A 286,507-nucleotide genomic window follows, 5' to 3' on the forward strand; every position below is an offset into this window, starting at 1 on the left:
TAAAGTCATAGTATAGTATGTCGAAAAGTCATAGTATAGTATGTCGAATAAAGTCATAGTATAGTATGTCGAAAAAAGTCAAAGTAAAGTATGTCGAATAAAGTCATAGTAAAGTATGTCGAATAAAGTCATAGTATAGTATGACGAAAAAAGTGAAAGTAAAGTATGTCGAATAAAGTCATAGTATAGTATGTCGAAAAAGTCATAGTAAAGTATGTCGAAAAAAGTCAAAGTAAAGTATGTCGAATAAAGTCATAGTAGTCGAAAAAAGTCAAAGTAAAGTATGTCTAATAAAGTCAGGAGTCGAAAAAAGTCATAGTAAAGTACGTAGAATAAAGTCATAGTAAAGTATGTCGAAAAAAGTCTAAGTAAAGTATGTCGAATAAAGTCATAGTATAGTATGTCGAAAAAAGTCATAGTAAAGTATGTCGAATAAAGTCATAGTATAGTATGTCGAAAAAAGTCAAAGTAAAGTATGTCGAAAAAGTCATAGTACAGTATGTCGAATAAAGTCATAGTATAGTATGTCGAAAAAAGTCATAGTAAAGTATGTCGAATAAAGTCATAGTAAAGTATGTCGAAAAAAGTCATAGTAAAGTATGTCGAATAAAGTCATAGTATAGTATGTTGAAAAAAGTCATAGTAAAGTATGTTGAAAAAAGTCATACAAACTGTAAAACGACATTACAGTCATTTAGCAGACGCTTTTATCCAAAGCGACTTACAATTCAGAGTCTAGTACAGTACCGGTATGTTGAAAAAAGTCAGTAAAGTATGTCGAAAAAAGTCATAGGAAAGCATGTCGAAAAAAGTCATAGTATACCCCTGGTATAGAAGAACACGCATCAAAGTTTGTTTTCATATGCTAATGTGGCATGGTGAAATGCAAGTATGACACAGACTACATGAGATATGGATTTTCTTACATTGAGGACAAAAACCTCAGTGTGTGGTGTAGCCTGCAAGCCCTTCTTGTGAGCAAGCAAAGGGTTGTCCTTTTCAGATGACGTAAAATCGAGCAGGATTCCTAAAATAAAATATGCAGAAACTACGCACATGCCTAAAGATTAAATTGACGCAAACTTTAGCATTCTACCTCTTTGGATAAATGTACGTATTGAAAACAAGCTACAAAAATGTAATACCTCAGAAAATGGTGTTTGCGTGCATTAATTGTTGCTAAATTGATTTATTACCTTTTAATACATTTTAAAACACCCAGTTTACCACCCAATAGTTTTTTAATTTTTTTAAATATCTTCATAAAGAGGGTGAGGACAGTTTTAGAAGAAAGGTTATGGAGTCAAATGAAAGTCAGACAGGAAGTGGTTTTATTCCAGCACTGTCATGTTACTGCAGGTGAGCTTACTGTATATCATTCCCTGCTTTATTTCTGCAGGAACATTTTCAATATCATGAACTGCATCACCCAGAGTCATCGTTATCATCGTTATCATCATCATCAACATCCTCTTACACTGACATCCTCATCATCACCAGCAGATAAATTGACATTCAAAAATGTAGAAATTCACCGTTGTAGTTCTCATATCATCGCTGCTGTTTAATAAAATATAATCTTTGCTTTTTCTACAAAGTTGTACACACCGTTATGTCACCTGAATAAGCCCTTCTGTACACCTGCTTCTGACCCCTCACCCGAACAACAACTCTCTTCAAACGTCAGGTGAGACGGGCCAGCTCTGGCTTCAGACAGCAGGGGGCAATCTCACTCTGCAGACCTGCGAACACATGCTTCATACTCACCTGCGTGTGACCTACCTCTACCCTGAGAATACCGAGACACAGAAAAGGAAAGATGGATGGGTGAGAAACCAAGCTGACTGAACATTCGGTTGGGAGGGATCAGGAATAAAGAGAGGTAGAAACTACTAAAGCCAAGGTCACACTACGCCATTTCAACTTGGAGGCTCTAAGCGCAAATAGATTTTTACCAACTGTCAGGGATGATTGGATTCAGGCTGGGGAAGGTTTTTCAAACATCAAAAAGATGTCCATGTTTGATTTGACCAGGAAAATACTGCAATCTGAGAATGATCAAGCAACTTCCAGTGGCAGTTTACTGTAAAATTTGTGACCTGTAAAAACAAAAACTTTCACTCTGTTAGACGTAACATTCTCATTTTGCTCCACTTATAACGAGCTGCTGTACAATTAGTTTTTTTTTTCTCGAACTAAATGTGCCCGCATCAATCTACATCAGCGTGCGTTTACAAATTAAGCATTTATATATGAAAGTCTTTGCCAGCTTTAACTTTTGTGAATTTGTCATTTCATTTGTAAACAAACTGTAATTTCTGCACCACAGAACACGATGATAAGGAATCTTTGAAAAGCAAACAGTTCTGGCAAATAAAAACGTTATCATAAGACTGGATGAGATCCTGTCCTTCAAACTGGAAAAACTGTTCGACTCAGGACAGAGACAGCAGTTGTTTTGACAATTCATCAATCATCGTGGTTTGATGGTTCAAGACTCTCATATGTGGAGATTTTAGGCTTTTCCGTTTCTAACATCATCGTGAATTGAAAATCTTTCTAATCGACCAAGAAATTAATTGATTTATCAAGAAAATAAACTGCAAATGACTCAATACCTAAATTTAACGTGAGCTGCTGTGTTATCTCTTTGTCATGATGTCTGTACATGAGTCGATCAGTCAGTAACTTATCCTGTGCTGCACTTATGGGTACATTTGTCGTGTCCTCTGACCTAGGCTTGAGGTGCAAGGAGAAGGACGAGAGTGAGGGCAGAGGGAAGACAGCAAGCAAGCGGAAGGTTAATGTTTGAGTAAATATAGCAGGGGAGTGACTACTATGTCTGAACTAAAGCTAGGACTGTGATATAAGTGAAGGAAACGTCTTCTTGTGTGCATCTTGTGTGCAAATAGCACAACGGGTAAGAGTCTTTGAACACATACACACTCATGCACACACAGTCCGAAAGATTTCTTCTCGAACACCCGGTGGAAATCTTGTGATTGGATGGGCCGAGGTGAGGGGCAATCCCAAAACAGGTATCCTTCCTGCTTTGGATTGCGGCTCCCGCCCCTCTTGTGTGCTTCAGCAGCACATCGGATTCCTCCACTTTAACAGAATAACCAACCCACTGACATTGTGTTATTTTAGTCGTCCGCAGAACTCTCCTCTGGTTGAGAGATGGTTGTGGCGTCAAATGACAGAGTCCGTCTTCTCAGCTCAACACTGCTGTCCATCAGCTGCGTAGCCATAGTGACCGGCTCCTCTCCCGGCGGCGGGCTCACCCTCTGCTTCCTGTTCCTGCCCGACACCGGAGACACTGATTGACTAGGGCGGCTCCTGTGCTCCACGGGGCTCGGGGTACGGTGTCTGCTTTTGTGTGAGGAGCTGGGAGGGAGCTGTGTTTGTGAGTGTGCCTCAACAGAACTGGTAATACGACTGACTTCCTCGTCTGCGTCGTCCAACTGGGGGCCCGGGTCCGATAAGACGGATTCACCGCTGGGGACCTTCAGACTGGCCAGCCTCTGCAGGCTGACGGGCCTCGTCTCGACACCTGTTTCTGGCTGCGAAGCGCAGATGGCCTGCTCAGGTACGTCTTCTTGCCCAGTGGCTTCACTGGGGCTCCGGCTGTGGCTCCTGCATGAGATGACCCTCTGGGGGTGTGTATACTTCACTGTGTGTACACTGGACGATCGCTGGCGTGGTGGTGTGGAAGACACAGCGGCCACAGTGGGGTGAGACTCTGCCAGATCGTCAGCTGAACCACTCTGATCCAGAGAGTCAGAGCGCACGGCCTCCTGCGGACACAAGACAAACACACATCGAAGACACAAACTTCGTCATGTCTTGGGCGAGTCAAATATAAATAAAAACTGTGTGAAGATAAGAAAAGAGAAGAAGAAGCGGTGATAATAACACACCTGTCTCCGTAACGGTCTGCTTGCAGTGTGGAAGGATGCTGGTCTCCTCACCATTGAACTATTTGGAACGTATGACGGACTCAGCTTGTTTCTGTCTAAACTGTCTTCAGGACTGAGCCGCTGAGAAGCACGTCTGCTGGCACTGTGGGTGGGACTTAGTCTCAGCGAGGAATTTCTGTCTATACTGTGGCTGGACATGAGTTTAGGTCTGTCTGTGTTGTGGTCTGGATTGAGCCTGTATCCGTCCATACTGCGAGTAGAGCTGAGTCTGTGTCTGTTTATTCGACGGGCCGGGCTGAACCTGCATCCATCTATACTTTGAGCTGAACTGAGTCTGTGTCTGCTTATTCTGTCAGCCGGACTCAACCTGCTGCCCTCGATACTGTCAGCTGGACTGAGTCTGTGTGAGGGGTGTCTGTCAATGCTCTGAGATGTGCTGAGGAGGATCTTTGGCCTCGAGCTGCGTCCAGTCCCCAGTGAAGCGTGGCTGAATACCGGCAGAGCCCCAGGAACCTGCAGCAGTGAGCCGCCTCCACTGGAGGCCAGAGATGACGCGGAGCCTACGGAAAACAATTTGGCAAAGATCACGTGGATACATTGATGACAAGAAAACTAGGAGAACCACCCTGGGTTGTATGCCTCTGCCAAAATGTTATGTTGCAGTTTATATCCATGTCTTTTGAAAACGTCACCATTTGATCTTATTTGACATGTATTCCTGGGATATCAAAATCAAAATCAGCTTTATTGGCCATGTACGCGTACACTTACAAGGAATTTGACTCCGGTTTTTCATTGCTCTCCACGTACATACACAGAATTTACAAATAAACATGAAACAAATGTAAATATATGAAAAATAAAAAATAAAAACAGGGACAGCAAAAAAAAGTAGAACAGATGTAAGCATAAATATTTAATGACTATGTACAATATAAATATATATCCAAAAAGTATATATATATTTATATGTATGTATATGAACATAACCCTATACAACAACAGTGTCCATGGAATTAAGGTGATAGTGCAGAATATTTATTTATTGGTATATTTGATACGGGACAGTGCACATTAATAAAAACATTTCTGCAAATGCGCCAGAGATAGCCAAAAGGCTATTTTTCATCTGTAGTCCCAAATGGAGGTAGTAGTGCAGTTTGCCTGATTAATTGTTCATCAGAGTGACACAAGTTCACAAGATTGGGATAGACTTTTCGGTCACAGTGACCTTCGATCACCAAACTATAATCAGTTCAGCCTTGAATCCAAGTAGACGCTTGTGCCAAACTTAAAGAAATTAGCTCAAGGCGTTCCTGAGATATCAATAGAATGGGACATGCGTGAGTTCACAGTGACATTAACCTTTGACCACCAAAAATCGAATCAGTTCTTCCTCGAGTCCAGGAGGACGTTTGTGCCAGGTCTGAGTTATCACGTTCAAGAGAATGGATTGTCCGGCAGCATGAAAACAGAATACAGTATTTCTGAAGAGCGGAGTCTTATTGAAGACGTGAATTGTTGAGAGTTCAGATGATGATGTTTTCCAAATATATACTTAAATACTATACTGTATATCCCACAAAAAGTGGGAGTCGAATAAAGTATGTCGAATAAAGTCATAGTAGTCGAAAAAAGTCATAGTAAAGTATGTCGAATAAAGTCATAGTAAAGTATGTTGAATAAAGTCATAGTATAGTATGTCGAAAAAAGTCACAGTAAAGTATGTCGAATAAAGTCATTGTAAATTATGTCGCATAAAGTCATAGTAGTCGAAAAAAGTCAGAGTAAAGTATGTAGAATAAAGTCAGAGTAAAGTATGTCGAATAAAGTCATAGTATAGTATGTCGAAAAAAGTCAGAGTAAAGTATGTTGAATAAAGTCATAGTATAGTATGTCGAAAAAAGTCAGAGTAAAGTATGTCGAATAAAGTCATAGTATAGTATGTCGAAAAAAGTCATAGTAAAGTATGTTGAATAAAGTCATAGTAAAGTATGTTGAATAAAGTCATAGTAGTCGAAAAAGTCATAGTAAAGTATGTTGAATAAAGTCATAGTATAGTATGTCGAAAAAAGTCATAGTATAGTATGTCGAATAAAGTCATAGTATAGTATGTCGAAAAAAGTCATAGTATAGTATGTCGAATAAAGTCATAGTATAGTATGTTGAATAAAGTCATAGTATAGTATGTCGAATAAAGTCATAGTATAGTATGTCGAATAAAGTCATAGTATAGTATGTCGAAAAAAGTCAAAGTAAAGTATGTAGAATAAAGTCATAGTAAAGTATGTCGAAAAAAGTCAAAGTAAAGTATGTCGAATAAAGTCATAGTATAGTATGTCGAATAAAGTCATAGTAGTCTAAAAAAGTCATAGTAAAGTATGTTGAAAAAAGTCATACAAACTGTTAAACGACATTACAGTCATTTAGCAGACGCTTTTATCCAAAGCGACTTACAATTCAGAGTCTAGTACAGTACCGGTATGTTGAAAAAAGTCATAGTAAAGTATGTCGAATAAAGTCATAGTATAGTAGGTCGAAAAAAGTCATAGTAAAGTATGTCGAACAAAGTCATAGTATAGTATGTCGAAAAATGTCATAGTAAAGTATGTCGAATAAAGTCATAGTATAGTATGTCGAAAAAAGTCATAGTAAAGTATGTCGAATAAAGTCATAGTATAGTATGTCGATAAAAGTCACAGTAAAGTATGTCGAAAAAAGTCATCGTAAATTATGTCGAATAAAGTCATAGTAGTCGAAAAAAGTCATCGTAAATTATGTCGAATAAAGTCATAGTATAGTATGTCGAAAAAAGTCAGAGTAAAGTATGTCGAATAAAGTCATAGTATAGTATGTCGAAAAAAGTCATCGTAAAGTATGTCGAATAAAGTCATAGTATAGTATGTCAAAAAAAGTCAGAGTAAAGTATGTAGAATAAAGTCATAGTATAGTATGTCGAATAAAGTCATAGTATAGTATGTCGAAAAAAGTCATAGTAAAGTATGTCGAATAAAGTCATAGTATAGTATGTCGAATAAAGTCAGAGTAAAGTATGTCGAATAAAGTCATAGTATAGTATGTCGAAAAAAGTCATCGTAAATGATGTCGAATAAAGTCATAGTATAGTATGTCGAAAAAAGTCAGAGTAAAGTATGTTGAATAAAGTCATAGTATAGTATGTCGAAAAAAGTCATAGTAAAGTATGTCGAATAAAGTCATAGTATAGTATGTCAAAAAAAGTCATAGTAAAGTATGTCGAATAAAGTCATAGTAGTCGAAAAAAGTCATAGTAAAGTATGTTGAAAAAAGTCATACAAACTGTAAAACGACATTACAGTCATTTAGCAGACGCTTTTATCCAAAGCGACTTACAATTCAGAGTCTAGTACAGTACCGGTATGTTGAAAAAAGTCATAGTAGTCGAAAAAAGTCATAGTAAAGTATGTCGAATAAAGTCATAGTAGTCGAAAAAAGTCATAGTAAAGTATGTCGAATAAAGTCATAGTAGTCGAAAAAAGTCATAGTAAAGTATGTTGAAAAAAGTCATTGAATAGTATGTCGAAAAATGTCATAGCATAGTATGTCGAATAAAGTCATAGTATAGTATGTCGAATAAAGTCATAGTATAGTAGGTCGAAAAAAGTCATAGTAAAGTATGTCGAATAAAGTCATAGTATAGTATGTCGAATAAAGTCATAGTATAGTATGTCGAATAAAGTCATAGTATAGTATGTCGAATAAAGTCATAGTATAGTATGTCGAATAAAGTCATAGTAGTCGAAAAAAGTCATAGTAAAGTATGTTGAAAAAAGTCATTGAATAGTATGTCGAAAAATGTCATAGTAAAGTATGTCGAATAAAGTCATAGTATAGTATGTCGAAAAAAGTCATAGTAAAGTATGTCGAATAAAGTCAAAGTAAAGTATGTCGAAAAAAGTCACAGTAAAGTATGTCGAATAAAGTCATAGTATAGTATGTCGATAAAAGTCACAGTATAGTATGTCGAATAAAGTCATAGTAGTCGAAAAAAGTCAGAGTAAAGTATGTAGAATAAAGTCAGAGTAAAGTATGTCGAATAAAGTCATAGTATAGTATGTCGAAAAAAGTCAGAGTAAAGTATGTCGAATAAAGTCATAGTATAGTATGTCAAAAAAAGTCATCGTAAAGTATGTCGAATAAAGTCATAGTATAGTATGTCGATAAAAGTCACAGTAAAGTATGTTGAATAAAGTCATAGTATAGTATGTCGAAAAAAGTCATCGTATAGTATGTCAAAAAAAGTCATCGTAAAGTATGTCGAATAAAGTCATAGTATAGTATGTCGAAAAAAGTCATAGTATAGTATGTCAAAAAAAGTCATCGTAAAGTATGTTGAATAAAGTCATAGTATAGTATGTCGAAAAAAGTCATAGTATAGTATGTCAAAAAAAGTCATCGTAAAGTATGTCGAATAAAGTCAGAGTAAAGTATGTCGAATAAAGTCATAGTATAGTATGTCAAAAAAAGTCATCGTAAAGTATGTCGAATAAAGTCATAGTATAGTATGTCGAAAAAAGTCATAGTAAAGTATGTCGAATAAAGTCATAGTATAGTATGTCGAAAAAAGTCATAGTATAGTATGTCGAATAAAGTCATAGTAGTCGAAAAAAGTCATAGTAAAGTATGTTGAAAAAAGTCATAGTATAGTATGTCGAAAAAAGTCATAGTATAGTATGTCGAATAAAGTCATAGTAGTCGAAAAAAGTCATAGTAAAGTATGTTGAAAAAAGTCATAGTATAGTATGTCGAAAAATGTCATAGTAAAGTATGTCGAATAAAGTCATAGTATAGTATGTCGATAAAAGTCACAGTAAAGTATGTCGAATAAAGTCATAGTATAGTATGTCGAAAAAAGTCATAGTATAGTATGTCGAATAAAGTCATAGTAGTCGAAAAAAGTCACAGTAAAGTATGTCGAATAAAGTCATAGTATAGTATGTCGAAAAAAGTCATAGTATAGTATGTCGAAAAAAGTCATAGTGTAGTATGTCGAATAAAGTCATAGTAGTCGAAAAAAGTCACAGTAAAGTATGTCGAATAAAGTCATAGTATAGTATGTCGAAAAAAGTCATAGTATAGTATGTCGAAAAAAGTCATAGTATAGTATGTCGAATAAAGTCATAGTAGTCGAAAAAAGTCACAGTAAAGTATGTCGAATAAAGTCATAGTATAGTATGTCGAAAAAAGTCATAGTATAGTATGTCGAATAAAGTCATAGTAGTCGAAAAAAGTCATAGTAAAGTATGTTGAAAAAAGTCATAGTATAGTATGTCGAAAAATGTCATAGTAAAGTATGTCGAATAAAGTCATAGTATAGTATGTCGATAAAAGTCACAGTAAAGTATGTCGAATAAAGTCATAGTATAGTATGTCGTAAAAAGTCATAGTATAGTATGTCGAAAAAAGTCATAGTAAAGTATGTCGAAAAAAGTCACAGTAAAGTATGTCGAATAAAGTCATAGTATAGTATGTCGAAAAAAGTCATAGTATAGTATGTCGAAAAAAGTCATAGTATAGTATGTCGATAAAAGTCACAGTATAGTATGTCGAATAAAGTCATAGTAGTCGAAAAAAGTCAGAGTAAAGTATGTTGAATAAAGTCATAGTATAGTATGTCAAAAAAAGTCATAGTAAAGTATGTTGAATAAAGTCATAGTATAGTATGTCAAAAAAAGTCATAGTAAAGTATGTTGAATAAAGTCATAGTATAGTATGTCGAAAAAAGTCATAGTAGTCGAAAAAAGTCAGAGTAAAGTATGTTGAATAAAGTCATAGTATAGTATGTCGAAAAAAGTCATAGTAAAGTATGTTGAATAAAGTCATAGTATAGTATGTCGAAAAAAGTCATAGTAAAGTATGTCGAATAAAGTCATAGTATAGTATGTCGAAAAAAGTCAGAGTAAAGTATGTAGAATAAAGTCATAGTATAGTATGTCGAAAAAAGTCATAGTAAAGTATGTCAAAAAAAGTCAGAGTAAAGTATGTAGAATAAAGTCATAGTATAGTATGTCGAATAAAGTCATAGTATAGTATGTCGAAAAAAGTCAAAGTAAAGTATGTTGAATAAAGTCATAGTAGTCGAAAAAAGTCCAGATCATTTAATGACTCTTTTTCAAACTAATGCACAGATTCACTCTGGATTCACTCTACTGGCGATATTCTATATTTTTCCTACAGTCAACAAATCACAAAACAAGACCAAAAACAAAAATCAACTGATCCTATTAACAAGTTCATTCTGTTTATCCAAAGCCTGATATCATTTATTCTTCTGTGCCATAGAGCGTCACAGTTGTCCAAGAACTATTAAAAATACATCAACGAGCCACCTGAGTGACTTCATTACTGTGACCATAAACACTACAGTTTATTTTGAGTCAATCCCACACACACCATGTTTACTGCTGCAAATGCTCACTACTAGAGCACCCAATATGTATTACGTATGTAGTACAGTTGAAAATACCGCCGCATCAATTCCACTCCTGTGCGAGTAAGTAGCGCTGCTGTTTTGGGGAATAGTTTGCCATTTAATGAATATTTTCTAAATGTGTTTTGTGTTTTGTCACAAACTACATACATTGCACCTTTGTGATTGTGAGCACTGTTTCATACAATCTCTGTACATTTATATTGTGCACATAAATAAACCTCAGTGTTTTGCTGGTTCGACCACTTTGTCACTAATATTGAAATCACCGTCTCTCTCTCTAAGGTCTGTAATAATAGTGCCTCTCAACAGCCGCCTCTGCTATTTATGGAAGCAATAACCTTTACAGCAATCAGTTAGTGGCTGTAGCACAGTGAGTGAAATGTTCCTTAATTTAATTGGCTATAAACAACCAAATTACCTGAGTAGCTGTAGCCGGAGTACGCCTCATGGCAAATGGGAGGATAAGGGGAGCATCTGAGTGGCTGGACGTAGATGTCGCTGGGGAGAGACAGCATGCGTCCTATGCTCAGCAGGTTGCCATGGGAACAATCCTCGTCCTCAGCCTGCACCTGCCACACAAGACCATCAATGTTATTGTCCCCGTCCTTCCCCTCCACACACGCAGAAATAAGAAAACACAAACTCTGTCCGTTACCTGAGCAGGTGTGCCCACATTTGGCAGTAGGTCTCCGCCCACAGACGCAGTGCTGAGGCGACGGCTGGCCTCCTCCCTCTCCCTCATCTCTTCCCGCTCCTTCCTCTCCTCTATCTCATCCAGCAGCGCCTCCTTGTTGCTATCCTCCAGGTGCTTCATGAGCACGGCTACGACCACGTTGACCAGCACGAACTGAGCCGTTAGGACGAAGGTGACGAAGTAAATGGGAGAGATCAGGGGCAGGTAGGTGAGGCAGTGGCGTTCCTGCGGGCGACACTCTCGCAACGTGTCCTGGATGCCGGGGGGTAAGAGAAGAGGATAGAGATTATTAAACAATGTTGAAGAATGAAAATAGATAAAGTGATATTCAGATATATTCATGCACTTTGTTGTATTTCCTCTCTTCTCCGACAGGGGGGGATGTGGGTCTGAGTGTGAACAGACCTTGAGCCTGTCACAGAAGAATAATACCCTCTCCTAAACCTCTAATGTCAGCAGCTCTTATTCTGTCATAAAAACAGTGATCGTCTCTCTGCTTAATACAACGGCTGTCTTAGAACCGGTGCTTTGAGACAGACACATATGCACAGACACAAACATGGACTTTCTCGTCAATCCATCTTCTTTAAAAAAAAAAAAAAAAAGCAGACGAGAGGAAGAAAAACAACCTTCATAATCCCATTCCAGTTGTCCCCGGTAGACACCCTGAAGAGTGTGAGGAAAGCCATGCCGAAGTTGTCAAAGGTAGCGTGGCGACTAAGACCGTCACACGGGTTCTCATCGGAACACTCTGAAAGAGGATGAAAAGAGGAAAAGAGTCTTAGAGGCAGGAAGTGTGAGAGAGGAAGGCTGTGGAAGAGAAGAACGAGAACTTTGTGGAGATTAGACCGCTCATTAGAACACTGATTCTGAATTGACATAATAAATGTATGTGACAACGAAATTGATGCATGTTACGTGATCTACGGATAGCTCACCAGAGTCAGCTGAGGCACACACTCTCTCGCGCACATCTGTGCAGCCACATCGATATATATGCATGCACACACTCACATGCTTGCACATACACGCATGCATGCACGTACACGCACGCACACACACACACACACACACTAACCCAGTTTTCCAAAGAGCTCAACTCCCAGAGCTGCATAGATGAAGAACAGCAACATGAAGAGCAGACCCAGATTCCCCACCTAGACAGACATATTACACGCACACACAGATATAGACAGTGTATGATAGACAGAAAGAAGGACATGTACAGTATACACCGAGAGAGACGCAAACATGCAAACAGATAGAGAGAGGCCATAGACAGAGGCTGCTGAACCTGATTGCAATGAGGTTTCCTACATCTTAAAAACACCGTCATGATACCTGGAGTTGAATCATACCTAAACATTTCGTTTGAGAAACAGAAGTGCACTTTCATACCCTGGATCCAGTCCTCATGAACCACAAACTCGCCTGTTTATTCTAATAATAAAGCCTTTCACAGGGACTTGGCTGGCCTACCGCCATGGTGGGAGGTATGGAGATGTCTGATTAGATGACGGCTAAACCTACTGATGAAATTCACTTGGACACCAGTGCAAAGACCTGGGTTCAATGATCTGTCACTTCAAAGACATTTGGCATTATTCGTGGGTGGGAAGGCAGTAAAGGATCATGGGTATTTTGCTGCACTAGAGATTTGTTTGTTGGAAAACATACGTAGATGAACATGGGATCTAGGAGTGAAAGCACTGTCAAGCTCCGTGTGCTATGATTTGGGAATTACCCATTTAAATTTAAAAGGAAAAATGAAAGTGATTAGACTGTAGCTGCATTTCAGGAGCAAGAACACAAACTGTTTAGAAATGTCTACTTTCCTAGCATAAATGTTCTCATTTACTGTGCCCCACCTTCCCTCCTCTTTCCTCTCTGCCCTCTCATTTCTGATAGGCTCCCCTGAGGGTCCACTGGGCCCAGGAGCTGTGGTAGATCCTTCCTGAAGCCTTCCACCACAGCGCATCATCCCGTCCATCATTCTCACCAATCACTTTTCTCACATTTTCATATTCAAACAAGTCTAAGAGTCAAAATAGCAGCTTGAGTTAAATGCTAATTTCAAAATGCTGTGGAAAGATATTTAGCAGTAATGTTGACCATGTTCACCATCTTAGTTTGGATCGCTAACATGCTAACATTAGCTTGTTAGCACTAAACACAAAATAAATTGCCAAATTGTTTTGAAGGTCATGGACCAACGTATTGGACGAATTCAAATTTTGACCTGTTAATGGTACCAGATAAAAGGTTAAGTTATCACAATTCATCCTGATTGAGACACGAATGCGTTTAGCAAAATCCATGACAATCCATCTCGTAGTTGCAATATTTCAGTTTGGACCAAAAAGGTGGACCGACCAAACGACATTGCCATCAAGCCATGAAATGTGTCTGAAGACAGTTACGTGTGTATCTCAGCTGATGGTTTAGTCCTCGCTTGTGAAGTCGCTTGTACACCAACAATAGCACTGTGTCAACAAAACAAAAAAAAGCAGCATCCTGAATGAGACAGGTGACATCGTAGAGGCTTCGAGCCAAAACAAGAAGCTTGAATCAGGCCTCATAAATCACTTCTGCCGCATCCCAGAGCAATGTCACCTGGAAATGCTCTGCTTTCGCCAACCAGATGTACTTATCCATACCTGGTAGAATATGTGGCTAATTTGACTCTTTTCCTCTCAAGCAACTAAGTGGAGAAAAAATATTACTGCTGTGACAACATGACAGAGTTTTACAATCCTGCCTCAAAGGAGAATAAATTGCTGTGCAGTGTCTCTGTGATGATAAGCTTTCAGACTGGACTTTCTGATTCATATTTTATCTTCTCACTGACATTCAGTCGCAAAACAATCGCACCAAAGCAGCTGTGAAGTTGTGTGGCATAAAGTAATGATTGAGCTGGTGATTTATCAGCCACACTGATACATTTTAAGCATCAACCATTAGCCTTCGGCTAAACATGAGGATGTCGTTACGCTTGTTTTGGTGGTTTATTTAGTGTCACTGAACAGTCTGTTGGGGGAACGTCAGTAAATCATGAAGGGGGCAGTCAGTGCCAGGCCTGATAAATCACTGAATAAAACAAGCTGCCTGCAATGGTTCAGATCTGGAAACCAGCCTCAGAGTTAAAGAGACACGGTGTATTTCACAGCGGCAGTGCCGCCTCTTACCTGAGGCAGAGCTTGTATCACTGTGTCCAGCAGAGCTCTCATTCCTGTCGCCATCTTCAACAGCTTCAACACTGAAACATTGCAATGTGTCAGCTCTCATCAGCCACATATCATCATGTTTTGTTTTTTTGTGTTTGTGTCACTGTGCGTGTGTGTGTGTGTGTGTGTACCTCTTGTTATCCTGAGGACTCTCATGATGCGTATGATGGTAGGGTTGATGGGGAGGGAAGCATTCAGGTCTATTTCTTCCAGTGCGATTCCCATGATTGACAACAACACAATGGCGAGATCCAACTGGTTCCATCTTGACACACACACACACACAAACAAACATTTCAGTTTCTGTAAGGATGAAGCTGTGTTTGTGAGTGTCTTTGTATTGATGCGAGAGCTTGAATACCTCTCTTTGAAAAAGCGCCGCAGGCCGAAAGCGGTGAGTTTGAGGATTGTCTCGATGACAAAAATCACCGTGAAGACGTAATTGCAGTACTTCAGTATCTCCTCGAAGTACTGCAGGACACAAGACACACACTTTAAAGAAAACCCACTGTCGCTGTACTGTACGACCGCACACCGCTTCATTACTATGGTTCTAGGGCAGGTGGTAGAAGGTGTTGCCATGGTTACCCGAGGCTGATTGTAGTGCTCCATGCTCATGGTGAGGAGGTTTGTGAAGATGATGATGGTGATGAAGAGGTCCAGGTAGTGGCTGGTGCACACGGTGTGGATGGATCGACGCAGTGGGGAGTAGTCAGCGTAGTACGGCTTCTCCTGGGCCCCTGCGTTTCACACACACACACACACACGCGCACACACACACACACACACACAGTCATTAAATGCTTCTGAAAGAAAAGCATAATATGGTGGATGAAGTCACTGATGAAGTGGATGCCAAGTGGAGCGTGCATATGTGTGTGTGTGAGTGAGCATGTCTGTGTTCGGACTAAAAGTGCCACCTTAGGAATTCAATCCCATCCATCACGCGCACACACACAGGCGCACTGCATGGCACCTCAAGGTGTCTTTGGGCAAAAGCTCTCGCGGTCTGCTGCCAGACAGTTAACTGACGAAGAGGAAAGCACTACTAGAGATTGCACTGCAGAGAGAGTAGGACGGAGTGAGACAGAAATGAGGTGGAGGGAGAGGGAGAAAGTGTGTGCCGTAGAAGTGTGTATCTGAGCATAATATGGGCAGAGAGTATCCATGTACTTGTACAGTATGTATGGGGAGAAAAGAGGTTTATCGTGTGTCTAATATTACAGCGACCGTAAATGGACAGTAGTATGTGGACGCCCCTGTCTCGTGTATGTTTGGTGGGGCCTAGCCCCGAAGTTTAAGTTAGGGATCCCACTTTACAAAAATAATAATGCCGCAGCGTACAATGGCCATTTAGACAATAGTGTGATTGCAAATTTGTGGCAACACTTTGAGGAAGTTCCTTTCCAATTTCAAACTTGGCTGCATGAACACAATGGAACAGCATTGAAGGCAGCGCCCCACTCATCCCTATGAAAGTTGCTCAGTGGCGCATGAAACAAAAAAACGCTTGACTTCCGAGTATAAAATGATCCGCATCTTCCGGCAATGTTCTGCAGGGAAGTAGCGCTTCCTTTAACCGTGCCTTCCAGCCCTCTGTCGAGCCTTGTTCTCAGGAAATAACTCTGGTTTCGGTTATCAGGACCTAATGATTTAAATAAGGGCTATTCAAGTGTCGTTCCCGTTGTAAGTCTATGGGGAAAAATATTTTTTGGTCCCCATGGCATCACATGACAGACCCAGAAAGGATATTTGGTCGTTTGGCCACGATGTAAAATTTGCAAAAAAGCCTAGAACTACTCTTGAAGGCTTGATTTCAACCCGACAATGTCCTGCTACATAAAGCACGGTCCATGAAGAAATGTGTTTCCATAGAGCCCAGATCTCGACCCCATGAAACACCTATAGAATAAACTGGAACGTCAGCTGAGAGCCGGGCCTTATGGCCCAACATCAATGCCAGACCTCACATACACTCGATGAAGCTGCATCCTATTCTGGTTGCGCCGCAGCTCCGTCACGTTTCCAATGTTCATTGGAAGCATTTCAAAGGGGGAGAGTCTTAAAAATGGTCGGTTCTTCAGACGCCTTTTCAATATTGTTTAGAGCAGTTTGACTTAAATAGTTTGTGTTGTGCTTTACAAGTATAATGATTTCACATTTGCATGTGGAAATTAAGTGTTTAAGGCTGTAATACATTACACACAGCTTGCCGTCTTATTTTCATTTTGTGCCTGTATTATATAATAAATGATAAAAAAAACGCAACATTACTTCTCCTCCTTCACAAACATTGAAAAGGAAGTGACATAAAACAAACAAGAAAAACATTGGTGTGATATATCTGTTCATCGCCAAAGTTAATCGACAATGCAGGCATCATTACACGTCATATTCATGCAAATTGCCAATAAATATAGACATTTATGAGTTCCACAGTTCAGAGCCCTGAAGCACAACAAAGCAGATAAAAAAACACCACACATAAGCCGTGAGTAAGATGCCCTCGTCACGGGTCCATGTGGACATTGACACACTGGTTCTAATGGCAGCAAATCGCTGTAGTTGCAACGTAGCCAGAACGGACACAAATTGGACACTGGGAATTCACACACTCTTGTATGAATGGAGGCAAATACGTAAATATTGTAGGAAGCCTTCCTAGTGGGGGCTGGTTTAAAAGCATGTCAGTGCCAGTGGGTTTGGAATTACGATCACATCCGGGTGTAATGTTCATGTGTCCACACACTTCTGACCATATACTGCATGCCTGTCATTGCCCATCCCCTCCCGTTATCTCACTTCTCCTCCTCTTCTCCATTCGTTTCTGACGTTTCTCCTCCCTCATCCGCGCCTCCTCCTCCTCCTGCTCCTGGCGACACTTGTGAAAGTTTTCCACCACCACGCCCACAAACATGTTAAGCACAAAGAAGCTGACGATGAGGAGGAAAGAGATGAAAAACAGCAGCATCCAGGGGTTGTTGTTTCTTATTGGCTGCAGAGAGACACATAGAGAGAAAATGGAAAACGACAGGAGGAGGAGGAGGAGGACGAGAGGTAACATGGGGACAAAAAGACAACGAGAGGAGTGACAAAAGAGGTTGAGAAGCGGTGGAGAGGAAGAAGAGGAGAGGGCATAAATAAGAAGACAATGTAAATCCTGAGTCAGCACTGCACTGTCAACTCACGTCTATTTATCCATCTGCCTTTTGTCTTTCCTTACACCTCTCTTCTCCCCTGAAATATTTCCCCTTTCCACTTGAAACAAACATCATCAGATAGTGCCCGAGGCTGACAAAAAACATGACCAAAACACAGTAAAATACAATATATCCTGGCTGATTGGTTTGTATGTCTCCCTGATATTTATTTTGTACTTCCCACAACCCCTCTCTTCCTGTGTGTGTGTGTGAGTGTGTGTGTGTGTCCCTTCACCTGCTTGTCCACTGCGACAGCATCCAGTCCATCATACATGATGCTGACCCAGCCGTCTTTACATGACAGCACAAACAGTGACATCAGTGCCTGGAAGAGTGAGACACACATAAATCAGTGTCACGCTGTCAATCAGTCTGTAAGAGTAGGCGTCAGCCCTATTAGTGTGTGTGTGTGTGTGTGTGTGTGTGTGTGTGTGTGTGTGTGTGTGTGTGTGTGCGTGTGTGACAAACCTGTCCCAGGTTGTCAAAGTTGTATTTTCGGCGAACCCAGCGGTATCCTGCCCCCAGACACTGCGTTTTATTGGTGATTTTGCTCACGTCGAGCCCGTCACAGTGGAAGAACTTCCCTTTAAACAGCTGTACGCACAGGTGTGTGCACACGGATAAACACATACAACAACACCGTGACCTCAGGGTAATGCAAACAAAGCTCGTAGAGTATTACTGTACAGTAAATGACTCCGCGAGCGCCTGCAGGCATACTGTATGTTGCAGCTAAGACATCCAAGTACCATCTGGTCCAGTCTGCTTCACAGCTATTGCACACTCCAGCATGGAGTGTTCTCATTACAGGATGATTCAGCGGAAGTGTGTTTTTGAGAATTATATGCCTGTGTGGTAAGATTAGCTTCACCATTCATCAAGCGTCATGTTTCTGTGCGAGCAGTCATTGGAATATTTCCAAAAATGGAAACTAGCAAATACCTCAGAGTTTACGGAAAGCCTTTACAGTGAATGACTTTTAGTACCAAAATACCATTGGAATAAATATTTTAAAACATTTTTGGCTTGCCGCCCCTTAAAATGAAGCGAAGCGTAAGTGAGTTGCAAGCAGTTCAACACGAGAGCATTTTACCCTCACCGATCCTTTGCTTTGAAGGATCTTTGAAGGATATCAAAAGTAGTGATAAAATAAAATGAGTTTTGTACACTTTAATCAATACTTTACTTCTTATCTTTGGGCCCAGAGGTCCTGGCCCCCAGATGGTGAACCTAACATGATAATCTCATGGATCTGTTCATATCCTGTAGAACTGGGTACGTTTTTATGTTTGTTTTTAATTCAATAAATAAAGAAATGATAAAAATTGCCAAATTGCTTGAAATTACTATACAACAGCATAATTGATTAATACAATTAATATTACAGAAATCCAGTTTAAAAAAACACATTTTCAGCACAATCCCTCTGTAGTTGAACTATTGTATTTTTAATTTCCTCCCAATTTTTCTCACCCTATTTTATGACCTCAAGCATTTTCTGAGTTGTACCTCGTTAATTTTAAACAATGATGATCAGTGTCTTCTTGCAGCAGAAAAGACAACAAGCTTTGGATGTTTGCGCACAAAAAAAGTTAAAGAATGAAGCTTGTCTTTAACCAACAGGGGGTGAACAGGGAATACACAGTATAAATGCTTACCTGGACTCCCAGGATTCCAAACACGATGAAAAAAGCACAGCAGATGAGGACAATATTCCCAATGGGTCTGAGAGACGTGATCAAAGTCTCCACCACCAGTTTCAGACCAGGAGCCCGACTTATCACCCTGCGACACACACACACACACACGCAGTCACGCACACATGCTACACAAGTACACCAGAGAGTATTAATGGAGTAAACACAAGAGAAAATATAATCCTACCTGAGTGGTCGCAATGTGCGGAGCAGACGAAGCACACGTAGGATGCCTAAGATTCGATTACCACCTGCTGAGGCGATGGACACCAAGATGTCCACCATGGACACAAACACCAGCAGTCCGTCTAAGATATTCCAGCTGCTCTGCAGGTACACACCTTTTCCAAAGTACAGGCCCATCGCTACCACCTTAACACATACACACAGAGCAAAATGACTGAGATAATAAAATAATATGAGGTTTATTATATTAAGGTTTAAAAAGCACTTCTGATCCCCACTCAGAAAGAAAATTGCCCTTTCACAAGTAAGATGAGAAAATGAATCTGGAGTGAAGTGCTCGTTCAGGGAACGTGTCTTGTTATTGTTACCTTGATCATCATTTCACCCACGAAGATCACCGTGAAGATGTAATTGGACACACTGAGGAACACCCGCTCCTGTCACACACACACACACACACACACACACACATTTATATACAGACACCCAAAGAGAAGCGCATTCGTCAATTTAAGGGTTTCGTTTCCCAGTAGCTTCAGTCCTCTCACGCGTGTTATGTAGTGAGTTCAAATACAAATCCATTATGATTGTAGTACAACCGTGATAAAAAAATTACCAAGCACAGAACAGCACATGTTCTTAAAATGGCTGCCAAACTGTTGTTACATCAGCAACAAGCACATGAACTCTGCTGTAATCAACAGCTTGTGTTACGTTGTGTTGTGTGTGTGCGTGTGCGTGTGCGTGTGTGTTATCTTGTACTTCTATCGATGTGAGGATGGATAATGAGATATAAGACGGTGAGGCCAGTCCTCACCTCTATACAGGGCTGTTTGGGTTTTAGACTGGATGTTAGCATTAAGGTTATAATCTGATTTAGCTTAAGGCCAGTTTATTTGTATTGCATCTTTTCGGACACAGTGCTTTTTAAGGAATAGAAAAACTACATTTAAAAAAACCCAATCTAATTGAAAATTACATTGATAAAATTTAATGAAATAGACCAGACCAGACCAGACATGGAATACAATTTCAGTGCAAAATTACAACCATTAAGTTTAGGTTAAAAGCCACTACAAGGAACTTTCATTGGTGTTGATTTTGGTCATCCCTGTGGACAGAAGTGGTCGTGTTTCTGATGACCAGAGTCCCTTTATAATAGCTCTCATTTTATTGCAGCAGCTGTCTGATAGTCGTGGTTCTCACGTGCCAACCCTTCCCTCCAGTGGGCCCAGTAGTACGACCTGGGCCTCCAGCAGAGTGTTGGCAGTGTTGGCTCCCAGCGAGGCAAAGCTCTGCTCCCGGCCGGAGGAGGAGAAGACGCGGAGCTCTCCTCCTCCGGCCGGCAGCAAAGCTGGATCTGGGTCTGTCTGCAGCGGACTGGTCGCTGCCAACAGCAGGACTGACTTTATAGAAATAGTCAAACGTCTTGCCGATGGTCTCGTTTACTTATGAAGGTCAGTATTAAATTGAGACTGTTTCACAACCAATTAAAAGTTCCTCACAGTAACTTTAAAGGTTGGGGTTAAGCATGTTGCTACGATGGTGCTAGGGAACGCAATATGTCAGTCAGGGTCCTCGCAAGTATCGGAAAAACAACATGTGAATGTGTGTGTTTGCATGTGTGTGTGCTACCATGCTGTTGGACGGTATGTCAGGTCTTTCCAGTGCAATGGTGATACAATTAAGAAAGATGAAGAGGAGGATGACATGGTCAAACATCTTGTGACCTATGACCCTCTGACACCACATCCTGAGCCTGGAGAGAGAAACAGAGAGGGAAATAAACGAGTGCTTGTACTTATCACACATCACCTACATCACCGCATTTATCAACATAATGTTTTTGTTTCAACTCAATAAAAGTGATCACTGTATCACTAAACCCTCGCTGTAACCTTCACACTTCAACTGGCATCATTCCACATCAATCATCTGCTTCCATTCACTCTGGTTTAAGCCACCTAGGCCACTCAGGGGAATATTAGAGGCAGTGTTATGTGTGTACGTGCGTGTGTGTATGTGTGCGTGTGTGCGTGTGTTTGTCTGTGTGTGTGTGTATAGTGTGTATTTACCGGTTGTGTGGAGCGAACAGATAGAGAGACCACTCTTCATGCTCCAGGCACCACTGAGGCTCATATGGCTCCAGAATCTTCTTCAGCTTCTTACACAAACTCTGAAAATAACACACACACACACACACACACACACACAGACAAAAATTAGCATGAGAATTTTGACAAACTATTTTGACGTTGGTACATTTTCTGTGCCCTCATTAAATGAATCATGCAATGGTTATAATTCAGAATTGGGCAGCTGTGGCTCAGGAGGTAGAGTGGGTCGTCCACTAATCAGAAGATCAACAATCCCCCGGCTCCTCCAGTCCATGACTGTGTGTGTTAATGGATGAGTGTTGTACAAATGCAATGAAATTTAAATTGTTTCACTTGGTGTAAAACATTGAACTGCAGTAGTGACCTCACAAAAATTCCAACACAGAACAAATTTATCAAACAATGTTCCCAATATTTCCTCCACCCTGCTCATAATCTAAATTCAGCTCATTAAATATTTTCAAAGTTACATAAGAGTCCAAGGGATTTATCAACTTGGTTTAACTGGAGATAACAGAAGGGGTTCATCATGATAATGCTTTTTCCTTGTAACTTTAACATGGTCCGCTCACACAAACAAACGTCTATATTTTAATAACTAAAACAAAAGCAGAGAGCTGTACCTCCTCTATCTCTTCCTCCTCCTGATCGCTGTGGCAGAGCGTGGTCAGGGCAGCATCATCGGGGAGGTGAAAGGTGGTGCCGTTGCAGTCGGGCGGGTGGAGCACGGGCACCTGCAGGTACTCTGATTGATCCAGCGAATGCTCCCTGCTGCTGAGGTCTGAGCTTGTGTGTGTGTCGGACAGCAGGGACTCCATCTCCCCTGACTGACTCTTCCTGTGGAGGCTGGGGGCCCGGCCGATGCTGGTCCAGCTGGAGCGACGGCTCTCTGAACCGCAGTCCCACGGAACCTGTGACGGCAACTTCAAACAACAGGAACAAGTAGTTGGATTTATAAATTGACTCCTTGAAGCGCAAATAAAGATTTTATTCTGAACATCCGTTGCATCAAACCAAACGCTCCTAATTTCTGTGATGGATTAACACATCATAAGTGAATGCTACTCCATGTGACAAACTGCACAGAAAAAAAGCAGGGCATTAATCGAAATAAGTCAAATATATTCATTCACCACTAGTTCACTAGTTCACCAAAAAATGATGTGCATTGTTCTGCGTGAAACCAGATTCAAAGAGGGTGACGACGGTCAAAAACACCTACGTTAAGAAAATCCCCATCGTCCAACCACTCAAACATCCACAGCTGGAGAGAACACCATCACTGACAGCGGCGTGCCACCAATTAACAGGCAGCGGCGGTTGAAAAGAGCAGCAATGCATGTCATTTTTCTCTGCACTGCACAGGTTACACACTCTGTTACGCCTAAAAAAAACACACATTTCTCTCCTGTGATGATTCTGACACGCCACATGATCAGAGCTGATAGTAACTTTGCCTGGATCCACTCGGGTATGAGACGTATTGACACACAGACCCAAGACATGACTTAATAGAGCAGGCTGGCTGGGAAAATGTTGGTTGTAAGATATGTGGCGGTAATACTAGTTGAGGCACGTGTCCAAGGCTCACCGGTGACCGCAGCTCAAGGCTGTGGATGTCCATGGAAGCAGCGCTCGCTCGGCGTGACTGGCTGTAGTTTATGGTGGGCGTGGCTGCAGTGTGCGTGATGACCGGCAAAGGAGGAGGAAGGTGATGGGGCATGGAGGCTTTGGGGTTCAAGAGACCATTGGGGCTCAGCATCATGGCCTGAATCTTGAGCTCTGCACACACACACACACACACACACACACACACAATTATGCAAACTTTCTTTACAGGATGATTCCAGTTTATTGAAAGTTGGGACTTTTTGTATTTTCATTTTTGGCCATCATTTGTATTGGTTATGATCAGGGCTGTAGCAACCACTGACGACACAGAGGTGATGTCCACATTTTTTGTTTTTGGAATTTAAGCACCTAAAGTGCAGTTTACATTTTATTATTTAAAGATGCACATAGTGGAATTTTAAAATGTAGATACCAATATTTTTTTAGACACTATTTAATAAAAACATTGTCAATTTTCGGCCAAATAAAACCATGAATACATACCACTGTTCAACAACTGACACGTTCTATCCCTGGCAGAATAGATAAAAATCTTAGAAAACAGCTTATAGATCCCCAGAGAGAAACTCTGAGATGTGCAGCTGTTGGTTGTTTGTTTTTTTAAGGTTGCTTTTTGGGACATTTCGCCTTAATTGACAGTGTAGAAATGGGAGAGAGAGGGATGACACTGCAAATATTTGGCCTGCACTGTAACCACTCGGCTACTAATGTACTCCCAGGCTGCTGTTTTTCAATGATTACTGAATACAAACTATGGAACAATTTTACAGAATTTTGGGGCTTCATCAAAATTATCTTTGGGTCTGCATGGCCTTATGTGATATACAACTATGACAAGTATGGCAGGTCACAGTTGGTCTATAAACTAGTGGTGATTGTAGGTGAGTGTGGATATTTCCATGTCCAGTTGTAAGTTTATCTAAGAGTTTGTACCTGCAGCGTACAGCTCTCTCAACTTCTCCTCATCCTCGAAACTGAGCGATTGTCTCTCGTCATCGGCCTCAGCTCTGTTGGCATCTCCCTAAAAACACACACACACGCATCACTGGGATCACCGCTATCATCATAATCTTCATCATCAGCCTCACCTTCCCCTTTCTCACTGTCTGTAAAAGTGAAAAATATGATTAAGTCGAGAGGGAAACACTGAGAGACAAAGAGTGGAAGGCAGACGGGCGAAGGGGGTCTCCAGTGTTCTGTAGTTGAGTTATGTGCATGGCGTTGGCAGCGATCTCCTGTAGTCACGCCAATAAAGCTTTACAGAATTTAATTAAAATTCACACCAGAAAGATGGAGGCAGACGGCTTTGGCAAAGGGTATCTCTCTCTCTCTGTATGTGTGTGTGTGTGTGTGTGTGTGTGTGTGTGTGTGTGTGTGTGTGTGTTAGAGAGAGAGACAGAGAGAGACGGAGAGAGGGAGAGAAAAAGAGAGAGACAGAGCGAGAGAAAGAGAGAGAGAGAGAGAGAGAGAGAGAGAGAGAGAGAGAGCGGGGAAGCAAGTACTCTCTGATGCTGGAGATAAAAGCTGAAAACTAAACAAAAAAAGCTCACCAGCTGTGAATGGCAGGTGATATCAAACACATCCTACCCTGGAGAGTATTGTGTGTCAGTGAGAAAGAAAGATGGAGAGAAAGAGAGACAAGGGGATGGAAAGAGAGAGTGAGATAGAGAAAGGGAGGACAACTGCGAAAGAACAAGAGTGATGGATAAAGAGAGAGAGGGGAGAAACCACACAGGCAGGATGGTGGAGATTATTCTCTTGTCGGCAGCTTTGGTATTATCGGCACAACAGGGCTCAATTAGTCAAGTTCTCTCTGCCTCGTTCTCTAAGTAGCTCAAATAAAACAGCATCTTTGCCCTTACTTCGGCTTGAAAGCCCTCAACCAAAATGGCTACGAGCAGGTTGAAGAGGACGTAGTTGCCAAAGGTCATGAGGGCTACAAAGTAGAGGGCAGCCAACGGCGTGGTGGAGGCCATCCCGTTATAGAGCACCGCGTTCCAGTCCTCCTGGGTGAGGATCTGCAGATGGGACGAGACGGTGGAAGTCAAACTGACGTGGGGATTAGAACGATGAAGAAGAAGAGAGAAGAATAGGAGCAGATTCTTCATTTAATATCACATTGTCAGTAGAATGGTAATTATGCTCATCAGTGTTGAACGAGCTCCTGTAGAGTGCTTGTTTCATTACTCTTCCTCCCACTTTGCTTGTGAAGCGTATCTTACCTGCCCACTGGGAGTTTTTAAATTTTGTTGGAAAAGAAAATGGAGTGTGAGCACTCCCAAACTGGAGCAAATTAAATAAGAGAGGGCTGCTACTAGTGAAAGCAGCAGCTGCTGTTTTTGGATCTCATCCCAATTCATTTTAAAATACCATTTAACAGTAATTAATCGATGGGGAAATATACTTATTTGTGTGCTCATCCATATCTGTATGTTTGTATCTGTGTCAGAGAGAGAGAGAGAGAGAGAGAGAGAGAGAGAGAGAGAGAGAGAGAGAGAGAGAGAGAGAGAGAGAGAGAGAGAGAGAGAGAGAGAGAGAGAGAGAGCATGTCGGTGTGTTTGTCGAACCTGAAACACAGTGACAGTCGCCCAGAGCAGAGAGTCAAAGTTCTTTCTGTCAGGTAAAGTGTCTCCACTGTCTTGTCGCAAACCGAATTTACAGCCGAACAAATGCATCCCCAAGATACTGCAACACACAAACAAAACAATGAGCGAACACATTACTTTCATTAAATGGTGATTCAATTTGTAAATGTAATGCCTGTGTGAATAATTGTGTATGTGTAAAAGGTGATGACGCATGCAGTAATATATCCTGTAACGACGCAAGAGAAAGGTCAGAACTAATGATTTTGATTCTTGTAATGTGTAATTCAAGCTGAGAAAACAGATTGGATTGTCTCAGCATGCAGTGTCACTTTTAGAGAGAGAGAGAGAATATACCTGAATATGAAAATGAAGAGCATAAGCAACATGCTGAACGTGGCCACATTGTCCATGGTCTTCATCAGCACCACCAGCTGCCTCCTCAGGGCGGGAAGGAAGCGGACCAGCTTCAAAACTCTCAACAGTCGGAAGGTACGAAGCACCGACAACCCTCCCTCTGCCTCGCCGACAATCTCCCACACACTAAAACACACGGCAATGACAGGAAGTTGAATTCACATTAAAGCAACCGAAGGAATCAATATGTACTGAACTGCAGCTCGAGCTCTTTTGACGTCAGCATTAATATCATCCATAAAAAGCCTCACTTCCAGGTAGGAAAAGTGCTAAGTCACTTTTATGACAGTGACAATGTGGATTCTGAAAAGAGGATATGGGCCAATGCTGTTTACAACTTAGCAGCCGATAAAAGATAAAAGAAGAGGTGAGAGCAGTGTGCACTGGCACGGTAAACAAGCAAAGCCCTTCAAGCACGGACACATAATTTAGCTTGTAGTACAACACAATGGAGTGAATACAGGGCCCTTGGACTAAGAGTGCAACCAGATGCAGAACCGCAGTGAGGATACCTGAACGAATACCTATAAACAGAATTCCTATTTTGGAGTAAACTTACGACCCGCCCCCTCCCCTCAGGGACCCACCTGATGATGACAATGATGCTGTCAAAGCCGTTGTAGGGGTTCTTGACGTAGCCAAAGAGCCCGAGAGCCATGAGCTTCAGCAGCATCTCAAGACTGAACATGCTCGTGAACACCATGTTACTGATCTCCAAAATATCTGTCAGCTCCTTCGGCTGAAGAGGAGCAGTGTTTGTGGGGAGAAAACGGGGAGAGAGTGATGTACAGATATTAGACAGGCAAAGGGCAAAAATGAAGAAATAAACAGAGGCAGACAGACTGGCAGTGGAGTCAACATGTTAGGAGTTTTTGAATTGCTAATCAGGGCTACAGTGAAGGTTTATGAGAATGAAGTCTGAGATATGGAGAGAGAAGCCGCTGCAGGTTACCCATAATCCGTTGGAATAGAGAGAGTGATACACTTTTATTCTTAAGGGGCAGGCTTGTTAATCTGATGTTTGTCCAACAAGAGTGCTACCAAAGTTATCAAGATTGATTTCAACTGCAGAACACCGATAACATTTAAAAGAATCTTGCTCTGCAGGTTTACTTTCAAATAAGTGAAAGTGTCTTGTGTTCCCGTTTAGCGAGACATTTTCAATTAGCACAACAGTAGTTCATGTTTAGTTCTAGATCATGACTTTAAAAAAAAAGTGGTTGAAAGATTGAAAGGCCTTCTGAGTTAACAAACAAGTCTCTGAGGTGTTTCAGACTAAACTGCACTTTTCACCTTCCCTGAAATGAGGGAACGTAGTCCAATGAAATAGTAAGGCTCTTTGTACTTAATAGTTTTTAGATGACAATTTATTTCTATGGTACAGAGGGAAAAAATCTATATGGGGCTTTGGCAACGTATTCATATATCACTTAATTCATTCATACACTTTCTCTGTTGGTTTTGGTTTCTTCAAAGGATTTGTTGGTAGTAAAAAAAGGATGAACTAAAGCTGGACTTATCCTTAAACATTAGTTCTTCAAGAAGTCAAAACCATCCAGATCAGTCATATTGTTCAGGAAATGGGCCAAACGCAATCTTCCCACGTCTCCCACAGTCTCCGCCTGCCTTTCAGCCAATCACAATGTCAGATCTGTCCTCCTCTTCCTCCTCATTCGCTCTCTTCTCTCACTCTGCCCCGTCTCCGCTCACTCTCTCTGTCCCAGGGTCACGCTTTAATTAACACTTCAGGACTTATGAGTTTCTCCACCTCCTGACACATGCATGCACACACCCACACAGTCACACGCACACACACTTTGTGATCCCATATGCTCGGTGCTGTAAATGATGATTGAAGGGTACGTTTATTGACTCCACCACACACACAATGAGTAGCACATCCGTCAAAATTGTAATCACAAATCAAATTGTATTCACATCCAATCTGCAAGAGGCATGCACATGGCATGTGCACGCATGTGCATACACAAACATACAGCCTCTAACGCTAACACACACACACAAACATACCTGTTCGTGGTACTCTATGCCCATCGACAGTGTGTTAATAAGGATGGCAATCATGATTCCTCTACTGAAGTATCTGCTGCCAACAATGAGTTCCAGTTTAGTTTGAAGTCCCGCCCAGCAACGCTCGCACAGCCTTTTCGTTGGCTCAGACACCTGTGCATCACCGTGGCAGGGGCTGCTACAGTGGCACGGGCTGTTACTATGACACGGGCTGTTGCTATGGCATGAGTTGCTGTACCCATGATGCTGGTCTTCAGGCTGCTCATTAACATTTTTGCTGTCATTAATTTGGTTGTAGTAAATGCAGTACGGGCACACTGAGGAGTCTCCTTGAACTTCACCTGGCAATGGTAACCCAGGGTGCCCAGTGCACACACCTGCACAGACACAAGGAGGAGGTGATGTAGACATGGGCCACGAAAATCACACAAGCACAAAGGTAACAGTAAATAGCTGATTCTGTGTGTTGCACTCCTGCAAACATTCTGTCATTCAATGTATTCTCTGCTTGCTGAAGGAGAGCACCTTCCTTTCATTTCTGGGAGACAAAAATTCAACAACATAGAAGCAACTGTGCAGTTGGGATGCTTTTGTGAAGATGGTGAGTTATTTTATTAGAACAGGGAAGTGTGTGTGTGTGTGTGTGTGTGTGTGTGTGTGTGTGTGTGTGTGTTAGGGGGAAGGGGGTCTGGAGTGAAGCGGGAGTAAAATTTCAGCAGAATTCATTAGCAAGCATCTCAGGAGAAATGCTCCAATGACATACCGACAAACACTAATCTAACACGGGCAGTTCACTTGTCATCACAATTATTATCACAAATTCATGTTTAGTTGGAGGCCGATATAGGAAATCCAATCTAGCGGTTCTGTGGTGTGTCCACAGATAAGGTGAGCTGCAAGGAACCTTTCAGCGGGCAGACTTGCTGAAAATGTCTCTGCACTGCAAAAAAGAAAATGTACCTGGAGCTTCAATTTCCAGCACTTTGGCCCAATGCACGTAAGCACACTGAATAATTCTACTCCCTTGTTTCTGTATTGCAAGTGTGTCAGCTACAATTATGATTTATAACAGCATTGCATTAATATTTTATATTATTTTCTCTTTACCGATTTTACACATCGAGGTCACTTATCACGGGGAGTATTCAGCCTGTGAAAACAGTCCAATGTCTTCTAACTCTGGAGGAGCTTTGTAAAGTCGAAGGAAATAGCCCCCGAAGATATCATTGTGATGTCATCAGGGTTACCTCGGCTTAGAGATTATGACTGTATTATGGAAAGCATGCGTACAGAGTTTGAAGGGCATGTTGGTCTTTTGGAGCACACCGGGGGTTTAAGGTCAGGGTATCTTGGCATCTGCTGCTTTGGTTTTATGACCATCCTCTTTTATGTTTCCATGAAGTGTGAGTCCCCCAATTTTAAGGAAGTGCAATTTCATGGAGTCGTCCTTTCTGGAGTAATTTGACATTATCTTCAGTATCCTATTGAAAATCATTTTAATGAATACTTACTCCCTAACTTTCACATCTTAAAGCTAAGGTTGGTAATCATGAGAAACTAGCAGGAGTACACTAGATTTTCAATATGATCCAACCGAAAAAACCCAGACCAGTGTTGCCAACTATTTTGAAATGAAAGTAGCTATCAGCACAAACCCCAAACGCCCCTAAATCTAGCATCTATGAATCTAGCATCATTTCAGGCCAAATGATTGGACTGGCTTATTACAGTCCTGCGACAGCCACAGACACCAGATGTTTTTTTTAGTCAGAACATTTGATTCATTGATTTCTTTTGCGATGTAATGAGAATTTCAACAAAAATATCAAAGAAGATTACCAAGCCTAACTTTAACTCCACTCAGACTTCAGGGACTCAATCATAGAGGAGGAGATCAGGACAAAAGGTTGTTTGACAGAGATGTCTTGTATCAACTGTCAATTGTTGACACACCAACCTTTAGGCTTGAATAATTTTCCTGATGTTTTTTTTTCTCGCAGCGTCCTTGTTTCTGTCGCATGCAGCTGCTGGTAATGTGTTGTTCCCTTCCCCTTCATTTATCGTATTCCCCATATTTGTTGTCCACAAATCCCATGTGACTACAATGCCCCAAGTGTGATCTTATGTAAGGGATAGACAGATGTGTTGCCTTTGGGCTAATTACCTGATGATAAATATACGCCACAGTGTTCTTGCATTCAGTTTACCTTGAAGGCCTAATCAAGGTCGATGACCAAAAGCTTGTTAATGTTTTGTTTTTATGTGCAGACTCTAGCAAGTGGAAGCTCTTCTTCTTCATCATAATGCTTTGAGCACCAAAAAGCAAAAATTGAATTCACCTCCATTGCGTCAGAGGGGCAGACGTCTGTGATCTGCATGTCTCTGTTGTAATTTGGTAGAAGTGAGCCTCAAGGATTAGTTTTCTTTTAAGAAAGTATTTAAAGAACAAAGCAAAGTTATTCAAATCACTCAGGAACACAGAGGAACATTAAAGCTCTGTTGACTCTTTTTATTTAAAAAAAACACACCGCTAATGTTGCTAGAATACAGGGGGCCTCCACATCTAAGCATCCACCCCAGTAAGGCAGGTTGGCAAGCTGTGTCCTTGACAGCACTCGCGCTCACACATTCACACTCACACACACACCCCTTCGTACTCACCATCCTCCACCTCCAGCTGTGGCAGTCTGTTGACGGCCTCCTTGGCAACCAGCCTCTTCTTGTCCAGGGCCTTTGCATCCAGGTGACTGAGGAGGGGCGATATGAAGGGATAATTAAAACCATTCCCCCCATTTCTGACAGCAGGCTCAAGCTGAGGCTGTTGATGCTGGTGATGACGCTGGTGATGGTGATGATAAAGCTGATGAATGTGCGACAGGTCGTTGGGCACGTGTCCCGAGTGCCGGTGGGCAAGTCCGTTCATTTCTCCTGCTCCGCTCCCTCTGGCCGTTCCGCCTCCTCGGTTCTTTGCGCACGCGCAGTGAAAGTGTGTGCGTGTCTGAGTGTAGCAGCGGGACAGCCGTCGCCACGCCTTGCGGCCCAGGTGAGCAATGTAGCGGATCATCTCCTCGTAGCAGCTTCCTGGTTGACTGTCGCTGGCCAGCGTGGAAGCTGATTGGTGGAGCTGCCGGGCGTGCTGCTCTGATTTCATTAATGCATGTTCCCTCTGCTTTGTTTCAGAAAACTGGGTTGCAATGACGACCAGGCACAGGTTGATCATGAAGAAGGAGCCCACCTGGTCACGACAAGGTACACATTACACTCTGTTGTAGCACACAGTATACGGCATACAGTATGTGGTCTAGCTGTTTTTACGTGTGTGTGTGTGTGTGTGTGTGTGAGATCGCTTACAATAATTAGGAAGATGAAGTAGATAAAGTTGTAGAAGGAATGTGCATCCATGACATAGTACATGATGTCCACCCAACCTTCAAGAGTAATTACCTGTATGAAAGCACACACACAGAATGTAGTGTGTAGTGTGCATCATCATGAAATGATTAAAGATGGATATCTTAATATAAATTGTTCAATATTTACCTGAAAAATGGCAATCCATGCATATCCGATGTTATCAAAGTTAATAGCTCCTTTGTGTGGGTTTAGTTCGCCGGCACGACACTCGTTGTAATACTGGTACCAGTTTACACATGACGCCTGTTCGTCTACATTGAGTCCCAGCTCTGGAGGGGCCTCCTCAGCACCCAGGAAGCAGGAAGTCCCGCTCACGCGGCGGCGAGGCACGTCAGTGCATCGAAGCATCCCGTTCTCTCTTTCCATTGAGCAGATGAAGGGACGGTCCTCGGTGCCATCCGGCCGATAGTAGCCACTCAGGAAGGAGATGTTGTATCTCCTGAAAAAAATATATTCTTTTATTTATTACACATAAAAAAAAAGTATATCCTTATTGTCAACAACTCCTCCAAAAAAGACCAAAACCAACAATGCTTGAGTGTGTTTCTCAGAACTTTTTAACTTCTTTTTTTCTGTCTGGGGCACTCAGCCCAATGGTCCATTTGGTCCTTAAGAATCTTTGAAAATGGATCACAGAAATGTAGATATAGTTGCATTTTTGCATTAACAGCTGGACATTGTTGTTGTTTTTGGCAGTCAATACTCAGGCAGGAGCAAACATTACGTCTATTGCAGACTATTTTCAGATACGGATTATTTGGACATTTGGTGAACGAGTGGGTACTTACAACAACAGGGCCATGTATGTGAGATTGACTCATTTTGGACAACAATGGAGCTCTATAGCACAGATGAATACGCTGTCTCAGACTCTGGATGCACAAATAATACTTGTTATTCAAATCATTTCGTTGTTGGTTTTTGTCCAATCAGGAAACACATTGAATTGGTCTTCTGCTTAAATCGGCCAAAAACAAAATTCAGGTAAAGTGTGAACAATAATTAGAAAGATAGAAAATGTTATCGACATTTTGTTTGTACAAAAGGTCTGATTGCTGAAAAAAAACAGAAAGACATAAGTTCGCTTGAGGAGGAAATGAGGAAACAGAGAGAAATACAGATGAAGGGGAAAAAAGAAAAGCGAGAGGGAGGGAGGGAGGGTGCAGTGGAGAGATAAGCAATCAATTATTTGTGGCGAAGAGAAGGGTCACAGAGAAACAGCACTGGCTCACTTATTATTGAGGAAGGTCATTTTCTTGTTTATGAAGCAGAAAAAAATCCAAATTGCGAACTGCAAAATGAAATCGAGAGAAGGATTAGCTCTGGGTAAAGATGTATTGGCTACTTCTGCAGCAGGCTAATGTGACCACATGAGGCAAAAGCAGGAACCAACAACAACGTGATCTTGTCTTTCCTCGTACAGCTGTCGTGTGTTAGACTGCAATCACAGACTCCTGTCTCAGTGATACAATAAGAATAATGCAGTGCTTCTGTTTTTTGTCATAATGCTGTGTTACAGTCATACTAAACGGAACTGCTTTGAGTCTACGGCTCTCCAATGTGACAACAGAGAATTACTGCCAAATAACTGAGTAGTTTGCTCATGCACTCTTTAATCACAATCACTTTTTAAACCCCCATCTTTTTACTCCAACACCTGCTAGTCTACATTACAGTCGGATCGCCTCTCTCAGGCTATAAAGGTTATGGGTCTGGCACAAGAGGTGTCTATTTATTGTGCAATGAATTTGCAGCAGGCAGCTGCTGTATCTTATGCTCTGACAGTAGATTTGAACATCAATGTTGCAGAGAAAGAGTGGGATCATATACACTCCTCGGCCACTTCGATAGGCTTGTAGAATCTGATGTGAGCCAATACATACATTATATCTTTACAAAGTTGTGATTGGCACTGTCTGAGAGATATTGATTGAACTACATGTTTATTATTGAGCTTGTAGTTTGCAGTGGTGTTGAACTTGACAGCACTTTATTGAGAGGCGTTTCTTTTTTTGGCTCCGCCATTTACATACATGAGAGGGACATATTTAACATATATATAGTAGATATCTGTATATAATAGAATCACCTTTCAATATAATGCACCCCAGTACAACACCTCCACCCACTATGACCTCAATACTACGGGCAGCAGTAGCTTAATCCGTGCGGACGTGGCTTGGTAACTGGAGGGTCGCCCGTTCAAGTCCTTGCATGATTAAGCACAGAGAGTGGAATGGCAGCTGGAGAGGCACCGGACCACCAAATTGCTCCCTGGACTAAAACTAGGATGGGTTAAATACAGAGGCATACAGTGTGCTGTGCTGTGCACAATTGTGTGACAATAGCAGTTCATTTACATTAACATAAAGTAGAATAATTACCTTTCTGACCGTGTCAACAAAAGCTGAATAATTATACGCTCCGTAAGAGTAGAATTCATGGCAGAGCTGTTGTATTCGATTGTACAAGTGTTCCTAATGAAGTGGCCAGTGAGCGTACTCTATGTGAAAACGTTCGGAGGGTATCAAGAGACATTCCAGATTAATTGAATTTAAGATTCTAAATTGCATTTATTGACTGTTTAGGCTTAAACTCAGGGACAACGCTGACTGCTGGAATTGCTGCAACTCTGAAGGGCCTCTTCTTCACCTACTATGGAAATGTGCCATGATTCAGAACTGCTGGCTCAAGGTTCATGAACGTATAATAAATAATACCCGGACCAATTTAGAGCTCTGCCCGGGGCTGTATCTTCTCAGTGATCCACGTATGACATCTCGCTGTGGAGTCACAGACTTTATTCAGACCATTATAATGGTGGGGAAGCAAATCATACTGGAGGAACCCAGACGAGCCCTTATTCCATGAACGGTTCACAGAGTGTAGGCAAAATTGGCAACATACGAACACATTTCTTTCAGCTTGAAGGACAGGAGGGAGAAATGTGTGACAAAGTGGGGAAACTATACTTTAAATACATTGTTAATGTAATATTGAAGTAAATCACACACCACGTACATAACACTTACATACTCGTTATGTGCCTGAGAATTCATTTGTTGCTTTTAAACTATTTTAAGAAGAATTTGATTTGTGTTTTTATACATAAATAAAGTAATTTAATTTGTTTGAACAAAATGTGAACAAAATGTGTTAAAATAAAAATTCAATAAAACACTAATTACAATTTTATTTTTTATTTCATGTGATTATTTTACTGTTTCATTTAATTTTTTTTATTTACTGTACTTGTGTTTAATGGTGGAGCAGATTTGTTTTAATGTGGTTTTTCCTTTGTTACGCTGATTGAAATATTGTTTTTAAAGATGCTATTTCAATAAAGTGTATTGTTATTATCATTATTAGTACTTCTTCAGTTAGTGTAGTAACTGTACCTACATTCGTTTTATTTGACTACTCCGAACAGTACAACAGTATGAAGGCTGTTTCGACATAGCCCCACCTCTGAATTCACCGCCCTCAGGGATTAGTATCTAATCGGGATGGTTGAGCAGATGTGAGGTCAGGTGGTGAACATGATGCAGATGTCTACGTACATGATGCTGATGTTATGTGATATTATCCCATCGTGTTTGTGAACATGTGAGCAGGAGCGAGGTCGGTAGCGAGGTCGGTAGCGATGGTGTAACGGCGATGGTGATCGAGAATGACATGAAGGATCACGTAGGAGAGAACTGGAGTGACAATGAAACTCTGAGGGTTGAAACAGCCACTGAGAGTCCCTGCGTAGCGACACAAAAAATTCACTTAGCCCTCCTAATCCCCTAACTCCCTTGATTTGTGATCTCTAATTCTGGAGGTTCCAGACAGAGCAGATTAGAGAAACAAACAAGATCAGACTTGTGGTATCGATCCCCTCTTAGAAATATTAGCCGAGTGTGTTGAACACGGTGGAGATTTTGCGAAGTAGTGATGTCTCTACCAGCAAAACCGTTGTTTAAATCAGACATATGACTCTGAGGCTCTGAGGCGGTTGTCCAAAACCCCTGTGATGTGTACGGATGGGCGCACACTCATTCTCCTATACATTCACACACACACACACACCCTCACCCCCCCCCCAGACGCCACCTAGTCTAGGGGAGAAGGAGGGGGGGGGGGGGCAGCCATCGCACCCCCGTGGAGTCCGGGAAGCCGGAGGCAGTGTGATCCATGAGAATATGGGTCATTAGTCTAGAGAAGAAAGAAGGGAGAATCCCAGCCGAAGTCAAAAGGGCCGAGTCAGCGGTTTCAGGGAGAACCTCTGACCCGGTCAGATCAGTAAGAGTAGCCTGGGGGAAGCATAAATAACTTGGCCTTGACAGTGGCGTCGCTGAGTCTGCGGGGGAGCTCTTAGCGACACACAGAGAGACCCGGCTTTCTGAAAAATACGCTGATGTAAGGGTTTTTGTGTCATCAATCAAGTGATGTGAAGGGTAGGAATCCGGGTGAAGTCAGACATCTGAAGCCCGTATTAGTATAAATACCAGCAGTTTTGAAACAGCAGAAGACACTTGGAGCAGGACCTTGGAAGAAAGACTTGGAGCAGGAGTTGGAAGGAGGCTCTAACCCCGTGCAGGGCTCCTGCCTGCACGGGGTGAAACTTTAACTTTTTACAGAATCTCCGGACTTTGACTGTCGGAGGTTTTTAAGAAAACTTAGAAGGTTTTTGAAGTCGAAACAGGAGAGAAAGCTCACTCTGTCCAGTCCTGCGCTGGGTGAATCATTAACTTTTTCCTCCGTAGGCTACACAGCCAGCTTCGTCTGCCTGGCTGAGTCAGCTTTTTACAGATCCTTTGTCTGTAAACTACTCTGAAGGGGTTTTTGAATACTTAGGTGATTTCTTCTTATATTTTTCAGTTAACGATTTTCCTCTGCATTTTGGACAAAGAGATTATACTTTGATGTAAATGCAAATAAATAAATAACGAATTAGTTTCTTCGACCAAGCCCTTTTCTTCATATTTTCTTGAGAAGTCAGCCCTGGAGAGGGGTCACACCTCAGATGATTCTCCTTCATCCCCTGAGGTAAGTTGTGTTTGATCCAGCTCGGTACATTACTGATGGCATTCTTGAAATGCCCAAACCACACTGATACTTATTCTAATAATAAAAAAAAAAAAAAAAAATTAATTAATTAATTTTTCAATTTTTTTATTATTGGATTAAAAAATCGTGAGGGGTCACCCCCCGATATCACGTAACATGGCGCCCGAACAGGGACTCGAGAGGGATTAGATCCTAGAAACACTAGAACGTGTATTCTAGGTAGAACAGCGGTTCCCTCTCGGGTTAAAGTACACGGATCCTCCCGAGGATAAAAGAACAGTGATGCAACCTTCCCTACCAATTGTTGTTCGTAATAATATCACTGTTACATTATCGCATGCCTAGGGTGGGGTAGTATTACAGTGTTGATTTTAGTTAATATTTATTGCTGCAAAATTTAAAAAGCCCCCCCCCTTGCTCCTAGCAGAGAGAGCAGGGGAGGAGGGGCGGCCCCCTCCTTTTTGCTCAGAGGAGAGAGAGCGAGCAGGGGAGGAGGGGCGGCCCCCTCCTTTTTGCTCCTAGTAGAGAGAGCAGGCAGAGGAGGGGAGGCAGCTCCCCCCTCTTTGTTCAGCGGTTAAGTTCCAGCGAAAATCTAACGGAAGTACTCGGTCCTTCGTCATCAGCTGTGGCTGCTCTGGTCGCTGCCTCTGGTTGACGTGGGCGGGCTCTTGTGAACTCATGACAATGTCACAGGTGACAGCTCTTTTGGAAGGTGTCTTGACTGCAAAGAAAGAAAAAAGCAGAGACTCGAGAGAGATTAGGCCCTAAAACACGAGAATGTGTAACATAGGGGATCAGATTTTCTCTCTCGCGTTAAAATCGTAATAATATCACTGTTATATTATTGCATGGCTGGATACCTGAGAGGCCTTAGGCCCTAAAACACTAAAGGTGTGAAATAGGGGATCAGATTGTGTGTCTCTCAGGTTAAAGTCAAAAACGCTCCCTCCTTGTTCAGAGGAGAGGGAGCGATCAGGGGAGGAGGGGCAGCCCCTCCTTCCCTTGCTTTCACGGCAGCTCAGAATGAGCTAGAATGATGGTGACAAAGAGACTTCACTAAGGAAAAAAAGCAAACCGCTCGCCCACGACAAGCCACGACAAGCAGAATAAATGGCCCACGCTAGTCCGAAAATGGCTGAACCTTCCCTTATCTTTCCTCCAGGGTGGAGAGGGAATGATGCACTCACTGAGGTCCTGCTTGAACAAGCCTCTCAAATAGGGACCAATATGCATGAGGGATTACGAAATGAGGGACACGACAAGGTCAATAGGTTTTTTGACACAAAATCTAGTTCCTCTTCCTAACCTTAGAACACATCCAACACAAAGTGAGGTCACGGGTCAACAGTGAACGATGGTTGATGGCTTCAAGACAGCTACGCCAGGAAAAGAAAAAAGGCAAGCCAGTATCCCATCAGGCATGGGCCTCACGTTGACTTCTGTGACCTCACACTTGACATTCCACAAACCGGCTGGATCATCAGCTGCTCAGGGGACATGATTTTGCCTAGAATGAGCCTGGACAGCCATCTATTGGCATTCAGGGGAACTCCAAAATCACCGTTTCTCTAAATATAGTTAGGGTCTTTAATCCTTTAAAAGTATATCATTTTTTGTTTGTTACTTTACCAGTTCAATTCTTATCAGCCGTATATTTTACACAAGCTTCTCTGATTTTTCAGTTTCTCCTGCGAGGACATTTTGTTCATTTCTTATTTTATATTTTTTACGATCTTATCCTTTATATTAAGTAGGGATTATATACACATCGTTTGAGTGTTTTATGCAGTTGTTACGGACTGAGCATTTATTTTTAGTTTTAAAACTTTTTCAAACTTTTAAGTTGAATATTCTAGTTAAGGAAGGAGAGAGCCTTTTCAGATTTTTATGTTTTGATTTCTACACAATTTCTACCCTGGTCATTGTGTGAAAATGAATCTTGGACCAGATGACTGGCCCAGCCCAACGATCTATGATCCTGATCTGTACTTTCATATGGCATACAGAAGGGCGAGGGCAACAGCAGCTAACAATATCCTTCACGATTGTATAAAACTTAATCGGCTGCGAGATAGCACGCTTCAGTCTAGAAAGGACAGGTTGAAACAGGTAGTCATTTAAGGTTTTCTCTTTCTTTGATACTTTACTGCTATTTTTGTTGAATACTTTTATCCTCATCCCCTGGATATATTGGGTTTAACCTCTCATCCCTGAGGTCTCCAGGTTAACCACACCGAATCTCCAAGCTCGGGGCAGGTCCAGTTGGACCGGCGGGTTGTACCACTGTCGGACTCGCCAGAATCACCCACTGCTATCTCTCCCTCTCTGTCTCCCAACGTCAACATGACCCTGACCTCTGTCCACTCTGTGGACGAAGAAATCAATCCCCGAAACGTGTACGGGCCCTTACGTGATGCAACGGACCTGAGGGACCATCAGCCCATCGGGGGAGAACCGGCCTACGCGGACCTGGGTCCTTATCAGTATCCAAATACTGAAACTGGACTTTCCGTGGGCCCGGGGGCCTGCATCGACTCTAACGACCAGGGGGTAGAGGAATATGTCCTCTGGGACAGAAAGCGGGCTGAGACAGGTGACGTCTTGGACGGGAGATGCTGAACTATCGACAGTGACGGGTACTGGCGTGGCTCGCATGTGACTCTGGACATTGACTTTTCTGCTCTAGGAGAGCGAAGAAAAGAAAAAATACAAAAACAAAGAGGTTGTGGGGGTATTTTGTATTTTCTGATATGTTCAACGTTTTGTATCCTGTACTTTTATGATATCTTTGAGAGGTGGCTTTTGTTTTTGGGGATGGGGAGTGTTTTACTTTTTAGCGTTGCTTTTTCTTCTTTTAAACTATGTTTTCAGATAGGATTCATTTTCTTTTTCCTGTCTTTATTTCAATGATATAATTTCATGTGTTGTGTTTCAATATGATTCAGGTTCCCGTTGTTTTTCTGGGAATACCTGCTTTTGTGCATTTTTGACGATACAGAAGTTATGATGGACCTCTACTGTGAGAGTATGAGATGTTCTATTTTTCGTGTATCTGGTGCCATTCGAGAGAGGGTGTTAGGAGATGTGGCGAATTAGCCCAGATAGCATAGAAAATGGTTGATCTTCCGTTCACTGCGATAGACATTGACATTGTCTTTTGTGTGATACAAGAACGGAGGTAGAGACAAGTCACGATTCGCAAGAGAGGGTGTTGAACACGGTGGAGATTTTGCGAAGTAGTGATGTCTCTACCAGCAAAACCGTTGTTTAAATCAGACATATGACTCTGAGGCTCTGAGGCGGTTGTCCAAAACCCCTGTGATGTGTACGGATGGGCGCACACTCATTCTCCTATACATTCACACACACACACACACCCTCACCCCCCCCCCAGACGCCACCTAGTCTAGGGGAGAAGGAGGGGGGGGGGGGCAGCCATCGCACCCCCGTGGAGTCCGGGAAGCCGGAGGCAGTGTGATCCATGAGAATATGGGTCATTAGTCTAGAGAAGAAAGAAGGGAGAATCCCAGCCGAAGTCAAAAGGGCCGAGTCAGCGGTTTCAGGGAGAACCTCTGACCCGGTCAGATCAGTAAGAGTAGCCTGGGGGAAGCATAAATAACTTGGCCTTGACAGTGGCGTCGCTGAGTCTGCGGGGGAGCTCTTAGCGACACACAGAGAGACCCGGCTTTCTGAAAAATACGCTGATGTAAGGGTTTTTGTGTCATCAATCAAGTGATGTGAAGGGTAGGAATCCGGGTGAAGTCAGACATCTGAAGCCCGTATTAGTATAAATACCAGCAGTTTTGAAACAGCAGAAGACACTTGGAGCAGGACCTTGGAAGAAAGACTTGGAGCAGGAGTTGGAAGGAGGCTCTAACCCCGTGCAGGGCTCCTGCCTGCACGGGGTGAAACTTTAACTTTTTACAGAATCTCCGGACTTTGACTGTCGGAGGTTTTTAAGAAAACTTAGAAGGTTTTTGAAGTCGAAACAGGAGAGAAAGCTCACTCTGTCCAGTCCTGCGCTGGGTGAATCATTAACTTTTTCCTCCGTAGGCTACACAGCCAGCTTCGTCTGCCTGGCTGAGTCAGCTTTTTACAGATCCTTTGTCTGTAAACTACTCTGAAGGGGTTTTTGAATACTTAGGTGATTTCTTCTTATATTTTTCAGTTAACGATTTTCCTCTGCATTTTGGACAAAGAGATTATACTTTGATGTAAATGCAAATAAATAAATAACGAATTAGTTTCTTCGACCAAGCCCTTTTCTTCATATTTTCTTGAGAAGTCAGCCCTGGAGAGGGGTCACACCTCAGATGATTCTCCTTCATCCCCTGAGGTAAGTTGTGTTTGATCCAGCTCGGTACATTACTGATGGCATTCTTGAAATGCCCAAACCACACTGATACTTATTCTAATAATAAAAAAAAATAAAAAAAATTAATTAATTCATTTTTCAATTTTTTTATTATTGGATTAAAAAATCGTGAGGGGTCACCCCCCGATATCACGTAACAAGTGAAAGAAGCTAAGCGGTTGCGAGCAAACTTTTGACACATGGTTTCAGAGTGAATGAGGCCAATTCACCCCCTTGTCGTGACATCTGCCGGTTACTACGGCAACTCACATCTTGACATCCTCTCCCATGAAACAGCGGTTCCTCAGTAGCCCCGCCCACAGCTGCACGCCGACGATGCCGAAGATGAAGAAGACGAAGAAGCACAGTGCCAGCACGTTGCCCAGCATGGGAAGAGTGTCTAGAAGGAGGGTCACCAGGATACGCATACCTGCCAACACACACACATACAGCATAAACACCACGGGCAACTGTGCACATACGAGCAAACGTCCGCATGTAAACTTAACTTTTTAGCAAAATGGCGCCACAGGAAGAGTCGGCCAGAGGAATTTCTTAATGTGCAATGCTCAAAGTTAGAGCAGTGCAATTAATTGAATGGCAAATAATTAAGAGTTCAAATGGTGATAATTAGCCTCCACTCTGCTGAAGAGCACAGATACAAAGTCTTCCTTTTTACTGCTTTTAGACGTGGCTACTTCAACCACACTCAGTGGTAAGTTGTGCTAAGGTCACAGAGCGTAGTAAACAAATGTAAGTTGGCTGGCCAGGTTGTGCAACGAGCTGTTAAGAACAACGCAAGAATCACAATGGTTTCCATGACTTTGTTCACTGTGTGCTGATTTGTTTTAAACATGCATTCATCAAAAGGAAAGCAGGAGCCGCTAATAGCAATGAAATGAAGTGAAATGTACAGGTCGGCCAGAGAGTACAAGGACGGTGGCACATTTTTTAATGTCTTGGCTATGAATGCGACTGCTGACTTTCAGCTGAAGATGTTTCCGTGTCAGATGAACAATGTAAAAATGGAATCCCTTTTTATACAGTATTGTTTCGTAATAAGGGACAGAGAAGGTTTATTGGGCTTCAGGCGATATCTTTCCTGCTGATGCTCTGCCAGGTCTACACTGCAGTCATCTTGGTTCTGTAGGGGGGGGGGGGGGGGGAGTGCTCTCAATCTGGTCCAAGTCAAACACACAGTGAGTTGGATTGCAGTCAGGTCAGTGAATTGTGCAGTCACTAATGTTATGTGTTTTGGCCATAAAGAAAACCCTAAATTGCCTTCCCTCTTCTCTTCATCTCTTTACAGTCTTTGACCTGCTGCATTGTCTTAAAGGTAGCTGAGTCCTACACTGTTCTTCACCCAATCTATATGTGAACACTCCTAGAAGTTCATAGTCAGCACTTTACCCTCACAGTCACTGTTTCATTTAAAAGCCAGCGTACCTGAGTACAAAGCCAAGACGGTGAAAGACAATGCAAAACGGCCGTAATGCTCTGTGAGTGCAGTTGGAAGAAAAAAAGGATAAAAACTCACTGGGAACTCTGTTGATGGCTCGCAGCGGGCGGAGAACCCGGACCGTCCTGATGGCTGATAGGCTGACGTTGTGTCCATCAAGCGAGTACTCCAGCATTCTGCGGAGAGGGAAAGTGCTGTGTCACTGGCTCAGCCTGACCTTGGGAAACCCTGACGGTCTACAGGGATCCCAGCAGAACCCAGTGCACCGACTCTGAGATACAGAGCCTTTTAACGACCAATCACCGAGGTCTCTGCCTCTCAGGACCGAATGATGCCATTGTCATTCTGCGGAGCTGTCACGCACACACACACACACACGCACACAACTTTCCGCCAGTTCATCTAAGCACGCGCACACACACACGCTTGACATTTAACTGGCATTAAACAAGTGTCTCAGCTTTACACAAAACACACACAATTTTGGCTCATGTTTAATGTCAGACGCGCTTGTGTACATGTGCATGCGTGTGCATCTGTTGTACACTCACCCGACAATAACAATGAAGAAGTCCAATCTGTTCCATGTGTCGCCAAGGTAACCGTTGTGACCTATGACCCCAAGAGCCACCATCTTCATTATCATTTCCGTGGCAAAAAAAACAAAGATTCCATCATCCAGAGCCTGTACACACACACACACACACACACACACACACACACAGAGGATTAGCGTAAACTGATTAAGTGGGGTGGAAAAATTAAATCAAAAACTTTTCAGACCCTTGACAATAAAGTCTCAAAGCTGAATATAATTAGTTTGCAATTTCAGATTTTGTGTGCGTGTGGGTGTGTGCGTTACCTGCAGCAGGAAGGGTGTGTGGTCACAGGGCTGGAACATCCCTAGAGTCACACAGTTCAGCAGGATGGCCAAAATGCTCACACGCTCAAACCATGTGACAGAAGGTTAAGGGTCGACACCACGGCAGAGATTGGACATTGATTACATTTGCAAAATTCAATATTAGCACATTTCATGGAGCGGTGCGTGTACGTTTAGCTAATTAGGTTGATTGACAGGAGTCCTAACAACAAGCCGAGTAGATTGCTGCTTGTATGTTCCACTTCAGCTCCACCCAGGTGTCCTCACTTAGAAAATCAAAAATACATATTTTTCTTCTTACTTGTAGTGCTTTTTATCAATCTAGGTTTTTCTGGTGTGAGTTGCTTCATTTTGGAGATATAGGCCACAGACATGTCTGCCTTTTCTCAAATATAACGGGACTCTATGGCACTCGGATTGTGGTGCTCAAAGTGACAAGAAAATAATTTTGAAGAACTAAACAGCAATGTCTCTTTACTGAAATCATGACTCGGTTTCTCGAGTTAATCAACAGATCACAAGCCAAGTTCGATATAGTCCCGTTACATTCGAGAGAGAGCTGATATCTCCAAAACTAGGCAACTCACACCAAAACAATATATCAATAAAAAGCAGTAGAGGAAAAACATGTGTTTTTGATTTGGGGCTGAACCGTCCCTTAAAGATTAGCTTGCAAGGGCAGCCTCAGTGCTCTTTGTCATAGATTCTACCAGTGCAGTAATAAACACCATTCTTCCAAAAATATATTAGAGAGCACCGTCTACAATGTCACTCTAAAATATCACATTGAGATCTGGTGACTGTGAAGACCATAGAATATGATTCAGATCATTTTCATTCTCATTAAACCATCCAGTGACCCTCGTGCCCTGTGTGGAATCGTCTGCGTACATTATGTTTCCCTGCTCATTTATTCAGGTTTTTCCTTTGATTTGTCATCCATCTGTGGCTAGCCAATGGTAATGTCTGCTGTAACCCAGGGGGAAACCCTGAGGAAACCGAATGGTGGACATTAAACGTCCAGCCATGTCTATCTTTCGCTGCACAAAACATTACCGGACTAAATTTACAAAAGCTCTGTGAGCAAGCACACACAACTCTGAATTTTGCACCTCACAGCTTGTGAAATCGAATTTGCAAGCTGCAGAACTGAATGTACCGAACCATAAAATGATTGCTATAAGGGTGCAAACTAGCTATAATAGGCTTAAATGTATCAACTTTGATTTATAAGCACAACGTCTGACAGGACGTTGTGACATGTGTAATACTCTCAACTACAAAAGAAAGACAGCTACCATGAAACAGTTGGCAAGACATTTAAAGTCAGTTTCAGTATAAACTTGCTTATGGTGGGTTTCTGTGCATCTGTGTTGCTTGCTAGCTGTCAAACTGGAAGAAGGAGCACAGCTCAGACGTGGAAAGCAGAGCGGTTTAAAGGGGGAAGGAGTCAGACGTAGAAAGTTAAAGGAAAGATTGTGTTTGCGTCACACAAACACAGATGCACACATACGCTCACAAACGTGAAAGCTGCTGAATGGATGACAGGAACGTATTCAAGAGCCAAGGACGCGTAAATAATAAAGCCTTGGAGCATGCACATGGACGCACACACACACACACACACTCACACACACACACACACACACACACACACACTCACACACGCTCAGACACGCTCAGACATAGAGTCCCCTGCCCGGACACTTTGCTCCCAAGAGGGCAGAAAAATTAATGAGAGTACAATCCTTTATCACCCCTGAGACCCCTGAGGGGGCGGGGGGGGGGGGGGGAGAGAGAGAGAGAGAGAGAGAGAGAGAGAGAGAGAGAGAGAGAGAGAGAGACAGACAGACAGACAAAGAGAGGGAGAGAGAGAGACAGAGAGAGAGAGAGAGGGAGAGACAGAGAGACAGACAGACATAGAGTCCCCTGCCCGGACACTTTGCTCCCAAGAGGGCAGAAAAATTAATGAGAGTAGAATCCTTTATCACCCCTGAGACAGAGAGGGGGGGGGGAGAGAGAGAGAGAGAAAGAGAGAGAGCGACAGACCGACAGAGAGAGAGAGACAGACAGACAGAGAGAGGGAGAGAGAGACAGACATACAGAGAGAGAGAGAGAGAGAGAGAGAGAGAGAGAGAGAGAGAGAGAGAGAGAGAGAGAGAAAGAGAGAGAGAGAGAGAGGGTAATCCAGTGTCCTCCCTTTGCTGTGGTTGCCATAGGAACCCCCATCTCACCGTGGGAACTGACTCCTGAGTTTCAGTGCTTGCATCCTGTCTGGACTGGAACACAACACAATTAACACTCACACATAAACACACACACACACACACATAAACACTCACACACTCACACATAAACACACACACATAAACACTCACACACACGCACACACAAAAGAAAATGATGTCCTTCAGCGCAACTCCCTCCTTCATTTCCTCAACGCTGAGGAGGATCTAATCCTGCTCCATCTGTAGACATTACAGCATCACTTGCATAACCATGAATGTCTATGAGACACACACATCCACACACACCCATAAGAAGGGACGGAGCAGGGTCAAAGTGTGAGTGATGGATGAGACGGGAGTATTTCCAGCGTTGGCCCATCATTCACCATCAGTGATGATGAGACACAGTGGGGACGTCCTCTGTCCCTCTGTCTCGCTCGATTCATTGCTTTTCCTTGATCAGTTATCACGCTCAACCTTTCCCTCTATCATCTCTCATTTTCCTCCACAGCCCTTTTCCCCTCTCTTTGGCCCAATTATTTTCTCTTTGCTCCGCTCCTCCTGCTCTCTGTGTATCCCTCTTGCTTCGTACAGCGCGGTATAATTTCCAATCTTCATTCCGTATCATTTATTGCACATCTTTTGTGCTCGTACGCTCCTATCTCTCTCTCTACGAAACGCCCTTCCGCATCTCCACAAAGGATTGCCCTTGGGCAGAGTAGTCTCTCTGGCATAAACCTGAGTCTCAGCCAACAGATGAACTACAACTACACTTAATAATTAACATCGTCAGAGGGCTGGAGAGGCAGAGAGACTGACAGGGTGAGAAATAGAGATGTGGATACAGTAAGGGAGAGGAAGTGGAGAAAGAAACAGGGGAAATAAAAAAAAGCAGAGCTGAACAGCGGGATGAAAGAGGTTAACACTCCGACGATACAAGTTCTTAAGTGTAAACAACTGAAAATGTTACGTGGCCTCCATGCTTTGTTCTGTCGCCCTAATTGCCTCCATCTTCTTGTTCTTCCTCCCCCTCCAAGAACCACCACCACCACCTCCTCCTCGTCTGTCGTGCTCTCCCCCACTCCAACTCTCGCTCTCCTCCAGTGTGCCAACACAGGTAATAAAGGTCAGGCAGATATTATAAATCAAATCAGATCACGTCACCCTGATCTTTCTGGCATCATCCTCCACCCTTGGCTCGGATACACATGCTCGGGGCAGCATGTGGGAACATTTTCAAAGGCAACGTTCATTAACTTAAAAGGATCACCCATAGGGACACACAGGCCATCTGGATACACACAGAATATGTGGCCACATTTTCTGGCTTGAGAAGCTTTTTGATTTTTCAATGTGGTACCACTGTCTAATAAGACACCCTAGCTTTCATAGCTTTGCACATCAGTTATAAACCATTCAGAAGAACTACTTCTGGGCTGCCAGGTTGTAAAAATCCCTTTGGCTGGTTTGTATACCCTCTTTACTCTTGAATTCATTTGAAAGACTTCTTCTTAGTACAAAAGGAGAAACCTACAAGTGCTTATTAATGACTTCTTAACTAAAAGATGGTATATTTTCTTTAGCCGTGCTATAGCCACATGGCTCGATGGATGGCCATGTCATTTGGTTCACCACAGACTGAAAATATTTAAACAACTACCGGATGGATTGACATTCAATTTGGTAAACATATTAATTGTACCCAGTGGATCTATGTTAAAGACTATGGTGATCCTCTGACTTTTCATCTCGCACCATCATTACATTGAATGTTTAACGAGTCAAACGATTGCTGTTTTTTAGAAATAAAATATTCTAAACCAATGGTTAAAGGGTCTATTGAGCCGGGTTAGGCTCGATAGACCCTTTAACCATTGGTTCTATTGATCAAAATAACATAAAATGTAAACTACTGTGTATGAATAATAGTAATGAGCAACCTGCTCGCTAGTTTCCTCATGCTCGTTCTCTCTCTCCACACACAGACTTGATTAAATGTAACCTAGTTAAGCTCAAAGTCTGTCATGTGCAGTGTGTGCGTGCGTGTGTGAGTGTGTGTGAGTGTGTGTGTGAGGGTGTGTGTGTTAGTGTGTTAGTGTGTGTGTGTGTGTGTTAGTGCGAGAGAGCGAGAGAGAGGGAGAGAGTGTCTGAAATGAACGTGGCTCAAGTTAAGACACTGTGAAGTTGTCCAATCCTCTGGCTCCACCCCCACAGAGTGTGACAGCTGGTAACCATGGAAACACGTGCAGGAATCATGTTAATTGGCTGAAATGACAGCTCACCCTACTTTAAGTGAGACCTCATCCTGTCCATCGTTGTCTCACCCACCTCTCCCTCACACACACACACACACACACACACACACACACACACACACACACACACACTACAACCCAATTAAGAGGCAGTTTAAAAAAAAGGAAAATAGTGATACATAGGAGGGCATGGGATTAATATTGAGTAAGGGGGATGAGAGAAAGAGTAAAAGAAAAGAGAGAGAGCGCAGAAGAAGAAAGGCAGGCAGAGAAAGGTACTAGTACAGGAATGACACACAGCTTTTCTCGTCTTTGAACAAAAGGAAACGCTCTGAATGTTTCATGCACTGCTGAATAAGTTATGTATATGTGTGTGTGTGTGTGTGCGTGTGTGTGTGAGTGTGTGTTGCCTACGCACCTCCCCACATGTATGTGCGTGTTTCTATGTGTGTCATACGTTACATGGAAAAGCTCAGCATTCACAAAGTAGGCGCCTTGTTCCACACTTGGAATCTAACGTCTCCCCCTCCCAGAGAAATATATGAAAGAGATCAATGTAGCTTTGAAGGAATACAAAGACCGTTATATGATAAGCAAAAGCCAACGTCGTTTCTGTGCCAAATAAATGTGTTCGATAGACGTGCTGTAGCGTGGAGAGATGTACAGTATGTTGTCAACACGGCACAAAAGGAGGATGACTGTGTTTCTAAGAGGGAGGAAATGGAAGGACATGAGATCGGAAATGAATTTGTAATATGTACTGAGTGCAAAAAGGCAGACTGGAAGGAGGGGTCAACTCGGGACAAATATGGGACTTGCAGCTCTTGGGGACCCCCCCTCCTAGTGTGCTCACATTAATGTCCCTGTCGAACAACGTCCACCCACATTACTTCCCCCGCAGATCACTCACACACACGCACACGCACACATAAGTAAAACGTATCGACATATCTACAATTAATCATATAATGGCACGTGCCAGTATAGCGGTGCCGTGTGGACACGCAAACAGATGAGATGACTGACAGACACGAAAACAAACAAATAATCGGAAGTAACCGGGCCGTCGGGGCAGAGCTACGCTGTTGCCAAGCAACCAGGTGATTCCTCTAAAGTGCCTCTCCATGGGAGAATCCCTCGTTTGTGTGAGGGCATTCACACGCTTGTTTGTGTGTGTGTGTGTGTGTGTGTGTGTGTGCGTGAATGTGTGTGTGTTTGTGAATGTGTGTCCAGTAAGTTAGTGCTGACACAGTGAGTGTACAATAATCTGAGATGTGGCCATGGTAACAACCCAGCAGGCGAGTTTTGTCGACAGCATTTGTAGTGTTCCCCCCCCCCTTTTTTTATTTTGGTGTACATTTTATTTATTCAGCAATTTTGTATTTATACTTTATAGAGAACACAGAGTGCTGACGGTGGCAGATACCCACAGACGTGCACAAACGACCGACACACACACACACACACACACACACACACACACACACACACACACGGAGTCATAAGCAGCGGAAAATATTCAATTTGGAAACCCTTGACAAATCCCTGAGGTGTTGCTGACGTTTGGGCACGCTTCAGAGTATTCATAGCTGCTCACACACACACACGCTGCAGCGCTGATAACTACACACACACACACACACTCACACCTTCACGTCATCAGCAGAAGTGGATAGAGAGGTTGAGACGAAGAGTGAGAGACAGGGAGAGGAATGGGAGGTGAGTGGATGAAGACTGAAGCAGAGCGAGGTTGGGAGGCGACGTGAGGTCTTACTGTTTGTGACTCCTGCTGTATGAATGGAGACCAGTAACAATGCTACTGACAGGCGACTGTAACCCTGGAGATTCATTATGCCTTGTCACCATGGAAACCTCCAATCAGGGACAAATATCACCCATCTTTTCCAACAACTAATGGGTCCAAGGAAATACCTGAGATCTTCCAAACACACACACACACACACACACACACACACAGACACACACGCACGATACTGACCTTCTTCCTGTCTCTCTTGTGTTTAAAGCTAAAGTAAACATCTCGGCGCGAGGTGCCTTGTAGGTACAACAGCTTTGAGAGAGTACAGAGCTGAAACACAAACAGACAATGTCTCTCTCACATTCATTCGCACACACACACACACACAAGTTCTCAGTGCACTCCGGGCGGTGAAGGATATGGGTGGCAAACAGCTCGAAGGCACCAGGAGCGGGGTGGGCTGGTTTGGGTCAGAGCCAAAAGAACCACTGGTGCTAGAGTGGGATACGGCAGCTCTTCTTTTTCCTCTTCCTCCTCCTCTTCCTCCCCTTCCTGCTCCCTCTCCTCTCTCTCAACTGACACATGCACCTTCTCCCCCTCCTCCTCCTCATTCCCTTCCTCCTGCGTTGGTCCTCGGTGCTGCTCATGCAGGTCTGAGTTCTGGTTGGCCGTCATCGCCGTGCTGTGAACAGCCTGAACCTAAAACAGGGCGCAGGGGGGCAACGGCAAACTGTTCAGGACACGGGCAACATATGGATGCATGTGTGTGTGTGTGTGTGTGTGTGTGTGTCCGCGTGACTTTGTATGATTCTGCTGTGTTGCCTCGTGGATGGAACTGCAGCTCCACAAAACAAACTGCGCTGATCGTCAAGCCTGTCCATCAGACCCTTTACCCTCTAAGCAGCACAGAAACTCTGTTTTTCTCTGAAACAATAAGCGACCTTCGGGGGAAGGATCCCAGCCAGCAAGCACTCCTGTGCAGGAAACATAAATCTACAAAAACCTAAACAGAATGAACTGAAGGGACGTGAGCAAAGTTGCAAACACAGTGTCAGCGCAGGAAGCACTTAGACCACTTCATTTTAATCCCACAGCTGTACAAGTCAGTGACGACAACAGGCCATTACTGCTGATGCTTTGAATCCGGACTGGCTTTCAACAATCTGGACAGACAGTGAGAGAAAGTAGCTTAGACGGCTTGTACATGTTGCTGTGAAGTGAATAAAGCCTGGGGTATTTCATCCATTTACGATCACTTTCCACTCATGATGATTACTTATAGCTCTCTGAGGTATCGTTTTTTTCTTGAGCTATAATTTAACATAGAATCTCATGACACGCTGTGACTTTGTCGAGCTACAACAGCCTGTGGTTAAATTGTATAAGTTCTGACAGGGATTTCTTGAAGCATTGGAATATCATGTAGGAAATGTCAAATTGAATGATGATCGCAGCTTAAATTAAGAGCGTGATCACAAGAGCGGATTCATTTCTTGGCTTTTCATTTGCCGATTTCAATTTCATCACATTTTCTGCTTTGTTGGACAGTATGCAGTGGAGTTTGGCAGTAAAAGATGGGAGTTGGAGCATGTGACACAGTCCACGTTGTCTCAAGTGCACGGCAAACACTCCCCACTGCTCATTCCATTGCTTATTGATCCCCTGAGATTCTGGAAAATGTATTCCAAAGCTTCCAATTTGTCGTCAAGTTGGTAGCAAGAGCTGCATTATTTGGAAAACGAACATAAAGAACAATCAGGACAGCAGAAGTCTGGGCCAACCACGAGTCTGTGCAGGCATTGTGCTCTGCCTACCGTGAGACAGGACAAGAGGAGAGCTGGCATGCAAGTGCAGGAGTGTTTCTGTGTGTGCCTTTGATGAAAATAATGAGATTGAATCTGCCACTATCCTTCTTTCCTGTGTATTTTTATTATGGTCACGTTGCCTAGATTGAGTGAGGAGTCCAGGGCCGCACAGTTTAAGGCTTTGTGTTGTGATTCAACAGTAGCTGATGGGCGGACATCAATCAACCATTGAAAAAAAAGAAAGCAAGTCTTCTGCACACACCTGCTGATGAGCCCCTTCAAAAGACTTTAAAAACTCATTATGAATCCTCCTGAAGGCCAACCAGTTCCAGATACCGACGATGTCTACGAGGCTTACACCATGTCCCAGAATTACACTGAAACGCAAATAGTCTAATTAATCCTAGAATAAACGGTAGAATGATATAAAATCAAACATCTCCACATTAGTCTCGTAATTGTTGTGATATTATATGATGTAATGTATATATATATATATATATATATATATAAATATACAGGCCTACCATAAAGTGCATTAAGGCCATTAACTTATAACACTTTACCTGGTTATGAGAACATTATTTTAATTCATTTTAATTTCTTCCTTTATGAGGAAGACACACCGCCATTGACAAAGAGTGACATCATAGGATCTGGACATCTTCTATTGTGTCACGGGCATTCACCAAGCGCAGTGCACGGGACAGGAGAGCAAAGACAAAAGTATATTATTGCACAAAAAACAAAAAAACTTTGACTGCCTTCCTTACCGGGGTGCAGCGTCCATCCACCGGCGTCATTCACTCCGGGTCCGCCGTGCGCCCTGAGCTGGAGCCCTGGTGCTCCATCTGAGTGCAGCCCGCTGGTCCTCTGCCTCCTCCCCCCTGCAGATGTCCAAACTCAGTCCGTCAGTCGGGACTCGGGTGGATGAAAACAAAGAGGGGGGGGGGGGGAATTATGGAGGAATGTGGCGCAGAAGTTTTAATAACCGTGAAAAGTAAAGTTAAATTGAACCAGGTGGCTCCCCGTGCGTCTGCGTCCCCTCAGCCGCTGGACGCGCTCTGCGGTGTTCAGGTACCGGAGTTCAGGCGCACCGGGGAGAGAGAGAGGGAGAGCCGCGTCAAGCCAGCCAGAGAGAGGCAGACCGGAGATACCTTCAAAATAAGTCCCGGAAGCCACACAGTCTTGTTACACCTTGTTGAATGCCATAAATCGAGTATTTAGGCTTTTATTACAGCATTATCTTCGGTAGTATAAACTAGAAAACATAGTAGCTGGTGAACAAACAAAATCAGTAGGAGCACAGCACTTTGTTGCCATTGCAACCAGATGGTTAGCTGCTACTAGCGTGTGCTAAAGGGAACAAATCACTTAAGTGCAACACTCACTAAGTTATATTAAGAGAAACAGTGTTACCATCAGCAACCAACAGTTTCCCAAGGCGGCCTAATCTCTCTGATTTCATGTTGGCTTTTTGTACTCACAGCTTCCATCCCGTGCGGAACCAACCCCAATAATGTTGAGTGAATCAAATAATAAACAACTATAAATAAAAAAAGAATACCTACTCCGATAACCGTTTTATTTTGAAAGTTTTGGCAGGAGAGCTTTATTCTTAATCCCGGATAACTTGACACTGACGAAGCAAGTGAGAGCATGTGACTGGTCCCCACTCCTCCGCCTCAAAGTGCACCCCAACCCAATATCCCTCCGACACGCTGTCTCTGCGTGGCGGTTATCTCACCAGCCATGCTGGGGCTCCACACTCAGCAGGGATGAGGATTCACTGAACCCAAAGGTGTGGCAGAGCTCCGACACATCAGTACCTTGAAATCATCTGATGCTCCACCAGGTTTCAGAGAACAATGGACAATGGCCATCACTGTACTCCATATTGTCATTTATAGAATAGTGGTGGAATAAGTAGATCCTGTGCTAAAAATATAAAGACCATAACTAAAAAACACTCCATTATAAAGTTAAAGTCCTGCATTCAAAATGTTACGTAATGCTGTAAAAGTGCAAAGATCTTTTTTAATTCTTCTTTTAATAATGAGGTATTATATACATATTGTGTTTTTATTACTAGGGCATTCACACGTTATCAGTATCTTAACGACGTATAGTGGTCATGGTGAATGTATTGTTGGGTGGTTTAATCTATCACACCCTATAATATTTCATATTTCATAAGCTGGTCAAATGTTTTGGGTCACAATTGTAACCTGAAATGTAACGAGTAACCAGATGTGAAATAGGATTATATTCAGGAAAGTAAAATGTCCCTCTGAATTGTAATGGAGTAGTGACATAAAATAGAAAGACTCAAGTAAACAACCTCAAGGTTGTAATGAATGGACTTTCAGTGTTGTCCATAAATTTAGTTTCACTTGCTTTTCATCCATTAAATAACGTGTTTTTTTAGTCACTCCAATCAAAGAAAGGGCCGTTATATTTTAGATGAGAGATGATACCAACAGGGCTGAGTGAAGACGGTTGAGAATAGGCATCTTTAACGTCTTAAAATGGAGAGAAACTCAACTGCTGCTCATTTTTCTTGGGGCTCCATCCGATTCCCTGAAGGCCCGCTGGCAGTCCCTGGATCCCCATTTGGGATCTAATATTAGAACTGCAGTGCAGTAGGTGTAAGCAAACAGCTTCCAGGGAGCACTTGTCTTAAATGCTCTCATGCCAATTTTTTAATATGGCCTCCAAATCATTTTCTGCTGGTGTTCTGTTCGATGTTTACATTCATCAGGAGTCCCACTGTAGTGGCTCTGAGGGGCTATCATGCTCATTGAACACTAGCAAACAAATTTGGAGGCATTAAAAATAGACAAACGTTGCTATATTTAGGCCCTACGAGCGCGGCAAAGGATTTAAAATGTGCTGTGCTGGAGGAAAAGACACGTTGTTACCTAAATTGAAGAGGTTTTTCAGATGTAATGTCAGTGAGACCAAGGCGCTGTGTCTGGGAGGTAGGACGGGAGATGGCAGCATCGTCAAGCCTGTTATTACCCCCCCCCCCCCCCCCCCCTTCACACATCATTCCAGCTGTTGCCATGTGGCACGAGACTCAAGGTTCCACTAGCTGGAAAACATGGTTAAAGAAGTGATGTGAAAATGTATTTGATGTATTTTACCTGCTCTTTACTGTCTGATTGACACTGTGTTGCCAGAAAACCAAAGTCAACTTTCCATTTCATGTAATGGACAGCAATCACATCTTTATATATTAAGTCAGGGGATCACCTGTATAAGTCAACCTGATCGTCAAGGCTGGCGGATTCACCGCTAGTGTGGTTGTAAAATAAGATGAGATTTTCCCTCAGAGGAGGGAAACACCGTGCAATACCCAATCAACGGCCACAGCCGACAAGACTCCTCGCAGCTCTCATGACTGTTACAGCAGCGGCATGCATCAAACATTTAGTGTATCTCAACAACAGAGTGAAAGAATCTAGGACACATTGAACCACATAAACACACACAGACCTCTACGGCTAACATCTTGCTCTCCCCGAGAAGAGAACTGATGAGGAGCATCGTTGGATGCCTCCGTGTGTGCGTGTGTGTGTGTGTGTGTGTGTGTGTGTGTGTGTGTGTGTGTGCGCGCGTGCGTTGGTTGTTGCTGGGTCTCCCTGGCTGTGTTAGTTTTCTCTCTCCTCCCAGCTCAACTCATCCTTCTCACACTTGCTGTCTCGTGTAACTCATGCAAGACTCCTTCTGCTCCACAGAATCATTTCATGCATTTTTCACTCCTCCGTCACCGTGGTGTGTCCAGATGATGCTTTACATGAGTCACTGAAATGCACTCGCACACACACACACACACGGGCAGACATACATTCCCTCTGTTATCGGTTGAGGACGGGTATCTAGGCCAAACATTATTATCAACGTGTGGCACCCCTTGGGTGTGTTTCCATGGTGACCATCACATAACATTATATATGGGGAAGTGTTTTATTCAATGCTATTGTCACAACTATGCACACACACACACACACACACACACACACACACACACACACACACACACACACACACGCTGATGCAAATTCAATCACAGATCAATAGTCCTGATCAATCATTGAAATTGCCATGAAAACCACCTGAGGGCACATCATGCTGCAAAGCTGACAAACTAAACACACACACACACACACACACACACACACGGTATGGTCAGTGGTGTTCATGTCAGCGTCTGAAAGGTTCAGCTTTCTGAGCAGGGGAACAGAGGAGACAACAGTAATTATCTGTCTCTGTTGACTGTGTTCATGTTTTGTCATTCTTGTGAGGAAAATGTCTTCTGTGAAATGTTTCCACTGTAATCTGCAGTGTGTAATCGAAGCGGTACTGCATGAGTAATCACAGTAAGACTTTCATGTACAAAACAAGTTACAATTGAGTATCTTTTTCACCAGCATAACAGGCTGCTCGGACATGTTGCAGTGTTTTCGACAAACAACCGGAGGGATTGTACCGCGCATCCTTTTTATCAGTTCCAGGAATCATAGAAATCGAATACAATTTCCACATCCCGCTCTCCTCTCGCTGTCTCCCTCAGCTTTTTCTGCACCGGATTTGCAAAGCATAAATGCACAGCTGTCCTTACAAACGCATGGGCGATCATGCACACACAGCCAGCGACTACCTCAGACGTTAGATTTATGACAGGATAAGAGAGACTCAGGGTGTGTGTGTGTGTGTGAGCCAGTCAGCGGAGAAGCATCTTTTCTGACAATTGGCAGAAGTGAAGTTGCTTAGCAACCTTTGGCCTTGATGACAGGAAATTATGTCAGACACACACTTATTGACAGGCAGATAACAGGTGCACACGTGTGTGTGTGTGTGTGTGTGTGTGTGTGTGTGTGTGTGTGTGTGTGTGTGTGTGTGTGTGTGTGTGTGTGTGTGTGGACACGCAGACACACACATGCAGGGTGAACCTGGCAGGAGAGTAGATGAGAGGAATAGTGTTGAGATGATAATCTGGTTCAAAGGTTATAACAAACATTGTATTAATCCTCTCTAATGGGCCCACTGATCTCTGAGTCCATAAGGCTGACCTTACATACACATATATATATATACACACATACACACACACACACACACACACGGCATGGACTAAGCTGAGAATGTGCTGCTGTTTATGGGAGAGATGCATCTGCTGCTCTGTCATTTCTCAATGCATCCTCAAACCCTTCTGTGACCCCATCTCCTGCCTTCAGCCCGTTTCCTGTGATCCAACAGTCACGCCATCTCTCTGACTAGGCACATACACTTGCAACATGCACACACACACACAAACACAATGGAGCTTATTGCTGTGTGTTCTGGGAGAGAGAGAGATGGTGACATGTGGGGTTATATTTTGGAGTTGAAGCATATGAGAGAAGATATTTTGTTGTTAATCTGCTTCCCTCCCACGGTAGAAGTCGCAGGAGTTACAGCTCCACACAGTGTTCAGTCTGTGCCGCTGCACTGGTTTCCTTGTGGGATTTGGTGCTTTAATTATTCATGTTTGTGAAGGAATGAGCTGCCAAAGACCCTGAAACTCAATGAGTTTGAGGATCTGCTTTCGAGGACATACTTCATCCTCTCTGAATAACCCAGTTACTTCCAAATATATCCGATACTTCATGTGCTGCAGTACATCAGTCTTTTACCACCTATATGTGTGGTATGTGTTGTCCATCGTGTACTTTGGGCTTCTTGTAACAAAATGTGGTTGAGCCTTTATGTCCATGTTGCTACTGTTGACAAAACTTTCCATGAAGACATCTATAGCGCATTATGAGGCCATTCATAGTGCATTATAATGCATTTATAATGCTTCATTAACGCATTTCACTTTACTTAGCACACACATGATACAGGATGTACTATTACTGCAAACTATGGATCCTTAAGTACAGGAGAGTATACGTAGTCATAAACTATTATAAGCCCCATCAGTCAACCTTATAATTATTAAAGAGCATCCATAAGACATTTGGACGTTATAAGTCATCTATAATATTAGTGAATCAGAAAGCATGATAATTCACTTTGAATGCCCCCATAACACGCTATAGATGTGGTCTGTTTTAGATAGTATGTACAGATATAGTACCGTACATTTTAATTGGAGTACCTGTGTTTACACATTCTTAGACGGTGGGAGCACACAGGAACAACTTGCACTGGAATGGAGGAAAATTATTTATGATCTACACACAATTGGCAGCCCAACTAATTAAATTCCCATCTCATCAGTACTCTTATTTTTTTCAAATCCATAAAGAATGAAATATACACAAGGAGCAAAAGCACAAAGAGCAGCCAAATGTCTTGAGAAAGACTTCACACGTTTAGAAGGCGATCATCAAACTGTCAGGTAAAATCAACGAGCTCGCTATTAACTTATACCGACGTATTCGCTATGTCGCCAACATAGTCTCCTACATACCTACATGCTAAATAAAATTAAAGTGCGTAATGGGCTAAGAGTCTCAGTGGTAGCGTAGTGTAGATCGTCTCCATTTCAGCATTGGCCTTGAAAACAGTAGACGCCATGTTGAGCGATTTCCAACTCGTTAAGTTCCTTTTTATATATTTGATAAGAAAAGTCAATATTCCCACGATAGCGTTTTCCTGTTTCATCCCAGTATTCACACGTTTAGATGTGCAGCATCTCTTTAAATGTCTAATAGTCCATGCTACAGCACGGTGCCATTAACCTTCATCTGTGTGCTCATTACACAACTCAGAGTCCAATCATTGATAAAGAACAACTCAGACATTTTCATGAGGTCAAAACATTTTAATTAAAAAAAACAAAACCCGAACAACTCATTTGTAAGAACCAATTTGTCCAACTTCCGTCACATTTCACTTTCTCGTGCACACACACACACAACATGGACACCTACTGCAACTCTGGAACAAAAACATGCCGACTGATTTGATCCAATCCATTTGATCAATCCAGTGTAGCATGGGCACATAAAGATTTGTTTTCACTTAAAAAGGACCATACTGTGATGGTGTCGGTTTTAGCACATTAATCAAAAACACTGAAGTGCTGACTATTTCCAAAGATGCAAGTTTGGTAAGAAAATCAACTTGATAACCTATCCAAGAATAATGTGTTACCTTTATTTAAGCTAATTTATAACCCCCCCCCCAAAAAATACAACTCCTGGCATGATTGAAACCAGTGGCTGCCTAAAGATGATTTTATCAGAGTTGAAAATGAGTTGCAGTAATGGAAAGTATTCCTGATTTGGACTTAATGTACTAAAACATGCAAAAACCACAAGTATAGTCCTAAAAAAAAAATCACTTACAACAACCCTCATAGCAACGAAGGTTATTCCGCATTTAAGCCTTGAACAGCACACAGGGATGTGAGCAAAACAAACGGAGGGAAAATTATTATGTGAAGCAACAGCTCATCTATTTACAAATGAATCAGAGATGGAGAAACGGCAATTCCTCCTCAACAAAGAAGCAATCACATCCCTGAGTACAGTGTTTTGTTATTCCTATCATTTAGATTCACTGCTGTGGATCCGGTATTATCATCAAGTCCTTTCTGCCCGGCTCTAGGTGGATCACAATAGTGCCGCACAGCATCAAATTCCAAGGTTTCTCTGACCCAAAGTCTCAAAGAAAAGGCTCACATTGAACATTAAAGAAACCTCCGCAGCGGTCGCAACGCTGAAATCCAGGCACAACAAAGTACCGCGAGTACATTAAGTGAACAACAGCCAGACAGCCGTCCAGTGTCGTGGACAGTCAAAGACTTGTGTCACCTCTCAGAGTGGCACATGGAGCAGCATGCCAGTGTTAGCAGATATGTCTAGAACACATCATTATCTCCTTATTAACAAAAGGCTAGTGTGGAGCCCCTTCCTCTGCTTTCTCCATCTTCTCCTCCTCTTCCTCCACATCTTTGTCCTTGCTCTTTTTGTGTTTCTTCTTCTTGTGTTTGTGCTTGTGCTCTTTTTGTTCTCCTTCCTTGCCCTGGGCGCTGTGCTTCTTGTGCTTCTTGTGTTTTTTGTGTTTCTTGTGTTTCTTCTTCTTCTGTGGTTCTTGTCCTTCCATCTTCTTGATGGTGGCTGCCGAGCCGCTGTGGTTGCTCTGGGTGGGGCTGGAGGGTTGGCTGCCAGACACACTGCCACTCCTTCCCCTCTCCGTCTCAGAGCCTTCGCCTTCACCTTCGCTGTAGTCGGGCACAAAGGCCGCCTCGTCCGTCTCGCGGCCCAGGTCAGAACACAATCGCTGTCTCCTGGGCTCTAGGACACGACCCTCCTCTCGTCCTCCTCTGCCCTCTGCAGCTCTCTCTTCCTTCCCGGTTACTCCTCGTCCCTCATCTCTTGCTGCAGATCTCCCCTCCTCTCTCGCTGCAGATCTCCCCTCCTCTCTCGCTGCAGATCTCCCCTCCTCTCTCGCTGCAGATCTCCCCTCCTCTCTCGCTGCAGATCTCCCCTCCTCCCTAACAAGTTTCAGTTTGGTTGGTTTGTCGGTATTTGTCTGTGCCGTCCTGCCACCTTTACCCTCTTCCCTCGGCACTCTCCCTTTCCTCTCTTCTTTCCTCTCTTCTCTCCCTGCGCCTCGCCTCTCCTCCCTTGTGGCATCCTTTCCTTCACCCCTAACAGGTTTCGGTGCTTCAGTCTGCCCTTCTCTGGCTCGGCCCCTTTGTGGCACTGGTGAGGGCTCCTTGGGTGCACTAGGTCCGTTTTCCTGGCCTTCTTCGTCGTCCTCTCTTTCCCACTTGGAGCGAGGAGGCGGCTGAATGAGCGGCTGCTCGATGGCCGGTGTGGGTTCTGGGCTGACGCTCTGGCTGCGGCCCCGGCTGTTCACGGGGCTCGATGGGAGCTGCTCTGCAGGTTTGGAGGATACACTCTTCTGATCTTTGTCTGAGTTTCGCTTAGTTTCTTGAGATGACCTAGTGTGGAAGGAAACAGACGTGTTTAAAAGAGTAATCTAACGATGACACGTTTCACTCCTACAACAGCGTCAGACTCAGGATGGATAGAAAGTTATCAATAATAAAGCAGCAGAACCAGAAAGATCACCTTTTTTACTCCGCGCATTCTTCTTCCTTGTGAAAACCTGCCGCCTACTTTACTGACAAAGCAACGGCGCCGCTGACAGTTCGTCAGAGATTTCTGTGTTTTGTGCTAGTAGCAGGCTAATGTAGCCTCGAGCCGACAGGGGTCCGGTAAGCTCACTTCTTGCTTTTTAGACTTGAAGACTTGATCCCCAACTGACGGAGGCTCAGGTGACAACACTTGAGGTAATGTATCCGACTTTGTGCAGCTCGCTCTGGAGTCACAAAAGGCTTTACGCAAAGAGTTCCCCTTTAAGGCGACCGAGGCTCAGGCTGGGTTACAAGAATCCCTACAAGTCATGATTTATTTTCATTATAAAATAATTGGCAGATGATCAATTTGATTAATGGTTTGGTCGATAAACAGTGAAAAACGACTAAAATCTCAGGTGACGTCCTTAAATTGCTTGTATGGACAAAAGCAATTTAAGCGAGTGCAAAGCTATTCAGCAGAAAAACACGTAATTTTATCGATGCCGATTAATTCTCTGCCCATTAACTAACTAATTGCTTCAGCTCTATTTTTCAATACTGTTTACATAAAAAGTCATTGCAAAGACACGAGCAGACATGTTCTTGTGGATAGACTGAAAGCATGAATTCAGACTTTTTACAAATCTGCATCATTACGTAGTGACTTCGACATCCTTCTTATCCGTTTATTGCAATTAAATCACAGCAAAAGTGTTTCTTTTGGGTTCATACAGCTGTAGTGAAGCAGCCGACGTGTGGCTTGCTTAATACAGTGAATACATTACAAAGAAATTCAACAAGCGCCTTGCAAAATAGGCCCAACAGACTCACCTAGTGGAGCTCACAGTGTGGCTCGTCAGCGCCTTGCGGCTGATCCTGGGTTTGCTCTTCACAGCAGGCTCCTCGACATGTTTCACTGCTGGAAGAGAAGGAAGGGGGCGGAGAGGAAGCTGGTTTAATCAATGCTTAATTAGCTGGCACAAGACTAAATCAAAGTTATCATCTCTTCACACACGCGTGCACGGAAACAGAGATTCAAATTACCTTCTCTGTGAGCAGCAGCTGCTTTCTCTCCTGAGGGGGCACTCCTCTCCGTTCTGTCCTTGGACACACTCCTGGGAAATAAGAGCGAGATATAATTACACGTATTAACGACTGCGTTCACAGAACCACTATATCAAATCATGGATATGGATGGTGGTTTGACAAACGGCAGGGAAAACAAATGTAACGCACCTGTCAGATTTAGAAGATCGTTCTGACCCGTCGCCCCTCTCCTTAGACGATGTGCTTGGCTTCTCCTGAGGGTCTGAGGAGCTCCTGGAGCCGGATGACTTCTCCTGAGGGTCTGAGGAGCCGGATAACTTCTCCTGAGGGTCTGAGGAGCTCCTGGAGCCGGATGACTTCTCCTGAGGGTCTGCGGAGCTCCTGGAGCCGGATGACTTCTCTGCGATGGTCATTTTATCCAGAGAGACAGACCTCCCTCCTGCACTGGAGGGCTTTCGCTCAGTCCTCACCGACCTCTCTCCTTCGAGGTCTCTCTCCACTGTGACTGCTATTTTGTGTGAGCTGGAGACCCTGTCCCTCTCTCTGTCGGACATCGTGCCTCTGTCTGATCCTGAAGGTCTGTCCCGCTCTCTGTCCAGTCCGGAGCTTCTGCTCGACTCTCTGTCTGAACCCTGCAGTCGGTCTCCAGCACTTCCTGGTCTCTCTCTGCCGACTCCCCTCTCCCCAGATGCTGACCGCTCCTTTCTAATGGCACCTTCTGCTGTACCGCTGGGCCGGTCTCCTTCAGAGAGGTTAGCAGCCGCTGATCGGTCTGAGGTGGTCTTCTCAGACCCAGACGGTGTCCTGTCTCTGTCTGTGGCTGCTGACTCGGTGCTGCCCTTCCTCCCCAGGTCCCTGTTCAACTTGATCCTCCTCTGGGTCAGCGGCTTCACCTGAATATGGACATAAGCACATAGAAAGTGTTAATTCAGAACGACTCAGCGCTTTCATGAGATGATATATTCTGAAAGCATAATTTTTTGATTAATGGTTATGATGTTTTTCTCTAGTGCATAACTCAAAAAAAGCTATTTGGATGTCACCTTGCTCTAAAAGGACATTTTTTATTACTCATTCCATTTTACACACCATTATTCAATTAATCAGAAAAATAAATACAAAACATGAATTCGGGCTGCAACTAATTATTTTCAACTGGTCTATAAACTCACAGATGGTGAAAAATGCTCATCTCCTAAGCAAAAGCCTAAAACACAAACATTCCATTTACACCAAAGACAATCAGCAAATATTAAAACCAGCATCATTTTTGGGCATTTAACTGTTCTGTTGATTGACTAGTTGAACAATTGAGTAATTGTTTCAGCTCTAATGAGAATCATTAGCTGCAGCCATTTGTAAATACAAGAACTTAGTGAGTCTGATTTTTATAAATGCAGAATTACCAACGCAATTAATGGAGTTGACAATCACATCTGTAAGTACCGTCTGTAAACCCGCACATCATTACATCCCAGTGTTTCGGAGGACCCACCTGAAGGTCCATTAGCGGTCTGATGGATCCTCGTTCCGTGTCTCCCCGGCCCATATCACGGCTCCCCTGCATGGGAAGAAGACCGGACCGGTCTGAGGGGGGTGGGAGTCTGTGGACCGGGTTCTGATGAGACATGTGAGAGTGGGAGATGACATCACCTCCGAGCCCGTCTATTCTCCTCAGCTTTCCAGGAGGGGGTCCGAGCAAAGAGCGGCCCTCCTCTCCCATCCTCCTCCGACTGTCGGGGGAGGGAGGTCTGTGGGGGAGTGGGAGTCCGTGTTGATGGGGGTCGGGAAGGAAACAACCTCCCTGAGGAAGCTCTCTTCTCCCCCACATGTCGTGGCTGGGCCGCGGGCCGTCATGAAGAGAGGGATGGTGTGGAGGAAGGCTCTGGCAGGACAGTGGGGGGGTCTTTAGCGGGGCGGGCCTCACCTTCTCCTTTTTAGGGGTAGAGTTGGGGGCGTCTTCTGGTTTGGTTTTAATGGGCTTTAAAGGTTTTGTACCGGAGGAGGAGGAGGATGAGGAGTCTTTTTTGGTCACCACACCTTCTGCGGGCCTTTTCTTCACTGTGTCACTCTTTACCTTCACGCTCTCAGTCTTAACTTTAGCTTTTATCTTTTGGCCGCGGTCTTTCTTTGTCCTATCGGACGGAGTCTTTGATGTTGACTTGGTTGACTGTTTAACGGGTGCAGCGGTGCTTTTAGAAGCTGGCGCTTTAGAGGTCGCGGCTCCAACTGAAGCCTTTGAGGACACGGGAGGCGTTTTAACGAGTGAAGGCATTTCGTCCATCGGTTCGTCTCTGACAGGAGTCGCATCCCCTCTGTCTACTGACTGATGTGATGCCTCCGATTCGTCCCCAGTCCTCTTCTTCTTTACTTTCTTTGTCTTCAGGAGTTTAGCGCTGGACTTAGTCGCTGATGAGGAAGAGGATGGAGGATGGTTAGGGGGAGCCCCTCTCTCGTCTCTTCCTCTTCTTCCTCTCCCCTGGGGGGAGTAATTTCTAGATAATGGGGACATTCTGTCCCTCTCCCTGTCTCTGCTACCACGGCCTCTGTGATGCATTGAGGGGTGGTCGTAGTCTTTGTAGTACTGGTTGTACCAGTCTGCATACTCCTTCTCCCACTGCCGATACCGTTCTCTTTCCCAGCGCTCATTGCCTCCAGGACTAGGACCTTTCAGTTCATACGGTGGGAGCTCCCGAGGAGGCGGCTTTCGTCCACCAGGGCTGCGGGGCCGGAAGCCACCAGGACCAGGGGGAGGGGGAGACCGTGGCCTATAGGGTGCTGGTCCTTCTGCTCCCTCCCAGCCTCCTGGCCGGTAGGGGGGAGGAGACCGCGGTGAGCCAGACCGACGATACCCATAAGACCTTGAACGGGAACGGGACCTTGACCGCGATCGTCCATAACTGCGGCCATTGCGTCGAGAATAAGGGGAGCGAGGATAAGACCGGCCATGGGAGCGTGAACGGGATCGACTGGGAGAATAAGAGTAAGACCTGGATCTGGATCTAGAGCGAGAGTAAGGAGAGCGGCTGAATGGAGAACGACTGTATGACCGGGATCTAGCAAAGGAAATGGTTCAGAAGACCAGAAGGAAAGATTGAATTATGCAAATTCTAACAAATGGCTTTAAAAGGATTACATGCAATTAATGAAAAAACTAAAAACTATTTTGATATGCGGTCTTCATGAAGTTACCTTGAATATGATGGTCGTCGTCTCTTTGGTGCATTTCTGTACTTCATAAGCTCTTTGTGGAAGTCTTTAGTAAATTCATCCAGTTTGGATGTAACTCTGAGGATACAAAGACAAAAACACTGAAACTACGAAGAGCTACCCTCGTGTGAAACCTCAATAGTTCTTACGTCACTGATGTTAATGTTATATATGCGTTCATTTCACATTAGAAATTCGTAACTGTATGAAAATGAAAAGGAAAAAACTCACGTGTCCTGTCGGTGGTGCCGCTGTCTGTAGAAGTCTTCCTTAGAGAGGGGGGGCTGACCGAGGGGGGGCATAGGCAGAAGAGGGGGCTGGGAACCAGGGGGAACCCAGGGTGGGTTGAGCCCTGGGGGTCCGGGAACATAAACAGGCTGGGGTTGGTACCCCATGATAGGAGGGAGAAGGCCCGGGCCAGAGTTGTACGGCGGGGGATAGGACTGGGGTGGGGGCGGGTACATGGACGGCGCTGGGTACACTGGAGGGACAGGTGCAGGAGGTGGCTGGAGGTGAGTGGGGGGGTGGTCTCCTCTTACTCTGTAAAACCTGGTACAAAGGGAGGGACATGAACCATTGTGAGACCGACATATTACAAGACAAACTTTTAATTGATCAGATAGTCCCACAGACGGGTCTTACCTCTCCCAGGGTCGGCCTCCTCCTCGGTGAGAGTGCTGTGGTCGTGAATGGAGACCTAATAAAGAGCAGAGAGTTTGCTAGTTGAAGAATGTGGTTCCCTCAGGCTCACTTAATCTCCTTAAATGATCGAAATTAAACCTCCTACCTGGTGGATGAGGCGGCGTTATAGGCGGTGGGGGGCCGATCCTATTTAAATGGTAGTTCTGTGAGAGAAATCACAGTGAGAATAATGTAGTTACCGCCAAGATAAATTACAGTTTCTTGTGTTCACAAGTATGTGCAGAAGCAGAAATCTGTAGGTTCTCAGTTCAACTTGGCACAAATCAATTATACCGCTTTTCCACGAATGCAAGCGTCTAGGGGAAATGGTGTTAATCTTTTTGGTAGAATAGCCATCATGCATGGGCTCCTAATGATCCAAAACTGGTTTATCAATATACCGCTACATGCTCGTCAACAAGAACATATGGTGTGGTATTCATTACTCTACATATTAAAACAAACAAGTTTACAATAAACAAGTGTCTTCTGTATTTTAGGGATGGTGAAGGTTCTCTTAATATTGGTGTCATAGAAAAACAAACATATCAATTAAAAATATGTTTGTTTTTTCTCTTGATGTTTCTTAGATTAATATAATCAGTAATGGTCACCAGCCACGAAATTCCTTATCAGTGCAAAAAATGTAATAAAACTTACATAACGAGACAAGAGACGGTAAGTAATCTGCGGGGTCATATTGAATCTCTTGTATTCAACGCTGATAACAGTCAGTGAGATTGAAGCGGTACACCTTGGTTCAAGTGGACTGCTTTTTAATGAGTAGCAGCAATCTCATCTGAAGTGCACGGCCACGGGTGATAAAGCAGGAAGGCAGGCAGGACGTTTGCTCTCGTCTCCAAAATATTAACAGTAGTAAACAAAGCAACAACACAAACTAACATCACGAACATGAAGACTCAAATGTAAAGGGGTACGGAACAACATCAGTAATGTGAAAGCCGAGTGGCGGGGGAATGAAGTGGGAAGTAACTGTACTCTGGCATGGTGTGAATAAATCTAGCTCATGTGAAAACGCCACGATTCAGATGTTCAAGGCGGCCTCATCTGTGATCCACTTACTGAGGGTCCTGAAGAGTCTGGTGTCACAGTAGGTTCTGGATTTGACTCACTGGAACATAAAACAGACGGAGACATTTAGAAATAAAAATGGCGTTTCATTTCAAACGTCACTTCTTTAGACTGCAGCTTAGATTAAATTTACCACGGAGGGGGTGGTTCCCCATGGCTGGCGGAGTGCATAGGAGAATGGTGGTCAACAACAGGTGACTGTTCTGGTGAATCATCTTGTTCTTCAACAGCAGCAGCATGCGGAGGGGTCGGAGCAGAAGTAGGAGCAGGTTCAGGAGCAGGAGTGGGTGCAGGAGCGGGGGGCGGGACCTGTACTTGAGGGGCAGCGGAGGGTGCGCTTGTGGGAGGAGGGTGAGTGATGTGGGCCAGCAGCGGGTCCTGCTGTCGCGAGTGCAGTGGCCGGACCAACTGAGGGCGCGGTGGCGGCGGGGCTGCATTTTGCACCTGCTTGCGAACATGTTTGGTGTATCCGGTCTCATTCTTAAAGTTGTTCACAGCCTGAATGAAGAGAAGTGTTTAAAAAAAAAAAAAAAAAAAGATGTTGTGCTTTTTTCAAATTTTTGCTTTGAGTTAAAGTACCAAAACATGCAACACATCAAAACGCATGCATTTGAAAGGGGGGTTACCTGTCGGAGAAACTTGTTGGCGATGAGATTATCAGGTGAAACATCGGACTGTTTGCATGTGAAGCAGGTGTGCTCCTCTGAGTCCAACAAGGCAGTCCTGATACCTGAAAACAAACAGCCCTTGATTAGACGGAAGCTAATTTGACAAACAACTCAAGCCTTTAGACACATGATTATGTACATTTTTATGAAAATAACTTCCCCTCAACCTGCCTAGTCACCATATATTCAAGGGCATCATTTTCTACTTTTTCTAAGAGTGAATTTAGACTTTCCCATCGATTGAGTGTGAGATCAGTCCATCACACTGTGGAACATAAAAATGAGTTTCAACGACTCAGAATGAAGCATGCCGTGAGGCAGCAGTTCTCTAGAGGGGCCACTGTTGATTAAATAGATATTTCTGCCATTTCCCCAGTCAATTTTTCCTAAACATCTTTGCAAAATGGACACTTTAAAACATGTGTGACGGGACCAAAACATTTAGTAGTATATTTGAGATGTTTGCTTGGCAAAGCCTCGTTTTGACTCCCTACTTGTATTAGTTTGTATCACTTATTTGCTGTGCAAATGAAGATCTTTATCACGAGTAAGAACTCACACTCATCGCAGTAACTGTTTCCACAGCAGGGTATAACGACGGCATCCGTCATCAGGTCATTGCAAATCGGACACAAGAGTTCGTCGGGGATTGGGTCGGTCTCGTCCTCAGAGGATGACTCGTCATGTGGAACAAACGGAGGGCGCTCCTTCTTTCCTTGTGCATATGCCTCCCTGTATGAACAGAGGTTTGTTTGTTTTAGTTTGGAGGACCATAAGAAAAGCAAAAAGAAGGAAACAACAGTCAACCTGTGATTGTGGTCACAACAGATGGGTTAAGACAAATGTGGCAAAAATAAATGTGCCATGAGAGAATATTTAACATTGGCTGAAACGTACGCATCTATAGCAGGTATAGCATATTCTCCAGTGCTGGTTAACATGGCTCCTTTGGTGCCGGGCTCTGCCTTCACCATGAAGCTCTGAGGAATGCCCTTACTAATCCTCACTGGCTTGGCACTCTCCACACTCTTATCCTGGATCTAGAAAGTTAAAAAGAAACATTTAAATGAAACGCAACACAAATCACAATTACAGACTTTGAAGATGAAACGAGAGATGATAATTACCATCAGCAAGGGGCATTGCCGAATGTAGTGGCCAGCCTTTCCACAACGAAAGCAGGTATAGTGAGCAGGTGGAGGTCCAACACACTTCTTGGAGTAACTAGAGACAAGTTCAATACATTTCTTAAAACTATATACACAGCTAGAGAAAGACATGGTTTAGTATACTGCTTCATGAGTGTAAACACAGAACAAAGGCTGACTTTCATCGAGCACAAGAACACAGAGTGTGTGTGTGTACTAACTGTATCGGGTCATATTCATGATTGGACTGAGATATCATGGCTTTAATCTTGTCCTCCTCTGATGCATTCGCGTCAACCAGGTTGGCAGTCTAAAACACATAATGGAGAGAGGGAGAAAAAAAAAAAAAAAAGAATAGATCAGAGGATGTCAACGCCACAAGATGAAAGGAAACATCTGTTGAACTTGAGCAGCGTTTGTTCTGGAAGTACAGCCCGCATGTACAGAAACAGTACCTTGGCGAGTTGGGCGAGTGACATAGACGGAGAAGAGTCGGTCTGTAGGAGAATCAGAGTAGAGATATTAAAAGGTTTTAACACAATATCTAATAAGACATACAGTGGAAGATAAGAGCCCAGATAGTCCCCCACCACATCTGTGTCCAGTCTCCATCTAAGTCAAGATTAAAGTCTTTGTTGAGGACCGAGTGCATGAAATAATGCAGGCATGCGAGCATGTAAATCAAGACATGGTTTATTAGGCGCATCCCTCTACAGACAGTTTCGAGTCGTAACTAAAAACATAATGTTGTACCTCACCTAAAGCCTCACCTAAGGTTGTATCTATTCAGAGCGGTTTATATGAAGAGATCTACATTATTTAGAGAATAAAATAAGATTTCCCCAATCATAGGAATATCAGGTAAGATGCCTTTGATCTGTAGTCCCAATCTCTTTTTTTTATTTTTTTAAATAATGTCTATTCACTGGCCAGGTGATATAAAAGTATTACAGCTCCGATAGAAAATGCAACGTTTGTGATTTTAGTTGCAAGTTTCAGAAATATTTACTGATTCAAACATATCCTGAAACATATTCCTGATCATGTATGGGAACCCTGGAGAACTTAAACACAGCTGAACTGCACAACCATATGTTCCGAGTCCTTCAGTTATGACGATGATAACGTCCTACAGCATCTACTTTAAAGCCACTCCCTATTTGGGCACCATCAGCAAACTCCAGAAGTACAAGACTAGCACATCTGTCTGTAAAGTCCCTAAAGCTTCCACTACGGTAGGGAGAGGCCGATTTCCTCAAAGAAATACTTGACATTTAATTTAACATGCGGTCTCCCTTCACCAGGCCACAGGGATTCAAGTTTTAGCACAGACTTGTCAAACGAGGTCGTCATAGACGTTAGAAGCTTTCATCAAAACCAGTTCACGCCTGCTTTCTGTAAACTAATGAGCTTGCAGGGAGTTGTGTCAAACAGTTTCAGTAAGAAATGCAAACACTGTTAAAGTGTCAAATATTTACAGCTGACGAGACAAATGTAGAAATGCTTCTTTAAATAAAGTGCCTGATGAAGAAACTACTAAGAGTTGTCAAGTGTTCCCTAAAAAGCGCCCCAACACCTCTGGAGTGAAGGGAGAAAGCAGGTCGAGTGATGTTTCTGATGCAGGTCAGGAGTCAATGAACCGTGAGAATTAAGTCTCACGCACGGACAGAGAAAGTCATACTTTACAGCGACCAACACAATGGCTGCTCTGCCCATTTCTTGGGAAAATGCTCTTGGAGGTAAATAAACAAGTGGGCAGGGTGGGTTGTCCGTCGTGATATGCAGGGCTCGGAGGAAAGACTGGGTATTGCAGAAGGCTGTGGAGGGAACACACAGGGATCTGGTGCAAGTGGTTCTGACACTGAACCACTGAACAACTTTATTGACAGGTTCTGCAGCTTACAGCTCACAGGACACACTACACCAGTATACTTCTCACTGCAGCAGCCATGGAGGGCCTCCAGAGATTGACAAGATATTTACTTTACTGATAATCTGTCAAAGGACTTTGTGATCAAGTCACAGCAATAGAAGTCAGTGGCCAACGGACAGCATCTCACGTACCAAAACGAGCTTCTTAACCGATGCCCCAAACCACAAAAATACACTTCGAGCTAGTAGCTGCTGTTTGTAAGACAGACACGTAGGAATCTGAATTAATTCAAAGCTTTGAACTCATCAGGATGACATCTGTGAGCCTTTGGGGTTTAACGGTTGTGTGCAGTCCATACTCAATGCAGAATAGAACATCTTCATGGTGAAATTGTACAGGACAAAAAGAATTGACATGGGCAAATATTACTGAACAAGTTTAAGTATATTAAAGATTAGCAGGGTGAGCTTTCAAAATAAAACACTGGTGAGTCTCTCCCACAACTTTAGTCTTGTAATCAAAGTTAATTACAATCAATCCCAGCCACATTTTACTTCATTGGGTTCTTAAACCACATAGAAATTGAATATTTTCACAGAAAATAAAATGACAAAAATACCATATTTGTTCTTTTACAAACCCCTTTAAAATACATTTTCCTGGCCTGAGGCAGGCAACAATACCATTTCATTATGAAATACAATCATTAACAAATGACGTGATATCTCAATCCATTATAACGTGGCAACAGTTCAACAAGTTCATTAAAAAAAAACAAAGGTGGCCAGTCTGTTGTTTCTCATCTTAACCTCATCTCGTTAAGCAATTTGAAACTTTAATCTGCTCCTTTCAAAACAGAAACCCAGTGTTTTTAGAGAGAAACAACAAACTATTGTTAACTGTGGTGACTCCAGGAAACCCTCCCAAATAGACATCAAATAACAGAGGTTGAGATCTCAACACAAATGTAGCCAACACACAGTGAACAGAGGATACACACAACTGGATCAGTACTGACAGAATGTTCTCAAGAAAGGTGACTAAAGCCAGAAAGAGGGGGAGAGGGAGAGAGGTGAGAGGAGGAGAGAGGGTTGATTTTGGGTTTGTTTTACATACGGGTCTAGAAGATCCCACCACAGCTGTGTCAGAACGATCTCTGCGGAAACAAAAGCAGAAAGAAACAATCAGCTGTTGACAAAACTCAAGAGCAAACATTAAAACCACATCCAGTGTAAAGTTGGCCGCATTCACACCAGATCAGGCAGTGCAGCGTAAACAACAGTCTTCCCATTCATTTAATAATGTAGTACTTTCGGTATACTTACACAATGAACGTCCTGCCAGCAGGTTTCACCCCTCCAAGCGGAGTGCGGCGGACGATCACGGACGAGTGTTTCGGGATGTGGATTTCATCATCGGTGTATTCTACAAAACACAAGACACAAATTATAGTTCAGACATAAAACATTGTTCAGTAGAATATGTAGCAAAGTAACTTCTGGGCAGACAAAAAAATGGCGTATAAACCTAGTCAGTCGTGTACACACAGTGTCTTAATACGTAATAATATTAGATGTAACATTGTTTTATATCAAATAAGTGCACAAAAAGATGGTGTTGGAGGAGTTAACTATGACTTGCATAGTCTCACAATTTCAATTTAGGTTATGAAATAAATAAATAAATATATATATAAATAAATAAATATATATATATATATCAATAACCAAAAGATCTGTGAGTTAATAAAAAATCATTTTTCGTATATATTTTTTAGGAATCACCTGGTACATTTGGGTATTTGATACAAATAATATTACAATATTAGTAGCTTGACATAAAAAAACAACCTGGCTGAGGAAAATGTTAATATAGTTATCTAGACACGTGGTATGGAGCTAAAACAACCGATCGACAAAAACAATTTGATTTATCTTTTTTAAGAAAAACATGTGGCATATTCATAAACAATGAAAATAGTCCTTCATTTCAGTGTTATGCCATTTTACCTCTGTCCTAATGTTGAGACAGACGAAAATGTACACCTGTTATCAAACTATTACTCTCCAAAAAAAAAAAAATGGACGACATGTTCTTGTCAGCTGATCACATACCTTCTCGCGTCTGCGCATTGGTGATCTGCAGGTCGCAGTCTGTGGCCTTGAGGCGCTCTCGGCCCATAATCTGCTTCTTAAGCTCGTTGAGGGTGATGTGCAGCCCATCGAAAGTGACAGTGTTGTAGTCCAGTTTGGAAGAGAACTTATAGTGAACACACGACATTTTAACAGGTCTAAGCACTTAAGTCAATCAAGCACAAGGAAGAAAAAAAAAAAACACAGGCCTGGTATGATAACGAAATAAAAACAGCGTCAACACTGAACACAGCTAGATCTGGTGACTTTAATATGTTAAACTTTTGTTATATTCGCTGAAACACTGTAGACAAAAGGAGGTGGGTGTAAGGGGCCAAAGAGTCTTTGTTATTGCCAACAAAAAATAATCGAGATGCGAGGCCAGAGCGCCATGGAGCGGCGTCGTGTGCCTCGTCAGTTCTTTAGAGTCCGATTAAACATAACAGGGTGCCTCCGAGAGAGTCCATTCAGCACAAAGTAAATCTATCACAGCGGTGTGAATGAGGTCCTTCGTGAATAGTCTTTGGTGGAAAGCCCCAGCTGCTAGTGTGGCTAACAGCGGGCCAGGGCATCAGTCCGTGAATGTTTGCCTTGTTGGTACAGTTCGTATTTGTCAAGGCAAACCCGCCCGAGCTCCTCAAAAAGTCCACAAAACCAAATCTTCCGCAACGAGTCCACAAATGTTATCGCCGATAGACCTCCTCGAAGAACGTATTCTGAAATCGTAATATACCGTTTTAAGTGCTAAATTAGCTAGTTAGCTAATGTCAAGGCTAGCATGCTACACCTCGAGATTAGCTAACGATACCTCGCCACCAACACAACATGAAACCACCACTTGCCTATCAGAAGCTAACAGCTAGCTAACGTTAACGGTTAACGGCGCTATGCTAACCAATGCACCAGTTAGGTGATCGGGACGCAAAGGTTCCTCTTCATTAAACGGCCATTTTCCATCACGTCGAGTTGAAAGTTGAGTATCCGCGTTAATCTTCAATTTAAATCCATAAAATCCATTTCGATGATCCAAACTGCTTCTCTCCTCGCTGTTTCATCAAAATGGCGCATGTCGGAACCGGAAATACACAGGGTTCTTCCAAAGACTACACATGAACGCAAGAGGTTTCACGTCGGTCTATTTAAAAATGGAAGCACACTTCCTCCAGAACAACGATATGAAAATATTGGCAGTTAGTTGAATGAATTGGTAGTTCATCATTTTTTTTTTTTTTTTGTAGATACCGGCTTCCATAATCTGGAATGTTATTCTATCTAATATTAAATTAATAAATATGAAAAAGTGAGGCAATACAGTTATTAATACATGTAGATATAAATTAGTCGCTGGAGTTCAATACATACTTACGTTTTAAAATATAACTTTGACATTTTCATTGTTTAAATAAAACCGATTTATTTATTTATTTAACTATAGTGACTCATTTATATTGATATTTATTCATATATCTATTTCCTCGTTAATTTATTTCACAGCCATATGTATGTATTTATTTCATCGGCAAATGTATGTATTTATTATCATTGCTTTTTAAATAGCATGCCAATAATATAATAGCAGGTGCTGATTGAGCCCATACATATAAAATATTTATTTATTTTATAAATCAATTGATCCGTCTTCAATCTGTAGTTTAGAATACGACTTTCTTTCAACTTTCTTTCTTATTGTATGTGTCTCGTTGTACCAGTAAAACCTATACTTGAGTTTGTGTTGGTGTTAGCAGGGCAAAAGGTTTCAAAATAGATGTGAACGATCTTGTTTTCCTGATGTTCTTTGGCTGTTCAATTGTGATGTTTTAGGAGCATTAATGTATTTTCATGGTAGTTGTCGGACATGACTTCAAACAGGGATTTCTGTTATCCCTCCAGTACTGTAGGGTTACTGCGTGATGAAAATAGGCGTATAATGAGTAAAGTTTACAGGTAGCGTGGCCGAGCGGTCTAAGGCGCTGGATTAAGGCGCCAGTCTCTCAGGAGGCGTGGGTTCAAATCCCACCGCTGCCATAGTTTTGTCGTTGTAATATGCAAGAAGGGAAAGTCATCACACAAGAGAATCCCACCGCTGCCAGTAATACTTGTGAAGTAATAATAACAAGCAAAGTACCAGGACTTTGAGTCATTGCTTTGTCCTGTGGTCAATATACACAGTGAAATAGGTGACATGGTCTCTAGTATGTGCGATGGTGTTGATTTTATTGTGTGGTCAGTACGTGATGGCACCGTGAGCGTATTCATTAAAACTGCCTTGAATGTTCGCCTGCATGATGCTGCTGCTTCCATGGTAATGAATCACTCTGCCTGCTGTTGAAGCTGTTTATGCGGTCCTATCATCATCTCTAACACAGTTTACTCATGCACGTTCACACACACTAAGTCTTCCTGTTTTTTCACCACAGGGAGGGGGTCAATTTTATTTTGATTACTTGTTTGTACATTTGTACTTTGCTTGGAAATTTGCTTCTGTGCCCACTCATGCAAGGGCGGATATTTGAATATTCTCTCTCACAGACACCTGAGATGTGAACTGTACAGCAAAAAAAAACAACAACAACACTGCCCCTTATTAAACCACACGTATTTCTCCCCAAAGCACATTTTTGTGTAAATTCATAAACTTTATTTGATGTAAACAGAGACTCGGTGACAAAGCCATAAGGGTTCCCTTTGTAACACTGATGCTCACATGCTTATGTAATGCACACTCAAACAGACACAGCGAGAGACAGATTGAAAGGGATCTAATGCATTTAATGGGGTTTCGATTTTGAGCTGAGGTCCACGAAAACGAGGACAGGAAATGGACATAGTTAGTTGTGTCATTCCCAGATGTTTGTGTGTGTGTGTGTCTTGTATTTCTACGTGATAGTTTATTATCATCATGAAAATGCTCCTCCTTCCTGTCTCTCTCCGCATGACTGTCAAGTCTCAAACACACATTCCTATAATTATACACACACTCATTCGCACACACACTACGGATATACTGTAGATATAGCTACTGTAATAGCATAGCAAAAGGGCATACAAAGAGCATACAAATATGCATTTTTTTTCAAGCAAAAGGATGCCAAACAGTCTCCGATTCCAGCTTCGCGCACATGAAGTTTTACTTAATTTCTTTGTTTTGTATCATTGTAAATTTAATATTTTGGGGTTTTGGACTGTTGGTCAGACAAAACAATCACTCTGGATACGTCAAACTTGGCACTGGGGAACTGTGGTTGTGATTTATTTTATTTTCATCACTTATCTTCTGACAGATCAGTCTGTGCAGGCCTATTCCGGTCTCCAAGGCCTCTCCCTCTTTTCTTTACCAAGAAAGACTTCCGTTCATTTCATGTTCTCCTCTCACAGAAGGTCCTCTCGTGTTTTACGTCCTCCACTTCCTCTCCTCTCACACAGGCGTGGTCCTCCTGTTGGCGGCACAGTTTCCAGGCACCATCTCTGTGTTGTTGGGAGCTGCCGCAGTAGTTAAATCATCCACAGCCATGTCCATCTTAGCGTCTTTGAGAGGCGAGGTCAAGGTGTAGAGCATGAACTCCGAGCCCACTGTCACTGGTGTTGGCAAACCTGCCATGGCTTTGGATTCAGCCGAGATGGACGGCTCTCGGTCTCGCACCAAGGATGCTCGAAAGGAGTGTGAGACCGAGTCCCCTGCACTGTGGTTGCTCCTGCAGCTATATCGGCGTGAGCGGTTGTGGTTGTAGCGGTTGTGGTAGTAAGATGAGCTGCGAGAGATGGGCGGTTTAACGAGGGACGGCCGGCCTTTAGTGCGCAGCTGTCTGTGTTTCTCTATGAACACGTGCACCGCAAGGACGCCCACCATCTCAGCCAGCACGAAGGACAGAGCTCCAAAATAAAAAGACCAGCCATAGGAGTAGCTCTTCTTGTTGTCGCTCTGGCTGGGGTCGCCTGAGTTGGCTGATATGTACACGATGATGCCAACAATGTTGCTGAGACCTGGAAGAGTTCAGAGATGGAGAGGGTCAGATGCATGATGAATACTGTAAATACATGCATGCACATTAGATGTGCGTGTGTGTGTGTGTGTGTTTCTGACCTGCAGAGACAAAGAGTATACCCGCACAGAGGATGACGTTGTAACGTGACTTGTAGAACTCGCTGGCAGCCACACATACACCTCCGAGAAATAACAGTCCCACACTGAGGATGGGGAAGAGGCTGGAGGCTCGTACTGCGCCTGAGGAGAGGAGAATGGGGACATACTGTATATGTAAAACTTGAATACCTGAGACTTGCACTGTAGTTGTTATGGATCTCGCCGTTACATGTGCACATTTGTTACCCACGTAGTAAATACTCTGCAGCATCCTGCTCATAGTCTGCATCTTCAGCGAAGTGATCGATGTCTTTGCAAACGCCCCGAAAAGTCCCTGCAGACAAGAGGAAGACAAAGAAATACATTACAGTACACCCGTTTGATAACTTCTCCAGCTCTGTGTCACTCTGCTCTGTATCAGTTTATAACATGACATATACACATGAAAATGATTTTTGACCCAGCACACTCTCTCTTCTCTAACAATGACTTGCACATTGAATGTGATGCTACCAGCTGATGGGCTGTATCGATTCCCCCCTACTGCTTTTATACACGCAGAGGCTAATTTTGACATGTCTCTCATCTCAATTTTAGTTCACTATGAATCCAATTAAGACTGAATATGTTTCTGAAAAAAAAACAGGAAATTAACCAAAGTCACCAAAATAACTATCTATCCATCCCTAATAAACTAATGATACAAGGATGCTTTCTATGTTAGAACTCACACGATAGGACACGTTCAATAAAACTGTCAGAGGCATTTTGAACTTACCAACCATCCCGTTTCACTTTCAAAGAGCAGACTGAAGGGACCTCACATTAGTGCCGATAGTGCACTTATTTACTTGTCGGCCTTGTAGCACTTAGAGGTAATTACGTCTGAACACAACAAACCTCATGTTCTACTCTATATCATTTCAGGACCTGCTAGTACTCTGAGGGGTTTTGAAGGGAGTTGACTTGAGGTAATTTGTACGACTTTCCAAGAGCAGATACTCCTCTGAAGAGTCAAAACACATCCTCCCTCCTCCCAGTGACCTTTGGCCCAGCAGTGCCTTTCAGCATTTTGCTCACACGGGGATGTATTGATAGTTGTGGCCCGACATTGCTGCACCAATTGACCAGTATTGATGATGTGACTCGGTCGCCATGGTTACCGAAATAAAACTCATTCAGGCGAGCTACAACTCGCCCGCGGTGAGCAGGTCAGAGAGAAAGAATATCCCGAGAGAGCGTTTATTCAAATGATTGTCAGGATACAAAGAGAGATGAGGTAACATCAGGAAGAAGAGATATTTTCTGAGCACTTGTGTTACGCAGCACGTTTGTGTGCTGGCTCATTCGTCTTTATTCAAACAGTTACTTTCGGAGACAATTTTGTTGTAGCTTGACGTGAAAATATCTCACAGCGCTCCCATTGGTCCTTTCTGTCTGTGGTGCTGTGTTTCATAAGTACAAGTCAGGCTGCTGTCCTCGTGCGTTTGTATTTTTGTATCAATGTCTTTGTTGTGCCTGTCGTGTCACTATTTATTGTTGTAATGTTTCATCTGGAAGAAACCAACACTGCAGCCTCATCCTATAATTAGTCATAATACACAGAGAGCCTTCAGCTTCCCGTCTTTCTGTCTGCCTGCTTCTGGCTCACTGTGACACAAACTGACGGACACACACACACACGTGTGCACACGCACGCACACACACACAGGACTGTTGAAGCATTGACGTCCTCTGCATGCTTTGTTACCGTCCCATTTAACCATTTTGGAGCTTAGCGATAGTGGGGCAGCAGCAGCAGCAGCAGCAGCGGGGGCAGAGCGAGAGAGAGAGTTGAATATTTCCATTTCATTCAGAAAATGAAGTAGGTTCAGCCAGAGGATACAGGATAAGAGAAAGAGGGACACTATTAAAAAGCAATGAATAATTGAAAATCTAATTTCCATCCATCACATATCCAAGACTTAAACTCATTCCCCTTTTCTCCATGTGGACATCAATCCAAATCAAACCATGAATCTGAGCTATTATATGTGATATGTTGGAGGAGATGACATTTTCTCTGAAGACTGTCAGTGCCTATCAAAAGAGTTAGAGGTTTTCATCAGACACAGAGAGATAAAAATAAAGACTTGGACTCAAATGTATTTTTAACTGACTGCTTTAGGCTCAAAAGGCTGGTTGATAAAAACTTATCGTCTGTTTGAGCTCAAACATTGTGGAACAATCTCCCACTTAGTATCACTGCTGTTATTATCTTGTTGGGTGTAAATTCAAGTTTCTTACTAACTTTGTTTCAACTCTTTTCTTGATTATTTTGTAAATAATTAAATGGATAAATAAATAAAAAACATGACCACTGTTTGGGTGCAAGTGTAAGTGGTTATTCAGTGGTTACTTAGTTCGACAGATGTTAAGATTTTACATACAAAATACATGATAAGCTCATTATGATGTTCTGGTATTGATCAAATTATTCTAACTGTAAGATTTTACTCACACATCAAATAAGAATAATAATAATACTAATTCAATAATACTATACAAATCAGAAGACATTTTTCTGCATGAAGTACTTTTACTTTTGATACTTTATGTACATTTTAACAACAGTACTTGCAGCCTACTTCTTTTGAATGCTGGACTTTTACTCGTAAATAAGTAAGTTATTTGTACATGTGGTATTGGTTCTTCTACCTAAATAAAGGGTCTGAATGCTTCCTCCACAGCTGTTGTTATTTTCGCAAGATCCCAGAGTTGTGATGATATAAATACAGGGAGTGATTTAAATGAACAATTATTAGCTGTATAATATCGTTTATAGGCTACTATTAGATATGGAGCATCGAGCGACTTGATGTATTTTCTCTCATGTGGAAGTAAATGCATATTGCACCATAGGGACTTACAGTGTATTTGTTATTTCATATCAGACCACTGTTCTAGTACTTTGATACATTTTCATTTAATGACATATTAATATATGACAATAATATTGCTGTGTGTTAAAGTGTTGCGATTCTGTATTCGTGGACCGGTGTACAGGTGACATTTGTAAACTTGTGGAGTGTATAAGTCTTACCCTCAGTGCAGCAGGTCCTCCACAGACCGGAGTGGGTCAGGACCTCCTCGTTCTTGCGCACGGTGTCGTTGTCGTTCTGGTTCTTGGAGCGGCACACCCCACGGGAGTACAGCCAGTAGTCCGTGCCCACGGCGATGGTCATGAGGCTGAAGGCGCAGAAAGCCCCCGCCGTGGTCAGCAGCATCATCACACCGCGGTTACACAGCCTCATGTCGGCTGGGCCTCCCCTCCTCCTCCTCCTCCTCCTCCTCCTCCACAGCGAGGAGTCCTCCAGCGGACGGAGACCAGCGAGGGTTTAGAAACTGTTAAAAACGTTCCCCTGGTGTCTTGTCTTTGTGTGGATCCATTCGGCTGAAAGAAACTCAGATTGTGTGCACATCTTCTGCAACCATAGGCCCGCTCGTGCAGTTGGATAACTGTGCAGGTTTTCCTCTAAGCCACATGCACAAGACTAAGGTCACTTAGCTGGAAAGTTTTGTCAGAAGCACAGTTGAAGAATCAGAGAGGAAACACAGGCCGAGGGGCAAAAAGTGGAATAAAAAAAACACACAAATCCTCGATAAAACAAAAAGTTGTTGGGAGAAAACAGCAGCAGTGCTCCTCTGGACACCATCTAGTTGGTTGTGGCTCGACTCTATGTGGTTAACTGCAGGATAATCCCGCCCTCCTGTGTGTGTGTGTGTGTGTGTGTGTGTGTGTGTGTGTGTGTTTGTTCCTGTCACTCAGTAACATGGACGAACCACATAGCCTGAATCAGGGTTGTTCAGCACCATGGACAGCAGCACAGTGGTGATAACGTTAAAATGGGAGTTTTCACAAGTGAGGGGGACAGAAAACTTCACTTTCTTGGTTTATATGAACGTATATAAAAAACATGGACTGCATTTCAATCATGCTTTCCATAGTAATGTTAGTATAATAAAGAAAGCCACATAACTTACTGCATTATTATGCACGAATCAAATAATCACCTATAATTTCCGAGTATTTAACACAAACAATGGTTGACAACCAATTGAAACCCTTTCCAACAAGTAATGTTCATGTGTCTTTACTGTAAAGAGCACAATCTTTCACTGCATTGTCTTTGACTGAAGATCAGTCAGAAGACTTGTGTGAAATAAAAACATCGAAAGTGTTTTTACGCGAAGATGCATAAAAATAATAATAATGTTGAAATAGTTGTACCAGCTGTGCAACTGATCAATAAGGCTGCCTTTTCCTCCGTACACGTAAATGAGGTTGATAAGATATTAGACGCACTTTTACAATATTTTGAAAGCTTTAAATAAGGTACAGCCAGATCTTTTATTTTCTTAGGACTTTTTCATTGATATCTTAGCTGTTTACTCATTATATTAACATCATCAGGGTCACAGCCACCAGTAAATGGGAGAGGAGAAGAGTCCAGGCTCCTCCATATGAATAAAAGAGTGAATGACCACATGAATATTTAAGGCTTTGAATATAAATTGGGCATCTGGGAAGAAGCCAAAGCAATCAGCATCAACAGAAAAGATGGCTGAAGAGAAAAACAACTATTGGAGTACAGTTCACACACACACACACACACACACACACACACACACACACACACACACACACACACACACACACACACACACACACACACACACACAACATAGCAAATCTCAACCACTGGTTAAAACCAATAGGAGAGAACAATAAACCTTCATTTTGATTAGTTGTTGAAGTCAATTATCAAGCAAAAATGCAGAACATTCTTTAGGTTTTCTCTCACAACTGCCAATTTTCTACTAATGAAAATGCACACCGATTTATCCACAGCGACTGTCAACAATCAAAACACAAAATGAAAGTCCCTCGTAGCAGCTTTTGTTGCAACAGATGCTGTAGTGATGCGTAATCTGTTATGTACAGCTGAGTAAAATACAAGAGCCAGTGTTGCTGAAATGGTTTCATGATAATTCACTTTAATGTAGGTATCATACTGTAGGTGTCTCTCACGCGCAGGTAAATATGGCGCATGCAACACGTACACTAGTCCTGTTACACAATTTCTTCAGGTTGCTTTATAAAAGTTGCCCTCTTCCCCCAAACCTCTTGCTTCTTTTCCGGCCTTTTGCATAGTAAACAGTTTATTCTCCCCTCCTTTGCCTTCTCACTCTTGTATTACATATCTCATTTCCACCTTAAATTGTAGAAGTGAACGTGAGTTGGGGACAGGGGAGGAAGAGGAGGACAATGGGAGGTATAAAAATGGGAAAACAAAGTAAAACGTTGGCAGAGATAAAGAGCAGAGAAAGTGAGATGGGGCTGTGAAGACTATAGAAGTGTATTATAACATGACAAACACTTCTAGCTCGAGATCCCAGTCCTATTTACACATACACTGAAACACAAGTCATACAGAATTATTATATCTACTTTATATATTCATTTGACAGAATCTCATATTTTGCTCCAGGCTTTGTGAAGCTAACTCTTTAGCATATTTCGACATTATTAGAGACACAGCATTCGAAGTGGAAACAAAACATGAGCATGGATATTTCAAAACTGACTTGCATCGATAAATTCAAGACACCAGAGGTTGTTTTTTCCCCCTCCTCCATGATGTCAAAATGCAAATCTTAAGGGAACTACTGTACCAACAAATATGGCATGCATAGAGGAGCTGCACCACAAAGACTGTATATGCCTACACAGCACTAAACCACTGCGTACACAGTGCCAGAGAGAAAAGAGACGAGAGATTAAGCAGGAGAAAAAGACTTCACATTTTTAAATATCGCTGCCAAACAGGCATTTGGGGGAATTTCCTTCTTCTTTTTTTTTGCATCAATTCGGAAGACGAGACGTGCTTAAGACTAAGTTCAGGACTAACTTAGACATGAGGTTACAAATCGGGATTTTCAAACCGCAGCCTTCACAGATGTGTGTGTGTGTGGATGTGTGAGTGCATATATGACATATTGATCATGGAATGTTCATGAGGCAACTTTTACAGGCCGAAGAGCATCAAGTAAACAAATGCACACTGTTGTTGATCGATAGGAGCACATACACACAGTTACACATCCACTATGACTCCGTATTGACCTGCTTCACCACGAGGACCTGTGAATACTACACATGCCTGGAGTTTTCTGGAAACTAGTCAAACGCAGTCTCAGTGTGACCAACCAGCAGCTGAAGCCATCGTGGTGGTTTATGATTATTGTCCAGTTAAGATTCTGGTGTGGGTTGAGATGTAGGAGACGCGGCGGCTTTAGCCTCGGTGCTGGTGCGATGAGATGCTGGATGAGTCCTGGATGGCCGTGTAACTGTGCTCTACGGGTTGGAGTAAAGTATTTTTCGGGCGGCGCCTAACCAACAGGAACTCTTCAGACTTGTATGATGAATTCGGGGTTGGTGTATGAGAAGCCTTGAAACTCGTTCTGGTCCAAATTCATAATGAAGAGCTTGTCTGTGGGCGTCAGCTCCACCGCCATCTTGGTGAACTCCTTGTCGAAGTTGCCGACATCGCGGCGAGATTTCTGCGAAAGAGAGAGAAAAGACGGAGAAAGAAATTAAGTTAGAGCGACTTTGTACAGCGTTTAAAAAAGGCAGTTTAGAAAGAAGAAGGTTGACAACAAGCAAAAAGAACAACTCTCCCATAGAGGCACAAAGATGGAGGATGGAGAAGGAGGGAAGGGAGGATTTAGAGTTTCAGCACACAGAAAGACAATACCGGTAATCTGCAGAGGTGGGACAAAGTCGACCCAAGTCAAGTCAAAGTCCTAAATGTTGTGTTTAGAGTCCTAAATCATTATGTACCCTTCACCAGATATAATGCAATTTTAAATCTGTAAGCACAGCACATTTACAACTACTTTTAAGAAAAATCTAAATGACCAGGTGTATCTTATTCTGTTGTCTCTTCAGGGGACCAAAGTCCTCCAATGCAGCTCATCCATCACCCAAAAATCTTGGGCATTCATATTATTTTACATTCAATTAAAAATGTAAAATAGTAAAAATTTTAATAAATTACATTTTGTCCAACTACGACTGCTAAAGCCTAATAATACATTTTAGCACATGAACTTTTAATACATTTTTGCAAAAAATAAGGTAATATTTGACTTAATAAAAGTGCAACATGTATGATCAAGCCAGAATTTTAGTTTAAAACAAATTAAAATTATCTAAGATAGTCAACAAAAAAGGTCACAGCTTTGGCGTTATCTCAAAGACGTCTTTGTATTGTCTTACTGAAATGAGCATGCTAAACAGCTAGCCGAGGAAGCTTATAATGTTTTTCCAACCCACTTAAGATGAAACCACACCCTTTTCTGTATGACTGTTTCAGACTTTACAAATGAGTAAATAATTGTTATGAGACAGAGTTCTGTGAAGCTGTCCTTACAGTCTAAGTGAAGTCATGTGTATTGTGGTATTGCTGAGTCTCAGTAGAGTCTAGTCCACACCTCTGATCATCTGTAAATGGAGGCGCCATCAGTCTACTCAGAAAAACACACACTTCTGATTCCACACAGGACTTGTCGACAAAAACCAGAAACACAATCAAAAGATGAAAAAAGACCCACCGAAACATTTCAACAGCACAAATGCAGAAAGATCCAAGACAAACTTCCGCAGCCAGAGAGAGGAAACGTTCCAGTACAAAACAGACATGGATCGATAAAACAGACCGGCTGCAGACCAAATCACAACCGGAAAGGATTTCACACAGGGAGGTGAAGCAGTGAGCCCCAGGCAAGACACATGTACCACACACACATAACGTCACACACACACGAAGCATTCAGTTTCCTACCTCCTCCTTTTTGTCTCATCACAGGGCTTCCAGCTGAAATGAGGGGGGGGAGGGGGGAGGGGACTTTCCCACCTTTACCACAGGTCCACAAACTCACCACTAACGCAGCTCATTATAATGTAATCTATCATGTGATCAGTAATTGGTGTATACATGGAAAATGGACACTATCACACAGTTGAAATAAAATAAAATCTTGATTCACGTTTTGTTTATTACACATTAATAAATGTATTTATAAAAACTTCCTCTCACTCCACTCTCCACGGATGAAGGCCATTAATGATGCAGTGAAAAGACGTTTTTTGAAAAGCAATCGAATATTGTTATTTTTGATGTCTCGACACGTTTGTTCGGTAGTTACAGCTGAGTGAACACTGTGAAAGCAGAGGTCGCAGCTAAAAATGTTGGTGACTTTTATCGATACATATAAAACCAAATTAACCGAGCACCCACGCGGCTAAATGTTCATGGAAGCTGTAGTTTTTTTTCTGTGCTTACAAAGTAATTGCTGTTTTACTTTGATAAAATCCCAACGGCAAGAAAGGTGGCTGACGGACACCTTTAAACAGAAACTGTAATGACAGTCATCAGGGTAGCTGATATCCAAACATTGTTAGAAGTCCGATGAACTGGAAATCGTGTTCGATATTTCCCCATTTCTAGTTGATGCTGAGCTAAGCTAAGCCAGCCGGCTCCTGCCTCTTTAGCTTAACTTCCAGATATGATAAGAGTTGAACTGGTCTTCTCACCGAGCAAGTCACCAAATAAAAAGTATGCTCTTTAATTAAAAGTGTTACCGTTTTGGGTGTAGCAGCAGTAACAAGGCAGACACAGCAGAAGTAGTCTGGTAGGCACCAGTGAGTATATTATCAGTTTCCAGTCATACAGGACGATTATACAACCCACAGAAGCACCGCTCTCATCCATATTTATCCATATACCTCTCTGATATATCATAATCTCTCTCGTTATGTCACTATTAATTAGACACCATTACGATCATCACAATAAACGCTCACTTTTTCCACCTGGCAGAATCAATCAGAGCGAGCATCTTTGTGCATCTGTGACGTCAACATGATGCCGCCTCCCTTTTTTGATACGAGCTCAAAGAACAAGATTTGACACATCGTTATAACCCTGCATCGTTTCAGTTACAAAAAGATAATACAACCTGCCTCACAATGAAACACGCGTCTTCATTCATTTTATACATGAAAATGACTTTCCGAGGGTATTGTTGGAGAACAGATAAGCTATGATGCATATTCTAATAATTACACATGTACTGCAAAATGGCACAAGATGGCTGTCCATCACAGTTGTTGAGGACAATAGCTTTCCAACGTCCTCGTGATTCTGAACCCTATTTTTCTTTTTTTGGCACTTTTGGACATCCTAACAAACTACCAGCTTCACAAGACTCCTCTGATGTGAAATTCTCCCATTAAATGTTGTTTACAAGCGCAGAGATATGTCATTAAAACACAGTGTAATGTGGTGAATGTTTTCATTAAAGAGTCAGGAGAAAAGTAATACAATTTCAGTCCAAAATCACTAACTTGACGCAGACTTACACTCTTGCTGGCTGCATGTATAACGAGGTCTATCCTCTGACTGGTTAAAAATGAAATCAGCAAAAATGTTAAGCCCATCACAACACTGACTGAACAGAAAGTGGAGAAGTATTTGGTCCTATAGACAATATAAAGTCAACATTGGGAAACTGATCGGTACTCAAACAATCATAGCAAAGCAATTGGTCAGTTTTCACTTACATTGTATGTATATTACCAAATATGCGAGTACAGTACATCATAGTACACGCATCAATATTACTGAGAGGTCGTCATCGTCAATATGCAATCACAGGGATGGTGACACGGAGAGAGAGCAGGTTCGGGTCGGCCCTGAGGTCGGACCCACGACCTGAACACGCTGGTGTGAGCAGCCGGGCGGCATTCAGGAGCGAGCAACAAGATAGAAATACAGCCGGTAGAGCTGATGTGCTAAACCACAGTAAACTGAAAACCGTGTCTCCTACTGGCAACTTGACACGTGAATATTGGATTATTCCTGATTGTTAGCGTTTGAGCACCTGTTTTCTAGGAAATACGCTCGTTTGTCAGTTTGAGTTAAGACGAGAGGATCGATACCAAATCTCATGACTGTAGATACAGAGCTGGAGCCAGGAGGCAATTATCTGATCTTGGCTGAGCATAAAAACTAGAAGTTGGGGGAGAAACAGCAAGCCTCGCTCTCCTCAAGAAACTAAAATGAAGACGTTTGATCCAATACACATGTGAAGAGAGTTGAGAGAGTTTTTTATGGTGAAGACTCTCGAGCAAACACAACAGCCTGCAGGTGATGAGTTTGACTTTGGAGAGAGCCAGGCTAGCTGTTTCCCCCTGCCTCCAGTGTTTATGCTAAGCTAGGCTAATCGCCTCCTGGCACCAGCTCCTCACCCTACACGCAGATATGACATTGATATCAATCTTCTCAATGTCTCAAAAAAAAAAAAAAAAATGTATTTCCCAAAATATTGAACTATTTCTTTAACGTTTCACCCTGCCGCATGCAGCCTGGATATGACATCATGGTGAATTTGTTTTGTATGTGTGTTTCCGAGGATCGGGGATTACTAGTGCAGCCCAGTGATATGTGGCGTGGTCAGTGAGTTGAGTGAGGGTACTCAGGGTTAACAAATGAGAAGCCTTGGAACTCTTCCTGGTCCAGGTTGGATATAAGCTCCTGATCTGGGGGGGTCAGCTCGGGGGGGTGGCGCGTGAAAAAGCGATCAAAGTTCTCTGCATCACGCCCACCCTGCCGTGGAGAAGAAAGGAGAGGAGAGAGAGATGGGGGGGGGTGGAGGGGGAGGTGGAGTGAGTTGGATGAAGGATGTGAAGAAATAAAGAACAACAAACGACAAAGAGAAAAAAGAGAAATACAACTAAAACACGGCATCAACCAATCAAATCACTCACAGCCGAAACTGTGGATTTTCATTGGTCCGCATATGAGCCGGTGACATCGCAGCTCTATCATTGGTGATTACACTCACAAATCCCATTTGTCAAGGTAGTGACCAATGGCAGGTGATGGTTGGGTTCAGGGGATGAGCGATGTAATCTATAACTTACCTTCACTACGTGCGTCATTCCCTTCTTTACCGTGACTCATTTCTTAGGGAATCGGTAAAGTTCAGATCACATTCAACAGTTGAAGAGAGTAAGTGTGTGTAATATACTCACAGCTTTAGGTTTGAAAGGCGGCTGGACCTCTTTATTCTCCAGCTTTTCCCAGTCTATGTAGCGGAAGAAGGCGTGCTCTTTGATGTCTCTCTCCCCCTCTGGACCGCAGCCCAGGCGCTTACCTGGGTGCTTGGTCATCAGCTGGAATCACACACAGACACACAAGGTGAGAAGAGTTCGGACATACGTCTGTATGTGTGTGTGTGTGTGTGTGTGTGGGAGATTGTGTTTGTCTGCTTATACAATGTCCAAACTTTTGTGGATGTATGAAGTCTGATAAATTGCCTCAATTGATGTCAAGACTGCAAGTTTAAAAATGAAAAACAATCTGGAAATGTGAGAAAGACGTGAGCGTACCAGACCTCTGCAGCCCGCTCCTCATCTCTACGAGAGGCTCGCAGCACAAGGCTAGCATTAGCCGCTACTGGCATAACACATACCAAATCTACGACTGAGCTGTCGGCGGTCGAGTAGCATTATGGGTAATGTAGGCGCCAGGGTTTCACAAGAAAGAAGAATGCATGGAGTAAAAAAAAAAAAAAGACAATATCTCTGGTACTGCTGCAAGAAGTCCTCTTCCGGGGCTTTGTTATCTGGCACTAACTGCTATTATTAGGACTTGTGGAGAATGATAAGTAGCTGTAGCTGCACTGTTGGAGGTATTCTTACACATTTTCACTCTAAGCTATTAGCCCTTAACATGTCGTAAACTCCGGTGTTCCGAGTGGATATCGAGAGGGTTTATGAGAGTGCATTAGGTGTCTCTGTAGTTTGGTTTATACACGCCGTAGTGAAGGTGGCGCGAGATTCGTGTGCCAGAAAATGGCGTAACAACGACCTGCAAGTCGTGCGCGATGTCTCCGCAAGCGGTTGTGATGGTTGGTCGTGCACCTCTGAATTTTTGTAACTCTCTTAAGATCGCTAAGATCTTAAAAATACATATTTACAAAAGTACATATTTAGCCAGCCAAATCAAATTGTTTACATGATATTCAACCTTCATTTCTTTAATATACATTTAATACCAATTAAAAAGACAATAAAGTAGTAAAGTAGAAAATACTGCAACACACGGCATGTGGAGCATCAGCGCCTTTGTGCGTGCTTGTAGATTGCGTGCCATAGGAGGAGGCTCCTGTGAGTCGAGACAAAGCTTATGTGGATGTGCATTTGAGCATGCAGCCTCACCCCCTTGCAGATAGCAACAGCTTCTTTGGACATGGATTTAGGGTAAGAGACGTGGTGCTCCATGATCGACTGGAACAGCTCATCTTCATCTTCCCCGTCAAAAGGTGGCTGGATGGGCACAAATATACTTTAATTTTCATTTTTGACACAATTGTTCTCAATTTAAAAAGTAATGACAGTGATTGAATACAAACCTGTCCAGCAAGCATTTCATAGAGCAGTACTCCAAAGGCCCACCAGTCTACCGACCTTCCATAAGGCTGATAAGCTATGATCTATAAGACACAATGGTGGAGTCTTGAGTCTCATTCAGAGTTAAAAAAAAGCAATAAAAAGAAGCATCAACCAACTATCCAACAGCACGTTAACACACCTCTGGAGCGATGTAATCTGGCGTTCCACAAAAGGTTTTTGTGGTAGTTCCATCGTACATGTTCTCTTTGCACATGCCAAAGTCGGCTATCTTTATATGGCCTTCAGCGTCCAGCATCACGTTGTCCAGCTTCAGATCCCTGACACACACACACACGCACACACACACAGGTATTATTCACACCTGTATTCTCCAATGATTGTAAACTGCACACAACTACACAACACTCGAGGTGATTTACAAACCGACTCACCGGTACACGATGCCTTTGGAGTGAAGGAAGAAAAGTCCAACGGCAATCTCTGCAGCATAGAACCTAAAATACAGACCAACACCAGTTTCTAACCATATGCGTGTGTCTGCATTGACATGGATGACAAAAATAAAAGGCAACTTTTTTTTTTACTTATGATGTCAAAATTGCACAATCATTTTCTGTTTTCATGAATGGACTGACGCCTGCAAGCTAGTTCAGCAACTGCAGTGATACATATTCACGTCAAGTGCCTCAACTCTGCACATCATCTACCAAACACACTTAATCTCTCCCTCAGCCTCGTCAATCTCTCAGCTTTGCTGGCTTCTTTTATTTATTGTATTGAAGTTGTATAGTGCAATTTGTCTTTCATAGTAATAATCCAGTGGATCATTTTATTAAATTGTAATCTTTTTAATGTCTTACACTTTTTAAATCGCTTTAGTCCTGTCTTTTGATTGATTAATTAGTACATCTTTCAACATTTCAGGACCAACCCAAAGGGTTCAGACATCAAGTGATAAAGAAGAGAAGAGCACAGTATAATGAAGGGGAAATGAATTCGAAGTAAGACGAGAAGAGGAGAAGCACAACAAACTCTGAGCAAGAAAATACAAGAAAGTGTTTTGCATGAACACTCACACAGCATGAGGCTCCTTGAACTTGCCGACTTGTTGGATCTGGTACATCAGGTCTCCTCCATTTATATACTCCATGACAAAATACAATCGGTCCTGGAAGACAAAGAAGAAGAGGAGAACAATTCATAAATGTGATAAACCGTGTTACAAGTGTTGCCAGTGTTTCTTTATGTTCTCATCTTTGTCATGTTGTGCCTCCATACCATGGTTTGGAAACAGGAGTGCAGCTGAGTGAGGAAAGGTGGTTTTCCACCCAGAGCGAGGACTCTTTTCTCCACCATGGTGCACTCCACGTCGTCGTCCTGGATCACCACGTCCTTCTTCAGGATTTTAACAGCGTACAACTCATCGGTGCCCTTCCTCTCAGCCAGCATCACCTGAAGGGAGTCAACAAAGAGGAAACAAATCAGCTTCACAGTGACTTAATCTTGTTGTCCCGCCACTGGCTGCCATGTCTAATGAGCATCACCTTGCCAAAGCTGCCCTTGCCCAAAACCATGATGAAGTTGAAGTCCGAGAGCTTGACCCGGTCCTGATTGCCATTGCTGTCGTACTTGCACACCGAGGAGGAAGAAGAGTCTGTGGGCTTCCCTGGCCCCACCCTCGCCCTCTGGAGAGAGAAGATATGACGGGAAAAGTACGACATTATAAGAGAAGAAGAGAAAGGTCTCATCTTTAAAAAAAGGACAGCACAAGTTGAACCTGTTGTCATTTTGTGTCTCTGTTTCTCACCTCAAACTTTTGTCGTAGCTCCTCGTTGCCGTCTTCTCCATCTGGCTGGACGGGAACATTAAAGTATTCTCCTTCCTCCTGAGAAAGCATCTTAAACCTAAACCCCAGAGTAAAAACACAACATCCAGGATTATCACTGGACTATGACAATAAAGCCCTTAAATATCCACACCCCTGTTCCCTCTGCCTTTGTTATTTGTGCATACACCCGTGTCATTTTCCCAATTATCCACCGTATCTTGACCTCTTACCATCCATCTACCCCTTGTTTCTGAAGCTCCGAGATCCCAAAGGACAGGGATCCCATGAAGTCGTTCCTGCTGGTCAAATCCCAGTCCCAGATCTCCACCGACAGACGGCGGTCCTTGTCGGTTTCTTTCAGGTTGCTAAGGAAATGAGATGAAGGGTGTTCTTAAAAGAGGTAAAACATAAAAAACTCGTCCACAATTTGATTTCAAAGCCACATTCCCCACATCTCTCTCTGTATTTGAACTGGGTAACGCCTCAGCAAGTGACAGATTTTCATGCCTGTGCCTTTCCTTGCAGCCATACAGCAACCCAGAATAGCTTGAACAACAACAGTAAACAGAATGGGGACAGGGTCACTCGCATGAGCTCCGGTTAGATTTCTACTTTAGTGACCGAAAACGGGGCCAATAGAGTAACTAGAAACCAAAGTGCACATTGCAACAATGCCAAAAATATGTTTGCTGAAGCCTCAAATCTCATGGAACACAATGACTCACAAGGTGAAGGTCTCCTTCCAGATGGGGTTGAGGCAACATTTGACGGTCTTGGTCTTCTGCTTGCTCTCACTCTTGGGATCTGGGATCAGCTTGAGCTTGACGTAGGGGTCTGACAGGCCGTTGGGATCCATGGGGACCAGGTTCCTGGCCTCTTTGACTGCGAGGGGTTGAGGAGGACACGGTTACAAAAGAGTGTCAGAAAACCATCTGAGGATAAGACACACTTTGAGACAGTTTAGTCTGGATTTTGTCCTTTCCAGAGGACAGCAGGATGTGAGCCTGTCAGTCCGAGTCCTGCCCTAAATAACTCTTTGACAACATTTAACGACAGTTTAGTTTCTGTTCCATAATCAATCCACAGCCGTCTGAGCGAGAGAGCCGGCACGTGGATGCATGTTCCTGTGGCGATATGGGTCAATCATTGGGTCATTGATCGACTAATGGACTTTCCAGTTTTAGTCCTCGGCTGATAGAACTTTGAGAGGCCTTCAGTGTGTGTGTGTGTGTGCGCGTGTGAGAGAGAATGAAGAGACAGAGAGCACTCACTGGTGACGGTGAGAGTGTCGTCATAGATCTGGGCAGAGATTTGGATGCGTCCTCTCCTCTCGGTGTGATCTGTCCCACACAGGCTCGGGACGTTGGCCACACATCGCTTGTGGATGTTCATCATACAGTCTGAACATAGACACACAAGTTAGTTTTATCTAAGTAAGTACAACGTATGACCCTCCTTCAACCTTCAACTCAGTACCACAATGCTTTCGGTACTTTATCATCAGATTAAAGGCTTTTCAGATCTGGTGTTGTGTCCGGTAGGGATGGGACGATGTACTAACTTGTGATTTATAATTATCTTATTTAAGATTTTGTTTTTTTTCACGAAAAAAATAAGTCTCATCTGTGATTCAGTGGAAAAAAATAGTTTCTTAACAAAATGTGGGGGCAAGTGATTCCAGTATGTTTCAGTTCCATTTTAAGAGTTTTAAAGCAAATTGTAATAATTATTCAATCGCAATTACTTGGGCCTTAATGGTCTTCATGACCTTAATTGTCAGTCCCCCAAATGCATGGCATTTGGGGGACTGACAAGAGAGATATTGCTGAAGCAGCAAAAGGTCGAGACATCTGGACTTTTAAGGATCCTACGCCCTCCATAATGCAACTCAACAGCATTGTTTCATCAGACCCTCCCTGCATTATAAACACCATTTTACTTACATCTGGGATAGTTTTACATTCATTTGTTTTGAGTACATCTATACAGGCAAACATAAAAAAACAGATCATCGTTTATAGTCTTATAGTGAGCACTTTTTTAAAACACCCAAACCTTCTTTGTAATGTCTCCGTCTGTCCACTAGATGTCAGCCTGCTCTGATGGACAAAGCTGCACATTTTACAACACTCACTGGAAGCAATCGTTTGTATGTTTTCCATGATAAAGACCTTTCTTATGAGAACGTCTTCTGATGAGTTTCATCTTAAATCTCCACGAGGCAGTGCACTAAACACATCATTCATTTATGTAACTTTCACATTTCTGTCTGCCTCCACTCAGCTGCACTGTCCATTCAAGCTTTATAGAGGGATGACCCAGAAAAAACAAGTTTTTGATGTGGCAGAACAACACATCTCATCTCATCATGGTAGCAGACCCAAAGTAAATAAATCCCTTGCTTGTGTATTGCCCTTGCTCCGCTCCTCTGATGCCAACCTCCTGTCCCTTCCACTCAGGACCAAGCACCGGACATGGGGTGACAGAGCCTTCTCCATAGCTGCCCCCTCCCTCTGGAACTCTCTCCCCAAACACATCAGAGACTGCACTGACCTTTCCCTATTCAAATCACAAGTCAAAACTCACCTGTTCAAAACTGCTTTTAATGTGTGACTATTATTGTGCATTTTATGTTTTTGGTGTATTGCTTTTATATATGATGATTTTAATGTAAAGTGTCTGAGAATTTTGAAAAAAATAAAATGTATTATTATCATTATTATTATTATTATTATTAGGAGCCCTGTGACACTTTCTTAGGTCCCTCCAGTTTAAAGCGAGCAGACAGAAAGTTGGGAGGGACTTGATCTGAGTCAGACTACTGACCTCAGTTTTGAGGGACAAGTGAGGAGACCACTGCAACTTCCTGCAGCTCAGGAACTTAAATGATGAACATATATAAATATCTAATTTGTTAATATGAATAAAATGTGCAAGAAACACAGAGCTCGTAGTCAAATGTTTGTTCACGTTGGATTAATATATAACTTAATAACCTCCATGTGAATTGTGTTGTACAAGCTACCGCAGTATTTTCAGCACTTTAACACCAACCTTCTTTCTTTTCCTTTTCGAGTACATCTGGTGACTATAAATGTATGAAAACTGCTTCAAAGTCAGTCCATCAAACGCTGTGTGATGCTCACAGGTCCAATGCGGAACTGTTTGCTGACTAAATAATGTTGGCGATCGCACAGCAGAGATGTAGCCTACTTCCTGTTTGTGTCTTTGTTGCCAACGAACAGGCAAATGATCAGCAATAAATACGACACAACAGCAAGGACGTAAAAAACGATTCACTCGTATGAGAAGCTGATAATTTCTCTCCAGCTGTGGGTCATTAAGCTGATAATATCATTGTGACTCATGAGCAGGTCAAATATAGTAAATGACGTCTGCAATGTAAATTCAGATAATGTGTTTTTTAACTTCAGTCCATAATCCACATATCACAAGCAGTGTGTGGATTATGAATGCGACAAAGTAAAACAGTATGAATTGGAATGACAGAAATATAAAACGTCAGCGCTGATGCTGCAGAATTAAGAGTCTGGAGCTGAACCCAGCAGGGATTCAGTCTCCGTCTCTGGACTGGATGAGGAACCCGGAGAGACCCCCCGACAACACATGAAGGACACGCAAACTCCACACAGAAGGTTCCAAGCCTAACCCAGAACCCTCTTGCTTCCAGGTGACAGCGCGAATCACGACACTACAGACACACGTTAACAACACACAATGTACGTTGATGTTTGGATCAACTGTTAAAAAGAAGCAAAAAGACAAATGTGCAAAACTGATTTCATTGTCTCTTGACTATAAGCCTTCACATGTATAAACGAGTATATTAAAGTTCTAAATCAATAAAAAAGTTTGTCAATATGTGAAAGAGTTCAAATTAATTGTCTTAAAAGTGAATCGTTTGAAATGTATAGATTTATGCAGCGAGCCACAAAAGCTCAATAAAGCAGGTCAATTCACAATGTCTGCTTCCCGCCTCTAAAGCACATGTGTGCCATATGCTCAAAGTGTGATCACTGCAGATCATTAAATAAACATTGTAAATTCATTTTGAATCAATAAATACTATAAAAATAAATCCTGAAATAAATAAATTGGTGACTCATTTATATATTTATTTTCACATTTATGGAGACAATTATTGCCAATTGTATCCATTTCATAGGCCACACACACACACACACACACACACACACACACACACACACACGCGCACACACACACGTGTACGTACGGTCACATTTCATGCCCTGGTGTATTAGCCCGTAGAGGAGGGAGCCACAGTGGTCACAGAAGGTCGGGCTGGAGTAAGTGTGGACCTTAAATTTGTGTTTACTACGAGGATCCTGCAGAGGCACAAACACAGAGAGGAGAGAGAACAGAGAGTCACTTCAATTCAACATTTGAAGTAATCCAGGTCGCTTTGTGTCGCTGTGCTACGACTCCATTAAAAGATTTAAATCTGTTCAGTTGTTCCCAGTAGTCCTGTAAGCGGTATTTAAAGGGTCGGTTCACCCGAATTACAAAATAGAAAATGTTCTCACTTACCTCTAGTGGTTTCTAACCATGCCGACAGTTTAGCACGTTTTGAGATATAATATATGGTCAAAAGTATGTGGACACCAGAACATCTCAGCCGTATGTGAGCATCTAACTCCTTAACCATGATTATGAAACTATAACAACAACAATACAACCGTACAATTCACTCTTCTGGGAAGACTTTTCTCAACTTTTTTTTTAACCTGGCTGCAGGAACTTGCTCTGCACAATTATTGAGCCCAGGCAATGCAGCTCTGATTGAGTGAGTTTGGAGGATGCTTAAAAATAGGTAACAACCAAACAGCTTTGGTGACAAAACAAAGAAAGACAGAGGAGTTAGAGATTAATAAACACCAGTTATAGGACTTCAAAATCCATGCTGACGTACGTGCGTGCGTGTGTGTGCGTGTGTACAGTAAATGAGTGATGCTGGCTCATTAACCTGAGGCAGCCAGGCAGCACATTCTCTCTTTCCTGACATGTCTCAATGTGATTTGGGGCTGACAGCTCAGCAGGAGGACAAGGGGTCTGTACGTGTGTGTGTGTGTGTGTGTGTTCATCCAGCTGCAAATACAGGAACTACTTGGATGTACACACACACACACCAAAAAGCCAGTGCTGACCTTGCTCATGTTATTAATAAACATCACTCACCAGCAAAACAATCACTAACCGTGTGTTTAACATCTAACTTGAACAGCAGCAGTCTGCTTCACGTTGTCTTTACTTACATCGGAGGCAGGTCCCTTGTCGGCCCCCGGACAGGAAAAGGTGACAAATTCATGACAGCGCTTATGGACCACAAAACAGCACACTGGTGGAGGGAGAGGGGAGGGGAGAAGAAAAGCAAATGTCAGACCGAGGCTTCCTTACAACGCCAAATAAGGCGACACAACCGCAACAAAGAGATGAATCAATATGTCAATTATATGCATTCGTCACTGCGCAATAGGCTACTCATATTTCAGCAGTTCCCATTTGTTTCTTCCGTGCTTGCCGGCAGCTATATTTAGTTTTATCGCTTCAGTTTGAGATGATTTTAAATTTAACCACAGCATGGTGAGACAGCAGGCTGCACACACACACACACACACACACACACACCAGGTGACTGCATGTTCCCGCTCGCTGCTCAAAGTTGTGTTCAAGTAAACAAATATCCTGAAATACTCTCATTTTATGAGGACACTGAATAGACTCCTGCTTAAGATCTTTGGATGACTTGCTGGCAGTTTAGACAGACACACACACACACACATTAGGGAAGTCTTCTTTTCCCTAATAATCTGTGGGACAAAATTGAGTGTTGCTAAATTCATGACCGTCTATCACGTTACGATCAAGTAGCAGCTCTGCTCAGAAAATGACATTACTTTACTGTAAAGCCGCCTTTTAAACCATGAGAAGACAACAACTGTGCCGTATTACGATATCAACATTTAAGACGATATCTCATATCTCATATCGAGATATTGCCCAGGCCTGCATTTTACGCGAGTATTTTCTCTTTATGCTGCTTTATAATTTGACTCCTCTACATTTTATCTGACCGCTTTAGTTACATTGCAGAGCCTTTAATCTGCAGAGATTATTAATACAAAGTATAAATAAACTTATATACATATGATATATTACACATTAAGTATGCAAAGTGGAGTAGCTGAAATTAGCTCCACCTTTTCCAGCTGCAACATTAATACATCACGAATTAAAATCATTATATATTATGCATCATTTTGCAAAAAAAGAGTACTTTCACTTTTGGTACATCTGTAAATTCTGATGTCAGTACTTTTACTGAAGTAAGGACTTACATGCAGGACTTTTACTTGACACAGAGTATTACTATCAGAATACTTCTAACGCCAATGAACGGGTGTTTTTAAAACATCCAGTGCTGCTTTCTTCCTCATCATTTCATAGCTGAAGCGTCAGACTTCTTGCTTGCATCATTGTTCACAGTAAGTTGGGTGATAAAAGCTCAGACAGGCAACAAACCAAATCTTCTCTCAAGAAAATGTAAGAAAACAAAATCTTAAATTTGGGTTTCACTGAGCATTTTAAAGACAAACCCGATAACTTTGTTATCAAGTAAACGCAAATGAGTTTTGTGGTTTTCAGGTGTTTTAAATGAAAAACACGATCAACAGTGGCTGTCAGATGGCTTCAGTAAAATAAAACCCCATTGAACGCTGAGAGACTGCAGACAAAAAAGATCCAAAATGCTATAAAAAGGTACCAAAATGTTGACAGGAGTTGAGTAGGAGAGACGGACAAGCTGGTCTGATCCATCGCTGTGAATTTCACCACGGCTGCAACTAACAAATGTCCATCACAATCCTACACAGCCCAAGCTGACACATTGAAGTAGCTGGTTGTGTCCCAAAACAAACAAAGAGATGTATATTGCTGAAGAAAACCAGCAAAATCATTGAATGTTCACTGACTCAACGAAGTGATTATCAAATCATGTGGATCGGCTACTTGATTAATCAACAACTTACTTCAACTTGAATGTAGTGTATACGCTTGGAAGCCGTTAGAGGCACAATGTAAAGAAAAAAAGGCTTCAATAATTACATTATAAAACATTGGCCACTACTTGTAATAAAGTGGAACGTTTGAATTGTGTACAGATCATTTTTTTCGCTACAGCAGCAATTATGGTACAGGTAAATAAAACAACAGAGTAAAAATATTAAATATAAAATGCACATCAGCAACTGTTTTGATAATCCCTTGAATTACTTATCAAAGCTATAGCTTTTCTCTCTTTTATTCGTCTGTAAATCAAATAGTTTAGGGTCTGGGACTGTTACGTGGACAAAACAAACAATTTGAAGACATCATTTTGGGCATTTTTCAATACATTCTGACATTTTAGGGACAAAACGATTCATTGAGAATATAATCTGCAGATGAACAGCTCATGAAAACGACTGTAGTCGCAGCCCCGATAGAAACCGAGCAGCACCAATGAGTATTTAGACCTCAGTAGGTTTGTTTGAGTAGAGCTGCTACCGATTCATCACACATCCAGCTTCAACCAGACCGTGAGTCAGGAAAGCCTCTAAACTGTGCCCACTCTGGGTCAGATGGAAATAAAGTACAATCCTTCCCTTTAAATTTTGATCAGTCACTCGCTGCAGAACGAAGACGTGAACACGACCAACACCAGAAGTCCATTTAGATAAATAGGGCAGATCAAGTCTTCTGTACGGTAGCCCGACTCTGTGCTTCAGCCTCACATCACTGCTGATTTAAACCACTTTACTGTGACATGCAGCATCGGCTAAAATAGAATTCAGACATCATTATGGAAATATTAAACACACATGATGCAACAACAGCCAGAACAACACACACACACACACACACACACACACACACACACACACACACACACACACACACACACACACACACACACACACACACACACACACACACACACACACACACACACACACACACACACACACACACACACACAGGGTGACATTAAGCTCTGGTTTGATCTTAATTATTCACATTGTCATTACATTTTCATGAGGCACCGCTGCACTTTCCGCAGCTTTCTAGCAGTTACGCAACAGAGTGCTCCTGTTTGTCCATGCGTCTGTGCAGGAGAGAGGGTGGCTCACATCACTGAACACCTGGACCTACAGTACATTTTTTTGGGTTGGTGCAGTTTTAACTCTAACAACAGACACACCAGTAACTGACGGTGTGACATCGAACACTGTCCCTCTGCAGTGCAAGAACAGACGCACAGAGTGAAAATAAAAAGGGGAACGGAAAGAGAACAAGAAATAAAGTCAAACGGAGAGACGCGCATGTGCGTGTGTGTGTGTGTGCAGGAAGGGATGGGGGCACAGCTGGGTTTGAGGCGATGTGAGGGGGTGGAGGATTCATTTGTGTGTCAGAAACACAAACACTGAAGTGGAGCCACAGAAAACACAGCGAAGGAACGCAGTCGCGCTTTCAGTTCATAAATGTGCTCCGTCACTTAAACGCACACGCACACACACACAGACACACACACACATTGTGAGAGACAGGCCTAGTGACCTGCAGAGGAGGTCTTTGCGCTGTTGCCTAGCAACCAGGCTGAGCCCTACAGTCGGGTCTACACACACACACACACGACGCCTCGGTTTTATCTGAACGAAGGCGATAACGGGAAACTCAGAGCCGCTCCAAAAAAAAAAGAAGAAGAAAAAAAAGACTCCTGCGATGGACTGCCAGGATGACAGCGGGCCGACCGTTTCACATCAACATGACCATCGGGAAGTTTCCTCCATCTTGGATGATTACGAGTCCACAAAACGGAGACACTTGAAAGCTTCATTCTGGCTTCAGCTGGCCGGAACAAACTGAACCACAGATAAGACTCCCGCTACTGGACAGACTCTTCCAATTTAATATTCTTTATTACTAAAAAAGGACGACAAAAAAGGGTCTTTGGAGATGCATCAGAAATGCTCGTTTAGCATCCAAACGTTGTGTGTTTGATTGGCAACTGATCACTGAGATACAATGTCACAAACCTGGGCTGGTGCAAAAGAAACTAGAGCTACCGGCTCACTGTTGTACGCCAACAATCAGTCATGTCATTTTATCCTATTAGTCATCTGTGTAAAATTGTCATAAATGCCATTTGAATTCTTGAGATAAACCGGTTTTTATTTTCTGTGAAGTCACAGTGACCTTTAACCCCTCTACGATGGAATGAGTCGTTCCTTTGATATCACGAGAACAGGTCGCACGTGAGGTCATAGTTACCTTGACCTGTGACCCCGAATTTGTCATCAGTTCATCCTTTAGTCCAAGTGGTCGTTTGTGCCAAAGCACAAAGTTAATGAGTGAACACATGTATCTTATCATAGATACAGTGCAGAGTATGAATGGAGAGCACCGGCTATCTCTATGCTACGTTAGATAACATGCAAAGTGCTCATCATGTGACCTGGGTCACATGATGATGTTATCATCGCTGGGTCTGATGGAGGAGTTTTTATATTGATAGAGCTGAAACAATTCAACTACATAAGTATATTAATTAATCAGGTAATTAACAGGGATTACGCTGGTTTAAGCTTCCTGTGTTTTACTGTATCTCTGTAAATTAAACACAGAAAATGAATAAATCTACATGAGAAATCATCTTTATTTGCAGCCCTACCGACCAGTAAATCATCAATCTGTTGTGATTTGATCAATTCATCTTCATCTCAAAACATTCTGTGTACTTCTCCAGTCATATCAACATCCAGTCAGCCATCCTGACATCTGACAGTTTCAGAACGCCGACGCTGGAAAGACGTGTCTACTTTGAAATTCATTGTGAAGCAGTTCACTGACGAGCCGGCGCTGTGGGACAGCCGGACTCTAAAATATGCGTCTGCTTTCTCGGCCTCAGTGTCACAAACGTATCTTGTGATCAATAGCTTTAGACTGGCTGGCCTGTCATCGAATCAAGACACTTCACTTCAACCGCTGATCAGCCAATGACCGGGATTAAAAGTCAACCGCAGCCTTCATCCAAACAATAATAAACGGGATTTTTTAAAGACTATTCTGGCCATTTTTTCTGTATTCTTGTTAAGTTGTAATGTGGGCACAGAGGCAAACATTAACTCTTAGGTGTGCAAATATGGGTTTTTTTCAATTGTTCCCAATGAGGAGAGAGTAGATGCAGCTGCATGTGGCCATCAACCATATTGGACAAATTGATGATTTCTGTCCTGATGGAAAGATACAACTTTGAGACTTGTCACAGTAGGAAAACAGCAGTAGAAACATAATACAAAAAAGAAAAAAAACTATAATTTGATAACCATTTGCTGCATTTAACACGAGTTTGTTTTCAGTTTACTTTTTCAAATCAGAAAAACATTCCCTCCACTGATCCGATATGACGGCCGAGAAGAAAATTGACGTCATAAACCTGAAGTCCAAACTCTGATTAGACATGTGGATCTCTCTAAAGCAGGAAACCTCCCCGAGAGTGACTTCCTCCATTTGCTCTCACAGGAAAGACAAAAAAAGAGAAATCTTTACCTGCAGAACAGGTATTCAAAACACACCCACAACGCAACAGAAGACACCAATGTAACACAAACATAAGCAATGACAACAGTGTCTAAAACACACAATCTGCCGAACATGTCAGAACAAGTCGCCGCCACATGTCTAACATTCCTCCTGCTTAAGAAGCGTGTGTGTTTGCATGAGAGTCTGTGCACATTCACACTGAACTGAATCTACACCCGTCCTGTTCCTCCAGCTGTCTTTAAACAACTCTCATGTTCGGGAGAATGAATGAAGAGAAAACACACTGACTGAATATTTAGGCCTTTACATTTCAAATAAAAAGGACTCAAACTGATCCGGTGGTTCAAAAGACAGTTTATATAGCAAATGAATTACTATGTTTGGCTGTAAAGTAGGTCTTGAGTACAAGTTGAAACATATAGTTAACAAATGCTGTTCAAACCAAGCCTAAAAACAAAAATCTCCCCAGTTTTATCGTGTTATGACCTGCAAGTGGCCAAATCAAAGCTTTCTGTCGCAACACGTTCAAACTGATCTCACCATTATATTCTTGTTATGATGTGATCCACAGCTCCAGGAGACCTACTAACAGAGGTTAAGTTGACACTGGTTTATCGACCAAATCCTGATCATTTCTCGTTCACTAGTCGTTCCAACTCACTCCTATCGTTTGCTAAAATGAAGGAAAAGAAAACCCAATAAATTAGGACTCAAATGCTGTTTTTTCATGGTTTTTTTCCACCTGTTGTTGGTCAGTCTGTCATTTAAATGCTGCTTCAACAGCATTGAAGGGATATTTCAGTGAGAGGTAAGGCTGCAACTAATACGCATCAGTTCCCCAGAGTGGCATCTTCAAATGTTTTGTTTTGTCCGAACATTTAAAATCTCAAAGTGATCAGTTTACGAGATCTTAAACAGACAAACGATTAACTGATTATATAACTGATAATATCTGACGATTCACTTATCAATAACCAAATCAACGCTTACTGAGCACTTGAGACGAACATGTTTGTTTATAAATCTTACTGTTTACCTCATGTCAACATGTTCGGTTAACAATAATTCAATGACACTAATTAAATATTAAATATAACTACTAGGAATCCTTCATCACCAAGTCAGCTCTTACTGGGTGTTTGAGGTGAACATTAGTTTGATCCATATTTTAATTCAAATTGAATCATTCCTATTTATGGCTTCAGTGTGAAAACCACAAGAAACCTTTTGACCCGCTCACAAAATCTTCAAAATCCATTTCTTCATACTAATCGTTCGATTAAATCAAGCCCATTGTTTTCCTTCTCCCATCAAAAAAACGCACATTAATTTGGTCCGCAGGTTAAGTTAATTAAACACATACTTTACTTTTCAACCAAACTGAGCCAAATATATTGGATTAAGTTCATCAAATGTTAGGGCCGCAACTAACGTTTATTCTTGTCATTAAAAAATGTGATTTCTTTCATTAAATTGATGAATCGTTTTGTTTTGAAAACATTGGAAAAATGTGAAAAACGTGAAACACAATCTCATGTTTTTGCAACAAAATCCCAAAATATTAACATGATAAGATGTTTGTAAGTTTGCTAGAATAATGACATTAACGATTAACTGATTGTCAAAATAGTTGCCAATTAGTTTTATTTCAATCAACGAATCGATTGAACTAAAAGGTCTCAGCGTCCACGTGTCTTTGTGAAATAACTGTGTCATCTGCCCGAGTCTGGACTCTCGTCTGTATTCCCCATCCTTGGTCCTGATCAGCGGTTGCATGCACCCTTTTTCACTTTGTCATGTGCAAATACAACAAACAAAGGAGCTCTTTATCGTGCTTTCATGCGTGGAACATGTCTGCGTAAAAAGCATGACTGTAGTTTGTAGAAGTGTCTGTAGCTGTCTGCGAGTATGATCACAGCTTAACTGGTGCAGTTTAACCAAACGCATCCCAATATATATTTTCCTATTTAGCTCCATGACAGCTGAGTAAACGCCGTCCATGAGATGTGGTTGAAAACCCTGAAAATAAGCTAGTAAGTGGACCAGTTACAGATTTGTTGTGAGATTTAGCCCAGCGTTACCCAAGATGCCTCTCTAACTTTTGACCTGCCAATCACCAAACCACTGCTTCCTGTGCAGCTTGACTGATTGTGTATTAACTCCTTTCTCTCTCTAAAGAGGGAGCAATAATGGCTGACAACATCTCAAACAACCCTTACTGTACAACAGGCCGTCCACAAATTTAAGAGTTATCACTTAACGGTTGGAAACTCACCGCGAAACCCGACCTGAGAGCTGCTCTACCTATGGAACGCTCCGATTGGTCCGTGCTCCGTAAAGTGTGTTATCAGCTCAGGTTGATTCACCACAGGAGCTCACGAGTCCAGGAGGCTGTGCACTCTCACTCAAGAAGCACATAAAGTGTTCATTTGTTTTCTATCCCCAATGCACTTCCTGTAAAACCAGCAGAGCTGCAGCTGTAGTCTCAAGGAGACGAGGGGACTGCTGATAGAATTACACAACTTTGCCCGACTCTTTCCAGTCAATGAAGTCTTATGCAAGAGCATAATGTGGAAACAGCTGGTCATTTTCTCCTCAAACAGTCACATGACTGGTCACGTGACTGGAGCCAGATGAGTTCAGGTGTTTGAGTTTCTGAGATGGATCAGTGAAGAGGAGGAAGTGATACCGCGACCACATTTTGCTGATTTGCTGTAAGCATGCATGTGATTGAGGGGTGTCATGTTGCAGCCGGTTTATGAAATCATTTTATGCAGTGGTCCGCGTCTTTACACCCACCCGTCCCCACAACCCACGGACTCGCATCACTGCCCACCCACACACAAACCCACCATTTTACAATTTCAATCAGATGTCAGGCTCGATGTTAGGAGAGGAAAAAAAAGCTAGAGAAATCTAACTTCCTTGTTTGTCTTCGTCCCATTTCTCCTTGGCCAAAAACAGACATCTCAGCTTTCACCACTCCGCAGACTCTCCTACTCTTACGTTTCACACCGTCTCTTCAGCCTGAGCCTCCTCAGAGTGTTCTCACTCTCATTTATCACTGTTGGCAAGCATCTACTCCGAGTTTGTCACCTGCCTGCCAACACCAACACACCGTCGACGAAGGAGCCAACAGGTCACTCTTAACAGCGTGCAGACCTGCGGCCCCTGAGCACAACAAACACACAGCAACACTCCTTCAGACAGTGAACATCCGTCCACACACCCACAGCCATATGCAGCAGAGGGATTTGTGAATGAGCCACTGCTCTTACCTTGGCACTGGAATCCCTGTTTCCCAAAGCCCCTGTGGACAGAAGACAGGGATGTGAAATTTGGGGGGATTCACAAGAGATGCACTGACAATGATGCATTCATGCACACACACATGCAGATATGCAATCACACACGGACATACACGCACGCGCAGATCAACACACACACACACAGAGAGCTGCAGCAGCAACAGTGGGGCCCTCTGTGTCTCCAGCTGCATTCCTCCACCAGAACCTCCAGTTTCAGAGATGGGTGTCGGGTCGATGCGGTAAACGCAGAGCAGCGGCGACTGCTCTGCGGCTGCCGACAACGCATCCCGCCCCCCACACACCCCCAACACCCCTCTCCTTCCGACTGGGGGAATGGCGCATCGCAGTGTTTTTGACAATGACAATGAATGAAACACTGCGGTGTCTGAACACTGTCGGTGTGGAAGGAGGCCGTTCAGAGCCGCAGCAGCAAGTGAATCACCTGTGTCCGTTGCCCTCTCACACACAGACACACTCACCAGATGAAGTCCGTGCAGTGGCTGCAGAAGGTTGGCTGCTTGAAGAAGCGCGCGATGAACTTGTGGTTCTTGATCTCGTGCACATTCTTCTGGCGGAGTGCTCCCTGGCGGGCGAAGCCGCGCGCGCTCTCCGGTGCCTCTCCGTCGCTGCTGGGGTCAGCCATCTTAACGAGGAAGCGGCGGCGGCCCGAGAGGAACGAGGGGTGAGGAGAGCGACGAGAGAGAGGGAGCGACGACGGAGGCAGCGGGGGAGAACGAGTCGCGGTGCAGGTGCCTCCTGCTCCTCTCCGCCCCGCTGACCGCCTCGGTGTCGCTCGTGCTGCCGGTGTTTCGTCGGTCTGCGTCCAGCTCGCGCTGCTGCTTCTTCCGGCGGGTCCCCGTGCCGCGCGCCTGCTTCCCTGCTCTTACCAATGTGTTTGCTCCTCAGCCGACAACTCTCGCTCTCTCCCTCCCCCCTGTCTCTCTCGCTCTCTCTCCCTCGCCCCCCCCCCCCCCCCCCCCTCTCTCGCGCGCCCTCTCTCTCTCTCTCTCTCTGATACCCTTGTCAAAACTATCAAAGATATGAGTGCGTACCCGCGCAGTTGTTTACATATCTATGCAGCAATCCTTGTCAACAGCAAAACAAGTTAAACCACACACTGCATACTTCCAGTGAAGCACAAACACGCACACACAAGGCTGAATCGCAAACCTGAAAATGACTCTCGGGCCCCATGAATCAGGGGCCCCCAAAACCCCGGGATTAATTGTGCTGTTTTTGGTAGCCTAATTTGATAAATTATGGTGAAGTATTCTCTTTACTGTGAGGTTACCAAGACTCCAGGAAGTGACTGGTCCCGGGCTGGCAAATAAATAGTCCTGCACATAACCCTCTTAAAGAAGCAACACAACCAGAAATGAAGACCCCACAAATAGTATTTGAAGTTTGAAGTTCCCCGAGCTTCACCATCAAGATATAATGTATTATTTGTGAGGTGTACAGGTTCTGGTGGGCCAAAAAGTAAGTTTTGATAACTTCATTAATTGTAGTTGTGTCTCTTTATTTGTCTCATTATAACAATTATTAAAAATGAAACAACATTCTTTGGTTGAACTGCTCACAACTCAGGGATTACAATGTGTACTAAGAAGACCGTGACTTTGGAAGATATTAGTCTGAATCAAACTGCTGAAGCCTCATATCAACGTCAGATAAACTGTGGAATGTATTTATGCAGGAGGGCTGGACTTTGTCCCTCTTCCCAGTGGAAGTGCGTCAGGAGAGGTTGACCTAATGTAGCTGAATGAAAAGGAGGAACGATCACAGCATCTAAATCACTGCTCAAATGGGCCCATGACTGTTGTTCCAAAACAGACTGATGAATCCTGTTGAATGATGAATGTGTGGAAACGTTATGAATATGCAACACAAAAGCAGAACATCAACTGACATAATAAGGGCTTTAAAGTGAGCCCGGCTTTATTCTCAAATGTTGACACTGTGTTTTGAAGAGGGTCCGTGTAAGCGTTTTAAGACCTGCTGTTATTATAGCTTTCCAATGAGAAAACAAACGATTTAATGCAGCTTTAATCAGCCAAGCTAAAGCAAGAATACATTCATTTAAAAAGCAGACATTCCTCATTCAAAACGTTTTTTAAAGGTGTACAAGTGTTTGATGCAACAGTTCAAATCATCTGTGTGATTTCAAATTACTTTTCTTGTTGAATGCATCTGTGCAGCTAAACGGTATATCGTTGCATGCTTGTAGTTGTGGGCTGGTGACAGATGATGAACACCCTTTGAAGCCCCTCTCTCACATTAAACCTGTAACATAACAGGTTCAAATATTCACAGTTAACCTCCTACACATAACATGACCATTCCAGAGGAATTAAAGGCACAATTTATTATGTACAAGGAACGCAGCACCTAAATCCATCAGATTTTTGGATGCTTAAACAATAAAACCTAATCTTACTCAGTTCAATACGGGGTTTATATTTATTCGGTTATAGTTTTATCGAGGGCTGCTAATCTATTATGAATTCAGGTGCTGGGGTGTCCCTGTTCATGACACTTAGACGACGGATTGTGCCTTTAGTTCCTCTGGTCAGGAGTTTAGTGACAGAAACAAATATGTGTAACTGTTATGTTCAGGTTTTATGTGAGAAAGGGGCTTAAAAAGGTGGCCATCATCTCTCACCTGTCACACAGATGGTGTAAAGAAACAAATGCAGTCTAAGGAACATTTCATTTATGTGCAAGCTAAATAAACCTTTACTACTATATAATGTAATCAATCTTTCTACTTTTACTGACATTCTTTCATTTAGCTTAATGATGTTTTAATAATATTTTTGGAGATATTTTTTTGGATATTTGACTAACGGTTTATCAATATTTTAGAAGTAATATTAGGATATTTTATTAATATTTAGTGGATATTTATCTAAAAAAATATTCTGATATTTTAATAATGTGATTTGATTATTTCACTTATGTTTTTAGGATATTTTCGTAGTAACTCTTGGATATTTTATTAATATTTTTCTGATATTTCACAGTTTTTCTGATATTTTTCTGGTATTCTTTTCTGATATTTAAATATTTCTAAAATATTCAGGGACACATTTGACAAAACATGTGTAAAATATAGGAAAAAAAGCACAATATCCCAAAAAATATGTTTTCTGGAATAAAAAAAAATGTATTTACACATTACAACAACTACACATTAACAAACCACAACGTATCTGTTGCTGTTCGGGGAAATTTCGCATTCTTCTGAGAAATTTCGTGTAACATTTGTTAAGAAGATAAAGAAGTTCTTGGAGAGGATGAAAAGATTCAGGTGGCCTTGAATGTTCTTTGAACACTTTTAGAAATACGGTGCAACACCATGAATAAATAATCTAAACAGTGGATCAGTTTGAGTCTGTTTGGAAACCTGATGGTTTTAATTGGAAAAGGGCACCAGAGACGGAAAGAGCACTTACCACAGATATACAGTAAACATGTCGTTGGGTTGTTGATCTGAACTTGATCCCGATTTCAAACACTTTTTATGTGACTGCACACTTCCTCTTCATCGCTCAGAGGTGACTGTGCACTTCAGCAGTGATCATGGACCGTGGTGGCAGAAGCGGGAAGACAAAGAAAAGAAATGTCTTCATGTATGTGCATAAAATTACCAAATTCTGCAGAAAGGGGATGTGACCACTGGTTTGCACCTTAAACAATGAAAATGAACTCTCTTGGAACTTCCCTCTCTTGGTTTATATATCAGCTTGTAGACACTGAGGACAAACAAACAAGCTTTCCTTGGTGACCTAAAGAACAATGTTGGTGTTCAGTTTCTGCAACACTGACTTTCATGTCATCAATTATATTTATAATAAGCTTATGTAGACTATGTATTGTGGTAATAATTACAAGGAAATTAAGAGGGTCAAGTTAATAGTTAATCAACAACTTGAACTGACGAAGAGACACTTGGTAACTCAAGTAAATACTCCTATTATATTATAAATATGTGTTAAGGTTAGCTGTATATCATCTTGAATATTACAACCACACTACAAGCTAGATTTTCAGTTTTGTGTCTCAAGCTACAAACACATTATTTCTTTATTTCATAAGATTATTTCTTAAAAACTATAATGAGTGAATTGTGGTATCCACAGAACACATTCTCCATTTTTCTTATAATTATACTTATCATAATTATACTACCTCATTAGCAGTGATGGAAAGTGAAAGTACATTTTCTTAAGTAGGCTAGTGTGTTTACATTAAAAACAATTTGGAGGTACTTGTATTTTACTTCCCCCACATATATATTCTACCTTTATTTTTTACTACATTGTATGTGACAGCTATGAAGATGTTAAAAAACAAAATATATAAACAGCTTAATAAATTAACAGCTAATAAAAACAGCAATTAAACTACTTCAAATGAGCTTCAAATCAACCACTTCGATTTATATATTTATATTTATATATATATATATACTTACTAGTGCTGGGCAACGATTAAAATATTTAATCGCGAGTAATCGCATTGTTATGGCAAAGTTCAATAATGAATTCAAAAGTAGTGTATTCGCACTTTTATTTTAAAAGTACTGCTATATGAACAAAAGGGCAATAACATTTGGTTCACGAGATGCAGGTAGCATGTTTTATACTTAATGTGAATATAATTCATACTTTGTTGGCTTCTTATTCTGAAAACAGGATGTTCGTCTGAAGAAACCGGATGATCGAGCAACCCTCGATCATTGTTCTCCACCATCAACCGCCTACTCCGCCCCATTGACGCCCCCCCATCCCTCTGGTGCTCCCGATCTCTGCTCCAAATTCCTCGACTTCTTCCAGGCGAAAGTCGACTCCATCCACCAGCAGCTCCTGACACCAGCCCCTCCCCCTCCACCCGCACTTCAGCCACCTGGCAACGCCCCCTCAGCGCCGCACCTCTCCCTTTGTGACCTCTCCTCCTTCTCCCCTGTGGATGCTCCCCAACTGGCCAAGTTGGTCAGCTCGGCCAAGACGTCCACCTGCTCCCTGGACCCCATGCCTACAGCCCTGGTCAAGGACTGCTTACCCACCCTCTGCCCCTACATGGTGGACATCATCAACGCTTCTTTGGCATCTGGTATTGTCCCTACCAGCTTCAAAACTGCCTCAGTCACCCCCATCCTCAAAAAGCCTGGCCTGGACATTGATGACCTCCACAACCACCGGCCGATCTCCAACCTCCCCTTCCTCAGTAAGACTCTGGAAAGAGTAGTCGCCGGCCAACTCCATCTCCACATGTCCAACCATGAGCTCTATGAGCCCCTCCAATCCGGCTTCAGACTCCAACACAGCACGGAGACCGCCCTCATTAAGATCATCAACGATCTCCTCATTGCTGCTGACTCTGGCCGCCTCAGCATCCTCATCCTCCTGGACCTCTCTGCAGCATTTGACACTGTCTCCCATACCATCCTCCTCAACCGCCTATCTGACCTTCTAGGGGTCTCTGGCACCGCCCTCTCCTGGTTTTCATCCTACCTCCATAACAGGGAACAGTTTGTTTCCATCAACGGCTCTATTTCCCCCCTAGCCCCAGTCAATCATGGCGTGCCCCAAGGCTCTGTGCTTGGCCCCCTCCTCTTCACCATCTACATGCTCCCCCTCGGCAAGATCATCTGCCATCATGGACTGAACTTCCACTGCTATGCTGATGACACTCAAATCTATCTCAGTACCACTCCATCCTCCCAGTTCCCCCCTCAGTCCCTTGTCAACTGTCTGCATGAAATAAAAACCTGGATGTCATCAAATCTTCTCAAACTCAACACCAAGAAGACAGAGCTCATGGTTGTGGCACCCAAGGCGCTGCTCCGGAAGGTTGGTGACTTCATCCTCGAGGTTGACGGCTGCTCCATCTCCCCATCTCCTGAAGTCCGCAACCTGGGTGTCATCCTGGACTCCACCCTTTCCTTCAAGTCCCACATCAAGTCCGTCACCAAAACTGCCTTTTTCCATCTCTGGAACATTGCCAGACTCCGACCGTCACTCTCGGAGTCTGTTGCTGAAACCCTGGTCCATGCATTTGTCACCTCCCGCTTGGACTACTGCAATGGTGTCCTGTTCGGGGTACCCAACAAAACCCTGGACAGGCTCCAGTATGTACAAAACTCTGCCGCCAGGGTTCTCACGCACACAAAGCCCTGGCAGCACATCACCCCCACCCTCATCAACCTCCACTGGCTCCCGGTCAAGTCCCGCATCTCATACAAGATCCTCCTCCTCACCTACAAGTCCCTCCATGCCCATGCCCCCCAGTACCTATCGGACCTCCTCCGCCCACATGCCCCTCCCCGGAACCTGCGGTCTTCAGACTCTGGCCTGCTTGCCACCACCCGCACCAAACTGCGAACCTTCGGGGACAGAGCTTTCAGTGTGGCTGCCCCCACCCTCTGGAACTCTCTCCCTGCGGTGATCCGCAACATCTCCACTCTGGACGCCTTCAAAAGGGCCCTCAAGTCCCATCTGTTCGCCAAGGCGTTCGGCCCCTAGTTCACTTGTTCTGTTTTTCTGACTGTTTGTCTAAACTGTTTTTGTCTAACTGTTACTCTTGTAAAGCGGCCTTGGGTTCCCTGAAAGGCGCTATATAAATTAAAGTTATTATTATTATTATTATGTTGTCTCACATTAATCTTTCCGCTAACTTTCAAAGTCCTTCGCTCGCTCCCAATTTCTGCAGTTTAAATGCATTTACGGTGAATTTCAGCATATAGGTGCACTAAAATGACTGACGATAGGATGTTTGCTGGCTTGTATCCCACTGTTCTTGTCATCCTCTTGTTGTTATGTATATGTATTCTGTCTCTTGTCTTTCAATTAAAAAAATAAAAATAAAAATATATTATAATAAATTAGAAAAATGCGTTAACGCGCGATAAAATAAGTGTCCGCGTTAATTAATGAATGCGTTGGCGCGAAATTAACGCGTTAACTTGCCCAGCACTAATACTTACAAATGATTCCCGACTTACATTTTGAGATCCACAAAATGTGTTTTTAAATATCTAGAGATCAGAATTCTTATTTTGGTAACATAAAAGCAGTTTTGCTGTATTTAGATCTCCTGTCTGGACAACATGGTGCTGTTGATCAGCGGTGGAAGTAAAAGATGCAATACCACATTATAAATGTCAAAGAAAAAGTCAAAATTATACTTTTTAAGTACAGAATTAATTTAATTAAAAAAGGTAAATATTATCTTTATATACAGAAATGAACCTGTCAGTGTTTTATTGTTGGATTATCATTACCGCAGTATCAATGTGAGCAACACTTTAGTACAGTTGGTTGAGGTGCAGCTAATTTTACCTACTTCATGTACTGATGTGTAGTTTAAACTATGACAATCATGTGGACTTGTCTCGTGTTTTGAATTAAAAAACTTAGTCTGTGAATAATTAGTAATTACAGCTGTTAAATAAATGTACTGGAGTAAAAAGTACATTTCCTCTCAATTATAATACAAGTAGCATGAAATGGAAATACTCAAGTAAAGTTAAAGTATCTGAAAATAGTGCTTAAGTAGGCCTACTTGGTAGTGTTGTATTACTTTCCCTATTGCTAAATAAAAAAATAACCTGCAGTCAGTAAAAGTATATTTACTCAAGTAGTACTTGTACTTTACTTGAGTGTTTCCACTTTGTGCTTCTTAATAGTTCTACTTAATTACATGAATGGTCTTAGTATTTCACGTAACATGTATGTTACAGTTAGTTATTAGTAATTGTAGCTGTGACATAAATGTAGTGGAGTAAAACATAGAACATTTCTCTCTGAATTGTAGTGGAGCAGAAATGCAAAGTGTAGCATACAATACAAATACTCAGGTATAAGTACCTCAAAATTGTACTTAAGCACTTTAGTAAATGTATTTAGTTACTTCTACTATAGCAACAGTCATTTTAAATAATGTATTTTAAAATGTAGCCTATTTTGAGACACAAAACTAAAATGTTTCCAGTGTTGTAAATTACAGTTGATCATTCTGCTGAATATAATAAAGCTACTTTTGCTTAATAAATAAATAAAATATCACACTTAAGATAATTGTCAAAAACGTATAAGTTCTCAGCTTCGCTCTATAAAGTAAGTGGGAACATTTCTCAGTATTTAGTAAGAAACTAGGAGACATAAAACAAAGCGTTGACGTGTAAAAGGTAGTTTTGCTTGTATTTGAATAAACCTGTATTTGGGGGACATACCTTGTTATAAACTGTAATATGGCGCCCTCTTATGGTTGAATAGAGGAATGACAGGTAGCCTCTGAGATCTGCCATTTGTGTAACAAGCTGCAAGCCCCGCCCTACTGCCCGCGTCCTATTAGTCCGCGCTTTGAATGGAAACATATGATTGGACAGAACGCTCAGTTACAGCTCCCCCGGAACACATGAAATATATTCTGTTAGGCGTCCCGCCTGCAACCAACAGAGCAGTCTCGCCCCTCTAAATGTTCATTTAAATTACGTGTGAGACTGAGGAGTGAATGTGTGAGGCATGATAAACATTTTCATTCAAACAGTTGTGCCGACGTCTCCCGTTAACACGCGGATCCCCCTCACCAGTTTCGGTCATCTCATAACAGAGGTGAAGGTAAGAACAGTGTTTGATTCATGCGTGCACTGTCTACAGTGGTGGAATTCAATTAAATAAGGACTAGTGGATTGATGGAGTGAAAATGCATCTGTTTTGATTTAAAAACAAGGGATTATTTGCATTAAACAAATACCTATTAATACATCACTTTCTCTCTTTTTACTTTTACTTTTCCCTGATCATTTTACTCATGAGGTGGAGCACCTTTCACGGCCTGAAACAACAATTTGTATATTGCTTTTGGCTTGATCATATCATGTCAAATAAAATAAGATAAGATAAGATAAGATAGAGGCGTTTTATGATCTCCCAAATTCACTTTACAGCTTTACAAGAAACTGTCTAAAGGGAGGAAACATGTGGAGTGTATAACATTTGTAAAATAGCAAATAGCTGTGCAAAAAATAGGGATTCAAATAACGAGTATTTAATTAAAAAGACAAGGGCGGAAAAATACAGTGAGTCAGTGGGTGTGTCTCTCCTCAGCGGCCACAAGGGGCAACAATGAGCCCAGTACGCCTTCTAAAACAAACTCACACAAGCTACACAAAGGTGAGATTCATGCTGATATATATATTATATGATATTTATGAAACTGGTCTTTACAAGCCCCGAACCAGGGGTTTTAAGTAGTGGTGGAAGAAATACTCAGATTTTGTACTTAAGTCAAAGTACTACGCTGCAACTGAATCAGAATCAGAAATACTGAATGTATCCGCGGGGGGAAATTGGTCAGTGACAGTTGCTCTTATATACTGTATAGGCCTAAGCATGAAGAAATATGAGGAAAAATAGAAATAACAGACTCTTGTCAAATGTAAATTATCAACATAATGCTACAATATACCCAATATATGAACCAGTAAGATGAAGAAGAAAGCTGCACATGCACTCCTGCTTTTACTAAACCTTACTCACAAGTAAAAGTCATGCAATCCAATTTTTACTGAAGTAAAGGTAAAAATGTGTTAGTACTATGCACAATGTCCCATTTCAGAATAATGTATATTATATTATTGGATTAGTTATGGATGTATTAATGTGTAAGCACCACCGAGGTTGCAGCTGGTACTGTGGGGGCTTATTTTAAACTACCTTTTTGTACTTAATCTGCTCTAAAATGTACAGTACTTGAGTAAATGCATGTAGTTATTTTCCACCGCTGTTTTTAGAGTCTTTCCACTGAAAACACCTGCTTTCTGCAGCTGAAAGTAATGTCATGAGAGCTGTGGGCTTTTCATTTCCTTGTGTGTTGATGCTTTTAATGGTTTTATGTGAAGCACTTTGAATTACCTTGTTGTTGAAATGTGCTATACAAATAAACTTGCCTTGCCTTGAAGTCTTCATGGTAATACTTAAACAAAACACATTTAGCATTATTTCAAATAACTATTAAGTTATCTCATCTTTTCTTTTCTCCTTTTGATTGTTTAATCTATTAGACATTGCAATATAAAATCATCCACACAGAACCCTCGTCCCGTTCATCTGTGTTTAAGAGTTGTAACAGAGGTGTCAGATATGCTCATTATGACATTTTGTCATCGATAAAATCTTAAAGGAATCAGATAAACAACAAGTGCACAGCTGCTGATTTCTAAATGATTGAAACAGTTGTGCTCTACCCCATCATGCTCCAGTCCACAACGTGGTTTCACTTCATTAAATCTGTATCAGGCTTGAGGGGGAAGAAAGTGTTTCCTCTCTACTCTGCTAATACCTGCTGCAGAATAAATCAGCGCTGCCGAGCAGAGCGGCCTCGTCAGCACTCTGCTGTCGCCGCTGGCGCACTCCGTGCAAGTGTAATGTTCATAATGCAAATTATTCATCTATTCACATGAATGCGTGTGTTCGGCATTCTCCCCCCTCATGTACTGTAAACCAGAGGAACACTTCACTTCATGGACTTCAGTCTTCTTGAATTTTAAAAAAGACAACGTAAGAAGATGGCGACATTTTCAAAGTGATAATTCATTTTTACTGTCGTGTATCGCACAAATAAAAAAATACACCTTTTCACTTCAATTGCTGAGAGTTGGATGAAAAGATTGATGCCACTCTTGTGTCTACATGAGTATGAAAGTGTCAGTAGACCGTTAGCTTAGCTTAGCATAAAGCCTGGAAGCAGGAGGAAATGGCTAAAAGAGCTTCGCACGCAACCTCCAATAAAACTACAACTTTGTTTTACAGGAGCGCATGTGCTGCGCTTTATTGACAATTTTTCAATGCATTCAACAAACATGTAACACGTTAATAGTGAGCTCTAGAGGTGCTGCTAGGCGGATGTTGTTACCTTTGGACAGAGCCAGGCTAGCTGTTTCCCCCTGTTTCTACTCTTTATGCTAAGCTAACTGTCTCCTGACTGTAGCTTTGTATTTACTGTTCAGACATTAACGGTGGTATCAATCCTCTCCTCTAACTCTCAGCAAGAAAGCAATTAAGTGTATACCCCAAATTGTAATCCTTTAAATATAAAGATACAACCAGGAGAATGTTAGCTTAGCTTAGCATAAAGACTAGAAGCAGGGGAAACAGCTGCACAGGGCTGCTAATGGTCAAATTCATTGCCTAATGTGAAACCACAGCTTGTAATTGTAACACTTTGTTTTTTAATAGATTAAAGAAATGAGCTTTAGAGGTGCTCACAGGCAGATTCATTTTTTTGTTGAACAGAGCCAAGCTAGCTGTTCACTCCTGTTGTCAGTATTTATGCTAAGCTAACCTAAAGGTCTCCTCTTGGTGTAGCTTTATATTTACTGTGAGTCTGCTCATCTAACTCTCTGCAGGAAAGTGAATACATTTCTCAAAATGTCAAACCATTTCTTTCTCAGCCACATGTCGCGCAAAGCTAGTTTGAAAACATCATCAACATTAAAACACATTCATAATTTTTAGTGACATGATTTAGATAAATGTGTTTTCAACATCATTAAAAAGTTAATTCTCCTGTCAGTCGTTATGAGAAACGCCTGGCTTTCATGTCTTTCTGTTGCAGCTGTTTGAGATCTGAGATATTTTGTTAGTAAATCTCAGCATATGCATGAGAAGAAGAAGAAGAAAAAACCTTCAAACTCTTCAGCCAAAGGGAATTGCAGCTTTAAGCTTTTATCACAGTTAAACTCTCGTGAAAGAAAAAGACTGTGTGGAGTCTGTGGAGAATGAGCTCTGTGCTGCCAGCAAGTCCAGCTGATGAGCTGATGAATAATTCAGTTTCATCTAATTCAAAGCATTTGTTGAATGTGATTTGCATCCCCATAAACCAGTTTGTCATCTCAGCCCTGCCTTCGTCATGCCACTTAAAACAAACTGCCTGTTTCAACATGCGAAAAGTATTTGCAACTGTCTCCGGCACTTGTAAAGCAATTGTTACATTTCTTGTTGCATATTTTTCAGATTGTGATTGTGTTTAGTGGCTGCGTGCAGCATTTTGACCTCCTCACTAAAGAGCAATTATTGTTGTTATTGTGTCTACGTGTGTTCCCGTCTTTTTTGTTTCACATTCATTTTGACCATGCAGGCTTCATTCTATCACATTCTATTCTGTCACTTTTCTCTTCCTTAATGTACAATCATTCACGTTTACTCGCACATTTACACACATATTTACACACTGATGATTGAGAAGTCAGTGGGAGCAACTTGGTGTTCAGTGTCTTGATCATCAAACCGTCGACCCTGCGTTTAACAGACGACACGCTCAAACTGCCACAGCCGCTCCCGGCTTATTGATGTCTGGTTTTATGGTTACCTGTTTTTCATTTTCACATGTGGTTTATTCTATTTACTATTTTATATGGCTTTGTATGCACTTTGGCTTTACTTGCAATGAAATGCTGTTTATATACTCGATTACTTATCAAGCAGTGTGGTTGCAGTGCTTCCTCTTACTGTGTTTTTTTTGTGCGTTTCAGAAGCAGCTGTTTGGCATCGAGGCCTCGGCTTCTGGGGAACTGACTGGTTTGAAGAAATACTTTAACAGCTACACTCTGCAGGGTCGCAGAAATGTACACAACACACACACATATTTACACGCACAGGCTGCGTTCAATGTAAACGTGTGACGTGACGTTTATACTCACCAATGATTAATACAGATGTGAAGAAACAGAAGAAAACCCTGTGACGTTTCCTTTGTGGAACTTGAAATCGACTGTGTTAATAAATGCTTTGTAAATGCTAGAATCTGACTGATCATTGCTCTGTGATAAGAGAAGTCACACTAGTTACCATGGCATCAGAGTGTGTGTGCATACCAATGTGTGTGCAGTTAGATTGTTTCCCCACAAGGTGTCCGTCTGCCTCTGATACAAACTGCAACCAAACCAAAACTGTATATTTCATCTGGTTTTATGTTCTGTTTTACTACCCATATTAGAATGATGTCAATCACAAAAATCATACAACATGTTGTAAGAATGAACAAAGGGCATATCTAAGATTACATTTTATTCATGCAGGTTGAGAGCATCTGCAAGCATTCAAAATGTTTTAAAATTGTATTAGATTGAATGTTTTCTGAATGCAGCCAAGATCATGTCTGAGCTTGTAGAGAAGTTCTTATCTTTGTGTGTGTGTGTGGCCATTATATTCTTCTTTCTTTAGAGCAAAAAAAGCGTTTTTACATTTAAAAGTGATCTGAATAAAAATCCAGTAATGTTGCACATTGAATGTATTTTTGCATTTAGTTGTTTAAACCACGAAGGAGCTCAACATGTATGAATCTTCATAGCATATACAGTTGTATGTTTGTTTCGTTTTAAGTGTGCAGCGTTTCACCACTTTATTAAGAAAAGAAGGAGCAGCGAGCATTTTATATAATAATGAGACTCATTATGACAATCAATGTTTGCATCATTTACGGTTTCACATTCATTTTGACGGGAAGGAGTAGTTTGCATAGTTCAAAATCCGGATCCAAAAATATTATTTGCATTGAAGTTAAACACATGAAACCCCCTTCAATGTATTTTGCATTCAGACCTACGTTTAATTCTGCATTTTTAGGTCATGTAAATGGTCTCCACGCGACATTTACACACGCACACCCAAAGATAGACACGCACGCGCATATGCACGCTAAAAACGCACGCGCTCTGCTGGCAATCACGTGATTTAAAAGAATCAGCTTGTCCAAACTGAAAGCAAAAGTAAGAGCTCGCCCGGAGCACCTGAACAAGCGTGTGGTTTGTGTGTGTGTGTGTGTGCGCGCGCGCGCTCGCGCTCGCGTGTGCGCGTCTGTCAATGAATCCGTCATTGGAGAACTTTAGGAAACGTATACGGTGTTACAGAGCCAAAATATCTTTTTGATAGTGCGGCCCCGCCTCCCGGTGTGATACGAACCTCAACCGAAAGTAGGAATGTTTCTTGTCATGAAGAGCTGCGACCTCCAGCAGGGAACAAGCTGACTGCAGCTCTCTGCTGTTCGGACTCGCCAAGACTCTTTCTTGACAGTCAAGTTGTTGCAAGTAAGTGAACTCTGTGTATCATTAATATTCAACTAAGAGAACTTTAATTGGGGTTGTATCAGTGTGTTATCAAGCAATTAAAATATATATATATATATATATTTCCATTCTTATCAACTCCTATTTTTAGATTAAACAACACTGATACCCGTGTAACCATCTCGCCTCATCCCCTAAGGTTCCAAATAACAGAAAATATTACAGTAGATTGTTTTTTTATCACTTCTGCTGTGACGTTTACTTTTTGTTCTGAACTCTTGCATCAATATTTGGACACATTATCACACGTGAATTGTTTTTGCAATGTTTCTAAACTGCATTGGATCTCTTATGAAACACTTATGTTAACACATACTGCATTGGATCTCTTATGAAACACTTATGTTAACACAAACTGCATTGGATCTCTTATGAAACACTTATGTTAACACATACTGCATTGGATCTCTTATGAAACACTTATGTTAACACATACTATGAAGTTAATATATTCAGCTTTCATTTTCTGGGTTTTAACATCCACTTAGGGCCGACGGGTCAAAGCCGTGTCCATGTACCGTTGTACTGCTTCAAAAACTGAGGCTATGCACCGTTCATCCAACGTGTAAACCTTCAAACTGAAAGTTAAACTTCATAGTCTTTGTTTTAATGCAAAGTGGAGCACAGACACTGCACTTATTGTGAGCTGAGAAAAACAGGATCCAGGAGTTACACGATTTACTGTAAACTGATAACAGTTTGATGCAGACTTCCTCCTCACAAATAGACAATCAGCCAAGTTATAGGATTTGAGCTGAAATCGAAATGTTTGGTGAAGCAGCAAGATTACTCAGTGAGATATTTACATGCATTTTTCATCGTTTGAGCAAAGAGTTAAAGCAAAAGCGGACGTTAAGTATCATAAGAAACAAAATATAAAATGAGATAAAATAAGATAATCCTTTATTATTCCCACAGCAGGGAAATGTACAGGATTACAGCAGCGTATAGTATAGTGCAAACAAGAGACAGTAAAAAAACAAGTATTATGAATAAATAAACAAGTAATAAAACAGCAAAGAATGTTAACTTCGTAAAAAATCCACAATAACAAATATTATATATGTCAGACAGAATACTTTTTGTATTTCACGGTGTATTTATATATACACGGTGTATTTATAGTGATCAGATTTTAGTGTTGTGTGGTCTACTGGGAGCACGGTGAAAGAAAGATCAAACAATGTGTTGGATGCGGTCCATCTTCTTGTGAAGCCCTATAGTCGAAGTAACAAGTAATATGTTGAACTTTTGACTTCATTTAAACAGCACGTCTCCAAACAAAAGTTGCTTTAAAACAGATAAGCAAAAACAAGAAAGACAAACAGAAACCGCAAAAACAAGAGACAGCAAACTATACTTATATCCTTATATGCTGAAAGTATTTAGCTTTATCAATAAACTTTAGTTACTTTGAGTGAAAACTAAAGAGTATTACATATTTGCATACTAACGTGTTGGAGTACTTTTACACAAATGATCTTGTTGAGCAAGATCGTTTTTTTTCTTTCATTGTCTCGCTTGACTGCAAAAGTGAAAGTGTTTCGGCTGTCATGAGCTCTGTTACAACCGCCCTACTCAGTGATTGATGATACAAAAACATGCGGTTTATTGTCAGTCACATGACCTAATTAACACACACTACACACACACACACACACACGCAGACTGGATTACATGTGTCCAGTATGCAGTGAGGTTAAAGGGCCGTAAAGTGATATTTTTATGGTAACAATGAATCGAATGACAACAAAGGGAAAGAGGTCGCTCATTGTGATGAACCTTCAGAGAGTTATCAACTGAATCTGCAGCTCCCCTCGGCTTTACAGAGATTTATAGTGAGCTCATTGTTAAGCTGTCCGGCCCACAACCTTAAAAAGCCACAGAACACTACCTGCTCAGCACCAAACAGCTTACAGAGAACGTTAACGTCTCTATCTGTTGAACATAGTGGAGCATTTAGCAGCTAAAGAGCCAGATATTTCCCAAAACAGAGCTAAAAGAGAGAGAATATTGGACTTCATTTCGTTTCAATAATTGCAATATTTATATATTTGCTGTGTTATGAACTAGGTGACTGTGGTGACATTCCCTGAAAAAATGCTGTATTACAGTTTTTCTCCATTGTACACACACAATAAATGAAACTATGTACACAATTCAGAAACATAGCATGTTAGTATTACATTTCTTTCTCAGCTTTCTCAAACGGCCGACTGGTAAACTCTGAGAACGATCACTTCGAAATCAACTACAACTGAAATGATTAAAGGTGAATATTTTCTGAATTCTTGAGCTGCTCTGTGACAGTAAACTGAATACCTTTCAGCTGTGGACAAAACAAGACATTTGAGGACGTCATCTTGGGATTCAGGAAACACTGATTCTCACTTTGTGACATTTCACAGACCGAACAACAAAATAATCAACGGCTTAATCCACAGTGAGAATCATCTTTAGTCGCAGCCCTAAACACAAATGGATGATATTGTTGCTCTGTAACTGCTGGATGTGTAAATAAGCAGCTGTTTATGTGTCAATATGTCTGGTTTCTGCTGCCCCCTAGTGGCCATACATCCCATTAGACCTATTGCAAATCTATTGTGATGATTAAGGTGAAATGCAGTTCAGTGGAATCAAACATTTTGACTGATTGTTCCCCTTTTTGTACTTCAGCTCATCACATTCTTCAGTGGCAATCCGTCAAGGACAGATGGCTGAACAGATCCTGCATCTGCTCCCCTCCAGAAGTTTGTGATGAAGTTGATAAATCTTGATTCAATTCTCAAGCTGTTGTTTAACAAAGCAACATGGAGTCTGAAAGAGGACTGAGCAGCAGATGACCGGCCAGAAAGGGGTCAGTGATGGAGGATCTGCCAGTGAAAAGTGGAGGAACTGGTGCAACAGGTGGACAAGAGGAGGATTCTCCTTTCTAGGATGGTCAGAGACAATCTTGATAGAACAGTAGTACCGAGCAGAAAACAGAACGGCGCAGCGGAGACGCAGAACCAAAGTCGACCCCCCGAGGAACCTGCAGGACCAGAACGAGTCCAGAGCCCAGAGAGAGTTCAACCAGAGAGCCCAGAGCCCACAGAGAGTCAGCTGGATCTACTGCACTGGAAAAAACTGAACTTGCACGAAGAACCTGAAACCTGGAGCCAGGTTAGCACTCAACGTTTGCTCAGTTTGTGGATTTTATTGTTTTGGGAGATTTGTTTTTTTTAAACAGCGCACAGATGGCTGGAGCGAAACAAAGTCCGAAATCAAACACCAGAATTTCTTTCTTAAATTTTACATCCATTGGTGGAAGAAGTACTCAGATCTTTTAATAAAAGTAAACGTAAATACGCAACAGTGTATATAATGCTCTGCATTCCCAATTGTACTGCAGTAAAAGTACATCAGCAGGCTATAAGCTTCAAAATATGAAAAATGACAGTACCAAAAGTAAAAGTCACTTTGATGTCGCAGCTGGTGAAGGTGGAGCTAATATTAACCCCTTCACATATATATTTAAAGCTATTTTTAAAACATTGTTGTGAGATTGTCTTTTTCTCAGTGACAAATAATGGACTTCACATGTTTGGGCTGAGCAGTTGTTGGTTTTTGTTTGAGCCAAACATCACATACCACTAATTAATAGTATTAATTTGTTATTACGCAGTGTTTTTTACATCTGTATGAGTTCCAACACACACACAAAATCTGTGGTTATCACTGTCATCGTTTTGAAGCTCAATTTGGAGAAGTCAAATATTTGAGTTTCCATTTGGACTTTGACTTTTTATACTGAACGCTGGACACATAATCTGCAAGTTTCTATTACAAAGCGTCTAAACCACTGCAGAGCATTACTGTTGTTAGTATTACATTATTTTTATTCATACACTATACATACTCTAGCGTCTCTAAAAATAAGTATATGTTGAGAATACATTTTATAGATATATATAAACTTTAATAGGATGACTTAGACTCAACCCGTAAACGTCTGTTCAACTCTGCTTTACTGCCTCTGTGACTGTTGTTGGCAATAACTTTATTTATGTTATTTATTTCTAATAAATTCTCTGCTGCAGCCAATCACTGGAGCTGATGCTGAGAATTTCCCCACGCACCTCCGTCCATTCAGCAGCGCAGCAGAGTACCAACTGGTGAAACACACCTACCAGCAGCTCCAACACAGTGGTTACTACTGGGGATCGATGACCATGGAAGAGGCACACCAAATACTCACACGGGCACAGCTGGGTACCTTCCTCATCAGGTAAATGCCCGATAAAAAGCATTACACAAGAAAAGGAACCACACTACGTGTGCATAAAGTGACTGTAAATACATGCTGCTGTGTTGTTATAGAGACAGCGGCCAGCCAGATGTTTTCTTCACTCTGAGTTACCAAAGCGACGACGGCCCGACCAGTGTTCGTGTCCAGCTGAACGACCTGCTCTTCAGTCTGTGCGGCAGCCACAAGACTTTTGCGTCACTTTTCGCTCTGCTCACTTATTACACCGGCTCGTGCTGTAAACTGACATTGCCCTATCGCAAGCAGCGTCCGGAGCGCCTGAAGCAGATGTGCAGGAGGGCTCTCGTGGGCTCATATGGAGCAGAAAATATAAGCACCTTACCCGGACTCAGCACTGAAGTCAAAGACTATGTTCATGCGTACCCTTGTTGTATATAGATGCCTGTGTGGACAGAGTGTCTGTTGCTGTATCAAGATGTTGTTTGTGTTCTAAGTTGAATAAATGTTCTGTTTTTGTGTTATTTTTAACAATCACAGCTTGAGTATTTGATCTGCAAGTTGTTGAAGGCTTATTTGCACACATTATCATTGTGTTTTACAGAATACCCATGGTACACGTTATCATTTTTTGATGAATAACCACAAGCATATCCTGTGTATAACAGCTGCATCACTGCCGACATATGTATCAGTTGTAACATCTGCTGCTGTTTGAAGCTGCATTAATTGATGGTTGGCCAAGGCTTCAAAATAAGCTGACATATCACCAGCTCATCATGTTATGGTAGAAATAATAGCAAACAGTTATTTGTTTCTAGCCATTAAGGAATAATAGTCAAATATTTTCTCTTCTTTTACTCTGTTTTGAATAGAAGCCTCTTGGGAAAACACTTGGTCTGTTTCTCTGGAGAATTGGACAAATACCCAATTTTCATGAGAAAGCAACAGGTTGTTTTCTTGAGATAAGTTATGGATGAACCCTAAAATGATTAATACAGCTTTGTGTATGTCTCATTCAGTATTTGGTAAACAATATCAACAGGATTACTGAAATATACTGGCCTCTTTTGAATGAAGGTATCTGATGATTTAGTTTCTCGAAATAAGTAACGACCCTTTCACATGACATAGCCATTTGATTCAGTTCTTACATTGATTAATGCAGTTTTAAAAACCAATAAACTATTCAGCATTTGAACTCAGTTAACATGTGTAATTACTTTCTTCAGTCCTATGGAGCAACAGACAATTGTACAAAAGTGTGACGCTTTGCAAAATGTTGTTCATGTTGAATGAATTCAAATATTAAGTTGACAAACTATAATGCATGTGAACCCAAGGCTGAACTGCTGACCAGGCAAAGCAGGAAACTGCCTCTGGAATAAAATCCTGCTAAACATCAGCCTGATAATATTTCCACTGTGGTAGCGTGCTGACATTAGCACTGAGCTCAAAGCACCGCTATTCCTATATACAGCCTCATAGAGCAGCTAGTATGTAAACTCAAAGTCCGTGTAATAAACTTACCTGTACAGAATACTGTTTTTGTGTCGGCGCACCAGAAATCCGCATTCTTTATTGTTTTATACAAACAGGAAACACAGTAAGTGCGCCGTTGGACGTCAATTAAGGTGTTGCATTCCAATTAAACCTCACAAAGAGTAAACAATATTTTATTTTCCAAGATCTTCCTGGAGCTGTCTTTTCTTTAGCAGCTCCTGTATTTCAGCCCACTTAAAATCAAGCCTTTTCTTAGTGCTACATACAGTTTATGCATGTGGACCTTTTGAGTATACTGTTATCATTTTACAGTGCAAACACTGTACTCAAAAGCTGTATGGCATTGTGATACAGATCTATGCTTTGTATTCTCTAATACATTTCTGCTGAACTTTAACCAAAGTAAGTTGGTGTGGGGGGGGGGGGGGGGGGCTGAAGAGGGGCCCCCCGTGTATGAAGCTGACTCTCAACTGCCATTCTAACCAGCTATGTGTCAATACACGAATATAAAGCTACACACAGTTTGATTGAGTACCAGTCTTCTGTCATCTGTTCCATTTCCTGTCCTAAATCTGACTGCCAGTGGCCCCTTTAGTCTAAATTAGCCCTGCATCAGGGACACACACACACACACACACACACACACACACACACACACACACACACACACACACACGCACACACACAAACACACACTTTTCCATGTCCTCGAATTTTCCCTCATTAACCTTAAACAATGTTGACGTGAAACCATCACCACTGTGACACATATTGAGGCGAGGTCAGTTTATTTGTGTAGCACTTTAAAACAAGAAAGCAGTTAAAAGTGCTTTACATTAGACATATAGATTAATTAAAAACTATTAAAGAAACAAAAAATACACACGTAAAGAGGATTTAAAGAGAATAAAGAATCATTTGAATGAAACAAAAATAAAGGGGACAATAAAAAATAGGCTACAGTGCAAGATATGAATGAATATTGCCAGATTTATTTTATGAAGGACAGTGTTATCCGATTTGTCCATCTATCTGAGTGACGGTGCAGAGTGTCTCATGGGTCTGCGCGATCCCGTACTCCCCCTCCCACTGTCCCGCGCACTGATTGCACCTCTTGCACGCGACTGAGTACAATTTTATTTTGTCAAACGACCTCTCCTGACTTGTCCGCCCGAACGCGCGCGGGGACACGCAGACTGGGATTACAACCACTGGAGTGGCGCGCGCACGAGTAGCTCGTGTTTATGTAATGTCATATGTGACTGTGAATGCGTGTGTATGTGTGTGTGTGCACGCTGGAGCTGGCGCGAGCTGGTCCAGCATCGCAGCGGCGACAGCGGCGACAGCGGTCACACGTTAAACATCAGCGACCCGTGCGTGTTATTCTGCAGGATTGAGGGCTCGTGAGATTTCAGGGGGTGCGGATTTGACCCAGCATATAGGAGGGCGCTCGAGCTCCACCGCACGCGCGCACACACGTAGACCCGGTGAAATCGTCACGCGGATAGAATCAGTGGAATCTGTAGCTGAGTGTGTTTCTGCGCGGCCGGAGAGCATCTTTTGCGGAGAGCGAGGTCCGGTCGGTCCGGTTGGTCGGTAGCACCGCGAGGAGGGTGGGGAGGCACAGCGGGAAGAGCGCTGGACTCCTGGCCGAATCGGAGCATCCCACTCCCGGCAGCATCAACCCTTCCGCGCCTCAGCTCCAGCGGGAGGCCCGGAGCGGCGGCAGGATGTAGCAGCGGATTAGCGGAGGAGAGAGGGGCGCTCAGAGGAAGAGAGCGGCACCGAGAGGACCGAGGCGGGACGGAGGGGACATGGGGAAGGACCAGGAGCTGCTTCAGGCCGTGAAGACCGAGGACTTGCTGACAGCTCAGCGGCTTCTACAGAGACCTCGGCCAGGGAAAGCCAGTCAGTATCCCTCCATCCTCCTGTCTCACACACACACGCGCGCACACACGCACACCCGTCATTACGAGGTCAGGACGGTGCAGGCTAAATCGGATTGATGCCATTTATCCTAAATGGTGACCTATGTTTGTGTGTGCGTATGTGTGTGTCTTTTTCCTGCAGGCATAAGTGTATTTATGGGTGTGTGTTTGTGCTATGACGTTGCATGTGTGATAGTGATGACGTGCATGTGTGAGAACAGTCATCAGAACGAATTTAGAAATTAGGAGGATGCTTGCCACCCATTTTCCACCATTGACCGTTTGTGTGTGTTTCTGCATGAATGCACAAAATGTGTGTATGTGTGCAGACCAGAGAGGATGTGTGTATTAGTGTGTGTGTGTGTGTGTGTGTGTGTGTGTGTGTGTGTGTGTGTGTGTGTGTGTGTGTGTGTGTGTGTGTGTGAGAGAGAGAGAGAGAGAGAGAGAGAGAGAGAGCGAGAGAGAGAGAGAGAGAGAGAGGTGGAAGTACACAGAGGTCCTACTGCTCTCGGGACAGGGGGATTAGTGGTGTGTGAAGATGCCAGATGTTAGTGGTAATAATGTGATGATCGTACGAGTACACGTGTGCACAAATGTGACGCTCATGTGTGTGTGTGTGTGTGTGACGTGGAGGCAGCTGGGGCTTGAGGTGATAATTAGATTTCAATTACAGCCTTGAAACTGGTCTCCTCTCCCATTTCACCACCAGGCCCCTCTCGATTCTCTGCTCTGAATTTATCTCCTCCTCACTCCTCCTGTTTCCTCTCCCCTGCTGTTGCCTCCTCTTCTCTCGGTTACTCTCTCCTGCCTCCTCTTTTCCATTCCTCCTCTTTCCTCCAATTTCCTTTCACATCTTCCCCTGGTTTCCTCTCTTGTCTTTACTTTCTCTACTTTTTATTATTAAACATATCCTCCTCTCCTCTATCCTTGTCTCCTATTCTCACCTATTTCCTTGTCTCCTCTCATCCCCTCCTCTCCTCCTCCCCCCTTGCTCCTCTATCCTTGTCACCTCGCCCCTTCCCTCCTATCCTATATACTCTCCTGTCCTGTCCTCTCCTCTATCCTTGTCACCTCTCCCCTTCCCTCCTCTCCTATCTCCATACTCTCCTGTCCTGTCCTCTCATATACTTGTCTCCTCTTCTCCTCCCTCTCCCCACCTCTTGTTTCCGGTCCTCTTCACCTCTATCATTGTCTCCTCTCTCCTCCTCTCCTCTCCTTCCCTCCCCTCTATCTTTGTCTCCCCTCTTCTCTTCTCCTCTCCTCCTCCATCCACTCTTCTAGTTTTGTCCCCCCTCTCTCCTCTCCTCCCTTCTCCTATCTCCTTTATTCTCCTCCTCTCCGCTCCTTGTCTCCTCTCGTGTGTCTGTCTCTGGACATTCCAGCAGTGCCATGAAAAAGAAAAATGCTTCTCCTCAAATGCCAGAACAGATCAGCTCTGAGTGCTCAGTCCACTGCACACTGACAAAGAGAAAGGGGGAGGTGGGTGGAGGGTGAGGGACATGAGGGGTGAGGAGGAGGGCTCGAATGGGAGTGAAAAAGAGTGAGAGTGCAGAACAGAAGGAGGGAAAGAGGGAGATATGAGTACAGGCATGTAAAGAGACAGGAAGTGATGGAGAGAGGTTCAAGGGTGAGTTGTGGAAGGTGTGTGTGCATCAGAGAGAGAGAGAGAGTGTGTGTGTGTGTGTGTGTGTGTGTGTGTGTGTGTGTGTGTGTGTGTGTGTGTGTGTGTGTGTGTGTGTGTGTGTGTGACTGTTGAATTCAGGTTTATGTTTGAATAATTAAACAGGAAGCCGGGTTTCTCTGCTGGAGAATCACACACACACACACACACACACGTGTGTGACTAACACCTGATGACTCATCAGGTGTTAGTCATGTGCCTGGCTGCGTTTTCATTATTAACAGTAATGATGTTCAGAGCAGCAGGCGAGAGGGAGTTGCTGTAGTGGTTGTTTGTTGTCAAAATGTCACAATTTGATGGAGGAGGGTTTAAGGATTTGAAGTGGCGGCGGGACAATGTGAGGCCACTTCACTTCACAGTCTTTCTTGGTCCCTGCATGTCAGACAGTCACTTCTTCTCCAACTGATTAAAGCAATCGTGCAACATTGGTGACAACATCGATACCACTCTTCATGTTTGTACGGCAAATCTCAAGCTGGAAGGGTTAGCGTAGCTTAGCATAAAGACTGGAAACAGGGGGAAACAGCTAGCCTGGTTTTGTCGGAGGGTATCCAAATCTGCTTACCTGCAACTTCACAGCGCAGCACTTCAAATATTTGTGGGGTCTTTCCATCTTATTCATTTTTTCATTTTTCAAGGATGACAGGATTCCCCTGGTATTTCTGCCTTCTGAAGAAACAAAAATGAAATAAAACAGTACAAAAGATGATGCCTTTCAGAAGATTTGTGCACACTGTAGCCTCCCAAAATGGTAGTCAATTCCAGTCCAGATACGTATACACTATATACAATATAGCACAAATGCGCAGTAGCAATATTGGCAAAATATGGCAAAAATAAGGTATAAATACGCCAGAAATATGTGACAATATGCGGCAAATACAGCTTAAATACATTAGTGGCACCTCTACAAGAGAAAAGAAAAAGACCAAAAGCAACAATGTGTTTTTGGCTCAGTTGCAATAAAGCTTTTCATCTTAGAGATTTGAGAACATCCCTAACATATTTGTATCTCTTTAAAGTTGTAGTACGCGACTGAAATGAGCGCTAAGTCATTTGAAAGATGTATCTGCCGCTGTTGAAGATCAAGGAAGTGCTGACCGTTTTCACAGCCAGCAGTACTTCATAAAGTAATAATGACTGGTATTCCCACAACATCAAGTAAACAACTGAATCTGAACAGTATTGTAATAGACCAACAGAACACCAGCTGAATTATTAAACATTATTCATTTGTTTGTTTCTGAAAGTAAAAGCTGGAAATCTCAGTTATCAGTGACTCATCAGCAGCACAAGCAACCTTTATAACGCGTAGTATAGTGTAGCCATGGGGCAGTACAACTATTTTAAAAGTATTTTAAAAAATCATTTAAATCACCTTTTCAAGCATAAACACTCAAAAGACAATGCCGTGGTTCCAGCTTCTCAAATGTGAGTATTAGCTGTTGTTAAACTGAATATCTTTTGGTTTGGGGCAGTTAATAATGCGTCACCTTCAGCTCCTGGAAACCAGCATCAATCACAATTCTTATCACATGTTACAGACAAAATGATAACATTCAACAGATTAATCAACACCGAAAATAATGGACAGGTAATTGTGTTTTCTTCCTCCCTATCTGGGTGGCCACAAAAATTCAAATGTAGAAGGAGGGTGTGACTAACAAGAAGGTGCGGCGTCCATTGTTACATATTTTGTTTTTGATCTCTGAGAAACAAATGAATGGCTTTTCAAATATTTTCAGATTGCCAGGTTCAAACAAAGTCCAGCTGTTACAGAGGAAATCAAAATGTCACCATATATTTCTCCCACTGTTGTTGGTGATGTGCTGTATTTGGTGACCACTGTCTTTCCTAAAATTATATTCTTCCTGATATGTACAATAAAATGCAGAATAATACAAGATTTACAATTTTCTTGAACATATAATAATAATACAAACTATTATTACATCATTTCTAAATGTTTTACGTCATAGAATTACGACATATCTGCGTATTGGTTTTCTTATCATTGCCCTTGAATTGCCTCGTCAACCTGCCATTGTGTACTTTTGATGAAAGTGTGGTGTCGTTCCTGCACTATCAGCATATTGTGACCCTGAGTGCGGTCACTCGAACATATGTGTGCACTCGTCTGGAAGGCGAGCGATGGAGTTTGTTTCAGACTACACGTTACACTCAAACTCTAAATGCATGACGACAGGTGGAAGTCAGAGGGGAGGAAAACTGGACTTCAGAACATCTCTGGTACCCTTGAGAAACCCTCCACTTCACCTCTCATGAGGTCTCTGAATCTGCTCTGTTACACGGAAGGTGGCTTCGCCAGCAGCTACCAGCTCGACCGAAAGGGTTTCAAATTAAAACCTCAATGATGATGATTTCACGTCAAAATAGGCGACACATGAACTCTTAAGTTAAATGGCTACAATTTGTGGGAGATGCTGCTGAGTGATATCATAGTAATCCCTGCCAAGTGATTGACTGCCTGTGAGAATGGCACATTGAGGGGTTACTATAGTAACAGGGGCTCGCTTGCAGTGTTATGCCTAAAATTATCATTTAAAAAAAACACACACACAAAAAAAAAAAATGAACCCTGCTCCAAGGACACCATCAGAGAAACATTATGGTAATGCTCTTCAACAAACATGTCAGAGAAGGAAAATACTAAAAAAGCCTCAAATTGAAGTAAAGTGTGAAGTAAGTGAGCGTTTCAAGATGAAAATCAGTTTGTAGCGGGATCACAGAGGTGGTTTTGGGTCAGAAGGGGGGAGTTATTATGATGTCATGATTCAGACTCGGTGTAGTAAAATAAATTAATTTGAAAAAACAACAGTTGAACGAGAAGGACACTCGGGCCATGCCCTTTATCGCAATGTTGATAAAAAATGATTTGTGTATCCACTCCAAAATGTAATGGGTTCTTCGTTGGCCGACGCTCCGCCCCTCCATCAAGTTGCATGAAAATTGGCCGATGAGTTATTATGTAATCAGACAGACAAACAAACCGGAGGTGATAATTGTGGGTGTTGGATGTCGTGGCGCTGCCATAAACTTGTGGTCAGGGAGGCGGGGTCATGTGGCTCTCTGATGGTGATGGTGACACAGATATCTGCACTCATTGATTCATCTGCAGGGGCGGAGGGATGATTCGTATTTTTAATCCAAGATAGATGGGGGGGGGGGACCTTCACGTGCACAAACACACACGAACACATGCAGCCGAATGATGTCAGCGGCAGAGTGTAAACAGAAAACAGCACAGCTACCAGTCATCAGCACGCGCTCTTTAGTAAATTACAGCGAAAATTAGAGTGTGAGAGCAGGATGAGGGGATGAAGTGCAGATAGAGCTGCAGAGAGAAGGAGAAGCTTTTCCCCCGATTACAGAACAGCTACAGATTACAGCCCGTGGATTATGAGGGTTTGATCAACAAAAAACAAAAACAAAAAGTTGAGACAAGCTTTTTCTGTGTCCTTTTCTGAGGGTTGTGTGTTGGTTTCTGTGAGCGTGTTTGTGCCTGTGTGATTGTTCCTGCTGTCCGATTGCTTTATCTTTCTGATACATTCAGAACATTCAGCACATAATCACAAACACAGACACACATTTACTCATCGGCAGGATATGCACACACCCAAACATACTAAGAACATGCTTAACATACAGACAGTGAAAGTGGAATCACTCTTGAATCTAAATCTCAAGCACATTTCCCAAAATACTACTCCCTCGAGTGTATTTGTTTGCTATACAAACCTTGTTTTACTGAAATGCATCATTTAACAAAGATGCATGTGTCTGGTGCATGATAATGAACTCATGATCAAAACCCACTCTCTCACTTAAATTGATTGACAGGTCTTTTAATAAAAGGATAAACGCCAAAAAACAACTCAATCAAGGTTATTCATGTTTAGGGGCGTAATAGGTTTGTTACTATTAGTAACACCGGCGGGAAACAAGCCTATATTGTAATTATTATCAATTGAGAAACACATTTTTCAAAATGTTTCATATTTATGAATACGCCTCCAATTTATATGTTTAAAAAACGAAATGTTTGAATCGTCGTCACTTCTCCTTGACCTCTGCTGCTGTTGTTGCGGTGAAGAAACTGTTGTTTGAGCTGTCACAGGTATGAAAGTGGAGCTGTCTACTCTACCAGCAGGAAATGACTTATTATAATATGCACAAGGAGAGAGAATAATCACTGGATTCTGAATAGATTTCAATTTTGACCGTTTCTGCCATGAGTTTGTTTCTCCCTTTCTTTGCTCCCTCATTCTCTGCGTCTCTCTTCTCGGTTTCAGAGCTCCTCGGAGCAGCAAAGCGGGTGAACGTCAACATCCAGGATGCAGACGGGTGAGGGACCACAGCTCCTCTGATTCATGTTCTCCTTGCTAATATTCCACATTGCCATCGTGGTTTTTTAAGGTTCTCTTCACTCATCTTCTGTTTTTGCCCTGATTGTTTTCACCTTCTTTCCCTCGTTGTGTTCTAGTTTCTTTGCTTTCTTTCTGTCCTCTTGACGTCATATCACACCTTTACATGTTTCATGAGTTTGTTATTCATAACAGTGTATTGTAGCTTTAGGAGTTTAACATTAGGTTTGCCTTAATTCAGGTTTCAGATATCGAAATATATAAATATATCAAGAGCTGTGAAGGCGGACTAGACGGCGTGATGGCGTTTAGTAGTCTCATTGAGCTTCTTGTCGGCAACCGTCACTTATAAGTGTATTGTGGATCTAATAACAAAACTTCAAAAAGACAGACAGACCTTATTTCAGGCATCTAACCAAAAACCCATCAAAAAAAAAGCAGTGACCTCGAGACAACGAAACCAAAAATGTAAAAAATGCTCAAAAAAACAAATTTCCGGTGTTTAGGACTCGTTCCTGCAGCGCCCACAATTTAGGACAGTGGTTCCTAACTTGGAGGTCAGACCCCCGCACGGGTTTACAAAATGTGCCTATAATCAATATTTTGATAGAATAGACTAAATGACAATGTGAAAGGGGTCGCTCGTATTGATGAACCTACAGAATTATCACCCAAAACTGAAGGACTGTTAATCACCTAAAACTAAGAGTCAGTTGTGTTTTCATCAGCTTAGAACGAGCGGATCCTGTTCACAGAGTCCACCATGTTGTTGTAGTTCATTGTGGGCTGTAGTAGTAGCCCTGAAGCGACAAACCAACACTGGTTCTAGAGAGCACCTTTCACGTTTCTATGTTACCTGAAGTCCACCGTGGCTCTCTGACACACTTGGAAAGGGAAGTGTGAGCCAACCTCACCGCTAGATGCCACAAAAAGCATCACTCTGGTCCTTTACCACCCTTTGATGATGTAGTTTGTGCTGACCTGCAGTGCTTTGACTTTCTCCCTTGCCGATGTGCTGTACCTGTTCACTCCAGTACCACGTAGCATCAAAATTCCTTCAAGTCTCTTTGACTTTATTCTGTAGCTGACACACGGTTTGATCATCCGACTGATGAAGGCAAGCCAAAAGGACAAAATCTCCTTCAGCCATGATGCATTTTACACATTACGCTCATCTTAAATCTATCTTTGAAACATAGATCCAGCTGAAGGCTGTAATTACCAACATGTCTCGGTCTCAATTTCAACTCCTTGTGTAATGACTGATGATTCGTTGATTTGACTCCAGGGCCTGGCCCTTCTATTCACCAGGGATCCTTTAGACACACACACAACCCACACACACACAGGGATGCGTTGTGTGTACGCTTGGCTTCGGGGTAGAGAGCTTGCTTATTGATGGAAGTAGGTCATTTGCCCCCTCCCGTCGCTCAGACAGAGCTGAGGGGCGGAGCTGCACTACGCTGAAGTTTATTTCAGTTATGCTCCGGTTTCACACTACAGATGTGAATATGTGTATTTAAAAAAATAATCTGTGTCTGTGTGAAGGTTGGCACCACTGCACCATGCCGCTCTGAGTGGTAACAAGGAGCTGATCTCTCTGCTGCTGGAGGCCCAGGCGGCAGTCGATATTAAAGACAATAAAGGTAAGAATACACACAGATTTAAGTGTCCTCACGAGTCGCTATATTACCATGAAACAGGTACAAAAAACACACACCCGGATGGCCAGAAAACAATCACAAAATAACAGGAAAACAAAAATATTTCTGGCTTCCCCTGCGTGACCGATAATACCATCTTTTGTAATAAAAGGGGAGCTTGTTTGAAATACAACAAACATTCTCTCTGTGTAGTATACGCTATTTATGAGCGGTGACAGATTTGTGTGCACAGCAAACAATAGACGATAGAAGAGCTGCACGGCTGCAGGACTGGGAGCCAAGGGGAAGCAGAGCAGCAAATATCTCCGTCTCATATTGGCAGCTTCCAGAAGAAAAAGATGAAGAAATCTCAGGCCAGATGGGAGATATAATCCCTCCAGGATGTAGGCCTACTGTCTACATACTCCAAGTCAGCTCAGTCATCCCAAGTATGGCTCTAAATAGAAGTAACTGGCAAGCAACCTTACCAGGTGGTCCCACTCAGGCAGCACCCTCCGTTTCTGAAAAGTGAAGCCAATGTGGAGGTGCCTTGTACTTGCATTCTCTCTGCTGGCCATCAGGGGGCGACTCCTCTGGTTGCACGTTCCGATCGTATTGAAGTCTGTGAGAAAATGACTCTACTTCTCACTTGATTTATTACCTCAGTAAACATCGTAAACATGAGTTTATGGTCTCAATCGCTAGTTTCAAGTCTTCTTTAATACAGCATGATGTTCATTTCGTAAATTATGATCTCATTTAGAGTTAAATAGACCTTAAAGCGGAGTATGTTTTAGGGCAGTCTTACTGTGATTGAGAAGTCGCTAACAGAGCCATATACACATGTATATATGATCACTTTTGTTCACTGGTTGCAAAAAAAAAAATGGCGACGGCCAAAATGCCGAACTTGAGGCCTTAAAACGTCAGTCCACCATCCACTGGGTGACGTGACGACAACTGCGTCCATTTCTGAAAGTGAAAGTAAAGTCTATGGTCCCACCTCCTCAACTCTTTCCGTGGAGGTGGTAGGGAAACCCAAGACAAGAACTAACCAATCAGCTCCACACACACGCTATTATAGACGCAACATGTTAATGTTTGCAAACTAGTCCTCCATATCAGCTCAAATGTGCTGCCCCCAAGTTCCCAAGAAATCTGTTATTGCAGGATTAAGATTCATCCCTCACTCAGATGGGACAAGGGGAGCTGTTAACTTGGAAGTTCTGATCCTTTTTCAGGCGTCACATCCGTCTACCAGATGTTTTTGTGCAAAGATGCCAACGTGAGGTCACTGACCTGGACATCCTGCAGGCCTGAGCCTCTGGGCTTGATATCCTGTCCAAAAATAAATCACAAACAGAAGAGGGGGCAAGCAACTCTGTGTTGATCAACTCTGCCAGGACACTTCTGGGAACACAGTTCAGGGTATTTCCAAAATCGGGGAAACGAATTTGGTTGCGAGTTTCGAATTTCTGTGGGGCCTTTATTATCCTCATGGTCCACTGTTTTATGATGTGCTCACGATCCACACTTTGACCACCTCTGTCTGAGAAATAAAACACAGAACCTGAAGTTCACACGAGACATATGAATCTCAATATCTCAACAATTGAGCTTTCGGAATTGAAGGATGAACTTCCCCATTCACCACTGGGAAGGAAATGGGCTCATATCACTTCCAGCAACCCTCCAGAAGAACCTCCTGGAATTGAGGCAGTGTCGATTACGTCAAAAGATTCCTGAGTCCCCCCCCCCCCCCCCTCATCTTCAAACAAGTCCAGTGGCTCTCTTTCCCTGCATAGTCTGAATGAAGTCTAGAATATCTTTAAAGGCTGCCTGAGAATCATTTTCCATCACATCTCTTCATAACTCCTACAGCTGCTGTGTCTCTTTATCCTGCCAGCACCTCTCTTCTGAGTCAGGACTCCGTCACGCCAGCCAGGCCTGGAGGGCCTCTTTATTCAGCTTGACGATGTGGCTCATCGCTGGTAGTAAGACTGAGGGCCTTGGGTTGCTGCCATGAGAAACATGCTCACTGGTCCTTGCAGCCACTAATACAAAGTGGTGTTTAATGTCTTCTGGTTAGAGGCACTAGTAATGATTGCAAGGTGGATTTTTGTGCTGGACTTTGCGTCACCTTGCATTTCCTGCATGGCTTGCAATGTCCAGTTTCCTGCAGTCTGGCTCAGCCACTTAAAGGGGATTTCTTCTTTTGCCCTCTTGTCTGAAAGCAGTTTGTCTGCGACGTCCCATGAGAACGACGCTTGCACAAACAATTCTCCAACGGTCACAAAAGGTCACAAGCATGTCAACAACAGTGTGATTGCATTTCCAGGAGGGACACTGAGAAACTGTGCCTAAATCTGTTGCTACAGTGAAACCGATACAACAGAAATGATTGCCAAAATTGCATTCACATTTGGCCTGAAATTGCAACTGTCGTTTTTAATTGACCCACTGATTGTTTTCTTGATGAATCCATTCATTATTTGGTGTATTGGTTCCCAGGGTCCTCCACAAATGTGTTGCTTTGTCAAAACAACAGTCAAACACCCGAACATCTTTATGTTCTCATGTTCTTGTATGTATGTGTGCATGTCCTGTTTTTTATTGTGCTGTCAACTTTGTGTGTTTTTGTATGTGTGTATGTGTTTTGTGTAGGGATGCGTCCTCTGCATTACGCTGCATGGCAGGGGAAGACTGAACCAATGAAAATGCTGCTAAAGGCAGGCTCGTCAGTCAACGGACAGTCAGATGAAGGACAGATCCCTCTCCACCTATCAGCTCAGCACGGACACTATGACGGGGTAACTGTTTTTTCTGTGTGTTAGTGTGTATAGTAGCTGTGTGTGTGTGTGTTTTGTGGTTGTGGTTGGTCCAAGCTCGGAAATTCAGCAGCGTCAGTAAGATTTGTGTGTGTGTGTGGGTGTGTGTGTTTGTTACAGTCGGAGATGTTGCTACAACACCAGTCCAACCCGTGTATCTCAGACTCAGCTGGGAAAACACCGTTGGACCTCGCCTGTGAATTTGGTCGAGTCGGAGTGAGTAAATTTAACTGAAAACCAAAAGATACTCATATAGAAAGAAAGAAAACAGAAACACGCTGAAAATACAGAAAACACGTACAATACAGACGCGCTTCAACAGTGACTGTCAGACATACAACATAAGACAGTCAACACAAAATATGCCTTCAAATTTAACAACAATCCACCTGTATGATCATGAACAAATAACTGTTACAAACCGTGTCAAGGATTGTATTCTGTAAAAAACATAAGCACCTTTAACATCTCATCCGTGGTCTAAAACCATCAAAATAAGTGTGATAAATTGAAGATTTAGGCCCTAAAATATTCTAAAACATCGGCAGCCAGAAGAGAGAGCGTTCAGCTTCTGCAGCAATGATTTGATTTCACAGAGAAAACAAATTTAAAATGGAATTTTTCCAAAGGTTCACGCTTGTTTACGTGGTGAACAGCAGACTTTGGAAAACTGTTAATTGAAATGAGTTCATATCATACATGAATGTGCGTGTTCGCCTGAATTTTTAGGTGGTGCAGCTCCTGCTCAGCAGTAACATGTGTGCAGCCATGCTGGAACCGAAACCCTCCGACCCCAACGGAGTGTCACCTCTTCATCTCGCTGCCAAGAACGGACACATCGATGTCATACGGTCGGAAAAACTTTGAGCCTCAGTGTGTGTCTGTCTTCAAACGTCAGTCTGTCAATCTGTCAATCTGTCAGTCTGTTTGTCCATCTAACTGACTCCTCCGATCTAACTTAAACTCCAGCGTAACAATTGCAGTCTGAAAATCTGTTACGGTCTGAAGCACACACGTTTTCATTGACTTGCATTTATGGAGATGTTTTTAAATTCTACAATGTTTCTTTGCATAGGCTTTACAAATAAAGGTTAATATTATTATTATTCTGTGCTCCAGGTTGCTGATTCAGGCTGGAATAGACATCAACAGACAGTCTGAGTCTGGCACAGCGCTGCATCAGGCAGCCCTCTGTGGGAAGACAGAGGTAGTGCGCCTGCTGCTGGATGTAAGTCCATCTGTCCGTCTCTCTATCTCTCTGTCCGCCTGTTTAATGTGTTTACAAAAGCCACTGTTGTTAAAGCTGCCTCGCTCTCCTCAGCCGAGCAAGTTTTACACCTCAGCACTTGGCATTCATCCCACCGAGCTGTGTGATGAAGCCCGTGGGATACGTTCGCTTGTTACATAAGTGTAGCGGAATGGCCAGCATCCTACCTGTCATGCAATATCCAAGGGAGCTGGGTTTTGTTTTGTAACCCTTTCTGATGTTGCTGCTGAGGCAAGCACACACAACAAATGTTAGCAATTGGCGTGCACACACAGCCAGAATGCACAGCATATCCCTGTTGTGAATTTCACATCTTCTCCACTTCCATCCAGAGTGGCATCAGTGCAGGGGTGAGAAACACTCTGAGTCAGACTGCCCTGGACATCGTCAACCAGTTCACCACCACACAGGCCAGCCGAGAGATCAAACAACTCCTGAGAGGTGAGCGCGAGAACACGTACGACCACTTAATTAATCCTCACAGTCCAATACCAAGATATATAAGACCCAGATACTTTCTAATAACAGTTGATTTACCACCAAATAGTCAAACATTAAGAATTCCTTTTTACTATTTTCTGTTATTTACAAAATGACAGGACAGAGCTTAACACTAATTAGGTAATTACATGCTTTTGTAAATTCACCTGCAGCATAGAAGCAAGCAGTGCACCTCACCCCTACTGCCTTCCTCGCCATCGTGTTCTGCTCCCTCCTGACTTTCTTTCTCTACTTTTTCCAACTACCTGAAACCTTCTGCTGGACTCTACTCAACTCTACTGCTGTCCTCTTTACACGCTATACTCTTGTGCTGTAGATGCCTCGGCTGCGATGCAGGTGCGTGCATTGAAGGATTACTGCAACAACTACGACCTTACCAGCCTCAACATCAAAGCTGGAGACATCATCACGGTACGTAGATCTGATGATCAACTTGGTCTTCATAGATGTAGGCTACTGTACATAGACATGTGAACACTGGTACTATCTTTTGTATAACTTTCACTTATACGTCAGGAGCCAGTTGCCACAGCTCTTAATCGGTTTAAACTTCAGCCAGGTTATGGTCCACATGAATCACATCACTCAATTAAAATGGTTTGCACCACACAAATAATGATTCAAATGGGATAATTAATATAAGTTATGCTACGTTTCACAAATAACTGTGCTAATGTCATTAGCGTCAGTTAGGTTAGCTTAATTGGATATTTCCTGTTCTTTTTTTGCGCTGTACACATATAATCACATATATTCCTGTTGATAGGCCTATATGATGTTAATACAGGTGGTTTTTCCATCCAAACACATGAATGCTTGGAGGCCATTGGTGCACAACGGAGACCTTCGAGATTGTAATTTTAACTGCATACTAACTCTGAAACACACATATTCCTCTTTGTATGCAGAAAGAAATAACGTCGACATTTATAAAGAATGCCCCCCTTAAAACTGTAATTTTCGGCAGTTATATATATCACAGCTTGTGATGGTACAGCGACTTCCTGTTTACAGTTTCCTTTTGACTGGAACCTATTTACACATTACTAAGGTGTTTACTAGCTAAGAAATATATAAGTGGCTGACTTAGTTTGTTAAATCGTTACTTTTACACAAGCTAGCGCTATGAACTTTGGAGGTGCAGGACGGTTAAAATCTTATTTTTGTAAACTGTATGTGTGTGTGTATGTGTGTGTGTGTGTGTGCGTGTGCGTGTGTGTTGACAGGTTTTGGAGCAGCACTCTGATGGCCGATGGAAAGGCTGTATTCATGACAACCGCACAGGAAATGACCGTGTGGGCTACTTCCCCTCCAACATGGTGGAAGTCATCAAGAGGGCAGGTGACCACCCACAGCACAGCTGTATGTGTGTGTGTGTGTGTTTGGGTGGGAGGATGTGTGTGTATTCACATGTGTGTGAGCTCAGCAGCTGTTCTGCAGCTATAGCTGATCATTAGTCGTAGCTAGCTGCAGCATCATCCGCCTCTTTGGTCTATTTTCCCAACCTGTCAATCATCTCCATTGATCAATACTGTCCCCTATTGGCTGTCAACCTTCCTCCCTTCTTCTATACTTCTGCTCCTTCTGTCGCCCTTCCTGATGAATAAACCCGTCCAACCAACCCGCTCTGCTAGATTGTAATGCTTTTGTTCATTTTGTTTGTTTGCTTTGTTCGTGATATTATATCATAATTTAAAGAGAAATATTCCCTGTGGATATATGGATGTATTCTTTTCTCACATTTTGATTTTAATCAGTTATTATTTTGTACATTTTCAGATCTGATTAGATTTGTTTTGTTTCAAGTTGACTGATCAGTTGTTGTTGTTGTTGTTGTTGTGTTGTTGTTTTGCACCTCCCCCCTCCTGGCTCGTGTCCAGGTCACTCCCCCTCCCAGCAGTGCCACACCCTCCTGCTCCGCAGGCCCAACCCCTGTCCCATTGCCACGGTCAACGGACACTCATACCCCCCCACCAAAGTCCTCCCCCTGCATCTGCCTCCCCCTCCTCCTCACCCCAACACACTGTCCCTCCCTCGGTTCTCCTCCTTTGGGTACGTTCCTTTTTCCATCTCTCCTCCATCTCTGTCGACTCCTGCTCTGTCCACTCCTCCTCCTCCTCCTCCTCCTCCTCCTCCTCCTCTCTCCACTTCTCAGGAGCAGCAGAGTCAGACAGGTACATACTGTAGTATCACTTTAAATCAAAGATAAGCATCCTTTCCACGCTGTTTGACAAGACCACATATACAACATATCATCTATCTGCTTGTTATATTACGTGTGAAATGTATGTAAATGAGTAAATGATATATGTATATATTAAAGGATCAGTTCACCCGAATGACAAAAAATGTATCTTTTCCCACTTTCTCCTCGCTTTGACGCTAGAGTTCTGCTGCCACTTTATTTATTATTCATTAAACTAAACTTAATTATTCATTAAACAATTTGGAAAATGGCAACCATCAGCGATGTATTACCCTAATCGACCAGGACATTTCATTTTTTAGTATTTAAAACGTAATTGTTCCATGTGGCATCAGTTTACTTTCACTGTACTGGAATAGCTTTCTGGTGGTTTGAGTGAACTGACCCTTTAACTGAAATATTCAATTTAATGGCACCATTTTTACAATTTAAAATGCTCACATATATCAAATCTGAGAGGCATTATTTACAAATGTATAAACATTTTGCGATGGTTTAGCTTGAATCATTTGATGTTTGATTTAGAATGAAGTAATTGTGCTTTGCACAGGGCTTATATTGTGCAGACAGTCTTGTGAGGGAACTGTGGAGCTTTACAAGTCTCAACATCATTAACACTTAGAGGTGGTGCAACCACTATGAATAATTATGTGTTTATGAATGTGGAAGTGAGTGTGTGCATCGATCTGACTGTTTGCTTGTGTTCATCTAAGAGCCAAATACATTTTATACATGAAACCATTTATATGAACATTCATTTGTGAAACTAAACTACACATATGGGCTGTGAAGCTGCTGATTAGTGTCCGCATTTTTGGTTTTAAGAACTTTCTTCGAAAACAGAGTAAATTAGCCGCAGTATCAATTGTGTTTGCGTGTGTGTTTGCGTGTGTGTGTGTGTGTGTGTGTGACAGGTTCGCGGACTGCAGAGCTGAGTCCTCAAGGGTCTCCAACTCTTGGACAGAGCAGCGCCAGTGAGGACATCTGGGTGCTACGCAAACCGCTAACAGGTAAACTCACAAATGTGTTTTCGGGTAAAAGTGTGAAACTTTGTCTTTGAGGAATGTTCGCTATGTAATTAATACTGCATACTGCAATGTGTGTGTGTGTGTGTGGTAGTTGGCGAGCGCAGTGGCAGTGTGGGCAGCATCGGCAGTATTCGGTCAACCAGCAGCTTGCAGAGTTCTGGAAACACACATGTCCTGACCACCCCTGCGCCCAGTCCACACCCGGCAACCACACCAGGAGTCAACACACACGGGCTTAGCGCTCCAGGCCTGCACGCGCAAGCTGAAGGGGTGAAGGTAAGAGACTCTCTGCATTTATTTGTGTGCCATGAGTTGCAGGCGTTTCCGTCACATTGCTGCTGGATCTTTACAAAACAACAAGCATGTCGTTTCTGGGAAACAGCAGAACATTGTCAGGAAACAAACACAGGTTTGTTTCCTGACAATACCAGGTTAACCACAATTCTGCTTCCTGTTCACTTTGTTTTTCTGGTATAGACAGTATAGACAGGTGCATTAAGATGATGGCCTCCTCTTTTTTATCAATCACACAGTAAAATGAAGCCCCTAAGTACCAATGTCAACCTTTTCTGCCTGGACAAACTGTAAAGTTAAATTCTACAGTATTTTTCCCTGAATATCTTTTTACACCTCAACTCCTCCCTTTTGTGTTCTTCCATTGTCTGGTGTGCTTTCATTTTATAATCTGTGATGTCACCCTGCAGGTCTGCTCTCTAACACCTTCAGCACGCTCTAAATTCAATTTTAACAGCGGAAAGAAATCGTTTATTTTTAGGTAGTACCTTAAAAATATCGTAAATCAGCAATTAGCCAAATTGGATCGTGTTCCCATATTACGCTGGCAGGACATCATCTATTTTAAGAAGTATTCGTTCTAGGACTTCTGCTGCATCTGTTCTTGCTAAACTGCAGGCGGAAGTCGTTCAGAAGCCAGAATCTGTCTTTTATATGTGCACTTAGTCCACTGAGCTGAGTCACAAGGGACTTCTTGGATGTGAATGATTATGCTTGAGTAAATGTTTCATTTTGTGAGTGCGTGTGTTTGTGTTTTAGCTCCTGGCCACCGTGCTCGCCCAGTCGGTCAAAGCCAAGGAGCATCTCTTGGAGCAGTCGCTGTCTGTTGAGCAGTCAGCGAGTAAGCACACAAACTCACCCAAACACAACACAAGACCATTGGCTTTACTTGAATTGATGATTTAGGCGGTGATCAAAAGTACAACAGGTGCCTCAGGGATTGTTTTGATCTTGTTTATGAATCATTTCTTTCTTCATTTCTCGTTTCGTCAACCTGGCCCTCTAAAGACCACCTGTCTGTTCATATCAGATCAGACACAATCCTTGTATCCCCAATTCTTGGGAATTTATTAATCTCACTTCGGCAGAAGCATATAAATTAGCATATTTTAGTCTGCTGTCATTCTACTGGTTTAAGTGATACGTGGGAAGTGTAGTGCTAAAACAGCACCACAGAGCCAGCCAAACCTGTACACTGCCAAAATAATAATGACGGACTACACAGGCAATATCAACCAGGCTCCTCATCCTCATAGACTGCACTTGATCACTAGATAACACAATTTCTTGGCTTTGCAACAAAGAACCATTTCAGTTGCCTGGTTCCTTAGGTTGTTTTCATAAAAACTGCTTTCAGACGAGGAAGAGTTCAAGCTGTTCATTTGGCAAATAATTAGCACAGCCACAGCCCTGACAAGCCTTTTCATAAATAACTAGTTTGACACATTATAAACGAGTGCAGTGCCCGTTGAAAACATGCCTGTTCACAACGGGATGAACACTTGGCCTGTGGTGTTGCTGCTTGCAGCTTTCTCGAGAACCGCATACACACAAACAACTTCATAATCAACGCTGCGCTTCCTTGAGTCCTGAACAATACTGCTGTGACATAGTTGCATCGCACAACCAAGTCGCGGCTACTCAAAGTCAGAAACTCTGGTAAAATAAAAAATACCAGGGCCAGACTTTGCCTTTGGGCAAAGTAGGCAACCTGGGGGCCCCAACTAAAAGGGCCCCAACCAGCTATAGATTTATTGATGTTTTGATATGAAAAATACTGAATTATGTTACTATTCTAGCTCATTGCACCTGGATGATATGTTGTCTAGATATGCAAAGGGCACACATGCAGACATACACATAAACAGATAGTATAACAGTAGATAGTATTGATAAGTCATGTGACACACTGAGGGCCAAAGTGCATTTATACAAATTAAAATTAAATTGTACCAATAGACTTACTACATACTACAATACTACAATAGGTAATTGTTTATGTACAAATGTATTGTAATTGACAAAACTACAAAAGAGTGAAATAATAAAATTGTACTGCTAAAAGTAATGCATTTAATTCTCTCCCCTATTGTTTCTCTCTCTCTTGTCTCACCTTTCCACCTCCACCCATAGGCTCTTCCAGTTGCACAGTTCATGAACAGCGGTCCTTTGAGCGGAAGGCAGAAGAGGATGATGGGAAAGTGAGTTCTTGGATGGCAGATTGGTTCACTCTGGAGTAGCCTCTTTCTGTTGCTCCTGTTTCCTCTCAACCAGTGCTTTGGTTTGAGAGAAAGACATCTACAAGGGTGTGTTCAGTGGGCACAGCGAGATGTCCGCCAGGGTGGCTGTGTTGCACCTGAACAGATGACACCCTGAGGATGGGCATGCGAGTGTGTTCACCATGGAGACAGGCAGAGAGACGGACACATTGAGGAGTCAGTCTCTGTCTCGCCTTCTTTGTGTGCTCTGTGAGGCTGAGGGTTGAATTCTCCGTGTGTGCTCTAGAAGCACACATCCACCGGTTGCCAGGCGACAGCAGTGTTTTGTCAGAGAAGAGAAAGCGGTGGTGTATCTTGATTGGTTGATCTCATCCAACGTTCTTTTACACTTAATGTATTCACAAAATATAGCAAGCATGCGATCGATAATTTTACTTTTATATGGAGCAGTTAACCCAAAAACGTTATTTCCCACTAACTCTAACATATTGCAGTAAGATCCCAAAGTGATCTTACTGCAATATGTTAGAAACAGTTGTGTATTGGAGCATAAATATAGGCAGTATTGTTCTTTAAATTTGTCCTGGCGTTGTGCACCTTGGTTATTGATCTGTAAGCTAAAGACAAACTGACATGCTGTACAGGTGTGCTATTATGTGTAACAGGTTCCCATTCCTTGCTTGTGACTTCTCTCCTGATTTTGTTGTCGAGCAGCGTTACATTTTGAGATTACAATGGAGGTTTATGTGCTTTTTTCCTTAACAATCTTCTCAATTGTGTTCTAGAGGAGGCTTCTTTGTTGTGTTCTACAATAGTCTCCTCCTTTGTTCTAGAGCAGGCTGCTATGCTGTGTTCTACAATAGTCTTCTCTCCTGTGTTCTAGAGCAGACTGCTACGCTGTGTTCTACAATAGTCTTCTCTCCTGTGTTCTAGAGCAGAGTGCTACGCTGTGTTCTACAATAGTCTTCTCGCCTGTGTTCTAGAGCAGACTGCCACACTGTGTTCTACAATAGTCTTCTCTCCTGTGTTCTAGAGCAGACTGCCACGTTGTGTTCTACAATAGTCTCCTCTCATGTGTGCTAGAGCAGACTGCTACGCTGTGTTCTAAAATAGTCTTCTCTCCTGTGTTCTAGAGCAGACTGCTATGCTGTGTTCTACAATAGTCTTCTCTCCTGTGTTCTAGAGCAGACTGCTACGCTGTGTTCTACAATAGTCTTCTCTCCTGTGTTCTAGAGCAGACTGCCACTTTGTGTTCTACAATCGTCTTCTCTCCTGTGTTCTAGAGCAGACTGCTAGTTGTGTTCTACAATAGTCTTCTCTCCTGTGTTCTAGAGCAGGCTGCTACGCTGTGTTCTACAATAGTCTTCTCTCTTGTGTTCTAGAGCAGACTGCTATGCTGTGTTCTACAATAGTCTTCTCTCCTGTGTTCTAGAGCAGACTGCTACGCTGTGTTCTACAATAGTCTTCTCTCCTGTGTTCTAGAGCAGGCTGCTACGTTGTGTTCTACAATAGTCTCCTCTCCTGTGTTCTAGAGCAGACTGCCACGTTGTGTTCTACAATAGTCTCCTGTGTTCTAGAGCAGGCTGCTACGCTGTGTTCTACAATAGTCTTCTCTCCTGTGTTCTAGAGCAGGCTGCCACGTTGTGTTCTACAATAGTCTTCTCTCCTGTGTTCTAGAGCAGACTGCCACGTTGTGTTCTACAATAGTCTTCTCTCCTGTGTTCTAGAGCAGACTGCTAGTTGTGTTCTACAATAGTCTTCTCTCCTGTGTTCTAGAGCAGACTGCTAGTTGTGTTCTACAATAGTCTTCTCTCCTGTGTTCTAGAGCAGACTGCCACGCTGTGTTCTACAATAGTCTTCTCTCCTGTGTGCTAGAGCAGGCTGCTACGCTGTGTTCTAGAACAGGTCTGTGTTCCGTGCTCTAGAAGAAGCCTGTGGACTCTTCTAGAAGCAGGCAGTAGTGTTCTGTGTTCTGTGTTCTAGAAGCAGGCAGTAGTGGCGTGGCTGGGTGAGTTTCAGCTGCAGTTCTACACCACCCACTTCCTCACCGCGGGATATGATCTAGACACCATTAGCCGCATGACCCCTGAGGTAAGGTCATGACCCCTGACCCCCTCACGCCCCGCCCCCTTGTCTGTCAAGGCTCCGCCCAGCTCAGCTCTCAAATCAGCTCCCCACTGACGTGGATGATGTCCTCATGACCCTCCTGTCTCTGTCACCTGACCCCCCCGGTGTGAGTCCTGAGCCTCAACCAGTCACTTCTCATGCTCTGTCTGCTTCATTTGCATACCTGTGTTCACACATGGCCACGTGTTCCAGTCTGTGCTGTAAACGCTACCCTGTGTTTGTCCTTGAGTGTTTTCTTGGTGTGTGTGTGTGTGTTTGTGCATTGAAGCGAACACAGTGGTATGACATAAACCCCCTAGGCACAGGGGACACTCATCACAGATTATCAAAAGCAAAATAATCCTGCAGGCATATCAAACACAGCTCTTCTGCAAATGTCAAACGTACACATACAATTGTTTACATTTAAGACACAAAAAAAACACCTACAGTTTTACTGATGTGACTAAGTGTGCTTTGCGTTGAAGGACCTAACGGGAATTGGGGTCATGAAGCCTGGACATCGAAAGAAGTTAACATCAGAGATCAGCAAGCTGCTCTCCACAGACTGGCTGCCAGACCACAAGCCTGTAAGGCTCTCCAAGTATTACACAGTCTAGAAAAAGGAGGAGATGTTGAGTTTCCAGTTTATGAAATAACTAAATATTAAAAATAAAAATGCATTGGAATTCTTCTCTGTATATTTGTAATCTGTGGCCAAGCTTTTTACATTGTGCCCATGTTTGTGTGTCCCTGTGTGTGTTTCAGGCCAATCTGGGAGACTGGCTGTCTCACTTGGGTCTCAGTCAGTACTACCAGGTTCTGGTGCAGAATGGGTATGAAAACATTGACTTTATCTCCGACATCAGCCTTGAAGATTTGCAAGAGATTGGAATTACCAAACTCGGTAAGACACAGCTACATTATTAAAATAGGGAATATAATATTAAAAGGCATGTAGAGGTACAGAGCCTTTGATTTTGTTCACTTGAAAGTATATGATTGTCAAAACTTATGAATAAAATAAATGTGCCTCCACTTAGAAAACGTTTTGTGTTGCTCTACAACACATACAATAATTTGGACTGAATTTATTGAGCTGTTGTCATTATCAACCACAGAACATTAATTTTGTTGACATATTAAACCTTCATGTTACAAAATAAGACAAAAATAGAATGTATTTCTTTCCAATTAAACTTTCTACCAACTGAAACTCTTATTCATCTTCTTGCTGAATCATATTATTGCGACCCAACAGCAAATATTCCGAGGCCCAGTACCCAGGGATTGGGAAGCTCTGTGTTAGATGCTAATGATGTAATGTAATGATCACAGCTACTCGTGCAGAATGGGTCACCACTCGTTTTACATGAAATTTAAAGGGTCCATTTAATGGTTACTTTTATAAGATAAACAATAACAAATAGTCTCTTCTAGCTTTGAAGTCTACATATGCTTTCATTTTCTTTGTACTTCACAAAAACGATTTCTCTTCTTCCACACCGCTGCCTCGCCTCAGGCCATCAGAAGAAGCTGATGTTGGGAGTGAAGAGACTGAAGGAGCTACAAAGGGGAGAAAGAAGCTCTGAGCCTCCTCAGAGCCCCTCTACACCTCCATCCAGCCCAGGTGGCAGCACCGAGTCAGAGCCCCGGAAGGAGGTGAGGAAGCAGAGGGACGGCGGCCCGCTGGCCAAACCTCGCCCGGGTCTCACACATTCACAGACCCCTCCCCACACCCCGACGCAAACCCCACCACTAACCCCCCCACATGGCCGGACCCAGCAGGCCTCCCCAAGGGCTCGGCCGCGCCCCTCCACCCAGGTGGCGGCAGCAGATTCGTCAGTGCCGCTGCTCCGCCTGCCCAGTGTGGAGGAAGAGCGACGGAGAACTCACAGTCTAATTGGCTCAGAATCAGACTCTAGATACGCCACGGTATGCCGCAGCAGCTCCGCACATACTGCCCCTAATGATGTCACTGTTAACCGCAGCCAATCATCTGTCACCCTCCGTCCCCGACGGAAAGGTCGGCCCCCGACACCACCTAAACGGTCCTGTTCTTCCATTACCGGGGGTGACGGAGAGGTAGAGGAACAGGTGGAGGGGCTACTAGGGCTGCCAACCTATCGAGAGCGGCGAGCCAGTGACTGCGGCAGCCTGGGATCAGCTTTAAGATCTCAGGACTCAGCGGGCCTGGAGAGATCAGAGGGGGCTTCTGGGAGTGTTCGCAGCCTCGCTGCTATGCTGGAAACATCCATCGTGGGTGGAGCCAAAACCTTGCCCAAGAATCTGGGAGGCAGCACCAGCTACCTACAGGTGTGTGTATGTCTTTGTGATTGGTTGGTTTCAAAATGTTTATTATTAAGTGTAACAATCATGTGACCTCCAGGTGAGTCCGCCTGTACTTCGCCGGCAGCCAGGTGCAGGCGGTCTTGGATCTGAGGAAGATGATGTCTTAAGTCGGCGTCGGACCATCAGTGGACCAGAAGGCCTCCCTGGTGATCAGATCGACCCTTTACCCCGACCACCAGCCCAGCAACGTCCAGAGCCTCGGCCCCGCTCCACCGTGGTCTCCTCATCGGAGATCACAGACGGCACAGTGACGCTCCGAAGGAGGCCGCGTCCTCAGCCGACAGACTCTGAGGCACCTCCGTCCGCGGATGCCAATGCCGTTACCACGACATCTGGCTCTGACACCATACGCAGGAGTCAGCCCACCTCTGACCACACAGAAAGTGTCAATCAAAGCAATAACCAACTGGGCTCTCCCAGCAGTCAAACAGACAGTCGCCGGAAAAACGGCGGCGACCCGCAGCAGAACGGCGGCGTGGTCCTGAGGCGGAGGCCGGTGTCTGAGGACTTTGATAAGACGGAGGCCAACAGAGACAGCTGTGAGTGGATGGAGGCTAGGAAGTCTCTGAAGCCGCCGGTATCACCGAAACCGCCCACAGTCACCCTGAGGAAGGCACAAGCTGACCCCCCAACCCCAACTCGCAGGGTCCCCATACCCGGGCCTGATAGTACTGAAACAGCACAGAGCCCTGGTGAGAGAGACGCACGCACGCACGCACGCACGCACGCACGCACGCACGCACGCACACTGAACTGTCTATATTAATGTATATGTGGTCCCTCAGTCGACATATCACTTTACAATCACTATGTATAGAATTCTAAAGTGATTATAGCAATAGGGTATTCTGACCGTATTGAATTTTGTGAAAAAATAAGCAGTCTGTGTGTTGACCTTTGACCCTTTCACATCAGAGTCCTCATATTGGAGTTGTTGGGTTGTGGAGTGAGACGACGCCTGCATTTCTGTCTACCTCAGTGTCATTTTACCACTGACAGACACCAAACACAGAAACATCTCTACACATAGGGGCTTATATTTAAATATTTGATGGGGGGGGATAACATGCAACAAATGTCCCCAGTAGAGTCGAACAGGAGACGCATACAAATGGAATTCTTTTTTCTTTTATCGATTGGAACATACTGCAGCTGCCCTTACAGAGTACAAAGTACAATGCTTTGTTTTAACATGGCACCTTGACCTTTGAACCATCTTGCTCATATATCCGCTCTGCAGAGGATTGTGGGTCAGAATAGCCAGAAAAGCAAGGCTGGCTTGCATACTGCAGAATGCGACCGGATGCAGTAGGACATCCTGGTATTTTTGGCATACTACGGCATATTACTAAATCGTTTGGTAGTATGGGTGTTGGAACAAACAGGCAGAGAGAGACAGGCACGGGAGAGCTGGAAACTCAGGAGAGGGGGAGACACAAGATACACTTAAATAAACTGGAGCACAGCCACAGCCTTGACATTTCCTTCATTTTAACAACATCTTTTGCGATAAACTCAAGCTGAAATAATTCGTCAATTAGTCGATGGACAGAATATGATTCTGCGACTATTTGAGAACCAATTAATTTTTAGATAGCTTCTCAAATATGTGAATTTGCTGCGCTTCTGTTCTCTGTTTTATATTATGTAAACTGAATATCTTTGTGTTTTGGACTGTTGGTCGGACAAAACAAAATCATGACATAAACCTATAGTATTGTTTGCGACCCCCATGTTGCTACGTTGAGGAACAGGGAGGAATTATTCTGATTTAAAACTAGAAAAGTGAGTTAATTGAAGATTTTGTACTGCTATCTCAACGAAATAATAATAATCAGAGCTCTTTCAGACTTCGACCAAAGATGATCTTCATTTATACATACTCATTAGGGGTGTAACGGTTCACAAAATCCACGGTTGGGTTCGGTACGATACAGTGGAGCCACGGTTCGGTACGTTTCGGTACAGTAGAAAACTATAAATGCCAGAGAAATGTACTTGATTTAAAAATATATTCATTCATTAAAACTAACATCATAAAGTTATTCTTTGACTTTGAACAATGATGGAACTATACCTGAGTGACCCATCTTCTGGGGTGTCTTCTTAGCGACACATAAGCATAAAAAACAAAAACTGCTCCTTAATGTTATGTAGTATTGTTACTTACATCTTGCTTACATCTTGCATTGTTACTTACATCTTGCAAAAGAGATTTGTAATCGCAATGGGACTACCTGGTTAAATAAAGGTTTAAAAAAAAAAAGAAAAAACTTTTTTTGTTTTTTATTCAAACGTATTCGGTTCGTCATGCGTACCGAACCGTGAGCCTCGTACCGAACGGTTCAATACGAATATGCGTACCGTTACACCCCTAATACTTAGATGTCTGCCTTTGTATTCAGCACCGGTCTCCTACAGGTCTTGTATATGTGAGTGACTGCTTGTTCTTTATAAGAAAACATGACATCTTTCTCTCTCCTCCTCTCTGACCAGAGCCGAAGCGTGTCCCTCCTCCTATATCACCGAAACCCCGCGGGCCTCCAACAGCACCTAAACCAGGCAAACCAATCGTATCTTCGGCTGCCATGAGCCCGAGTCCTGCTGCTACCAGCCCAGCTGCAGCCAGCCCCACCCAGGCCCCAATACCCTCCTCTCCGCTCTCTGCCGCCCCTCTTCCAGCTCCTGACACCCCCTCTGCTCCCTCCCTCTCTCCGGGGCTCCCCCTTACTTCCCCCTCTCCGGCCCAGAGTCCCTCCACGCCGTCTCCGCACCCCGTCAAACCTCCCCGCTCATCCATCGCCGGCCTCTCCATTGACCTGCTGGGAGGACGGGAGGTGGAGGAGGAAGAGGAGAGGAGGAGAGAGGAAGAGGAGAGGAGGAGAGAGGAAGAGGAGAGGAGGAGAGAGAGGGAGCACAAGAGGCACAAGGAGCAGCAGCAGGAGGAGGAGAGGAAGAAAGCAGTGGAACAGAACCTGAGGGAGCTGGAGAGTCAAGGAGAGGAAGTAGAGCAGGGGGAGGAGGTGCAGCATGGTTTGGAGGAGACCAGTGCCTCCTTGGCTGCAGCTGTGCAGGCTGTTGAACATCAAATCAAAGAGGAGGATGCACAAAATGAGTGAGTATTCATGACGTTCATCACATGATTTTGCCATAGAAAGTACTATTTCACATCCAACTACAATCTCTCTGGGCTTCCAAATGGATACTAAGCTGTAGAGCTGCAGAGTGAGAGGACTTTGCTCACGTGTTTAGCGTTATGGGCGTTTTAGGAAATATGCTTCTCATCTTTCTTTACAAGAGGGAGATTATAAGATCGGATGTCTGATGTTAGCCAAGCTTAGCATAATGACTGAAAGTGGGGGAGCACAGCTAGCCAGGGTTTCTCCAAAGAACTCCAAAACACACAGCTAGCAAACTCACAAATGAATACATCGTATCCTATTATTAGGGCCTTAATGAGTATGCCTCACTGTATTATGTAACACATAATATGTGCATGTGACAAATAAAACCTCTGAATCCTGTAAAGCAGAAGTGTAAAATACAGGAGAGTCTCATACTGTAACCATTTATTGGGGAAGTACAACTGTGGTTTAGTGACAATGGAAAGAGATAGCTACCAAAACCTGTGACCAGCAACACCATCACCCTCAGAGGAAAGCAGATTTGCATATTTTCTTCAAAAAAAACAACTCTAATTTATAGAAACCTGATAAAACATTCTGCGTTTTAAATCATGTTCATTCATTTTCTAGTTCTGGGTCAGCGCGGTTTGAAACGATTTTCTGATCACAGCTCAGACTTGTTCCTCTGGCTGGCATCTGTGCCGAAGCAACGCTCGCTTCGACTGATGCATTCTGTAGTTTTTAAAGCTGTATGTCAAAACAAAGAGACGGATACAAGGTTGGAGTGTTTACAACGACTGCCGTGACGTAAACTACCATGGTAACAGCGAGTGCGTTTTAATACTGTAGCAAACACTTCTCTACATTCTCAGAAACACAACAGAAGAGCAACTGGTGTGGCCGTTTGCAGCACAAACAACCAAATACGTTGCATTTCCTGTGGCTGCTTCAGAGTAATGTATTTAATGTGAAGCAGTGGCAGCAGGACATCTTCCATATGCATGAGCAGTGACTTAATACAGCTGTAGCACAGTGTGAGGAGTGTGAACAGTAAGCTGTGAATCCCTCGTACTCAGACAGGCAATTTGAATCCAGCGTATAGCTCGGTGCCACTACCACTAAAAACGACCATCTATAGAGATAATTACTGTATGTAAGTACAGTTAAAGCCTACAAAATGGGGTTGGCTGTCATGAAAATTGTTGAAATGTGAAAAGGGGTCTCTCGTAGTGTTGAACCTACAGAGAGTTATTATCTCAATCTACAGATCCCCTCGGCTTTACTGAGCTTTACAGTAGGTTCCATGTCATTGTTGGGCTGTTTTGGTTCCCTCACTGTGGTTCTGAGCTCTAAAGCCCCCTCTGTACAGTACCGGCTCAGCCACAAACAGCAGACAGACAACGTTCACTATTTGTTCTCACTGCCCCTAAGCAGCCAAAAAAACAGTTATTGTATTGTTATTACATTGTATCTATGTTGAGGAACATTGAGGTCATCATTAATTACAATGAGATCTTTAAAAAGCGAACTGAGAAACCAGCTCACACTCCCCATTTCACAGCTCTAACTGTCTGCTGTGACTGTGATGCGTCTGCCTCATTCACAGCTAGAATTATCCTTCCTTTTTCTCCGATCCCCGTCTCTCTTTCCAGCAAAAAGGCTGCAGTCTCCATCTTGGACGACATCGGCAGCATGTTTGACGACTTGGCAGACCAACTGGATGCAATGCTCGACTGATCCCCTGCCCACGTCTCATCTCCAACAGGCCCTTTACCCCCCCCCCCCCCCCCCATCATGTGTAGGTGTATCAAGAAAACTCTCCCAAGGCTCGATGCTGGCGCTCTAAGAGTGTGTGTGTGAGCGTATATCCCTCCTGCGTGACCGCTTCTCATGTAGCCTTGTACAGTAATACTGAGGAGGGAGTCCTCTTCGTCTGGCGCAGTAGCTCTAGTACGCCTCCAGATGCGAGGAGGCCGCTCCCACACAACCTCTGACCTCTGCAGCCCAGCGAGTGACCGCCGCCGCCGCTGCCGCCCGGCCTCAGGCGGCTCTGTGGACCCAGAAGCACAATCATTCTCCTCATCCTTCTATCTCTACAGACTCTGGCAGAGATGCTAACTCAGTCAGAAAGGGAGGCAAACCGATAAGCATATTGCTTGCAAAAAAAAAAATAAGCACACACACTGACTGACAGACAGGCAGACAGATAGATAGATAGACAAGATGCAAACAGATGAGACAACCGGAGAGAGAGTTTTTAAAAGCACATTGAAAGACAGGCCGCTTTCTGAGTCTGTCCCACTCCCTGCGATGTCAAAAGGATGCGTTTTTCCAGATGAATCGTAGCCTGTTTCTCTTCTGTATGAGCGGAGGATTGTGCTTAGCCGGACTTCCTGACCTGTGTGTTGTCTCTCTCCATGTTGTTGTTGTTGCTGCTGTTGTTACTGTTGCCGTTGTTGTCGTTACGAGTGCGTGTAGTCCCTTGCTGATGCTCATGTCAATGTCCTCCCACTCGTTCAGTAGTTATTCTAATGATCAGAACGACAATATAGATGTGTCCATGGATTTTGAGACACTCGCACACACACACACAAACGCACCCACTCGTACACACAAACGCGCACCCACACGACATTGGTTTTAATCTTGCTGGTGTTCTGCTTTGTTGGTGTTTAGCTCCATCTATGGAGGTTTGCTTGGAAATGACTCTCCACATTTACATACACACAGTTACATGCAAAGACACATATATACAAGCACACTCATGCGGTGTATCCTTTTCTCCTGCTGCAGTGAACAGTGTTTTTAAAAGATAATCCTATATTTCAATGCTTTATATAGTACATCCAGTATACATAGTTTATAATATACCTGGGTATTTCAGCTGTTAGAGCTCCCTCTAGTGTTGGTTCGTGAATCTGCCTCTAATCTGCCCACCTTATATCTTGTCTCCCCTCCTTTTTTTTTTATCTCCCTCTGTGTCCGTTTTGTTAACTCTGCATCTCTCTGTGCCTTGGTAGTGTTTGTTCATACATTCAAAATATTATTTGATTTTTTTTGGTTTTGTGTTCCATTCAAACATCTTTAATGTTATTATTTTTCCTGGTTCCTTACGAAACCTCGCTCCTTATGTGTCTGTTATGTCAAAAGTAGCTTATAAGGGTTGAGTTGTGAGTCCAATGTGATCCCCTAAAATCAATCACCCTGTCTGCAGTCCTCCTGTAACCATTGAGAAGCCTTGTACGAGGCCCCTGTACACTGTAATAAATTGGCTCTGCTCCTCCTCGGCTCTCCAGTTTTCAGTGGTCCCCCATGTAGACCAGACAGTGGATCAACCACCAGTGTTCATCCCAATGAAGAGTCCACTTGTATTTTTATGCTCTTTAAAAACAAAGATATATTTGAGAGACAGATGGTTCTATGTGAATACTAATAATGATAATTGTAGACATTGAATTGAGGTGAGCTGATTGAGCCTGTACATTTATGGTTGAGTTGTGGATGTGTTGTGACGGCTGTTGTGCCATGGTTGGGTTTAGGTTGTGTTTCTGCTGTGACATGCATTCCTGTACAGCTGTGATCAGAATAAATGTATAAATTAAACCTTACGTGACTCTTGAAGTGTGGTTATTTTAGAACTCTTTTTTAGGAACTGTCAGAAACTATTTTGAGACTTTTTCTCTTCAGCAACCCCAATTTACATTAATAACACCCTTAGCCACCACATTTTTCCATTCAGTCAGAAAAGCTGAGTATAGTTAGGTTGGCAATATATTACATGTTAAATTACATATGGAGTATACATTCTACAATTATTAAATATAAGGGGATTTTTCAGGGCTATCTCCAATATTATTTAGACTTAATATCTAATATGTTGACAGTTTTAGATTTTTTTTTTAAATTAAAAATGCACACCATAATGCACAGATATACTAAGTACAGCAAATATAATTGGACAGTTAAATAACTGAATTCCAATTCAGTGGCTTTTAAAATCCTATAAACCAGAATGGGGTTGGATTGTCATCCTGTCTCTACTGGAGGATTTTAGACCAAATTGTATGATGTAGCGCTACGTTTTGCCTTTATCTGAACTAGGCCCCAAACCAGTTAGCCTTTGGAGTAGCTTCTAATGATAGATGTTGTTGTTCAATGCTAATACAATCACCGTTGTTCTACCTTTGTTTTAATGAATATGTTTTCGGTTAGTATTGCCCAGTATATCAATAAGGCCCCAATAAGCACGAACATAGCCAAGAAGTCCGACAATAATGTCTCCACTTTACAGAAAGTCCGACAAACGTAGCAAGCTAGCAGTTAGCCATTAAGCTCACCAGCCTAACTAGCTAGCCCAGAAAGGGGATGGACTTCCGTTATACGGAAGCCGTATAAGTACATTTCCTCTGGCGCATCAGTACTTCTCGGCAGTCTGTGGTCCGTCACCACCACATGCAGCATGGAAGGAGAGACGCACACTCGCTGCCTCTTTCAGCGGTTTCTTACTAACTTTAAGGCCCTGCCTGCAAAGAGAACCGAGCTGAAAGAAACCTAACCGGTGAATAAAGTGAGTATCGTGTTGCTAACATGCGGATGACCTTGTATGCTAACCGTAGATACTAACCTTTAACTTACCACGTTGGTATGAACGGCAACACGTGGATGTCCTGCAAGGGCCAGGCCTGCCACGTGGCGCTTCAACCTCCCTTTTTAATATTAACTTAACTTTTTTTTTTTAAAGTAACTAATCCAACTTGTTACATTTGTCCACAAACGAAATCTGGGCTGGGTCACATTTCAGCCCTAATTTAGTGTAAATCTCTCTTTTTTTTTTTTAGAAGAAGAAGAATGTGGTGTTTCATAATGATTATGTAAATCTTTAGACTATTCAAATCTGGTATTATACTATTATCGGTACAAGCATGGGAGTTGGTTCTTGATATTAACACAGTATAAATGGCAGGTCAAAGATGCATCACATCTGCACATAAAGGGTGTTTTAAATTAAAGTTATTGTGTTTGAATGAAATCACACTGGTGCTGCTGGAATATATTCATTACCCTGACCTTTTTTTTTTTCATTTGTTCTTTCCAGTAAGTCACATGGAGGCCTGCTGCACCTGGACGATTTGCATGAAGGTTGAAATGGAGATACAAAAGTAATTTGCCTTTAAGATGGCCCTCCCTGGAAAAGAGAAACCGTGAGTTGATCTGCATCCCAAACAGAAATGTGAATGAATAAAAGGATATGATGGCTAACTCTTTGAGGAGCATCCTAGTAACTTCCTTCACACTTTTGACAAAGGTGAAAATAGATATGACACAAAACACTTTATAAATGTAATTATTTATGAATGTTTAACAGTAAGGCCACACCAACTTGTCTTACGCTGCTTAATGGGGTCTCTAATTTTGTCATCTGAGGTTCTATTGATTTTTAAATGTAATTTTCTTTTGCCTTGCAGATGAAGCTGGTAGAGGTGAATGTGGGGAGACTGAGGGGCAGTTATTGCTGTTTAAGCAGTCTGAAGACTCAGGACCTCACTGGTTTAAGAGCTGGTGAGTCCTTGCAATGTGTTGGCATTTTAATAACTTGTAGCCTGTGATGACAAAATCAAATTACTTTTCTGACACCTACTATGAGAGCTGAACTCCAGCTCCTGATTCTAGCTTTATTCTGAGGCTTAGTTATTATATTGGTGCAGTCTTTGTCCTAAATGTCACTTTTTTAAAATACCGTTTCCCCCTAATTGTTACAGATCAGAGGCTGCAGTGTTTCCGATGGTCCTGAGACGACGGTCTTATTGACGCAGCATCTCGTTGGCTGTGACGTCTGGTGAGTCTATTCAGTATATTGGCATTTTAATAACGTGTAGCCTGTGATGACAAAATCAAAGTACTTTTCTGACACCTACTATGAGAGCTGAACTCCAGCTCCTGATTCTAGCTTTATTCTGAGGCTTAGTTATTATATTGGTGCAGTCTTTGTCCTAAATGTCACTTTTTTTTAAAATACCGTTTCCCCCTAATTGTTACAGATCAGAGGCTGCAGTGTTTCCGATGGTCCTGAGACGACGGTCTTATTGACGCAGCATCTCGTTGGCTGTGACGTCTGGTGAGTCTATCCAGTATATTGGCATTTTAATAACGTGTAGCCTGTGATGACAAAATCAAAGTACTTTTCTGACACCTACTATGAGAGCTGAACTCCAGCTCCTGATTCTAGCTTTATTCTGAGGCTTAGTTATTATATTGGTGCAGTCTTTGTCCTAAATGTCACTTTTTTTAAATACCGTTTCCCCCTAATTGTTACAGGTCAGAGGCTGCAGTGTTTCCGATGGTCCTGAGACGACGTTCTTATTGACACAGTATCGCGTTCGCTGTGACATCTGGTGAGGCCTTGCAATGTGTTGGCATTTTAATAACTTGTAGCCTGTGATGACAAAATCAAATTACTTTTCTGACACCTACTATGAGAGCTGAACTCCAGCTCCTGATTCTAGCTTTATTCTGAGGCTACAATGATCACATTTCTGTGTCTCACAGGTTGTTCTGGTCTGATCAGTCTGTCCTTTTTTTTCCAGGTGCCCCAACACCAGATAACTGATGCCCTCAAGCAAACAGAACAAACCTGAAGAAAGAAACTACATTTTTATTTAAAAAGAAGTGAATGAAATTGCTTTAATACTATTTTAACCTGTCTTTTGTTTAAATAAACAAACTCCTAACTGTGGTGAAACTGGGAACTGTTTGTATAATTTTTATGTAGTATTTGTGCCCCAAAAATAACAATCATGAGACTGATAATGGAAGTAGTTTGCTTGCCAGAAATGCTTTAACTGAATGTGTACCAGTAATATGATCCAGTTGGCTACAGCCCTGCTCAACCTTTTTCATATTCATAAAAGTTATACATGTTAATATAAACGTTGCTGGATAATTGGCGTTGGTGTTAGCAGAACTCATCCAAATAAACCAATTTTGCATGAGTGTGTGGCTTGAAGGCACAATCTGTTTGAACCTCCATAGTTGTATATTCCCATAACTGAGGAGTTGTAAAGTTGGGCGGTTCCATCGTTGGTGTAAAACATTTAAATGTTTCATAGACCAATGTAAATCTAGCTCTTATTGGCCCCGATGTTCATGACTGGGATACATTTAGGAGGGTCAAATCTTGTATTTTGACTTGACATTTGGACTTACATAATTACACAAACTTTCATTTAAACTGCCTGAGCTTTGAGGGAAGAATCTGAGGTTTCACGCCTCCGAACGTTGTATACAGACTCCAGCTCGGTACTTCAGTGGTCACACTAAAGGGAGTCTGTGGAACCAGGGATAAGACATTTTGTCCCATCTCGGATTTTTCTGGCGACTTCGCTCTTTAACCTCATTTCTAATTTTAGCACAGATCTCAGGGGAATCTCTCGTAGCCTATTACCACAGAAACCGACACATCCGGTCATATGAATTAAAAAAAATAAAATAAATCTAGGTGCGTTTTAAGGGCGAGTCCTCATTTGCGTGTCCCCTGGCCTCTGGCGCGTGTGTCCAGATTTCCATACAGGTGCGTCTTCGGCTCCAGCCGCTCGTTTGACTGTCAAACCAGGCGGCGCGGCTTCCTTTTCCTCCGCCCTGCGCATCCCGCATCCAGTCGCTACCAGAGAGGAGCGCAGGGGAGTGCCCTGCACCGCGGACAGCCGACACACACACAGCCTCCTCCTCCTCCTTCCTCCTCCTGCACTGAAGCCGGACTCCTCCGCCGGGCAAAACTCCACCGACTCCCGACTACCAGCTGCTGTTGTCGCTGTCAAAGCCCCGTCTGCATCTCCCATCAGCCGGCTGCACACTAAAATCGACCCGCGGTCCCCTCCGGTAGGCCTGACGGTAAGAGCGGTTGTTTGTTTGCGTGTGGAGGGGGGTGGGCAATGCATTTCCATTGACACATAATCACGATACAAATGCGTTTGACACGATGTTTTAGCTACACTGTGACCAGCTGTGCTCGCTTCATCCTCCTATGACTTCATTTAAACGTAGATCTGCGATCAGCAGCCTGAAATATCTCAGATTCGGTGAGCGATGGAGGCTGATGTCACTGTGGCACATTTGGAGGATGTTATGATTAAATGATGAAGGCCTTTTTTTAATGGAACATCTGGCTGCTGGTGAGACCGGAGGGTGGATGCTGGTGGAGACAGGCGGGCAGAGGACTTACTTAGATCCATTAAAAAGATGAAGAGGAGGAGGAGGAGGAGGAGGAGGGAGAGACAGTTCCAGTAGAGAATACTTAACTGATCCTGGTCGGCCTGAACTCTCATCTGGGCCCTCTCTCTCTCTCTCTCTCTCTCTCTTCCTGCTGTAATGTGGCCTGTGGCAGGGTGGGGCACACTTTACAATTAAAGTATAAATACTTAAAATCTTAAACCTTAGAGGAATGTAACAACAGGCATTTCTCGAAATAGAAATACTCAAGCGGACAATAAAAACCTTTATAATGTACTTCTGATGTGGTATAACGCTACCTTAACGTGCCGTTTCCTCTACAGCTGTGCATTCGAGGTATTTGTACTTCAGTGGTTCCATTTACCCGACAGTTGCTCTGAAAGTACACAGTGCGAGTACACTCTGTTGCCAGTTTATTAGGTACACCAGGCTAAAACTAATGCAGTCTAAAACAGCACGACAATAAATAAATCATCAATGAAGGTTATGATGTTCCGCTTGGTGTGGATTCATTTGGGATGATATTGGAGGATGTAGTTTGATGTGCTGTTGAGCAGTATTGCATCATACGTATGTATGTGTGTTATTTATCCTCAATGAGAAATAAATGTCTTGAACAAACCTCTTTGTATAATACAATGTAGTTTGACAGCATCACAAACTGGGGCGATATGGCCAGAATGTATTATGATATAGGTCATTTAATATCTCAATAACGATGTCTATCACAAAATAGAGTATTACTACAGTTATTTAATTTAAAAGGGTTCAATATCTTCCATCAGATACAAAAATGCCATACAGTGTCCCTCACTAGAGGTACAGACACTTAAGTAGTTACGATCTTTTTTAAAACTACTCGCGGCAGGTTACATCAACAGGTCAGTGTGGCATTTTGACAGCAACTATCTCAAAATGAATGTGTCCCGTTAACCTCTTCCCTCTGGAGAAGCGCTCCAGAGCGGCTGCCATCTGGTCTTCATACGGGTTTCTCCATAATCGTCATAAATATATCTAACAGAGAAGTGGTTCCCACCGAGGGGTCGCAACATTTATCTGAAGGGTCACAAGAGAAGGAAACAAGAAGAAAATATTTCTGCCTTCGAAATATGCTTTTTCCAGACTAACTTTCCTCTAATCTGCCCGTTTCTGCTCTTACTTCTTAAAGGACCCTTAAGAATTATTCTTTATTATCATTATTCAGTGAAGGGAAACGCTCTGTGGTTGCAAATGTGTACTGGTTGTGACCAGACGAGGGGTTTTTACTGGTTTTAATCACCGGGTCGGGTTGTTTTTGGAGAGGAGACCGCTGCAGGAAAAATCTCCCGACGATGAACTACCTGGGAAAAGGAAGACAACTCCCATGATGCAACGCTGCTACTACACGACGTCACGACCCCTTGCGGCATAAAAACAATATATCATGTGTTTAACTGTAGAAATCACACAAAACATTTGATATATCTTGATTTCCACCTAACTCTTCATGTAAAGTGTGTTGTGTGTGTGTGTGTGAACAGAAGTAGCATCATGGAGGAGTTAGACGTTCCACAGATGAGGAGAGAAGTGGAAAGCCTTCAGTATCAGCTGGCAATCAACAGAGAGAAATCCTCCATCACCGTTACTGAGTGAGTGTGCAGTCCACACACACACGCGCACACACACACACACACACTTAAGTATTGAGGATCAGATTCGTGCTCACAGTGTTCTGTCTATTTCTAGGCTGGTGAAGTGGATCGAGGGTTGTGTTTGTGAAGATCCATTTCTGAACCCTGAGCTGATGAGAGCTAACCCCTGGGTGGAGAAGGGAAAGTGTGTGATCCTCTAATGGTCACACACACACACACACAAAAACACACAATCACGGATGCATATAAACTAAAGAATCATGCACTCCCACGCAAAGTCACGCTGCACTAACCCACCCATTCTCTCCCCCTCTCTCTCTCACTCACACATATTATTGCTATCATCATGTTTATTTATTGGGAGACTCCTGAATGCTTTTAATTTAAGTAAAGACTACTGTGTGTTTGTGTGTGAGCGTGCAGCACCGAGTAGCTTTCTAGAGGTTTGTTTTCATGGACTGCTGAGAAATGTTCAACAACACGTTTTTATTGGCTCTTTACACTGTCAATCAAAATAAAGACTGTTTTGAAGTTAACAGCTGGATTTTGGATTCATTGATGCACTTACATGTAACAAACAGCCGGTGGCGTGTGTGTGTGTGTGTGTGTGTGTCACAGTAGTTCTCGGATGTAGACATTTCGTCTGACAGCGTTGGACATGCCCTCGTTGAACCGGAACCACACGTCACTGTCGCCCACCGCCTTCCCCAGAGAAACAACGGCACGCTTCTCACCTGCAGAGAACGGGAAGGAGCTGTTATTATTGGGTGTTTTTCTATTCAGAATCAGGTTTATAGTAGTGTATTGTTGTGGTGCTTCACAAAAAACAAGTACTGCAAAAGTCCTGAATCACAAATATAAAATAGACATTTTAAATCAAAAATAAGAAGGTAATATACATGAAGTTTTATAGACTACACGGCTGATTGTTCTTAAAGCTTCTCTCAAGTGACCTCATGACTAGTCAATAAATAAATAAACCTGGTGATTGTTTGCTCAATGCATTGATTATTAATCATAATAAGTTATTTATATCGCACTTTTCTGCTTCACAACAAAAGACGAAATGCAAAGTAAAAGATAAAACAGACAAGAAAAGCTAAAAACATAAAAATGTCAGAAATCACAATGTCCCAAAGCCCAGTGTGTTTTCTCTGAACCTCAACAAATATTCAGCTTATTTTCATAGACGAGTAGAAATACTCAGTTTTGGAATCTGGAACGAGTATGTTTTTTTTTTTTATCATTTTAGCTTTGAGCTTAAACCATTAATTGATTGCCAAAACTGTCGCGGATTAATTTGATCAACTAATCGATTCAGCTCTAATCTAATCCTCTAGAGACTAAAATAAATGACTTCCCCAGTGGGAGGATTTGGAGCTCTCATATGATTAGAAAACCTGAATACCTTTTCTGTTAACATTTCACCTTTTTATCAGCTTTGGCTCTGAGAAGTTGTGATGAAAAACAAACCCTGTGTTCTGTCTTCCAGAGGCTAAAATAACAAACACTGAAAATGAGCATTAACTGGAGTCCGACTCACAGCCCAGTGTATCACCGGCTCGACTCATCATTTCCATCAACCGGTGTTTTACTCACCTCGCCACATTTCACAAAAGATTGTTTAAATATGCAGAAACATCTGCGTGACCCCTCGGGGCTCTCATGCAAGCATAGCGTTTGCTTTGATTAATTAATCAAACGTGTGAAAATGAAGAGGAGAGCTGCGGACCCCGGTGTTGAGCCTACTTTGACCTACAAACAGCCACAGCTCTGCTTCTCCAGCCCACCGATCCACTTCAATCATGCAGTGCTTTCAGGAACGCGAGTGGTTTTAATGGATCCACTTTTCCTGGAGCGCTGAATCTTGGCCGATGTCAACGACTGAATAAAAAGCTACAGGTATCTGTGCAAAGCATGTTTTGAGTTGCAATTACAGTAATCCTACCTGTGAGGCAAAATAAGACGACTTTGACTCAGACGAATACCGGTATTTGTTTTCCCTCCACAGTTAAAGGAACAGGTTTCTGTGGTTGATGTTCATGTTCATGCAGTAAATGACAAATACTGCACATAAACAAAAGCAAGAATGGGCTGTTTATTACTGGTTATTATAAGAAGCCACAGAGGAACAATACTATGCTCCAAAGTTGTGTCCACTTTCTGAAAATAATGAGAACAAGCTACACAATTCCGCTTTAATTGTTTTGTGCAAATTTGTTTTTGGTGCGGAGCTGCGCTGCACTTGGACACAGCCGTCCCCGTTTTGTTTCCAGTCACACAAAGCTGCTGGAAGGCCGAACAACAGCAGACTTCTATGAGTAAATGTAGCAAACTCAAGTATATAAGCAGCATTATACATGTAGTAAAATATGTCGATTGTTAAGTGTATTGGCTGGTGTCCAAAAAAAGAAAACAAAAAGGACTGTAGGTCCAGCCACGTCAGGCATTTTATGAGGCCAGTAGAAATATGATACAAATATTATGGAGGGAAAATGCCGGAGCTGTTGACAGGAGCCACAGGAGCTCTGCATTTGAGGTGTTATGCAACACACACACACATCAGTTATCACCTCTGTTTGTGTTTGGACCTGAACAGCTTGTGTGAATGACGCCACACTGGTGTCACACAATCCAGGGGTTCTACAGTACCTGTCTCTGAGGTGGGCTGTGGTTTCTGGGGTTTGGGGACAACAACTCGACCAAAGAAGTCCACCTCCGGCTGCAAGACATGAAAACACACAAACACAGGATGAGGACGAGGTTTAGTCAGGAAGTTTCTGGAACGCCGTCCTCAAGAAGGAGGTCAATAACAAGGAACGATCACATCACGCACCATCTCTCATTAGCCTGATTTCACAGTTTCACCATGAGGGACTGTAACCCAGTGGCTCCTCATTATCCTCATTTCCGCCCTCTAGAGGTTCTCTCTATTCCTGAAGCACTCGAGCTGCAGCTCAGCCAGAGCGGCTCTGATGGTTCAGGGCAAACAGATACTGGCTCCACCTGCCGGCATCAACTAACACATGAAGACCGCGGGACGCTCAGACAGTGCCGATAATCTTTTTAGTTTATCAATCCATGTTTATAATATCCACGGTGGTGACATTTTCAGCTTAAAATGTGCACATGTATACAGGTTCTATGGGTTAAAATAATATATTTAATCGCGTAACAAATCAAATGACATTAAAGTAAAACTTACATCAATATTTAAAGAGCAATATACGACATTCGGAGCATTATTACAGCAGAAAACAACTATTTTCTGTGTAAAGATACTGTACTTGTATCAATGGTTTTGTGGGGACGTAGTCAGATTATAGAGAATATTATAGAGAAGAACAAGGGTCTGTGTGTGTGCCTCACCCTGATCTCCACCGTGGTCTGTTTGACGATGTTCTGCAGCCTCTGCTGGTGGTTCCTGGTGGACGTAGGAGCGGCCCTCTTCTTTTCCTCCTCTCTCGGCTTAACACAGACACAGCAGATGACAAACACGTTAGCTTATTAACTCGTCTACCGGCTGAGCCGTTCATAATAAAACCTAAGATCCGTCTCACGGTTGCAGGGTTTCGTTGCAGCATCAGTTGCTCGGCTCGCCTCATCTTCTCTTGCTCCATCTCTCTGCCGATGGTTTGTTTGGCCTGATACGTCAGCTGACGGTGCGGCGGCAGACCCGGAAACCTCACGACCTCCTCGACACGCCTGCAAACACACACACACACACATTTACTTAACTTTAACACTTGCATTCAGCGCCGTCTTAGAGTTTTTTCTTTAATCTTATTCACGTGTAGTCTCGGCGATCAGGATGGTAAAAATATTAGCTTAAATAAGAACAGAACTGAGATAGAAGCTCCACATTAAAGCACATCATGGTTAAAGGTTTAAAAGATTGATTTGAAGAGAAGGAAGTTCAAGTTTACTACTCTTTTTGTGTCGGCATGTCCCACAGATAGCCTCCAAAACCAGGCACCAATTCTGTCAAAGTCCAACAAAAAAGAAGAAAAAAGAAAGAAGAGCCGTCCAATCGAATAACCCCGTTGGGACTGGCGGCGTATCCGCCGTCTGCGTCGTTTATAATGTATATTCCCGCGACTGTGTTCCAAGCCGTTATCCTTGAGAGTGTCAGAGAGAGGTGTTGTGGTGCGCTAGAGACGGCAGGTACAGGAAGGTGTAGACCAGCAGAAGCAGCAGCAGAGCCAAAACCAGAGGCAGGCACCAGTCGTTGGTGACCAGCACGTTGTCACAGCGAGCCTGCAGGAAGGAGGCCCTGTGGGGGCGCGGCTGCTCCTCCACATGGGCCGGCATGTCTGAGATGTACGAAGGTCTCCCAAGTTAAAGCGCCAGTTTAAACCAAAACCTGCAGAGTTCGGCTCCTTTCACTTTTTATCTTTTATAACACGCCTCAATGTTTCAGATGGTCTCCTCCTTTCTATAAAACTTCTTTCCTCCTCATGTTGCGGCTCTAATAAGTCGAAACGTCATGAACGCATCCTCTCACCTGTTTTCCCACCAGCTTGCTACTCTGCTCCCACACCACTAGCATCAAACACACACACGCACCAGGTGTTAAGGGATTACTGTCTAAGCCTCCATGCAGAGCAACATAGTGTGGACAAGAGCAGCGACCTGCAACACCCCCGGAAACACACATCTGCCCTGCATGTGTCCACATGCAATACACAGTTGAGGTCAGGAGAGTGTGTGTGTGTGTGTGTGTGTGTGTGTGTGTGTGTGTGTGTGTGTGTACTCACGGCTCCAGGATGTATGTGTACTGCCCCTCAGGCGTGCGGTCCTGCCTGTATGAGAGGTTGTATGCCAGCATGGTGTTGATCAGCTCACGCATCTGCTCCTTCTCTCTGCTGCTGAACAGCTGCGGATTCACCTGGAAAGAGAACCACACAAACAAACTTTACTTTCACTTGAACAGATGCAGGGCTGCAGGTTTACTGGACGTGGTTTTTCCCCATACAGGCCGTAGTTTGGGACAGATGATGTCGAGGAGAAGTGTGAGAATATCGAGGGACAGGCTGAGCTGGCTGATCCTCGTTCTGATGCATGCTGGGATGTCGGCCAACATGGTGGACAAAGCGTTCTTGCTGCTGAGGAGCCGGGTGGAGGCCTGGAGAGGACAAGAGAGGACACAATAATCTCTCCACTAAACATCTCACGCGTTTGTTCTTTGATTGTTGTAGTTTCTGTTTCTACATTGATTGTTGAGATCATTTGATCATCATGTCGTGGATTCGTACCTCGTGCTGGCTGTGGGGATAGCTGATGCGGGGCACGTGTGTGTGGGCAAACAGGAAGTGGAACGTGACGGACAGGAAGGGCAGGTATCTCATCAGGGAGAAGTTCTGCCCGTGCATAATCACATGGTTCAACCTGTCTGAGAAGGACAGCCAGTCCAGAGCCTCACACACACTCTGCAGGTTGGGGTCCCGCACACGCATGGACAGATAATTTTCATAGAGACCCTGGAGGAAAAGAGACCCGATATCAGACCCAAGACATAATGTAGAGTTTTATATAAACTATGAATGTGTGGCTTATCTGTTGTGTGTAAAGCACGGCACAATGGTTTTTTACATGACTTTTTCTGTGCACTAAGATTACAGGAAACTATCTTGAAGGTGTGTTCATTACCTGAGAGACCTTCTCGAACTCTCCACTAGATGAAGCCAAATCTAGAATGTGCTGGAACCTCTGAGCTCCACTTCCTGAACCCGGTGCCTCATCGAAGCCCTCACCAATACGTTTCCTGAGGGAACACATTTGAACGTTTAGTCAACATCTATTTAGTTCGGAGAGAGTTTTACAGATAAGACAGTAAAGCGATAGATAAGATTGCGTCGCCTTTGACATTTGCCTGCTGTGCCTTTTTATTGTGCCAATGATTTCATTCTGCTGTGATGACCGCGGCCTCGATTCATTCATACTCACTGATCAAAGTGCAAAATAAAAGTCTGTCACAGACAAGCGAAAGGAGACTTATGACGACTATAAAACGCGTTACTTTTTTTGAAGTCTTTTACAGTTACCCTGAAATATTCGGTTTCCAATTTCCCTGTTGGCTTACAAAACAGCGGCGGACCCGAACGAACGCTGCAGGGACCCCGACCACTCGTGAAACTCTCCTGATCTTTTGCATTTCACAATGTCTGACTAAACTTGAACTTTGGCTGTGGCCGTTTCTCAGCATCCAGCACAACATTTAGAATGTCATGACACCCTCTGGTCAGACCGACTGTACCGTTTTGTATGTTGTAACTGGAAGATGGCCTGCCACAGATGGAACAAGCCTTTGTTCTGGTCCTTCTGCCCCACAGAGACACTCTGGATGGTCTTTAAGTTCACCTGCTTGTGGCCGCGACCGTGGAGGAACTGTGCAGACAAGAACACAGATTGTGATATGACTATGCTGTACATCACTGCTCAAGCAACACACACAAGACTTGTTCTTGTACAGTGCTGCCACCCACCTGCAGTGTGTTGATGCAAGACCTGATGTCGTTGTCGGTCTTCTCACACAGCGACATCAGAGTGCCCGAGTCTACCTTCATCCCCTGCTCGAGGGAAATCTGGAAACAAAAACTCAATGTAAACCGGGACTGTTGGCATGTACGCAAATGTTTGTGTACTCCTTTTATATGTGTGTGTGTGTGTGTGTGTGTGTGTGTGTGTGTGTGTGTGTGTGTGTGTGTGTGAGAGAGCTGACCTCTCCCAGTCTCTGTGTGAGGCGGGAGGGCCGAGTCTGAGGGAAAACCAGGAGGAAGGCCAGCTGCCTGAGCGGTCTGAGAGCTGGAACATATCTAAAAAGGAAACGTATGTAATCAGATAATGGCTGCAAAGAGGACACTCGTTCTACTGTGACACTACCACCGTCTCTCTTACAGGTCGTTACAGATGCAGATGATTGGTCGAAGCAGGATGGACACCTTCTTCTTTTTCTTCTTTGTGGTCTCTGCACCGGCCTCCCCACCGTGTCCATCTTTTCTGTTCAGAGTTGCTAACAGGATGTTGATGGCAGCCTTTCGAACACCACAGATGAAGAAAAATAAATCACTCATAACCAAGATTGAAAGGAGTGCTTTAACGCGTTCCTTTTACTGATTTGAATCGTTGGAAACGTACTGCAGGTGCTCCGTCGATCTCATCAATGATGAGGCAGTTCGGCCGCTCATTGGCTCCCAAAACCGACTTCATCCGAGTTGCTGTGTCGATGCGTTTCTGGAACACCTCTGCACTGCGATCGTCACTGCGAAAACATCAACTGAAGTCACAACAGGGAACCTAATTATGATTTGCTACGATTCTTAGTGTCTTTTTTTATTTGCGTTTGTCTGACCTGGCATTGATTTCCACCACATTGTACCCAGCATGCTTTGCTATGACATGAGCCAGGGTGGTCTTTCCCAGACCTGGAGGACCAGACAACAAAGCCACCTAGAGAAAGACCAAAGTAAAAGATGTCTTGTAGAAAAACTAAAAAGGTCATTAAACTGAAACTGCCCCGACAGGAGTATGCAGGCGTGTTTACCTTGAATTTGGGTCGTTTGTACTGATCCAGTTCGGCCTCCAGTAGCTCCTCGGTCACCTCAATCTTGGTCTTGAAGCGATTCGGATTCTGATTGGGTTGATTGGGTTTGAATGAGTTCTGGTTGGGAGCCTGTCTGTCAGACCGGACGGGGCGGGACTTCCTCTCTCTTCCAAACACAACGGTGTCCCAAAGTTTCAACCACTTGAGCAGACAGCGGTTGGTAAACTACAAGGAACCAGTGACACACAGCGGACATCTTTAACGACATTAAAGAGGAACTAAAATGAATGCCTTCCGTTCATCTGAAAGACGAGAGTTGCGGCGCTCTATGAGGCACTTCAGCAGAATCTCTGGGGTTCAGTTCGGCTTTCAAGAGGTTTCAGTCACTCAGTCTGGATGCATGTAGACGTGCGGTTACAGAGAAACACAAAACATGACTTACATCGTCGCTGAGAAGCTCTGTGTAGTGTCGGGGAGAGAATCTGTCCACCCAGAGTCGGGAGGTTCGTCCCTCCGTGTCTTCAGGATCGTAGTTCTCTCCATCGTCTCTGCTTTCAGGCTGAACGAGCTCATCGTTCACACTGCTGGAAGGTGACACAAGATAAATAAACAAAAACATGTGCTGCTGCTGCTGCATGTCATCGGACTGTTGATGTGTCAGTGTGACAGGGACAGGCGGTGAGTTACCTGGTCAGCAGATCGGTGACACGCTGAGATTCTTCCATAATTTGCTGGTGGCGCTGCATGATTTCAAAGTAAGAGCAGAAATTGAACCAAACTTGCAATTTCAACAGCCTGAGAGTTACAACACATCTGCATCTGTTGATCTGAAATACATCAATTTAATAATATATCAAACATTTGCTTGGGTAAGTAAGCATTGTTTTGTGTCAGACATTTAGTATAGATCTACTCTGTTGGTATGAAAATGGTTGTTCTCATCTCTGTATTTGGTTGATAATGAGCCAATGTTTGGATTTAGAGAAACTGACTAAACTTTTAGCACCTGGAATTAATGAGAATCAACAGTGTGTGGAGGCTACTTGGCAGATTATTCACAAACAGCAGCAGCCTGGTCACTCACCCTCTCTGCCTCCTGCTCTCTCAACACACCTATTGGCACTGCCAGCAGCCCCAGTGCACCCTGGGAGTTTGGTACCAATCTGCAGTCCACCACCTGGAGACACACACAAATGCAAAAAAACATATCACGAACACAGGCACCTGATGTGTTTGCTGAGAATGAATCAGTATTCAGGACGAGATGCTGACAAACGCATGCTGTGTAACGTGCCGAGGAGTTTAACCTTTGTCCCCGTGTCTTCTGTTTGTCTGAGGTAGATCCGACTCCCCGATGAGTCGGTCACACTGACGTACTCTCCCTCTAAAGGAGGCCGCTTCAGCACATGCAGCGATGCTGGCGCCGCTGTGGGACGTCGCCTGGGCGTCTCTGGGATTGTAGCAAAGCCACTTATATTAAACGCGGCGGGGGTTGACCTGAAACACACAAACATGTTCAGAAGTGCGTTTTTAAATCAAAGATATATTGTTGAATCAAATGTGAAACATGTCATCACATGCTTCAATCGGACAAAGTTATGTCTTTAGATTCCTACTTTTTGTCTGAGCAACATGTTAGAAAAAAACTAAAATCCTACAGGTTGCATTGAACAAATGTTTGGTATTTTTACTTGATATATTCTCAGAATTATTAATGTAATTACTTCAATTGTCTGTTCATTTCAGTATCGAAACAAGGAGTGCCTGAAAACCACCAGGATGCAAATGTATAAAGTGCTCAAAAATCACATAAAAATTATCAACTTTAAAAGAAGAAAACAAAAGAAATACTTCAACACTACACCGGACGTGTCACCAGCTGCAGCTCTCAGGCAAGCAAGTGGTTTTGTGTCTCTATAAATAGGAGACGGCCATGTGTCATCCCTGTGATGTGTTGCTTTGAAGTGCCTCTTATTTGTTTTTGATCAGAGCGTCTGCCTTTTGCATAAACCAAAGTATTCTGTGTAAAAATAAAACATCTGCCTCCGACTGATGTCTTCCACTCACACTGCGTTGACCACCGGCCCATGCGTCGCTCCTACCTGAGGTTGCCAGGTGTTTCGTACTGCTCCGGAGAGGACGGCGGTGAGATGTCATCACTCTGCGACGGGGATTTGCTCTCTTGAGTCTGCAGTGATTTGAACAGTCGCTTGACCACTCCCACGTCCTGCTTCTTCCGCTTCGCCTTCGGGGCTGCGGGTGCAAAAGTCAGATTCAAGGGGACAAACTTACAACAACCATCAAACACGACAAGGACGAACGAGACCAGTGTGATCTGAGGGTGAACTCACTGATTGACGGATCCACCAGCAGGTGCCCTACGTCACGAATGTCGCTTTCTGGAAGCTGCTTCTGACGTTTCCCCAGATTGGAGGATTCCTCTGCGCCAACACACATAAATAAATAAACAGACAGCCGAGACAATCACTCTGTTACGAGGAGTATCTCACATATTGTACGAACAATGCACACAACATCTCACAGTAAGGACATTACTTTTACAGTCCACATTAACAACTTCCATCCCACTGTCTGGGGCTGTATGCAGCCACTAGAATATAAAAACCCACAGAACTTAATTCAATCACAGATCAAATGCTTCCAAGAGATCAGGTTGAATTTTGATGCACATAAACTCATAAAATGATTCACAAGACATATTAAATACACGTGGGCGTAGGTAAATGTGATATATTCGCAGGCATTGTGGATTATTTACATTTATCCAACCCTAAATTAAATTAAAGCAAACTAGGTGTTAAATGCACACTTTTTGTGAGTTTGATGACTAAAAGAGAACTATTAATTGTGCAGTTCAGTAAGTAAAATGAACAACAACAGATCAACCAGAGACGGAGGTCTGCAGTGTAGAAGTACAAGTGAAAATGTTACTAAAGTACATAAGTAAAAGTACTTAATTATAATCCAGTAATATGATGCATTTGCATGCATCATATTACTGGATTATAATTATTGATGCATCATTGTGCACATCACTTTAATATTGCAGCTGGTAACAGGTGGAGCTTATAATATAAATATATATGTATACATATAAAATATATGTATAAAAATATATATGTATAAAAAATATATATATATCTATATCTATATATATATATATATATATATATATATATATATATATATATATAAATATAAATAAATAAAATAAAATATATAAATAAATAAAACAAAATATATATAAATAAAACAATATATATATATAAAGAAATATATCGATGTTATTTTTTGTATTTATAGTCTGAATCTGCAAATAGAATGTCAAATAAATGTAGTGAAGTAAAAAGTACAGTATTTCTCACTGGAATAGAGTAGAAGTATGAAGTAAAATGAGCAGAGAAATAAATGTAGCCTCCTCAAGCAAAGTATAAGTATTGTACCTCAAAATTGTACTAAAATGCAGTACTTGAGTAGATGTAGCCTACTTGGTGTCACTACACCGGGTTGTACTATAGGTTTATGGTGAAGTTGGGCTCACGGGTCAGGTGTGAGGGGTGTGGAGCTTAATGTAAAAGTTTAAACTAAAGACTGATACGCCTTCTATTTCTCAGGTAACGTCGTCCTTCACCTTCCAGCTGAGCCAACGCGTCCAGCTCGTCGGCGAACTGGTCGTCGAAGTCGTCCTCTACCCCGTACATTTCGTCATATTCGTCCATGTCGGCTCGGACAGGTACACGAGACAACCAGCGACACGGCAATGTGTTTTACCCTGAAGACAAACACACACTCCTCTCATTAATATTTCCTTCGCGACTTCAGCAGCAGATTTGACGGAGCAGCAGATTTCCCGGCAAATGTTTGTTGTTAAGGATCACTTCCGGGTAAAGCGATTCTTCTTCTTCTTCTTCTTCTTCTTCTTCTTCTTCTTCTTCGTGTGAGTGTTTGCAGTGTAGACGCTGCTGAGCGTGTTACTGAACTCCACAGGATACAAACTGAACTGTCAACCGCGGCCGAGCACTGACGTTACTGCAGAGCCACATACAAAACACCCAAAAATCAAATAAAGATCATTGACTGATAAATTAAACACATGGAAAACCAGTCAAGACTTCTCATAACATTTAACACTTTTTTTCAGATTTTGATATTAGTTTAGTTAGTTTACAATTCAAAATGTGCAGTATACAGCAACATATGGTTAAGTCGTCTGGGGGGCCGTTATGGCTCAGTTTTCCCTGAGAGAGAGAGAGAGCGAGAGAGAGAAAGAGAGAGAGAAAGAGAGAGAAAGACTGAGACAGAGATGCACTTTCTCCTAAAATGTGAAACATTCAATAAACATGTACTTTCTGTAATTTCAGATTTTAAAGAATTTAGTGACATCTCAAAATTAAAAATACTCCAAGGAGATGGGGCATCTCTTGCTACCCAATATGTATTAACAGTGAGTGACCTACACACACACACACACACACACACACACACACACACACACACACACACACACACACACTATATTTATATAATTCATAATCAATCTAGACGTTATATTAATGTTATTGTATGTTCAATTTTTTTTGATGTTTTGGCAATACTGTTTCTAAACTTTCATGCCAATAAAGCTGAATTGAATTGAATTGAATTGAGAGAAAGAGAGAGAGAGAGAGCTAGTGTATTCATATTTATACTGCCGTCTACTTATACCTTCACTTTATATTTTGGTGACTGCTGCACATGCTCATATTGTATACCGTAGTGCATCCATATCTTCCTCTCACTGTTTTGTTTTTTTTACCGACAAAAGTATTTGTTGCACACGAAACCGTTGTTCATTTTAAGCTTTTTTTAAGAAAGAGAGAGAGATTAATGATGATGTGAGTGACGTCAGGATGTCTCCATCGCCACCATCTGCTCCTCACAGCAAACACACACTGGTCAGCAGTTTGTGTGTGACACTGAGTTCATTTCACGTCAGGAAGCACAAAAACAAAGTCAACTTAACTGTTTCTGTCTCTTCCTCTCAGGGAAAAATGTCAAATATGTCTTAAAAGTAAAAAAAAAAAAAGTATATTCAAATCAAAAAAGTCACACTTCTCGAGTTCTCATGTTTAATACTCAAAACGTTTTCAGCTAAATATGGAGATTTAACATTTTTTATCATAATGAAATATATCGTTGAAAAAATAAGAAATCGGAAAAATTAGTTGTGATATTATATCTGTATGTCTTGAATAGTCATACATCTTTTCTTCTCACCATGTTTCATCAATTAATAGTAAATGTGGTATATAATAAAACAGTAATATGCAGTAATATGACATATAATAAATCTATTTTTTACATATGCTATACCTTGCAGACTCTGCTGCTACTAATCACATCTTGTTTTATTTTGAAAATATGATAGCAATGTGTACGCTTATGTAGTATTTATAGTGATTTATAAGTGATGTAAAAGTCGCACGACTATTAGGAAGGATGTATTTTACAGTGACATTTAAAACTTAAAACTTCAATACTAACTTCTCCAGCTCAGGAGATTTCCCCACCTGGTACTTAGCTACAAATATTTCCAAATGTTTCTCAAGCTTAAATCCCATGCATCATTTCTCAGTAGGGCTGTTGTAATATGTCCAACAAGTAAATACAGGGAAGATCCCAGAGTACGTGCAGTCAAATAGATCAAATAAAGCTTCGTTTCTCATCCAAAAATACCAAAGAATATGTATAAAATCTTGGATTATATTATAGGATTTATTTCTAAAACACATTATCATAAGTCAATAATGGAAATCCACAATGGATCTATCCCAGAACATGTAATCATGTGAAGAAATGTCTTTTAAAAAATCGCCCACACTACTTTTTGTGTAAGATTGGGTGTCATTTCAAACGTTCGCTGTCTGAGTAAAAACTTTTATAATGACTGATTCCTTCCTAAAGGTTACTGGATGAAACTATAAACAGTTAAGAAACTGTTCAACTGTTTCTCTTACACACACACACACACACACTTTCACAGACCCCACTTAGCACTTACCAGCAGATGTTTGTGTGTTAAAAACGCTAATGATTGTATACTTGTCATCACCAATGATTGACCATCTGTGTGTGTGTGTGTTTGTGTGAGTTTGTGTGCATCAGCTTGGACTCCAGTCCACAAGAGCATCTGCTGTACTCCACTGCTCACCCACGCCGTGCACTCCATTATCCCCTAGCACAGCATGTGTGTCAGCGCTGCAGGCGCCACATTAAGGTGATGTGTTTAATCATCAATTCAACCAAAGGACTGCCCTCTTCACACGTACAAGAAACACGAAACACTCACTTTCTGTAACGGCGAGGTCAGCTCGTGGTTCAGCCCAGACAAGACTTCTACCAAGGGCCGGAGTGTGTGTGCTTGACTGTGCGTGTGTGTGTGTGTGTGTGTTAATGCTAGTAAGCTTTGTGTTGAAGGGGAAGTGAGCCTGTTGGTTTCCAAAATTTTCAGGGAGTGTAATGTGTTCATCTTTGTGTTTAGGGTGTTTGCAGAGCAGGTCGACAGTGTCGGATTGTGAGAGGCGGTTAATGAGAGTGACTGCACAGGTGTAATTCGACAGGTGTGTGTGTGTGTGTGTGCATGTGAGGCAATACAAGAAGTGGGGTTTTGGTGTATTTTTAAGTGTGTGTGTGTGTGTGTGTGCATTGCTGTGAACATTGAGGATGTCAAACTCCACCACCAACTTCTACGCCCTGACTCAGTCCTTCAGCTCCCCTGACATTATTGTCATAGTAACCTACTTTCTTCTTAACATCGCTGTCGGCATCTGGGTGAGATATCTGTGGTGTATATATACATATGTGTGTGTGTGTGTGTGTGTGTGTGTGACATGTTCTGGATGCTCGAGTGTAACAGTTTTCTCTCTGTCAGTCATCATGCAGGGTGAGCAGGAATACTCTGAGCGGATATTTCTTGGCTGGACGGGACATGGCGTGGTGGCCGGTGAGTGTGTGTGTGTGTGTGTGTGTGTGTGTGTGTGTGTGTGTGTGTCGTGATCTGCTCTGTAACATCTCGCTTTTTCTGATAAAAAAAATCGGACCTGCAAATATCAGTAAGCTTTGATGTTATTGCAAATAAGTTGGTGGGTTGTGCTTGGCAGATTTTGCCAAAATATATATATTAATCCTGTATACCTGAAGTGTAATTTGTGGATTCAATTTTATGCTACTGCTGTTGCAGTTCAGACTGAAATATTGTACTTTTTACTCCATGTAAACTATCTGAGAGATAGTTGCTTTTCAAATTAAGACTTTACATTAAAAACAAATGATAAAATACAACACATTGATAAAGATACATTAATCTTGTAAACCACTGGACTGAATTAACTCTAAATAATGTAACATGAGCTCCACCCCAACTAGCCACAACAGTAAAATGCAACTTTTGCATCGCTGCATCAGAGTTAACAATGTAATATATGATAGGATATTATCAATCTTTCTGCAAAACAAGTACTTTTACTTTTTAAAGTGCCGTTTGAGTAAGCTCATATATGCAGGACTTTTACTTGTAAAAGAGTATTTTTTAAATTGCTGTATTGCTACTTTTATTTGAAATATCTCACCGGTATGCACAGATTGGAGCGTCCCTCTTTGCCAGTTCAGAAGGCTCAGGTTTGTTCATTGGTCTGGCTGGTACCGGAGCTGCTGGAGGCATCGCTGTCACGGGTTTTGAATGGAACGTGAGTCGACAAACACACGCACACATCTTCCCACTCAACAAAACATGATGTGATGCGACTCTATCTATTAATACTAAATAAACACAACATAGATGGAATGAAGCAGAGCTAGCCTGCTAATCCATGTGCATGCTGTTTCTTTTGTGGTTTGTGGTATTACAGTAATATGGCTGACTAGATAAACAACATACCGCTCCAAGAACTAATCTCCCATTTGAAGCTGAAAAGAAATCAGTTAAAATAAGTATTTGGTTGTACCATAACCTCTCTCTAGTCTGTCCAGACCAAATTATTATTGCCTGGTGCATTTGTGCTTTAACTTCCTTCAACAGCTGTTGCAGGCAACCTGCTGCAGAGGGCGGCAGCAGAACATTTCTTATCCTTTACGACTGTATTGGTGTGCAGAACATGAGGCACAAGTCAGGCAACTGTTCAAAGGCTTGCACATACTCTTGTGTACAATCTGGTCAAAGCTTTGTGTCGTCTTTCCTTCTTCCTCTCAGGCTACCTATGTGTTGCTGGCTCTGGCCTGGGTATTTGTGCCTGTCTACATCTCCTCAGGGGTTAGTTTGCACACACACACACACACACACACAGATCTATGTCTGCTTGTTAAGGCAGGTTCAGCAGTTACCTTTAGGTGCCAAGAGTCATTCTCCTTGCCAGCATTCCCCACCTTGAAAATTCCCCAAAAGGGTGTTTCACTGCACCACACACACCAAGTGTGTCATACACATGATCATACTGAGCCCCTAAGTCTCTCCTGTGTAGATGTGGTGTGTTGAATAAGTTGAAATGTGTGTGCTTGTGTGCGTGTGTTCAGATCGTGACAATGCCAGAGTACCTGGGCCGTCGTTTCGGAGGAGAGAGGATCAGAACCTACCTGGCTGTCCTCTCACTGCTGTTGTCCGTCTTCACAAAGATATCAGTACGACAAAGTCACGCACACAGAGGCGGCATCACACTCACTATTTGGCTGCGTTGGCTTTCCAGCATTTAACTTCGCCTGCTATGAGATTGAATCGTTGTTGTGTTTCCGTCTCCAGACTGACCTGTACTCTGGAGCCTTGTTTGTTCAGGTGTGTCTGGGATGGAACCTCTACCTGTCCACTGTCCTCATGCTGGTGGTCACTGCTCTCTACACTATAGCAGGTACACAAACAACCACACACACAATTGCATGGTGAAGCTGATACATTGGGAAAAGATTCCCACAACACACACTCGCTTCCTTTCAGGTGGTCTCGCTGCTGTCATCTACACCGACACTCTACAGACATTGATCATGATTATAGGGGCAATCATCCTTACAATCACTGGTATGTACAATTACCTTCATTTATAAACCAACGCAACAACTGCAGTTATTTTGAAGGAATGTGTAGTTACAGTTGCGTGTTCCCCGTCTGCAGCCTTCAACGAGATTGGTGGCTACAGCAACCTGGAGCGTGTGTACAGCATGGCGGTGCCAAGTAAGATCATTCCCAACAGTACCTGCCACCTGCCACGTGAGGACGCCATGCACCTGTTCAGAGACGCCGTCACTGGAGACCTGCCGTGGCCCGGCATGACTCTGGGGCTCACCATACTGGCCACCTGGTACTGGTGCACTGACCAGGTACATGTATACACCAACACAGGCAAAAACAAGCAGGAAACACCGCTGCTGCAGATGTTTCTTATAATGCGGTTCCTCTAATGGCCACTAGAGCCCTAATAATAATAGTTTTATTCATTTTCACAACATACAGGTGTTGACATATTATAATATGTGTTCTTTTTTTTAAAGTAGCTGTGTCTATTTAAGTTTTGGCAATTTTTGACCCACCATCTTAAAACTGGGGAAGCCGGCATGAAGTCATATCACTGCCTTGCCTGACTGGATTTATATGAATCCAGTGGCATATTTGGAAATGAAACATAAAGTGAACAAGAGCACTGTCTGTAAACTATCCATTGCATGTAAAAAAAAAAAAACTGTGTTCACTCAAGTCAGTTGGTAAGTAAGGTTGGTCAAAGTTGAACAAGGAAGTAGTCCCACACGCAGTTTTGGTGTTTACTTTCCTTTCAGTATGACAAACTTTCCCAAAATATTGGGATGTTAACGGCTAACTGTCAATTTACCTGAACTGGTTGAGGCAACAACAGAGCTGAGTCAGCAACAATTTGTCTTTTTATTTACAGCATTCACTTTTGGTCCAACATCAGTGTAAAATTGCTTATATACCAGTTATCAACACAGTAGCCCTACCCTAACACCATCAGTAACCCATCACAGTGGTATCAACACCAGAGCCAGACTCTTATATCAGACATAATCTGTGATGCCTGTCGCAGATACGCCACATCTTTGTCGGTTGGATGTGGAAAAATAATATTTACAGTGAACAATTCGGAAAAAGAAAAGCAGTTGAGGTAATTAAGAAATATTTGTTCAAAGGATTGTTAACAAAACTGAAGTGCCTGAGTTGGCAGAGGGGATCTCACTAAACGCTGACAAAATACACTTCCTCTTGTAGAAAGGGATCCATGCTTAAAGTTGTGGGTTCATTTCCTCCCAGGTACCACTATCTGCCTCTAAAATGAATTACCCCCCAGACACGAGTGACACCATCCAGTCCGAAGCCTTTAGCATGGAAACATTGATTTTGAAGGTGATGAGAATAATTGACAGACAACACCTAAAAACATATTAAATCAAACTGCCAACTCTTGTTGACATTGTCAGAAAATCCCAATTCAATAGTTCTTGTAACTTGAGCCCCGAGGTTTGAAAACAGGAAACGACACACATACCAGTGATAGAGAAGATTCCACACTGAAGAGTCACCACTGTCTGCATCAGCAATCGTCCTCATGTTCCTGTGCTGGCCCACAGTTGTACCTATTATTTTGAGACGCTTTCTTCTGCGATGCTCCATCTCGTGCCCTTAAGTGTCTTAAATTGCTCAGTTTTGAGAAAGATAGTCCCAGTAGCCCTGATGGGTTGCCCGGCGGCTGTGCCGAGGCGCCATCCGTCTTCCTGTAACCCGGGCTGTGGCGACGTGGCGACCGGCTGGAGCGTGTCTCTACCCGCAGCTGGCCCGAATCCGGCTGCAGCGCTTGACCCTGCCAGTAACGATGTCCTCCGATCACCTGGACATCAGCGCGGGCGGGGCGGTGAAAACTTCCTGGTTTGGCGATGACTACTTTAGGTGCTCTCTGTCGCGCATCACAACCTGGAGATTTGGAGGTGTGGAACAACTAGACAGAGAGAAGAAGCAGAGAGTGATGAGTTGCACATGGTGTCTATTTGTGAGGTTACAGGGGAAATCCTCCACTACCTATTTCACACATGGAGTACCTCAGGGGTCAATCCTCGGCCCTTTACTTTTCTATTTAAGCTTCCACTTTCTGTATAAAAGCTAGATGGTCTTAAACACATAATGGGGCCAAAACAGTACATTGTCAGTGCTATGTGGACCTCTTCAAAAATGGGGAGAACAGCTACATGGCTCTGACCACAAATACGTTTTAAAATAAATGTTTTTATCCTCTTTTGAAATGTGGAAAAATATTCACAATAGCAGCTGTATCATCATAGTTTCGGTTTATTTACACAACACAGAAAGTTTGACTTTCCTTTTTGATCGCCATGTGAATTCTGTTGTCCGACACTCCAAAATGAATTATTTTGCGATTTAGATACAGCGTTTTAGATAGGATTTTTTGAAATCGTCATGATTGGGAAATACGGGAACCTGCGCGTGACTGTATTTCTGATCTGCTAATCCCTCTCCAAAAAACACATTATTTTAGAATTGCATTTAGCTAAATTGTTTTCATTTTGTGCTTTTACTGCATTTGTTCTTTTAATTGTATCTGTTAAATTGCATTTTATTTAAATCTATGTATATTTCATGAAACTATTCATTCCTTTGGTTTTACGTCTTAATGAATAAAGTTAGTACTATTATTGTTGTTATTTGTGTTCCTCTGTGTGTAGGTGATAGTACAACGGTCCCTGTCTGCTAAAAACATGAGTCACGTGAAAGGAGCATCAATCCTGGCTGCCTATCTGAAGATGCTGCCCTTCATCTTCATCGTCCTCCCTGGCATGATCAGCCGAGCTCTCTATCCAGGTGCGTGCACACACGCATTTTGGAAAAGGAATGGCATGTTCACTGTGAGCAGGATAGTGGCTTGCTTTTAAACTGCTGCTGACACGCACCCTTTTTAGTGGGATGAATATAAACATGTGAGAGTAGGGCTGAACCACCTGCTTGTTCTTTGCAAACATTAATCCTGGGAACCTCTGCCCTTGTTTTTGTCAGTGTTTTCTCAGTTGACGTTTAAAATTGATGCGAAAGATTAAGACAAGCATTGTGTCAGCAACTTGGCAGTGTTATCTAAGGCTACAACAGAACAAAACAAAAGATATTCAATTTTCAACACAGAGAAACCGCATGTTCTCCCAGTTAAGAAGCTGAGAGATGCCTTTCTGCTTGAATAAACAAAAACTTGAAAAACTTGTTCATTTTATGTTAGTCACTTAATTGACTAATCATTTCACCTCTACAATTAACTTTTCATTCTAAAATGAATCTGTTGATCATTTCAATTCAACTAACCACTTAATTGTTGAGTCTTTAAAATATAAGAGAACAGTTCAAAATGACATCACATTTTCCCAGACCCAGGTTTTGGATCAACCTGTCTAAAAAAATCGAAATATTGACATTGTTATGAAAGAGAAAAAAACAGCAAGCCCTCACATTTGACAACCTGTAATTAGCAAACACGTGGCATATTAAAAAGTGAATTTCTTGCCAAGAATTATCCGTCAACTGACTCAGCAATCAACTGAATAGTTGTGTCAAAACCAGAGGATTAGAAATATTGTCCTATATAATACCATTGTATTTACTTTTGTATACATCCTATACAATACAATACCTGTCCAATATGCCTACGTGGTGACTGGTGACCTTGTCTGCGGAGCTGCTGCGATTGGCGGATGAGGTCAGTGCTGTCTTCTGATTGGCTGGGCGGCCGCAGATCCAGCATGCTCTGGGAGAAGCGGGCCATCATGTTGACCCCATCTCCTTGGCGATTCCCGCGCCCTGATCCTGTCGTCGCTCCGTTGATCAGCGGGTCGCTCAGCTCCGGCTGGGAACCTTCATAAAACTCCTCCTCTGACGCTGTGGAGTTGCTTGAAGGACCGTCAGTGGCAGCTCGGTCACACAAGACCTTGGTGCTGTCTTGGCTGCCCTCACCCGTGCTGCCAGAGTCCCTGCCGTCGTCCTTTGATGTTATGCGGCCACGGACGGGCGGCAGCTCCTCGCGGGTTCCCTTTTGGTTGAAGCCGTCGGGACTTTCCAACTGGTCCATTTTCATCAAAGAGACCTGTGGTTGGCCTGGCTGCTCCGAGTGGGTGGGGTCTATGATTAACTGCAGAGTGCGGCGTTTAGGAATAGGAGGCGCTACAGTTTGAGTCTCGGGGGTTTGTTCGTCATTGTTTGTAGGCTTTGTATCGGCAGTAACATCGGCTGGTGATGGTGCATTCGGTTTGTGTGTGTCTGGTGTTGAAGGTGTGTTAGGCTGCTGAGGGGGGCCACTGGAATCTGTTGCATCAGTTTGGTCCTCATTCGGAGCTGTGTGCGTTTTCTCTTCGGGTTGTTTGTCGGTTGGACTCGCAGGAGTAGAGACGTCTGCACTCGTATTCCCGGAAGGATTTTCTGCTGCTGCTCCTGCAGTGTTTGCATCCCCACCTGAAGCAGGTTTCTCAGTCTGTGGTGGTTTCGTCAGTGCAGAGCTGAAGCAAATAGCCCGGCTGCTCGCAAACCTCTCCGACCTCTGTAAGTGAACCTGATTGGCTCGCTTTTCATCCCTAATGTTGATAAAACCAATCACGTCGCTTGATGGGTCTGGCTCCGGCCAGATGGGCAGGTACGGGATCAGGTACGCTTTCTCCAGATGGGCTAATCCCGGATGTAAGGGGGGCTCTTCAATGACATGTCTGAGATGGCTTTTCGGAAACTTAAGCCCAGTGGGATTCTTGTTGCTGGAATTTTGATCAGAAGGAGTGGAACTTGTGTAGGTTCCAGTGGTAACAAGGGCGTATTTGGGATTGATCAGCCTCCTAGCAATAGCAGCCGACACCGGAGCAGGAGCTGCCTGAGGGACCGGGTCGGGGATTGGTTCATCGACCATGGGGACCTTGTTTAGAGACACACCTCTGGACACGAGGTAAAGGTCACCAAACTGCAGGTCGAAGGTCTCCACTGCCTGTCCTGTGATCACAGTGATGAGGTTACGGTCCAGACGGGACGAGGACCAGGTGAAGCTGGAGGAACAAAGACATGGAAACATGAATTCACAGCAGTGACTCCCTTATTTACACGCTTATCTGACGGGTTTTCAGATGTTTTTTCTTACTAAATTTGGTTTATGTTTGTCACGTTTAAATGATTTCTTTTATGTCACAGCTTATAGTTTTATTATTACACCAAATATTTGTACCCCGAGGTCACGTATGACTTCATGCTCTGTGCATGATTTCTTCACGCTCCTTTTTAACTTCAAGAGTATGAGAGCATAGAGATGTAATGGTGAATAATAGATAATTATAGATGACACTGACGTCCCAAAGGTCTGTGTGTCAAAGATTTATAGTTGTGGAAAATGCTGCAGCAATGCCATTGTTGCAACATGCCCAAGAAAAGGACAGTGGGTAACCCAAACTGGATTTTTTTGCTCATGTGATGATAGCATATTTCACAGTATTTTAAAAGCATTGTTTGTCATAACCCAACCCCGACAAATGTTCTCTCCAACGCTAACTTTGTTTCTCTGCTGTTTGGTGCTGAGCAGGTAGCTTAACTTTGGCTTTTTAATGCTTTTATGCTGAAAACTGGGTGAGAGCGGTCAGACTGAACCAAAACAATAAAGTTGCGAGCCAGAAAACAAAAAAACTGTGAGCTGAAAGATACCAAAATGCTCCTTAAAAGCTCTTAATGCGCCGCCTTTCACGTGTCGCAGTTATATAATCCATGTTAATGCAAGAATAAGGATTAGAGCAACATACTGCTCACCTGTATGAACCAGAGATGGCTTTGTCTCCATCTACCAGCAGGAACTTCTGGCTCAGTGCTCCACGCACCTTCTGTGCCGACCGTGTGAAGAACTCCACACCTCCACAGCAGCGTACGCGCAGATTCTATACATACACACACACACACACACATACACACACACACACACAAGGTTAATGCTATGTAAAGAGAGGGCTCTTGGGGATTTAGTTTTGATGGGAGGAAGGATATTGGTGAAATAAAGACGACAACAGAGCAGGGAGACGGGGGAACAAAACGACAACCAGTTATTCTATATTAATACCACCATAACATGTTGTTGGCTGACTCTGCAGGTTGGAGCATGGACTGAATGTTTGTGCATGCTTGTGCGACACACCCTGCGGTGTTTGTCTTTGACCCTGTGATAAGGGTGTGGTTCCTGGCCGAGCGTTACCTCGTCAATGTTCTGTGTGAAATCTCACAGGGGACGCTGGGCACAACAGTCGTAACAACAGCACAGATGGCAGATAAGAAAAAAAGTTAAAAGAGCGGCGAGGCCTGGCGGGTTAATGCTGTGAGGAAGGAAGAAAGAGGAACGAAAGACAAACATGTTGCAGAAAGTAAAGTGAGAGTGTGCATGGTTTATCTCGTTGTCTGCAGCACAGACAGGAATGTGCTCACGGTCTCCCCCGTCCAAAACATATCGAAAAGCCCCAATGAAACATGAAGTGTGTTCTGTCTCGAGCTAGACCAGTTGGGAGTTGAGAGTGTGAGAGGCGAAGAACAACAAAGACATTCAGCCTGTGGCAAAACAACTAGCTGGTGCATGCATCTTATTAAGGCTTGCAGGCAAAAACCTGTTTCACTCCCCTTGTGTTTGTAATATACTTATTTTTGGAGGTGGGGCTTCAATGAAACATATTTAGTTTAAAACGTTGGAATTGGAGCATTGTAAAATAAAGTTTTCTATTATTATGTACTTATCAGGAGTAGCCATCTGTCCAACTCGCTCATCCCCCAGCTGCTCAAAACATCTGTGTGTGTGTGTGTGTGTGTGTGTGTGTGTGTGTGTGTGTGTGTGCGTGCATACCTTTAGGTGTCCACGGTGCATATCAGCTCTGGCACACATGGAAAGAAAGCAGGGGACTGAGGCCATGTCAACAATAATGTATACAGGAACTTTGCGTCTGTAGGATGCATCCAGCAGGTCTCGAAAGATATCCACGTCTGTGAACACATCCATCACCACGGCTATCGCCTACACACACGGAAACACACACAGAGGAAACCACAAAAGGCGTTAGTGTTTCCTGGGTTTAATTTGACAATCTTACCCTCATTAAATCCTCAAAACAAAAAAGCCGTGCACTTATGAGAACTGCATCTGAAGAGTAAATCAAAACCGTCAAAGACAAAGAACATGACATGGATGTCCCATAAGGAGACTGCTCGACACAAACGGTGATGTGCAGACTGGTGAAGTGTGTGGACAGTGTGTGTTATGTGGGTTCAACAATACAATACGAGTGAGAACATGGTACTCTTCACACTGCGCTGTCTATGCACTTTTGAACCCAGTTTAAAATGTAAAACTGCAGAACTAGGTAATTAAGCGAATAAGCCGATCTAGAAAATAGCGTTTGTGAACCTTGAGGTTCGAATATATAACAGATTTCAAACCAACTTTATCGTGATTATACTTGTGCACAATGAATGCGAGTTTTAAAAACTAAAAGATAGAGAAGATAGTTTGTAATAAAAAGCAGAATAATTTGATGACGTTGGCGTGTCGTAAGCAGTGAAAAAGTACTTCACTTTTTTTTGACTAGACATCTATGTGTGCATGCTCCAGGACTAACTTGAAAGGTTATGTACGTAGTGCTGGCATGGGAACTATTCACTGACATCAGAGCATTTTGATTCCACCGGCGTGGCGAGATCACACTTGTTTTATTGAAACTTCATTGTGTGCACGTGAGAAAAGAAGGGAACAGGAAGCGAGACACTGGATTCAATTCAGTCCAAATGTACGTCCTTGTCAGATGATTTTATGTCATTTCGCCGGACGCACTGCAAAGCTGTCAGCAGGGTTTGTGGGGGGAAAACAACAGCAAAGGAAGTCAAACCTCTGGCTGAAACAATCCTTCTTAATCAGTCAGTGATTTAGCATACTACCATGTAAACAAAAACAACGAACAAAGTAATGCAACACAAGATTATTTTCATGCTGAATTCATCAACTGACAGTTTAAAACCCAAAGATATGCCGTTTACGATCACATATGACACAGAGAACTGCAAATCCTGACATTGGCGAAGCTTATAAAACTTATTTTCTTTACTGTGTCAAACAAGCACCTCTTTGTAGTTTGTGGTGTTGTGGCAGTGAACTGCATTATACACTGAGCACGCAGAAACATATTGAAAACCATGATGTATTGTGGTGCATTCAATAGCACTGTGGCAATATACAACCTTATTTCAGTTTTTGTTGAGACTTTTACTGTGGTTATTTGCGTGTAGACTCAGTGCTGTGGTAGCATACATTTGCTGTGGTGTTTTGTACTTGATTGTATTATATTACGATGTGTTTTGTCCTCCGCGTATACATAAATGGAGGAGCGAAATAGAAACATCTTGCAATATAACATAATGCAATATCACAACACAAGTGTGATCTCTGAAAACGCTCTTTGACACATACAAGTTACATAAGTTACACAGAGAGAGCAGGTTTTTTACTGTCAATTACAGTGTTTTTTTGTTTTCTGAGAACTTTAACTTCGTGTTTCTCTACTTTTCTGTCTGATCTGGTGGAGGTTCCCTCAACTTCATCAGTCACTGCATTATAAAAACATCATCACCATCTTCTTCACTGCCTACCCTCGTCGCTGACGCAATGCTCTTGCGCACAACCTCCTTGATGTGCGTGTGCCCCTCGGTTGGAGGCTGCGTGTACACGGCAACGCGCGTGACCCCTCGGTATGAGTTGGGCTCGGGCCAGCCGAGGTCCAGCTCCGCCACTGAGCCCTCCGACCGATCTGGCCAATACTGGAGCGACACCTCGCCGTCTCCCCCGAAGTTCCCGGACCCCGGCGTGATGTTCCCCGGCCCGGGTGTCTCTGGCTTCTGATGATGCTCGTGGCCTGGCCGGTAGTCCTCCGCTGTATGTGCAATCCACTCCAGCTCCGGTTCCGAGAGGAACTCCCGCACGCCCTTCTCGCGGACCAAGTCATTGAACGCATCGCGGCCCTTGGTGACAAGCGCCTCGATCGCCAGCCGCTGATCCTCGCAGTAGAAAAACTCCGGTTTCCCCTCGCTCACGCGCCAGTTGACGTGGTGATTATCCAGACATTGGATCTGAGACAACGCCATGGCCCTGATAGATCCACCGGTCAATAAATAGTTAAGTACCAAAACCACTCTGACCCAGTTTCCACTCCTCGGTCCGAAAGGTCAAACCTCGAAAAGGTGCGATCTGTCATTCCGGTCCATAACGCGTCCGCGTGACCTGAGCTCGTGAGGTGGTAAACAGACCCCACCGGCAGCGAAACACTTTCACCTGAGGGAAATAAACCGATAGAACCGTTCCCGAGCACGGACTCTCAAATCTCAGGTTACTAACACACACACAGAAGCAGTCACGCACGCTCAGGTGTTGATCGCACTGCGCACCCACGCGCCAGCGCCACGCCTTTCACCTGACAGGGGCCGGAGGAATCCAGCGGCCGCCCGGTTCATGCGCTCCAGCCGCGGGGCCCGGCAGTCATGCAGGCAGGCAGCTGTCTGGGTGGATGAGTGCGTGTCAGCCAGTGAGTCAAACCTGTTGGTAACACGTCGTGGACAGAGAGACAGATAAGTCATTAATCCTCCTTTAAAAAAACAAAAAGAGTTGAAACTTGTTGGTGACTCAAGCTAACTTTTACGCTGACGAGCCACTTTTCCTCTTTTTGTCGGCTCGCCGTTTCAGCAGCTGTTCAAAGCACAAAACACGACAACTGTTGAATTCCCCGAGAGACAGAGTCGTGTCAGTAACGTGGCGCGGCGCGTACGAGTCTCAACTTTCACACAGTTCGAGTCCAAGTCGGTTCCTTCATTTTCCCTTTCCTCCAGACAGAAAGTTCATCGAGGTCCGGTACTTTGTGTGGAATCCCCGGTGTGTGTGAGTCTGCCTCTAGAATTTGGCAACGGAAGCTCTGTCACCGGGAACAGCAAGGCGGAATGTCCGGTAGTTAGAAATGTTAGAAATACAGGCAGTTAACTCCACCCTCCTCCCGGAACAGAGGGGGAGACAATTCTACATTTTCATCCCAAAACAGAACCGTTGAGACGGCCAGTGTAATAACTAACTGTGGGTCCATTGAGTTTTTATACTGTAATATAATGTACTCTTCCCTTAGAAGGTTATCGTTTAACGAGGATCATTATTCTCGTACAAGGCTAGTTTAACACTGATTTATAAGAATATAAAGGAAAACAATCTGAAGGAGGAGTCAGATACCATATCAGTGCAGATACCAAACTTATGATTGCTGGTTCGTGACGTGTTACTGTTAAATATGCTGGATTTTTAGAGATAAAACAAATTACTCATGCATGTCTGGATCAGAGTTCTTTTAAGATGAACAGGTCAAGTTTAGGGATACAAAGATGCACAAAACAGACGGGTGACTTATTCTGTGAGTCCACTTTTTTATCACAGATAGTTGAACGATAGAAATAAATGAAATCACAGCTCAGACTTCAGAGTGCAGATCTGATGTCCCATGAAAGAATGTGTATTGTTATCAGAGCAGGGGGGTAGTTCATGTAAGTGTTCGTTTTGCACACGGGTTTTGTGTACATGCACAGTTGGCTCACTGTGCGAGGAAAACAAAGGGGTGAAGTTACTAATAACTGGTAGTAACTGCAGCAGGATTTTGTGTAATTATACATGTACAGCTCTGTGCTTGTTTGGAGCGAAATATTGTAATTTCCAACATCATGATTGTAATAAAAGGAGAACATTTTGTCATCTGTTGTACGTGATCTACCCAGCCATATTTAACTTAGAATAAAATCACAGAATTTAACATAAATAAAAGTTAATTTAAATTAAAGTGCTTTTAATTTGACCCGAGATCCTTCACCTCTCTGTAAGCAGAAACTAGAATTTAAACGTGAATTTTGTTACGTCTTCCACCCCTTTGTGTGAATGACTTGTTTCTTCATATTTCAGACACCGTAGGATGTGTGGATCCAGAAGAGTGTGTGCGAGTGTGTGGAGCTGAGGTGGGATGCTCCAACATCGCCTTTCCCAAACTGGTCATTGAACTCATGCCAAGTGGTGAGAAAACAGTTATTTCTAAATGTGTCGACTGCTTTGATAAGCTTCTTTTTTTTTTATCCACATGCATGTGTTCATCTGTGTGTCATATTACAGGCTTGCGTGGACTCATGATAGCGGTGATGATGGCCGCTCTGATGTCATCGCTGACCTCCATCTTTAACAGCAGCTCCACACTCTTCACCATGGACATCTGGAAGAAGTATCGCCAACGGGCCTCGGAGAGAGAGCTGCTCCTGGTCGGCAGGTATACGTCACTCACAGACGGGAGGGTCAGCGGTCAGAGAACATCCGTCCTAAACCCTGGATGGTGCCAGCTGACATATGCACACTCTGAACATGCTGTGGAGGAACAACTTTTGAAGTCAGGATCAATAAAGAAAAGAGAAGCTTCGAGGTGAAAGATGTGTATGTGTTTTGTTCCAGGATCGTGACTGTGATCTTGGTGGTGGTGAGCGTGGTGTGGATCCCCATCCTGCAGTCGGCCAACAGTGGCCAGCTGTATGTTTACATCCAGTCAGTGACGAGCTACCTCGCTCCGCCCGTCACCGCTGTGTTCACCCTGGCCATCTTCTGGAAGAGGACCAATGAGCAGGTAACACACAAACAAGTTGATTTTCATTTTTTGGGGGATCCATTCATAGTTTTGTCTATAAAATTGTGTAAAATGCCCGCAAAACGTTCCTATAATCACAATCCAATGGGATGTCTTTAAATTGTTAATTTTGTCTGATCAACAGTCCAAAACCCAAATATATTTGATCAACACTAATTTAAAAAAAAGACAAAAATCGTCACATAAGCAGAAATGCATTTTGTTCTTCAATAAATTACTCAAAAAACATTGGTTTGGTGATTTGGTGAATCCATTAATCAACTGATCATTACAGCACTAATTACTGTCAGAAACATATAAGCACACTATTTACTGATGAAAACAACATAATTAAATCTTACTCCACAAACTCCTTCGGGGATAACTTCAACAACACAAGTTTTTGCTTTTCAACACAGACAGGAAACATTCATTCTCACACACATAACCAAACTCAATTCAAAGTTTACACCAGTCTGGACGCTAAACTACACTCATCAGAAAATACCAGAGTTTAAAAGGTTTTCCTGCACTGTTTGTCCTCTCTCCCACACTGTACTGGTGTTCGCTTTTATTAGCCTCACATGGGATCCAGCTGCCAACATCTCTCGCTGCTTGGTGTGGGGAGCCCACGTGTTTGCGCACATGAATGTCTTTGTGTATTACTCACTGGTTTTATGAAGTGTATTTATTATTTCATCAGCATGAGTGTGCTGCTCCTGAACAGATGAAAGGGTTTCTGGCTGATAACAGAGTAGAAGTGAGGGAAGGTGTGATTATTAGAAGATGAAGCTGAACTTAGGGAGGTAAAAGAGATAACACCGCTGTAGTAAAAGTGTGTTTCAGCCAAGGGCAAATAACATTTTTTGACTGCAAGTAAATACCAGTCCACTCAAGATTAAATCCCTGTTTTCTTAAGAGCACATCCTGGGTGTGTCTGCTCATTTCTAACTCTTAAAATAAATGAAATGAAAGGGTTTTCCCCCTTTACACTTATAAAACTATCACCCTTTTCAAAATCTGAATGAAGCTACAAAACCTGTATTTTAGTTTACGACAATCAACTTGCCTGGGGTTACATGGGCTGATAACAACAATGAACACTGAGAAGAAACACTTTGGTGATTTGCCAATTTAATAAACATTACCTAAAACCAAAAAAAGTGACATTCGTGTTATCCTTTGGATGAATTGTAAAGACTTTGGGGATCCTTTAACGTTTCATCTTGCGCCACCATCAGGTCAAACCGAATACAGCCTCGATTGTACTGCGTGTTTAGTGCTCAAATATTAGCATGTGTTACCACACAAAACTAAGATGGTGCGCAAAGTAAACATTACGCCTGTTTAGCATTAGCATGTTAGCGCTGTAATTGTGCGCAAGTTAGCATGTTGGCGTTAGCATTTAGCTCAAAGCACTGTTGACGGTACATTGCAGCCTCACAGAGCAGCTAGCATGGCTGCAGCCTCTTGCACTAACAACACATTAAAATATAGTAATTGAAAATGTCTAAATTGAACATTTTGCACAGTTTAAATCTGTATGCCCAGACGTCTTTTGACCTGCAAACGAACAAATCCATGCTTACTCGTCGGGGTTTGAAAATGTCACACCCATTTTGTTTTGGATGTTTCCTTCTATTATGGCAAGTTAGTAGCCCTGTTACACAAGAGGCGAGACCTTTTTTTGTAAACACAGTAAGCATTTTGCTGTATGAAGCTTAGTTGTTGACTCATAGGGTCAAAGGGCACACCTTACCACACAGGATGTGACACATGCTGACAAGTCTGAAACGGTAGAGAGCAGACAATACAGACTGGGAACATGACATGTATTCCTTGAACCAGAGCGGCAAATATAACTTGTAAAAATACCAATCAACCTTGTAATTACATCTAGACACACGTGGTGTCTGTATGTATGTATTCGTCTATATGTCCATTTGTATTTATCCTAGAAATTAAAATTTTGGGATTAACAACAATAATAGCTGTTACATTTAATAATTTGATTTCCTCATGTGGTACAATAGGTCAAAGAGATAAACGGTTTGGAGTAATAATGTGGTAAGTAGAAGGACAGGTGATTGCTTTGCGAGTTGTGACAAGGTGATTATTTTCATGTGTGGTAAGTCGAACCACACAGATCACATTCTTTGCTGAAGGCTGAACAAAGACGAAGACAGAGAGTTATTTATGTCACTGCACGTGTGCGTGTGCTCAAGGAAGAAGTGACAAGATGGTGACAGATTATCATGGTGGGAAAGTGAGAGTTTACAAGACCGAACACACCCAAAATACTGAAGCATTCAGCAGCAGGACGTTCAGCATATTAATTCACATTAAGGCATGCAATGTAATCTGAGTGTGTGTGTGTGTGTTTCTGTGCACTCAGGGTGCGTTCTGGGGCCTGATGGTGGGTTTGGTGGTGGGTGTGTGTCGGATGGTGCTGGAGTTTGCCTACCCGCCACCCAGATGTGGAATCGTGGACTCGGCACCCGAGGTCCTGCGCAGCGTCCACTACCTCCATTTCGCCATTCTGCTCTGTGGTCTCACTGCTGTTGTTGTCACTGTAGTATCACTGCTCACACCGCCACCCAGCCACGAACAGGTGTGTACACACAGTAAATAACAGACGTATTAGGGAAGCAATGCTTATGTGAGTATTTTGCTGTTGGTTCACCTGTAATGTTATCTACTCAACATAAAAAAAGAGTTGAAACCGAGGTAAAGGAGCAGGTTTTATCCAAAGGTTGGCCTCCGTGTTATAGACAATCAAAGAGGCCAAACCTATCTATTATATCCAAAAGATCAACAATCAACCAAAGAGCAAAATCTTACAGTACAGTAGAGCTATTGTTGCACACACAAGAAAGATGCTAAATCCTAAATATTTGAAGCCAGTGATCCATTTTACATTATTCTGAACTGTGAACTCAGAATACAAACAGCATCCGCTCTCTTCTCATGACACATTTCAATAGAATTAGTCTTTATTTAACCTCCCTTAAACACAGACAATTAATCACAATGCTTGCTATATACATTGAAACATCTACAGTATCACAGTATAGGTGGTTTAGGTACATTTTGTTGCATAGACAATAGTATCCATGCTAACTGTGGTGGCCCTGTGTTATCTAAGATGAAGAATTCTTATTAAGAATAAACGTCAAGAATACCGGTAATCATGAATCGCGCATGGAAATAAAACTTGAGATTGGTCCGTCTTGCCAAAAAAGTGTGAAACGTGTGAAATAGTTTGGAAATATGCTTAATTTCTTTCTTGCCGAGGGTTATAAGTAGAGATTTATACCACTTTCATATGTTTCTGTTAAATATGAAGCTACAGCCAGCAGCTGGTTAGCTTAGCTTAACTTAGCATAAAGACTGAAAACAGAGGGAAACAGCTAGCCTGGCCCTGTCCAATGTAAAAATGTAAAAGGAATATCCATCTACCAGCACGTCTAAAGCTCAGCAATTAACAAGTATTGTTTATACATTATATCTAGCTTTAGAGGTGGATGTAGGCAGATTTTGTTACCTTAGAGGCAGGCTAGCTGTTTGCCCCTGTTTCCAGTCTTTGTGCTAAGCTAAGCTAACAGGCAGCAGCTTCAAATCTTCTCACCAAACTCTCTGCAAGAAAGCGAATAATCATGCTGTCAAACTGACCCTTTATGGAAGGATATTGTCAATATGGACATACATTTCTAATTTCTAATCTCCCAGTTGTGTAACCTGACCTGGTGGACTCTGACTGAAGAGCCACCAAGAGAAATCCCTCTACAGAAAGTGTCCTCTGTCAGCCACCGTAGCTCCCAGGGTAAGAGTATGAATATTCACACGATTTGGAATAAAACTAGCCATCATGTGATAAAGACTCATCAACACACACACACACACACACACTGCTGTAGTTATTGTATGAGTAACTTCCTGTGTCTGCTCCGTGTGTGTGTGTGTGTGTGTGTGTGTGTGTGTGTGTGTGTGTGTGTGTGTGTGTGTGTGTGTGTGTGTGTGTGTGTGTGTGTGTGTGTGTGTGTGTGTGTGTGTGTGTGTGTGTGTGTGTGTTGCAGGCTCTGAGCCAACCCGGCGGGTGACATGTGGTCAGGGGACAAGATTGTGTATCTCAGCGGAGCAGCGCTCAGAGGAGACTCCAACTCCCAGAGTTCAAAACATTAGAGAGAGTGTGTTCTGGTCCAGGTTCTGCTGTGTCAATGCACTTCTGGTGGTCAGCATCAACATTTTTCTCTACGCATACTTTGCCTGAGTATTTAACATCCTGTCTCAACCTCCTGAACATGGCGAAACAAACTGTGGGTTTTTTGGTCCTGATTTTACATAAATCCTGCAGATGTAGCTTCAGGTTTTGTAAAAAGAATAACCCTTTTTAAACAAGAGAGCACAAACCTCTAACTACAAACCTCTAAATGAAGACAACGTTGAGAATAATCTGTAACATCCATATGAAATTACCCATAATAACAGATAATTATGACATGGGAGAATTTAAGGAAGCTCAAATGGTCACGAAAGAAAAAAACCTTTAAAAAAGCAACCTGGTTTTAAAGTTTAAAAAGGCTATTGTACAAATTACAATGAAACTTGTGGCTTGTAACAAGCTAACATGAATGTGCAGTTGGTGTTAGATAAAATATGGCATCTAAATAAAAGGGCATAACACATCATCTTAAATTGAAAGCTTACAAAATATATGGTAAGAATACATTTATGTGGTTTAGGTTGTTTCTTCCATACTTTCTTTTAGTCTATATACCTAATAGTAATTATATAGTTATGTTTATGACATTATGTTTGTCAAGGTGTTGTGAACCCTTAGTTATCGTTGTCGTGTTTTCATGCTATTGCGCTTGTTTGTTGTTTGTAAATCAAAATTTCTCAACCTTTTTAATTTGCCATGTCAGTTTAAATATACACGCTTTGCGTTTTGTATTTAAGAGTGCATTTGGAGCATTTAAATGGAATAATGAGAAATTTTACACTTTATTATGACACATTTATCAGACAGATTACAATTGATCAGAACTGAAATTTGTCTTTAATCCCTTTCTGCTTAACAACAGACTCAAGGGGCATTAACCCCAAGGTTGAGAAACGTCTATGTTGCTGTGCTTTTTTTAATGGTGAAAGACTTATTATAAAGGACCTCATGTTAATCAAAAGACAAAATATCCATCAAGTGTTTATTCTTGTGATTTCTCAAATAAATGTAAAGATATGTGCATCAAAGCTACAAGTGTTGGTCCAGTATTTATAACCAGATGATATCACTCTTTATTTGTCTTGTTTACTACTTACGTTCACTAAGGAGGAGGTTAGAGGCACCGACAAGACGGTAAAGCAAAACAAACATGAAGTTCAATTTAAATTTAAATTAACATTTTCAATCCAAGCTGTTGGTGAAGGAAGGTCATTAGGACTCAGAGGACGAGTTGAAAAGGTTCACTCTAGGGCCGCACCACCGCATTCTTCTTCTTTGTCAAAACCTGGCGCCTACATTACCCACAATGCAACTCGATTGTCAACATTCGGGCCTGTTATGTGCTATCCTTATGTGGCCTTCAACCTAGCAGAGATGAGGAGAATTTATTTACAATTTTAAGTATTTATGATCAATGTTGTTAAATACAGAATTTCTCATGTGAAAATAACAAAAACTGTAAGCTGATTGAGAAAATACGCCTTCAGGCCCTTCAAATCAATATTGAAAATTTGCATTGATCAATTATTAGACCGATTGTTTCATTAACAGCCGGCTCATTGGATAAGTAGGTTAAGTCGCTCCAGTTTGATATGTGGTCAGTGGTACAGCGGCTGGACGTATTCTGGCGGAAATATTCCTACTCTGCCTCGACAGCGCCCCCTCCAGGCCAGTGAGCTCGAGCAGTCCAGCAGGTCGATGACGTCACCGCGCAGGAAGTGGAGGTTGGCGGTCTGAGGGGGGGTGTAGTCGCAGAGCGCGTGAGCCAAACGGGCCTTCTGCACAGAGACAGAGCAAAGACATGAGACAGGTGTGTGTTTAAAAAAAAGAAGCTGTTCATGGGGTGGAGCCAAGCTTACCCCCGCAACTGGTTCAGGGAGACGACGGGAGGTCTCTCTCCCGGGGTGAGGAGGGTGAGAGTAGAGGCGGGCTGAGGGGAGGGACTCCTGAGAGCTGCTTTTATAAGGGTTGGGGTACGGGTTACGTTCAGGATGGGACAGCAGGCGAGGGGACGCAGCAGGGTCTCTGAGGCAGACCACTTTCTCCACGGCGATACTGTGAGTCCTGTAGAAATCCACCAACCGGTTGAGGGAGCGAAACGACTCGTCCCAGATGCAGTACCGACCTCCACCCTCCAGCACCCGGAAATGCTCCACCCTCTCGCCGTAGCTGCAAAATAAGAGAGGTGAGAAAGGTAAAGGAGATAAAGGCAGGTATGCATGCGCCTCAATGCACCAACAGCCAGTGGGAAGATGCAAGTTGTGTTATTCTTCATTCCTCGACTTGTTTCCTCAGTTAGGAATTTGTGCTCAGAGGTCATGTGCATACCTCCGTCTGTGTGGGAAATGGGAACTATGCATCACAGGATGTTTCCTCTCAGTCTATAATCTCATCAACACACACACACACACACACACATTCTGACATTTTATAGATTAAAGCTAAATAATCAGCACTGATTATGCTTTTTATTTTCTCAAATTGATCTTTTAGGAGGTGATAAGAAATTCTCTCGTGCCCAAATCGATGTCTTGTCCAAAACCCAAAGATATTCCGTTTACATATGATGCAAAGCATAATTGTTTCAGATCACTTTTGTTTGCATTTATTTACACATCTGTATTTCTATTTACACTATTTGTATTTCTATGTTTCCATACATGTTTTTTATTGCACTATTGTCTTGCATCTTGTTCTGTATCTGTTTTTGTATCTTGTTGTTTGCACCTTATGTTCATTATTGTGTTTGGCACCATTGACCAGGGAAACACAATTTATTTCCTCCATGTACTGTACTGTATAGAAATGGATGACAATAAAGTCTCTCTTACCTCAAATATCAAACAATTATTCAATTTATCAAGAAAATCTGCAGATTAACCAATAATTGAAATAATCGTTAGTTGCGATTCTAATCTAGACATTTCTGGAATATATGTAAAAAAATACACTGTTGTGTATCAGCTACAATGCATATTTCATCATATTGGTATTTTCTTATGGAAAGAACAGAAAGCACGATGTACTATTACACTACTTCAGCGTGTCCCTCCCGTACACACCTGAAGATAATCACTTCATGACAATAAAAGGAGGGCGACACCACTACCAGGGCTAGTTTGCTGAGATGCGGCAGCCGGAGAAATGACTGAGGACTTGTAGACACAAATCTAATTCTTCTTACAGTCTGCACACAGACTGTTTTAAGTGAACTTTATTTTTCCTGTAGAAATACACTCAAAACATATTGAGAGTTACATCGTTGCATAGTGTGGAACTGGGACGCAGTTTCAAAAGCAGGTACAAAGGATGAATAGTTCAGAGGAAGTTCACATGCTTTCTATCTCACGTAACACATTTCTGTGTCATGATGTCATTATAACGAACTGCAGATGTGATGAGGATTGAAAGAATATCCTTTAATGAGTGGCTGCAGTTTACGACCATAAAAACACATCTGTTATGACTCCTGTGAACTCTTCTTGAACATCATCACCCTCTGTTGATCGTTCTGAGGATGAAACTCTGTGCAAACATCTTATCTCCCATCCCTTGCAGGCAGACAGATGTTGTGCCTTAAAACATGTGTTAAACAATATGTGCACGGTGTGTCAGTGCATGTCTGTGGCACGTGTCGATTGCGTAATTGACCTGTGTTTAATTCAAGGCCGAGTGGTGTTACGCAATGCCCTGATTATTGAACACATTTAATTGACCCTCAATGATTAAATGTGTCCCACGTCACTTTGGTGACCCAAATTACATCTCCTCACACACACACACACACACACACACACACACACACACACACACACACACACACACACTGTCTGTGCAGCTGTTCTATTTTTAGTTTTCCTACAACATTTTTAAACAGTCTGACTCTCCCCTCCACCGGCCCTGACACACTCAAACACACTTTGATGTTGTAACTTGCTAATGTCCTCAATGTGACAAGCATCCAACTGCACAAATGACAAGAAGATGCTGCTGCCTGCATGTTTCATGCAACACTTCTGGTTGGACAGTATATTCTCTCGTTTCACTGTCCTTTTGAGATCAGACCCAGGGACAGATGCCCAGCCCTCTGGTCATTAAAGACACACAATGGCGGTTGAAAGGGAAATCACAGCAGTGCAGCAGATTCAACACATGCAAATATAACTGCAGCACCCAAACATTTTAACATCCCAATGTGGGAACAGACAACAGGGGAACGTTGCGGCATGAGATTCGTCAGACTGTCTCTTGTGTTTGTGTGCGGTGCGTTCACTGACCTAACAGAGACAGAAAAGTCACCAGGAGCTGATTCGCTCTCCCTCACCAGGAACACTCCAGCGTCCTGCCACTGAAGATGCTTCTCAGCCTCAAGTCTCGACACCCGTCCTGCAAACCACCTACAAACACACACAAGCATGTCTCCTCTTGAGCCAATATATCACAGTATATTCACGTTGAAACTCTTTAGCTGGCATATGGATATTTTGGATGAAAAATCAGCTCAGTTATGTATCTCAGTGGTTCCCAACATGAGGGGCAGGACCCTAAATAAGGTCTCAGAATAAATTATGGGTCACAAGCATATATTTTCAGACTTTTCTCAGATTTTTGGCCTCTTCAGGCCTCCAAATGTAACACTCCAAGCTGGAATTTACAAGTGGACCTAAAGTTTGGGAACCACTGATGGTAGTTAAAGCGATCCACATGTACAATATTATATTTGCAGGAAATAATGTCTGTTTTCTATCCTAAATTGATTTGCTGTATAAAATATGTGGACTCATTTTTTTTTTTTTTTACGGATAAGGAAGGAGGGAAATGTAGTTCTCTGGCACGTAGCCACGCTTCCCCTGGATCTCTGCTGTGACCCAGCAAGAGTCATCCTCCATTTCTGTCACCTATAACACACATGCACAATTATTCTTGCAGACATGCAATCTTTTTGTTCACTTTCAAAAACCTCTACACGTGTCAAGCTAAACATTTACACACACACACACACTTACCTTGATAATGTCCCCTTTCTGAAAACTGATCTTGTCTGCTTCTGATGCTGCGAAGGAGAAAAGAGCCACCGCCTCCATCCTGATCAGTCGGCCACGGAAAACAGATTCACCTCATGAATGAAGACACTGAATACAGCTGTGCGATTAGAGCCCTGCAGGGCGATGACACTCTTTTACAGGATGAGATAATCAGTGTGTGTGTGTGTGTGTGTGTGTGTGTGTGTGTGTGTGGGCAGTCGCTAACATCCTGCTCATGAGTTAATGAGAGTTTTCTCAGCGCGTGTGTCCCCCTGTTCCTCCATATGACTGAGTATAGTGGATGAACACGTGGAGGTGATGACCACCCTCTCCATCTCTCTATCTCCATCTCCGATGCCTACCTACTCACTTTAAACTCTGGGGCTTTAACGGAGCATTTCCATGAGGGAAATCAGAGACAAGAGAGGCGGGGAAGGACTGAAAATAACCTCAAATAAAGTGTGATGCCCTCAAGTGTTTAAGATTATAACAAGTCTTTGTAAAGGTCAACCAAGTGCTTCCAGCTGATTCACACATGAGTTATCAGCTGACATGATGAGGCCTATGTATGAAACAATGTTTCTCACCAACTACAGCAGTTAGCTAAGATAACTGGACTTCTGGAATTTAAATTGCATTATAAAAAGATAATAAACGGTTCTCCATAAGAGTAATGGATTATGTCTTGAGGGCAACTGAATAGGAAAAAGTCTGATTCAAGAACTGGTGAATGATAAAAAATATGTCAACACAAATTTAGAGGCAGTAGTGGCTGCTTATCAGTAGCCGATAATAATACATCATCATTTCTTTGTTGAGTATATTTTGTATTAATAATCTGAATCTGGTGGCTCCCCGGTAGCTCACCTGGTAGAACACGGACCAAGGCTGGTTTGAATCTGACCCACGGCCCGTTCCTCTATACACACCTACGGCAAAGTGTCCCCCAAAAAACTGTAAAAAAAATTAAAGAATTATCTCAATCTGTCATTCAACGAGGAACTAAAGTTATCAAATAAATGTAGTAAAGTAAAAAGTACAATATCTCTAAAATGTTGAGTAGCCGTATAAAGTAGCATAAAATACAAATACTCAAGTAACACTTGTGTAAATGTACTTAGTTACATTTCACCACTTAAGACATGCTGATCTGAGAAAGTGTTGGCGAGTGAGGCCGAAGGAAATCAGCCTGGTGCCCTAATGGAGAGTAATGGATGAAATAAAGCAAACATTTAGATTTGGCTCTGTATCTTGGCAGCATGACACCGGTCGGCTTGTGAGGTCTCAGTTTTAGGCCTGTGCAGAACTCTTATCGGTGAGTTGTGACTGACCTCTGCTGGAGGTAAAGAAGAGTGCAACTGCATTCAATCAATGTATCTTTCAAAAAGCAATAGAGACGCATTACAACATGAAAAAACCAACAAATATCAGCAACTTCCTGCTTGGTATTTAATGAATTTACAATATTGAATATTGACAGCAGACAAAAGGAGAATAAACTGTTCATCGCATCAATTTTTGTGAAGTCAAAAATCACAAAGTGAAACATTGAAATTGATCTCAGGTCTCTGTAGCAACAGTACACATAAAAATCAGGAAGACTCCTCTTTTACTTAAGTAGCTAAAATATCACAAAAGTACCCTGAGTTGAGACTGCGTTGTTCATCACTGATAACAAACCACCATAAGGCCGAGTGTGTGTGTGTATGTGTGTCAGTAGCAGTCCACTATGACCTCTTGCCCCGGCTGTGTGTCTGGATGAGTGCGAGCGGCACTCGTGGTCAGTATGTCCTGCAGCAGAGAGAGGGGGGAGTTGTGGATGTGGTCGCTGCTTTGAGCGAGGACGTCCAGCCTCTCGTCCAGACCCAGAGACCTCAACGCCTCACACACACTCACACTCCCACCGTCACCTCCCTCGTTTGCTCCTCCGATACCTCTCTCTGCTGCGATGTCACTCCTCTTCATCCCCAGTGTCTTTCTGATCTCCTGCCCCCAGCCCGAGCCAGGCAGTTCACATGACACCGTCGCCACGGCAGCAGCAGCATCTGGGCAGACTGTGTCTCTGAGTGTCACCAGCAGTCGACAGGCCTTCAGACCCACAGGTCTGTCGCAGTCAACCAGACCGCTCAACAGCGCCGAGATGACTCCCAGCTTGACCACGCCGGCCAACGCCGACTCCGCACCCTCTGTGCGCGTGTGAAGAGTGTAGGTCTGTTCAGAGACGACACCATACGGGTGCTGCGGGGCACGAGGTGCGTCTGAACCCTTCCTGTAACCCCGGTGGCCTGAAAAGGCTTCGTCCAGCACCAGCTCGGCCAGCTCCAGCGTGTGAACTTTCACCTCCCAGTCCAGATCGGCGCTGCCCTGTGAGAGGACGGAGCGCACGCACTGCTTCAGGAGCGAGGCGGAGGAGGCGGGTGGCGATGCAGACGAGGAGCGCGAAGAGAACCAGGAGATGAAGTATTGTACGACAGCCCTCCTGGGGAATCCCTCTGTGTCCTGGGAGAGGATCTCAAGCAGCCGGCTCACTATTTCAGTCTGGAAGTAAAAACAGAGGTTCATCAATAAAAGTCAAGTTCACTTCTAAACACATTGTTCCTCCAGTTTGTATTTCTCTCTTTATCTTTAGAGGCCCTGAACAACAACACGGGTTAGTAGGTTTATTTTGACTGTACATATACAAAATAATAAAGAGAAAATAATAACGTTGGAAAATTGAAAAATCAAAAAATACAAATACACAAATATACGGTCAAACAATTATACAATTTAACTGTAAGAGCGAAGTCTTCCCTCTTCCCTCTCTGATCGGGGAAGGTTAGAAAATATTCTGCCACCAATTGATTGCTTATTAATTGTTTGTGATCGGGATGTACACAGGTTAATGTAAAGTATGAGAAACTTGCCAAATACAAGATAAAACAGGTGGCCAGAGGCTCACGTAGGGGTGGTAATTGATAGGATTTTATTGATATGCCATTATCAATTCTGCTTATCGGACCGATTCCCTTGTTGATTCCTGATCAATTTAAATCTACCCAGGTTTTCAGCATCAACGCGGCTGTTTTAACATCCGAGACTGAACACATAGTACTATGTCTGTCTAATAACATTTGAATGGGTTAAAACAAATGACAATAATTTTACAGAAATGACAAGTAACACTTGTCATCATCTTTCTTTGTGAAATGAAGCCACGATTTGGACCGTGTCTACCTCTCCACCAAGTTTCCTGAAGTGTGGACGCAGATTAGAAATACCACGACAAATATAATGTACGACAACCCAGTACGTGTGGAAAGCTGGACTCAACCAAAACATATTAAATACTGTAACGTGGTCCGAACTCGTCTTCGTCCAAAGAAAGCAGCAGCTTCTGTTAAATTATCCAAAAATCCACGATAACTGACATCTGATACTGTCTTCTCACACTGTTGGGGTCTGATAAATGGCTTCAACATGTGCTGTGGACAAAGACAATCAGGCCTTAACTTTTTCAAGCAAAGGTCTCATCCTGACTTGTAGTTTGAGGAGAGCAAAGGGATTTCACACTCAGGTGTGAATTCCCCCCCCCCCAAATAACCATGGTAACCGCGGCAATCTCATTGGCCGAGAGCCAAGAGACCCCAGGACCCCTGTGGTTCAGCCTCTGTTCTATAAAACTCTCTGCTGCCCCCACCTCATAGCTTTCCCCCTTCGACCTCGGTTGAGTTAGGAGGCACACACCGCTCTCCTCGCCCGGACCCCCCCCCTGTCCAGGCCACAGAGAATCCGGCTTTCCCCCTTCGACCTCGGTTGAGTTAGGAAGCACACCACGCTCTCTTCGCTCGGACACCCCCGTCCAGGCCACAGAAAGCCACGAGGAAGCCCCTCAAACCCTCATCAAACCCTGACAGGTCACGAGCCGTTTTGCTGGACGAAACGACAGTGTTCCACTTTGAGTACGGCTCCACCAGCCCGCGAGACGAACCCGCATCAGCGATCCGTTCTCCGCCTTTCTTTTTATTTTGTGCACAAACCGGCACAGAGGAGCCCGACGAAGCCTCGCTCCTCTCGTGACCGAGGATTCCCGGCAAGACGCGCAGACACGTCGTCTCAGCCGAAGTTAACTGTTCTCCCTGCAGCGAGTACAGACCGGACCTGCGTTTGCTCCAGAGCCACGCTAACGGACCGAAGCCGCGCCAGCTCACCGCCGCGCGACACACAGCGCCCGCTGCAAAGCCGCGCCGACCCGCAAGCTCCCCCCTGTCCCCCTTCCCGACGAGGAAAACGGACAGCTTTGCCACAAACACTTCCACGTTGCAACGAAGCATCTACAAGTAAGATTCTTGGCATTTGGGCATAGCTTAGCTTAAATTAACTTAAGTTTAATTCAGGCCATTCATTTATATGTTGATATTCCCGTGTTTTTGTGTGTTTAAATTACTGTCGCGTGATATCGAGATATTACGCAACTCCTCGCGGACGAGAGAAGCTCCGCTGTATTCGTGTATTAACTGTGACTGTTTGCTTGGATTTATTTGATTACTTTCATTCATTGTCTTCCACTCCGTGTGGAAGTTCTTTTTTCATTAACTCGACTCGGTGAGCGAGCTGAGGTGCGTGGTTTATCACGGCATAAGTTACCGGCAGTTCTCAAGACGACAGCGGTATATTTATGCGTGATAGAGCCAGCCAACTCAGGCTCACTACAACGCGCACCGCGCGCAGAAGTCTGATTCATGACCTTTTTTTCTCTTTCCTCCTTTCACGAAACACGCACATACACATAGCTCCTAGTTCTACTCCTGGGGGAACCTCGTTCAAACGAGCGCCTCACATCACGTGCTGCCCAGGCATACGTGAGTACATACAGCAGCCTAACTGCCATTTTGTCCGGGTCCCTCGACTCCGCCATCTTTGTAGTTTTTAGCTGTAGTTCTTAAGGCCCCTCCCCTTTGGCCAGCGTCACTCGATGCCGCCATCTTTGTAGTCTTTAGCGTAGCTGTAAGACTCCCTCCTTTTCACCCACAGACCCACACACACACACACACACACACACACACACACACACACACAGACATACACTCTCATCCATTTTATTCATTCTTTAGTTTAGGCATATAAAATTGTATGATAACGTTTGTTGGTTGCAATATTAATTGATTCTGATCATCTATTATTTTGATTCAATAAACTCTGTTATACTTTCAGGAGCAGTCGTCTGTGATTACTTGTGCATATGTATTTGATAAGACTGTATGTAGTAGCCGGTGCTCGAACTTAAAACCCTTCACTGTCACTGAATGTATAGTCATACGCAGACTATTGACATTATGAGTGACTACTAATTATGAGACTTAGTTTTATCGTTTGGTTATTGGTCCCTGTCCGCAGGGTGGTGCCCCGTTTATATTAATAATCATTAATAATTGTTACATACATCAATAATTCTATTGATGTCAAGAATTCAGTTTCTTAAATGCTGATAACCCAAACACGCTCCTTTAGATCCCAACATAATGGTGCCACGTGTGAGGGTACGTTATTCCAGTTTTGTTACAGTATATATGCACATTAATCCATAATTATTTTTGAATAATTAATTTTCCAAAAAATATTTTTTCCGAAAAATTATTTTTTTTTCTTCTTTTGAATGATCCAAATTCCTGAAACTTATTTCCCAAAATAGGTAGGCTTTGATCTTCAAAATCTTGTCTTATTGTAATTAAATTTTTGATTTTAAATTTTGATTTTTAATCTTAATCTTTAATTCCCTTCTCGAAATTTTATTTCGTTTCCAGGTTTAATTATTTGTTTCATTTCTTAAAACTAACAGCCAGCTGTGTAGTAGATTTGATCGTTTATTTGTAATACCTTGCTTGCTGTCTTAAATCCCTCAAAGAAGTTACACACAGCTGTCACAGGCCCAAAGTGCTAAACCACATTAGCATTTTCGCACCTCTGGCTGCAAAGCAGTAGTGATACCTCAGAGCAGCAACAGTAGAAACGTAAGTCACAGAGCTAGACATTTCACTGTGCGCCTGCATGAACCGTAACACTAACAGTAAATAACATCTAACAGTAGAAATCCTAAGTTACAGAACTAGACATTTCACTGAGAACCGTAAACACTAACAGTTTCCGTTCTAACACTAGGGAATTAACAACTACTGGGAGTCGTGCTCATTAGAGAGAATGAGCAACGAGAAATCCCCCATTCCTGGAGCTGTAGCTCCAGAAGACACCGCACTACGAGATGCGGTGGCTGATGTCCTCGGACTCACAGCAAAGGAAAGAGAGTACTTTGCAAAATACACTGCTGTCCTATGCGACGAGCAATTAGAGCAGCTGGTGGCTTATGTAAATAACCCAGCAGGTAACAGAGAGCGCCTGATTCAGAACGTAATCGGCGAAATACTGCTCATCTACCATCAGAAAATGCAGCTGCAAGCTGCCCGAACCCGGGCACAGAGCGACGAGCAGCAACGCGAGATCTGGACACTCCGAACAGAGGTTCAGGAGTTGTCACGTGACTGTAGAGCCCTACAGTCAGAAAATAGTAGCCTGCGCAGTGACCTCAGAGAGGTCAACCTAGAACTCTCTAAAGCATCAGAGAGTGATGACAAATTGAAAGCGCTTCAAGGTGTTCCAGCAACCCCGGTAGGTACTGCTACCCCCTATCGAGCCTTTCAGCCCAGTCATTTCTTGGTCTCGGCTCCCTCATTCCCCGAGACCCGAACCACCTTGCATTTCTTGAAAACGCTTTCCCCAACCAGGAGGAGAGAGGACCAACACCAGGTCCTAGACGGCCCAGGTGGCTTCAAAACCACCTCAGGCGAACGCAATCCTCCACGCGGTTCACGCGCACAACAAGAACTGACCCCATCCCCCTCAGGGAGGGAGGATGATAGTCGTTACCACCATCGCGAGTATGGAGACTCAGACGACTCGGATGGCCCAGGCCCCATCAACCTTGGAGGCCTGCGTACTCGACAGATTGAGTCTCTGGTAAAAGACGTAGGGCGCTTCAATCCCGATAATCACGACTCGAGCATCGATGACTACCTAAGGGAGATCGATCGCTGCCTCCTCGACCTATCGCGCCCCTCATCGCGCGAAAAGCTAAAGCTAGTGTGGAAAACCACTGCGCGAAGCGTCCACACTTTCGTGGAAACGCTCCAGCCGAGCATCCGCGACTGCTATTCATCCCTTTGTCACGCCCTTAGGGAGGAGTACTCCCTGTACACCGACCCAGCTTCTGCCACCCTCGGCACCTTTGCCATTCCCCCGGAAAGGCTAGAGTCTCCGAGAGACTACTTCAGCCGCTTGAGATCTGCGTACTTCCAAGGACGTAACGCCCCAGGTCTAGAAGACCATGCCTTCAAGTCGCTATTCCTGCACAATCTCCACGACAACGTGAGATACGATGTTACTATGCACTGCAGAAAGAGTAACCTCACCATGCCAGAGATTAGGAAATATGCGCAACTTGCATGGAAGACACGCGGACGGCCGACAAATCGGTACGAAGACACCGCCATAGTCTTAGGCATCCAACAGTCGAGCGACTCCGACCTAGCGTCGGAAGACGACGAGAGGACTTGGCCTAGCGAGCCCTGGTCACCCCCGAGGAACAAACGACCCTGGCGGTCGAAAGACCAACGGAACCAGGGGGGTGGAAGACGCCCTCAAGGGCAACACATCAGGTCACGCTGACTCGCAGCTCACCTGACTAAGCAAAGTGACCTTTCCCCCTGCTGCCAAGTCGACGTGGTAGGGGGGGGGAAGAGAACTCAGCACACTTCCGGAAACGACCACTCCCATTTCGCACCTCGTTCTTCAACCTTCTTGGGCGACCTTGTTCGCAAAGGCAATGCCCGTTATGTATAAATCTATACATATTCTTCAGTCCTACTGGGGGGTCATAACACTCTTGCTCTACCCGACTCCGGGTCAGAAACGAGCCTCATGTGTTCCCCCACCTTTTCGCATACACCTCTAGGGTGCCACAACCTTAGAGGCCTTTCGAGCACCCTAGCTCGTAAGATCTTTCGTCAACTAAGCCTTCTTCTCCTGCTCTGTCAGCATGAGCCACCTCCAGCTTGTTCAACGAAGCCACCGCCTTCTTTCAGCCGAGTCATCGGCCGGGCCTGTCAAGTCGCCAGTGCCGTAGGTAACTGAACTTGACCTGTGCGCCGGACCTGTCTCCATCTCTAATTAGGAGGGTGGGGGGAGGGAGATATCACCAGCCCGCCATGACACACTCCAGAGTGAAACTGTTCGCGACATTTCCCTGAGTGCTGACGGTAACTTGGGGATATCCGCCCTCGCCGCTTGAACAGCGCGAGGGGGGTGGATCTCTGAAAACAGAAACTTAGAGAGATGTACTTCACAGGAAGTACACTCTAATCTCGCCAGTGCCGAAACCAACCGGCAGAATGGCGGCTTACTATTGACTACTAACGTTTAACTGCATGTTTCAACTCACCCTGTAGACATGCACTAACCGCTAACACAGCCTACTTCAACCAGAACAGTTGCATGACCTGACAAACCATTGTGACTGTAAACTGATTCTCCACTCTCATGAACAACTCTTTGCATGCTTTATAGACTCTACCAGAAGTAACCAAAGAAGACATAACCTCTGCCGTAGCAGTCAGATTTAATCCAGGACCTCATCCGAGAAGGCTCAGCTGTCAACAGCTGGAGCAGCGAGAGACCAGCCTAGCTAGTCACACTAGCCGTGCTAACGAAATCTGTAAATCTGCTACCACTACTGTTATGCAACCCTCACAGGTACCTCTGGCCTATAGTCTTGGCAACGCAACTCCAATATCGATAGATTCTAAAACTTAGACACAGGACTCGCTCTAAATCTACCGATCAGAGAGAGGTAGACGCACATATCATGTACTAATAGATCCAGAAGCGACAGACTAACTGGATTCCCTCCTATTCATAACACCACGTAGCCAACCTACGACTGCTCCGCCGACGGACTCCAGTCCTGTCTAGGAGGTGAACCAGTAACCACTGTTTGCCCCTCACCTGCCTCTTGTCTTTCTATTCTTTCCTTCTCTCTCTTTTGTGTTTTGTTTTGTTTATTTGGGTTGTTACTTTCTTTGACACTGTGCCACAATGCTAGAATATCACAACATCATAATAGCGATTTAATTATTTGGGAATAATGTTTTGCTCACCTATGATTTGAATTGTGTATGATAGTAGATGTAGGTAGAAGTAGTTAAAGTCATCTGCCCAGATGCCACCTTAGTCATCTGCCCAGATGCCAATGAACTCTGAACTTGAACACCATGAACTTGACCACTATGAACCTTGAACTCTATGAACAATGAACACTGCCTGTTTTAACCACTGCTTTTGGTCTCAGGAACACTTGGACTGTCTCACCTCTTCAGGTTTCCCCACCACATGGATGCACATGCCAGCCCTTGGTTTGCTCTAAAGACCGAAGCCAACATCTCGCTCTTCAGAACAAAGGGGGGATGTTGGGGTCTGATAAATGGCTTCAACATGTGCTGTGGACAAAGACAATCAGGCCTTAACTTTTTCAAGCAAAGGTCTCATCCTGACTTGTAGTTTGAGGAGAGCAAAGGGATTTCACACTCAGGTGTGAATTCCCCCCCCCCCAAATAACCATGGTAACCGCGGCAATCTCATTGGCCGAGAGCCAAGAGACCCCAGGACCCCTGTGGTTCAGCCTCTGTTCTATAAAACTCTCTGCTGCCCCCACCTCATAGCTTTCCCCCTTCGACCTCGGTTGAGTTAGGAGGCACACACCGCTCTCCTCGCCCGGACCCCCCCCCTGTCCAGGCCACAGAGAATCCGGCTTTCCCCCTTCGACCTCGGTTGAGTTAGGAAGCACACCACGCTCTCTTCGCTCGGACACCCCCGTCCAGGCCACAGAAAGCCACGAGGAAGCCCCTCAAACCCTCATCAAACCCTGACAGGTCACGAGCCGTTTTGCTGGACGAAACGACAGTGTTCCACTTTGAGTACGGCTCCACCAGCCCGCGAGACGAACCCGCATCAGCGATCCGTTCTCCGCCTTTCTTTTTATTTTGTGCACAAACCGGCACAGAGGAGCCCGACGAAGCCTCGCTCCTCTCGTGACCGAGGATTCCCGGCAAGACGCGCAGACACGTCGTCTCAGCCGAAGTTAACTGTTCTCCCTGCAGCGAGTACAGACCGGACCTGCGTTTGCTCCAGAGCCACGCTAACGGACCGAAGCCGCGCCAGCTCACCGCCGCGCGACACACAGCGCCCGCTGCAAAGCCGCGCCGACCCGCAAGCTCCCCCCTGTCCCCCTTCCCGACGAGGAAAACGGACAGCTTTGCCACAAACACTTCCACGTTGCAACGAAGCATCTACAAGTAAGATTCTTGGCATTTGGGCATAGCTTAGCTTAAATTAACTTAAGTTTAATTCAGGCCATTCATTTATATGTTGATATTCCCGTGTTTTTGTGTGTTTAAATTACTGTCGCGTGATATCGAGATATTACGCAACTCCTCGCGGACGAGAGAAGCTCCGCTGTATTCGTGTATTAACTGTGACTGTTTGCTTGGATTTATTTGATTACTTTCATTCATTGTCTTCCACTCCGTGTGGAAGTTCTTTTTTCATTAACTCGACTCGGTGAGCGAGCTGAGGTGCGTGGTTTATCACGGCATAAGTTACCGGCAGTTCTCAAGACGACAGCGGTATATTTATGCGTGATAGAGCCAGCCAACTCAGGCTCACTACAACGCGCACCGCGCGCAGAAGTCTGATTCATGACCTTTTTTTCTCTTTCCTCCTTTCACGAAACACGCACATACACATAGCTCCTAGTTCTACTCCTGGGGGAACCTCGTTCAAACGAGCGCCTCACATCACGTGCTGCCCAGGCATACGTGAGTACATACAGCAGCCTAACTGCCATTTTGTCCGGGTCCCTCGACTCCGCCATCTTTGTAGTTTTTAGCTGTAGTTCTTAAGGCCCCTCCCCTTTGGCCAGCGTCACTCGATGCCGCCATCTTTGTAGTCTTTAGCGTAGCTGTAAGACTCCCTCCTTTTCACCCACAGACCCACACACACACACACACACACACACACACACACACACACACAGACATACACTCTCATCCATTTTATTCATTCTTTAGTTTAGGCATATAAAATTGTATGATAACGTTTGTTGGTTGCAATATTAATTGATTCTGATCATCTATTATTTTGATTCAATAAACTCTGTTATACTTTCAGGAGCAGTCGTCTGTGATTACTTGTGCATATGTATTTGATAAGACTGTATGTAGTAGCCGGTGCTCGAACTTAAAACCCTTCACTGTCACTGAATGTATAGTCATACGCAGACTATTGACATTATGAGTGACTACTAATTATGAGACTTAGTTTTATCGTTTGGTTATTGGTCCCTGTCCGCAGGGTGGTGCCCCGTTTATATTAATAATCATTAATAATTGTTACATACATCAATAATTCTATTGATGTCAAGAATTCAGTTTCTTAAATGCTGATAACCCAAACACGCTCCTTTAGATCCCAACACACACCTTCTGTTTTTTTCAGATTCAAAAGTAAAACAATGTCTGCCTACCTCCTCCTCACTGAGTGCTGTCCCCTGCTGCCAGCCGTGTGCCAGTGACTTTGCCAGTGCAGAGACGGCGCTGGCTCTCACGTAGCTCTCCGTATCCTGGAGCGCCTCCTTCAGGAGAGGAGTGGTACAGCAGCCGCCCAGCAGCACGTGGGACGCGTCGCACACCTCCTCGGCTGTTGACACGGAGACAGGCACACCTGCCAGGTGTCCCAGAAACTCCACCGTCGAGTCTCTCACCTCCCAGCGCATGTCACACGCGCGCTTCTTCACTATCTCCACGAGGTCTAACATACACATACATTTACCTTCAGGGACACGTTACTGTGTGTCATAGCCACAAGTGTTCATAGGCTGCTGGTGAACTTTACCCCGTCGGAGCTGGTCTGTTGCAAAGGACAGGTCTGTGGACACACTCGTCCATTTTACTACGGCCTGGAAGGACTTGTGGAGTACCTTAGAAACACAGACAGATGATGGAAACAACAATGACTGACAGCTTAAGTTTATAACCCTCATGAATAGACTCTCATTGTGACTTTAAATATGGACGAGTCAATGTGGGTGAGACGCTCATGTAACCACACAAACAGTCAAAAAGTCAAAGCATACGCGCCCGTCTACCCGTCCTTTACTGAGACGTTAAAATCTGAGGTGACACATACATAGAGTACACATGTGTGCATTACTTATATAAGTCCACAACTAACACTTATTTGAATCATCGATTAACCAACTGATTCATTTCTTGATGAATGGGATGGTTAGACAAGAACCAATTTCTCAGAACCCAACGTACTCGTTTTGTCCGACCAAAACTAAAATAAACAAAAAAGCTACCGGTATATACATTTTTTTTTCAATATAAAAATAGGCAAAACAACTAATTCATAAATTTTAGACGCTGGAACCGGTGAATCTTTGGTATAGCTCCTAAATATGCCATACTACTCACCTTTGTCCACTGGCCAAATGTCTTGTGAATGTAAAAAATTGTACCAGACACTCAATAGATTAACATTGTTTGTTTGTCTACCAGCAACATGCATATTTTAGCAGCATTTGGCCGGTGGATAGTGCTTATTTTGAACCCTGATACTACGGTTCCACTCTCAAATACATTGCTTCTATACATGACAGCATGTACACATCAGTATGGAAAAGAAACATCTGCTTACATTGTGTAGAGTAGATGTTTAAAATTACAATAAAAGGTTATTTACCTGAAATATTACGTCCTGCTCTTAAAGCTACAAGATTTCATTTTTGAAATACCCTTTAAGATTAAGACATCGTCGGTGAGTGATGGTGTCTTCTTCTAAGTCACTGCTCCCCAGCAGAGGTTGAAAGTTGAAATAAAAACAGAAACACACAACTTACAGTGGGATCAGAATCAGGATTGTCCAGATATTGCATCAGAACCGTGAACACTTCACTGATCTTCTCCTCCGCTCCTGAAACACACAAGATGGAGGACACATGCTCGATGTTCCAACCTGAAAAACACTTTTTCACACACACACACACACACACACATAATGTTCATACACGGCAGCGTTTATTTTTGTGTCGGTACATGATGATATTTTATCTGACTTTGTTTTATTAGATATAATTACTTTTAGAGAGATTGGGGCTCTTAGTACCTAGCAAATAACTTAAGATCTTATTTATTTTTGTGCGACATGTTTCCAATAATTATTTGAGGAGTTTGATTAAATTGTAGTTTTAATTTAATGTCATATTGTCATATGTTATATTGCCATGTTCAGCCATGTTCTTTCCAATTAAGTTTTCCTTCAGGCTCAAGTAAAAGTGGTTCGCAAAAGAAAAGAGAACATTATTTCTGTCAGCATCGTCCCACATAAACACACAGTGTTACCTGGGCTGCTGTTGAGAGCCGTCAGAGCCTCGAGGGCGCATTTCTGAACTTTGCCACTGCTGATTACATTCCTGCAAACCTCGCTGCAACCGGTGGACGAGGAGGAGGAGGAGGAGGAGGAGGAGGAGGAGGAGGAGGAGGAGATGCCGCTGCAGATCCTTAACAGTGACAGAACTGCAGTGATGATTAAATCTGGAGGACAAGGGAGGACGCTGGAAGGCTGGGAGGACAGAGAGAGAGAGAGAGAGAGGTTAGTCCGCTGCACATAAAGAATACAGTCCTGCTCCTCTGGTTGTCTTTGCAGCCTCACCGAGAGTGTGATCCGTGGTGCGTTGGTCAGACAGACACAGATGATGGAGATGCAGGAGGTTTTACACTTCAGCTGCTCTACCACTGAAGACTGATGCTCGTCTGCTGCAGGAACAAAAGTACATCAACTTATAAAAAGGTGCTAAACATGCTTTATAATTCTTTATTTCTGTGTGTATCTGTGTGTTTTACCAGTGGTGTTTGTGCCCAGTAGAGTTTGACCAGTTACAATGTGGAGGGGTAGCAGAAGTATTCTCACGGCCCGGGTTGTGTGGACAATATCACTGCTCAGAAACACAGGAGAAGAAAACAGCACCCACGGGTAAATGAATCCATGTTTTCTACTGCTTGAACCACTTGATGCCAGAAGGCTGAGGTTGTACCGAAGACACATTCTCTATGCGAGCGTGAAGTCGTGCTGTGAACTGATGCTTACTGGTGACCTCGGCGAAGAAAAGCGGCGGCAGCATGAATGAGGTCAGCGGGTTTGTTAACGTTCAACATGGCCGACAGAAGACGGCCGACGCGTTGGTCTGGGACACGTCCATCAGCGCCGGAGCTGCTGCAGACAGACAGGGACGCCGTTTATCACTGAATCCGCTCATACACACAAAAGGGTTTCACTTGATCAATTCAGCTCTACACTAGTACTACTACTACTGTGTTTGTGTTCATATGAGAGAGACGGTCTACCTGCATGCAGCCAGAATGACGTCCATCAGAGGCAGCGTGAGCTGACTGCAGCCTGCCGTCACCAGCTCCTCCAGAGAGTCCGCGACTGTGTGGAGCAGCTTGTCCCAGAGAGGAGGCCCGGCCTGGGCCAGGAGCAGGGCCAGCAGTTTGAGGATCTGCAGACTCTGCCGGAGCTTTGTGTATTTTTTGGGAACCAGCGACACCTTGAGGTACTCTGAGATCGCCGTGACAGCAGCAGTATACTCTGCGCTGGTATGCGTCCTCCCGTCGTCGTCTTCTTCTTCTTCTTTCTTATCTCCGCCGTTACATCCCAGAGACGAGACCGGCTGAAAGAAGAGCAGGATGTGGGCGAGCATTTGATTGGCAGCTGAGGCAACGAACAGACTCGTGTCTGTCTGGAGTTGAAGGAGCGGGTCAATGAAATCTGTGCGGAAAATAGATTATATGAATTAAATATTGCCTCGCTCCCTCCCTCTTTTATAACATACAACATATTAGGAGAGATGGTCTCACTTCCCACATGAAAAGTCACCTGATTGCACAAAGAAACCGAGAGCCTTTGGGTGCTGCAGCATGCTCCGTAAGCCCTGGATCCAGCCGATCCGTAGACAGGGATCCTCCCAGAGTCCAGCTTCTTGCCAGTGCTTAAGGCGGAAGACCTGGTTCAGAACCGAGCGTTCCTGCAGGCGGGAACATCACCAAAGTCAGAATTTGTTTTAACAGTTGTGGTAAAAAAAAAGTACACGGTGTCATTAACTCCACCTGAAGCTTTTTGAAGCCGTCCTCAGTGGCAGCCATTAAGCCGGTGAGTCTGAGGGTGAAGGAGAGGACACCGGGGTCTGAAGCCGTGTTGTGAACCACAGTGGATGTGAATTCAAGCAGACATGGACAGGCCTCCAGCAGAGATCCGCCTTCATGAGGAGAAAAGGTGGACATGAGACAGTGGCACAGATCTAACATCCATCTAGCCATCCTCGGTTGGAATAACTCAAGGTAGATCCCTGTTCTCCGCACTCTTTGTGCATTTTCTATGTATCACTTTAAAGGCCTTTGGCAGACTTCAAACAGCAGCTTCACTCTAATAGATGCATTTATTTAGGAATATGCACCATGTAAGTATTATGTCAAGATAAATAATAACAGCACACATCCATGTGGCACATTTTCACTCACCCACTCCCTACTGACTGACATTCATTCATTCCATCTATTTGTTTTCATTATGTTCTATTATTTTGTATACCCGTTTATCTCCTCTTATTGTCCCAGTATTAGAACTTGGCTGTGAACCTATTTTATTGTTACTTGCAGTCCTATTTTGGATTATATTGTGCTTTAGTGGTTACATTTTCCAGACGAGTAATCAAATAAATGACTACAAATGAAATGCCAGACAGTGACTCAGCCTTATGTCCTTGCAGTTACCTGGGTGTAACATATAGCAAAAGTAAAGCACCTGAAAGCTCCACCTTGAGAGGGAGGAAACCAGAAAGAGAAGCATGCAGGACTAAGGATAAGATAACGAAACTTTCCCACCAAGTTCGGTACTAACCAGCCTCGGTGAGCCCTGAGAACCAGTCCAACAGTTTCTCCAGGCTGGTGTCATCGGGCAGAGACCTCCCTGAGGCCGCCAGCACCTCACACACACCGGGCAGCAGCGAAACACACTCTCTATCCATGGTGCTAACGTGTGTGTGTGTGCACGTGTGTGGATACACTGATAACTTTACAGCTAAAAGTCACACTGAAGCATACATAGCTTATAGTTTAGCTAAACGTCCATCGCGCGTGGCTTCCCTCTTCTTTCAGTGTAAATGTGAGCGTTTACAACTCTACTCCCCCCCTTGCAGCGCGTCCTTCCCTGTCGAACTAGTTCCGGTGTTACGTTTCCGTCACGTCGTCCATTTTCACAAAATCGCACATGGTGCCGCACCGGTCGAGGACCGTCAGCCTCTTAATTTTTGGGATTTTGCTCCGTAGTGGAGAGAAATCCGTCTCGTAGTACCTGATAAATGCAAGATACGGTGGATATGGTGGACGACCCCGACTATGACGAGGAGGAGCCCTCGTTCAGCGACCCGGAGGACTTCGAGGATGATATCGAAGATGAGGGTGAGTGCGAGCAGGAAACACCGCTGCTTTCTGGCCTGTTGCTAACAGTTAGCCACCAGCCGTAATATATGTACTACAAATGCTACAAGGAGAGTTAGCTTGTCACTCCGACTACCGAACTATAATATTTAAACCTTGAGATGTTATTACCAGGTTATAAAACATATAACGGTACATCGCCATTTTCCAAAACCCACTCTGTTTCATTTCACGGCCGCTGAAGCCTCACCAGAGACGTTTCACTGTGGCCTTGTCTATGTCATCTTGACAATTAAAGCAGTGGCGACGCTAACTAATGACACTCATTTTATTATAGCTGAGTTAATATTTAAGGCCAAGACCATTACTGCGAACCTCCAGTCTGTGGATCGCATGAAACAGCTGCTAACGATGCTACCTTTCACATCAGATACACGTTGATGCTAACGCAGGGTGCACAATGCCCCTCATGTCTGCAGATAAAATGACATATCAGCAAATCGAGTGATTCCTGAGTGTATTCGTTTACAAAGTTTAAATCAGTGAAGTCGTATACAACAGTCATATACCATTTATATCAATTAAGGTAGGCTAAACATTAGAAACACCTCTCTAATTAAAGTGACACAATTCACAGCACCACAAACCCCCACTATAACAATACATTTGGATTAACACCTCTCTAAAACATTAGATGCAGTAGTTTAAGACGTGTGCACTGTACAAAAGATGCTGAGAACCTTTTTGTTGCATGTATGTTCTCTTTTCTCTTCCCGTCTCTATATTAAAAGCACTGATGATCATTCAAATAATCTCAGAGAATTAAGACCGTAGTCTCTCGCGGTTTGGATTGAGCACTATTGGGGCTTGAAGTTGTAGTTGTGAGCAAAGTTTAACACAGACTGATCAGATGAGTGACTCATGTTAGTGTTACCCTCTCCAATCTTCCCATCTCTTTCTCTTCAGAGTTCCTGGAGGACATCCTGAAGGATAAGCCCCAGGAGGCTGACGGCATAGACTCTGTGGTGGTGGTGGACAACGTCCCTCAGGTGGGCCCAGAGCGCTTGGAGAAACTCAAGAACGTCATACACAAGATTTTCTCCAAATTTGGCAAGATCACCACTGAGTTCTATCCAGAGGCTGACGGCTTGACCAAAGGGTATGTGATCTGCTCTATACACTGTTATGGAAGTGTTCTTGATTTTAATGTGTGAAATTAAGATGTAAAATAAAACCCATATCTCATGCAGGTATATCTTCTTGGAGTATGGTGGTCCCTCCCAGGCCCTCGAGGCGGTAAAGAACGCAGATGGATACAAACTCGACAAACAACATACATTCAGAGTCAATCTCTTCACCGACTTTGACAAGTAAGTGCTCAGTGTCTGACAAGAGAAGCAGCAAATGTGACAGCAGATGTGTGTGAGACAAGAAGAGTAAAGTAGTTTGCTTATTTCTCCAGGTACATGAACATCAGTGATGAGTGGGAAACTCCTGAGAAGCAGCCGTTTAAAGATTTTGTGAGTATTTTATTTTCAACAAATACTTATTTTTACTAATCATAAGTAGGTTATTATGTAGGATTTTTGTATTTCTTAAATTTAGCAGAAATGGGAGGATTCGCTCCGGTGTAATCCGTTAAAATTCGCAACTCAATATCAACAAATTAATATGCCAAAATGTCTGTTCAGGGAAATATGCGCCATTGGATCGAGGACACAGACTGTCGTGACCAGTACAGTGTGATCTACGAAGCTGGGGAGAGGACCGCTATTTTCGACAACGATGCTAAGGAGCCAATCGTATCTGAGGAGAGAGCAGTAAGTAGTTTGTCTCGCTTTGAACTGCTGTGTTAATCGAGGTTATAATGTAAATCAACAGTACTGGTTGGCTTGCAGACTAATGACATTTTTTGTATCTTGATGCAGCGCTGGACTGAGACGTACGTGCGCTGGTCTCCTAAAGGCACCTACCTGGCCACCTTCCACCAACGTGGCATTGCATTGTGGGGCGGCGAGAAGTTCAAGCAGATCCAGAGGTTCAGCCATCAGGGCGTGTCCCTCATTGACTTCTCACCATGTGAGAGGTAATGAACGTTGCTGTTAAGCACTACTAATTGACTCTTTCGTAGGATTAGGCTTCAAGCGGTAATGATGTGAGCTGATGCACCTTTTCAATAAATCAGGCATACAACATGGACCCAAATCTGATTGATCTGCGCATGCCCGTTTATTAATAATGACCGATGGATAATGTGAAATGAATAGTGCTGTATCTGATGTGTGGTTGTGCTGCCTTCCAGGTATGTGGTGACCTTCAGTCCCCTGATGGACACAAAGGAGGACCCACAGGCCATCATCATCTGGGACATTCTGACCGGACACAAGAAGAGAGGCTTCCACTGCGAGAGCTCTGCACACTGGCCCATATTCAAGTCAGTTTCTCCCTCTCATTGTCGAAATCTAAATGACTTCAATGTTGCTTTCCCGGCTGTCGCTCCTGCAGTGATTTGAATGTAATATAACGGAGCATATTGGTTCCCAGGTGGAGCTACGATGGAAAGTTCTTTGCCAGGATGACCACAGACACGCTGAGCATCTACGAGACTCCAGTAAGTACAAACAAAGACAACATATAGTTGTGTTTGTGAAGTGTGCAGCTATAATTTTTCTTTAATTTTTCTCCTCCTTTTAGTCAATGGGCTTGCTCGACAAGAAGAGTCTCAAGATTTCCGGGATCAAGTAAGAGATGATGCTTTTATCGTGTGTTTCTGGTAGTTTTAATTGGGGGAAATACTGACAATAATCTGTGCATTTCGTTTATCTTCAGGGACTTCTCATGGTCTCCTGGTGACAACATCATAGCATTCTGGGTACCCGAGGACAAGGATATCCCAGCCAGAGTGACTCTGATGCAGATACCTACCCGTCAGGAGATCCGCGTCCGCAACCTCTTCAATGTTGTCGACTGCAAACTGCACTGGCAGAGAAACGGAGACTACCTGTGTGTGAAAGTGGACAGGACTCCGAAAGGAACACCGGTAAAGAGAAAGAGGCGCAACAGCTGAGACCTCACTGTAAACCAAATAAAAAGCACATGCTAATCTTATTTTTCAACCTTTTTCAGGGCGTCGTCACCAATTTTGAAATCTTCCGCATGCGAGAGAAGCAGGTTCCTGTCGATGTGGTGGAGATGAAGGGTAAGAACATGAAAATAACATTCAACGTATTCTTTTTTTTAAATAGTTTCCTGATGCATTGTTCGTTTTGTTTCTGTCTTTGCAGAAAGCATCATAGCCTTTGCATGGGAACCCAACGGCAGCAAGTTTGCCGTACTCCACGGCGAGTCTCCCAGAATCAACGTTTCCTTCTATCATGTCAAAAACAACGGCAAGATCGAGCTCACGAGTGAGTAGATCAGACCTGCGTGCAAACTGTCTTTCTGACTCTGGGTTGTCCAGTCTGGGACGCACAGCAAACCTCCACTGACTGTGACACTTGATCCTTTTTTTCTTCAGAGATGTTTGACAAGCAGCAGGCCAACAGCATCTTCTGGAGCCCCCAGGGACAGTTTTTGGTGCTGGCTGGACTCAGGAGGTCAGTTGTGTGTGTGTGTGTGTGTGTGTGTGTGTGTGTGTGTGTGTGTGTGTGTGTGTTAGTGACAGCAACAAGAAGCCGCTGATGACAAAACTAAATAACTTTTCTGACACCTCGTATGAGAGCTAAGCTCCTCTGATTCTAACTCTGATCTGAGGCTCACAGTATTTTATATATATTTGTCAGTTTTGATGACGTCGTCGTGTGCGAGTGTATGATCTTCTCGCCTCCTGTCTGCGTTCAGTATGAATGGAGCTCTCGCCTTTGTGGACACGTCCGACTGCACCATGATGAACATAGCAGAGCACTACATGGCCTCTGATGTGGAGTGGGACCCCACCGGCCGCTACCTCGTCACCTCCGTCTCCTGGTGGAGCCACAAGGTGCGTGCTGCTAAGTGACGCCACAAATACTTGTCTCTTTCATTCCTGCCAGACCAATTCACTGTTGATGGGGGGCGGACATCATAACAACATACTGAACTTGCATCCTTTTCCTCATTAAAGGTGGACAATGCATACTGGCTGTGGACGTTCCAGGGCCGTCTTCTCCAGAAGAACAGCAAGGATCGCTTCTGTCAGCTGCTCTGGAGACCCAGACCCCCTACCCTGCTCGGCATAGAACAGATCAAGGTACCATTTCATCTTTATATATATATATATATATATATACACACATACTGTATCTGTGTGTGTGGGGCCAGTGATGACATACGAAATAACTTTTCTGACACCTCGTATGAGAGCTGCACTGCGGCTCCTGATTCTAACTCTGATCTGAGGCTCGCATCTACAACGTCCTGTGTATTGGCGCAACGCCTACGTCATATTGTATTTGTCGTTTTTTATGTAATTTACTATCTTTCTACAGTAAATATCCATCTTCCTCTTGCAGATAATCAAGAAGGATCTCAAGAAATACTCAAAGATCTTTGAGCAGAAGGATCGTCTCAGCCAGTCCAAGGCTTCTAAGGTTTGACATGTTTGTTTCTTTAACTGATCCAGGCTAGTCACTTCTATATCTTAACCTTTTATCTAGTATCTAGAGTTAGTAGAGTCACAACTATCTGTATTATCCCTCTTTAACTAGTTGATATGGTGGAAGAAAGTTCTATTTCAACCATCTTTGTCTCTCACGAGGACATTTAAAGGCTCCTCAAAATCTCTTTGTTGCATAATTATAGCTTCCATACTAGAGGCAAATTAATCATTTATCGACAAACGCTGCATGTTTACGACCCAGAGCATTGTTCCGTTTTATGATACTGAATGTTTTATGTGTTTGTGAGTAGGAGCTGGTGGACAAGCGCAGGACCATGATGGATGATTACCGTAGCTACAGGGAGACGGCGCAGCAGACCCATCTGGATCAGAAGAGCAGCCGCCTCGAGCTCAGGGGAGGTGGGACCTTCCTCATGTTTTGTACCACCCACCCACCGAGTCTGTTTCTGTAAGAAAGGAAATCACTGACATTTGTTCTCTGTCCTCCAGGAGTGGACTCTGATGAGCTGGACAGCAATGTGGAAGACTGGGAGGAGGAGACCATTGAGTTTTTTATCAACGAAGAAATCATTCCCCTTGGAGATCTGTAGTCCCCTACGCAGGTAAAATGAACGACCCAGTGACATGAAAAATACATTTACCCAGTTTGAATCCTGTGTCCCTGTGTTGTTTGTTCATTTGTCATCTGTTATATGACAAATGTATGTCAAAAGAATCTGTGTCAGATTGTTTTTTCAACAGTTTCAAATAGGGCTGGGCGGTATGACTCAAAATGCATATCACGGGATTTTGTAAAATTCTGGAGGTTTCACGGTATATCGCGGTATTTTTTTTTACGCGTTAAATCATTAATTAATTAACGCCAAAAAGAACCGGCCAGCTAGCGGTGAACAGCTGTTTTGTGTGGGGTGGCTTCCGTTCCATCACTTCCTGTTTCCTTCACCTACATTCCCCTGGGTCCTAAGCCCCTCCATGTACAGCTTCTTATCACCCTCTAACAACGTAGTTTTATAACAAATACCACACATATTACACGGTAATCAGCGTTGCATATGTGTCTCACCAAAATGCCGCTTGTTGTTCAGACTTCGTTCATCCTGCATCGCTCTTTTCTGTTCTTTAATGTAACGTTACTGGAGCGACAGAGCCTCTCCCAGCTGTTAGCAGACTGTTGTTAGCGAGCTCTACCCAGCATGCAGTTCGGCAGTGAAATTTGATAAATGTGCAAATATTAGTGTTACAAATTGTTTGTCACAAACTGTTGTGTCGTGGTGTTTCGCCCTGTTAAACAGCGTTAGTTGTGGGTTGTTAATTGTTGTTATAACCATGACTAGGGTTCCCTCTTAATACACTTAAGACAAGTAGCCCCGACTGTAGTGGTCACAGTCTATTGTCTGATCCACACGCCGGAACAGAAGGTGGTAATGCACCAATAGGATGGATGCCAACCACCGTAAAACTAAAAGAAGAAGTAGCACTCTCAGCGGCGAACAAAGTATTTTGCTCCCTGTAAAGAGCAACAGAAGTTGTTTCGGCTGTCCACCGGTATGACGGTATATGAAAAATTCATATCATACGTGAAATTAAAACCAGTATTCCGGTTGAACCGGTATACCAGGCCTAGTTTCAAATGTCTGTTGATTCATCCTGCGTTTACAAAAATTCATCCAGTCAAATAAGACTTTGAGCGACCAGCTAGCCACACCTGTCATATAGAACCGTTTGTGTATTGTAGGAGCTAACAGAGCAATGTGGTGGAAAAGGTGTGTTTGGATATTAGGCAGGACCTTATTTTTTTTTTTCATTTCCGGAACACTCTGACTGATGTGTAATTAATTCGAGGGAAACTGACGATTTTCAACCGGCTCTGTTTTAATGCGGTGCTGGCGGTGCCGCAGTTCATGCAGATGAACATCCACCGGATGATGCGCCGTTTGTCTGCATGTACTTCCTGCGCTGCTGTGACACGGAGCCGGTTGAAGAATCTGCAAAGTTTGGCTTGCATCTCTCCCTCATCCTCCTCCTGATCTAACCAGTGAGGGTGGTGTGTGTGAAGCCCACGTCCTCTGTAGCTCCGTTTCACGCTATACGCCTAAACACCTTTTATCGGTCCATTCAAATGCAAAGGATTTCTTTAATTCCTTCTGCAAACTTTCTTTCTGTTTCACTGTGGACTACGTGACCGTACAGAAGCTAGAGACGCTCTAACTTCTGTTTCTTGATTAGGGACGTCTGCTAATCATGAGTTCAACCTTTAAGACTGATGACCACTGTGGGCGTCTGTCCCCCTCTGTCCCTGTTTCTGTAGATAACAAACAGTAATTCTTAATCTGTATTCTCTCTCTCTCTCTGTCAGTCCATCCGTTGTTGTGTGGAAGGAGGAGAGAGGAACTGCGTCATTGATTGGAGGACGACGACCACGTTGTGAATTTTGGGGTTCAAGAACCTTAACATTCATATTTAGTGACATCATCAAAGCACGCCTTGCGGATCAACAGCCGCATCCCTGGACAAGAGAGGATACTTTGTATTTAATATTTTCTCTTTGTCTCACACCATCTTTTTTTAATTTTTTTTTTTCCTGTGGAACTTGGTATTTAGTAATACTGTCTCCTTTTTTTTTCTATTCATCGATTGGAATAACTTGCTCTCTAACCTCAGCCCCGGCTCTCATCGGACCTTCTTTTTACAGGGGTTGTTATGAACTAGCCTCACCATGCAAGTGTGTTATCAGAGGGCCATACCAGTGGGGGGTGATGGTGTTGTGGCTGAACGAGCAGCCTTTGTTATAAATGTGCTGATGTGGCACTATAGTGGCCTGTATCCTCCTCCTTTCAGATTAGGCTTTCACACAGGGAGGCGGTGCGCAGTGGGAATAACTTTAAATAAACATTCAAACACAATGCTACCTGACTGTGTCTCACTGTTTGGTTCTTCATTGAAGAGGGCATCGTCTGTGCTCTCTTCCTGTTCAGCTTGAGTGACATGAACCATTTTGATGATAAGTTTAAGTAATTTATCAACCAAAAAAGAAACACGTACTCTGGTTCCAGCCTCTCAAATGTGAGGACATTTTAAATCACTTTTAATGAATTATCTTCAAGCTTTGGTTCGTACAAAACCAAGCAATTTTAAGACATCACCTGTAGCTCCAGAAAGCTGATCGGCATTTATAGACTAATTGATTAATCAAAGTACACAACAGATCTCACTGATAGATATGTATTAGTTCCACCCTGTGTACAGTTCTGAACACGCGTCATCTATTGAGCATTCAATACATCTGCCACATTACCAGTTTTTAAGATGACTATAAACCTTTTATTGTTTCACATTTGATAAACCGATAACTGTCCTCAGAAGCTGCAGTTTGAAGCTCAGCTGGGTATCAGCGGATACTGAGGTCACTGCATCTGATACATTTTTTTTTTTTATTGTGCTTAAGGTGAAATTTCTTCATGATCAGATGATTTTCTTCTTTCTAAATGTCATAGTTCAAAATATTCTAAGTCCAGGTCCTTCACTGCTTCATATCTACTCTGTATTTTGTGGTCATGAAAGATTTTATTTAGCCAAGATCACGGCTTTCTCTTTACTCTTCTGGATAGCCGGTCTGTCATTGTGAAGACTTTCATTGGGAAGTTTTCCAGCAGGTTACTTTGACCGATGTCCATAATTACAGTGCAGTTTTGTATCCAACATGTTGCCTCAGTTTTCAGGATATACAGAGAACAGTTAGTTCTTGATGTGCCAGCACAGTGTTGTTCCACTCTATGTCAACTCTAGGCTGCAGAGATCTTTTACCTCATTAACCTAAAGACCTAATGTATGTACAGATGTTCACTGTGATGTTCAACACGAGGAACAGAACAGTCAACTAACATCTTCTCTATAGAAGACTTGACTTAACAGGTAGGAGCGAGACTGTGGGCGAGAAAATACTCCGTTACAAGTAAAAGTCCTGAATTCAAAATGTTACTTGAGCAGCAGTATTATCAGCATAATAAAGTACAGCAAAAGTAAAAGTATTCAACATGGAGAATGGCTTGTGTTACACTATTATAGTACTCTGTTTATGTCACTAAAAAATACATGTCGGAGCATTTTAATGTCTGCTAATTTGAGATACTTTGTGTACCACTGCTGCAAAAAAACAGTTGGAAAAGGAAAATACTCATGTCAAAAGTAAAAAATGCTGACGTAGCATATCATAATTTTAATTTAGTCTGGGATCATTTTGACTTACTTTCTCATAACAATTTAATGTCCTATAATATTGATTTAGTATAATCCTGATTTACTATCTTATAATTTTGATTTACTATCGTATAGGCCTAATGTTGACTGTTATATGACTAAATATCTAATGACTTGACTTACCATGATTAGTTCTATTTGTATTAAGCACAACTTTCCATCTACTTTATCTTTTTTTCCCCAGGCGTAGGCGGGTTTATGGTTTCAGAGCCTAAATCCGGTGGGCGTGTGTGATGTTGTGGGCTGTAAAACGGTTAGTGAGTGTGTGTGTGTGTGTGTGTGTGTGTCTGTCTGAAGAAAAGCGGTAGCTGTTTTCACCCAAATATCGCGAGACGGTGCTTGATTATGTGGAGAGCGTAGACCGCCACAGTCCTCTCGTGCCGACCCGGTCTCATCACCGGGTTGACGGACAGACAGACGGAGCTGGTCGGACACGCGACAAAGGGCTGACCGACCGGCACCATGGAGCTCATCTGCCGGGTAAGACAAAAACCAGGGTTCCGGTCATTTGTTGGTGTTTTTTTCCCTCAGACAGACAGATCCATGTTCAGACTGGCTTAATTGTGTCCGTGATGCTCCCGGTATGTGAAGGGCATAAAGGGAACAGAACCGGCTTTCTTGCACCTCAAAGGGAGCACGATGAGGGGGCTCGTGGGGGAGAGAGAGCAGAGGAGACACTGGAGCAAAACAGTCGTCCTGTCTGCTGCTGCTGCTGCTGCGTGCGGAGCAAAAGGAAAGTGTCCGTTTACATGAGAGGGGGACAGTGGGCGCACCGTCCGGTGAAAGGGCACATTGTAACCCGTGGAACCATTGTAACCTGTTTTCTGACCGAGGACTGAGAGGAGGTGATTGCGAGTAGAAACAAATATGAACTGAAATAAAACAGCCTGAACCTCCCTTCATAAAGAGAGATTTGTTTTTTTAATACAAAGTAAAAACCAAGCAACCTTTAGCTAAAACTTAAAGTGCACACGTGTCATTGAGCTTCACAGACACTTTCAAAGTTCACATAGGAATTTATAATGTTTTTCCCCCCTCCTTTTGCGCGTGTTTGTGCGTGTAAGTACAGCGCGTGCCAAGACACGAGAACAGTGTGTGGATGTTGATTTCTCAAAATAGGCCCCTCCAGTCAACGTGGAGTTTAGATTTGAAACCGAGTGGAAAGACACACCACTGGGAAAAAAAACTATAATTTTCTAAAAAATCTGAGCCGTATGACTCTCTGTTGTGCTCCTCCACCGTCTGGATTTGTATTTCTCTGGCTTTGTAGCGTCGTCATGTTTCCACTGTTTTCCTCCAGCAGCAGATGTTTTTATGGGACACACAATAAGCTCTCTGGTCCGAAGCGGCCTCCACCCCCACGGCCCCGTTTGTTCACGTCTCTGTGACAGCTGAGCGCCCCGGGAGGAGCCTGAGGTTCCCACGGGCCCTGGGCAAAACCATTTATAGCACATACATTCAAAAATGTCCCCTTTAGGACTTGGACTTTCAAATGGAAACAGAATGATGGATAATGTCAAGCGCAAATCGGATTAATTCATTTCTTATTTGTTTGGCTACATCCCAGGAAGAGGTATTGAGATATTTTCAGTAAATAGAAATATCCCATCACAATGTACAGGTAGTCCTCAATATTATCAAAATGTAGCTGTACATTTTTTTTTTAAAGTAATATTAGGTATTTTAATATCAACTTTTTCTGGGAGGCCTATTTATTATAAAGTTAAAGTGCTTTACATGAGTTGACTCTTTTAAGATACTCTTTTTGATTGTCAATTGTACTTTAAATATGTAAAACTCAATAATTGAATCCACTTTGCTTTAGATTTGAAGAATAATGGAACAACAACTGAATACGATCGTATGATGGAATTCTGCAGAAATTCTGTGTATGACAGCCCACGTATTGAACTGTTGCCCAGACGGTTACAGTAAACCTCAATACTTACAATTCATTTAGCATTTAGCACCTTTCACATAATATACGAGGGCTGTGTTTCACTCAATACCAGCCAACCTTCATCGTTGATTATGCTTGTTTGTTTCTGGTTTGTAAAAATGTCACCACAGGCTCTGACGTACTCTTGTTAGCGTTCCGCACCGCCTGTTTCAAATGATAAGCCTCAGATGACTCGATCCCTGAACGGTTGTTTTGTAAAATTCACCCGACTGTGTTTCGACATGTTCGAGGCAGTCACCTGGAGAGCGTGTATGTGCAGGATATGATGATGGTATTTCATTTCAGTTTAGTGCGGTGTAATTTGTTCCATTTTGATTGTTATTGGTTTCACCGAACCAAAGTTCAATGAGGGATGCTGCTTGGTGTTGCCTTGGTAACCAGGCAGCTGATACAATGTTGCATTGTGCATCATGTACACACACACAGAACATAAAGACTGTTGGTTCTACGTTCTAATAGGACATTCTTTATGAAGAGCTTTTAAACTGGAAGTCATTTTTTTATTTATTGTTCATGAATTATGTACTATTGCTTTATAGATCAGCTACATGTCTCTGAGGAGAACAGGTTTGGCAGTGTTTATCCTCACACACTATTTTAAAGTGTTTGTATAATTCCTTTGTTACTTTATAAGGAACTCCATCTGATCTGTTCCATAAAGCAGAAGAAAAACATTTGGGCATGCTGCTTTCAGCCATTACTCTCCGAGAGGGGTTGAGAAGAGCTGAAAATATTGACATTCTTAAATGTTAACTCAGAGCAGTAAAAGTAGAAAGTACCACAGTACCAATACAGTACTTGAGTAGATGTAGTTAGTTATGTGCCACCATTGTCAGTAGACCCTCAGTATGCATTTTGTGAGATAGAGCCACTGAAGGATTGATCTGGTATCACACAGCTTCTATCTATAATATCCAGTTCTTGTATTTTATAATCAGTGTGTCGTTGCCTCCATGAATTCCGCCGTAAAAAAGGAACATGAGTCTTGAGTTACATTTCCTGTTTCTTTCAGTTGCACCTGGCAAGCAGGAAGTGTGTCCTTCCGCGATAGATGGCCACCATGGAGCTGAGATAACCTCTTCCACGTTTCCCCACCAATCACAGCTCTGGATCGGGTATAACCATGGCAACATGGCGTGGTCTACGAGTGGCGTTCATCCTGGGGTCTTTGTTTATGATCCTGCTGATCATCGTCTACTGGGACGACGTCGGAGGCTTCAACCTCTACCCGCTGCAGGAGCCCAAACACAAGCCGCCTCACCCTCGGACGACTGCTGGGCCCTCACACTCGACGTACACCAGCAGAGCCCAGACCAGTACTTCCTCCGCCGTCCCCACTACTGCTCCAAGCACAACACTGGTGCTTGGGGAGACGGGGGGAGCGGCTGAGGCGCACACAGAGGAGGAGGGGAAGGAAAAACAACTACAGAGGAAGGAGGAAACAAGGGAGGATGAGGAGGAGAAGGAGAGAAGTCGTAATGCTGAGGACGATAGGGAACAGGAGGCGAGGAAGCAGAGGATCGTGGATGTGTGTTCAGGACAGGACGCTGTTGAATTCCCCGGAAGGACTCGGGCGTTTGAGCAGATCCCAAACAGGGAGCTGGATCACCTGATAGTGGATGACACCCACCAGATTATCTACTGCTACGTCCCCAAGGTACAGCTGCCTTTTGTGTACGTGTGTGTGTGTCTGTATTTGTATGAACCTGTGGGTGGTGGGTTCGTTCACTTTGTTTGGATCTAAGTGTGAGAAAAATAGCAAGAAAGACAAAAAAACATCTTAAAATCACAGTTCTTCATTTCTCTAGCGTTTGTCAACATTCACAAACACACGTTTGCGTGCCCTCTTGTCTTTTTTGAACGCCTCATCTTTCCTTTTCCTTTCCCTCCATCGTTGTTCTCCGTTCAGGTGGCGTGCACCAACTGGAAGCGAGTGATGGTGGTCCTGTCTCAGTCTCTGATCTCGCCCTCCTCAGGGAAACCTTACACTGACCCAGAGGCTGTACCTCCTGACCTCGTACACAACTCCTCTCTCCACCTCACTTTTGCCAAGTATGACACACACACACGCACACACACTCCCTGATAATGCCACATTGTGGACAACAGATCTGTGTTGAAATCGGCAGGAGAAGAGCTAGTTTGGGTTAGCCAAGCACACTCACAAAGACAACAAAGGAAAATCGAGCAATAAATCAGGGTGTCTATCCAGACCTTAAGAAACTTAAGCAGACTCAGTTTGCAAGTCGCTGTACGATTTGTCTCTTTAGTAATTCTGTCTCCACTCGTTTTCAAAGAGGCGTTAATTAATGAAAAGTTACGAGGTGTTCCTTTTTTAGACAGCTCTACGGAAACACTTAATTATTCAGTTATACCGTTTGAGGAACTACACTGAGCTGAAGGAGTTGTTTACTGAGTTGACTCTTGGAAGAGGGGAGTGGAAAAGACGGGCGGGGGGTTGATGCTGCAGCACAGACAGACCTTTCTCTGCCTCTCAGGAGCTGTCTGTCTTTGGATATATGTCTGAACATGTGTTTTTTCTACACCTTTTTTTCGTCTTAAGGACTGATCAGGCTTTGTTTTCAAGTCACTGAGTGGCCAAATGTTTTTAGTATTGCATGGGACTAAGCAGCTAACCCTCAAAAAGCGTTACAATCAGGACAAAACTAAAGATCTGCTCGCATGGTGTTGTGTGCTGTTTGTGTCTCTTGCCAGGTTTTGGCGGCATTATGGTTCTCTGTCCCGCCACCTGATGGCACTCAAGCTCCAGCACTACACCAAGTTTCTGTTTGTACGAGACCCTTTTGTGCGTCTTATCTCCGCCTTCAGGAACAAGTTTGGAAGGTGTGTGTCAGTCAGATAGTGGATGTTTAGACAGAGCGTGAGTGTGTAAGTGTTTGATTTAAGGGTGAGGAATGGGCTACACTGTTGATTCAACTGCAGTCCTATCATTCTTGAATTGGGTGTATTTGTGTTTGTTTTGAAGGCCAAATGAGGACTTCTACAAGCAGTTTGGCTCTGTCATGCTGCGTCGTTATGCCAATGTGTCAGGCGGTTTGCCAGAGACAGCGGCGGAGGCGTTTGCAGCGGGAATCAAGCCGACATTTCAGCAGTTCATCACATACCTGCTGGATGCGGAGACCGAGAGGGAGAGTATCTTCAACGAACACTGGCGGCAGGTACTTGTCTCACACAGCAGTGAAAGGCTCCACTTGATACAGTTTAAAAGACCATACCAGGAACATGTATTTCTTGCCCTTACCTATCGTCTCTGCCATTCGCACTTTGTGTCAGGTATTACAAACAGACGCACAAACGGACGCAGTAATAAAATTGTACGCCTGTGTTTCGTGTGTTTCAGGTGTACCGTCTGTGCCATCCATGCCAGGTGAAGTATGACTTCATCGGGCGACTAGAAACCCTGGAAACAGACGCGGAGCACCTGCTGAAGCTTCTGGAGGTGGATCAGCTGCTACGCTTCCCTTCAGGGGCTCGAAACCGCACTGCAGCCAGCTGGGAAAGAGACTGGTTTGCACAGATTCCCATAAGAATGAGGAGAGAACTGTACAAGCTGTATGAACCAGACTTTGAGATGTTTGGCTATCCCAAACCTGACAGCACGCTCCACCAGTAGACCACGCCGAGCCAAAGGCCTGGGCGCTGCACTGTGTGTAGAGCCCACACCTCAGCTGGCTGCGCCGAGCCTGCAAATGCCTTTGAAGACCAGTCCATGATGCTGTTTGTTTCATTTGCTTTGTGCGTACCTCAAATGACAGAAGTGCCTGCCAGTATTATTGCATTTTGGCATAATTTCATATCAGAAGCACACCTGCTTACAAGCTGCGTTATGCCCGTCTGTTTTCCCCATGTAAAGGCACTTTGAACAGTATTTTGTGAATAGTATTTCGGTAAGTCGTTGGGAAAGGACTGAGGCTGACTGTTGGCTGACATCTCTGTGAAGGGAAATGTGTGGCACAGAAATAAAGTGTTTTTGTATATGTGACTTTATTTGTATTGTGTATGTGGTAGAAATATTTAAGTGTCAATACCACAATATAAAAATAGTTAATCGTAAGTAAGGTCTGTTTAATAGTCCAGGGAGTACCACGCAACAGTTGTATATCTAATGTCTTCTGTTGCTTCTAATGCTGTGGACCGTTATCAACTGTAGGCTTTAAAAATACTAATTTCTAACAAAAAATCAAGAGACTTCTTAATTTCAAGTAAAGGTTAAACCAACTGTTGGCATATAGTTTGAAAGATGCGGGTGTTTACCAGGCATTGAGGGTATAATGAAAAGATGCTACTGCTACATTATGGGTATAAGGATCCAGCATTTTTGGAGCTTGATACACAATAGATATCAGGGTATTCTCCACTGCTTTGATTTTTACCATTCGAAATTCAATCTATCGGTGAGTCTTCCAAATGTATGAAAGTATAGAAGTGTGTCCTAAAGTAAAAGTAGGCTACAGTAGTATTTTCACCAAAAAGTACTCAAGTATCAATAGTAAAAGTAGTTAATATACAGAATGACCCCTTAAAGAGTGTAAACTTATTATAAAAGACACTATGAAAGTAACTGAAGCTCTCCGACAAATGTAATAAAAGAAAAAAGTACAAAATTCGCCTCTAAATTGTAGTGGAGTATGAGTATCCATACAAGGAAGAAAGGGCTGCACTCAGAAATTTCATTAAATGGAAATGCTCAGGCAAAGAACAAGTACCTCAAATCTGTACTTAAGCACAGCACTTGAGTAAACGTACTTAGCTGCATTACACCAGTGCTGTAGGGAGTGTATTGACAGAGAGTGAACGACAAAACAATCACGCCCTCCACTACTTTCTATTGCACAAAAAGCCGCTGTTGTTGCGTTCACAACTGTCCTGCTGTCGGTTTCCACGTGTTCCAGCTTTTTCTACAGCCCCTCCCCTTCTGTTCTAAACCTCCCCTCCCATTGGCCGAGCCTCCTGTCACTCAGCAAGGAGGGGGCGTTGTTGGACCCCACCCTCCTCGTTGCTTGACAGTCCTGTCCCGACGTCACCGGTTCCGTCCCAACACGGAAATAAAGTATGTCCAACGGCTGCGTTGCTGTTATTATGGATTTAAAGCGGCACTGCTAAGCGTAGCTTTCACCGTGTTTCAGGAATACGCGCGCGGCTTGTTTGCGATGTTAAACGGCCGGTGCGGACTAACTTTGTGACGGATGGACGCACGCGCTGGAAATGGAGAGATAGTTCAACCTCTGTTGTTAGTTCAATAGAGCTCCGTTTGTTCAGAGCCATGACACAAAGAGTGCTGGGGGTCATGGGGGCTCTGGGACGCCTGCTGCTGTCTCTCCTCCTGCTGTCCTGGGACGGCAAGCTGTTTCAGGTATAAAGTTTGTCACGTTAAACTGTGCGTGGGGTGTTGTTGTTGTTGTTGTTGTTGTTGTTGTTGTTACTGATTGGGGCTTGCTATTTATGCGCAGCACGGACCGCAACTGGCATCCCACTGCGCTTCTGTGTCTATTTCAGGCTCGAGTAAAGTTGCCGTGATATGATGATAGGACATTGAGTGCAAGTTGCCTGAAGAAAGTTAATACTGCCTCTCTCTATGTGTGTGTGTGTGTGTGTGTGTGTGTGTGTGTGTGTGTGTGTGTGTGTGTGTGTGTGTGTGTGTGTTTGCGCGTGCGTGCATGCATTGAGCGTCTCTGTGCACGTCTTCTTGACTCAAGAGGTCAGTTGTGCGTTGCCAGTTGCCACCTGTCGGTGGGTAAATATGGGAGTGGTGAACACACACAAGTTCTCAGCATTGAGTATGGTGTATGTGTTGGGAGGAGGGGTGGGGGTAAGGATAAGGATATCCTGCTATATGAGGAACACGGTATAATTATGAGAGCAGAGCTGGACTGTCGAACCACTGACACATCCACACATCCACAGACGTCCACACACAAGCTGTAGTCCAGCGATGATGAAATCTCAGATACATGACATGACACCTGGCTTAAAGTCTCTCTCTCGCTCCCTCTCTCCCTCTCTCTCTCCCTCCCTCCCTGGAGGCCCATCAGGTTGGAGGGGTCAGATCTGTCACCCTCCCAGAATCCCTCCTGTTCGTCTCCACAATGGACGGTAGTCTGCATGCTGTCTCCAAACAGTCAGGAGACATCAAGTGGACCCTCCGGGAAGGTTCATTACACATCAGACGTCAACGCTGTTTCAGGAATGTCTAATTCTATTCAAACATATTTCTCATTAAATCTTTCTTTGATTTCTTTCAGACCCCATTATTCAAGTACCTGTCTACCTCACAGAGTGAGTAACACACAAATACATGCAAGTACTCATACAAATATAGGACTGAGTGGTTTTTTTTGTGAATAGCAAAGTATTGAATGCTGTCATGTAACACAAGTAGGCAGATGTGTAGTCTTGTGTACTTATTCCTGGATTAGATAGTTCCTTTACATTATTTTATTCACGCTTGTACAGCTGCATTATTTTTTTTTTAGACAAAATGTTTTGACTCAAACAAAGGTATTTGAAAGGTACTGGACAAAGTCTTGGTGCCGAAAGAGGTAAAAGGAATTTAAATATATTTAAAATAATCACTGGACTGCTGTCTGAATGCTCTTTTTGTAGGCCGGGTTTTCTCCCAGACCCCAATGATGGCAGTTTGTATGTCCTGGGCGGCAAACACAAGGAAGGCCTGATGGTAAAGAACGCAGTATGTGTGTGTGTGTGTGTGTGTGTGTGTGTGTTTGAGTGTGTCGGTTCCACCGTATGACTCACCCCCCCATTGTTTGGATGTACCCACAGAAACTGCCCTTCACCATCCCAGAGCTGGTTCAGTCGGCTCCCTGCAGGAGCTCTGATGGTATCCTCTACACAGGTGAGACATTGTGTGTTTGTGAGAGGTGAAAGAAACGAGACATGTGCATACTTGACATACTTCAATGCTGTTTGTTTATATTTGTGTTTTTGTGCACATGAAGGTAAAAAGCAGGATGTGTGGTTTGTGGTGGATCCTGAGACGGGTGAGAAGCAAACCAGTTTAACCACCTCCTCCTCCGAATCCATCTGCCCGAACACTCCTCTGCTCTACATTGGTCGCACAGGTATGTCATGATCACTGACATTTTTCAACTCTCTGTGACCAGAAAAAAATCACCAAAGTGCAGAATCGACGATTAACAGTATTCTCATGCTTCCTGGATGACTGTTTTTTCCCCCACAGAATACATGGTCACCATGTTTGACACCAAGACACAGGAGCTGCGGTGGAACGCTACGTACAATGATTACTCTGCTCCACCTTACGACGACAAACAGGACTACAGTAGGTCACACACATCCCTGCACACACAGTCAGTAATGGAGGCTTACTTCAATGTCAATATGAGCTGATAACACAGAACCTGCTTTGTAATAAGCAAACTGAACTATGTATTTGGGTACCTGTATGTCCAGAACAGGGTTGAAGAGAATTACAGTAGTACTGTATGTAGTCTCTTCACGTCATAAAATAAAATATTTCAGTCAATACTAAGTATTGTTTTATCGTCAAGCATCTACTTGACTTTATAGATTCTCTATACAGGATTCAGAGCATCAGTATAGCTGCAAGCTAAGTAAACATAGGGTGGAGTAATAACTACCTGAGCAGAGAAGGAAGTCGCTCTCCCTCTGTTTGAGTTGTAATCCGAGTTTCTCGATTCTTTGTCTGCACATCTGGGCTGGCCGTCCCAACCGATAAGCGTAGCACCCGACCTCCGGTTCCCCCCCCCCCCCTCAGGGTTAACGTAGTTTGCTTTGTCAGCACTGTTGCCGTGGTTGGCACTGTTTGCGCTTTTCTATAAATTTCATAATTTGTATTTCATAATTTGTATTTTGCAACATATTTTGTTTGAGATGTAAATTTAAAATGTGTAAATATGCATGCGAGTGCTTTCTAGCTTGCGCTTTCTATTTAAAACAACCAGACTTTGTTCATATGAAATCTGCGAGAACGTGTGAAATCTCTTGAAACAACTCAAAGATGTGACATTCCAACTTGTCCAAAACTGACCTGTGCTGCCTGTTGCCCTTCCAGAGATGGCCCATCTAGTGTCGAGCGGTGACGGTCTCGTAGTGACCGTTGACAGAGAGACAGGTAGGGGGAGGTGTGTGGTTTTTACTATGTGAAGATCTGGTCACCTTTTTATTTGTCTTTACTTCCACCTCTTCAGACTGTGAGTGTTGTGTGTGTGTGTGTGTGTGTGTGTATTTTGTCTTCCAGGTGACGTCTTGTGGAGTCAGAACTACGGCTCGCCCGTCGTAGGGGTCTACCTGTACTCTGGCGACTCGCTGAGACACGCCCCTCACCTGTCGCTGGCTATAGAAACGCTGCGCTTCCTCACCTTCTCCTCTGCCAACGAACAGGAGGACGCACACTCCACATTGAAGTGGAGCTATCAGTTTGTGAAAGAGCAAGCCAGCGCACAAGCACAACTCGTGTAAGAGAAATTGTGAATACATGCATTAAAAAAAAAAAGAGCTTTGACAGCGTTGTGATGCATCAGTCTGAGCGGTAACTAGAAGGCTCTCGGCCAAGACTTGCTCCGACAACCTGACTTTAAATTGAAGTTAAGTTAAGTGAGGTGTCTTGACATACACATTTAACGGACAAGAGACCAAGAACTGCTGACTCCGTTGTTTTCTCACTCATCCACTTACTGCAGACTAAAAGAATAAGCTGTGGTAAAAACTTTGTTCAACTGTCGGCCGGAACTAAGTTTCAAGTGTCTGGTAATATGTTTTAAGGGACAATGCCATGATCCAATCAGTTATTGCTTGTCCTGAGACCAATCAGTTCACTCTATTTGATTCAAATATTTCTATACATTTTTGAGGTGTGCTACTAAATAATAAATCCATAATTGGCTGAGAGAATAACCTGACTTTGTCTCCTCATTAAGACCCACGCTCTATGTAGGGAAATTGGACTCCCACCTCTACGCCTCCACTTCCCTCGTCCACCACGGAGTCTCGTTAGTGGTGAGTTTAGATAGGTCATCTTTTTGTGTGCGTTGGACACACCTGATTTGATACATGTGACCGGTTTCTGCTTCTTGTTGCTGTGGCAGCCTCGGGGACTGACCTTGGCCCGAATCGAGGGTCCAGTGACGACCGGAGTGACGGTCAGTGAGCGAGGGGAGTGTGAGATCACACCGTTCACTGATGTGCGCTATCCAGCAGGAAGCACAAACAGCCGGAAAAACCACTGGCTGCTAATAGGTAATTCTCTCTCTCTCTCTCTCTCTTCTCTCTCTCTCTCTCTCTCTCTCTTTCTCTCTTTTTCTCTCTCTCTCTCTCTCTCTTTCTCTCTCTCTCTCTTTTTCCTCTCTCTCTCTCTTTTTCTCTCTCTCTCTCTCTCTCTCTCTCTCGCTCTCTCTCTCTCTCTCTCTCTCTCTCTCTTTTTTTCTCTCTCTCTCTCTCTCGCTCTCTCTCTCTCTCTCTCTCTCTTTTTTTCTCTCTCTCTCTCTGTCGCTCTCTCTCTCTTTTTTTTCTCTCTCTCTCTGTCGCTCTCTCTCTCTTTTTTTTTTCTCTCTCTCTCTCTCTCTCTCTCTCTCTCTCTCTCTCTCTCTCTCTCTCTCTTTTTTGCTCTCTCTCTCTCTCTCTCTCTCTCTCTCTCTCTTTTTCTCTCTCTCTCTCTCTCTTTTTCTTTCTCTCTCTCTCTCTCTCTCTTTTTTTCTCTCTCTCTCTCTCTCTCTCTCTCTCTCTCTCTCTCTCTCTCTCTCTCTCTCTCTCTCTCTCTCTCTCTCTCTCTCTCTCTGGATGTCATCCAAAAGCAATGAGAACTTCTTGACAGCTGGACAGCTAAATTACAGTTATGTTGTATGTAATTATTCTAAAAAGCTAGGAAATCTGTGCGCTCAGTTCTTGTATTTTGACTGTTTTGAAACTGGACGGTGACTTAATCCAGAGACAGGAAAGCGGATCAGTCTGATGTTTTGTCTAAAATATAGAAAACTAGTTCCATTTTGTTTAGTAAGATAAAACTAGGTATTGATTTTGTAAATATGGATGATACACAAAGCACAAAAAACATACATGAATTAATGAATGAGGACTTTAAGCAGTGTTCAGCATGAAAGCAGTACCTCTGGCTAAAGAAGAACGGTCCCCTGAAAATATCTCTCTTTGATTTATTGAGGAGAGAAAAGAGAGTGACCACAAACGCAGACACTCAAGTGGCTTTGAAGGCATTCATATCTGAATGTTTCTAGGTCATCACGAGCTCCCTCCAGTGGCTCACACCACCATGCTGAGGGATTTCCCAGTCGGCCTGCAGCGTTCTGGTGAGGCAGTCATCCCCCCTCGACCTTCTGCCTCCTCTGCCTCGCCTGCCTCCTACTACCACCAGCGCTACGTGAGTCACTGCTGCAGTCTACAGCTGAGCGTCGGTGAATCAGACAGTAACCCTCTTCCTTCATGTTGTTACCGTCTATCACAGCAGCTGTGTCAGAGACCGAAGAAACAAATGGATAAACCACTAAATCCACTTTCATTGTAAACTGCTTTACAGACAACGTTGACGACCAACACGGATAAAAACAAGTCATTAAACCTCATTATATTTCCATTGTTTCTCATCCCGCTTGTCTTATTGTGTCCTTCACTTCCAGGCGGTTGCTGGTAGCCACAGCGACACTAATGCTGACAGAGGAGGGGTTGATGGGAGGTCGACAGCACAGGCCCAGAGGCCGGCCGCTGTGCTGCCCGTCTATGTGACTCAGGACCGTCTGACTCTGGCTGTTCTGACGCTGCTGCTGGGAGGATGGCTGGCCTTCGTGCTCACGTACCCCGTGGTGAGTTTGTGTCTTATATAGGACAGAATTGTCACGTCAAAAAACTGCCCTAGAATTATTTATAGATAATGTTTTCCACTTTCACTGATACATCTTTTTAAACCAGCTGATCATAACTACCAACTACCACACCCTTTTCAGCCCTTTAAATGAAAATAACACACATTTTATGATGTACGGGCGACACAGTTAATTATAGGCACTGAGGCTGAACTTAATTGCACAATGAATGCCAAATGCATCCACACAGCCAAATTAAAAAGCTAAGTCCCTAGTGATGCTTGTGTGTTTTAAGATGCAGTTTTATTCTCAACGATATGAACAAAAGGTGGCAAACTGCACCGATATCAAGCAGTAGTGATGGTACAAGCAGGAGAACAGAGGTATCCTGTGCAGTTCTTGTTTTTCTATGAGTGGATCCCTGTTTTATTCATCTCGTGCACGCTTACAAGGATGCACATGCACGCGTGTGTGCACAAATGAGTGATAAATAGACAGTCCTGCAAATGGTTTAACACTATTCCACTGATCAGGTTTGAGTATGTGGCGGAAACACGACAAAATGTGCAACAGTGCACCAGAAAAGCAGGGAAGAAGGAAGAACGATGGCTATTAAGCATTGCTGTAAACAAGGAAATGCATTCAACACATTTGTTAGGCTTGAAGGAATTCAGAAAATGTGTTTTGCTGTGTGTCAATGAATGTCAACATAACTTTTGTTTGTTTAAAAGAAAACTCCACCCTGAACTGGAGCTGCAACCTCTTTTTGGCTGCGTTTTTTGTTGTGTCTGTTGCGGCTGCTCTCAGTGAAGTAATCGCTGTTGACAGTGCTGCAAAGGAGAGTTCTATAATCGTACAAGTCTCTCTCAAAGAAGAGCTCCCGTTCAACACGCATCTCTCAAGCTGCCTCTTCTGACAGCGTTTAAATGTGCTCTGTATCTGTGCGTGTCTCTGCAGCGTGCAGCTCATCAGCTGAAAGCTCAACGGCGGCTGGAGGAGGCTTTTGAGTCTCGTCTCCAGCGCATGCAGACAAACATGCAGACGGCGACCTCGGTCTCTTCAGACACGACCCTTTCTACTGACACAAACCTCTCCAGTGGTAAGTAACTTATAAGAAAAGTTCCTCTCTTCTGCTTTATTCCCTGTATTTAATGACCTGTGGGGTCCAGTTCAATGATGAACATTCTCCTTTGCGTTGCACTTGAGAAATGAAGTGTTGAAGCAGCAGGTTTTCTCAAAGCCTAGACATCTTGAATATATTATTTCTGTATCCAGATACTCCGCCTGCCGACCCGCCACCTCGTCCTCACACTCAAAGCAGCAGCACCTCTGATGTCGATAAAAATGGCACCGCTGGGCATAACCCCACAGCAGGTAACGTTTTAACATCATTATTTCCTTCTGTCCCGCACCACTAAGATGAAATGAATATATTCTTCCTTCCTACGTCTCTCAGAAGGAAACAGTGAGGAGGTGCAGGTGGGTAAAATCTCCTTCACGCCGTCTGAGGTGCTCGGACACGGCACCGCGGGAACGTTTGTCTTCAGGTACAGTATTTACATTTTCAACACAGCGCTGTTACGACAGCTAAGAACAGGTGTAAGAAACTCTTCTATTAGTATTTGGTGACGAAATGGCCCCTGTGATCTCAAACAAAGTGTGGCTTCAGCAATAGGCCTTTGACTTGTCACAGCAGGAAAAGCACTAATAGCACAAATGGCATCAATGATGACTCGTGCTCTATTTACTTGTCCCATTAAGACCCTGAAACTGAAGCAACCCACAACCCACTTAATTTCTTATGTAAACTAAATTGTCCTGATGCACACACAGTACTGTGCATAATGTGTCACGGCCCTCTGTTTTTGGGGACTTTAGGGGTAATTTCGATGGACGGCACGTAGCGGTGAAGCGGATACTGCCGGAGTGCTTCGAGGTAGCAGAGCGCGAGGTGCAGCTCCTCCGAGAGTCGGACACTCACCCGAACGTCATCCGATACTTCTGCACGGAGAGAGACCGCCTCTTCACGTACATCGCCATCGAGCTGTGCGCTGCCACCCTGCAACAGGTCAGCACTGTAGGGCCTTTGTCAGTAAAAAAAAAAGAAAGCGCAAATAAGACTTCATCTCAGGACTGTGTGGGCGTGAATAGACTGGAAGCGATTGACGTCGTCTTCCTGAGTTAAGTAAAAACAAACACTGACCACATACAGACACAAAATAACATATCTACAGGCAAAGCAATCACAGTATCCATTACCTTGAACAAGTCATCAAACAAAACATCATAGCAGGTGGTGTTATTCCTCTTGTGTGCCCCCCCCCCCCCCCCCTTATTAGTTGCAGTGGGTGTTTTTTTATAGATATTTTTCTCATTTGTTCAACGTAAGTAATGAGTTCCCGGAGGCTCGTTAAATGAGGCTCTTTAAATGAGTTCCTTGGCAAGGAAGTAGGAGATGGCCCATGGGGACATTTGTAGATGATTATGCGTTCGACCGGTCTGTACAAGTCTGGTTTACCGCCATGATTGCATTGCTGGCAAATATTAGAAACCATGACGGGCTGCGGTGCATCTTTGCCACAGTTTGAAAGAGCAGTGAAGAGACAGTCTTGCGGCTCTAGTTAGTGCGAGCAAGTCGTTTTTTAATCTCTTCTTTTTTTGCAGCAGAGGACCACGCAAATCATACAAGAACCTGTTAGGCGTCAACCAATTACACCTTTATCATTCTTATTGGTCGATGGAGATTTGGGACGTTAATCCCCATCAAAGCTTTGCTCCACCTTCAACATGAGCAGAAGTCTAATCAGTCAGAGTAACTAGAAGCAGCTGTGTGGGTGTTCACAGGTTTTAATACCAAAATAACACGTGTTTGTTGTGTGTCTCTGTCCTCTGCAGTACGTGGAGGATCCGTCTTGTTTCCCTGAGCTGAATCCGATAACTCTACTGGGACAGACCATGTGTGGCCTCTCACACCTCCACTCACTCAACATAGGTCTGAGATACACACACACATACAGACTATACATGTACACACCTTTCTTTATTTGTTTCTAAATAATTTCCCCCAGAAACCAGTGCTGCTCAGCTTTGACAGCTAAAATGTTTTTCTGTGTTTCCCCTCTTCCTCTTTCTTCTTCGCTCTCCATCGACTCTCCCTTTAGTCCACCGTGACCTGAAGCCTAGAAACATCCTCCTCTCTGGTCCCAGTGCGCTGGGTCGGGTCCGAGCTCTCATCTCTGACTTTGGACTCTGTAAGAAGATCCCAGCCGGTCGGAGCAGCTTCTCTTTGCGGTCAGGAATCCCGGGAACCGAAGGGTGGATAGCTCCCGAAGTACTGCGGGATACTCCCGGCAACAAGCCGGTAACACACGTATTACATATGTAATGTATATTTCTTTGAACACTCTGAAAGGGTCACAGTTAGAAAAAATGAATAGATGATGGAAGTAGCTTGAGGGTCTGTGATCCAGATTTAAAGTCCCATCATTTGAAGTTGTGGTGCCAATTTGAATGAGACATACTTTGGCATTTTATTTTCAAAAGCATAGACAAAATGATTACAACTTTTTTTGTTTTATTTTCGATAAAAAATATATTTTTTCTGTCCTAAATTTACATACAAAACCAAAACTGAGCGGTACCCAAGCTTGAGGAACTCTGAGGTGGAGACGAGTATTTTGTTTGTATTTTGACGGACGGATTGTGTTTGTTTTCCGATCCGGTGTTTCTCCTCTTCTCTGCACAGACGGCAGCGGTGGACGTCTTCTCGGCAGGCTGTGTGTTCTACTTCGTGGTCAGCAGGGGGCAGCACCCCTTTGGCGATTCATTTAGACGGCAGGTCAACATCCTGTCAGGAGAATATTCACTCTCGCATTTTATGGAGGATATACACGGTGAGAGCGGTCTTTGTGCATTACGTCTTCACTGGCTTCAGTTCATAGTTTGCTCCAGAATTAAAGCTCGTTCAGTAAATTCCAGCCTTGCACCACCATCTTCAAATCACACCTCAACAATCCAACTTCTTTCCAAATATCCTCCATGCTCCTGGCTTTTCTTGCTACAAATTCCTGAAATAATCAGTTTTTCATGGTTTCCATGCAATTTTCAGACATTACCGTGATTGCACAATTACAATAATCGCAAAAATAATCTGCTCATGTCACAAATACAAGAAACCCTGAAAACCGTTTTGTCCCTCAAATCAGATGACGTCATAGCGCAGGAGCTGATTGAGCAGATGATCAGCGCCGAGGCCGAGGCGCGGCCCTCCACCGCCTGTGTGCTCAAACATCCGTTCTTCTGGAGCCCCGAGAAGCAGCTGCTCTTTTTCCAGGTGTGTTCAATCTGTTGGCCACGGAGACACAAATCAAGCCGTGCCAGCTGTCTCTCTTGATTAGTAAACTTTGTTTGATATGGTCACGTTAAAGTAGCATCAACATACTACATTATGTATTATGTAGGCCCAGATTCACTGTGTTTACTGCTTATTTACACCTGTCCACAGGAGGCTTTTTTTAATGACTACTTGTCATTACTTTCTGGTTTAAAAAATCCGATTTGATGTATATATTTTTTAAATTTTACGATAAACACGGAGCAAAAAATGTGCAAACGGGGTCTGAGTGTGTTTGTGTGCGTTGGTACGTAGGACGTGAGTGACCGGATAGAGAAGGAACCAGCAGACAGTCCGATCGTGGTCAAACTGGAGACTGCAGGGAGAGCAGTGGTTCGAACCAACTGGAGGATGCATATCTCTGTGCCGCTGCAGACAGGTACATCGCATCACTGCACTGTTTGCACCTGTGCAGGATGACAAAGCCATCAAATGGTCTGTAACCTCCCTGTGTACGTTGCAGACTTGAGGCGGTTCAGGACATACAAAGGGAACTCGGTCAGAGATCTGCTGAGAGCCATGAGGAATAAGGTCAGCATGCTTCCTGGAACTCTTCTATTTATTTGACACAAGTAGTCACGCTTTGACACGTGTATGTTGACGCGTTACAGAAGCATCACTACCACGAGTTGCCACCGGAGGTGCAGGAGGCTCTCGGCGAGCTGCCCGAAGGCTTCGTCAGCTACTTCACCTCACGCTTTCCACGGTTACTGATGCACACACACGCTGCTCTGCACATCTGCTCCCACGAGAGACTGTTTCACCCCTACTATCTCCCCCCCCACGCCAAACAGCAATAACGCCACCCTGCACATAATACTCTGTACACACACTGATGTACAGGAAGTGCCCCTTTATTGCTTTTGTAAAGCCCGCACTGTTTTTTGGTACAGTGCTGTGAAAAAGTTTTTATATGGCTTGAGTTGTTTTAGAGATTCCTTTTTATTTTTCTGCAGCTGTTGATCAGGAAACGGTTTTAAGATTCAATTAGAAAGTACGCTCCTCCACTAAAGCTGCATACTTTATTTATATTAATAATAAACAATGTTTTTGAACTACATCTTAACTTGTAACTCCATCAGAATTTTTCTATTCAGTTAAATGCCATAGTTCATCAATGTGTTTCCTCTAAACAACTACTGTAGAAAAACACTTCTTAGTTTCAGGTGATTTTACACGAATTATAACAGAGTTATGACTATTTTATTCCATTTCTATAGAAAGCCAAAAAGGAGAGAGAGAGAGGGGCAACAATTTCATTTTTCGAAAGTTTGCCTAAAACTTAGATAATGTTATTTAATATTACATTAAACTAATAGGAAAATGTAATTTATTTCATGATGACATTCTGGGCATATCGTGGAAGGTGATGTGTGATGAGTCCAGATTAAACGGCACCACAAACCATATGCGAGGTGCACAAACTTTGTCACAGCACTGTAGGTAACGCAGACACTGGACTACAGGTTTTTATAAGAGATAAAGCTTGTGTTGCTGATCCAAGGCTTCATGTCGAAGAATAAATCTCTGCTATCCTTTTTTAAACAGTTCCGTTGCTGCTGCGCTTCTCTGAGCTCCTCTGTAGGCAGTGCCAAAGACTCCACAATGTTTGCTTTGCTGTTTGTTTTTATCTATTTGATATGCGTGTCGGAATGTAGCTACACTGACTGAAGAATGTACTGCGCCTCGTTTCTCACTAAAGCAGTACATGAAGCGCAAAAGTCAAACATCATTGGCTCGCGTTAAAACGTGGCCGAGTTCTGGGTCAATCAGACTGATGCAGGCGATAATGCAACAATGGCAACTACTTCATTTTCAACAGAAATGCAATGTATTTCACCACTCCTGCATGTTGGCATTGCTTGAGCTTTTGAGCCTCTTTTCAAATGACACTAAATGCTCTCGGAGATGTGTGAAGTGTCTCCCTGTAACTACTGGATGAAGGCTTTTTTTCATTGGTCTGCAGTAGAATGAATGATGAAGAATCCAAACTTTTGTACTTTTTTGTGAATGAGTGAATTGAACTGATGCTTTGGGTGTGCCAGAGAATTAATAAATCAAGCGTTGTTAGTTTGTAAATTTAAAAATGTTTTTGTTGGTCTTTACTCTTCTTAGTTTTAAGACCAATGGGTTCATGTTACTGGAAAGAAGAAAGTGACAAACATTTGATTGACTTTGTTGTTGGACAAATGTAGAGTATGAGACAATGGGTAAGACTTCAAAGTACAACTTAAAATGCTTACTTGGGGGGGGGGGGGGATGGGGTCCTGCAGAACATGAACACACAACTTTAGCCCAGTTTTGATGATCTCACATGAGAGATTTCTGCATTGCTGCTTTTGTTTGAGCTCTTTCTGGTGTGAAGGACGGCTGGGCTCACACTAATCACCCCCCCCCCCCCCCCCGCCCTCCAAACTTTCACTTTGATTGTTGCTTATTATGAATATTTCATATGAAACAGAAATGCTTGTGATTAATATGAATATTTGCCCCTCTAACAAACCTTTTTTTTTTAATATTTTTTATATTTAATCAGGTGAGTCTTTAAGACAAAATTATTATTTACAATAGCGACCTGGCTTTTAAAATGTACAATATTAGATTCGATATTTATGACATCAAATTACCATAAATATATATGAAATCACAATGCAACATTTAAACTCTGGCGATTTTGTCAGGACATGATATCAACTGCACGTTAGTTAACAAATACTGTGAGTCTGTAACCGGTTTACAAAGTCCAGTTCTACATTGTTCAGTTTGACTTTTAGACATGGCCGTTAGTTTTAGCCGACTGTGCACTCGAAGGACAACACTTCTGACCTCATCCGTTAGCTTCAGTCGCCAAAGACGCATGGAACACTGCACGCAGAACAGAATATTCAGGTGTTACAGTAGTTGCTACAGGATTGACAATAAGTCGATTATTTCTCTGTGATCAACGGCAACCAGGAGATAAATGAAGGTCTTAATTGCGAAGATGTGTGGCAGAGTTGTCTCACCTAATTGCAGCTTGTTATTTCCATCAGGTGGAGAGAAAAGCCTCATGCTGTTAGTGTTGAACTGTAAGAATAATGGTGTTTGCATGTAATTGAAAGAGTAAATGATGCATTAGTAATGATGCAATCAGAGACATTAACTACACTACGTGAGACTTGACATTTTAAATCTGATCTTTTTTCTTCTTTAGACCGTAAAACAACCGCTTCAACACAATCTGAGTGTACTTTCCCTCCTGCCAGCCAGATGTCAAAGACTCTTTAACAGCTGCTTTTATACGTATTCATTTAAAACCCACTAATTCACGACATAGACTGTATTGAACAAAAGCGGCCTGATGACCAGGATCATGCTGTTGAGTTCCAGAAAAGAGTCATTCACTGACGGGAACACAGAGGAAAGTGTGTTGAGTTTAGGTTTGAATGGGTCAGACGCATGTGATCTGTGAGTGCAGCCATGATGTATCATTGACTCACTCACAAACTAAATTGTTCAATCTGGATGAATATATGTATCCAGAAAACACGTCAAGGAATTGATTTATTGTCGCCAGAAATCCCAAATATTAGATTTATTATTTTATTTCAATTTCTTTATATTTGATGCTCTCCTCATGCGTTTGCTATTTAATTGTAGTTTATCCCCAGTCGTTCCTCTATTTGGTAACTGTTAACGATAAAATCATGAGGGGTTATTTTTTTTGCAAATGAAATGTGACAAACAATCACTTTAATGCTTAAGTATTTTTGAGTTTGACAGGGAGTGCAGCGTCACTGTAGATCAAAAATGTTGAAGTGCATTGCTCGTGTGACACCAGCAGAGGGACACGTGTGCCTTTCTTGTAAAGCGTGAAAGTATGGAGGAGGAGATGGACAAACAGTGGGTTTAACTGTTTAATCTGTCGTTTACATAAATTCAATTTAATTATTGTAAGAGGCATAAAGTAAAAGTTTTGCGATTATGTAAGCATGCACGTGTAGTTGTGCTTATCGCCATCTATCTGTTGTGCTCATTAACAAGCAATCTGCCCTCGAGGCTCTGCAGCAAAAGAGAAAACACATCCTGCAGAGCCGATTAGATGCCAGACATCACAAAGTTGATTCCATGTGAACTAAAACAGAAGTGGTCTAATGACGTGACGGCCTGCGGTCCAGTGATGTGTCAGGGCCAAATCATCAGCTAATGAACCCCTAGTTGTTTATACTTCACTGTATGATTCAAACGTTTGGTTAGCTCCCACCCTCTGTGTGTGTGTGTGTGTGTGTGTGTGTGTGTGTGTGTGTGTGTGTGTGTGTGTGTGTGTGTGTGTGTGTGTGTGTGTGTGTGTGTGTGTGTGTGTGTGTGTGTGTGTGTGTGTGTGTGTGTGTGTGTGTGTGTGTGTGTGTGTGTGTCTCAGGGCCAGAAACCGCAGGAGTACTTTGGCTCATTATTAAATATCAGAGTTCAGACGTAGGTCCAATCAAAACAGCCTTAGGGGAAACATCAGCTTAACCGAGTCATGAGACCAGATTCTCTCGCACACATGCAGGCGTGTACACACTCAGACCCTCTCTCTCACACACACACACACACACACAATGTGATTTGTGTTTTGGGTTTTGCTCGGTGGTCGTTCAGTGTCCCGGCATGATGTACAAGCTTGTTTGTGGTGGTTTGTTGTGTGTTTTAAAGGTGGCTGCTATGGGATTTCTATGGTGGTTGCAGGTGTGTTCATAAGAAGTTAATGCGTTTGTTGTTCAAGTTTTCTGTGTGTGAACAATGTAGCTTTAAGTCCAAAGACATGGTTTTGTTAAGGGCCATATATTAAATTGAACACACACTTTTATATAGGCCCCACACCCACACACACACACACACACACAGTGCGGTGCAACTTGAGGACAAAATGTCCCGGGTCTCTCAGCCTCTATAAACGAAGGCTTCCTCATGTTTCACAGACCACTGGGGATATATTTCTCTGCTCCCTGCTTTCCCCCCTCTCATCTCCTTTGTAGGATACCGCGGGAGGCTGGTTTGGGTTTCTCTGATCTGTGTGTGTGTGTGTGTGTGTGTGTGCGTGTGTGGGTGTAGAGGGAGGGAGGGGGAGACTGAAACAGGCGGAGGGATGTCGTTCTTTACAGTCTCTCCATTTTGGGATCAGGACAGGAAGTGGGCTCAACAGAGGAAACATGACCTCTCTCCCTCCTCCCTCCCTCGATCCTCTTACTTTTTTCTTGTATTCTCTCTTCCTCCCTTTGTCCGTCCCTCCCCCAGTCCGTGCCTTCCCACTCACAGGGTCATTTCTGCCTTTTTTGTTTTTGGTTGCAGAGATCCCGTGCACGCTGTCGCTTGCGTGTAGACCTTGAATTGCATTCTACTCGCTTCCTGTGTACGTAAATCTATGCAAACCAGTGCTTTCTAAACACTCTGGTCTCGTTGATTCTGGGCTCCCTCCCTCTCTCTTGAGACGTGCAGTCTGTTCTGGATCAGAGCTCCTCTGATTAAAAGCCAAAGCAAAGGTCAGACTCTGCTGGGTAACAGAGATACTGCCAGACTTCAGCTTTGCACTTGTGCCCAGCGGTGTGATAGCTCGAGCTGATGAGCATCATATTACATTATGTGGAATGAAAGCCAATACGGTTAGCCTGCAGGCTGTACACCAGTACTCATCAGCTCTCTGCTTCCTGGCTTTGCAAAGACGGCTTCTCATGTTCATAAAACTGCCCCGGGGCATTAGAAAAACATACTTGAATTGAACTCAAAACATTTTTTTTATTTTGTATTAATCCCCTGCTTTCTCCCTCCCCTCTGCTAATCTTTCAACCACTTTCCGACACAGAAAGTTTTGACCTCTTGCTTTGCCGTACACACACTCAAACGCCCACACACTGAGAAAATAAAGAAACAGCATGTCAGCAAACGGCAGTGTATTTCACCACAGAGCACAAAGCCAAGGCACTGGGAAACAAAACAAAACAAAACAAAAAACCCAACCAAAGCAGAAGACCGCCCTCTTCTCATTCTGCTCGCCTTTTTAACAGTCCGCCGTTCATCTTTGTTTGTTTCATTTTCCCTCAGACGTTTTCCTTTCTGGTTGTTTTCTCTCGGACGCATCCAGTGCAATGACGACACGTACAAAAACAAAACGAAAAACTTGCGTGAGTGGTAAAGGTAGGTTAGTTAATGTTACAGCAACGTTACAGTTACAGTGATACTGTTAGACAGAGTGGTGTTTGTATTGTCCGGTTACCACCTTACACACAGTGTCAGGCAAATACTTACAGTATTCTATGTACAAGATGTATGAACATGCACAAAAAGGGCCTTAAGTCACGATGCAAACACACACATACAAATTACACAGTTTAATACAGTATTATAATAATAAGGCGTGTGGAAGTGCTCATGATCCGCCTCATTCCCCTCGAGGCCGTTTGGACTTAATGCTCAGTGTGGGAGGAGCAGCCCAGCTGTGTCCGACTGCTGCGTACCAAATCATGCAAATGTTGGGAATCTAACATTTTCTTTTTCGTAAATTCTCCGCTTGACAGCACTGATTGGAAGGATATGGGTTGAAAGGATTTTGGAGATGCATGCGTGTGGTTGGCAGGTATTCAATAAAATCATATAACAGGACATCTGAGACAGAGTTCTGATCAACAGTTTAACCACCAAACTGCAAGTAAACACAGCAACAGGACCATTTATTTATGCTACATTACCAGCTGACTGTCACTGGTGAAATAGGGCTGCACCGAGTGATTACTTTCATTACTTATGAATCTCTTGGTTATTGTTTTTGGGCCAAAAGCTGTCGACACACACAGAGTCGCCACTTTATTAGGTACACCTTTCTAATTCTTGGTAGGACCCAGAACAGCCTGAATTCTTTGAGGCATGCACTCAACACGGTGCTGGAGACAATGTACCTGATAAAGTGGCCACTGAGTGCGTTGTCAGTTGAAGAGTGTTTTAGAGAATGTTTATAGTCGTGCTTCTGGTCTCAACCAACTCTTGAGGAACATATCTGCCTCTTTAGCTGCTAGATGCTCCGCTGTGTTCACCAGCTAACCGCTAGCAGTGTCTGTCGGATGTTTGGAGCTGGACAGGTAGTGTGAAGCGGGTTTGAGGGAACTAAGTTGCCGGCTGTAAAACCAAAACATTGAGCTGAAAGACGCTAAAACGTTCTATGAAGTTTAGGGCGATGATTCCCTGTGGGTTCATCGCTGACGACGACCCCTTTCACATTAAACAGTCCTTTTTTTTTCATTGTTGAACAGCGTCAGAAAATAGTAAACACTATTTCCTAAAGCCAACGTCTTTAAATGACTTGCTTCGTCCAACAGACAGTCCACAATTCAAACACGATGATATAACACAGGACAAAACAGCAAACTGTTGCATTTGAGAAGCTGGAACCAGCATGTTTGCTTGATAAAAGACAATCAATTGATGATCAAAAATGTTGCTGACTGACGAATTGATGAATCAAGTAGCTGTTGCAGCACTAGACCGAAAAATACAAACGTTATAAAAACGTTTTTTTTCTTCTATGGTAACTCGAAGGTGTATAGAAAGTACCAGACTCGGTGCAGGACAGAAACTGATTGTGTGTCATCTGCGTAAGTGTTGTTGTTCAATCTGGTGCGTTTGACTTGTTTTGTGCCGATCTTCCCACCGTGACTGCTACAGAAATCCAAAATGGCCGCCTGCAACATGGTAACGAGGTCATTTACATTTCAACCCTGTCATTGTCTGCTCTTCCCTTCACGTTTACAGAACAAAAAAACTATTAGTGTAGCCGCATACCAGAGCCTTCTTGTAAAGGGGATACTTATCACATACCTCAAGTTAAGTCTAGGCTGTTGTGGTGCTTTTACTGGGACGTTAGCGGGAAATAGAAGAAAGGCAGTGGGATAGAGATGGGCCATAATCCAAGCAAGACCAGAGGCTGTGTGTTTCTGTGTGTCTTCAAACTAAGCAGAGTCTCTAATTTGACCGTCTCCCGTTTCTGCTGGGGAGGGAGGAGACGAACAGTCCGTCTATTGTGCCACAGAGGAGAGTTGTAGGATAAGACTTGCTATCTGCAGCTGTTCATCTCTTGTATGATGGCGGGAGGCATAAACACAAGAGGTAAAAGATAGGCAGCCCAGGAGAAAACAGGGAGCATGAGAGAGAGAGAGAGACTCGTCTTTTTTTCCCCTCTGTTAAAGTTCACTGACAGGAACACTTGTGCTTATCACATAACACAGCATATGACCAGTATGAGTCCAAAGCCTCACCCCGCTCCCTCCGTCACGTGGACACGAGGACCAGGCATTCTTCAGCACGCTCTTAACTTTCCTCAATCCTTCACTGCCTCCTGCTTTTAGCTCACGCAGCTTGATCCTGCCTCACCTCACCCGGCAGCAGTCTGACTTTTATGTTTGGTGACAGGGTTGTCAACAGTCACATAGAAAAAAAAAAAAAAACACTTTCAGTGCTCATGTCATGTCATTGGTGCTTTTCTCTATTTGTCTCTTCTTTTGTTAGAAACATTTTCTAACCTGTATATGAAGGCGAGAACACCACAGCTACAAGGAGGTGACTGTCTTTCCAGCACACACACACACACACACACACACACACACATTCATACAGGTTATATTCAGGGTCTTGTCCTCGACCCTCACAGTTTCCACAGGGGCCAAGAGGTCCAGAGTCACGTCGGGGCTCCACAGGTTCAGAGTTCAGAGTTAAATCCACCGACTCCTCCGCAGGTCAGTGTTAATTATGCTCTTGTGGGCTGCTGCGTCCTCCAGGCCCGGATTCACGGCTGGTTTCACAGTTTACAGTCAAGAGGAGCCGTCGTCTGCAGCCCGGAGGTCACTGCAGCATGATGTCTTTGAGGTTTTCCTGCAGGATGGTGTCCTTGACGGCGTGAAAGACAAAGCGGATATTTTCTGTGTCCACCGCAGTGGTGAAGTGGTGGAAGAGCGGCTTCCCCCGGTTTCTCCTCTTGCGGCTGAACGACTGCACCAGGAACGCCTGGAAGGAGCAGAGCAGGGACACTTCAGCAACCGGAGAGAGAGTCGATCTCTCTGCAGGGTTACCAGGTTTCTAATCTGCTTTTTACCACTGAAAACAAAAGCCCTGCGGTGTCTTCTTGTCTCCTCTCCCTGCACCGTCACCCCCTCACAAACACACTCCCCTAATATTTTAGTCATGAGGCTTTGTATTGGGTTCCTACTACATTAAAAACCAAAAAAGAAGTGAATCCCAAGCTATGGAATGAATGCTGCAATCCAAAACAACGTGACCCAACATCCTCACTTCGTTTCATCGACCTTAAAAAGGCAAGTCTCATCAGAGGAGGTGACTATCAGAGTTTGGTGCCTCATGTGTTTTCAGTGTGTGTGTGTGTGTGTGTGTGTGTGTGTGTGTGTGTTTACCTGTACATCCTCGAGCCTGCGGGGGTCCCCTCTGAACTCGGGGAAGTTCTTGCGGATGTCCACCGTGCGGATCTTTTCCACCAGCAGGTCTGTTTTGTTGAGGAAGAGGATGATGGACACGTTGAGAAAGAGCTTGTTGTTGACGATCGTCTCAAAGATATTCATGCTCTCCACCAAGCGGTTTGTCCTTCGATCCTCCATCAAGACCTGGAATCGGACGGACGTACACACACACGCACACAATTATCCTTTGTTATTTTGTCAGGTTTTATCTGAGCACCAATTAAGGATTCAGTCGTCGTCATGTGACCGTTGAACCGGACTGAGGGAACAATCAAGTTCCCTCAGCCAACCACAAAGAAAGCTTTGTGTAAATCTCCAATGCTGTCTCTCTGATGCTTCTTGTCCAATTTGTAATTGTTAAAGTCAAGAGAATATTGATCAGACTGTCTGAGTAACTTCATACAGACATCGGCGTTACATGATCGGAAATGTGCTTGAAAGTTACCTGATCGTACTCTGACGATGACACCATGAAGAGTATCGACGTGATCCCGTCGAAACACTGAAACCACTTCTGCCTCTGGGACCGCTGCCCCCCGACGTCCACCATCTTGAAAGGGATCTTCTTGATGACAAAGTCGTGCTCGACGATGCCTTTCGTCGCCTTCCTCGCAAACAGGATGTCCTGCTTGCTTGGGATGAAGTTCTGAGAAAGAGGAGACAAAACATTTTGTCAGACGCCGCAAGAGGTGAAGAAATTCAAAGAGATTCATCGAGTCACTGTGACTCACCAGTTGACCAATCCGATCCAAGTTATCCAGGAAGTATTTGACCGACTCGCTCTGCAGGCGGGAAGAAGAGAAAAGTCATTAGAAAATGCAAACTGAAACTCATCGCAGGTGTAAAACAACCCGTCCGGGTCAAATTGAACCATGCGGCCAATCAGTGTCTAGTCCAGGGAGATGCAGCTCATGTAGGCGATGACAACATGAAGTCAAGTAGAGACACCAGATCAAATGAGGGCTATAATCTCACAGAACATCAGCCTCTGATCGGACTTTCAGATGTAAAAAGTACCCTGGTCTAAAAAGAACCAAATGATCAAATGAAAGCACTCAAACCTAATCGTGGAACATTTTATTTATTGTATTTCTTTTTCATTTGAGTCACATTTCATGGAAGCAGTCGTACTGTGGTTATTGATTCAACAATACATCAATCCATTGTGTCTTCCCAATCAGATAAAAAGGACAGAACGCACGTCACCAACGTCACCAACCATAATCACATCAGTCTCATTGTGATTTAACTTGCACTCTCACATCCACTCGCAGCATGAAGCGAAGCGTTTCAAGTGAGATAACCCATCATTGTGTTTATGTGACCCATAGTCTTTATTGTCTCATAATCACAAAGAGTGTGCTTGTTAGCATTGCCACAGAAACAGACAGGATTCTCCGAAGTCCTGGAATCTGACATCAGAGCCGCACTGATCAACAGTCCGACATTAACTGTGGAGTGATTTGAAAGGAGCTTCTTGGAGTTACAAACCTGCACCTGACTCCTCTCAGATCTACAGCGCATGTAACTGTCTTTGAGAGACTTATTTGTTTTTTCTGGCCCACTAACTCTACCAGCTTTTTCTCTTTCCAACTTTTAGAGAAGCCCAGAGAACCTTTTTCTCTGCTGATACCGATTGCTGATCGTCAACGAAAAATCATCTCAACAACCCAGAAGTCAGTGCAAACCGTCGAAAGGTCGAAATGTTATTCTAGTTACAGTCATCTATAGTTGTTACTTGCATAAAAACCCAGAATTTAAACTCTTACGAAATATAAGATTGTATTTTCACACCATTAGATAAACCACTATATCCAACATCTAACTCGAACAATTTCATGTCTTGAAAATCAGAAACTCGCACTTGTTGAACAAGAAGTGTGCAACACACTGGACGAGAAAGCAGAGCATGATTTAAGTTGCGCCACAAGGCAGCCACTGAAAATAAGTACAGTAAAATAACAACACACCAGAGATTACGTAATCATTTATACATTCGATTTTTGCTTGTCATTTTTTAATTCACGCTGTAAAACTTAGATTTTTCATGCAGCAGTTGTGCTGAAAATCAATTAGCAGATTCTGGAAACTTGACACGTGTAATCGCATCACAGTGAACATAGAGTCTGCATTCATTTCTACAACTGCGTCACTGTTGTGGACCGGTAATGTGGTTTATCATCAGTCTGATCTTCCCTCGAATGGATTACAAGGCGGCTAATTGATTTTTGTATTTTTTTGGAAATGAATGGAAAGCGGTGGGCGCCTGAAACAAACAGCAAAGGTGCACTGGGTTTTCTGAAGCACAGCAGCATGATCAGCAAAATGGTTTTCATGTTCATGTGTGGTGAATGTGCTGAAACTGAAGCTGGATTCTTCTTTACACTTGTGATTTCTGACGAGAGTTAAAACCTGAATCTCTCTCTTAAACACACACACATTCAACAGGAAACAGCTGTGTGTGTGAAAACAGTGGGGTGAGACATGGGGGAGGGAGGGATTAGCGAGTCAGACAGAACCCAGTTACAAAGTCTTTTTAACACACACACACACACACACACACACACGAGCCTCACTGCAGTTGATCAGCATTCCCCTTTAAACCAAAAACGTTGTCGATTTTTCGGTTCCTGTCAAACTGATCCAACAGAATCGGTGAAAACTCAGTTAAATATATCTCTGTCGGTCCCTGACATGCCGCGTAACAACCAGGAAACGCGACCCCCCCCCCCCCCCCCCCATGCGGGTGAGATGTGACCCTGCGACCCCTCGCCGCTGACCTACAGTGTCACAGCAATAGGAAACACAAAGCCGAGGGACTCCGATTGGTTCAGCTGGACGTGAACTGGAGGAGGGGCTGGTCGGAGGGGAATTCCCAGAGAGATGAAGGGATACGCAAACACAGACAAGAGACATAGACACACACACACACACACACACACACACACACACACACACAGAGACACACACCTACAAGCAGATCATTTCCACAGATGCTTTTACTGCCATCAGCAGAAATGAAACAGCCTGAACACTGGTGAAGTGGAGGCATCAAACTAAATATCAAGATTAATGAATTTTACGAGGCCATGGATGAGTTTTAGTCCGTTGTAATGCAGATCTATAACTTGTAAAACTCTGTGTGTGTGTGTGTGATTGAGTAAGGCTGGAGGAATGTCTCCATTCATGGTGTGTATGGGCAGATTAGGGGCTTTATTATAGCAAAGACCCGAATAAGCTCACATTGTGTGTGTGTGTGTGTGTGTGTGTGTGTGTGTGTGTGTGTGTGTGTGTGTGTGTGTGTGTGTGTGTGTGTGGCCACAGGTATATATGTGCCACTCTTGTGTGTGACTGGGTGTGCCACGACTGTTTGACTGCTGCAGTCGTTTCACTTCAAACTGATGTATTTTATTCATTAACTCACTGAATATAGAAAGTAAACGTCTCTGGCTGTAACTATCGCCTCTTTTTTATGATGGATGAATCTGTTGGTTCTATCTCATTCATTCATCATTTAGTCTATGAACGTTTGTTCCCGAAAATGGCTGAAAACTAAATCAATTTGAAAATATTCAGAGCCCATAAGAAAATTTAAAAAATGTAATTAAATGCTATAAAAACTCAATACCTTGATTGAACAATCAATAAGTCAACTAATTGTTTCGGCACTATACTATTCATACATGTATGTGTATGTTAGCTGTAATTGTGCTATAAGTGTGAATAATAATTATATAATTGTACTGAATTGCTGTTGTTTGGATATCTTGTTGTAGTTGAGACGATCATCCCGATCAGTAACGACAACGTCGTACAAGTTAATTGCTGAAATCTGGGACAAGATATGACTGAAAGAAGTCCGAACTGGTAAAGCAGGACCAGTCAAACATTCAGACCGGTTTCAAACAAACCTCCAGGTCAGGCAAAGTTATCTGGAAGAGAGAAAACGAAGGAGAACAGTAAAGTCACGACTAAAAGTGTCCGTTGGAAACATCCATCGGTTTACAGGCCGACTTCCTGGTTGAACTTTGACCCACTGGACTTTTTAAAACGGCGTGTGTTTCTTGACCGGATGCACTTTGTTGCGCTGACGTGGACGATGCAAAAAACTGAATGAAAATGAGACCCAAATTGTAATAAATCCCAAATGTATCCTTCAGTACAGATATTTCACATGCAGTTGTTATGGGAACATAAGCACACACTTGAGGATGCTCAAGAAATAAGAACCGAGAGACACGGAGAAATACTTTTCCACTCTGGGAACACTCGTAGATAAAGTTGCAGACTGTAAATACAGAAGAGCCAATGTTAACTCATGAAGTGCAGCAGCAGAGACTTCCAGGATGAAATCTCATATCGTCGACCATATGGGGGTGAGTGTGTGTGTGTGTTCCAGCATTTATAGCCTCTTTACATCTTTATGGGGCTTTAAAGTCCCCTATACAGTGTACGGTCTCTACTCATACCTCCTTTGTTCAGGATGCATGTGCTGCTGAAGACAACAGCAACAGTTTACTGTCACAGCGTGATACACAGCCTTGTTGTCGTCAAGCAGCAGAGGTTTTGGTGTTTATGTCTATCTGAGCGTTATCTGGGTGTGGTGGGATCCCGGAATGAGTAAACAAAATCCTTGCTTTCGGTTACTCTCTCTCTCTCTCTCTCTCTCTCTCTCTCTCTCTCTCTCTCTCTCTCTCTCTCTTTCTTTTTGTTTCCTCCCTTTCAGCTGGTGGCTCAGCTCCAGCCCATCCTGGGAAAAGCTGACTGTGGTATCCCCGGAAAACCTCTCAGAGAGTGGAGAGAAGGGGGGGGGGGGGGGGGGGGGGTGGAGAGCGTCTAACTCAGCACATTTACTCCACAGTAGACATTTTAGTTTTTCTTTCTTTGAAAAGGATACGGCTGGTGTGTTCTATCTTATTGTCAACGCGTCGGCCAAAGTCTCAATACTTTCCAGTTTCCAAACTCTTGTCCGTCGACACACACCGAAAGAAAGGTAAACACAGAAAGCAGTCGCCGGGTCAGCTGTCTGCTCATGCCGCTGTGCGTGCGTTTCATTGATTGTGCGCGCGTGCACGCTGGAGGAGCCTTTTATTTTTAGACGGAACAGAACAGAGTGAAACACGAGCTGACGCTTCACCGGACCAGCTCAACTTCAGTAGCTTCACGCCACCGGCTTCCAGTGAAACCGACTTGCAGCCTGTCGTTGTGTCGCTCGAAGTGTGACACAGGACACAGTGTAACACAGAGCGAGACTCGTGCTGCTAAAGTCACATTTCTAGAGTTTCTACAACAGAGGGGCTGAGAGAAAAATTAGCATGACAAGCTAGTCAGTAACTACCTGCAACAAATAGGTTGCTTTTTTTAAATCGGTTTGTTTGTCAGAAGGATTACAGGAAAAACCACTGGCCCGATTTTCATAAACCTTGTCTGTTTGTTGTAGCTTGAGCCAAGAAAGAACCCATTAAAATCACGTGGCGGACGCTCACTTAATTATTCACGAATGGAAACGGCATTGGCAGAGGTCTGCGCTCTCCAAGAGCCTTACTGGTTTTAAAAATAGGACCCAGGTTGAAAAAGACAAAATGGAGAAAGTATGGCACGGAGGAATAAGATATTTCAGGCTTAGAACTTAACTTAAACTGCATTTCAAACTTCGTATACATACATTCCATACATTCAATTTGACGTCTGCATTTAACCCATCCGAAGCATTTAGTGAGCTGGTGTAAAGGAACTTGGTTTTTAGTCTTTCCATAAGAAAAAACATCACCACCCTTATCCTATAGCCAGGACAATGTCTGCGAGCCTGTGCCGCTGTGCCGCACTGGCTTTATCATACAGCTACTCCTGATTAGACAAGGTCTGGCCCAAAGCTGTGCACGGACATCTCTCACACACACACACACACACACACACACACACACACACACACACACACACACACACACACACTCTCTTACAGTATGTTAAGTGAGAGGGAGACGGAAGTGGCTTCCGTCTGACTCCAGATAGTTTTGGCACTGATAAATGTGTCTCAGGGTAAAAGGTCAAACGCACAGCTCTGGACAGAAGGTAGAGCGGCTGTGTCACTTCCAGTGACGCAGAAAATAAACGAGCTGCAACATCCGATACAAACTGCACCGACGTTTAATTGATTTTTTTATTCACCCGCCCAAATTCAGCGAAAAACCCGCCATACTCTGCCTTTGATTGGCTCGTACTCGTTGCCAGAATTTAAGTTGATTGCCTTCTTGTACAGCGCTCGCATATCTAATTACAATGTCCTAATAGGAGGAACATTTTTTTTGTTTTTTTAAATGTTGCTATATTTGTTGCCTATATGGATGGAATAAAATCACAGATATGTTGGAGGTTTGAATTTGGATGTGGTGTCACAATTAAACTAAATGTTAAACCTACTGGTGATATGGCACACTGATTAACAAGAACATTTTCAAAATGTTATGTATATGTAACCCCATCTAGACGTAGACATATTTGTATGAAATAATTAAGCATTTCAATATATATATTTTTTGGTTTTTGGCCACTTGGCGCCATTGTAAAACGCTGTAAACTCAACATTGACACATGTGGAGTCGTGTTTCTGGCCAATATTCACTCATCTTTTAGTTAGTTTAGTCTGCTTTGACCTTATTTTCCATCTATTCCACACGATTAATACGGTAAAAAGAGGATCAGTAACGTGTGCAACACACTGGTTTTGATCAGCATGTGTTTAATATATTAGGGTTAAAAGAATAACACTCTCATCTCAGAGGCGTTTGCTTCAGATTGTGTTCGGTGCAGCGTGTCAGATTAAAATCCACAGGGCTCCACTTCACCGGCTCCATTTCCAGTCAAGAGAAAAATAATTACGTCTTTGTAAAGTCTCCAAACACAAAAACACGAGCGTGGTAAGTTACGCAGGAAAACCAATAAATACCTCCACAGGCTGCTCTCGGTGCAGTTCTCCTTCACTGTGACTTCTGTCTTTGGGTGACAGGTCAAAAATAAAACACAACATTTCTGAAATCATCCAGTGACTTCCTCTGAAGTTGTGAGCATGTCACTTGTTATCAACTTTGTGACTCCTGGCTGTGGTAAGTCAGTTACCGGGCAGATATCTGCCAGTCTAGACTGCTAAACCCACACAGTGCCAGGTTTTTATTAAAGGTTATTCTTTCACAGCTCACAGCAGAGTGAGACAGAAGTGATGGAGAGGAATGATGGCTTACAAAGGCCCTGAGCTGGATTCAGTTCCACGATGGTATTTCATGTGCCAATCGGTTGACTTTATTTACGTACTTCTTTGGCACCACGTTGACGCAGAAAAGGCAATATTACATTTTCAGCCTGAGAATCAAGCGGAGTCTGATTAGTCATCCTGATATAGTTTTCTTTGGCTGCTGAGACACGTTAAATGTGAAGCATCAGCCAGTGAGTAATCTATGACTGATCATGACTCCTGGTCAGTGAATGAACCGGAGGCTGGTTTACAACACAGACACAGTCATGTAAGATTATTTTTTAAATATTTCACCATCAATACACACGTTTGGGACTTTCTATGTAGATACGTCAGAGCCTCGGACTTCTGCGCGAGTCATTTAAGCACTTTTCAAGGCTTTTTTCGTTCCAAAACGAGAGTGAATCACATCCCTTAGCGACTTTCTTTCTAGATTCAGCAACTTTTGGAGCTAGTTCTGCTTTTATCGGAAAAGAGTTGGTAACATTGGCCTGGGTTTTTGTCGGTAGGATATTTCTTTTAAATCCAGCGTACTGCTGCTGGTATCTAAAGATTACCAAACCTTACTTTAGGGTTGGTTTGCAGTCGTTAAAATATTTATTTTTAAAATAGGTAGTTGAGTTTCAATGCAAGTTTTGTCATTTACAAAAAGATAGAAGTTTGAGGTATTTTATGTCTTCAACCTGTCAGTCATCCAAATTTAACAGGCAGCCATCACTAAAAAGACTCACCAGTTGGAACTCGGAGCGTCGTGCGTAGGCCTGGTGTATGCCGGCGTCGGCCCACAGCGCGCTCAGTGCCGTCACGTACAGCTGGAACTCCCTCGGCTCGACCCCCGAGCCGCCCACGCGTCCCTCCCACGACATCACCAGCATGCCCTGCTTCTCGTTCTCGCAGCTCTGCCAGCTGATGCCCAGCTTGTCCCGAGCGTCCACCAGCACACGCATGCCCTGCAGAGACACACAATCAGTGCACATACATGTGGTGAAGTGGTGCAACAACGGCTGCTTTTTTCTCTAATTCCATCAATAGTGTACAAATGTTTCCTGACCACACGGAGGGGGAAAGAAAAAAAACCAAACAGAAAACGTCATACTGCATGTGCTGCTTCCAGGGGAAAACGTTGAGAGAGTCTAGTGTTACTGGTAAACATGGAGTAACTTTAACCGTGTATGTGTCCAACACGCACGCTCAAACGTGTGCATGTGTGGCTGCTGGTGGTTTTCTGTTCTGTGTGGGAGGTCTCCTGCTGAGTGATCAAACCAACCCATACACACACACACACACACACACACACACACACACACACACACACACACACAGACAGATGTTCAATGTTTTCTCTCTGCTTCTCATTTTCTCATATATACTTCCTTGTAAATACTTCCTTTTAATCATTCAAATTCAGCGTCTCAATTTGTTTGCCGGTACATTTGGTCTGTTTTGTGAGACCGTTTTTATTCGTAACTCATTACTTGTAGCATTTTTAACATTGTTTATTCGTCAATTTTGCTGCTTGTTTATCTTTCTCTTTGTTTACTTTGTTGTGGCCTAATAATTGAGTCCGACGTGACGCACATTCCACAGCATCTTAAAGTTCAGAGTCTGCTGCGTTATTAAAGCCTGTTTGCTTGATGTATCGATTGAATCAACAGAGGACAGAGCAGCAAGCAGTGTTATTGAACTACGAAGCGTTTGAAAGGTCACAGTAGGTTAAGGGGTGTGAGTATCTGTGTGTGTATGTCAATGAGTCACCTTACCCTTGTGCAACAGTCAAGTCTAGTCACGTTTATTTGTACAGCTTAATCTCGCATTCGAAGAGGCTTTACAGGCCCACAACATGAACAGCCGCCAACCCAGCTCAACCTCGTCTCTACGAAGACGAAACTCCAGAAAAATCTGAAAGAAATCCTCGACAAGGAAGTTCAAAGAGAGATTCCCCCTCTTAAGATAGACGTCTGTGCAACAGGAGGTGTGGGTGTGGAAAAAAAAGCAAGTGCAGTAAAATAAAAGGAAGACGTGACAGTTTGTGTGTGTGTGTGTGTGTGAACTTGTCTGACTGGGATTCTACTTTGTGACTAACTGGTGTGTTATTCAATCTGGTCCTTCATTCAGAACTTTTCTTTTCAGAATTGATGTTTTTTGTTTTCACGGTAGGAATGCGTAAGACTGACAAAACTGGTGTTCAACACAAAGACACACATGTGACCGTAATCTGACCCACATGCGGATCAAACGGCAGCATGTTGGCAGTAAAAATACTGATGGAGAGTCACTGTGTGTGAGCTTTGAGTCACATCCACTCTTGATTATTGTCTCTGTCATCATCTACCAACCATTTACTCATCTGTGTATTTGTAGCATGACCCTCTATAGTCTTGTTTGTCTCACTTCCTGTATGACCGCATGTTCCTCTGTGTTGCTGCTGGTCAGACAGTCTCTTTGTCCTCCTCGTCTGTCTTTAACAAGTCAGTTAGTGTGTATCAATTCAGCCTGTCTGCATTTATACACCAAATAGCGGAACAAGGGTTGGGCGCCTTCTCGGTAGCCGAGCGGTTACAGCGCATGCAAAGCTACGGCAACACACAAGGTTCAACTCTCGTCGAGCCCATCTCTCTCTGTCGCACTCATTTCTACACCGTCAAATAAAAGTGTAAATGTGAATCTTGTGCTTTGCAGTGTCGTCATCTCTCTTTGTCAGTTGAATCAACCTCCACATTTGTTTGTGATGTTGGCACCACAGTTTAACAACTTGATTTATTTTTCCTTTTCCTTCGGGGTGGATGTTTTGCTGTTTGCTGTCCCTACTTTTTATTTGTTAAAGGCCGAGAATTGGTTGCCAATTTCTAAAAACAACCTGGCAACCCTTACTGTCGAGCCCTGTTACCGTTCTCAGTATGTAGCTTTACAGATCAATGGGCGTTACATAGATGCCTTAACCTTTATCCTGGTGGATTATTATCCAATTTCACAGCTCCAGTATAGTTCACCATTATCATAGTTTACCACCGGTAAACTTTGCCATCTGTTTTGAGGAGGACTTGGCGATGACTTTATGAGCTGATAAGGAACAGATGAATGCTACATTTGTTTTGGTCTCTGAGGCCTTAGGTTTTGGCTGGGTCCTTTGAAAGACGGAGCCTCAGCCTGTAATAGGCGGGTTGTACTTCAAAAGAAGTGGTTTGTCGGAGTTGTGTTTCAAATCAAAAGTTAATGGTGTTAATAAAGTGTTGATATCCGAGCCAAGCGGCCACACTCGAAGGTCGTGAAAAGCCGCCCGTCATCGCCATTGGTTGTTCACATGAAAAGTGACAGAAATAGTTGTGCCAAGAATGAAAAAAGACAAAAGACGAGCTCCTGGTATTTGTCTTTGGTGTCACTGGCGCCAACCACATGGGGCTAGAAAAACATAAAAAATCTGATGTCTGAACTGAAGACCTGTATGCTCACAGTAGTGACGTGGTCCATGGTATTATTAGCAGTCGCCTACGGAGGCAGCTGGCTGGGACTGAAAAAAGCTGTTTCATTTATCACTATTGTGTAATTACAAAGTAGCTCCCTTCCTGCTTTCTGGATGTCCGCCCCATCAGCTGCACAACCTTCCTCCTTAAACATGGTGCCGGTGTTTCTCGCCCCCACAATCCCAGTAGACGTCAAAAACTGTCAAAATACAGCTAAAAGGCAGATAACCAGCGCCTTTTCCCCCTGACCTGTAACAAACAAGCATTAAGTCGTAAACTATCTCTTCAATCCGTACAAACTGTGCTGAGACCCGCAGAACTTTATTTGAAATTCTTATCATGACCACGAAGTACCGCTCACACACCGCCCATCGTCCCGGATGATGACGTCAACCAGCCCAAAGTCAGTACAAACCATTAAAAGTTCTAAATGTTATCCTTTTACTTTGTTATTGTCATTGTTTTAAACAAACAATTATGAGCAAATATCACTTTCATATTTGTAGCCCGTTGAAACAAAACATAAATATAAATTCTCTCGCTGATAAAGAATGTACCGAATGTGAAAGCGTGGAATCTGAAGATTTCTTTTAACCTTAAGGCCAGTAGGCGATTTAAGGAAAGGGTGTTGTCCCCCTTCTTAAATTACCAAAAAGCTAAATTCCCCTTGTTAACCTGCCACCCCCCCCCCCTCTCAAACCCCTTGTAGCAGAGAGTGCAGCAACAGAGGGGCTGTTCAGTTGAATATGTTGGTCCTGTCGGTCCGACTCATTGATCATTTATCTGACTGAGGTTTGTGCAAGTTACAAAATATCACCAGCCTCACAGGTGGTGCTGAACGAAAACAATCCATCCGCCCCTCTTGTTAAAAATTAACTCATCGCTTGGGTTATCTCCCCTGATTGATTAGTGTTTGAAAGACTTGCTTAAGCAATAATGACAGACAAACAATGACAATCAAAGATAAAACCTCCAAACCATCGTGTGCTCAATCGATATGAAGTGGATGAAAACGAACAAGTCTTTATTGTTGTTGTTGTTCTGGTACAGCTTGGGAATTAGTGGCTATCAGGTTGTTCAGACACCTACACTTCATGTCCAAGGCTTGACACAGTTCTTTAGTTTCACTTCGTGAGAAAGCAGAGATTTATCCGTTAGCGGAGGTGTAATTACTGAGATTGAAGAAGCGGCACCAAACCTGCTCTGCACCGCTATGTTACTTGTTTTTTTAAGCCTAATTGTGCAACACACCTGTGGGTTCTCAACTTCATCCCTCCTTAACTTCCCGCTTTGTTCTCTTTCTTTATCATTCGGTTCCCATGAAGGGAGGGGGGTTTCCTCTGCACCCGGCAGGTGAGGTGAGGTGTGTTCAGGTAACATCCCACTTAATACACCAACGCTTCTCAGCTTGTTTCAGCATTTACAAATGTCACATGAAGTATTTCTTAGCCGTTTCTAAGGGAATTGTTAGACTACTTTTCATTATTTTCAGAGATTTTATAGTCCCAATAAGTATCAATTAGTCAAGACAATGATTTACCAATTAATCAGTAATGGATATAATTACCTGATTGTTGTTTGCTGCTTTTCTCTCCCTGTTCCATTGTAATGTAAACTGAATACTTTGGGGTTTTGGCTTGGACAAAACAAGTAATTAGAAGATGTCACTTTCGCCATCTGCCACCATTGACATTTTATAGACCACGTGATCAATGTGATTATTGGGAAATGAATAGTGAATCATCTTTGACGTAAATTACTTGTCACCCTAATAGTATTGTTGTCTTGTGGAGGGAACACATTGTTACTGGCAAGTTGGAAAAGACGCTCCCCTCATTGTCCAAAACATGCATTTCCAATCATGTGATTTCGTGTAATATTTGCCTCTCCTGCGCCCTCCTACACATCAGGCATTGTGTGTTTTTCAGGAGGTTAAGTGGCGGTGAAATGTGTGTACGGGGGTGGGTGTGGGGTCCTGTTGATGGCGTGGCCCGAGACAGCGCCACCGCTGTATGCTGGTATTCAGGGGGAGGGAGGGTATCGTGTACTGCCTCGGCTGTGTAGAAGTGCCGGCCCTTATCATTCTTGTCTGGGCTGTGTGGCACTCAGGGCGGATGTGCTCATCCCTCAGGAATAGTCTGGCATTGTTAGCTGGTGAAGGAGGCCCAGCCATGACAGCAAACAAAGGGACAGCGCTTCAGGATAAAAATATGTCGTATGTCAACAAACCTCCCTGTGTGTTTGAGCGAGTATGTGTGTGTGTGTGTGTGTGAGGCTCCACTGTGGGGTGAAAATGTCAATATTAGGGCTGTGATTAATAAGCAATATATTCTTTACCACTAATTCATCTGGGGATTATTTTCTTGATTCATCAACAATTGTTTGGTCTATAAAATGTCAAAGTAAACAAGAACCATTCAAATTTAGTTGACATCTGCTTGAGTCCAAAACTCTAATATGTTCAGTTTCCCATCAATAAAGATGAAGAAACACATCAAATCTCCACATTTGAGGAGATGGAACTGTGATTTTTGGCATTGTTTCCTTAAAAAAATAACTGAAACAAGGAATGAATAAATTAGTTGACTGATATTTCTCCTGTGAGATTCTCACGCATCCTTGAGTTTAACTGTAACTGTTTAACTCGGTTTTACAGGTTTTATACATTCACGATAGAATAAAATATCAATTTGAAAGTAAAAAACTAAAAGACAGAAGCAGGAGTTAAAAGCCTGGTGGTTTAAACTTTGGAAACAGTGCTGTTAGGTTTGCCTGAAGGCCCCAAGCTATCTATTGCCCATGAATCCTTGTTCTTACCTTCAGTATATTCTCATAGATAGTGTCCCGGAAGTCCAGAAGTGCTTTTTTATCAAACTCTTGCCCGTTAATGATGCGCATCTGTTTGAGGAATGTGGACTTTCCGCTCTCTCCGGCCCCGAGCAGGAGGATCTTCACCAGCCGACGGACGGCTCTCCTCTCCCGGGCGAGCATCGCGTCTATCTCCCGGCTCCTGCGCCGCGCCTCGCGCTCCTGCGCAGCGTCCCTCTCCCGGCTCCCCTCCTTGCTGCTGCCCGGGTCCCGGCTGGCCTCGGACGGGAGCAGGCAGCGGCTCAGGGTGCGGACAACTCCCGACATGGCGAGTCGTGGGAAAAAGTTCACCGAAACTTCAGCGGGAAAATGTTCATTATAGGATGTGGCTTCTGGGGTGGAAATGACCCAGTCTGGTTACATCCACTTGATAAATAATACGTCTGCAGCGGATAATGAAATCAATTCTACATTTAGAATGAAAGGGTGAAGTCGTTATCTCGTCTCTAACCAGCAGACAACCCGTGTCCATCTTGGGTAGACCGCGCCATCAACAAAAAAATCAATCTGGATAGAGAGGAAACAAAGCCGGAAAGTGTTTAAAACACTATTTTTAAAAAGTTGAAATGTTTGAGTCCGTCCTGGCCTGTAAACAAAGACGTAGGCTCGAGTGGATCAGTCGTCGGTCTGACGATCCGAAGCCAAACAATAGTAAGAAGGCGCACACGGGGACAGCCCATCCACAGTCTGCGCTCACTGCCAGCGGTTTGTGAACTTGGGCAGCGGAGTGAGAGCAGCTCCTCCGGGCGGCGGTGGGACCGTCAGACTGGTGGGGAGGGCGCCGGTGCTCTACCGGGGACCACCGACAGGGGAGTGACACTCCGCTGCAACAGCTCAGAAACATATGGAAGTCCATATCTGCCACTGAGATGAAGAACGACGACGACTGGCTGTCGTTACAATGAGAATCCGAAAAAGAATGACTTAGTGTCTCAAAATAAAGACTTAGTGTCTCACAACAATGACTTAATATCTCACAATAATGGTTTAGAATGTCAAAGTGATGACTTAGTTGCTCAAAATAATAACGTGTATTATCATTTTGACTTAGATCTTAAAATAATGACCTGGCATCTCAAAATTATGACTTTGAATCTTAAAATAATCACCTACTGTCTCAAACATAATGAGACTTTGTATCTCAATTGAATGACTTAGTATCAAACAATAATGACTTAGCTGCTCATTCTCATTCATTCTCAAGATTTTGACTTTCTATCTCAAAAATCATGAAAGATGTTTTCAACATTTGAAATAATCTATAATGACTTTGCATCTCAACATAATGACTTAATATCTCATGTAATGACTTGGCATCCCAAAATAATGACACAACTTTCTCAACATTTTGACTTGTCTCATTATTTTGAGATGCTAACTCATTATTTTGTGATATTTTCTCCTTAGAATTACTTACAGGACCTTTTCTTTCAGCCCAGTGGCAGAAATGTTCTGCCACACAAAGCCTCTTAACTGGGATTAGCAGCAAAGGGAGATATATAGCCTATAGTTAACCCTTTCCCCCCAACATCCTCTAAGAAAGACAAATTGACAACTCTAGATGACCGAATGTTTGTTGAAATAAAAGGATTGCTTTGCAAGATTAAAGGTCCAGTGTGTATGATTTGGCAGCATCTAGTGGCGAGGTGGCAGATTGGAAACAACTGAAACTTCTCCCGTGTGCCAAGAGTGTAGAACTATGGTGGCCAACGTGAAAAACATGAACATGCCAATGGCCCTATCTAGACCACTGTTTGGTTTGTCCTTCCTGGGCTACTGTAGAAACTTGCGATGGAGATTTAAACGGCTCATTATAAACTAACGAAAACACAACGATTCGTATTTTCAAGCGACTATACCAATGAAAACACATATTATATTGAAAATCTGCCAATAGATTCCACTAAACACGAGTCATATTTTACCACAACTGGGAACAGACCCACTGGATAAAAGACGTCACAAGTTCCTGAGCTGAAAGTCTGTTTCTCTCCAATCTGGTTCCTCCACCAACAAGTCTTTGCATCGTCACACTTTTCTCTCAAACAGCCAGACAAGCCAAAGCATCCAGGCATGTACAAACTGGTTTGTGTCCCTGGGAAACATAAGCTTCTCACTCAGCCAATGCGACAGGAGACCCTCTTCTTGACAGCCTCCCCTGCCAGAGACACTAATCAGCTGCAGGATCCAGGCCCTTTTCAGGGCCAGTTTCCCTACATGAATAATCTGCCTCACAAACGCCAGTTGGGTCCGCAGACCTCGCGTACTCCAGCATTTGTCATTTGTCATTTGAATTTGAATTGGCATGGTCTCATCTAAACACTATCAGCCTATACAACATGTTCTTCCACAAAATATCAACTCATTTCAAATTCAATCCTGTATTTATTTATTTTCAGAGATGAGAAGGAATAAATGAAATCCCAAAATATGCTCAGTTGTTGCTAAAGCCAGGAAAGCAGATGCCATTAAAGAACGCAATCTCCGAATATCAATTGTTCAACGAGCAAAAGTTACCGTCGTTGGGATTTTGGTGTAATATTGCAACGGATATGTTAAATATTCCAGCTTTGTAATTCATCACAACTGTTTTCATGATATTGTGATATTACATCCACAGCAATAAAAAAAAGAAGAAAAAGAAAACTAGGATGAAACCAGCAAATGCTTAAAATATTAAATTGATGACAAAGTATGAAAACGTATTAAATTCCCCAAACTAAAAGTGTATTAATAGCCAACTGTAATTAAATATGACATATTAATTACAAATAATTTCTGCAAAAGCTGTTACTCATTGTAAAGCCCTCAGAGAATGAATGAATGAAATCGACCTGATTTAAATTTGATACCTTTGAATTCAAAAACAGAATTCAGAATTCAGAACAGTCTGAAAGAAACGAGCAACAGTTTTTTCGAATGAAAAAAATACGTTGCAGTTCTAAGTTTCTTTGGGCAGAGGGCGCCGTTAGATCAGATTTGGTGCAGCCTCTCCTAAAACAAATCCCTCTTTCTAAAACTTAAGCAGGAGGTGAGAGATGGTGAATGAAATGCACGGTCAGCAAGCAAGGTATCAACGAATAACCACGAAGAGGCCGTGTAAATCACGCTCGGAACATGGTGTTCTATATTGATCCCAATATAGATTGTCTGTTGTTGAGGACGTGCAGCACGATCACACACACACACACACACACACACACACACACACACACACACACACACACACACACACACACACACACACACTCGTACACACATAAAAACAAGTTATTCTATTGAAATGAACCCTTAATTAAAAATCCAAGAGCTGCGACAGTCTATTGAACCAGTGCAGTGTGTGTGTGTACATAATATTTACGTGTATGAGAAAGAGGGCGAGATGTAGCGCTAGATTAAAATTCATCTGGATGGCAACACACTCCTCATGTAATTAGCCTAAAAGCCTTTTCATCAGGCTTGAAACAACAGACACACGGGCGTGCACACACACACACACACTAATGGACACCCCCAGAGTATGCTTCTAGCCAATACTATTCTACAGTCACCTCTTAACGCTATTGGAAGAGGCATCTGTATGATGGCACCATTGCCTTGGTGTGTGTTTTCGTGTCTGTATGAATTATTTATATACTCATGAATCTGGGAGGGCATGTTGAGTGCTGAGACTGTGTGTGTGGGGGGGGGGGGGATTTTGGGGCAGGAGTCTCTTCATCCGGAGAACAGATGGTGGTGGGGAACCTGCAAGATGTACCTACGTTGCCTTTCTGTTAAAAGTCCTAACAACACGGATCCAGCTCCATTCTGAACTATGTTCAAACCCTCCCCCTCCTCATCCTCTTCGCTGTTATTCCCACTTTACTCTGATGAACTGTTGTTATTCAGGCACACTGTCTGGATGCCTGTCTGACTTGAGCTACTTTGGCACCAAACACACCTTTTGTACCTGACTGAAATGCCAAATGCAGCTGTTAGCGGTGATTGACAGGCCCACACTCCAGTCAGCGCAACATGCTTCTCTTCTTCCCTCTCTAATGGCAGCGCTGCTCTCACTGCTCCATGTCAGAGAGATGAGACTCAGTGGGCTGAGTGGCAGTCGGTTCAGAGGATTTGCAACTTTTCTTTGGGTTTGACTTTGCAATGCTGAAGGTGAATTCTGGTTTATTACAAACTGGGTCTTACATTCGTAGTACAACACTGTACGCACCAAGTTAAAGCAGCTATAATCAACATTTTTAATCATAACAATGGATCAAATTACGATGTGAAATGCAGTGGTAACGAAGTAGAAATACTTCGTTACTGTACTTAAGTCGTTTTTTTTGGATATCTGTACTTTACTACTTATATTTCTGTTGACTTTTACTTTTACTTCACTACATTTTGCAAAGAAAACTGATACTTTGACTCCGATACATTTCCCCTGAAACCTTCGTTACTCGCTACAAAATCAAATCTATCTTTAGAAATAAAATGAATCATGAGAGCAGCGTCGGGGACTGTGGTGGAACACAGACTGCAAGCAAGCAGGTTTGGTGAATCAGTGGTCCTAGCAGCAAGTTAAATCATTGGTTAGTCACGTTAATGCGCAATTGCAAACAAGTGCTCTCAAAGCCGCGGCGTTTTGATTCCCAGTGATGCCCAGGATGCTACATGCTATAAGCTAGCGGGCGACTACATGAGTCGAATTCCACACAGGACGGGTGGGATGAGGAGAGGTGGACGGGTCAAACAAACACTGGTGTTTCCTCCAGGAGACAATATTAGCAATATATCCGGAGCACATTCTCCTCTGCCCTCACCACACATGAAGGTGCTGAGCAATGCAGCGAGCGAAACACATTTCCAATAAAAAGGTAGGAGATAAGGGATTGGCCTTTTAAAGTCTTCTACTGGGAGCAAACTGTGAAACAGCGAAAACAGAATTGGACGCACCACCAATACCAATGGAAGTATAGACTCGCTGTCAAATTAGTCACATTGCCTTTCATGGTGGAAAGAAACAAAGTATAAACCTTTCGACCTGCAATAACTGCTTGTTTGGGCAGCTTGGTGTCTTACCTTTTCAGATCTCAGCCAGTTTGGAGAGTCAAGATTTAATGAAAAAAAGCGAGAAAAATAAAATACAAAAATAAGAAAAAGTGTAACTAACACAGTCGGAAAAAGAAATATCTCAATGAAAACATGTTTGACTCTCTCTTTGAGTGGAGGTTTAATTCAGTGCTGAAATGATTACTCCTTCAATTGGTGAGTCAGTCGACAGAAAGGTAATCATTTTTGACCGTCCTTTGAATGTTATTTATCAAGCAAAAATACGTTCCAGCTTCTCAAAAGTGAGGATTTCCTCCATTTCTCCGTTTAATCTCCCTGTAAACCGAACGTCTTTGGGGTGTCAGACTGTTGGTTGGACACATCAAGCAATTTTAAGTTGTCCCATTGGGCCCCATGACATTGTGACACGGCATTTGTTTTGATCAAATGATTCGTTGATGAATAATTGAAATAACGGCAGATGTAGTTTGATTGATTTATGGTTTAATTTTAGGCAGTGATTACAAAATCCGCCTCCTGTTGTTTGTCACTGCACTGATGATGTGCGTTTGTTGGTATTCTAACTAATGATTCTAACATCCAAACTTTCCCAGGTGTGGGTCCATTGATTGCTCACAGCCAAGCTGGCTGGCTCCTCGCGTCAATACAAGTGAACGCTGTTTTTTCAACACCTCACCACCCACCAGCTTTTCCCTGATGGCAGGCCAACATTTTCCATTTTACACTTGATGCTTTTAGCTGGCGCTCTTATTCAGAGTGACTTGGCCTGGATGGCACGGGAGACTGAGCTTCAGTTCCTGTATGACTGTAATAATAAGCGAGTTAAAAATCAGGAATGCAAAGTCAGAGCCCTGCACTGTTGCCATGACATTTTCTTTTAGGCTCTACAGCAGTCATGTAAAGGGTAAAGTGCTCAGAGAAGAAACACAGAGGATTTGTAAAAGAAAGCAACAAAGGAAGTGTGATTTGGTGGGGAGATGGGGACGTCAAGTGTTTCTTTGGAAATAGCTTTTAAATGGAGAGTCACGTTGCAGATCTGACTGGTGAGAGAAGATAGTTCTTCCACCATTAGGGAGTCGAGGAAACAAAAGACTGGATGGAGTGGATTGATAAGCAGTGTGGAACTTAGAAAAGGACGTTAGGAAAGCAGAAAAGCCTAATTGACTCTAAGATGGCTCACACAGCGGTGGGGGAAGAAAAGTGAAAGCATAGACTCCAATAGAGCTAGATTCAAAGCATCTTCACACTCACGCAGGGGCTTTTCTTTTCAGGACTGTAGCCATACTGTCTACATACTGTGCTTGTTTCTTCTTCTGAAGTTGTGGGAACACCTCACCAAGTGAGTGGCCATGATGATGGCTGTTTCTCAAAGTCAAGGACGCTTCCTTTGTAGGATGGGTCCTTCCAAGTCGGGTCCTACAGAGGAATATATATTTATTTTGCATTCCTCATCAACAACAATTCCTCACTAAATTCAAAACGTATAGGCTGTTTCATAGATAAAAAGAGAGTCGGACAATTATTGTGATGTATTAATGAGATCAAACCCACAAGACTCCGATTGTAAAACACACTTTAAACTCAACAGAAACTAAGTAAAACCATCAAAACATGTTCGGGACATGTACCATGTGGATTGTGGGTGTTTAGGAGCGTGGAGAATACACAGATGGATTCTTGAAAATCCTCTGAAAGCACTTGGGACTTAGTCTTTGATACAATCCGAAAAAGACCTTTGAAATGGTAACAGTCATTCGGCAAGATTCACTGACAACGCATCCTTGAAGTTCAGCCGTTGAAGTGTCCTTCTTGACTTTGAGAAACACCCTGTCATGAATAGAAAGGAGGTTTCATAGGTATTATTCATTGTATTCATCCTGCCTGTTTAATTAACTCTCTTGTCATTTCAGGTCCTGCCATTCACACCCTCATCATCACTCATTCCCCTCACCTGGTCTTAATTAAACGCCCATCTCACCTGCAGCCCATGCCCTCATTAGTCCCTCACTATTTAGGTCCACTCACTTGCACTTGTCCCCTGCCAGTTTGTCTTGTGTCTCAGCCGGACTCTCCAGCGGTATCTTAAGTATTGTTCCGGCCCTGCCTGCCTGTTTTCTTGGCCTTGGATATGTGCCTGCCCCGTGTTGGATTTCTTCGCCTTCTTGACTGACCTCCCGGTTTTGACCCTGCCTGTATACAAGTAAACAAAACTATACTTGTATTCTGACTCGTGTTTTTGGATTCCCCTACCTGTAATCATTACATATATGCGATGAGATAGATGCATATATATCTCGCTCTCTCTATTTATTTATATGAGGGAGGGAGGAGCAATTGCTTCAAATATCTGATCAATGTTTGTCTGCTGGTGTCTTAATGCTGTTTCACTACCAGAAGCTAAACTTAAACGATGTATCAAACAACTAAAGTCCTTGAGCTTCTCAGAAGTGGATAGAAATGCTTAACAAAGAAAATAACCAAGAAACAACATTCATACAGAGTAAAGATATGTGAACAAAGCAGAGTGGAGTTGTGGCATCTCTCCTGTATTATTTTGGCCCATTCTTTACTAATTGTGTCCGCAGTGGAGAACACTGTGTCTGACGGTGTTGAGTCTTGCAAGCAGAGGTGATGAAGAACGTCCTTCTTACCCTCCCACCAGAGGGCAGCGTCTTCGGAGGTAGGAATAGGACGAAGGCCGCTGTACACTGGCACTCTTGATCTTTTTATGGTTGGTGCAGTAGAGTGAGGCTCCTCCTCAGCGCTCTGTCGTCTTTTGCGAAGAGTTCTTTTTAGTGCTTCGAGACCTCTTTTTTTGTTAGAACACATAGAATAGGTATCGCATAAATATGTCTTAACGTCTCCTCCTCTTCATCCTCTTCCACTGTAGTGAAGGGCTGTAAATCTTAGAAAATAAACTCTGCGACAGCCCTGTGTCATTGTCCCTCATCTAGCGATGGAGACTGGGTTGGACTGAAGTTGTGGCTGCTTGACTGACGTTGTCTCTGGAATAGTTTAGGAGGCTCTAAATGGGGCCTTTCGTGTTTTTACGTTCTCTGAAGGTAGGGGCTGCGTTTGGAAACCCGGCATTCAACGGGCCCCAGTGCTAAATAATTACAGATCGTAGTATTGATAAGCCCCGACATTACTGGTGTCTTTTTACTGGCAACTAATATTTCCAAGTAAAAAGAAAATACTTTATCAATACATCTGAACACGTAAAACAAAAGTGAAACCTAATTCAGTCTTCCACCACCACCACAGTATGTTTACACGAGCACAGCATGAACGACTGGCCCAAAGCCACAGAACGAATATTTAGCTCGATCTAAACTATAAATAACTTCTAATTCTGTTCTGAATTTATTGTTTTTCAAAGCTTATATTTTTAAAAAACATTATTTAGTCATGTAGAAGAACAGAGTATTGATAAGAGTAGCCCTAAGTTAGTTGTATTAAAATCTTAAAGCTTAAACCTGTAGGCCACCGTAGTTCTCTGACAGGCTTGGAGAGCTGAGGGGTGTTTAGTTGGTTGCAACCTGCCACAAACCACTAGATGCCACTAAAACCTACGCGTTGTCTCGTGGACAGCTTTATTATGCTGCTCAAAGATTTGCTGAAGGTCAGCATATTGAAAGGAATCATATTTAAATCGTACAGATGTCTCTTATTTTGACTGAGACCACTGATTGATTCGTATCTCCCCATATATTTCTGCACCTGTTAGGATGGGACAACATACCTTCCTCAATAGTCTACAAGCTGTCATAAATCACTCCCACGCTGACTCAATCACTACTTTTAAGAGCTACTTTACTCTGAAGACGCTGTCTGTTGTATGATTGTGATTTGTACTATAAATGTGTTGCATATACAGCACATGCCACTGACCCCTTTTCTGTTTACTGTGGTGGGTTTTTACAGTGCCATAAAGCATGCGGGTCACCCCAGAAATACGCCACTTAAATGCATAGCTCCATCAAACTTCAAACCGGGCAGAGGTCTAATTATTCAGAAGAATTGAAATCACCTAGTTGTCAGGCTCTTTGAATGGGCCCTAATGATAGACCTCGCGCATGATGGCCTTTTCAAGGGAGAGCCTAGATTGGAGGTCATTTAGCGCTTTACCGGGTTGTGAGTGTGACTGAAACCTTGACAGTGAGCCAATCATGGTCATTTATTGTGTCCCTGAAAATAGTTTGAAGGCTTTGTTCAATGGCCTGCATGCTTGCAGGAATCACTCGCGGTTAAATATGCCAATGTTCAGCTACAGCTTCGTCAACCGTGGTTGTTTTGAGCCGAAGTGAACCCAAACAGAAGGGGTCAAATTTCAATTGTTTCATGCTGTAGCACGGTCAGGCTGCAGCTTACGCCTGTGTCGCGTTACGATTTGCACGTGAAATCGATTTTGTGTGGGCAGAAACATTGGGGTACGTGTGGTCCATGCTGCTGCTCGTATATCCCTGGTTCAGCACACGGGTTTGTTTGTATCGACTGGTTAGACCTCTGCTCAGGACAATGTGGGCCGCTTGATTGACATCTTTCTGGCCGTGTTAGCGTTTTTTCACCTGAAATAATAAACTCTTTATGTATGGCAAGCACAACGGCAATCAGTTTTTGACCACAGTAACAATTAGTTTTTTGTTTTTTTTTAAAGGCTAAGTGGCAAAAAATATAGATTAAAGCACAATATTTTGTTTCATTTTGACAAAATCATGTTGAGAATTTTGGAAATGATGACCTCAATCTTTTTTCAATAAACGCTCTGGATTTATTGGCCATCTAATTGTACAAATGGTATAATACTCATGCTTTTAGTCTGATCTTTATCTGCAACAGCGCAGAAAAACTGGCTTTAAATACAATGAAGAAACATGCAAAACAAAGCTGTGCAGCTTTCAAATGATTTAGAATTTAAATGTCAACGTTATGGAACTATTTGATACAGCCCAAAACAAACTCATATTTCCATATTTCATACACAGATCTTTTACGAGATTATGCCGTTTATTTGAGGATCTGCTAACCGCTTAATAACAACCATACTAGGAGTGTAGGCACTGTCCTTGGTCATTGCTTTGTTGACCTAGCCGGGTCGGCCGTGCATGCTTTCAGTGCATGTTGGTGCATGTGAGCGTGCCCCACTGGCTAGCTTAGCTGTGAGCCGCTGGATCGCCTTCGCCATCTTGAGAGCCGTTGAGAGGCAATCTCTTGCAGCACACACCCTTCCCGCACTGATGAACATAACTTGATCTGTACGTCACTGATGTATGGATAAATGCAGGCATAAATACTGTCGACTTTTAATTAAAAAGTCAAATGAGTGGGAACTAGAAATTCTTCTTTGCAGTTTCCTAGTTTTACTCTATTTCATAGACAGGCAGAGAAGGGAGGTGAGATGGACATCATTTTCACATTCAGTTGAGATCATGTTGAGCACAAAGCACTTGCTTAATGGTTGTATTTGTGACACCGTGGGTGAGCCTGTGTGTTTGATTAGCTCTCACTCTGCTTTTCTACCCAGAGATCAACACGGTCACTTAAAAAACGCTCGCTACACACACACACACACACACACACACACACACTGTCTACATGAGTGTTTCTGTATGAGTGTGTTGACTTTGCGCCTCCGCTATCTGAAATGGCATCTTCGTTTTCCGACCCTTCATTACTGTGTGTGTGTGCATCGACCTGTGTGTGTAATGAGGAAAACTGCCATTTGGGAAAACCAATTACCACAGGTAAATAACATAACCCTTCGCTCTAAGATTTAGCCAAACAATGAATTTATGAAGAGGAAAAACCTCATCTTACACACACATGAGCGCGCACTCACACAGATATACACACGCGCTGTATTGCCTGAGATTCATTCGTTATCCTTTCCACAATCTTCAATTTTTCCTTGTAAAATTAACCTCAAGCCGTATGTCTTATCTGCCTTTTTCTTTGAGGATCAGCAGAGATGTTTTTGCTGTTACGTTTCCACATTGGTCCTCACAAGTTGAGAGAAAGTCCAACGCATGCACATTTGCACACATTTCCGTCTGGGACTGGGTGTAATTATGAGTTTGGCCTGGTATGGTGTGATAACTAATAACGGAGATTTCTGGGGGAAATAAGGAAGAGAGAATTAAAGTGTTGGCGTGTTCAAATCACAATAACGCAGTGTTTATGGTGTGCAGGACACACGGAGGGAAAGCAGGGGATGAAGAAGTATTGGCATTAAGCAGGGAGGGACACAGTGGGTGAGGAGGGAGGGTTATCATATTTTCACAGGAACTTCCTCATTTCAAATCTTCATCAGGCGCGCTCTCACGTTATATGTGTTCTCAGCTCCTCCATCATGCCACGGCAGCCTCCGGTCCTGTAGAGCGATGTACTCGGTGTGTTTGTGTGTGACAGGGGGAGACGGAGCGAGCAGAGCCTTCGTGTCCAAGTATGCGTGCATGCTGGCTCCTGATTATCCTTTGAGTTTGACAATTACAACTCTTTGTCATCCATCCAGGTTCTACAATCAGTCTCCACACAGAACACTCCTCCCTCTTCGCTGCCATGGTGTTCTTCATTTCCCTTTCGTTTCTGTCTCCACTCCTCCTCCTCCCCTCTCACGAGAAGAGCAAACACTGGTTTTGCATCGGAGAACAAAAGACTTTTAACGGGTGAACAAATCATTTGCTCTTCTCCACACTCTGCCGTACAGCTCTCATGGGATGAGCCTGTTGATTTGATCATCTTCTCTTCTCTGTAAATAGGCCTGTCTGGCTTTAATCGTTTAACACACATAGGCGGAGGTATAGATCTTAATCTCACTAATCCTGGATTACAACTCTGCTGTCAGATGCTGTATGTGAGTGCGTGTGTTTGTCTGATATTTGAATGAGTGACTGCGTGGATCTTTTTGCTGTGTGTGTGTGTGTGTGTGTGTGTGTGTGTGTCTCTCGCTCTTTTTATACTGTATTTTCAAGTCGGATCCTCATCAGCTTCCACAAAGTAGTAAATCTTCCTGGGCGGGTCCACACCAAATAATAAAAACATACAGTACAATAAAGAATGTATATAAAGGTGTCGTTGCCGAAGCTCAACCAAACTTCAACCCTTGAGTTGGCAGCTGCTTCTAGTTTTTGTAATGGTACCGATTAACAAGTCATTTAGTCTTAAAGAATAAGGACTCTTCAGGGAGATTTTGCGAGTGGAAGGGAGAAATTAAACTTAAACAAGTTAAAGGTTATTTTGGTGAGTTTTCTTGTCGACAAACAAGTTTTTATTTCGTTGAATACTTTAATACTGCCTTGTTTACGTGCTAGCAGTCCCTCTCCTCGTCTTTGTTGGAGCATTGCTGCACTTCTTTGCACATTACTGCCGCCAACTGACGATTAGCGAAATAACATTAAATCAGTGGCAGTAATGTGCATCAGGTTGCCTCTGCATGTGTGTGATACAAACGCAACCGAGAAGCAGTCATTAAAACAGTCCTCCGCAGGGTTACGACTGGTCCAAAACCACAGGGCTGTCCACTGCAAACCCAGACGTAGGGAAGTTAAATCATGTAGAAGAAAGTTTCCAGAAATTGTTTCTGTAATACACTCGTCAGGCGTCTGACAAAAAAAAAAACATCTTTTTATATTCAAGCCTCAGGCTGCAGAAACCAATTAAGTCGTACAAGTCAGTCAAAACACCTGAGAAAATTACACAATCAATAATTGATCAAAACATCCCTAAAATAAGACTAACCTTGGATCTGAGGATGTTTATCGATTTATGAATTATTGATGGGAAAAATGCTATCAGTCAGTTTTTGTTTCTGTGACTTTTTGTCAGAACATCTTCTGATCTTTCTTAAGTTGCATATTCCAGACGCTACACAGAACACTTCTCAACCACAGTACCTCAAATATATTCCACCGATGGCATAAATCAGAATATCCTAGTTCTTCATAAAGAGGTGGGCTGTGTTATTCCAAATTACATTTATGCAAATGTTTATTTAGACCCCCGTTAGCCATGAAAGTTGTCACACACGGCACAGAAAGAACACTGGATGACTAATGTCGCTGACTGATAGCTAGTCTGTGTGTGTGTGTGTTTACTCTCCATATACTCTGTAATGTGGCAGTATATTTGTATGGATGCAATATGACTGTATTTGTTTTCATTAAAAGCTCTGACATTTTCATTTTTGAGAGCTGAACAAATCAGTTTTCACTTTGCCTCTCTGACAGCCTAATATTCCACTGCAATAACACTTTTAAGAGTGTTCATTGTGCCCATTGTTGAGGTATTCATTGTGTGTGTGTGTGTGTGTGTGTGGAACTGTGTGCCACATATATGACCTCTTTCTCTGTCTGCCCCGCAAAGACTTCAGCTTTCCTGCCTGACTGAACACACACAATGTAGCTGTCCGAGTAACACGCGACAACCAAAACACACCCGTCCCTGACCCACATGTCTGTTATTGGTGTCTGTCGCCAAACAGACCACACACTCCATGCATGAGCACCTAAGAGATGATGGAAACTTCAAACATGTAAAAACTGAGAGACAGAATTGCATCTTTTTAACTGAACATCAAAAACGTATTCAATAATAAGTAAACATATTCCAGCAGTGACGTAATGCAACAGCCACGTTTATCGAACTCAAAATCAGTGTGTTCTGAAGTAAAGTGACTAAAACTGCAAACAAAGAGCCTCTTCATGTCTGTCTTTATTGTGCTTTAGGATCATCAGGTTGATCTTGAACCCTATTTGCCTCCCGATAATCGCACAACGCGACCCAATTTCAGGCTGGTCTTAACTGATTATCTTCCCCGATAATCAAGTTTCCAGACGCATGCATGCGGACCAGTCATGGCCACCCACAATTCAGATTCAAATGTTTTGTAGAATATTTACAATTTGTGCTGTGAGTAACACCAGCTGTAGCACATGCAATGAATCCTTCGGTGTTGCGTGTGAAAGACTGACCGTGTTTCCTCAAAGGGACATCAATGTGTGCTTTGCAGTCACTCGTTAACAAACATGGTTTCTTCATATCACGGCCAGTCCTCATTGTACTCGTTCAGATGACACCTGAGAAAGTCCTCCACCTGTTGAAGTACATGTACTAAATTACTACATTTTCTTTTCAACTTGTACTTAAAATTCTTATTTCATCTTCATTAGTGAAAATGTATAGTTGGTGATGAAACTCAACACGTTATTTACATGTGTGCTCCACAGAAGAGTGAAAGTTTTCCCAACTCACTTATGGGTGAATTTCACCCAAATATCCCATCGAATTTTTTTACTTAAACCTGCATGAACAGGTTTTTTTTTTTTTTTAGGGCAAATTGAGGGCGGCAGAAACAAGTTGTAAAAAAAAATGTAATTTTTCAGCTGATGTGGCGAACTTGTTAGCAAAATGTTTCTTATTTGCACGTCCTTCAGTTACGGAGCAACATTATTCATTGAGGTTATGTTGCTGGCCACCTGACAAATGTAAGTTCAATATTCACATCTGTTCACATCTGTTCAACAGCCATGCACTAACTGTCTGGTACTGAGAGGGTTGTGAACAGTGGGTTTTTACTGCTTTTTCACCTAAAATTGCTGCCTGCTGCAGCAGAAAACTCTGCCATGATAGCACTATCAAACATGCCCTGTGGAGTTTTTGTAGAAAAATGACATTCAGTGTTTTTCACCACGGTGCAGTGTGTGTGTGTGTGTGTGTGTCCTTGTTGTCTGACGGACGTGTTGAGCGAATTTCCTTCCTCAATAAAATATTTACAAGGCTGATTTTTCTTTTTTGGAACATCATAAATCTTGCATTGTATACATCCATGCCTGCTTGTAGGACTGGGCCTAAAAATACAATCTCCAATTCTTTCACATAGCGATTTATGATTTCAATCGATTTTTTTTCTTCTTAAAAACAAGCATACAAAGAAAAAGCCGTTTTTAGCTTTCACAAATCTTGTATCCCTGAAGACAAACAAACATGTTATGAGACACGTTGCAATGCCCTCCCCTCAACCCACGTGTGTGTGTGTGTGTGCACACACACACACACTTTGGAGCTCAGGGAATCTTCCGTACTGTAACTACCAAAGTTAAAGTGGGAATATTGAAGCGATTCATTTAAATAAACTTATGTCACTATCTATCACTGAAGGAGGCGACACAATGGTGATTGAGCCTATGACCCGCTGATGAAAGTATTGCGAATTTATAAAATGCTTTCTAGGTGTCTGGGTCGACACAAAGAAATGCTGTATTTCAGTTTTTCTCCATTGTGAACAAAAATGGAACTATGCACACAATTATGAACATTTAAAGTTCATGTACCAACAAAAATTCTCTAGACTGGGAAACTCTAAGCACAAGTCTTTCACTGAAATAGAATTTTTGAATCAACCAGTTTTGAAATCTTAAGGATTGCCACTTTAAAGTGAAAGTCCCTTTAAGTTTATGTTCATTTTAAACATCATCCTAAAACATGAATTTGAATTCATTGAAAAAAATCGAATTTTTTGGAAAGCTCCACTTGCATTTTTAAAAAGTGTGTCCCTAGAAACATTGGTGTGTAAGGGATTACAATTTCAAAAACGGTATTTATATTACTAATGTTACGATGACATGAACACCAGCAGGTCAGTATACTAAACTACTCAGGCGAGTATAGTAATATAAAGAGTGAAAGACAAATTCCCTTTAATACCAAGAAGTAAAGCACTTTTTTTTTTACTTTTTAAAGGAGTAATATGTAAAGTAACTTTACCAAAACTAGTACTAACCTGTAAACAAATCTGATTCTGCATGACGTAGGATTGTATGTCCATACAGCAGAGTTTACCCAACTTCTTTCTTTGTACTTATTGTTGCTTCTGAAAACCCCATTCTTACTAGCTTACTTCTTCCCGCTACCATTTTAATTATTTCACTTCATGTAAATTAATGATAAACTTTGCATTCACACCTTGTTGTTCTTAACCACCCCCACATGCTTGAGTTGTGATATTACTCCCTGCATATTGGATGTACTGTCACATTTATTTTTATGTCGGCACTGCAATTATAATTTAAACTCCCATGATGCATTCTAATGGCAGGCTTTCAGGGGTAAATAATTAAATATGGAAAAAGATTGGTCTACTTTTAGTTTCTACGGGGTCTGACAAACAAACAAACAAATGAAAAGAATTTTCAAGGACTCTGATATGATATGAAGAGGACCCCCTGCTGCTGGCACTTTGCTGATTGGAGTTGTAAAAGACGATTGGCAATTATGGGATAATGTTGAATGCTAAAAAAGAACCTTGTGCACTACCACGAGAGTCATAATGGCAGTAAAGTGACTAGAATATTACTTATGTTGGGATCTAAAGGAGCGTGTTTGGGTTATCAGCATTTAAGAAACTGAATTCTTGACATCAATAGAATTATTGATGTATGTAACAATTATTAATGATTATTAATATAAACGGGGCACCACCCTGCGAACAGGGACCAATAACCAAACGATAAAACTAAGTCTCATAATTAGTAGTCACTCATAATGTCAATAGTCTGCGTATGACTATACATTCAGTGACAGTGAAGGTTTTTAAGTTCGAGCACAGGCTACTACATACAGTCTTATCAAATACATATGCACAAGTAATCACAGACGACTGCTCCTGAAAGTATAACAGAGTTTATTGAATCAAAATAATAAATGATCAAATCAATTAATATTGCAACCAACAAACATTATCATACAATTTTATATGCCTAAACTAAAGAATGAATAAAATGGATGAGGGTGTATGTCTGTGTGTGTATGTGTATGGGTGTGTGTGTGGGTCTGTGGGTGAACAGGAAGGAGTCTTACAGCTACGCTAAAGACTACAAAGATGGCGGCGTCGAGTGACGCTGGCCAAAGGGGAGGGGCCTTAAGAACTACAGCTAGAAACTACAAAGATGGCGGAGTCGAGGGACCCGGACAAAATGGCAGAATGGGGCTGCTGTGCGTAATTCACGTTTGCCTGGGCAGCACGTGATGTGAGGCGCTCGTTTGAACGAGGTTCCCCAGGGGTAGAATTCGGAGCTGTGTGTGTGTGTGTTTCGTGAAAGGAGGAAAGAGAAAAAAGGTGGGGGCTCATGAATCAGACTTCTGCGCGCGGTGCGCGTTGTAGTGAGCCTGAGTTGGCTGGCTCTATCACGCATAAATATACCGCTGTCGTCTTGAGAACTGCCGGTAACTTATGCCGTGATAAACCACGCACCTCAGCTCACTCACCGAGTCGAGTTAATGAAAAGAGAACTTCCACACGGAGTGGAAGACAATGAATGAAATTAATCCCAAAGAAACAGTCATAGTTGATACACAAATACAGCGGCGCTTCTCTGCGCCGTAATGATTGCGTAATACCTCAATATCACGCGACAGTCTTAAACACACAAAAACACGGGAATATCAACATATAAATGAATGGCCTGAATTAAACTTAAGTTAATTTAAGCTAAGCTATGCCCAAATGCCAAGAATCTTACTTGTAGATGCTTCGTTGCAACGTTGAAGGGTTCGTGAGCAAAGTTGTCCTTTTTCTTCGAGAGGAAGGGGGGGGGGTGCTTCTCAGCGCGGCGTTGAGCTGGCGCTGTTTCGGTCTGTCGTGGCGTGGCTCGGCTGGAGCAAACGCAGACGTGATCTGTCCTCGCGGCAGGGAGGGTGATCTAATTTCGGCTGACGGCGTGCGTCTTACCGGGAATCGTCGGTGAAGGAGGGAGGCGTTGTCGTCTTTCCTTCGCCGGAATGTGTGCACCAAAAGAAAAAGAAACAAAAAGCGCTGAACTGATCGCTGAAGCAGATTCGTTATCGCGGGCTGTTTCATCCAGCGAAACGGCTTGTCAGGGTTTGAGTAGGGTTGAAGGGCCGTTGCTTCCTCGTGGCCTCGTCGTGCTGGAGGGGGGGGAGGAGAGGCCGATGTGTCTTCATGCGTCCAGGACGAAGGTCCGGGCGAAGAGAGCGGTTGTGTGCCTCCTAACTCAACCGAGGTCGAAGGGGAAAAGCTGGATTCTCTGTGGCCTGGACAGGGGGGGGGTCCGGGCGAGGAGAGCGGTGTGTGCCTCCTGTTACCCCCGGAGGGAGAGTTGGAAAAAGCTGGATTCTCTGTGGCCTGGACGGGGGGGGGGGTCCGGGCGAAGAGAGCGGTTGTGTGCCTCCTAACTCAACCGAGGTCGAAGGGGGAAAGCCTAGAAGTGTGAATTAAAAACAGTTTTATAGAACATCGGCTGAACCACAGGGGTCCTCGGGTCTCTTGGCTCTCGGCCAATGAGATTGCCGCGGTTACCATGGTTATTTGGGGGGGGGGGAAATTCACACCTGAGTGTGAAATCCCTTTGCTCTCCTCAACTACAAATCAGGATGAGACCTTTGCTTGAAAAAGTTAAGGCCTGATTTTCTTTGTCCACAGCACATGTTTAAGCCACATGGTCAGAGCCCAACATCCCCCCTTTGTTCTGAAGAGCGAGATGTTGGCTTCGGTCTTTAGAGCAAACCAAGGGCTGGCATGTGCATCCATGTGGTGGGGAAACCTGAAGAGGTGAGACAGTCCAAGTGTTCCTGAGACCAAAAGCAGTGGTTAAAACAGGCAGTGTTCATTGTTCATAGAGTTCAAGGTTCATAGTGGTCAAGTTCATGGTGTTCAAGTTCAGAGTTCATTGTTCAGAGTTCATTGGCATCTGGGCAGATGACTAAGGTGGCATCTGGGCAGATGACTTTAACTACTTCTACCTACATCTACTATCATACACAATTCAAATCATAGGTGAGCAAAACATTATTCCCAAATAATTCAATCGCTATTATGATGTTGTGATATTCTAGCATTGTGGCACAGTGTCAAAGAAAGTAACAACCCAAATAAACAAAACAAAACACAAAAGAGAGAGAAGGAAAGAATAGAACGACAAGAAGCAGGTGAGGGGCAAACAGTGGTTACTGGTTCAACTCCTAGACAGGACTGGAGTCCGTCGGCGGAGCAGTCGTAGGTTGGCTACGTGGTGTTATGAATAGGAGGGAATCCAGTTAGTCTGTCGCTTCTGGATCTATTGGTACATGATATGTGCGTCTATCTCTCTCTGATCGGTAGATTTAGAGCGAGTCCTGTGTCTAAGTTTTGGAGTCTATCGATATTGGAGTTGCGTTGCCAAGACTATAGGCCAGAGGTACCTGTGAGGGTTGCATAACAGTAGTGGTAGCAGATTTACAGATTTCTTTAGCACGGCTAGTGTGACTAGCTAGGCTGGTCTTTCGCTGCTCCAGCTGTTGACAGCTGAGCCTTCTCGGATGAGGTCCTGGGTTAAATCTGACTGCTACGGCAGAGGTTATGTCTTCTCTGGTTACTTCTGGTAGAGTCTATAAAGCATGCAAAGGGTTCTCTATGAGAGTGGAGCATCAGTTTACAGTCACAATGGTTTGTCAGGTCATGCAACTGTTCTGGTTGAAGTTGGCTGTGTTAGCGGTTAGTGCATGTCTACAGGGTGAGTTGAAGCATGCAGTTAAACGTTAGTAGTCAATAGTAAGCTGCCATTCTGCCGGTTGGTTTCGGCACTGGCGAGATTAGAGTGTACTTCCTGTGAAGTGCATCTCTCTAAGTTTCTGTTGTCAGAGATCCCACCCCCCTCGCGCTGTTCAAGTGGCGAGGGCGGATATCCCCACGTTACCGTCAGCACTCAGGGAAACGTCGCGAACAGTTTCACTCTGGAGTGTGTCATGGCGGGCTGGTGATATCTCCCTCCCCCCACCCTCCTAATTAGAGATGGAGACAGGTCCGGCGCACAGGTCAAGTTCAGTTACCTACGGCACTGGCGACTTGACAGGCCCGGGTGATGACTCGGCTGAAAGAAGGCGGTGGCTTCGTTGAACAAGCTGGAGGTGGCTCATGCTGACAGAGCAGGAGAAGAAGGCTTAGTTGACGTAAGATTTTACGAGCTAGGGTGCTCGAAGGGGCTCTAAGGTTGTAGCACCCTAGAGGTGTATGCGAAAAGGTGGGGGAACACATGAGGCTCGTTTCTGACCCGGAGTCGGGTAGAGCAAGAGTGTTATGACCCCCCAGTAAGACTGAAGAATATGTATAGATATATACATAACGGGCATTGCCTTTGCGAACAAGGTCGCCCAAGAAGGTTGAAGAACGAGGTGCGAACATGGGAGTGGTCGTTTCCGGAAGTGTGCTGAGTTCTCTTCCCCCCCCCCTACCACGTCGACTTGGCAGCAGGGGGAAAGGTCACTCGGCTTAGTCAGGTGGGCTGCGAGTCAGCGTTACCTGATGTGTTGCCCTTGAGGGTGTCTTTCACCCCCCTGGTTCTGTTGGTCTTTCGACCGCCAGGGTCGTCTGTTCCTCGGGGGTGACCAGGGCTCGCTAGGCCAAGTCCTCTCGTCGTCTTCCGACGCTAGGTCGGAGTCGCTCGACTGTTGGATGCCTAAGACTATGGCGGTGTCTTCGTACCGATTTGTCGGCCGTCCGCGTGTCTTCCATGCAAGTTGCGCATATTTCCTAATCTCTGGCATGGTGAGGTTACTCGTTCTGCAGTGCATAGTAACATCGTATCTCACGTTGTCGTGGAGATTGTGCAAGAATAGCGACTTGAAGGCATGGTCTTCTTCTAGACCTGGGGCGTTACGTCCTTGGAAGTACGCAGATCTCAAGCGCCTGAAGTAGTCTCTCGGAGACTCTAGCCTTTCCTGGGAAATGGCAAAGGCGCCGAGGGTGGCAGAAGCTGGGTCGGTGTACAGGGAGTACTCCTCCCTAAGGGCGTGACAAAGGGATGAATAGCGGTCGCGGATGCTCGGCTGGAGCGTTTCCACGAAAGCGTGGACGCTTCGCGCAGTGGTTTTCCACACTAGCTTTAGCTTTTCGCGCGATGAGGGGCGCGATAGGTCGAGGAGGCAGCGATCGATCTCCCTTAGGTAGTCATCGATGCTCGAGTCGTAATTATCGGGATTAAAGCGCCCTACGTCTTTTACCAGAGACTCAATCTGTCGAGTACGCAGGCCTCCAAGGTTGATGGGGCCTGGGCCGTCCGAGTCGTCTGAGTCTCCATACTCGCGATGGTGGTAACGACTATCATCCTCCCTCCCTGAGGGGGATGGGGTCAGTTCTTGTCGCGCTCGTGAACTGCGTGGAGGATTGCGGTCGCCTGAGGTGGTTTTGAAGCCACCTGGGCCGACTAGGACCTGGGGTTGGTCCTCTCTCCTCCTGGTTGGGGATGTCGCCTTCAAGAAATGCAAGGTGGTTCGGGTCTCGGGGAATGAGGGAGCCGAGACCAAGA

At 43.2% G+C, this 286,507-nt stretch overlaps 16 protein-coding genes and 1 long non-coding RNA gene across 28 annotated transcripts; 8 read left to right on the forward strand and 9 right to left on the reverse strand.

The window, feature by feature from the left end:
- Positions 1–3,146: 3,146 nt before the first annotated feature.
- Positions 3,147–50,254, reverse strand: LOC306785053 (voltage-dependent T-type calcium channel subunit alpha-1H-like; the record flags this gene model as incomplete). Its single annotated transcript, XM_079279278.1, has 34 exons — positions 3,147–3,797; positions 3,921–4,480; positions 10,811–10,961; positions 11,048–11,338; positions 11,716–11,837; positions 12,165–12,243; positions 14,272–14,342; positions 14,442–14,575; positions 14,672–14,781; positions 14,899–15,050; positions 17,113–17,305; positions 17,746–17,835; positions 17,979–18,104; positions 19,169–19,295; positions 19,395–19,579; positions 19,762–19,830; positions 21,029–21,152; positions 21,469–21,569; positions 22,134–22,421; positions 23,102–23,292; positions 24,076–24,163; positions 25,005–25,160; positions 25,710–25,827; positions 26,085–26,270; positions 26,732–26,883; positions 28,176–28,552; positions 30,837–31,410; positions 31,527–31,619; positions 31,716–32,028; positions 41,266–41,425; positions 42,533–42,630; positions 43,006–43,139; positions 43,317–43,400; positions 49,991–50,254. 34 exons carry the CDS (start codon positions 50,252–50,254, stop codon positions 3,147–3,149), a joined length of 6,612 nt encoding a protein of 2,203 aa, XP_079135404.1.
- A 7,930-nt stretch (positions 50,255–58,184) lies between these two features.
- LOC306784649 (uncharacterized protein) lies at positions 58,185–73,377 on the reverse strand. 3 transcript variants are annotated; one of them, XM_079278707.1, is made up of 20 exons: positions 72,300–73,377; positions 71,511–71,610; positions 71,302–71,341; positions 68,768–68,809; positions 68,534–68,622; positions 68,292–68,388; positions 68,062–68,204; positions 67,724–67,896; positions 67,123–67,226; positions 66,630–66,994; positions 66,488–66,536; positions 65,511–65,568; positions 65,366–65,420; positions 64,955–65,272; positions 64,706–64,801; positions 63,009–64,515; positions 61,703–62,406; positions 61,511–61,581; positions 61,298–61,385; positions 58,185–60,328 (listed from the first exon to the last, which is right to left on the reverse strand). In XM_079278707.1, exons 1-20 carry the CDS (start codon positions 72,463–72,465, stop codon positions 59,275–59,277), a joined length of 5,319 nt encoding a protein of 1,772 aa, XP_079134833.1. In that variant the 5' UTR covers positions 72,466–73,377; the 3' UTR covers positions 58,185–59,274. The 3 variants fall into 3 exon arrangements, with proteins under 3 accessions (XP_079134833.1, XP_079134832.1, XP_079134831.1); XM_079278706.1 differs by having other exon boundaries at positions 61,298–61,382; positions 63,009–64,569; XM_079278705.1 differs by having other exon boundaries at positions 63,009–64,569.
- A 2,355-nt stretch (positions 73,378–75,732) lies between these two features.
- cacng3a (calcium channel, voltage-dependent, gamma subunit 3a) lies at positions 75,733–79,827 on the reverse strand (the record flags this gene model as incomplete). The annotated part of the gene is given in 7 exon segments (XM_079279539.1): positions 75,733–76,298; positions 76,399–76,539; positions 76,649–76,732; positions 79,481–79,706; positions 79,709–79,720; positions 79,723–79,785; positions 79,789–79,827. Coding segments are annotated over 7 exon segments (1,131 nt in total).
- Positions 79,828–81,507: 1,680 nt separating this feature from the next.
- Positions 81,508–105,594, reverse strand: prkcba (protein kinase C, beta a). Of its 3 annotated transcripts, none has more exons than XM_079279487.1 (17): positions 105,157–105,594; positions 104,648–104,679; positions 96,044–96,126; positions 95,005–95,116; positions 92,021–92,149; positions 91,475–91,631; positions 90,980–91,114; positions 90,729–90,825; positions 90,466–90,606; positions 90,200–90,373; positions 89,998–90,089; positions 89,353–89,415; positions 89,100–89,238; positions 88,921–89,001; positions 88,727–88,834; positions 87,539–87,679; positions 81,508–83,001 (listed from the first exon to the last, which is right to left on the reverse strand). In XM_079279487.1, the coding sequence occupies exons 1-17, from the start codon at positions 105,318–105,320 to the stop codon at positions 82,849–82,851; spliced, it is 2,001 nt and encodes a 666-aa protein (XP_079135613.1). In that variant the 5' UTR covers positions 105,321–105,594; the 3' UTR covers positions 81,508–82,848. The 3 variants fall into 3 exon arrangements, with proteins under 3 accessions (XP_079135613.1, XP_079135611.1, XP_079135612.1); XM_079279485.1 differs by lacking the exon at positions 81,508–83,001 and adding an exon at positions 85,131–87,110; XM_079279486.1 differs by lacking the exons at positions 81,508–83,001; positions 104,648–104,679 and adding an exon at positions 85,131–87,110.
- A 13,069-nt stretch (positions 105,595–118,663) lies between these two features.
- Positions 118,664–124,213, forward strand: socs1b (suppressor of cytokine signaling 1b). The gene is made up of 4 exons (XM_079279373.1): positions 118,664–118,769; positions 121,485–121,970; positions 122,888–123,075; positions 123,168–124,213. Exons 2-4 carry the CDS (start codon positions 121,746–121,748, stop codon positions 123,490–123,492), a joined length of 738 nt encoding a protein of 245 aa, XP_079135499.1. The 5' UTR covers positions 118,664–118,769; positions 121,485–121,745; the 3' UTR covers positions 123,493–124,213.
- A 2,155-nt stretch (positions 124,214–126,368) lies between these two features.
- On the forward strand, positions 126,369–155,591 carry LOC306784077 (uncharacterized protein; the record flags this gene model as incomplete). The annotated part of the gene is made up of 22 exons (XM_079277910.1): positions 126,369–126,462; positions 132,477–132,528; positions 134,097–134,194; positions 136,856–137,001; positions 137,140–137,235; positions 137,749–137,870; positions 138,139–138,247; positions 138,619–138,727; positions 139,104–139,198; positions 140,014–140,128; positions 140,668–140,961; positions 141,908–142,003; positions 142,113–142,297; positions 143,075–143,156; positions 144,449–144,516; positions 146,518–146,625; positions 147,129–147,230; positions 147,409–147,547; positions 148,163–148,956; positions 149,030–149,684; positions 151,489–152,107; positions 153,770–155,591. 22 exons carry the CDS (start codon positions 126,369–126,371, stop codon positions 153,852–153,854), a joined length of 4,263 nt encoding a protein of 1,420 aa, XP_079134036.1. The 3' UTR covers positions 153,855–155,591.
- Positions 155,592–156,547: 956 nt separating this feature from the next.
- Positions 156,548–158,863, forward strand: LOC306784793. The gene is made up of 7 exons (XR_013772382.1): positions 156,548–156,684; positions 157,213–157,318; positions 157,583–157,676; positions 157,877–157,953; positions 158,156–158,232; positions 158,433–158,509; positions 158,702–158,863. It is a non-coding gene; the product is annotated as an uncharacterized lncRNA (long non-coding RNA).
- A 918-nt stretch (positions 158,864–159,781) lies between these two features.
- On the forward strand, positions 159,782–162,190 carry gng13a (guanine nucleotide binding protein (G protein), gamma 13a). Its single transcript, XM_079279139.1, has 3 exons — positions 159,782–160,004; positions 161,864–161,971; positions 162,069–162,190. Exons 2-3 carry the CDS (start codon positions 161,874–161,876, stop codon positions 162,172–162,174), a joined length of 204 nt encoding a protein of 67 aa, XP_079135265.1. The 5' UTR covers positions 159,782–160,004; positions 161,864–161,873; the 3' UTR covers positions 162,175–162,190.
- Positions 162,191–162,338: 148 nt separating this feature from the next.
- chtf18 (CTF18, chromosome transmission fidelity factor 18 homolog) lies at positions 162,339–173,384 on the reverse strand. Its single transcript, XM_079279138.1, has 22 exons — positions 173,170–173,384; positions 171,869–171,958; positions 171,620–171,770; positions 170,825–171,014; positions 170,602–170,694; positions 170,205–170,257; positions 169,960–170,101; positions 169,518–169,742; positions 169,326–169,423; positions 169,112–169,235; positions 168,872–169,008; positions 168,696–168,789; positions 168,460–168,558; positions 168,231–168,361; positions 167,624–167,738; positions 167,230–167,454; positions 166,950–167,099; positions 166,732–166,862; positions 165,535–165,679; positions 165,344–165,442; positions 164,627–164,696; positions 162,339–162,708 (listed from the first exon to the last, which is right to left on the reverse strand). The coding sequence occupies exons 1-22, from the start codon at positions 173,255–173,257 to the stop codon at positions 162,587–162,589; spliced, it is 2,772 nt and encodes a 923-aa protein (XP_079135264.1). The 5' UTR covers positions 173,258–173,384; the 3' UTR covers positions 162,339–162,586.
- A 2,856-nt stretch (positions 173,385–176,240) lies between these two features.
- On the forward strand, positions 176,241–194,793 carry slc5a10 (solute carrier family 5 member 10; the record flags this gene model as incomplete). Its single annotated transcript, XM_079277881.1, has 15 exons — positions 176,241–176,348; positions 176,449–176,520; positions 177,158–177,262; positions 177,766–177,825; positions 178,086–178,190; positions 178,309–178,414; positions 178,501–178,581; positions 178,675–178,880; positions 181,248–181,383; positions 189,536–189,643; positions 189,740–189,890; positions 190,070–190,238; positions 192,634–192,849; positions 193,968–194,061; positions 194,315–194,793. The coding sequence occupies 15 exons, from the start codon at positions 176,241–176,243 to the stop codon at positions 194,506–194,508; spliced, it is 1,911 nt and encodes a 636-aa protein (XP_079134007.1). The 3' UTR covers positions 194,509–194,793.
- On the reverse strand, positions 179,463–188,510 carry fam83gb (family with sequence similarity 83 member Gb). 2 transcript variants are annotated; one of them, XM_079277879.1, is made up of 5 exons: positions 187,201–188,510; positions 185,408–185,575; positions 184,336–184,460; positions 182,198–183,587; positions 179,463–180,505 (listed from the first exon to the last, which is right to left on the reverse strand). In XM_079277879.1, the coding sequence occupies exons 1-5, from the start codon at positions 187,690–187,692 to the stop codon at positions 180,104–180,106; spliced, it is 2,577 nt and encodes an 858-aa protein (XP_079134005.1). In that variant the 5' UTR covers positions 187,693–188,510; the 3' UTR covers positions 179,463–180,103. The 2 variants fall into 2 exon arrangements, with proteins under 2 accessions (XP_079134005.1, XP_079134006.1); XM_079277880.1 differs by having other exon boundaries at positions 180,337–180,505; positions 182,215–183,587.
- A 1,265-nt stretch (positions 194,794–196,058) lies between the features above and the next one.
- Positions 196,059–199,544, reverse strand: LOC306784790 (GRB2-related adapter protein-like; the record flags this gene model as incomplete). The annotated part of the gene is made up of 5 exons (XM_079278917.1): positions 196,059–196,238; positions 196,320–196,629; positions 198,738–198,857; positions 199,261–199,358; positions 199,467–199,544. 5 exons carry the CDS (start codon positions 199,542–199,544, stop codon positions 196,059–196,061), a joined length of 786 nt encoding a protein of 261 aa, XP_079135043.1.
- A 1,375-nt stretch (positions 199,545–200,919) lies between these two features.
- Positions 200,920–215,764, reverse strand: brat1 (BRCA1-associated ATM activator 1). Of its 3 annotated transcripts, none has more exons than XM_079279100.1 (12): positions 215,526–215,764; positions 214,736–214,884; positions 214,506–214,653; positions 213,974–214,397; positions 213,717–213,839; positions 213,473–213,564; positions 213,282–213,385; positions 212,972–213,191; positions 212,470–212,543; positions 211,461–211,545; positions 211,093–211,376; positions 200,920–202,022 (listed from the first exon to the last, which is right to left on the reverse strand). In XM_079279100.1, the coding sequence occupies exons 1-12, from the start codon at positions 215,650–215,652 to the stop codon at positions 201,198–201,200; spliced, it is 2,655 nt and encodes an 884-aa protein (XP_079135226.1). In that variant the 5' UTR covers positions 215,653–215,764; the 3' UTR covers positions 200,920–201,197. The 3 variants fall into 3 exon arrangements, with proteins under 3 accessions (XP_079135226.1, XP_079135225.1, XP_079135227.1); XM_079279099.1 differs by having other exon boundaries at positions 213,717–213,842; XM_079279101.1 differs by having other exon boundaries at positions 213,717–213,842; positions 215,510–215,709.
- A 123-nt stretch (positions 215,765–215,887) lies between these two features.
- Positions 215,888–223,569, forward strand: eif3ba (eukaryotic translation initiation factor 3, subunit Ba). The gene is made up of 19 exons (XM_079277935.1): positions 215,888–216,085; positions 217,031–217,223; positions 217,315–217,434; positions 217,527–217,584; positions 217,756–217,884; positions 217,993–218,150; positions 218,367–218,498; positions 218,609–218,675; positions 218,759–218,805; positions 218,894–219,104; positions 219,191–219,263; positions 219,349–219,471; positions 219,582–219,660; positions 219,905–220,043; positions 220,167–220,292; positions 220,555–220,632; positions 220,952–221,060; positions 221,151–221,263; positions 223,018–223,569. Exons 1-18 carry the CDS (start codon positions 215,986–215,988, stop codon positions 221,249–221,251), a joined length of 2,043 nt encoding a protein of 680 aa, XP_079134061.1. The 5' UTR covers positions 215,888–215,985; the 3' UTR covers positions 221,252–221,263; positions 223,018–223,569.
- Positions 223,570–225,250: 1,681 nt separating this feature from the next.
- LOC306785248 (carbohydrate sulfotransferase 12-like) lies at positions 225,251–230,868 on the forward strand. 4 transcript variants are annotated; one of them, XM_079279547.1, is made up of 6 exons: positions 225,251–225,398; positions 227,891–228,535; positions 228,788–228,930; positions 229,594–229,722; positions 229,865–230,057; positions 230,240–230,868. In XM_079279547.1, exons 2-6 carry the CDS (start codon positions 228,002–228,004, stop codon positions 230,510–230,512), a joined length of 1,272 nt encoding a protein of 423 aa, XP_079135673.1. In that variant the 5' UTR covers positions 225,251–225,398; positions 227,891–228,001; the 3' UTR covers positions 230,513–230,868. The 4 variants fall into 4 exon arrangements, with proteins under 4 accessions (XP_079135673.1, XP_079135676.1, XP_079135675.1 ...); XM_079279549.1 differs by having other exon boundaries at positions 225,266–225,398; positions 227,983–228,535; XM_079279548.1 differs by lacking the exon at positions 225,251–225,398 and adding an exon at positions 226,428–226,491.
- A 1,117-nt stretch (positions 230,869–231,985) lies between these two features.
- Positions 231,986–244,180, forward strand: ern2 (endoplasmic reticulum to nucleus signaling 2). Of its 2 annotated transcripts, none has more exons than XM_079277818.1 (24): positions 231,986–232,252; positions 232,923–233,049; positions 233,142–233,175; positions 233,503–233,575; positions 233,680–233,752; positions 233,856–233,978; positions 234,098–234,199; positions 234,953–235,012; positions 235,139–235,355; positions 235,818–235,896; positions 235,986–236,136; positions 237,129–237,271; positions 237,528–237,710; positions 238,668–238,809; positions 238,986–239,084; positions 239,167–239,257; positions 239,589–239,778; positions 240,606–240,702; positions 240,872–241,071; positions 241,456–241,603; positions 241,916–242,043; positions 242,359–242,482; positions 242,567–242,634; positions 242,715–244,180. In XM_079277818.1, exons 1-24 carry the CDS (start codon positions 232,163–232,165, stop codon positions 242,901–242,903), a joined length of 2,931 nt encoding a protein of 976 aa, XP_079133944.1. In that variant the 5' UTR covers positions 231,986–232,162; the 3' UTR covers positions 242,904–244,180. The 2 variants fall into 2 exon arrangements, with proteins under 2 accessions (XP_079133944.1, XP_079133945.1); XM_079277819.1 differs by having other exon boundaries at positions 232,932–233,049.
- Positions 244,181–247,858: 3,678 nt separating this feature from the next.
- On the reverse strand, positions 247,859–265,845 carry gna12a (guanine nucleotide binding protein (G protein) alpha 12a). The gene is made up of 6 exons (XM_079279506.1): positions 265,107–265,845; positions 259,560–259,778; positions 252,311–252,361; positions 252,025–252,225; positions 251,517–251,723; positions 247,859–251,112 (listed from the first exon to the last, which is right to left on the reverse strand). Exons 1-6 carry the CDS (start codon positions 265,422–265,424, stop codon positions 250,951–250,953), a joined length of 1,158 nt encoding a protein of 385 aa, XP_079135632.1. The 5' UTR covers positions 265,425–265,845; the 3' UTR covers positions 247,859–250,950.
- Positions 265,846–286,507: the final 20,662 nt, after the last annotated feature.

The sequence above is a fragment of the Melanostigma gelatinosum genome, assembly GCF_949748355.1.
Source record: "Melanostigma gelatinosum genome assembly, chromosome: 11".
Lineage (NCBI taxonomy): Eukaryota > Metazoa > Chordata > Actinopteri > Perciformes > Zoarcidae > Melanostigma > Melanostigma gelatinosum.

Excerpts from the sequence above, each read along its gene's own strand:
- LOC306784649 (XM_079278705.1), bottom strand. The coding sequence starts at position 72,465 with ATGTCGTGTGTTCACTATAAGTTCTCTTCCAAACTGGACTACAACACT. Across the intron at positions 68,389-68,533 it reads CATGAATATGACCCGATACA|TTACTCCAAGAAGTGTGTTG; the intron begins GTTAGTACACAC and ends ACTTGTCTCTAG. Across the intron at positions 65,273-65,365 it reads GGAGGCCGACCCTGGGAGAG|GTTTTACAGAGTAAGAGGAG; the intron begins GTAAGACCCGTC and ends CCTTTGTACCAG.
- prkcba (XM_079279487.1), bottom strand. The coding sequence starts at position 105,320 with ATGGCTGACCCCAGCAGCGACGGAGAGGCACCGGAGAGCGCGCGCGGC. Across the intron at positions 90,826-90,979 it reads AAACAAGGGGTAGATGGATG|GTTTAAGATGCTTTCTCAGG; the intron begins GTAAGAGGTCAA and ends TCTGGGGTTTAG. Across the intron at positions 90,090-90,199 it reads ACTCCTGTTTCCAAACCATG|GACCGATTGTATTTTGTCAT; the intron begins GTATGGAGGCAC and ends TTTGTCTTCCAG.
- socs1b (XM_079279373.1), top strand. The coding sequence starts at position 121,746 with ATGGTCAGAGACAATCTTGATAGAACAGTAGTACCGAGCAGAAAACAG. Across the intron at positions 121,971-122,887 it reads AACCTGAAACCTGGAGCCAG|CCAATCACTGGAGCTGATGC; the intron begins GTTAGCACTCAA and ends TCTCTGCTGCAG. Across the intron at positions 123,076-123,167 it reads CTGGGTACCTTCCTCATCAG|AGACAGCGGCCAGCCAGATG; the intron begins GTAAATGCCCGA and ends GTGTTGTTATAG.
- gng13a (XM_079279139.1), top strand. The coding sequence starts at position 161,874 with ATGGAGGAGTTAGACGTTCCACAGATGAGGAGAGAAGTGGAAAGCCTT. Across the intron at positions 161,972-162,068 it reads TCCTCCATCACCGTTACTGA|GCTGGTGAAGTGGATCGAGG; the intron begins GTGAGTGTGCAG and ends GTCTATTTCTAG.
- chtf18 (XM_079279138.1), bottom strand. The coding sequence starts at position 173,257 with ATGGACGAATATGACGAAATGTACGGGGTAGAGGACGACTTCGACGAC. Across the intron at positions 169,009-169,111 it reads AGATCGACGGAGCACCTGCA|GCTGCCATCAACATCCTGTT; the intron begins GTACGTTTCCAA and ends GGTGTTCGAAAG. Across the intron at positions 168,790-168,871 it reads ATCTGCATCTGTAACGACCT|ATATGTTCCAGCTCTCAGAC; the intron begins GTAAGAGAGACG and ends TTTCCTTTTTAG.
- fam83gb (XM_079277879.1), bottom strand. The coding sequence starts at position 187,692 with ATGGCGTTGTCTCAGATCCAATGTCTGGATAATCACCACGTCAACTGG. Across the intron at positions 185,576-187,200 it reads GCATTGCGTCAGCGACGAGG|GCGATAGCCGTGGTGATGGA; the intron begins GTAGGCAGTGAA and ends CCGTGTGTGTAG. Across the intron at positions 180,506-182,197 it reads CACGTAGGCATATTGGACAG|TTGTTCCACACCTCCAAATC; the intron begins GTATTGTATTGT and ends CTCTCTGTCTAG.
- brat1 (XM_079279099.1), bottom strand. The coding sequence starts at position 215,652 with ATGGATAGAGAGTGTGTTTCGCTGCTGCCCGGTGTGTGTGAGGTGCTG. Across the intron at positions 212,544-212,971 it reads GGCTCTCAACAGCAGCCCAG|GAGCGGAGGAGAAGATCAGT; the intron begins GTAACACTGTGT and ends TGTGTGTTTCAG. Across the intron at positions 202,023-211,092 it reads CAGCACTCAGTGAGGAGGAG|ACTGAAATAGTGAGCCGGCT; the intron begins GTAGGCAGACAT and ends TTTTACTTCCAG.
- eif3ba (XM_079277935.1), top strand. The coding sequence starts at position 215,986 with ATGCAAGATACGGTGGATATGGTGGACGACCCCGACTATGACGAGGAG. Across the intron at positions 218,151-218,366 it reads GACTTCTCACCATGTGAGAG|GTATGTGGTGACCTTCAGTC; the intron begins GTAATGAACGTT and ends GCTGCCTTCCAG. Across the intron at positions 219,105-219,190 it reads GGACTCCGAAAGGAACACCG|GGCGTCGTCACCAATTTTGA; the intron begins GTAAAGAGAAAG and ends AACCTTTTTCAG.
- LOC306785248 (XM_079279547.1), top strand. The coding sequence starts at position 228,002 with ATGGCAACATGGCGTGGTCTACGAGTGGCGTTCATCCTGGGGTCTTTG. Across the intron at positions 228,931-229,593 it reads CTCCACCTCACTTTTGCCAA|GTTTTGGCGGCATTATGGTT; the intron begins GTATGACACACA and ends GTCTCTTGCCAG. Across the intron at positions 229,723-229,864 it reads TTCAGGAACAAGTTTGGAAG|GCCAAATGAGGACTTCTACA; the intron begins GTGTGTGTCAGT and ends TTTGTTTTGAAG.
- ern2 (XM_079277818.1), top strand. The coding sequence starts at position 232,163 with ATGACACAAAGAGTGCTGGGGGTCATGGGGGCTCTGGGACGCCTGCTG. Across the intron at positions 233,050-233,141 it reads CAAGTGGACCCTCCGGGAAG|ACCCCATTATTCAAGTACCT; the intron begins GTTCATTACACA and ends GATTTCTTTCAG. Across the intron at positions 233,176-233,502 it reads GTACCTGTCTACCTCACAGA|GCCGGGTTTTCTCCCAGACC; the intron begins GTGAGTAACACA and ends CTCTTTTTGTAG.
- gna12a (XM_079279506.1), bottom strand. The coding sequence starts at position 265,424 with ATGTCGGGAGTTGTCCGCACCCTGAGCCGCTGCCTGCTCCCGTCCGAG. Across the intron at positions 259,779-265,106 it reads TCTATGAGAATATACTGAAG|GGCATGCGTGTGCTGGTGGA; the intron begins GTAAGAACAAGG and ends GTGTCTCTGCAG. Across the intron at positions 251,724-252,024 it reads CATCGTCAGAGTACGATCAG|GTCTTGATGGAGGATCGAAG; the intron begins GTAACTTTCAAG and ends GTCCGATTCCAG.